Raw genomic sequence first — 287,746 nt, forward strand, 5'->3', positions numbered from 1 at the left:
CGCTCTCCCTCCTCCTGTGGTACAGCCTCTGCCTCCCTATGAGTTCAGCCCAAAAATCTCATTAGACTGGAAATTTGAGGGGAAAATGTTACACTATGGGATTGCCTATTATAATCTGGTATGAGGAGGGGGAATCAAGAAAGAGGAATCGGCCTGCAGTGATGCCAGCAGCACTGTCAGGCACAGGAACAGGGCTGTTCTCAGGTAACTGCTAACACAGAGGTCTCAAACCTGTGGCCCACAGGCCACATGTGCCCGCCCCTGAACAATTTTATGTTGTGATATTATGTGATATTTATGGATTTATTTTGCATCATAAATATGTTTGTTCTCTCATTGTGAACTATGCCCTTTTTTTTGCTCTCTATCAAAACAAACACTTTTACTTTGAAATTATGCAAAATATCCTCATGATGAAATATTGTGATATCATTTTAAGATCATGGATATCTATGGAAGATTATACGGGCTGCATGTAAAAAAAAATAAGTCAGAATTCTGAGATTAAAGTCAGAATTCTGAAATTATAGAAAAGGTCAGAATTCTGAGACTAAAGTCAGAATTCTGAGATTAAAGAAGGCAGAATTCTGAGACTAAAGTCAGAATTCTGAGGAAAAACGTCAGAATTCTGCGATGTAAGAAAAAGTCAGAATTGTAAGATTAAAGTCAGAATTCTGAAATTATAGAAAAGATCAGAATTCTGAGATTAAAGAAAAACGTCAGAATTATGAGATTAAAGAAAAAGTCATAATTCTGAGAATAAAGAAAAAGTCATAATTATGAGAATAAAGAAAAAGTCATAATTATGAGAATAAAGAAAAAGTCATAATTCTGAGATTAAAGAAAAACGTCAGAATTATGAGATTAAAGAAGAGTCATAATTCTGAGATTAAAGAAAAACATCAGAATTATGAGATTAAAGAAAAAGTTATAATTCTAAAATTAATGTTAAATTATTAATACACCATTTTAACATGCAGTACATTGTAAATAATTGCCAGATATTGAAAGTCTGTACTAAATGAAATGGCGATCCATTCAACACAACATTGGTTGAAGATAGAATTTAATTCAAATCCCCAAAGTCATGAGGTCAAAGTCATCCTCTAGAAACCATGAAAGTTTGCACAGTTAAGAAATGAACAATTAAAAACACAGCAGACTGTGCTTTTGTTTCTTGCTTTTTGTACAAGTTGATGAAAATAACTTCTGAGCCTATAGAAACAAAAAAGTACAAAAAGACTGAAAAACTATTTGATGGGCAATTTCTGTTACTATGACAACACGCGTGTGCTCATGATTTGACAGCATATACAGCAGACAGGATTAAATGAGTACACTGGACTTTTGCAATTTGCAATTCTAATTTGGAAGAAACAATTTCAACACACATTAAAGGATTTACTTAAGCTCTGCACTTTCTTTCTTTTTTTTTTTTTTCTTAAAAAGAATGAAAGAAATGAAAGAAAATCTGCCGACTCCTCCTTTGACCTGTGCCTGGCGTGCAGACAGAGCAGAGGATGCTGGGAAATGCCCGGGGTGGTACAGCTCCTCTGTGACCAAATACTCATCTTCTCACTCATCCAAAAAAGAATCCATTAATATTTCAAATTAATGCAAATAACCCTTAAATGATGAATAATTGCCCCCCCGTATCAAAATTAAATTACTGATAAACTGATGAATCACCGACACAGTATATATATGTATATATATATATATAGTATATAGGTATACTGTATATGACATGCTTTTGCTCTGACTGTGGAAAATAATTTACTCTTGGGTATATATTTCCATATTTCTATACGCAAGAACCACAGGAAGGTCAGAGCTGATCCCTCCCATGACACAACAGCTCCACCCTCAGGTCATCACCTGTCAGTACACGCAGAACAAAACAGAATCAGAATCAGGAATCCACGGAGGAGAATGTAAAAATAAAAAATAAAACAACCTGAATTCTGAGGGAAAAAAAAGTCAGTATTCTGACTTTAATCTGATTAATCTGCATTGCAATGACAGTGATTCATATATTGTGAAACACTGGTGTATATACTATATATACTGGATATTTCCATGTGCAGTAACTCCAGGTCCATTCCAAGCCACATGATGGAGCCAAAGTAACAAAATAGGTGTTGCAGACTGGTGACCACAGTGCCAGTCCACTGCATATACAGTATATATATATATTTACACTGCCTGGCCAAAAGTAAATCTGAATCACCAGATTATTCCATGGATGGATTTTTTATACATATTTAAAATATACCTCATATTCCAAGATGACAATGCCAGGATTCCTCGGGCTGGTTCAGGGAGCATGAGACATCATTTTCACCACAGAGTGGGGTTATTGACAATCTTTGGGATGTGCGGGAGGAGGCTTTGCACAGTGGTCCGACTTTCCCATCATCAATACAAGATCTTGGTGGAAAATATATGCAAAACTGGACGGAAATAAATCTTGTGACCTTGCAGAAGCTTATCCAAACAATGCCACAGCAAATGAGTGCTATACTCAAAGCTAAAGGCTATTAGAGCGTGTGACCCTTTTTTTTTGACCAGGCATATATACATGTATATATATATATATATATATATATATATATATATATATATATATATATATATACATATAAACACACACACTATATAAAATATCACTTACACATACAGTATACACAGAGGCTATAAGAAGAAAGTACTTGAAATGTTTAAAATCGGATTGAATTTGGAAATACGTCACAGTTCACTTGGCTCGTTTTTATCAAAAAGAAAAACAAAAAGAAAAAGAAAAGAAAAATGCTCTATTTTGTGACTTTTGCACTATCTATCTATCTATCTATCTATCTATCTATCTTTCTTTCTTTATGGTTGCACTTGCCATGTTTGCCCGTCCTGTTGGTGCACCTGTGTGTCTTATTAAAGTTATTTTAAAATAACGTTTATTTACACATGACTGAATGAGTAGAATGAAATGAAAGTTCATAGAGAGTAGTGAGTATCACTGCACTCCCCCCCCCCCCCCCCCCCCCACACACACACACACATGTATTTTGGATCATTTCCTGATCTCCTACTTGAACTAAAGCTGAGCTGCTCTTTCTGTGGCGTTTTATGAATCAACTCCCAGAGTAGTCATTTGTTCTGGGAGCCACTATTTCCTCTCTCCCTCCCTCTCCCTCTCTCCCTCCTCTTCTTCCTCTCTTGCTGTTTGTCCTGAACAGAGCATCAGATTCCTCGCGTGAGAACGTCATGTTGGCTGTGGTTGGCTGTGATATTAGGTTACGTTATTTTTCCTTGTGTTTAATCCCTCATTCAGACAGAACAGTCAGCCTTTTCTTTGGGGGCGGCTAAGATTTCAGAGCGGGACGGTAAAAAGTTCTGCTCTGAAAACGGTGAAAATAGAAATCTAAAGCATGTTTTTTTGTTTTTTTTCTTGTCCTGAAAGCTAAGTGATGGTTTAGTGTTGCGTTTGGTGATTGCTCAATTAGCGAAACACTGCTGCGTGTTTGAGGGAGAACTCACGCGACACAAACGGTTCTTTGAGGAACGCTATCCTGTTCTCTTTCAACCCACAAACAACAGAAGTAGAGAATTATTATTTATAGATTTGAACGCTAGGGAAAGATGTTATCTTGATAGGAGCATACGATTCCAAAGCAAACCTCTGCATCACTGGTACCTTCACATACACTATATGCCCAGCCTATTCAAATGGTGGCCTGTGGACCACATGTGGCCCCAAAGCAACCCCTTAGTGGCTCAGCCAGTGGTCCCACCACAAACACTGAGAAGAAAACAAACACTGTTACTGTATAACTGTAGATGGTAAATAAAGATTCATTATTTGTAATGTTGCCCTGAAGAAACATTGTTATCCATTTTCCCATATCTATATCTGGAGTCTCGGGAGGTCAGGAGGTCACAGGTCTCGCAAGAAACACAAACTGCTTTACACACACACACACACACACAACCTAGCCAGGTACCGGCTATAAGATAAAGGCGGTGATAACGTTATTTTAGACGTTAATCGCAGGCTGACTGAGCGAGAGGTCATCTTCCACCGCTTAATCCTCCACATGAGGGTCACGGGGTGACCTGGTGCCAATCTCAGTTGATTTAGGGTGATAGGCGCGGTCACACCCTGGACATATCACCAGTCCATCACAGGGACAAATATAGAGACAAACAAGAGTGTCCAATTTGCCTAATCCCCATATTGCATGTTTTTGGACTGTGGGAGGAAACCCACCCACACACACACACACACATGCAGAGAACATGGAGGTTAGGTTATACATGTCGCTCTTAACTTTTGTATACATGGCATCACGTCTTATCCTCCAACCAGATAAGGAGAGAAAAATGATCAATAAAAAAAATAAAAAAGTAAATAAAGAGAGAATGAAATATATGATACAAATATAGCAGTAGATAAATTAAAGTAGAGAAGTTTATCTACCCCATGCACTTTCTCCTGGGAACACTCTCAACAACACAAATGATAATACATTAAATAAATAGATCATTTGCACATACATGTATAGCTTTGACTAAGAATAGTATAATTGCTGGAGATGTATCTGGTTTCAACAGAACCAGATGAGTGGAGTCCAAACTCTAAGTTGCATTATAGTTTATCCAGTTTTTCCAGTAACTTTCAAACTTATCTTGTTCAATCTTAAGAATGAATGAATGAAAAAAAATATCCTGAACCACCTTGACATGCTATTCTTAGATTATGACACAATGAATCCTTGCATACATGTATGAAAAGCTTATGAACGCAAAGCACGACCCAACACGGCATGTGAGTGTGCGGTCATGTTTGCTTCTTAGGCTGAAAATCATTTCTTTGTCTTTGTTTTAAATTTGTATAATTTAGTCTTAATCTAATCCAGATATTGCGTTTCTCGCTTTTTGCCTCTGTTTGTAGTTCTGTGACATCACTTTTCTGATGTTTTGTCTCTGTTTGAAGTCTCTTGTTTTCATCTGTTTATAGAGTTTCAGTGTCTGCAGTAGTTTTTCTGCTTCATTGTTGAGGACATTTTGTGTATTTTTCAGTTTCTTTTTTTCATTATTTGTCATAATTTGCATGCAACTCTTCCAGATGTTGTGTCATTTTGCCTTTGTTTGTAATTATGTTGCTTTTTTTCCCCCGTTGTTGTGTCCGTTTGTAGATGAGTTGCATTTGTGGGCCAGTGGTTAGCACTCACTTGCTTCACCAGTTTGACTCTCTGTTCAACTGAGGGTGGAGTTTGCATCTTCTCCCCGTGTATGTGTGGGTTTTCTCCAGTACGGAAGAGTATTAGGGCCCCATGTGGAAAAAAAAAGAATTGAAAGAAAATTAGAAAGAAAAAATTGTTATAAATTGTTATTCTCAGACTTTTTTCCCCGAATTCTGACTTTAATCTCAGAATTTTGACATTATTGCCCTCAGAAATCTGACTTTAATTTTCTTTCTTTCAAATTTTTTTTTTACATGTGGCCATAGCTACTTTAAGACTTTTACTTAAGTAATAATATAGAAAGTGACTTCCACCTCTCATTTACTCAAGTATCCCTTTAAGTTGTAAAAGGTGTGTGTGAGGACCACAGTTAAGCATTCTATCCAAACTGTTCACCTTAAACTTCACGTATCATACATGTCAAGTTTATACTTGTTTATTATGATGTTATATTTTCTTCTTCTTTTTTTTTAGTTATTAGATCCAATTAAAAGACGTAGTTGTCCCCAGAGAGGAGGGAACATGCTGTGTAAGAGGAGTTACATCATAACGTCTTGTGGGAGCAGCCGGTGCCTCAGGAGAGCAAGACGACGGCAACAAGTACAGAGCGAGTGACACAATGTCCACAGACGCGACACGAATACTGCAAATACTTAGCAGCTTCAATGTGATACTTTTTCATCCGTGAAGTCGCCACATGACCCAGTTTGAATGCAATCACACCACGTCCTCGCATGAACCCTCCAGAGGGGGGAGCACTTCACGGGAGGCCCTGGAATGAACATGTCATATCAGACCAACTGAGGGGGTTACAAATCTTTAATGGCAAAAAAAAAAAAGAAAGAAAATAAAACGAGACGAGGCTCCAGTGGTTATATTTTGTACACACGGAATACAAAGCAGCTACAGAGGGTAACATTACCGACGCAGAATGACACGGCAGTCATCTCCTACAGGCAAAACTAAAGCGTATGAATATGACACAGAACAGTCCTTTGTTCAAAGAGCTGAATGATGCAATGTGAGAGCATTTACAGCATTATTTGGATCTTTTCTTTTTCTCGAGCTGCCGTTTCTCCCGTGTCCCAAATTATAATGTGAAGAGATGACATTTCATTGATTGATATGTGACAAAAAAAAACCATTAAAAAATCTCAGTGGTAAACTGAGAAGAGTGCAGGCTGAAGTTAAAGCTCATTTTACCTTTCTTACCTATTTTTTAAAATAATTGTTTAATTTTACAAAAATTATATCAAAAACGATGCCTCTTATTGAAACATCTGTTAGTGCCATTTTTAACAGCCTGTTGGAACAACCATTCACTCTTTGAGTGCTGAGGAATTATAATCTGTGCCTTAAAAACTACTGAATGTTTCATGAGAAAAATTGTGATGCAGCTGTTTTTGATGTTTTTTTTACTAGTGCAACAAACGTTTTTGATATTTTAAGATATTCCACATGTGAAGCATCTGTAACGCTGTAATAAAATCGCAATTTTATTAACGTTTTATGTTGTTTTTTTTCTCTTCTCTCTCTCTGACAGCTGAGAAAACAAGACCGTAACATCTGACTGAAAGCTCAGACGCATTTTTTTCCTCTTTTATTTCTGTGGAAATTCTCAGCTCGAGAATCAAACATGAGAAGCTCAATATGTTTCCACGAATATTAAATAACAATATTATCAATAATCTGCACAAAAATGCTGTCATACCCAGCAACAACTATGTTTTAGAGTTTTGTTTTTTGCATATACTTACATAGGTACATGCAAACTAGTACTTTTCAATTTACCTAATTTGCTCGAAATTATTTTTTTGCTCTTGTTTATGAATAAGCCTTTAATGTACGTGTTTCTACAGCAGCTTGAAGCACGTTGCTATGCAAAAAAACAAAAAAAAAGGAGACGGAGGAAATGGCAGAGACAGCGGAGAGAGTTAAATAAGAGTGTTTCAGTCCTTTCTGGTACATGGAGGCCACCGTAGTTCCCTGACTCACTTGGTAAAGCGCTTCTTTTTGCAATTATGCAGTCTCACCATTAGATGTCACTAATTTTGACACACTGCACCTTTAAGTACAATAGGAAGGTTTGAAGGATGCTTAACGTAGACTGAACAGAGGTTTTCTGGTTTAACAGAAAGATGAGCTCTAACGTCTGATTTGATTTCTAACGTCAGTAAACATTCCCCTGTGGAGTTAATGGTCTTAAATGCTAGTTTCAACTCTTCTTCATTTGGAGGAAAAGAGATGAGAGAGTGAGGACTGGACACCAGTGTGATTGACAGCTGCTGTCGTCCAATAGTCACCACTTGTTTACGTGTTTAAGATCTGGTAAAGAAATGCACCAAAGAACTATACAGCCTGATTTACAGAGTCATTTGCTTTCATAAGGATATAGAGTTTAAAAAAAATATACACATGTATGTTTCATCAGCAAATAGGTTGTAAATAAACATAATGAACACATGTTTCATTTAGTTTCTCCGACTGTTGTCCAGAACGCTTACTCATTAGATCGTAAGGGTCAGAGACTCAGCCGAACAACACAACGAGGGTCAAAATCCAAACCCAGAGCTCTGATGTCACAGCACCGCACTAGTGAATATTTTGAATAAATAAGTAAACTTCTTTTTCTTTTAAGTGCATTTCAAATCACACTTACATGCTGCTTCGTAGGTGTACAGAACTACAACAGTAGTGGCCATGAGAAACTCTGGTGTAGTAATAACAGCACTTGACGTTGTTGCCACTGGAAATAATAGTACAAAATGTAATTTGTATTATAAAGACGTGTATCTCTAGTAGACATAGTTGGCGTAAGAACTGCTGCAAGTAGAGGTGTGTCAGCACCTGAAGGCCATCTTCTTTTAAAAACTGTTCTAGTGGATATAGGACCGTTAGTTAGGCTTCTATTTTCACTTGTAGTCTGTTACCACATTCAAAATCCCATTTGCTCGGAGAAAAAAAAACAGAAACTCATCCGAAAAAACAACCGGTACACGTCTTTTACTTTGGTAGTTTTCTTTGCAAGGATGACTCTGCTTCTGATGCCTCAAGGCCCTGGTATACTTTCACATATTGCGGACCCTGGTGTACTCTGCGAGTCAGGGTCCTGTAGTGTCTGACTTCACCAGCGAGTGGCGGTACAAGTCTGGACGCCGGGAATAGGACACATTCCTTCCAAAAGAAGAAGAGACCGATGCTACAGCTCCCTCGGACACGTCGAGGCTTGGATGACTGTCCTTGGCGACTACTTCTTCTGTTGTTGAAATGTTATTTCTGCTTGGTGAGCGGGGCGTAATACTCCACCTACCAGTGGGGCGGAAATTCAGTTTGCGCATGCGCTGTCTGTGCCCACCCAACTCACTCTTTCCAAGACGTATAACCAGGGTCTTCAGAGTAAGATTTTTTGTTTAAATTCTGGTTCAGGTAACCAGCTTCCAATCATAGGATAAGCAGGATGGATGGATGGATGGATGGATGGATGGATGGATGGACATATGTTCTAACTCAAACCTAAAAAAACAGTAGGATTTCCAAATGTACAGCCTAGAAAATCAGACTGTTTGAAGTAAGTACTGTGTGATCTAGGAGAGGGCGCTGGATGCCCCTTTTGGCCCATCAGGAAAAATAACACAGTGGTGTTATGTTGTTGGCCCCTGTGATGGACAGGTGACCTTTCCAGGCTGCGCCTCCGTCTTTCACCCCGTCAGCTGGGATTGGCTCCCCCTCCCTCGTTGTGGGAGTGAAGTATTGTTTGTCTGTCTGTCTGTTTGTGTTTCCACACTTGCCAATATGACCAACAGAGGCTTGTTGTGTGAATGGAGTGAAGTCTGCCATCTCTGATTGCCTTGTTTTGTTTGCTGTGAAAATGGAGGACACAGCGCCCAGTTACTGCATCAATGGCTTAGCACCACCTAAGATGATTTCTTTTTTTTTTTTAGTAATACAAACAAACCAGAGCATCTTTTTCCATCCACAGACTGATCACGTGTGTAACCAGAAACATTGTCTGGTGCTGACTGGAGACACTATATCAGAAAAATGCTGTAAGGTTCTTTTTTTTCTCTTTTTAAGTTTGAAATGAGATGGTCCACATGTCTTGACGAGTTTAAAATACACTGATTTCCTATCCATGTAGGAACGATCTCTAAGGTTCTTACTGAGTCACTGATGAACTGAACTGATGCTCAGTGCAAAAAAGTCACAATGGTCCCATGTTTTTGGAAAGGTTGATGCTCCCCGCAGGAGGACGGACCGGGAAGGCAAACGGGTCGACACCACCATTCAAGGTCTGTGGAGGAAAAGTGTAGAAGAGGCTGTGATGACATGAACATTAAAACCAAGGTTCAGACCAATTAATTCATCTAGTCTTTGAAGGAGGAGAAATGTGGTGTGGAATAAGGTGTTGGTTTCCATCCCGTTTCTCAATTGTGATTTTTCTTTTTCTTACATTTTGTCCTAAAAGTGGATCTTAGATGCTTAACACATTTGCCCAACACAAAAATCCAGAAATAATTGTTTGTCTCAGGTCGGCTTTGGTGACACCAACTGACATATTTACACAAGTCACTCATCAAGTGTGTGACTTGTTGCCATTTGTCATTTGCCATAACGGTTAGTAATAAGAGTACACTTCAGCTTACTCTAATTTGACTCCTACAAAAAAATATAGTAGTCGGTCATTAATGGGAACAATCAGTGTTTGAAAATGATCGAAATAAAATGTAACCACTGCACAGTAACAGTAAAACGGGGAAAATGTAGTAACTCTTTTAAAATGCTCCTTTAACTTTAAATGTTTAAGTTGGTGACTTAATGTTAAGGACCAATATCCCTTCAAGCTGCTTTCAGACATTTCTGAATTTGTTTGGCAGAGGTCACAACGTATGTGTCCACCAAAGAGCCTGTGTCCATTCTTGTTCATCCAGGTCATAGTTATCCAAATGACCATGTTTCACCTCTCAGTCCTTTTCTGGACTTTTAGATGTGAGGAGAAACATCTTCAAGAAATGTGCGACTTTCAGACACAACGGAGTCACTATAGGCATTTTAGAGTGAGCTCGGACAAATTCAACTAAATGTCTGTGCAGAAAAGGATTGGGACTCCAGGATGTCCATAACATAACTCCTCTTACTTACAACCTGAAAGAGGGGTTCTTCAGAACTGTTCCTGTTTTCCCGACAAATTAGAACCATCTGGATGAAGAGCCTGGGGGTGACTGTACGACTAATCCTGAAATCTAACCCAGTTAATGAATACTGTACATGCTCAAGTGCTTTTCTTCTCTCAAAAATAATAACGACTACTCATCTTACCTGAGCTTCACTGTTCCAACACACGAATGGTGGCTGCAACGACCCATTTGCAGTGGAATATCCTGGTAGGTTTATCCCTACGTTTGCATTGTTTCCACTCACTGTGCGAGAGCTGGAACTGGACACTGCCCCGTGTTGGCTGCCTGAAACAGTCACGTCCAGATGTGGCAGAGTGATGGCCGCCGTGTTCGCTGGGTTCTCTGCAGAACGCGTGGCTCCACTGGAGAACGCGGGGCCCAGACGAGGATGTACGCGACCATCTCTGTTTTCATACATGCAGCTGCCAGATAATGTCTGTGTGTGTGGGTGAGCTGCTGAGTTCACGCTGACCGCTGTGTTGGAATGTGAAAAAGTGCAATGGTGAAAGGTTTGTGGTGGCAGCTGTTGCTGCTGCTGCTGCTGCTGCTGCTGTTGATGTTGCCACTCTGAAAGGCCCTGTGGCTGTGAACGCTGTGGGCCCACCGAAGTCTGCTGTGCACCAGTGTGGGTTAGAGAATATGGCACACCCTGGTCCATCATCTCAAAGCTGCTGTGAATATTGTTGGCGTTCCGTGTGGCAGGAAGCCACGACTGTGTTGAAATCAAGTCACTGCTGCAGTTGTGATTGCTGCTGCTGCTGCTGCTGCTGCTCCTCGGAGGCCACAAAGAAGTGGTGTGTCCCTGTTGAGTGTTAAAACACTGAGTGGGTGTTAGTGAACTTATCGTGCCATGGGAAATCTTTGAAGCATCTTTCTGTGCAGGTGAATTAAAAACATCAGCGAGAATATTTCCTTCTCTTCCAAATCTAGTCTGCGTAGAATTAATGTCCATCATTTGCTGCCACTGTGGCTCATTATCCACAAACCCATGATTTTCACCTTGAATGGATAAATTGTTGATCATACCAGAAACGTTACACCCAGCGACATCTGATCGCTGAATAACAAACCCACTGCTCTCTCTCTGCAGAGCCTCCTCCACGTATGTGAACACATCATTGGCCAGGGTGCGATTCAGTTCCCTCTCTGCATCCTCTCTCTCTTTATTCATCCTGATGAGGGTGTTCTCCCAGTCCCTCAGCTCTATCTCATCCACATCAACGCCCTCTATCCCTCCATCCCCAAAATCTCCCAAAATCTGCTCCAAAGACTCAATCATGGCGTCAGATGTGAGGTCCACTGTGCTCAGTCTCTTCTGCAGAGCCTGGCCCTCACCGGGCACACTGAGCAGAGCATGGCTGTCCAGAAACGTCTGCTCCAAGGACGGTTGGATTTGCTCATAATCAGTGTCCTCTGTCTGGGAGAAGACTGGGAGCTGGGGACTGGGCCTCTCTGGCTGCATGTAAACAGAGTGGTCCTGGCGGCGAAGGGATCCCAAGAGTGAGGCGGGGTCCAGAGGTTTCTCCGGTGTGGACTCGGAGGTGCCTGGTGCGTCGGAGCCAGAAGGACCATCGGTGGAAAAAACATCCAAAGAAAAATCATACAGAACACCTTCGCCGGTGGCAACGTTGAAGGGAAGCTGCTGTCGCCTCTGACGCAGGTGTTCCTCTCCTTCTTCATTTCTGGAGAACAGGAGGCAACAAGCAAAGGTTTTTATAAACATATTTTCACTACATTTATAAAAGCACATTCAATCTATGTCATTGTTACACTGTCTCAGCCAAAGATGATCTATTCATCAGGAATGAAAAACTCGCTTGAGCACTAGATGAATTCACACTTTGGACAGTGAGAAGCCCTCAGAGGAAAAGCAACATGTTTGTCATACTTGAGCTTATCATTAAACCCCTCGTATAATAGTCTGGCAGCACTGGAGACAGATATGACATAAAGCCTAAAATATACGGATGATAACACTGTAGCACTTACGTGAGCGCTTTCTGGCGTGCGATGATGAAGTCTGGTCTCCCGTCCTTGAAGACTAACCTGGCAGAGGCTTGAACCCAGAGCCACTGTCGTGTTTTAGTCAGCAGCCTGAAGAACGTGAAGCCGCTGTCTCCAGTTTTCATCACTAACAAACAAAAATGCACGGTTAAAAATGCACGGTTAAAAACAATTGACTAAAAACAGCCCAGAGAAGCACAACTCACTCCTGAGGTGGTTGTCAGCGCAGTACATCATGTCACCAGCATGAACGAACTGATAACCCGAGCCTGTTGTGACCAATTCCACCTCCGTGTAACCTAAAACAAGTTTCCCTCTGCAAAGAGAAATAACAGGAGGAAAAGTGCACAGTAATGAGTTAAATATCACTTTCTGGTTCAATGTCTATTTTGAGTAGGTGATATCTGACATATGTTGATTACAGAAAACACTCTGGAAGTTGTTGTTGCTTTTGCGGATACTTGTGTACATTTGCATCCTCATGAATAGAGGCTTTGAACATTTAAGTACAAAAAAACGAGAGAGCCATGTTTATATTCCATGTGAGGCACACACACCCTTTAAGCAGCACCAGAGGTGGTGTAGCATACAAAGAAACTAGTGTGGATAAACAGGAAGCCGATGAGATAACATCTGCGGATGCATACAGTGGTAAAATTAGAATAAATAAGCGAACCAGCATTTTTCACATGCTGACAACTGTAAACTTCTCTTTGTTACACATTTTTGTTTGTTTTGTTTTCACACCTCACATCTCTGATAAGCTACATCAGCAGTCAAAGAGGTGTGGGTCTTTGTGTCGCACACAGTGTTTCAGACAGCTTACATGTTAATAAAACACCTAAAAACTCCAATTCCTAAACACTCCAGAACTATGTAATCCTTTTATGATGCTGCTTATACACGTAAATCTAGTTGGCCAGTTTTCCCACGGACATACCGTTGCACACGCAGCATGTGTGTAAGTTACACATATTCCGAGTTACTGTACATGACATAGCATTGCAACAACTTTTAGAGGAAGTCTGACACAACGCAGAAGGTATAAACCAAGCTTAAGATCTGCAGTACCTGGTGTCTATGCCCAGAGGAGCAAAGTCCATTCTGTGTTTGGTCTGGAAGATGATGGTCTTGGTGCGGATCTCCATGACAGACGGAGACTGCACAGGTGTGGCAATGGCAAACAGAGCAAGCTGAGGAGGAGCCGCATTCCCATCAGCACCGGTGCCTCCCTGTAATTTCAGGTACTTGAGGCGTCCATTGAAGTTTAGAGCCTGCAAAGGACAAGACGGCAACATTTAAGCTCTACTAAATTCTACTAAGGTTTCTAATCTTGACTGTCAGCCACTAAGGTGCTTCTGCGAATATGCGAGGGGGCGTATCCCACAGTGAGACATCAACATGAATGCTAATAAAGAGAATGGCTATACTATTAAAGGGGACATATTATGCAAAATCAACTTTTTAATCATTTTAATACTTATATTTGGGACTCTGGAGGCCCTAACAGTCGCCAAAGTGTGGAAAAAGAATACTTTTTTTCGTGGTCCCCCTTAGTGTAAGTATAGGCGATAAAACACGTGATGTTGAATTCCCTGCGCTTATGACGGCAGCATGCGCATTTCACCGCGAATGTTACCACCCCACCTGTAAGTTTACCTCAAGAGCTCCACCTTAGCTCCACCTTGACCCTATAAAATGCGAGAGTGCAGGCGAGGGAGGAAGAGCAGTATTATGTCAACGCGGAGGGACAAGTGTGCTGTTGGTGGCTGCACAGTGGAGCACAGTGTTTTACACAAACTTCCAGCCTCAGAGGATTTTATATATGAAGCTAATGTTCCGGATAAAGTCAGCAAACATGTGTTTGTGTGTTCACACCACTTCGCATCAGACTGCGGCCAGCGGTCGGCGTATTTAGTCAGCGACCGTATTTCACCGACGTACAAACACACACATTTTTAAGAAAAGGTCAAATAGAGCTCATAACTGACCATTCTGACACGTCCTAATTAAAAATATTTGTTCAGTACGTCCTCCATGACCGGAGCACAGACTCAGTCTGATACAGTCACATACAGCAGCAGTTTATGCAGCTCGCCGCTCGCTGCTGGCGATTTTCAGCGGTGCTGTCCCTAAGTCTTTTTAACTGATTTACAGTTCGGCAGTGTTCGGCTTGATTCTTGTGACGAGGTCTCTTCCTGTGACGGTGCTCTCGCTGTTTTCCGTGCACGCTGCCATGTTGATATTGTCAGAGAACTAGTGGAGGGAACAGGAGCTGAGTGAGTGCAGTAAAAAGGACAAATCAGAAACCCCCTGGAAGAAGTGGGTGTGCGTTTGCCTGTGTCTCATTTGCATGTAAAGGGACCACACACAAAACTGAGCCTTCTGAAAGGGGCGGGTTTGGCAGGGTTGGCGAAATACGGTATGATATGTCCCCTTTAAATACTATTTTGCCATTAATTGTTGTTAAATGTTTAAGTTCCCAGACGAACGTTTTGCTTTTTGTGTCACATTTTGGCAGAGATTAGTGGTTTAAAGCAATTATTTGATTCTCCTGCCAAAATGCAAATGAGCAAATATGAGACCAGACCTGTTTAAAATGTTAATAAAGTTTTTATGTTGCAGCGTGTCCTTCTCATCACTTTAGGATTCTTGAGATAAGGAACAAAATCAAAACCTCACATGACTCCAGGATGTAAATGTATTTCATATATATTTCTAAATTATTTTTTAATGCAGGCCGTGCACTTTAATTTGTCACCAACAAGAGGTCAATTTATCAAACTGTGAAAAAAGTGTTTCCAAACAATTAAATTATATTATCAATTCAATATCAATATCAATTAAAAAAAAACTTCCAAAGATGTGTCCTTACTTTCCTGTCAACATCATCTTGTGAGATTTCATTTAAATCATTTAAACAAACAATATTGGCACACACCTTAGAATGATTAATCCTCTTAAGGATCAGATGGTGAGTTTAGTTATTCCCTATCCACTATGTCTACTGAGTATAAACATTCTGACTCAAAGCACCGCTGTGGTTTGGTTTTGTTACCAGGAATCCAGAAGTGTTGTCTTTGAGGCATCGCAGGCGGCAGCAGAAGCTCCTTTCCAGAAATGAGGAGTTCTCAGGAGGGAGGTACTGAGGCAGGAAGCTCTGAGAGCTGCACAAACTTTTACATCCAGACTGCCCATCTGCAGAGAGATAGATATTCAGATCAAATCATACACACACATTTATATATATATATATATATATATATATATATATATATGTATCTGCCTTGTTGTATCATTAGCATCACACACTCTGGATAGCACCCTCAAAAACATTGATTTTGAAAACAGAAAGTACATCAAAAGAGAAATGTCTCATCTTTGATTTTTTTTTTTCCATTAACTGTTTATAAGACGTCAGAATATTGTGAAAATTTTTATCAATCAAAGCAATTTGTGGGTTTGATTTCCCCCCTTCACTAGTCTACATGCCGATGGACTTGTTTACAGAGGATATGGAACAACTCTGCCACTTCGTCCTCTTCAGTTATTACCAGTACAATTTAACAAAGCCATTAAAGATTTTCAGTATGTTGTGTATTCCTTGGAGAATGCACTGAACAGAAATAATGCAAATTAGGGATTTCCAAGTGGACTTTTAAGATGCACATTTTAATCTCTGTTGAGTCAAATCTTACATATAGTGCAAGGTGTTTACTTTCTGCTCTCTTGTTTGTGTTACCTTCACCGGGGTTGAGGGCAAAGTGAAGCTGACATTTGAACGTCTCTCTGTCATCCACGTAAACTAGATTGTACACTCTCTGATGGAGGACGTCCGACTGATGACAAACACAGGAGTTTGTGCGTGTTTATTTTTCAGTACTTTTTCTGCATACTATATTTAAACACAAAGATGACACTGTGGCTGGCGTCAGTCATAGTTTTACCTGATGGAAGCCCAGGAAGTCCAGGATAGTCGGGGATGCATAGAAGATGACGCCAGTAGTCGTCACAACCAACACAAAACCATTCAGAGCCTGTTGACACAATGAAAGCAAACGCACACAAACACACTGTAGCTCAGGCAAACACTGGTGCACGTGTGCGATTCTACTGTGTGTTTTGTGTGTGAACCTGAAGCAGGAATTCTCCTTCTGAGAAACCGACTCCATCCAGAGACGTAGTCTCTCCATTTTTGCCTTTTGCAGGAGCCGACTTTACATTAGCAGTTGGCGTTGCTGCAAGAAACCACAAAGAATTCAGTCAGAAGATCAGCCACTTGTACACACAACATTTGAATTTCAGATTAATTTCCAGGTACTCAGAGTTGAAATTACTTAATGGGTGACATCACTCAAATTACAAACAATACATTTTTCTTTTCTTAGTCAATAAATCACAAGGCTTTGATTATCAGTGATTATCTGCAGCCACAGTTTCCTTAGTTCCACTAGTATCGTCAGTATGTGAGTATTTATTCTAGATAGGTTTTCACTTCTAATACCATCTCCTTATTATTATTATTACTATTAATATTATTATTATTTGTATCAACTCTCCCAACTCAGCTCTGGGAGTTAAGTTCTCAAGCCATATGGATTTCAACTGGGAATTCCTACAAGCAGCTGCTGTTCTCAATGGGTTGTCAATTGCGGCTTGAACTCATGCTACATTTAACCAGATTGTTAAAGCTGCTGTACTGAATAACAACAAATAATACAAGGGATCTGCTTTTTAGCTGACAGACACAACTTGGACCAGCTGCTGAACAAATTGGAGCACTCAGCAACTAAAGAGCCATATATTTAGCCCAGGAGAACCAAAACTAAGATGAGCTGTTCTGCTACTTTACAAAAGTGCCACTGTCTCTTTGGTTTGTCTTCTTGAGCCTCAAACTTCTCCGGGGAATGATTTTGCTAAGATTTAATAGAGGTTTTTACCACAGACCCTGACCTGAGGGGATTTGAACCGGCAATCTTCAAACCAAGTTTCCTTTCCACTAGAACATGTGTTGCCATTATTCAGTATTCACTTTGCAATAAATGTGGAACATTACCACAGTACATATCAAAATATTAACCGCGACTTTATATTCTAATGCAAGTATTAGGACCTAAGGATATGAATGACCAATAATGAAACCATTAACAGTCCTTAAAACCCTGAGTAACATCTGTAAAATGCAGCGTTTGCGATTTGCAAATAGCAAATTCCAATATTAATTTGAAAATGATTCATTGCTCAAACTTGACAGGAAACATATACACCATTCAAGTTAAAAGGTAACAGAAGCACAAAACTGCTGTACATCCACAACTCATTGCATTTGTCCTTTCTGCAAATGAATAAAGTTGAGGCATCCTAAAAACCTTGGTCAGCACCAGTTAGTTTCAGTTTGACCAATCAGAAAACAGCTTTTTTTCTTTTTCCTATTGTGTCAAAAAGCAAAAAGGACTTCTTTTTTTTTAAGCTCCAACAAAAATTTGGTGTAATCTAATCTGTTATCGCTGGCATTCAGTCAGCTAAGCAAAGCCTCCTTTCCTTTCCTTACAGTAATGACTCTGTGGCACGCTAACAAACTTCCCTCCTCCGCTTATTTAAAACAAACCCACTGGATCTGCCTCTCGTCTCCACTTCACAAACCCGGGAATCTGCCCTGACGTCTCAGCCAGGAGTAGCTTTTGACAGAGTAGACTTAAAATGCCTGGCTGAAGGAATCCTGGGTTTGTTATTACTGCACCCACTCTAACCAGCTCAGGGGGATCTGCTCCAAGTAGTGTAATACGTCAAAATGTCTGCAAGCAGTAAGCTCAGCGTGACACCAAGAATTATAAACCGTACGCAACATGTGCAGAAGATGTGATAGACTAAACAGGACAGGACAGTTTTACTGAAAGACCAGCAGATGGATGTGCATGAATCTGACCTCTGTCTGCAGTGAAAACACCTGAACAACTCAAAAACAGACAAATATACACTTTTCAGTTGGAAAATGGGCATTTCAGAGGTGACAGAGAGTATGTTTCTGCTAATTATTCTGCTGCATTGCTAAATACTGTAAGCAGTGACTCAAAACATCATAATACTGTATATTGGATATAACATACTATGTACATAGAGCATATACACACATATCTTTGTACTGTGTATATGTATGTAACTTCCATGTCTGATTTAACATTCACAGTGACGCTGCAGTTATTTATTTGAACAGAAGTAGGTATAAAGTATAAAGTTGAAACTACATATACACTGTATATAGTTACAAGATTTACTTCACTTGTTTGTTAATTTTAGGGTAAGAAAAAAACACAACAGATATTCATTTTCAGGTGAATATTCTACACTCTAAAATAGAACATACATAAAAATGGTACATATAAATAAAATATATAACATATATATATATATATATACATACATGTGTATATATATATATATATATATACACATATATATATAAATATATATATATACATACATGTGTATATATATATATATATATATATATATATATATATATATATATATAAGAAAACCTTTTTTCCCCACAGCATATCAGCAGGTGATAATATTAACAATGGCTCTGTGTGGTGTTTGCCATTTTTCCTTTTTTATCATTTGAACATCATACACAGGTTAAAAATGAACAAATATGGCGATTGTGTTTCCCCCTGCAGCCTCTGAAACTGCAACATAGGAAGCAGTCCTTCATCTATGCTGACTTCATATTTAAGAGCATCTTAAATTACTACACCCATTATATTTATAATGGTCATGTGTCCTTAAGTACAGTCCATGATAAATGTGCAGTGTTTAACCTGAAACTGCTTGTATTCAGAGCCCAGCATGTCAGCTGTGTTTATGGAGCAGACGCGGCAGATTTATCCTGCAGGAAAATGCAGCCGCAGGCCGAGCTAACCCTCCGACTGACCTCTCCACAACCTCGCTCACCCCTCGCCATCCACAAACACAGGAAGCAGACTTGAGCAATTGCCAGCCACACAAGGCAAACTTGCTGGTGTCAGACATCCTGAGTAGTTTAGACTCCACTGCTATGGTGACAAAAGTTCACCCTGGCAACAAGCACACCTGGTGAGGGTAGACACACTATCGCCTGGGACCAATTCAGAGCAGGAAACAGCAGACGAGTCTACGTTGAAGAGTCTGTTCACTCTGCATGAGTGTATTAATGCAAACATTAAATCAGTGGCCTCAGATCCATTAATTACACTTCCTATGTGATACTTTTTGTGTGTTTCCCTGTTTATTTATTGAGTATTCCAGTAGCAAAATATTCTGCACACTGCTCTCACTCAGATTCATCATGTATTATTTCATCAGTTGATGTTCTGGTCTGAACAAAGGCTCAGGGGAAGTAGAACTTCAAATGTGAAATAAATGTTCTGTGATACAGAGGAGAGTGAGAAAGTTGGTGATGGGAATTTTAGCAAAAATACTGTTAGAATATTCAATGGTATTAATCAGTGAATATTTTGAATATTCTAAACTCCAGCACATGTGAGCTAGTGAAAGTAATGCAGGGTTCACAGCAATTTTACGGTACCAAGAGCTGCTAATGACATGCATTCAATGACCCTGGTAAATTGCATAATTTATGTGGAATCTACAGCATGTTGAGCTTAGAGTAGCAGCTTTAACAGAGAGAGTCGTAGCACTGTGTGGAGTCATTTAACAAGGATTTGAATGTAACACAGTGCACCTTAAAGTCAAGCTACAGTTCAATATTAACTGTGTTGTACATTTAAAAAAGAATGGAGCATTGCACATGAGAAACTATGAAACTATTTACTGCTATACTCGAATGCACACATGACAAATATATGAATTGTCGTCAATATGTACTCTTGAGTATTACATTTTAAAGTAGGCATGGAACATAGAAAAAAAGTGTATATATTAATATTGCAATTTCTGTTCCAAAACATTTGCTCTTGCCTTTTTCCATAAACTGTCTAATTCAACAAATAAAAAAAGTAATGTGTCGGCTCAAACCGGTACAGCAGCAGCTGGAGCATAGTTGCCGTGGCTACAGGGTTTTTAGCATGGTCACTGTTACACGTGCTGTGTTACAGTGGTGTGATTTGTGGAAGGTTTTATCTGTGATGGACATCAGAGATAGTGATACCATGTGGAAGTGTACATCATAATCAAATGAGTAAATGTGTGTTCCAATTGGGCAGATTTGCACAATGTCCAGTTCACTTAATGTAACACAGAGCCCAGGGATTGTTGCCTTAGGTTAGGTCAATCTGATGGGTTTCCAGCCAAAAAAGGTTCTCACAAATGTTCCCACAGTGTCCAGAGGCAGGACACCAAGAAATCAGCTCAGCACAATCAAGATGCTCCTCAGAGATTGAACTTTATGTCCATGAACCTTTCGCCAATGATTGAGACTATTTCAAAATCCCAGTTCAGTAAATGTTACACTTACTGAAATGTAACTTTTTTTAAATTCAACCTTTATTAACCAGCAATAAAACTTGTTTTAAATAATAAATAGAACTCTGTTTTGCAAGAGTGTCCTGAAGACAGGCAACAGTATATAGACAGGGTGGCAACTACTGAAACGTGCAGTTCAAAGAATACAATATAAAATCACATTATCAGCAAGTTTTCAACAAAATCAATATAAAGTGCAATGGACAAGAGACATCTTTAGTTCGATGGTTATGCCTCCAAGTCATTTAAAACCACTTTTAAAAGTCAGTCAAATACAGACAGGCTTATTTGTCAGTACCTTTTTTGACAGATTGGTGTGAAGATAAGGTGGAAGCAGACAGAATATGCCAGTGTTTCAATCTGCAGGTGGACGAGTCAGACCATCCAACACAAGCATGCAACCAACAATGATGTATCAGTGCTTTCAAGACTGAAATGAACCTCAACGCACTGTTGTGAAGAGAATCCAGAGCATAATAAGCTTTGAGAGGAAGTATGTTTATAGAACACACCACCATAGTACATCACAGACATAACATGTTGCAGCAACAAGCCTCGCTTTGGCCTCTAAAGACAGACAGGACTTGAGTAAAAAAATAAAAACCCAGTTTCTGCTTCAGCCTGTATTGAGATACAGACTCAATCTGTAAACCTTAAAAAATGGTGATCAATGGCAGGTTCCCTGACTTCTGAGATTTTGGATTTGGGAACAATATGAGCTTTGTTTTGTCTGGGTTTGAAACAAATTTGAAATCATGAACACATGTTACATAAGTATTTACTGAGCTAAAAGCAGTTTTATGAAGAGGCCATGGTTAAAAAAAATCTGATTATCTTTGTGAGATTTGTATGAAAACTTCACAAGTAAAAGATAATTGACCATAATAAGAAATACTGTTGACAGCAGTGTTTCAGGGTCGTGAAGCATAACAAAGCACATTATAACAGTCGCTGTCTGTGTTTGTTACCTCTTCTTCATATAAAACCACATTAGAAGAATCCAAACACATATCAATGGAACTGTAGACATCAATGATTGCGTGAGTCGTGTATGACCGTATTCAGCATTATTCAGGCCTGAACAAACATCCTCCACAATCAGAGGAAGCTGCTGTGGAAGATTAGCTGGCGAGGCAGCAGAGATTCAGGAGGCCACGGGGAGACCTCGTCTCTGAGGACAATGACATCAAGTGCAACAGGCTTTTTCATCCTGAACAATACACAATCAACAACAGCACAGTAAGCAACGCTGGTGATGATGGTCAGTCCATCCGTCCACTATTTTTGTACCAAGTTTTAAAACAACTAGTGCATGGACTGCCTATATTTTATGGTCTCAAGCAGGTGAATCCTTATATTCCTCAACTTCATAACTTGCAAGAGCAGGTAGTCAGTGAATTTAAGAATTTGCAGATGTTTCATTAGAGAAAACTTGTTCAATGAGGGGTTTTTTGTTTGTTTTTTAACTTTAAATCTGTAATGTGTAACTTTTCAATATAATCAAATACCCACTCCATTCAAATCAGTGGCAGTTGCTGGTCTTTGAAACAGGGGAAGCTCATTTCATTATACATGATAGTTTACATGTGATAATTATGTAAAACTGAAATGCTCTGATAGTGTTTTTATTTACAGTCTGCATTGGCGAACAAATAACACACAACAACCACTTATCTGTCTACAGACGTCTCTCACGAAATCCACACAGGACTGAGACCGAAAAGGCTCAGCTGTCATATATGTTCCTGCAACGCTGTCAATCAAAACTGGTTCCGCCTTTCAGACATTTCCTCCAATCATCATGCAGAAGCCCAGCGTCTTAACACGCCCACCCCACATCCTCTGTTGTGGAAGCCCAGCTTCCCTGGAAGTGACGATTTTGTTTCAAGTGACTCTGCAGAAACTGCGTTTCTCAGTATAGCAGTGTTTTTGTTTCTGTGGTAACACAGAGCGACACATTTTGACGACTTAATATTATTGGAAAGCAGAAACTTAACAGCTACGCTAATAAAATGAGACGGTAGCAAATTTTAGGTTAAGAATTCATCCCAAGTTCCCTGAAACATTAGTAAGGGAGTGAGATACTGAAATAAATGTGTTAAAAGAGAACAGTTGGTATTTGGATCTTGTTGTCCTTTCAGACTGACGTGAGGAGTATTTTTTAATTTGGCGACAGATGTTACACACAGGAGCTTTAAGCTAATTCAAGGGTTATTGTCCAGGGTTTTCCCCTCAATCAATGCAGAGGAGTGTGTGTGTGTGTGTGTGTGTGTGTGTGTGTGTGATGTCAGTCTGCACTAACATCAAAGTTGAGAACAGATAAGGTGTTCAGAGTACGACGGCACAACGTGCTGGTGTAGACACAATCTGTTAAGACCATGACCTGCCTCACTTCCGTGTGTTCACTATAACACAGGCCAGCTCACTTTCTGCTCGAAAACATTGTACATATGTTATAATACACATTCATTTTGCAGTGATTTTCAGTGCAGCTGCAGCTGCACCAACTGTGTTGGTTGTTCATAAGTCTCCATTCACTGACAGCGTCCTCCTACATGGAGCCCTCATGTCGTGCCACTGTGTCTCCTCCCTCTGCAGCCCCCTTCTTCTCCATCAACAGCAGTGATCGGCCAGCTGATAGCAGAGCCACAGACGCACAAAGGCAGAGGAGAGGCTTCAGGTGCCAGACCTGAGCTGCACCACTTTGTTGTAATGTTGTTGAAATCAAAGCTCAAATGTCGGAATACGAGAAAGGAGGGTTATTTTTTTCGTATGAATGCGGTAATTTCTTGCATGTGAGCATATATATATATACATACATACATATATATGCATATATATATATATATATATATATATATATATATATATATATATATATATGTGTATATATATGTATATATATATATATATATATATATATATATATATATATATATATGTGTGTGTGTGTGTCACTGTATTACCATTAACAACTCAATCATTGAATTTACATAATAGAATATATATCCAAATGGGTGTCAATATGCGTTTGTTAAATTAACCTATATCGGGATATGAGATTGTATACATTGTATGAATCTGTTACTGGGTTATCTCAGATTAGACATACAGTACTGTGCAAAAGTCTTAGAGCACCACCAGCTTTATTGTTTTTATGTGCTCAGCCCTAACAATAACAGCAGTAGATCTGCCTCAATATTGATTGAGCTGTTGTTTCATCCAAAATATTAGGAAAAATGCTAGTGTTGCCTAGAATCAGTGTTACCCAAACCTCAAAATGATGTAATCCTTAAAACGCCTTGTTTTGTTTTGTCCCTAAACCAAAGATATTCATTTACTGTCATAGAGGAGTAAAGAAACCAGAACATATTCATGTTTAAGACGCTGAAAACAAAGAGAAAAAAAATCAAACTGATTGTCAAAAAGCTCTTGATTCATTTATAGACTGATTACATTCTAACTGTGGTATGTAACATTTAAAAATGAAAGATTGTCTGTTACATTCAAACCACTGGCAAATGAATTCACACAAGTTTCAGAAGTGAATTCTACAGCTCAGAGAACCTGATTGTTCAGCAGTTTGCTGGGATCAACGCTTTATGTTCCTGCTTGCCCTTTCCCTGCTGCTGTATATATACAAATGCTCCCTCAGTCAAGTTTGATAGTTTTGCTTAACAGAGCTTGTTTTGAGATGAAGGATGCAGCATACAAATAATTTTACATTGTTTCTGTTCACAAGGACCAACAGAAGCAGAATAAAAACACAAGAAGTTATGCACTGCAGCCTTAATTAATCAATGCAGCCCTGAACAGCTGAAGAAAATCCCTCTTGTGTGGGGTTGTGTTTATGTCATCTCCATCACCTGGGGAAAAAAAGGTTACGCAAAGCATTTTTTTTAATATGAAGGCGCGCCCAGACTTTTAGTAGCCAACTGTACCAGCATGTTCTTTGTGTACTGATGACAGAGGAAACCAAATGCCACCTTTGAATGGATGGGTTTGATCAGTGTCAGAATAAGAACCTACTGTACCAGTCTCATGTTCGTCTCCACAGACTCCATCTGCCCCACAGTACACTCTGTCTCCCATTTCCCTCCCAGCAGGGAAGCTATTCATTATTCACAAAGTATCATAGACTTCCTATTCTGACGCCTTAAACTCTCAGGGCTCAGCCACATAAATGTCTGGAGAACACTTACAGACACACATAAAGTTCACACTTTCACACACACGTGTGCAAATTTCACAAGTGTATCCCTGTTACTCTCAGTCACCACAGCTGTGTAAGTGTGTGTGCAACTCACTGACCATGGAAGTAGCTCTGCACCTTCAGGTAACCCACGCTGAGGCGGAGCACTGACAGTTTGTCCAGACGCCCTCTGACCTCCTCAGAGAAAGGCAGCAGGCTGGTCAGATGGTCCAGCTCCACATTCAGACGGTCCCGGTGGCGTTTGGACGGATTGGTCTTCACCGGTGGAGGTTTTGCACTACAAGAAGACACAGGAGACAGGAGGACATGTTTACAGTGGAACAGAGTACAACTTAAAAGGTCCAGTGTGTAAGAATGAAAACCACTCCCGTTCCCAAGTGTACTACGCTGGTGTTCAGGCATATCAGAAATTACATTATGTCATTATTTTATTTTATTATTGCACACAAGAGAAATAAAAAGAAATGTGAATGTTTATGCATATAGTACATGAAACATTACCTGAAAATTGAGAAGAAAACAAATGAACTCATAATAACTGAAGGGATACCCAAGAAATTAAAATAACATGTTAAGATAGTGAAATTGGGTATGACACTAAATTAGAGCTACAACTCATAATTATTGTCATAATCGATTAATCTGTTTATTATTGTCTCAATCAATCAAGTAACTGTTTGGTCCATAAAATGTCAGAAAATGTTGAAAAATGTTTGGTGTTAACCAAACCCGGGAAATGATGATGGTGATGTCCTCAAATGTCTTACTTTGTCTTCAAAACAAAATCATTTCATCATTTTTAATCATTTCTTTGTGATGTGGATCAGAGAAACCAGAAAATGTTCACATTTAAGAATCTGAAAAATCATGAAGCTTGTTTTAATTATTGAAAAAAAAAACCACACACAATGTAATGGATTCATCATTGCTCCAAAAATGTAACTAACTTCTTAAATTAGTTTAATTAGTTTTACTTATATATATATATATTCAATGTATATATTGAATTTCTGCCAGTAAAGCCTCCTAAATGTACACACTTTTACTAACATGTTTTGGGTTCTACACTGAGCTTCAAAGTGTGTGTATGTAGCAGACTCTTCCTGTTCATGATAATGGAAAGTGTCATCATGTGTGTCAGCGTCAGACGTAAAGTCCAGAATAAACCACATCAAAACAAAGCTTCAACTTTTCCTCTGTGAAACAGGATGAGAGTGAGGCCCATAGTCTGTATTACTATTCCAAGATTAGGGGAAAGCTCACACAGAGAGATACAGAGTTTGAATTTGTGTGGAATAAACAACGAGATTTATTAAATGCAAAGAGAATTACTACTGACAATAAATGCTATAGACTGTGACCAAACAAAACTATCAACACTGGTGAAACGTGGACTTAATCAAATGCATGTCGGAGGAGGAGGTTTCACTTTTATATACCATGCATGTAAAACAGTGACTCTGAACAATGGCTAAGCGAACCGTCGACGCATACTTTCTCCCTGGTAAGCCTAGTGAGCCAGAGGCAAATCCTGACCTAGAGGATGAATCTGAGGCTGAGGTACTCCAAAGAACCTTGCCCCATGAGGTGCAAATGCTGCTGTTGATACCCGCAGCGTGTGGAGAACAACGGAATTTACAGATAATGCTGGTACCGCACAGTTAAAAGACGACACATTGATCAAACACAATGATAGTCTGAAATTATGAAAAATGTGACATGTTCTTTGTACTGTGAAATGCCAGGAAGGTTACAGAGTACATACTGTGTGTACATATAAAATCATAGCTTTATATTTGTTAACATTGTACTGTAATGACAGTGATGGTACCGTCTGTATATTTTATGTTGCTTCTTCAAAGGTGCACAATAAAGTATTTATCAGGGATACAGTGAAAATGAGAGGAAATGTGAATATTTGGTGATTTATCAATTTATGGTGTGTGCCCCTAAATGTTCTGCTTGCTTTCTTCAAATCTTTAGTTAGAGGCCACTGTTTTCCTAATAAAAAAAGGTAGTCTGGAGCCCTGCACTAGCACAAAATGTGGATGGAACTCAAAAATGACTTATTCTACTTTACTAACAAACCTGCCCACTGCAGCTTCACTAGAAGAAAAGTCGGGAATCTTCCTCTGGGGAACATAAACATCTGTAAGTGATTTCATGCCAAACCATGCGATGGTTGTTGAGATACTCCAGTCTGAACCGAATAAATGAATAGATAAATACTGATATGTGGAGTGGAAGAGAAAAACTCTTATCAGGTCAGATACGGTTACATCATATTCTGTGATACAGTAATATGCGTCCGCTGCTCTTCCCTGTGCCAAATTTTACCACAGATCACCACAAGGTAATTCCTCCCCAACATGTCAGCACACGCAGCCGCCCTGTGTGCCATCCCACCCTGACACAACACACACGAGACGCAGGGGAAGAGGCGGGAAGAAAGCAGGATGCGCGAATGAAGATATTCAACACGACAAAGTGTGGGATGGGGGAGGTGGTGGATAGAGCTCACACGATCCAAAACAAAAATGCACACACAGTCACAACGCCTTCAGTACAATACCCCGCTGGTTGACAATGGCAGTAAAACCATGCTTGTAGAGCGGATATAGCAAACACAGAATGTGTCTGTGAAGCAGTCAGAGAAAAAAAAATGCCTCGGGTAGTAAATTAAGTCGGTGTATCCACAACAAATCGTGAGAATCTTTGCTACAAAGCTGCACTGATTCCATGGACTGTGAGTTAATCTGCAATTATTTCGATTTTCCTTTGTTCTCTTTAGAATCTTCTGCTTAATAACATCATATGAAGTTAGCTTGTTTTCTTGAGTTATGACTGTATACCACTTAGTTCGATACTGACGTCACTGCCTTGAATTTCTATTAATACTGACATCAGTCAGACACAGTCTTTTAAACAGCTTAGCTATTAAGGCGTTCGAGAACATCATGCTTTAACTGAGGAGCAGACCTCAATCATGTGATGGTCACATGACAGTGGTGGATGACATCTCTCTTGAAAGCATGTTGCCTGCACTTATATTTAGGGTTTACATCAGACTTATCAGATACTTTTTCTTTTGCTGATATCCAATCCATTGATTTTGGCCAATATCAGACCAATGCATCACTAGAGTCCCATATCAGCTCATCTCTACCTTTCTTGACCTTTCACCTTTTTGTAATTTACAAAAATGTGCCAATTGCACATTCATTGAGATACCTATTACATGAGTAAACAAAGAATCATATTAGCAAAGCAGGAGTGTGGAACTCTTGCCAGTTTCTGCTTTAAAATGTCACATTTTATGCTTTAGTTTGTTGTAAATCTATGTATAAATTCCAGGAAAGTCCGTCTATCTGTGTGTGTGTGTGTGTGTGTGTGTGTGTGTGCGTGTGTGTTATTCGCATATCTCTCGAACCGATGGTCCGATGGATTTCAAACTTGAAAGGTGTCTTGCTACGGGCACAAGTAAGTTTGACGTTGTTTGGATAAGTAATGCATAAGATATCTGTTAATATATCGGTAAAAGAAGCACACATTGGCTTTCACCACTCTACTGTAGCCACTCCACCTCTCACTCACACAGCACTGTGAGTGAGACAAGGCGCCGTGAAGCTGAGGGAGACAACGAATGCAGTGGCCCCAACTACAGACTGTTCACTAGAGCTGAAACAATTAATCTAATAATTACTAAATTAATGGACAACTATTTTGATAATCGAGAAAATAATCGTTAGTTGCGGCTCTACTGTTCACCCCACTCCCCTCCGGGAGAAGTTCAGAGGAAGCTTCTTTCCTGCAGCTGTCACCCTACTGAACTTTAGCTCTGCATCCCGGTGACAACCAACGAACTGTTATGCAACCACGTACTAAAATGTTCCATATTTATTGTATGCCATTATGTCAGTATCAGTATTTGCCTTCTACCATAGACCATACCATAAATAAAAATGTCACTGAACTGTTGTTGTGTAATAGTAACAATGAGCACTCAAACACACCAAACCAACAATCACTAAAAACACACAAAAACAGATTTTAGTTATAATAAACTTTGCGTTTTTGGACAAAGAACCTTATACATTCTGATCATCTCATTTGAAACCCAGATTGTTTAGCTCTGAAATCTCCTTTAAATCTTCTGGTAAATACAGTCTGCAAAGATTTCAGATAAAACTGACTTGTAAGTTTGAGGAAAGCTACGCTGGGAACTCTTATTTTACAGCTTTTACAGAGTTTGATTTGGCTCTGATGGCAGAGCTGCCAGTCTCAGGCGAGTCAGGTTACATGTGCAGATTATGTGCTTTTGATTGTAACGTGGCACACTGCTCTTTCGTACAAAGTCACAATGACGTGTGGTGGAGGACATGTTTTATTGTTGCTTTAACTACAGACTTTACAAAGTTTAAAGCAGCTAGTTACAGTGCCCGTCTTTGTTTTCAGAGCGTTGGCTCAGACATGAGAGCAATCTGCCAAGTTGTGTTGATGCAACATCAGGGATCGCAGCTAAGCGGAACAACACCTTTATTAATAATCCAAAGAGCTGCAAACAGCTCCCAGCAAAGTGTCTCCAGTGTTGTTTTAACTTATACTTCAAAAACCACACGTGTTCAGTCAAGAGAAAAAGCTGCACACTAGTTTTAAAAGTAAGATTCCTTCACTTCTACTGTTATCAGCTTTAACAAGTAACTCTTTGTTGTTTTTCATTGTTGTATATGACCAAAAATCCTTGGCCCACTAGTTTCTTCATACAGTACACACAGAATAGAGCTTATCTGTCATCACCAAAATGGCTATTACAAATCATCCAAACTAATTTATTAATTGTGCAATTTGTTTGACAGTTTTTTCTCTGATTTGAGCTTTTTGAATGTGAATATGTTCTGGGGTGTTTTGCTCCTCTAGGGCAGTAAACTAAATATCTTTGGTTTGTGGTTAAGAAAACAACAACATTTGAGGATGTCGTCAGTTTGAGGTTTGGAAAACAGACTGATATTTCACACAATTTTCTGCATTTGATGGACACAAATGTAGGGCAATAATATGATATTGCAGAATATCAGCAACAACATGTTAGCTGAGTCATGTTGTCAGCTGATGTTTTCTTTATGGGAGACAAATATGTGTCACACACACTTGGAGAATTATGCCTTTAAATGTATGGTTAAAGGCTTTGTAGTTTAAAAGAATTATATTGTTATCAATATCAGACAAGAAAGGTAAAATCAAGAAATCGCTAATCAATATCAATATGAAGGTTCAATATAAACGGTCAATATATTTATATTAAGACAACCTTTTTTTCTGTGTTTAACTATTGCTGGTTGTTTTCTGTCTAAAAAGTGTAAGACCATTTGAATGCAATGTGTAATTCACAATCAATCAAACTGTCAGTGTGCAGTACAAAAAATAAACAACAAGCATTTTAGCTTGAGAACTTTATGCTTATGTCCCTTAATCACATTGAAACTTGGGGTCCCTACTTCCTGGTTTAGTAATGTGGTTTTACATTGATTCATTCTTGTTTTTGAACTTAAGTATGTTGTCTTACTTATCATCCTTGGTATCACAGATGTGATTTAGCCGGTGGCTATAATCTGACATGTTAACATGTTGATGTTCTTTATGTCTTTCCCCAAATGAATAAATGAATAAAAATTAAAAAAGATGATTTCTTCGACATTCACTTACTTAATTTTATCTTTTTAACATTTTTGCCCATACCGTCCATCCAAGTATTGTTAAGATAATTTCTACCAATCATAACTACATAATGAGTCATTGGTTGATCAATGTTGATAATAACAATTATTATTATAAGTATGATAAAAACTTGATTTACAAGCAGCTTTCAAAACAACGCCGAATACATTAATTGTAAAAAAGCAACAATAATAAAAATGAACACCTACAATTGTGTTTAAAAATGAGTTTTAAAAGACGATACAGATCAGACATACTGGGTTACAGTCATGATGGAGATATGAAGGGTGATGACGTCAGAGACATTAAAACCTACTTTTTCTGAAGAGGCTTCCTCCTCTTCTTCACCGCGTACACTCCACCGTTGCCCTGCATGGTGGCGGCAGGTGCTGAGGCTACAGCAAAACTATACCTTTCACTTCAAAGACAAACAATTCAGGCACAAATCCAGCTTAGTTTTCCTTTTTTTTTTTTTCCTCCAAGTCTCAGAAAAGTCACCCTGAGGTTTCTTCCTCCTCCGCTTCTGCGCCAGGCGCCTGCAAATATTCCAGGTTATTTTCCGGTAGTTTTAAGTTAAGTTAAGAGAAATAATCCAACAAAGTGAGGTGAGGAGGCATGTCGTGGTTTCTCTGTGGGTCAGCGAGTCCTTAAAAACAACTGTGACGAACTTTTGCGGAACGAAGGGAAGTGGTTCCGCCGCTGCCACGCCCCTGTCTGCTTCAACCCAGCCTCATCCAATCAGCTGCTCTGTAACATCTGTCCTGTGTCTCAGTGTCTCTGATTCGTCCAAACCTTTACCGATTGTCTACCTTCCATATATAAACAAAGCAGTTGAAGCGGAAAGAAATATTTGCGTTAAGATGTTTAAGCTTTTGTAAACTTTCATTTTGTTGTGCTTTTCAAACATTGGTAATTCCCTTTTACATTTTTATATACCATTAGGTTTTTCTTTTTAAAATATGTTGTATTCATGTTATTGTTTATATTTTAATCACGTTTTTCTTCTGTAATTATTATTATTTATGTTTGCTCCACTTACCTATTTGAACTATTTAGTTTGTTTATTTGTTTGTTTTTTGACATTTTGTTATGATTGTAATGTTTTACATTTGTATTGATTTCTTTCTATTCTGTCGCTGTGATTATTTATGTATTAGTTTTTTGTTTTTAAATTAATCTGCTTCTAGTTTATGATAAGTGCTCTATAAATAGAATGGCCTTGCCTTCTGTCATTATATCAGTTTTCTTTATTTAGACAATAATATTAACCATAAAAAACCTAAATATCTCCATGACTCACTAGGAATAAAAAAAAATATTAACACTCTACTCTGTGGACATCCCTCTGAGTCAGCTTATAGGAGTTTAGTTACAGTATATACAGAGGCTATAAAAATGTGCAATATAGAGTGACTTATAACCCTTTTTTTCAGCACAACCTAGTCACAGTTGGCTCCTTTTTCTCTTCCTTTTATTAGCTTTTCCTTCCTTTTATCTAGTTCCTTCTCTCTCTCCCTAGTTCTGAGGTTTCAGTCTGTAAATTTAGTAAATAAACTGTTATGTTCCTTATGTAATGTTGAAATGATGATGCACTAGTATTACCATGTGTGTACCATAGTTTTTTTAATAGCAGACAATACTGGAATTTAACTGACCTGTGGGGTCAGAGTTCATGTAGACTTTGAGAGAAATGTGGAAATTTAGCCAGTAGGTGGCATTCTAACCTCAAAAAAAAGTTTTGATTCCTATCACTATGGCTCACTATCACTGCAAACTGATAAAACAAAAAAAAGTTTTGTTGGAGGACAAATTGACAAAAATATTAACACAAGTCACATTATTATTAAATGACATTTGGTTCTTAGACACCCCAAGTACCAAATGTAATTTAATGATAATGTGTGTTTCTTACCTCTTGAGGATATTTTCTGCCACTGACCTTGTCAGGGCCAGTACTCCTCATCAACGAAAACCTCAGAACCTCCTTTCTAAGGATCTGTTTAAGTTTAGGACTAATATTTGAATTGTGGTTAGGTTAAGGTTGGTGTTAGGCTTTAACCGGTTATAAGATTTGGGACCATGCTTTGCTTATCTAGAGATACTAGACATTATGGTAAGAGTGTGCAATTTCAAAATAAGACAATAAAAGGTAAAAAGGCAAGCCCCCTGAAATTGCAGTATTTACGTATTTTCCACATAAATTCAGATTGATACACAGTAAAAAGAAAACAACCTGTTTCCACCAACAAATTCCACTATATATCACAAAATATCCAGCCAAACTGATGTGGCATTTCAAAATAAATGTCTTCTGAAATTGCAGAATTGTGATAGTAGACCACCTCAGGGTGGCCCTCACAAAATATCAGACCATTCTAATGTGGAATTTCAAAATAATACAATTTGAAGATTTATATTTGTTCTTTTCCTACTGTTCCCTTTTTGCTGTGCAAAGGGCGCATGAATAGTGTAACAGTGTGATTGTTTTATTTACTTGTTTCCAAAAAAAAATCTTGATGTTGTTAATGTCTGTAACTTGTAAATTGTGCTGTGGCCTGTCTTATCCTGGTTAAATAAAGGTTTAATAAAATAATAATAATTCAGTGTTTTGAACATTTGAGCTAAATGAGGAAGACTTCTGTGTGAGACAAGGCATTTTTTTTTTATTGGAAGCAAACTTTTCCTGAATAATACCAACTATGTTTCACACATTAAGTTATAGACTTTGCCGTTTTAAGGGAACTTTCCAGAGAGTGACCCCTGTTACACAAGACCCATGAGGATGGCACATTTAAATTGACACCATTCACTTGTGAGAGGACTAATTATTAAAGATACAAACAGTTTGAAATGAAGACTTTTTCAGCTCAGTGCAACTACACTGTGGTTCTACTTTCTATAACATTAGTTTAACCACTGCAACATGTGTAAATGTAGACGGAGGAAAAGAGTGGGGGAAATGTATACACAACGCCGACGCATAACCTGCACAAACAAACGGTTGGAACATTGAACACTGATGAGGCTTAGGACTGTCAATCACACATGGTTCATCTAAAAAAGGTAAAAAGGTAGGGTAACCTCACACGTCATATCTACAGCTTCTCTATCTTCCACCCAGTCAACAAAAAGAGGATCCGATAACAGCCATTTTCCATTTCAGTTACTATTATGTCCGTATACTTTTCCACAGAAGAAAATGTCATAAAAGAAACTGGAAAGATAAAAATAATTAAAAACGGGTCGCTAATGTTAGCCAAAGCAGCAGCCTCTACTCCTGTGGACCTTTAAATATAGCTAAACAAAAATAATCAGATGTAAAAAGGGTGATACTCGGGGTTAAAGGAGGAGGGGTGGAGCTAAAGAAGAGAAGGAAAAGGTCAGAGAAGAGAGGTCTTCTCTTCTTCCTCTGAGTCTGGTGTTAAGCTCGTCCAGTCGCTTCAAGTTGGTTGAATGATGTGATGAGGTGATATTGGGCCCGCTCCTCGTCTGTCAGCTCCATGTTTCCAGGCCTGACCACCACCAACACGTTCATCCCGGCCTCTTCAGCTGCTTTAGCCTCTGCAACCACAAAATGATGACTTAAATATGTTTATTTAATCTGTTTTTCCCAAATCATATATGACAATTATAGTTTAAACAGGATGCTCTATCATTTGCTTCTTAAGAGCTTGATTTAATGTCAGCTAACAGGTGTTTCCCAAACCTTGAAATGATAATAACAATAATAATAATAAAAACAATACATTTATTTCCATCAAAGTGCTTTATAGTAAGCAGAGTAAAAATAAACATAATGTAAAAATATGCAGTGCTAATAAAATTACAGACACACTAAAAATACTGTCTTAAAACAGGAAAAGCATCAAGCAAGTAAAAAACAAACTACAATACTAATACAGGGCAACATTTGTCACCTGACATCAAGAGGAAGACTGTTCCACGATGTAGAAGCACAGAAAAAAAAAGCATGGTCACCAATCGTCCTTTTTCTGACAACTGGGAAAACCAGGCGGCCACTGTCCCGAGATCGCAAATATGACAAATATGAGGGTGCAAGACCATTTAAAATTGTATGAGGAATAGCACTTTAAAATCAGCCCTGGTCTAGACAAGGAACCAGTGAAGAGAGGACGGCACAGGACCAATATGCTCATATTTAGCTGCTTGCAGTCAAAACCCAAGCTGCATTTTGGACCATAGGACCAGTCCAGCCTGGATGTAACAAAAGCATGGATGAGAGTCTCAGCATCTTTCAATGAAAGGATTGGTCTGATTTTTGGCAATTTTTCTCACATGAAAAAATGCTACTCGTGTGACCTGATGATGTTTTAAATGTCTTGTTTTTTCTACAAACAAATATTATTTAAATCAATGAGTTAGTTTTAGTGATTTCTTTGTTATATTGAGCAAATAACCCAGGCAATATTTACAGCTGAAAGCTGAAAAAATGTGTTTTATTTATTGATAAAAAACACTCAGAATAAAAATAACTGGCAAATCTGATCTAAAGCTCTGATTTGTGATGATCATACAGCCAGTAAGGCCATCTTGAGTGTTTAAGAGACCTACTACTGTTACTACTGTCTAGATGGTCCACATGTCTCCATTTTGTTGATCTGGTTGTCAGTTTAAGGAGGAGGAGACCATGTGTTCAGAACTGCTGTGTAAACCTTAACTAAACCCAACCTGTCAACATACTCACCTCGTGTGACGTCTGTCAAGAACATTATTTCCTCTGGTCGACAGCCAATTCTCTCTGTGATCCTCTCGTAGCTTTTTCCTTCCACTTTAGGGCCTATACTGGTGTCAAAGTGACCATCGAATAACTGCAAAGATTACAAATAAAACCTCATCAGCCACAACATAACCAGATACACTAACAGACGTTTTACAACTGCCTTTAACCAAATAATTGAAAGAAAGTGACACAAATGTTTTCTACTTACCTCTAAGACATCTCCTTCCACAGAGTATCCAAACAGAAGTTTCTGTGCCTCCACACTTCCAGAGGAGTAAATGTACACTTTAAGACCCTGAGATCTCCATCTTTTAATGGACGGGATCACGTCCTGATAAATCCTGTTGGCAACACGCCCAATGTTAAAAGAAACAGCCCTTTTAATTTACCTTAAAAAGTTTTTTCTATGACCTATCTGTCATCTGTGTATTTGTGTGTAAATGGGCAGGTTTTGGTTACAAAAGACAAAGAAAAGGAGCAAATCCCCCATTTGCTAAAAGACTTGGCTTCAACAATTCATCCAAAATCATATTCCAGGGATTTAGTTAATGGGAGACTTGAGTTTTCATTTCAAATGCAAGTGGTTCCCAGAAAGAAATAACATTTTGTATTGGACATCAACTCACAAAACTGGAGAAAACTGACACTCACAAGTAGCTTAAGCAAAAGTGTTCAATAATAATGAATAAAACAGGTGTTAGAGTCTGGAGTGATTTAGTTTAGAAACATGTAGTGATCATATTGATCATATTGATCATCTTTATTGACAGACCTTCTGTACATGGTGTGAATTCTGGAATAAGGAAATGAGCAGTGTACTTACTCGCCTTTGATTCTCCCCGAAGAATACGCTGACCGCCACATGTGACCTTGGAGCTGTTTGAGGGCTGTTGACTTCCTGTCAGCTGCCATCTGCCACAGGACATTATCCACCACTTCTCTGATGGCCTTCTCCTCATCTGTGTGAACCGTCTGGTCCACAGCGTGGATGGGACACGCTCGGTTCTGTTTCATGTCCTCTTCGATCTGTCATGACATTGAAGCTTTTGGTTAAGCAAACATTTATAGAGACGGAGGAAGTTAAAAACCTTCATATCACAGCACTTGGTTGCAAATTAATGACGGATTTTCAATTTTTCAATTTCAATTTCAATAAGTTACACAAAAATTGGCCAGATTATTAATTTCCATATGATGAAACTAAATGGTTTATTTATATGACAACACTATATGAACCTTTCTGACATTTTCAAGAAAATATTTGTCAAACTAATCAAACCAGAGATTAAACTAAGAACCCTGATTAAGTGTTTTTCATTCAGTTGACAAATCCCACATGGCAACTCCTCACACATTTACCTGTTTCTTAAGGAGATGAACATCTTGTTTGCACTCATCTTCTTCCCAGTGAGTAGACAGGTGATCCTCAAGATGCTCCCTGATGTACGGAAATAAGATATCCTAACAATGACAAAGTGAGAGCCTCAGGAATCACAAAATATACTGGTTCATAGTCATACACAAACAATAGAGAGAGGATGACTAATATAATTACAGTTTAAATAAACATGTTGTTTTTTTTCTCCACATACTTTATTATAACTATCAACATGTAAAAAAACATTCCTGGTTTATGACATGTTTAAAAGGAATTTCTACACAAATATAAACTGATAATTAACATTTAACACTGCTTTGCATTGTATAGAACAAGCTAATCTTTCATTTGCATTTCAAAATAGTTGGTGCTTGGAGAACCGGTTGAAAGGTGGAGTGGCTCTTTAGAGAGAAATTCACTCTATGACAGTGACTTCCCACGCCCATAACTGTGACTAGTATGTTGACAAGTTATTTCCAAGTAGGAGGCCCAACAAAATCACTAAAATATAACTGATATACGGGTAAGATTGCAACTAAAAAGACAAAATTAGTGGCTAATATGTATTATCCATATACACATTTCACTCACGTTCTGCCTTTTAAACCAATTAGTCTAAATGTGATAGATTATGAAATGTCTTTTGAGGGGTAGATGAAAATGAAGAATAACAAATACGTGTGTTTGTTTTTTTTATTCTTGAGTGACATTTATTCAATATTTCTCCATTGTTTGGTGAAGGCGAAGATTTAGTCATTCATCTTCGACTTCTTTTTTAGGCCATGCATTCTTCAATTTAGTGCTACGTTCGTATTGTTTTGCATGTTGCGAAAACTAAATTCAGTGTTCATATTTAACTTTGAAGCAGACTTGCATATATCATATCAGAGAACGCAATTAAACGAGCTGCTTTTATTTATTTATATTTTAAAACTGAAGAAAATGGAATATTTACCAACAGAAAAAGAAACGCTAAAGCTGATGATCGAGTCCACAACAATCACACAGCGTTGATTAGCTCTGCTTTATTAGCCGATGACAGCCGCCTATTAGCCAGGCTGTGGTAACGTTGGCTACATAATAGTTAGCTTATTAAATCATTACACATGTAATACGAAATAACACCAACGCATACTATAATAACTTACCTTTACAAACGTAATTGGTGTGGTGGTGCCTTCAATATCCAGTAAGAGTGCACTGGTTCCAGCAGGAATGGGAACAGTGGCCATGTTTAGAAGGCTGCAGCAGCTGGTTAGCCGACGTTAGCTCAAATAGCAGCGGCGCGGTGACAAAGCCAGTCACCGGTTCTGGGTCTCCAGCAGAACTGAGCAGGTGGAGTAAAGAGAGGACCTCGGGGGGAAAAATAAGTGCGACACCCAGTTGGTCGTTCGCCACTACCTACCTGTCTTTGCCATCACCTGAAGATCTGACGTGCTTGGAACACTGTTGTGTAGCCCACATGTTCAGGTGTCGCTTCTGCAGTTTGGCCGCCAGCTCGGAGGGTGGCGCCACTCACACTGATCGCTACAGCGGCCGCAAATTCTGGATTGAGACCGGTGCGTCACCGCCACCTTCTGGTAGGGAGTTATTTAGCTCATGATTGATGTATTGATAAAATAACTTAACAAGAAATTCAATATACAAATTCATAAGAATACGTAACTACATAAATTGCTATAAAAAGAAGTAAATAGCATTCTTGTGGCAGACATTTGTACAGGTCACAGAAGGAAAGGCACTGGTGTAATAATCAAATGAATGATGGTCATTTTCTCTTCCTTACATATACGTCAGACACTAGTATAGTATAAATTAGATTAAGATGGGGCGAGAGATAAGGTGACTCTCTATTATTATTGTTTTTTGATTTTTTAATATTATTTTGTTATTTGCTTCATTTTCTATGACCTCCGGACAAAATTCCTCAGTTCCACTCCAATCACATACCCTGGTATATACAATAAACAGTATTTCTGATTTGCCTCCAAGTACCAACAGAGGAAACTCACAGACCAATGGTGGTACACATACCACAGTTTGAGAACCATGTCTCTATATACAGTCTTCCAAAATATTGGATTCATTTTATTTATTTTAGAACTAATCTATCATTCTATGTTAAGACAAATCGTTTTCCAACGTTAATTTTCTTGGCCAAGTATGTTTATGCATAAAAAAAGATTGTGACCCTTGGTTTTGGTGATGCTTGTGAAATGAACACACAGTATAGCTATACCAAAATCTAGAGTGATATACAGATGGACAAAAACAACAACATATGTACGTTTGTTTGCATTTTTATAACTCGCATAAAATTATAATGACAAGTCTTTGAGTCTTAAGGGAGATTAAAAAGAAACAAAAATTAAAGTCCCTGGTGTGTTTTATTCGAAAATGTATCCACACAATATTGTGAAGTAGGATAAGAAATGTCTTGCTGAATATGGACTATAGCCACAACATTAAAACAGATAACTGGTCTTAATGCTATATGACCTGAGGGGGCAGTGTTGTGCCTAAGCTACGTCTAACCGCCAGGTTTCTTATCGTACGAAGAAGAACGAGGCTACGAATAAAACAAACAGCTACAAAACACTCATCCTTTAAATTATAGCGACTAAAAATACTTTAGCCTTACAGAAAAAAAACATTTCGCCTCCACACACTAACATTACCACCCAGAAACACTCGCTAGCGTGCTCCTCTACAAGCGACAATATTTTCAGACAACGGTATTTAATATCCAAATATTAGCTTACTTAGCCTTTGCCTATCGTTAGCTCACAGCTAACTGCGCTCCCGTTTGGGGTTACGACGCCGCTTTATTCTCGGAGGTCTGCATTTATAAATATTTTTTGTTCAAACTGCTCCAAACATGTCGGATAATTATGAATTCAGCGACGACGCTGCCATGATGAAAATGGAGGAGGACGGAGAGGGGAACTGTGACGACCCGATGTCAGCGGCCGGGGACAGTGGCCTGGTGGGGGGCGAGGCCGAGGGATCCAGGATTGACGCCAGTAAAAACGAGGAGGATGAAGGGTACTGTGGCATGGGCGAACCGCATCTCGATGCTCTCAATAGTCTCCACACATTTCACCACAGCTGCCTAAGAATGATTTAACAGGTGTCTGTAGTTCGTAGTATGTCCTCCTGAGGTGTATGTTTTGTTTTGTCCACGCACAGGAAGATGTTTGTAGGAGGGCTCAGCTGGGACACGACCAAGAAAGATCTGAAAGATTACTTCTCAAAGTTTGGGGAGGTCGTGGACTGCACATTAAAACTGGACCCCATCACTGGACGTTCAAGAGGTTTTGGCTTTGTGCTCTTCAAAGAACCAGAAAGTGTTGACAAGGTACATTTTTTGACACCCTTCTGTTGGGGTACCAGAATAAAATGGTATGGTAATGTCAAGGTGGAGCTAGACTGGCTCCACCTATGATAGTCAGCTGACAGCAGTTCTTGTTATCGTTTGTTGGCCATGATGAACCCCTTCTGTCATTTGATTATTTTGTTTTGAAGGTTGCTTCACAAAAGGAGCATAAACTCAATGGTAAAGTGATAGACCCCAAAAAGGCCAAGGCCATGAAAAGCAAGGAGCCAGTGAAGAAGATATTTGTGGGTGGTCTCTCTCCAGACACACCTGAGGAGAAAGTCAGAGAGTACTTTGGTGCCTTTGGAGAGGTGGGTGCATTGTGAATATTTTTTATTTAATCTATACTGCAAGACGATCAATGCAGTAGTAAACTAGAAATGACCATAACCCCTGATCAGAGACAGAATTAGTTAAAGTGCTTTTCATGTAAAGCCATTGATGCATGTGTTCATTTAAAACAACAACAGGTGGACTCTATTGAACTGCCCATGGAGAACAAAACAAACAAAAGGAGAGGCTTCTGCTTCATCACATTCAAAGAAGAGGAACCAGTGAAGAAGATCATGGAGAAAAAGTACCACAACATTGGACTCAGCAAGGTACAGGTTCAACTTGGTTTACATAGAGTTGACCTCGGATCCATGATCACTACAAAAATGTGGCAATGTCAATGCCTTTTTTTTTTTTTAAGTGTGAAATAAAGGTGGCGATGTCTAAAGAACAGTACCAACAGCAGCAGTACTGGGGAGGCAGAGGTGGATACTCAACCAGGTCTCGAGGAAGAGGTGGTGGTGAGTGGAGAATACATTTATGATAAAATAAGATATTGGCACATTCACAACTTGAATTCCTTGAAAAAAACAACAAAAAACTTTGGGATAAATAGTCAAGCCTTTTTCCAGACATAGGCAAAAAGGATAAAATCCACCATGGAAGGATTTAATAGCCTGTGTGTTGCCTTCACTGTCCTGTTAATAATAAACCCCAATTCTGAACAGAAACAATAGGTCAATTACTGATCAGTTTCTACTTATTATCACTTACTTTTATATGTTATATATCTGTAACACTGTGCTAACGCCGTAGTTTCGGTAAAGCAATAAAAAAAATCATTAAATTAAGTTGAAATTACTACTTTCAAATTAACTTTAAACGTTAAATGATCTCATTCGTTTAGAAAAACAGCTCTTTTAAACATTTCTATTGAGGTCATTGCAATGCATTTCTGTATATGTATGATTAAATGTTGTGCTTTTTTTTGTTATTATTGCAGGTCCCAATCAAAATTGGAACCAGGGCTATGGCAACTACTGGAATCAAGGTTATGGAAACTATGGCAATTATGGATACAATCAAGGATATGGAGGATATGGTGGCTATGATTACTCTGGTTACAACAACTATTATGGATATGGTGACTATGACAGTAAGTAGACTCCCCTGCTGTTCCGATAACTAAATGAATTGCCAACTATGGTGATGATGGGTTTTTTAACTAAACATCATCTGAAATGTGAATATTTTCTGGTTTCCTTGCTCCATATAACAAAGAAATCATTTTCCTTTGTGGACAAAACAAGACATTTGAGAACATCATCATCATCTTGTGTTTGGGAAAAGGATTGAAGAATTTTCTGACATTTTATGGACCAAAGAACGAATTGAGTAGATAATCAACAGATTAATGAATTATATAAATAATCATTAGTTGCAGCTCAAGTTTCATTAATTTTCCCCTCACTGCTGAAAGTAGCGTTCATTTTGTCACCCAATTTCAAATTCTTGTAGTCTTTTTGTTAGTCATCTTTTAGTCGACTAAAAGTGTCGTCGTTTTTCTGAGTATTTTCTGAATAAAAACATTACATTATCATAAATGATTTCCTTCTCCCTAGCATGCCATCGCTCTGTAGTTTTCGGAAATAAAGCTGCTGCACTTAACTCATTTGGAATATTTTGAAGGCGTAAACAGCTGCATATTTGTCTCTGCATTTTGTTGACAAAAATAAATAAGAGAGATTTTATCTTAGTTTTTTATTTTCGTTTTTTTCGTCAACAATAATGCATGTAAATATCATCTTAAGTCAGTGTTTTAGGGCATTGGTGGAGTCTTAAGCTGGGGACACACTGCACAACCTTCACAGTTGTTACCAAATTTTAAAAGACTCGGAGTACACATTAACTGGTTCAGCATTTACTCTTTTCTTTTTTTTATGACGAATGAAAGACTGGGGATCACACATTTAACACAACTGCGCCTGATGAGGGATGACAAACTACATGATTTGTCAAACCAACTGAAGCCAACTGAATGCAGCAAACTCTTGCTAGAGCAACCACGTCTACGAGAGCGACTGTTTCACCAGACCAAAGCGTCTCATAAAACATCTTCCTTGACTGTATTTCTCGCGTCAAGCAGTGACTGAGCCAAAGTGTTCTTCATTTAAATGAAACAAAGACAGAGTACATTGTTTCGGAGAAAAGTGGAACAGCTGGCTTGGGTGCCCTGTCTTTGCAGTTCAACTCGACTGTTCGAAACCTCTGTGTTTTCTGTGAGGGTAAATGAATCAATTGCCTCTGCTTGCCAAAGCGAAGCCACAAACTTGATGTTAATTAGTTCCAGGCCGCACTATTGCTATGCACTTTATGTTAGCTACGCTGGCTCTACTGTTCTACCAGTGCGTATTAGAATTGATTTAAAACTTTTCATGTTTGTTTTAAAGTTCTAAACGGCCTTGCCTCGGCCCATTTAACAGAAATTGTAACAGAGCCTTGGTTGTTGTGTTATCACTGACCTGGGTCTTTTCAAATCTAGACATTTATCCAGAATGGCTTTAGTTTGGTGAACGTTTTATTCTTTTTTTTATTCTTTTATTTCACTTCTTATTTTTTTGTTTTGTTTTGTTTTTTTGTCCTTCGGTTTATGTTTTATGAAATGTGTCTGTAATGTTGTTATTTTGTGAAGCTCTTTGGTCACCTGTGGGTTGTTGTAAAGGGCTATATAAATAAAGTACATTACATTACATTACGTCGCCATCGTTGTTTTGATATTTCCCGCTACTTCCTGTCGTCTTTGTCTTCTGATGCTGTTTCCTGTGTCTCACCTACCGTTTTTTTCCATTGTCTTTTGGCAACATGTTTGCAGTTGGGTCAGTAATCTGTACACACTACCCGATTGTGGCGGCTCAAAAATTCAACTGAGGTCAAGTCGGGTCTGTTACCCTCACATACCATGCCCACTGTCCCCAAATAGTGCTGTGAATCGTGGGTAAAAACTTTTGTAGTGTGTCCCCAGCTTCAGTCATAAAAAAAAAAAAAAAAGAGTCTCACCTCAACTGACAAAATGAACACTGATTGAAATGATACAAAAATATCTAAAGTACTTTTGTTTTTTCCAACTACATGTGAAGATCAATCGGGCGGATATGGCAAGTCGCCACGGCGTGGTGGTCACACCAACAGTTACAAGCCATATTAAAGGGGAATCAAACCCTCACCATCAAGTAGGTATGCATCAACAAATTTATACCACACACTTGTCATTTTTAAAATAGTTAAATTAATTTTGCTGTTTGGTAACATTATGAATAATTTCCCTTTTTTTTGTTTTTTTTATAAATGTCTTTTTCTCAGCACCGTCAAGTGCTTTACAGTAGTGGTAACATAGAGGCTACACTGTTTGTGGCGATTATTGTAACAGCCGGCCTTCTGCTGCCTCTTTTTGCACCTTCTTTCTTTCTCTTTTTTTTTTTTTTAAACTGTAAAGTTAACAGGTAAAGTACTGCTACTACAGTAAATGGATGCCAAAGTTAAGGATGTGCAAGGAAACAGAAAAGGAAGTATGTTGTCTCCTAACTCTGACATACCTTGTTTGTACCTGCCAGCGGAGCTTCCTTGCAGGCCATGAGCTGACTCCCAGATACTCTCAGGGCCCGCTCAATGCGGACTGGGTACGAGAAGCATACGCTCTCGAATGCTGCCATTTGGTATGGTCTTCCAACATCCTGTATCCGCATTTCTAAACTAAACAATATGGGACACGTCCAGCTTTGTCACCTTTCTTTCCATTTTTGAATTTCTTTGCAACTGTATGTAATGTAAAAGTAAAATTATACACATGTAATTGTCATTTTTTACAGGCCCTTACTCCCCCACAAGTAATGATTTATAAATATGAGAAAATAACTATTTGCTTTTCAAAGGATACGTACAGCTTTCTCTGGACTTTCCAGTTCCTAAATGTTAATATATGCATTCCTAATCTTTTACCTAAAATGCTTGTTTTCTTTATTTAGCTCTTGTAGCCTGTAGTCCATGAGCTAAATCCTGGTTCGTATTTGGACTCTACTGTGTTGGGGGATAAAGTGCTTTTACTTTTGTGTACATGTATTGTTCTGTTTTTTTTTACTGACAGCGAAGGAAAAAGAACTCCTCTTTTCTCAATTTTTCCTGTAACAAAAATCTTCCTCTAATAACCTTTTTGTAAATCAAGAGTCACTACATTTGCAGACATTTGCATGTAACTGCTGTCTTTAATGTGTACTTTTGACCACAGTCGAAGGCTTCTTCCGTTTAAGTATTTGGGCTTTGACCTGTCGAATTTATCGCACCTCAGGATTTCTAGCTTATGGACTAACTTTTTTTTTTCGTAACTGTAATATGTTAAAGATTTCCCTTTTTTCTTTTGACATTGGACGTTATAGACACAGGGGATTCCTATTTAATTGTGACTTAACTATTGTGTTGTTTGTCTATAGCTGATTTGTGTTTGTTTGTTTTCCATAGGTTTCAGTGTGATGATGATGATGATGATGATGATGAGAGTCTGCAGTGAACTCACAGTTGGAGAAAGAGATGATGGTATCCAGCAAAGGCCAATTAGCTGATTGTAAGAAACTAAAAGAAGAACACAGTGACCCACAGTACACATTCTCTCTCTCTCGCTCTTTCCCAGAGTATTTGTTGTATCTTAAAAACATTTTGTCATGTTTTTGCATTTATTTAGAAAACTGCAGAGTTTAAGCAGTCCCTCGTCCCCGTCTTGTTTTTTTGTATTTACTGTTTTCAGTTATTGCTCGTTTTGTGAAATTGCTTGATTTTATTCCATAACTGAAGCGTTAGATTGTTTGATACAAGTCATGCATATACTTATATATATATAGATATATATATATTTAAAAAAAACACAAAAAAAACAAGTACTGTGGCAGCAAAGAATATGCATCGCTATAATCTACTCTCTTCTTTATCCATCAGTCAAAATATACATGTTATTACAGTCATAAACATACAGTGTATATATATGTATATATACATACACACAGTGCATTGACATCAAGAAATGTGTCAAGAATAAACTCTTAATTTTGGATTTGCGACCCTGTGGTGTGACGTCACATGTTCATGGACTTGGAGTGTTTTAGGATATAGCTCAGTCAATGTTGTTAATCTTCCCAAGAAAACTAATCAATAAACTTGATAATAATAACAATAATGATAGAAAATAAAATCAATAACATTTTGATTTTTACCTGCACACAAAGCAGCGCCTTGTTTTGAAATGAAAACGCCCCAAACTGCTCAATAAAAGTCGACTGTACAAACGTGAACTATTATGCGCTCTCTTCATTGCTTTCAGTCCTGAGCCGGGTTTAAACGGTTAAATAACTTTGGTGGCAAAGAGGATGATGAGGATTATTATGATCAGCACGACAATGCCAATAATGATCATCAGTTTGACGTTCTTCCACCAGTATTTCCGGGCCACACGCGTGGACGTCCTCTGGAACGAGTCGGCCTGCAAAAAAAAGAAGAAAAGTACAAACAAACCTTGTTAAAGTACTGGCAGCGATGAAAGAAGTGCTCACACTAGGATTAGTTTGAGAACTAGTGCAAACAATCGCAGCAGTAGTAGCTGTAGTAGTAATAGTTGTTGCGTAATATCAGTGTCAGGTTTTGACCCGGAGGATTGTCTGTGTTGAATTAAGGATCTAACTGTTTCTGTTGAATCAATTTAAAAAAAAAAAAGTGCCCATTTAAGTGAGAGAACTTGTTATAATTGTGACATTTTATATGAACTGCACAAAAATACAAGAAATACTCCTGTTGTTTTTTTCTCCAACCAAGATGAATATCACGAGTGAAAATCATATTAATGAAACAAAACAGAGTACAAGTACAACGTAGGTGACACGGGTTGACCTATATCAAGCGTGTCTCGAAGAAATCTGGTGTAATCTGACCTTTCACAGCAGATCTGTCTCAACATAAATCAGTAGGACAAACACAGGTGTTATCAATGACATTCATTAGGCTTCTGCTCCAGGTTTTTTGTTGTATTTACCAGTGTTGTAACAAAGTACAAGTAGTGCACTTAAGTGTGTCTGTGCTTTACTTTGTTATTTATATTTCTAGCAACTTTTACTCCACTACATTTCCTATTAACTGTCTTTGTTACTACCTAATCAAATCAGAAGAAGAGTTGGTATTATGGTCTGTATTTATAAAGAGCGTTTCTAGTCTTTATGAGCTGCTTTATATGTTATATGTTTTGCATTTCAGCCACTCACACGCTGCAACATGGGGTCAAGTGTCTTGCTCAAGGACACATAAAGACTAGCAGAGCCAGGGATTGAACCCACAACCTTACAGGTGAAAGACAGCCTGTGCTACCACTGATCCCAGCACATTTTATATCAGAAAACTAAGTACAGTACATTTCTTATACTTTAAGACTTTTAACTTAAGTAATATTATAAAAACAAAAGTGACTTCATCTCCTACCAAAGTAATTTTCTGGTAACATACTTACAAAAGTCATCTAGTAATATGATGGATTATTTTTGCTCTAACTAAAGTAATATTACATTTTACAGTAGTAATAATAAATATTTATTACACTTCTTGAGTAACATGGCCAACTGATTTATAGATCGATAAAGACTGGGACATTGTTGTGTTACAGCAACGTAAGACATCAGGCATGGAACATAAGGATACAATGTGCATTAAAAGGTAGAAAATGATACATAAACATATCACGGTATAAACTAATTCACTATAAACTAAAATTATAAACTGAATGCTGGTAAAAACTGACATAAATCTGAATGTATATATAGTACATTAGTAAATCAAAAACAGCAGCATATGAAGATACATGGACACCAATAATCTGAACACATTAAGATGTTTGCACAAGATGTCAATAGAATATTCAATTTAGAGTAATTCTAGGTGTGAATCTAGAAAACAGTGTCATTTATATAATGGTACAGATTCAGTTGAAAATAACTTGCAACATTAGTCTTATTTCCTTGTTTTAGTTCCATTTACTTGGGTTGTATCTAAGCTGTCATGTTTATAGTGTTATATCCATCATATTCAGAAAAATGGGCAAAAGCACTTATTCTCTGACCCTTTTATGGTTAAAATAAGCAAACAAAAAAAGTCCAGACGGACATTTTGAGGCTTAGATGTTAAAGGGTTAATCGTTTTAAAAGGTACAGTGCGTTAACCTTTGCAACATTTATTCACCTCACTAAAGGGCCAGCCAAAGCATTTATGGGGCCCTTAGCAGAACTATGATGACACCTGTGTGACAGACCTATTGTTTTGTAACTGAATAAACACAATGTTAAAAAAAAAAAGACACTGGTGAATCACATTAGGGCGGAGCAGACACTGATGAGGGAAGCAAAAAAGTCTGCCCCACTCATCCCACTTTAAGTTTATAATAACAGATCCAAATGCAGAGGCCACATAGTCTCTCTTCTGTGGTGAAATGAACATAATATTTTCCAAAATGATGTTGCAGATGATTCACTGTACAAAATAAATAAACAAAACCATTCAGATGACGATGACAGGTGTTTTAGTCCTTCGGGGGAACTTGGCGTGTTTGCTGATATCCAATAATTCTGTAATAATATTTTCTATTGTGCCTCATAGGTCATGCTTCTTCATTTTAGTTGTTTATCAGAGTGCCTGCTTAGCAACGCACACAAATGAGTTCTCCATTAATTTGCAGTGGAATGCAAGCATCTATTGTTATTGTCCCACAGCTTTAAGAAAACCCCCACACATCCTACATCAAAACATGCGGTTTGATCGGGAATGGTGTGCTATAACTTTTATAAGCGTTTCGACTAACCATGGTGACAAAAATCACAAAAAGATGTGAACAATTTCCACATACACATGAATGGGAAACGGTTTAAAATAATTATCGCAACCCAGCCCACTGTGGAGCCTCCCGGTGTCGTCATACATTAATGTAGAGACGTGGTAGAAACTTTAAACAAGTCACAAGACTTGCGACTTTTTTCACCTAAATCAAACTTTCGATACACATTACTGTTTTTAAACAATCACAGTTTAAGTTTTGTAAAAAAAAATGTTTTATAATCTGAAAACAGATTCAGTCAGTCAGTCATCATCTACCGCTTTATCCTCAACCAGAGGGTCGCGGGGGGTGCTGTGCCAATCTCAGCTACATCGGGCGATAGGCGGGGTACACCCTGGACAGTTCGCCAGTCCATCGCAGGGCCACACACAGATAGAGACAAACAACCATTCACTCTCACACTCACTCCTATGGTCAATTTACAAATCACAAACTCTTCTCCTGCCCACAATTTCCAACCAACACAGATGATTTTTACATAAAAACGTTGCTGTGATTGTTGTCTAACCCTGTGTGTTGTTCTCATTTTCATATGCCTTGCAGTTTTTCTTAAAATCACCTAAAAGCACAGAGAGTTCTGGTCAAAGCTCCCATTGAGCCCTATGTTAAAACTCTGTTGTTGTTTTTTTTTTTTCAAATGAAGACGAGGGTGATATTAAAACTGTCATTTCTCTGTCAATTCACACACGTTTTTTTACAAATCTAAATGTGGGAGCTCCTGAAAGCCTCCTGACGCTCACAAACCAAACATGTCATCTCTATCATCAACCGTTCTTAAAATATTTCAACTTTAAAACATGTTGCTTTCTCTGTCTTTTACTGGTTTTGGACAGTTAGACGATTGGGAGGAGGGGACACAGGGAGGGGGAGGGGCTTGTTTTTAAGGTTGACTCCACAAAAATACAACTTTTTCTGAGTACTTCAAGTTTTAAAGGTTCAATCCACTCAAATTGGCAGCAGGAAGCAGGCAAGATCAAAATTCCACCGCAGAATTTTTCATTTATCGATTCTATTCAGTTGTATATTACGTGTATGTGTGCGTTCCAATGATTCAGTTACACTGAAAACAACAGCTTTAAAAAGTCACACGTTTGTGTGTCCGTGTGTGTCGTGTGTAAAATAAAGTCACAGCAGTAACTGTGTTTTTAAAGCCTGAATACGTGACCTGTAAACACACACACCCCCCCAGGATGTCCATATAAGGAGTTGTGTATTATTTCCATCTTATTTGATTATTGCTTGTACGACTCTGACCTCAGTCTGCTGAAGGTAATGAGATTAAATGTCGTTTACAAGGTCTCATCTATGCGATTGTCTCATAATCATTTTATAATCAGATTAGCGTGAGGAGATCTCTGTCCAATGAAAACAAAAGTAACCTCGTCATCGCGCATACTCACCGACGCCTGTAGGTCATCAGTTTTCCCAATCAGATCATCTATTCTGTCGCCTCTCTCCAGCACTTTGTTGATGTTGTCCTTCAGGATAACTTTGACCTCATTGACCTGGCCTTGCACTTGGTCCATCCTGCTGGGTGAGCTGGTGGCGGGCGACTGGGCGTTTGTGTCAGCCTGTGGACACAATGGACAGACAGAGAGACAGGAAGGGTTCCATTTTAAGGCTCCATCATTCTCAAATTTGCAAAAGAAATCCACACTAATCAGATTCCGGCTGTCAAATATTCCAACAACAATAACCTGCGTAATCTCCATGTTTCATGGCCGGCCCTCACTTCCTGCCACTGTGTCAACAGGAAGCAGGGCTATCACTTGTGAGTCACTTTTACCGAGGCCTGTTTGTCACTCCCCAACACTGGAGTTACACGGTAAACAAGAGTCAGAATATACTGAATTATTCCACATAAAGACTTAAAGATAATTAAAAACACAGCATAGAAACAGACAGACTGTGGTAATGACAACACTCACCATAGCAGCTCTGTTTCTCAAGCTCAACGGACAAAACGACTCATAAGCAACAACAAAAAAGAAGTGCAGATATCCAGAGGTGCTGTGTTGTCTTGTGACTGAGTCGTTCAGCGAGAGCCGAGCAAACGTCTGCGCCTCTCTCCCCTGTTACACATTAACTCACGACCTGTTGTTGCCTCAATCAAAGTGTCATCAGCTGAACTAACCAGAGACGGTCACGACTGCCGCCACAGAACAAGCCACTTTGAGTCAGAACATGAATATCATCTCCACTTCCCTGTTCGTCCTACTTCTGCGTGTGATTTACATACCATGGTCGGTGAGAGCAGCAGGATGCAGGCCAACACTGAGCTGATCTGTCAGTGCAAAGGGCTCCGTGCTTTCAATAGAGGGATATCTGTGAAGGCAGTAAAGGGCAAAGTTGCCTCACTTCATTTCCTGATTCGCCGTTACCTCAGCAGTTTGCAACAGCTCTCGTTCACTGTCGACTCTTTTGATTCCCCATAAAGTTGTGAAGTGGCAGAGACCAGAGATGTGTGTGTAATCTGCCTGCCGGTAAACTCTAATCTGTGTTAATAACAGTGGAGGCTGCAGTGTTTAAGCTCATCAGTGTCAAGTACAAAATCCACATATATGTACTTTACTTTGTTATTTATATTTTTTTTTAGCAACTTTTTACTTTAACTCCACTACATTTCCCCTTTTGTTACAAATAAAATCAGAGTTGGTATTATGGTCTATATTTATATACAGCTTTTCTAGTCTTGATGAACTGCTTTACACTACAGTTTTCACTCATTCACGTGCTTCGACATGGGGTTAAGTGTCTTGCTCAAGGACACATATAGACCGGCAGAGCCAGGAATTTAACCCACAACCTTCCAGTTGAAAGACAACTTGTCCTACCACTGAGCCACCATGAGCCATCAATCCTAATTCCTCACTTTTTTTTTTTTTTTTTTAAATACGTTTACTTCTAAAACTACATTTTAAGAACAGTAAACGTCGTATACTTAAAAAGTACTATTATAAAAAACTGACTTCAACGTCTTCCTAAGTAATTACCCGGTAACATTACTTACTCCCTTTAAGGTACTTTATACAAGACTGTAGCTAATTTACTCAAGTTAAAGGAGCAATTTGAATCTACAGAGCACTGTCACTATAAAACCATGGGTTCTCAAACTGTGGTACGTGTACCACCAGTGGTACGCAAGCTTCCTCTGGTGGTACTTGGAGGACAATCAGAAAAACTGGGCGTAGGTTTGCGTATGGACATTTGGAGAAAGCCACCAATATTAGAGACGGCTCAATGTGTAGAAGAGAGTTTTTATATGAGAGGAAGTTGTTAGTAGTTGTTATAAATAAATAAATAAATAAACTAATTAGGGAAGACTATATACAGCAGGTGTGGCTAATAAAAGAGAGGTGAAAGTAATGAGGGCGGGGCATGTAATGGAGGAAGGAAGGAAACTAGTCTACAGCAAGAGAAGAATGTTAAGAGTTCAAAATATAACAGGATTCAGCACAGAACGGACGTTATAGCTCCTACAGCCTTTGGTTTGCGAGCTAGCTGAGATGACTTTGCCTTAAAAATGTGCTAGATAGAAAAGCTCTGCAACTTTATTTAAAGTTCCCTTTCAAAAAAAACATGAGGGGAGGAAGTAGAAAAGAAGAACAGAAAGAAGATTAGACTCCTGCAGGGAATGAGTCTGCATATTCTGGCAAACTGCAATAGCCTTCACATACCAGAAACAACGTCATCCTTCTTCATTTGAGAAGGAAAAACTCACCAAACAGAATCTATGATACCTCAGGAATATGTTTCCCTCGCCATTAGACAGCAACGCTTGGCTAGAAACTGAAGTTTCTAAATTGTAAATTTCAGCACACCAACATCCATGGAGAAAATCAGTGATTTTACATCATGGCGTTCAGGAGTATTCATCCATGCTTTGTTCACGTTCACAAACGTAGTAAAGTCACTGTTGTTGTCCCTCACACTAAAAATAGTGATTTTCTCTATGGACTTTGGTGCAAGAGTCATTCTCTTCTTTAACTGTGGCTGGTTTGTCTGTACTGGTGACTGGTGGAACACCCAAAATGCCATAAAGTGAGGCCGTTGCCTAAAGAACATATAGAAAAACCAAAAACCAAAGGATTTTTGTAAGAAAACAAAGAAATAAAACCTGCACATGAATGATTTTTATTGATACTGATTGTTTACTTTGCAAACATGCCTCACGCCATCCACGGGTACACATATTCATGCCCCACTCCAAAAGCTAATAGTGTTTTGCTATAAGTGTATAAACATGTTTCCCAGGTAATTATCCCCGTAAAACTATTTTTAAAAAAAGATATTCAATTTTGCACGAGTGTCAGAAGTGATGCTCACGTGTCCGTTACATTAAAACCGGAGTAAAACCGCTGTTTCTAACACCTCAGGCGTGTGGAAGTGATCGACACATGCGTCATCACTGTTGGTCCAGTTCACTCTCGAACGCGTCAGTGTAGGTTTCAGACCGGCCGGAGATCTCTGTGCACACAATGTCGAAGCTGTTGTGACGAAACTCCACGGCAAAAGTGCCGAGGAACATGAGGAAGAACATGACCAGCGCCCACTGGCCCTGAGCGGCATTCACGTGGTGGCCCAGCATCATCAACGCCTGATCTGGACCGGGTTGAGTTAAGAATAAAATGTAGACAAGACCAAATTCAAATACACACACAGCTGTCCACTTTGAGGTAATATGTGTACATTCTCAAGCCTTTCTAAAACGGTCCGGTGTGTTTTTCCATGGACCCATTTGAGAGTCTCTAATGGCGCGTTTCCACTAGCTCTACTCGACTCCATTCAACTCAATTATTTTGCATTTCCATTAGTGATAGTACCTGGTCCAGACTCACGTCGCCAGACCGCCGCCCACTGATTGGTCAGAGTGTCGTCACAGGACGAGGCATGAGTAAGACGTCCAACAGAAGAATCAAGCCAAACAATGCCGAACTGTAGATCAGTCAAAAAGACCTAACAATCCTAAAAACGTGGATTCATCTCCAACAATTACCAGGGAAATGTCTAAAATCTCAATATTTAACAGAGGAGTCTGGTGTATTTAGCGACAGCACTGCTGATCGCGACCGGCGAGCGGCATCACTAACTCTTCCTCGGTGTATCCATTGCTCACTATGGGTCTTTTTGACAGTGGAAATGTCGATGGGTATTATGAGTCACATTAATTAAAGGATACAGACTATCATGGAGACAGTGACAGTTCCTGACAACAGGAAGCGGAGGATAGCGATCCTCCTCCCCTCGCCTCTTAGGTTAACACTCATGGTGATGTAGGACTGCATCCAGCAGAACAGTATTCCCAGTCCAAACGTCATGAGTGTGCCCACGTTGTGAATCTCCAGCTCATTTAAGACCTGAAACCAAAAATAAAAAATAAAAAATCAAGTCTGCTGAAGCTACAGCATGGACTCTTACATACTTAAATATGTGCATCTCTCTCTGCTGGCGTAGTGTGTCACCTGGAAGTTTCCTATGAGTGTCATTCCAAAGCAGCCAATAGTAAAAGCCGCCAGAGAGACAAAATTCAACCATGGCTTGACTGAGGTGCGTTTCAGCTGGAGGTATCTGAGTAGAGCAATAAAGAAACCTGGAGGAGAGAAGGAACCTTTAATCATGGATAACATGTACAGCAACAATGTTTTATATATCCTAATATATTATGAATACTTTGGAGGCACGGTGGTGTAGTGGTTAGCACTCTCGCCTTGCAGCGAGAAGACCCGGGTTCGAGCCCCGGTTGGAACAAGGGCCTTTCTGCATGGAGTTTGCATGTTCTCCCCGTGTGTGCGTGGGTTCTCTCCGGGTACTCCGGCTTCCTCCCACAGTCCAAAAACATGCAATGTGGGGATAGGTAAATTGGACACTCCAAATTGACCATAGGAGTGAGTGTGAGAGTGAATGGTTGTTTGTCTCTATCTGTGTGTGGCCCTGCGATGGACTGGCGAACTGTCCAGGGTGTACCCTGCCTATCGCCCGATGTAGCTGAGATTGGCACAGCACCCCCCGCGACCCTCTGGTGGAGGATAAAGCGGTAGATGATGACTGACTGATACTTTGGAGGCTTGAAAAGTAGTAGTTGAGACCATTAACACCTCAGAAAAATTTTTACTTTACCCCTAGTGGCCATTCAAGAGAAAACAGGTTGCAGACACGTTTATATTATGGCGTGTTTCCTCTAGCACGACCCGACTCCAATCAGATAGAGACAGGAAGTCGGACAGATAAATGTCTTGTTTGACTGATGTAACTACGGTGTGTTAACATGAATCACCACTCTTACCCACAAACGCTGCCAGGTTCATGACCTCACTGAAGATGCAGCTGGCCGGTGGGAAGTTGCCTGCAATACTGAGGAAAAAGAAAAGTGTGTTTACTTCATTCAAATAAACGCAGTAGCTGAGCTTTTATTGTGGAAAAGGAAATGACGAGTGTCACCATGTATACCTGATGTATGGAGGATAAAAGGATCCATTTCTTCTCCTAAAAAAATTGACAAAAAAAAAAGATATTATTCCAGAAGAACATGAAAAATGACAAACAGAGTCAATAATATTGATTAGAAATCTGACCTGTGCTGTGTGCCCAGGTGAGCCATCTGTCCATTCATGATGGCCACAAAGTATCTGTTAAAATACATCAAAATACATGAAACATGACATTAAAAGACAATATACACACACACACACACATATATATATATATTTATATATATATATATATATATATATATATATAATATATATATATATATATATACACATATATACATACATATACATATATACAAAAACAAATACTGTATTTGAGAGGTCTGTGGCTCCTCAGCCTGTGCCTTTTAGACCCATTTATTAATTAATCCCTTGGAGAAAAGACGAGGTCATGAAAGTTATTAGCTGAACTCACACCAGCCACAGTCCAGCTGCCGTGCACACAGAGTAGATGGGAGGCAGAAGAGCCCACGCACTCCAGTTACGAATCATGTCTGCTCTAACGCCACAGAAGGTGTTTGGGTGGCAAGTGTTGACTGCTGGAGAGAAATGGACATTAAAAGGCAGATGCATTTCACCAAGATACCATGTATAGAGGGTTCAGAACATCCAGTCAGTCAGAAATTCACAAAATTTCAAAATAACTGTCATAATAAAAACATATTTATGATGTAAAACAAATCTATTCATGAAAACAATGTTTCAACTAAAAAGGTATTTTATTTTAATAGTCATTTTCTGTTGGCCAGTCCAGAAATCCTCTCATGATCCACTACTGTTACCAGAAAATGATTTATTAACCATTACAGGTCACATGTGTATGCATTAGTGACATTTAACTGCAGCCTGTAGGAGGCAAAAGAGCAGCAGTACTGCTCAGAGTTTCTTCTTCCAAATTACCACCAATTACAACTTACAAACACATACGTACTTATATATAAAGTAATTATGCTTTACATGTAAAAAAGAGTTATTTTCCTTGCAGAGAGAGGCTGATCAAAGTGAATCAAACTCCTGAGACTCCTGGCTCACAAGCAATGTGATGTGTCTTATGAGGGTTATTTATTATTATTTTAAGGTAAAAAATATAGCCAACAGACCTTTCACACTAACGGCATCCAACCTCAGCAGTATTATGCACATTTTCTTATGATGCAGAGATGGTTGTTCATTGTCCTAATACATCTTTAAAAAAGCATCTTTTGCTGGGTTTCTATGACACAATACTTAGGACCATTTTGAATCTTGCACCTGGCAAATACTCCATATTACAAAAAAATGTAAACTAATAAAAACTAAGCATTTACAAAAAATAAAAACTACAAACCCTTTCTAAAAACTAATTAAAACTCATTTTAAATACAAAGTCAAAACTAAATACAAACTAAAACGAAATGGAAAATACAAAAGTATATAACCTTTATGAGGACTACTGAACCCCATCAGACGCACAGTATGGGCGGGTCTTCAGTAACTTGTCTTGCATCAACATGAAAGCATGCCCGGAAGTGAGTGTTTGTGTTGACGCAACACAGGTATTTACTAAAGGGAAGGGAATTAGTTGTAAATTGAACCCAAGTGTCGACTTTTACCCGTTTGTTCGGTGGATGGAAGTCGCACAGAGCGTCGTCGCCTGGTTGAAGACTAGGACGGAACTCCCGGTGAATGAGTGCAAAGACGGCTTACTTACTCGGTTGCTCTTCAGACCCATAACGTTCACCAAGAGCCGCTGCTCTCACGTCCTGCTACTCTAACCACATACATTTTCTATGAGTTATCATTGTGTCTTAAAATCGTTAGCATCGTTAGCTCCCTGCCCGGTATAACAAACCCATTCACAATAAGCACACTGGTTCCGGTCGAACCTTAAGCTAACATTAACCAGGTAATTTGTCAAGAGAAAGCGACTACGGAGTTTCAAGGGCGCAACGTCCGGTGTGGGCGTCCATCCTTCAAAACAAAAGTCGTGTTAAAAGCTGTAGTGGTATACCTCTTTTCACAGTTGTCTGTGTGGACATTATTGTCTCTGGAGGTATAACATATCATTGATTGTTGTGTTTTGAATATACACTATAGTACTGTGTGCATTTTATAAGGACCCAAGAAGCAAGGTCTTGAAACAGGATAAACTCACAGACACAGACGACTCTTGCCACCTGAGCAGGTAAAGCCCCATCTGAAAGATATCTCTTTTTTTTAATTGTATGTTTTATCCTTTAATGTGGCCCATGGCATCAACTGTCAAATGTATAAGGACCAAAAATTCAGACAGCAGTTTTTTTTTTAATGTAACACATGCATGGGTATGTGGCTATTGGAATAAATAAATATGTAAGTACAAGATTTAACATTTCTACAGGGGGTGCCCCTTTTTCACTTAAGTCCCTGCCCCCCCTGAAATGCCTGCACACGCTACTGAACACAACTATGAACATGGTCTATATTAAATGTTTTTTTAGTCTTGATAGCCACTCAAAGCACACCTGTCATACACATTCGAAACAAAAAGAATGTAAACTTACAGAGACGAGGATCGAACCCAGATCTTCCAGTGTCAAGACGACCCACTCTTCCGCTAATCCCTGGCTGCACGGAACCGATAGTTCAGCAGTACCATAAATTACAGAATCTAAAATATATAGTTAGAACACAAACTGAATCCTCCTTTAAGTACCAGGCTGTGTAAGGTTTAGCCAGGTATAACTAAAAACTTTTAGACAGCATTGAAGTAAAGTTCACCAGTTTGTCTGTTTAAATATTGAGTTTGAAGATAATTTGTTTAATAGATTACGAGTTGAGTTTCAAAACTTCAGACAACTGTTTGTCTAACCCTAACCATGATCAGCAAAAAACTGTGAAAGTGAGTGAAATCAGAAGAAGGGGACACCACATTGTAAATAAATACTATTTATTGAAAATATTGCATGTAGTCAGTCTAAAACAAAGACTTGTTTCCTTTTATTAACAACACAAAGTGAGGTTGACCACTCAGACTGCAGCCCTCATTGGAGTAGGAATGAAAATCAAGCACAAAGTCTGTTTCTAGATTCTTTCTGAGGCCTGAATTAATTAGCAGATAATTACCTCCAATGCCGTTTAAGACGACTTTAAGCGTTGTGTTGAAGCATGCATATTTTTTTAAATTCCATAAAAGCGGAGATGTTCATTGCACTCTGCTTAGACTTGTGATTACACATTAGATGTGAGGAAAGAAACAAGACAGCAAAAGCAAAACAAACATCATCGAATGTCCTCAACAGGTGGGACTGCACCTGTTTTGCATCGACGTATCGGACACACTGACAATATCTTGGTCCAATGTGTTGAATGTAGTGACACCAGTGGTGACAGGAAGTCATTAGATGCGGGATTAGAGTACAAGCAAATGTCAGATTAAGTCCATAAAAACGATTAACGTTATTTTTAATGCAGATAAAGGAGACGACTGGTTTAAAGTAGGGATGAATCGATCCGATACTGGTGGTCAAAAAGACAAAACGTTGAATCTGATATGTTCCATAGACTCTACATTATGTAAACGAAGGAGAGATGTGTGCCACCGCCATCACGTGACCAGAATGCAAAAAAAAAAAATCAAAGTACCGTCTAAGTTTTCATAGCCTTAAGATAACACTTTTATATGTACTTTATCAAAGAGCCTTGCTTTACAGCGACTGCAAACTTGCGCTGTCATGTTTCTACAGTAGCCCTGAATGGACAGACCAGCCAGAGTGTGTGTGTTTTGTATTTTTGAAGCAGAAGCTCACTATAGCAGATTAAAGGCCCTGGTATACTTCCACGCACAGCACACGTGGACCCCACACGCATCATGGGAATGACGCAGTTTAGATTTTGTAACCGTGCATGGACAGCACATGCATGAACGGAGTTTCTGCCCCACCAGCAGGTGGAGTATTAAGCCCCGCTCACCAAGCAGAAAAAACATTTCAACAACAGATGAAGTCAAGGATATTCATCCGAGCCGCTACCTGGCGACCCTCGAAACCAGCCCCTGCCCGATGGTGCAAGAGTATACTAGGGTCCGCAATATGTGACACGCATGGCATTTGCACGGAAGTATACCAGGGCCAAAAGGATAATGACTATCTGGTATATGAAGGCATAAGATATCACTAATTCTTATTAACTGGCCCATTAACTTTTATGCTGTTGGCAAGGAAGGAGCAAAATATTTGTTACACACTTCGAGTATGTTTTTGAAATGGTTGGTAAATGCATTAGCACGACTGTGTTATTAACAGCCGAGTTGTTTAAAAGGATTAAAAGACAATTTTCATATTGGTATTGGACACACAAAGAGTGGTATTGATCCATCCCTAATTTAAAGTAAGACAATGACCTGCTTTTAATCAATTTTCTGTGTTCTGCAGTAAAAACAAAAGCTTCTCTATTCCACCTCTCTCCTGTTTTGCCGATCTACTGCGAAAAGCATGCAGACCATTACACGGTTACATGATAAAACATGAAGCGAGCGATTGCACTTTTAAAAATGACTTGTTTATAGATTAAAAAAGGGGTTTCGGAGCTTTATTGTATTGCACAAATATTAAAAGACTACAAAAATGGAACAAGCTAATATTTAATTCATGATTTGTTGTGTGCACAAAACCATGCTGCACTGCAGTTTGCTGCTGAAGCCAAACAAATAAAAGGCAGGATATAATTATTATTATATTTTTAATTGACTAAAATTTCATTGATTTTTAAACGAGTAGATAAAATGCCCTTAAAAATTCCTGAATCTCCTGTTGCTTTTCCTAATTTGACCTTAAATTCCTTTGTATCCAACATTAGTGTCCATGACCAAACATGCTTTAACGTTGCATTCCTTACATTTTGCTCACCAAAGGCAAGACTGATTAATCATCTACATTTGAAAACATTATGACAACATGTGTGAATCAAAGACTAATATTTAGTGTGGATTTCTGGCAGATCACGGTGGTCCTTTAATAAAACTCTAGCCCTTAAACTGTTGCGTGCATCCATTTTGCACTGGGCTCTGTTTTTGCTCCGCTGCGTGTAACCGATTTGTAACATGACTTGTGTTGTTGTGTGAGAAAAATGTGAATGGCACACAGAAGAATTTTACAGTAGTTTTTTTCCATACGTCTTTGAATTCTTCATCATTTGCAATTCGAGTCTAAAGGAACTCCCTGCGAATCAAGCGACCAACAATTTAAAACGCCGGTCGATCCCCTGACTGGTCATTCTCCACTCTTGAGGAGTTTGAAGGTGGGATGTACTTATTTTTTTGGCCAGATCAGACCCCGAGTTTGTTGGCCTGTGTCAGCACCACCTTGAGTACGGGCATAAACGCCGATGTCTCGCTGAAGTTGCTGTTACTGACTATATGGGTATGGATGTTGAGGCCCTCGGTGTAGGATCGGGACTCAATGGTCCTGGCTATGTTGTGCAGTCCTCCTACGATGGCTGGAGAGAGCTGGAGGGAACAAAAGCAGAAGGTGAAAGGTCAGGGGAGGGGGCTCTTGACTTGAAGACTTTTTCAGAAACAGTTGCTTTGCTGGAGGAAAATAAATAAGTAAATAAATAAACAATACCTGACAAAGTCTGAATGATAGCAATGAAACCATGCAATTATTTATTGGGATTTTTACTGTTCCTTCACAGCTGTGTATAACACTTGACTACTTCTCATTTGATAATTAATATTTAAATATGTGGACAAGGAGAAGCAACATGTATGGCAAAATGAACCACTTATAACCAATTCATTTAAAAGGTATAGTTGTTTTTTTTTTGAGTGTGTGTTGTGAGATTCTGACATACAGTATTGTGTCACTCAAATAAAATTATACAACCAATTAATGTTTTTGCTCAATTTCCTCTTCCATGGTGCAAAAAACCCAATCGAGCCCAATACTCACCGTCTGCTCTCTGAGTTTGTCATAAAGCGCTTCCAAACGTTTGTTTGCCTCATCAAGTTTCCTCCTAGTTTGCTGTTAAAAAAAGAGAAAACGAGTCCGGCTAAATATTTGTCAAAGCACTTTGTTGGAGCAGAGATAAACAGTGTCGTTCTCATCAGACAGACTCACAGGGTCCTTGGCTACAGCCAAACACTTCTGGATGAGCCCCTCAAACGTGGTCTTCAGGACCATGTGCTCATCAGGGATCGGCTTCTTCATGATCTTCTCAGCAGGGATGGACTGCAGAGGCTGAGGGGATCAAACCGAGTGAGCGTGGCTAATCTTATATTCCTTTACCAAAGTTGTTCACTCACTTATTCCCTCCCGACTACTCACTGAAGGAAGATTAGCTTAAAGGGGACATATTACGCAAAATCAACTTTTTAACCATTTTAATACTTATATTTGGGACTCTGGGGGCCCTACCAGTCACCAAAGTGTGGAAAAAGAATACTCCGTCATGTTTTCGTGGTTCCCCTTAGTGTAAGTATAGGCGATAAAACACTCGATGTTGAATTCCCTGCGTTTATGACGTCAGCATGCGCATTTCACCGCGAATGTTACCGCCCCACCAGTAAGTTTACTTCGAGAGCTCCACCTTAGCTCCACCTTGTCCCTGCGAGAGTGCAGGCGAGGGAGGAAGAGCGGTATTATGTCAACGCAGAGGGACAAGTGTGCTGTTCGTGGCTGCACAGTGGAGCACAGTGTTTTACACAAACTTCCACAGAGGATTTGATATATGAAGCTAATGTGCCGGATAAAGTCAGCAAACGTGTGTTCGCACTAGACAGCGGTCGCCGTATTTAGTCAGGGGACGTATTTCACCGACGTACAAACACACACACGTTGTTAAGAAAAGGTCACTTAGAGCTCATAACTGACCATTCTGACACGTCCTAATTAAAAATATTTGTTCAGTACGTCCTCCATGACCGGAGCACAGACTCAGTCTGATACAATCACATATACAGCGGCGAGCGGCAGTTTATGCCGCTCGCCACTGGCGATCAGCGGTGCTGCACTCTCTGTGCAGAGGTGCTGCACTCTCTGTGAAAATCAGCTGATCGCCACCGCTGATCGCCAGCGGCGAGCCGCCCAAACGGCCGCTGTATGCGACTGATCGCCAGCTCCGGTGCAGACCGGTGACTATGCTCCGGAGACCTCGCCACCGCGGCACCGCTGATCGCCACCGCGCCACCGCTGATCGCCAGCGGCGAGCCGCCTAAACGGCCGCTGTATGCGTTTAGGCAGCTCGCCGCTCGCCGCTGGCGATCAGCGGTGCCGCGGTGGCGATCAGCGGTGCCGCGGTGACGAGGTCTCCGGAGCATAGTCACCGGTCTGATACAGTAACATACAGCGCCAGCTTATGCAGCTCGCCGCGCGCCGCTGGCGATCAGTGGTGCTGTTCCTAAGTGTTTTTAACTGATTAACAGTTCAGCACTGTTCGGCTCGATCCTTATGTAGAACGTCTCTTCCTGTGACGGCACTCTGGCTGTTTTCTGCGCACGCTGCCATGTTGATATTGTCAGAGAACTAGTGGAGGGAGGGGCAGACGAATAGAGCTGTAAAGCGCTGTAACGAGGACAAATCAGAAACCCCCTGGAAGAAGTGGGTGTGTGTTTGCCTGTGTCTCATTTGCATGTAAAGGGACCAAGCACGAAAACCGAGCGTTCTGAAAGGGGCGGGCTTAGCAGGGTTATTGAACTGCTATGATGCTTCATCCTTATGGTATTTTGACCAAGGCATGTCACTGACATGTTCATTAGGACACCAGGGAACTATTTTAATGGGGGAAATAGGGTATAATATGTCCCCTTAGCTTAAATTAAATAAGACTAAACATGTTCAGGAAAAAAACCCTTTGGGTGTTTTTCTCAGTTAATCGTGCTATTAAAAGACGTCACTTCAGTGTGAATAAATGCTTTGTGTTAAATGAATATACTGAGTTATTTTAAATCCTGGCTTTTGCCACTGCCTCTTATTTAATCACGCCTGAGATTATTCATTCATTTTATTCATCTCATTTGGCTTGAGTTTAATTCTTTTTTTCAAACATAAAAAACAGAAACTGCAGTAGAATAATAATACTATTCAAAATATGTGCGCAGAATCACACTCTGGTGGCAGAAAGAAACCCATTTGAATGAAAGTCTGTGGGGGAAAGGAGCTTCTACTTCTCACTTGATTTATAACAAGTGTAAAAACCTTTCCTGAGGAGCTAATGGTCTCCATCGTTAGCTGCAGGCCTAATCAATAGATAATGATGCCATTATAGTAAATGTTTATGTACAGTCTATGGACACACTATGCAATCTGGTAGTATTTATATTCTGCATGTACCTGTATGACATCTCCAGTTGGTGCCCCTGGCGCCCCCTCCGTACTTGTCTTGGGCATTGCGGCGTTCATGGATGGTGGGGGAAACTGCTGCTGCTGCTGTTGCTGTTGCAGGCCTGAGTAGGGGATCTGGGCACCATGTTGTCCCTGGATCACAGCCTGAGGACCTGCTGTGGGCATAGACTGCGCCTGAGGGTCAGAGCCTGGCTGAGGCATGATGGGAGCCGTGATAGGTGTAGGCGGAGTGTAGTTCTCAAGAACCTGCTGAATAATGAATAGACTGCACTTAAAACATGCAAACACTGTCTGTTCCTTACATAGATGGAGATGAACAACAGTTTGATACACTGTACAGATATTTGCAGTGTGTGTGTGTGTATATATATATATATATATATATATATATATATATATATATATATATATATATATATATATATATGTATATATGCATGTATAGAATGCCTACTGTTATACAGTACACTTGAGTTACCTTTTTCTTTTGTGCCCTGTTCAGAGCTGGAGGGTCATTCCAGCCATTTTGAGGTCCTGCAGATCACAAAAAAACCAGGTGACTCTCAGTCTCACTGCTGTAGGAGTGTAACATTTAATCCATTACCGCATTGATCACCAATTATTTCCATAATTTAGCAGATTGAATGTTTTCGAAAATGTAAATGTGTTCTGGTTTCTTTACATTAAACAAATAAAAAAAACTAACTACCTTTGGTTTGTAGACAAAACAAGACACTTGAGGTTTAGAAAACAATGGCATGACATTTTTCACCATTTTCTGGGCCAAACAACTCATCAGTGGAGGTCAGATGGAGAGATTAATCGATAATGAACACAACATACCGCCTTTGATCATGAACTGGAAATCAACTGTAATTGAAGACCCACCTCAGATCTACTCCACAGATTGGTTGAATTGATTGGCTGAAATATTAGATCATAATCATATGTGATCATATAGTAAATATGGAATAAGGAAATCATGGCCTGATTGATTGGTTTTGTATCCACAGAATGTTTTGGATATCAAAATGAACGTAGTCTTCCATTTTGAAGCCTCCAGATGTGGGATTTGATCGGTGTCACAACAGTTTTTGAAACAGGGCATTCACAGGCACCAATTTGACTCATATGTGCCATGCTTTATCATCTATTTTCCTCTAAATGGGAACATAATCTATAAAACTGACATCATGTGCTAAGCTGAAACTACTGACTGAGACTATAAACTCCTCAGAAAACTGTTTATCGATATAAATCAAGTGAGAACTAGACTTTTTTTCACATAGATTTCCATTTAAATGGAGGTCTTTTTGGAACTTTTTGGAGTTGCCCCCTGGTGGCTAACTGCTACATTGGTCCTACTTCCCAGGCTTCACATTTTAACCTGGAAGACTATGTCCTTTTGTATACAGAGTCTGTGTTTATATCTTCAGGAGTTTAATTCTAAGCGGTGAGTAGAAGATGCTCCTGAGGAAAGGGCGGAGCCATGCAGACCTCTTCTGAGAAGCGGGGCTCAGTTCGGGTTCAGGGTCAATTTGTGTACCTGGGACTCCAGTCGGTGGAGGAGGAGGCATGTACGACACAGGAGATCCTGGCCCACCATGCTGGAAAGATGCTCCGGAGGATGGAGGAGCAGAGAAGGAGGAGGCAGAAGAGGCGGCAGAGGGAAAGAAAGGAGGATGGGAGGGTGGAGATGAGGACAGGCAGTGGCTGATGGGAGTCTGTCCAGGATAGAATAGAGGCACTGGCTGAGAGGGGACTGACTGAGTGTACTGAGACAGGAAGCCGGGGGGGTGAGGAGGGGAGGAGGGCTCTGCAGAAAGAGAGGAGGGGTAGGGCAGTGGCTGATAGATGGATGCCCCCCCAGCTCCAGGTGGGTACTGGCTGACCTGGGGGTAGGCTGAGAGTCACACAGGAAACAATAGATGCTGTTAGAGGAAAAACTGCTGCATGTTAAACAAACTCTATCATGCATGACGGACCAAAAAAAAACGGATGAAGAGTAGATACAGTGCGATGCATGCTAACATGCTATTTGTTTAGCTTGTAAGACATACATAAGACTCAAGACACAACATGCCAACGATAGACACACGGTTATATTATTTTCTGTTAGTGACTAATACTAAAAAAACAACAGCACACAACAGTCAAACATTTTCCGACAGGAAATGTTTGCAAGTGTTTTAAAGATGAGAGGAGAAAAGCTGTGTGTTGTGCTTATGTGCCACCTTCTGATGCAAACCTGTCGTGTGTATGGATGCCAGAGGTGGCAGAAGTGTGCAAAGCAAAGTTTAAAATCTAAAATATATTCCATTGTGTTTTATATTGCTACATAATTCCACGTTTTCTTTCGCAGTACAGTATATACAGTGCTTAACAAATTTATTAAACCACCAGTCATAAAAATGAGAAAACAATATTTTAGAAATCTTCCAAATACTTGTTTAAAACTAAAAATGTTAATAATTTAATCAATAATGAAATAATGATGAACTATATTGTTTTTTCTGTTGTAAATGTGAAAATTCATGGAAAACAATGATTGTAGTTTCACATTAAAAACATTTCAATTAATGCTGTTAATTTAGGGCATCTGTGGCATAAACATTTCATTTGATGGTGGTCTAATACATCTTTTAAGCACCGTCTATAGTTATAGTTATAATAGTTGGTAATCATAATTATTTCTGATTATTGATAATACAGACCAAATATTGTATTTCCAGTGTTATCATTTGACTGCAGAGAGTTAGGCTACATTCTTGTACAAATCTGAATGTGGGCAAGAAAGTTTTTGAGGAGTGAAGCCTTGGGAGGTTTGGAAAGCTCTGGTCTAATGTATTGATGCTTTGAGCTCCTCTTCTGCCAGATTTGTCAACATGAGATTAAATGCAAATCAGTCCAAGAGAAGTCCAGTGATAGAATAACAGAGCATATACACTGATATGGATCAGGATACTTGTTTACTTTGAGCTCAGTCCACACACAACTGCATGTGTGCCTTAATGCTTACATAGTATGTGACCTTTCTGAGATCTGCACCTCACTGATACACTTAGTGCGTGTTAAATTTTCAGTTGGATAGGATTGTCTTTGTTACATCTATCCAGGTCCTGGCCTGACTTTATCAGGTGAGAGAAATCAATTGCAATCAAAGTATTCTTAATCTGGCTTTAAGTTGTCATTGAAACTGCAGTGGACTTATAATAAAAGTACAGAGATATAGGGTGATACTCGAAAGAAAAACTTCAACCAGAGTGAGCACTCGGAGAGCACAAACCTCTGTCAAGACCACTCAGTTTTCATGTCTGGATCGCCACCGAAATCTAATACTTTCTTCACTGGAACATAACCTACAGTAAACCCCCAGAAAATTACATCAATATCTGTTCTGTACTTTTGGGGTTATGATGTTCACAAACAGACAAACATCAGCAAAAACACAACATTCTTGGTGGAGCTAATTGCTAACACACCTATCTGCCAAGGTAATAAAACAATAATGTTACATTAAAAGTGCACTCAATATTTTACTAGCTGCTGTTTGCAAAATACTCGTGGAAGCACAGACAGCTATCAATGCATTTCCTGCATAAATGTGGAGGCTGCATAATAACCACATTTTTACGTTTTCTTCTTTGTGAAGTAATTAATCGATACTTGCCTGTATATCATGACTACTGTACAAACAGGAACTGCAAAGTAGCTAATTCTATTTTAAGTTACATATAATGCAAACTTCAATTATAGAAGACATTCAACGACCCCAGTTTTATACAGAGCAAACTCTTCTGCTTCCATAAGCTGTAAAACACTTACGCTGGTACTGATGGGAGTACATGTACGCAGGAGTGGAGGAGGCTGGAGGACCAGCAGCTGCGCCGGAGGATGGCATCCCGTACATGGAGTTTGGCGGCTCTACCTGGGGAAAGAAAAATACAGACAGAAAAGTAATTCAGAAACTATCCCTCAAAACAAAAGAGGAGAGGTCTGTAAAGAGATGGAATCAGAGAGACAGAGAGTTTTTTTATGCTGACAGAGGGACATTTCTGCCCTTTTTTGATTTAAAACATTGTTTGTAATTTATAAAAAACTATGCAAGTCGCATTACGTTAGTAATGGGGCTGCCAGAGAAACAAATAGAGAGAGTGAGGCGACATCCATACTACTATGTTTTCATTTGATAATGCCGTTTTCAGACAAACCTGGAAATGTATATCATATGTAGAAATGTCAGAAAGTACTACTAGCGAGGAAAAACATTTGTGTTGTGAAGTGTTAAAGGTGCACTGTGTCACTTTACTGTGATTTTTGTTGTTGTTGATGAGATTATTTAGACCTGACTGAGGGAGCTTTTGTTTATACAGCAGCATAGCCGGTGCAGATGGGGACAAGAAGTGTTAAACTAAGGCATGATGATTTCTGAGCAATATAGTTCACTTCTGAAACTTGTTGTGGGCACTTCTTTGTATCATATTAAATGTTACTGTTTCATCCATCTGTCTGTCTTGACATAAAAAGAATCACTTCCTGCGTGCAGCACGGGAATCTCACCCGGCAACATGAGATCTAAACACTGCTTTACAGCGAAAGTAAATCCAACCAGGAGAAGTATATGTGGGTAACTGCATCATTGTTTTTAAAGATCTGCCTGTACAAAATTATGTTGCCCGAGCCTTAAAACTAAAACAAAGACAGCATTGTTTTTCAAGGCTATAGTAGACCAGATTTACATGAATAGCAGGTGCAGGTGAAAATTACTATAGGGATGGAACCTAAGGGAAGCACATGCATCCAAGGACACACAGGAAATGGTCATATTATCAGCAGGAAATGGAGTGGAGAAGAGCAGTTCAGGTGTTGAGGCATTACCACAGACATAGCATATCAGGCAATGGACTTATTATCAAAAACAAGGTATATGAAGTTATTCTGTGTGCAAGAACACAGGCTGAATGGGTAGAGGTCAGTGCGTGTACCTGCTGGTCTGAGGCGTTGCCTACTTGAAGAGGAGTAGGAGGGACATTGGGGAAAGCTGTGGGGGCTTGGTTACTCCAGGAGGTGACAGTGGAAGCAACCCTCGCCTAAAGCACACAAAGACACACGGCACATGCCAAATGATGGCCGTGGCACGGGGAAGGAAAACACCAAACACACAATGCGCGAGCACTGAACCAGCGAGAATGACAGAGGGTTTAAGATTAGCCAGGATTCAAATTACAAGAACACAATCAACTGAAAACAAAAAATAAAGACGTTGGTGGTGCAATAAGCACATTCATAATAAATACTTGTGATTTAAACCCTGGCCAGAATGGAATTTTTAGACAACTTCACCAGGCAGACAGGTGGTTATTTAGCGAGGAGATGAGGTCACTGTCAGAGGAAGAACGGGGTGAAGAGCAGACTGTGCTCAGGTTTAATAACCCCAAACTATAATCTATATGAATTGTATTCCTAACCTAACACACATAAGATCATGACAACACACTTTCTCCTAAAGGATATCTAGTAATAGGATTTAAAGATTTAACACAAAGATGAGACACAACCTCTCATTTTCACTGATTATCATTGACCGTATACTGTATTCATACATAAACTCGTGCAAACGAATGCGCCTTGAAGAACTTTTCTCTTTGGATTTTAATAAATTAATTTTGTGCATTATCATTTGCTAATTTTTCTAAAAGGCACAAAGTGTTAATAGATTATTACAATAGGGATGGAACAATAGATTTCTCAAATCTTGATTTTTACATTACTTTTTGTAAATGTCAAAGGCACATTTGTGTGTATGTATATGTGCATACAGATGTACTTAGATACTGTATGTATCTGCTTTTGTGTTAAATAACAAAATAATAAGTGTGATCTATCTGAATAATTTAATCTAAGGATATGTATTTTAAACCATTATCTTACACGTTTTAATATATTAATAGTGGTAGTGGAAATGAGGCCTTTGCTGGTAAGTTGCTGTGTCTTTAAATATCTGACAAAAACAGATTATGAATCATGAAACTTCATATAAGTGTGACAGTGTAAATGTGCTGGAACATACGGGCTGGTAAAAGTGCTGCTGGGCAGGTACAGGGGCAGAGGCAGGTGTGAGCATGGGCACTGGAGCTGCTGCAGTGGGCTGCGGCACCATGGCAGGCTGGAGCGGGGTGAAGGGATGGCGGGGCAGCGCAGAGCTGGGTTGAGCTCGAGGAGCAGGGAGCCGAGTGTGAACTCTCTGGGTTTGTACAGGAGCTGCGGGAGCTGCCGCCTGCTGTCCCAGAGCACGACTGAGACGGTCACGGAGCTGCTGTACGGCAACCTGCATGGACACAAGGAGGGAAATGTAATGTGAAATGTGACTCATTCTAACAATCTGTAAACAGCCTCTTGTACTCAAATTAGCTTTGAGCAAAAGACAAAACTGATAAGTTGAAATTGTCCAGTCCTATCATTCAAAAAAAGGGGAGGTAATTCTGTAACATATGAATGAATGATATAATAATATATCAGTGCCAACACTTTGCCAATAAGTGGCCAGCAGTCTGTTGACATCACATTTAGTATCAGCTCAGCTTGCTTGGAACCTCACAAGAGCAGGTACTAAAAAAGCGCCAGTTACTATCGGCAATCGAAAAGCAAAAAAAAAAAAAAAAAAGTAGTCAAGCCGTGCTCAAACTGTGTAGTGGAAAAGTGCCATAATATAACAGTTCAGGTGCACTAGACTGTGCTTCATACCTGGTTGGTATTGTCAGGCAGGTAGGTGATGGCAGTGGACAGGCTGCCCTGAGAGGCCAGCAGATTGGCATACTGGCTCATCCTCTCAGCCAGTATAATGCCAACAGCAGCGGGACCTGAACGCTGAGTCTGCTCTACTGCATGACGCAGCACCACCACTTTCTCCACCAGGTCCTGAGAGACGGAAACACAGCAGCACATTAACATAGGTAAGGTAAAGATTCAGTCCACTGTATCAGCTGGTGAACGTCATGAAACAGTTAGAAGCTCTAGAGCTGGACATGTTTTTCAGGAGATGGTGGAGACCAAAAATAGAGCAAACAGAGAGTGAATATTAGAATATTGGCCTCATGAACACAGCTCCTGATGAATGATGGTTTTGTTTTGTAAATATAGATGTAAACAATGTTGATGGTGATATTTTAATAATGAGAATAATTTAAAGGGGACATATTACGCAAAATCAACTTTTTAACCATTTTAATACTTATATTTGGGACTCTGGGGGCCCTACCAGTCACCAAAGTGTGGAAAAAGAATACTCCGTCATGTTTTCGTGGTCCCCCTTAGTGTAAGTATAGGCGATAAAACACTCGATGTTGAATTCCCTGCGTTTATGACGTCATAATGCGCATTTCACCGCGAATGTTACCACCCCACCAGTAAGTTTACTTCGAGAGCTCCACCTTAGCTCCACCTTGTCCCTGCGAGAGTGCAGGCGAGGGAGGAAGAGCGGTATTATGTCAACGCGGAGGGACAAGTGTGCTGTTCGTGGCTGCACAGTGGAGCACAGTGTTTTACACAAACTTCCACAGAGGATTTGATATATGAAGCTAATGTGCCGGATAAAGTCAGCAAACGTGTGTTCGTGTGTTCGCACTAGACTGCGGCCAGCGGTCGCCGTATTTAGTCAGGGGACGTATTTCACCGACGTACAAACACACACGTTGTTAAGAAAAGGTCACATAGAGCTCATAACTGACCATTCTGACACGTCCTAATTAAACATATTTGTTCAGTACGTCCTCCATGACCGGAGCACAGACTCAGTCTGATACAATCACATATACAGCGGCGAGCGGCAGTTTATGCCGCTCGCCACTGGCGATCAGCGGTGCTGCACTCTCTGTGCAGAGGTGCTGCACTCTCTGTGAAAATCAGCTCACCGCGGCACCGCTGATCGCCACCGCGGCGAGCCGCCTAAACGGCCGCTGTATGCGACTGATCGCCAGCTCCGGTGCAGACCGGTGACTATGCACCGCTGATCGCCACCGCGGCACCGCTGATCGCCACCGCGGCGAGCCGCCTAAACGGCCGCTGTATGCGTTTAGGCAGCTCGCCGCTCGCCGCTGGCGATCAGCGGTGCCGCGGAGGCGATCAGCGGTGCCGCGGTGGCGAGGTCTCCGGAGCATAGTCACCGGTCTGATACAGTAACATACAGCGCCAGCTTATGCAGCTCGCCGCGCGCCGCTGGCGATCAGTGGTGCTGTTCCTAAGTGTTTTTAACTGATTAACAGTTCGGCACTGTTCGGCTCGATCCTTATGTAGAACGTCTCTTCCTGTGACGGCACTCTGGCTGTTTTCTGCGCACGCTGCCATGTTGATATTGTCAGAGAACTAGTGGAGGGAGGGGGAGACGAATAGAGCTGTAAAGCGCTGTAACGAGGACAAATCAGAAACCCCCTGGAAGAAGTGGGTGTGTGTTTGCCTGTGTCTCATTTGCATATAAAGGGACCATGCACGAAAACCGAGCGTTCTGAAAGGGGCGGGCTTAGCAAGGTTATTGAACTGCTATGATGCTTCATCCTTATGGTATTTTGACCAAGGCATGTCACTGACATGTTCATTAGGACACCAGGGAACTATTTTAATGGGGGAAATAGGGTATAATATGTCCCCTTTAACCCATCCACCTTCAAATCACTCCTCAAAACCCACCTTTTCAAATCCGACTTTAACCTATAACATTTTTTTCTTTTGCACTAACCTTTTGTGCTATATTGTTGTTGTGTTTTCTTTGCACTTGTATGTATGTATGTATTCCCTTTTCTTTGGTTTTAAATTGTAAAGTGTCTTTGAGAGCTTTAAAAGGGCCATATAAATAAAATGTATTATTAATATTACTTAATCAGAGTGACCAAAAAAAAAAAGGTATTGGTATTACAAGTTCCAGAGTTTGTCAACTCACCTGGAGGGACAGTGGGCAGTGTCCGTTCTGAGCTTTGGTCCAACAAGAAACCAGTTTCTCTACGTTGCCAGCACATATGTAACACAGACAGGCCTGGGCTTGCAGCTGAGCGACCTCTGCTGTTTCCAGTCTGCCCCCGAGAAGATCTAACAAACAGAGAAGCTCAGTGAGAAGGTAGAAATTCATGGCTGAGAGAATAAAAACTAATTAAAGGAGATACAGAAGAAACTAATAACACCTGAACACAGAATCAGGAAACAACATAAAGTAGGTAAACTAACCACAGAGGGTAGAGAACTCCTCCTGCTTAGCGTAGGTCATGACAGCAGCCAGAGCCTCCTTCCAGTTCTCCAGGTCGCATGTCTTCAGGATGTCATGCCAATCTTTCATCACCACTGCACTGATCAGCTGCAGGACAAAGCACAGTTACATCAACTTTCAACTTTTACCACTAGCACAAAGCAAATTTGATCTGCAAGACAACAAAAATACTCCTCCCACACTGAACACTGAACCAGGAACTGTAAAGCGTTTAAAAAAACATTGTAGAGATAATTAAATACATTGCCAACTCATGTTCATATAAACGGATGTACAGTGGCAACAGTAGCAATGATTAAAATAAGTGACTCCTTAAAAGCATGTGGTCAGGACAGTCGAGTATTTGTTGACCAATCTGACAGCTGGACTTGCTGGACCCCTATCACCTGACTCTCTACTTTGACAAGCTTTGTTAGTCTGTTTTTACTGGTCATTGAAAGATTGCTTACATTGAATTCATTCTTAAAAAAAAGAGCCGCTGCTGGACTTTTTTTTTTTTTATGAACAGCATCAGTGTTAGGTTCAAAACAATTACGGTAATTGTTTATCATGGCTCCAAAGTGTTTATAGTGAGGAACAATCTTCACACCCTTCTTTTGGATTACAGTGTGTGTATTATTAGGCTGTGACCTATGGAAATTGATTATCATGTGTTTTTTGGGCACATTTATCCAAAGGATAAAATCTAATACTACTGACAAAAAACTTCTCCAACCACAAAAGCACTTTTAAAAACCCTCTATTTGTTACATACCTTAGTTATCTTGCTGTGTGTTTTTGTAAAATACTTCTTCTGGGTTTTCTCCAAGAGCTCGGCTCCTCCAGCGACGGCCAGGATGATGCTGTCCGCCATCCTGTTGTCATGGAGACAGAGGTCCACAGCTCCTTCGAAGTCTCCCGTTAGCAGAGCCTGCATAATCAGCCCGTCCACATCTGGCAGGGGAAACAAGATGTTTAATTGTTTTACAAGAACAAAACAGCCACAGAAACTGGCTTTTGCAAGCTTATCTTCTACACACACACCAGACTTTAAAAGACAGGCTTGTTACCTTGACTGACACCGAGGCTGACTCCTTCAGAAGCAGCTGGAGCTGGGGCTTGAGTGGCCTCCTGAGCTGGAGACGAGGTTGAAGCTGGAATGGCCGCCTTCTCCTCCTCCTTCTCCTCCTTCTCCTCCTCCTCCTCCACCGGTGCTGCCATCTCCTGAAACACCAAAGACGTTCAAAAAATGCTTCATACTATTTATTCATCCCCTCCCCAATGTGCAGCAGGATGTTATATTATACAGCTATGCTAGCAGCTCTGTGAAGCCTACAATCTGATTCCTATAGTCCTCCTGTTAGCAAGCTCACACAAATGCAAAGTTCAGTTCACCAGCAATTTGTTAATTTGACTATAAGACAGCATCTCCAAAAATAAATAAAAATATACAGTTATACCTCTTCCAATGGGATCTCCTCCTCTTCTAATGGGATCTCCTCTTCTTCTTCCTTCCCCTCCTTGTCATCCTCGTCCTCCTCAGGAAGAGACTGATCTACAATTTCTTCTGGCTCACTATTTAGCAGATCGTCCTCTAGATCTTCAGCTTCTGATTTCTCACTCTCTGATTTGGGAGTGGAGTCCAGTTCGAGTGTGGCAGCCGGCTGAAGGTTTGCAGCAGCGATCATGTCAAACGCTGCCTCAGGAGTGTCCACAGGGGGCAAGAAGCTGAGGTTTGGTGATGGCTGTGGGCTGACCGGAGCAGGTGCCTCCAGCTATATGATGAAGGAAAACACCAGTTCTGAGTCAGGAATGAAAGCTGAACTTCCAATGTAGTAAAAAAAGAAGAATTGACTTCATGATGAACACAGATATTTCATAATATATAAGGTAACGGGTGCAAGGAGGGAGGTGCATCGCACATTAGAGCCCTGTTATTTATGTGTTGTTGTTTTTTTATCTCATTTCTATTTAATTCACACGTGGAAAACTATAGCTTAGGATATATCTCTCGGACATATCTCTGACAGACCAAATGAAAGATGATACCTTCCAACTAAACTAACTGTTGTGGCAGTGAGGAAAAAAAGCTCTAACCCAACACTGGCTACAGAAATACTGTCTTTCTGCCAGTCTCTTTGTCAATAATGGTAAGCACTTACAGTATATTTTACTAGAACAGATTACCAAGCTTGGTGTAGTGGTTAGCACACTTTTCTCCAGGTTCTCCAGTTTCATCCCACAGCCCAAAAGCATGCAGATTTGAGGATTAGGTAATTTGGACACTCTAAATTGACCGTAGGCTGGAGTGTGAGAGTGGATGGTTGTTTGTCTCTATATGTGGCCCTGTAAAGGACTGCTGAACTGTCCAGGGTGTGACCCCACCTATCGCCCTGTGTCAGGTGGGATAGGCACCAGCAACTCCTGCGACCCTCATGTGTAGGATAAAGCAGTAGGTGAGTGAGATTAACAACTTTTTAGATCTCCAGGAAGAACTGTAAACTCTGAAACTGGAAAAGCACTGTAAACTTCTCTAGTTTTTCTCTAGAAATGGTTGAGAAAACCGGTTTACAAAAACCCTTCAGATGAAAGAGAGAGTCAAATATGAGTGACAGTGCCTGTGCATGTTCTTCCAGCTTCCTCTGAGTCGTTTCAAAAAGGGAAGTAAAATAAGGCATCATAATGGACACTTGCAACACTTCCCTATTACAGAAAGACAGAGAAATTCAGTTTACAGCATTTCAGCCAAGAAGTGAGGTACTAATCGCTGCCAACTTTGATTTGCTTAGTTTTGTAGTAGTGCCAGAGAAAGAATGTGGAGTGTAGAGATGGGCAAGTTAAAGGCATCTCAATTCAGTAAAAAGGAAACTGTTCAGCTGCAGAATGCTGCTCCCTGACTGTGTCTGTGGTTTGATACCAAGCAGGTAATGTACAGTGTTGTTTTGTACAGCATTTTCGTTAAAACTGCTGAGTGTGAAAAACAAATCAAAACAATCTTACCTTCGGGGGATCAGCAGGTTTTTCTTCTAGTGCTGCCGAAATCTGACAAAGAAATTCACATTGATCACAACATACACATTAATTAACTGGAAAAATTTAATTAAAAAACAATATAAAGCCTAAAAAAGGTTTTCACCTTTAAGGCCAACTCCTCTTTGTTGTATCCCAGAAGTTCCAAAAACTTGCTGCGGATATCGCCCTCAAAATTAGCCTGAAAAAACAAAATATTCACATACATAAAATGTAAATGTAAAAATTATACTGTACATATCCAAGCTGCCTGTGATTTTGAGAGTTCTTCCTGATTTTCATACCTTGAGGAACGACCAAATAGTCTTTTCAAACTCGTTTTCCGCAGTGCTGATCTTTTCTTGGCAGAAATCCACAAAGCTGCCTGAGTTCAGAGTGGCCTGCAGCTGATCGGAGCGCTTCAAAAACGCCGTTTCTGTGATGACCTGACTGACATGTACAACGTGTGAAGTGGGCTGCTGGAGTTGTTGAGCGTTAGGCTTTGAGTTCTCCAAGGATACCAGCTTCCCACCAAACTGTGGGTAAACAAACCAAAACCGCACAGATAGTAAGTGCTTCACACAGAAAAGAAAAAAATCTGATAGTAATGAAAGGTAAAATAAACCAGACTCACAGCAAATGAGGCTCCGACAGGTCTGCGGATCCACTTGGGTGGCTTCTTCAAGGGGTTTACTGCAACTGGAGGGGCAGTGGACTGAGGCAGCTGAAGCGGGGGCAACGTTTGTCCTGTCCCAAAAGGATCCATGTTCCCAAACGAGGTACTAATCTGTTACAGAGATGAGCATGACGTGTCAGAAAACAAGAGGGTCACACAATGACGACATTAGCAGAAACGAAATGCAACATAACATACAGTATATCCCAACACATTCCGATTAGATTAGCTGATTATACTGTTGCTGCGTTGGAGAACTCTTGTCTTTGTTTACAAAGCTGCCCTCTGTTAGACACACATGTTTTTGTCTTTGATGGCGTAATCTTACCTGGTCAGCGTGCCTCTGACTCTGCGACTCTTTGCTGCCCCCCATGATGGAATAGATGCCGATGTGTCCGTCAAAGCTTGCGGCCGACAGCACTGCAGGGTTCCTGGGACACCACTGGATGTCAAAGCACCACTGGCTGCTGGTGGGCAACTCGTACAGCACCTGAGTTAAGCAGGATGATTACTTATTATCATACTTTGGGGTCTCTTGTAACGCATCTTTCAAAGAATCCAAATGATGAAATAAAAAAATACTGAGCTGTAAAAAGTAAGGTTTGCTACAATCCTTTATGGCTAACAGCTCTTCTAATGGCTTAATGATGAATGCACATCATAGTGTTGTGTCAGAAATGATGTAGGAATATGCCATCACTACCAAAAATGAAGAAGAAATCAGTGTGTTCACCCAGTGTTCCCACCAATGCTGATCAGAGTTGAAGCCAATGAAAAACCATGTGCATTGCAGAGTCATTTGACCCAGTGGAGAATATGTATCAAACACATTCCCACTGGTCAAAAACCCATTAAAAACATAGGATTAAATGGGGCATTTGAGACATTTACAGTCAAATTTTACCTCTGCTGTGTTTGGATTCCAGCACAGGATCCTGCTGTCCTTTCCACAGCTCAGGAGCAGCTCAGGATCAGCCAAGCTCCAAGAGATGGAGAGCACACCCCTGCACATAAAGACCGGCACCGTTATGTAAAAAAAAAAGCTGTTGATATATAATATTTTCTTCCTGTCATCAAGTCCCATGAAATGACCAAAAACAAAATCATGTTAGTCGGTGTCTCTATACTTAAACATCTTCAGTGTTTTAAGAGCAAGAGTATATTCAGTGCACATATTACTTGAACAGCTATGAACAAGAAGAAATATTGCATACTGGGACAATTGTAGTGCAGAGTGACTCAACATGACAACTGAATTCACAATTTTGAAAATTACAATTTTGTGCATTGTACAACGTAACATTTTTTACTGCTATTTCTGTAACAACTAATAATATCTTGAAACGGTAAATTGGCCCTTTGTATGTATGTGTTATTGAAAACACACATAAAAAGACACATTTATGGGTCCCAATGCAGCATGGCTATGGCTGCTTGAGTGAGTATTCAATGCAGGTTTTAGTCAGAGATAAGATAGGATTTCAGCATCTAACAAAAAACTTTCATTGTTGCCTTAGGTGTTTTATGGGATTTGTTGACAATAAGAGAATATAAAACATCAGCATGTACATTTAAAGACCGCAAAGGAAGGCGGAAACAATTACGCAAACTCAAAAGATCTATTTACCTTGTGTGATTCTCAAAAATCTTGAGCGGAGAGGTAGCGAAACGTAAATCCCACATCTGGATGACTGGCATCCGATCATCCTCCGAGGACACGACCAGCTGAGTGGCCACTTCTGGGTTCCAGGCCAGTCCGGAGCAGTGCATCTAAAAACAAAACCATGCAAACGCAGACAAAAATATTTAGTAAAAAGCACCAGAGGATTGTGACGAGTCAGACTTCATATAAGAACAAAATGAACAACATACTCTGTTGCTGTGGTCGCTGACTTTAATAATGAGGTCATTCTTGCGTAGGTCCCACACTGAAGCTCGGCCACTCGGGCTGGCAGAGGCAAGGATGTGTTGGACCTGTCTGTTCCACGACACACAGCTGATGTCCTCCAGAGGCTACAAGACAAAACCAGAAGCGTTTATTCATCAACATCTTAGCGAACACAGCATTTATATGGCAATCAAACCCCAACTATCACACATTTCCAAATATATTTTGATGTTTACTTGTTTATAGACTTGTTTTAAATGCACACAAAACCAAGTTCTTGTTATTTAACACTTTAAGCACAGTCTCCAACTGTTCTGTTCTGTCTTGGGCTTGAGCTTCTTTGAAAAAGGAAAATAAATCAAGACCGTCATTCTAAAGACAAAAAAAAGGCTTTCGGTCTTTTAAAAAAACATAAATAACGACTGATATGTCAAATGTATCCTCACATATTGACACCATAAGGACATGCAAGTACATTTAAATGAATGATTAAGGCTTACAAAGCATAAACATATTTAAAGTGTAACTGACAAAAAAGAATCTACCTGAGTTTTAGGTCCAGGTGTCATGGGAGAACCAAAGTTATTCATGTCCCAGATATAGATTTCAGACTCATTTCCACCTGATGCAAAAAGGTTTGTCTGCAACAAAGAGACAACAAAACACAACATGAGGTCACAGTTTGAAAGACAAAGCATGTTAACTTCACTGACAGTGGTCCAAATGGGACGTACCTGGAACGGGTTGACGTCCAGAGCCCTCACTGGCCCTGTGTGTTTGTCACTCTCAGCAATGATCACGTCACTCTCCCCGTCCATGATCTTTGCCGGGTCGTACAGGATGACGTTGCCATTATCGCCTCCTGCGATTAGGACACCAGACGGGTGACCGGTGTCATCCATTCCGTAGGGACCCCACACCAGTTTGTTATATCTGTGGGGAGGAAAGCAAATAGAACATGAACAGCAGCACACACAAAACAACTTAAACCACTGACAAATGCTGTGGATTATTTTTTCAATTAATGGATTAGTTGTATTAGGTGAATTGGTCACTCTAAATTGACCATAGGAGTGAGAGTGAATGGTTGTTTGTCTCTATGTGTGGCCCTGTGATGGACTGGCGATCTGTCCAGGGTGTACCCCGCCTATCGCCCTATGTCAGCTGAGAATGGCACAGCACCCCCCCACGACCCTCTGGTGGAGGATAAAGCGGTAGATAATGGATGGATGGATGGATGGATGCATTAGATGTTTGGCCCATAAAATGTCAGACAACAGTGAAAAATGATGTTCTCAAATGCCTTGTTTTCTCCACAAAGCAAAATTATTACTTTGTTATATTAACCAAAGAAACCAGAAAATATTGACATTAAGGAGATAAAAGATTGAAGAACTAAAAAACACTCAATTATCAAAAATAGTTGCAATTAAATTTAGACAACCTGACAGTTAATTTCTTCTTACTTCAATTTTATGGAAAACAGCAACATTTCTGATTTTAGCTTTTCAGCTTAACTCAACTGACATGCTCTCAACTGCTGGGGACATGGTTATTATGGTTCAAATAAGTTACAAAAAAGTGAGGTCTACAACAATGTATTGAGCAGCTTTTAAAAACCTGTAAGTGGATGAGAAGCTGCCACATGACTTCATTTCCATAGACGGATCAGCCAAGTCCAGCTCGAAAAACTCCAAGGAAGCATTGGTGCTGAAGGAGGCATCCAGCTGCTGGGCTGATGTTCCTGCAAAGAGAAATACAGAGCACATGAAGCTTTAGGTCTAGAGCTGCTTTATTAACCATTTACTGGCATCTATATTAATAATTATTTAGGTCATTTTGCAATCAAACAAAAGCCAAAAATTTGATGATTACAGTAACTGAAATATGAGAACTTTATTTCAGGATTTGCTGCTTTTTTCATACATTATAATAAACAGAATGTCTGTGTGTTTCAGACTAAGTCAGACCAGTAATTATTTACACACATTCTATTGTTAAACAATCAATTATTTGAGAAAATAACAAGAAGATTATTTGAAAATGACAATGCTGGACAGTTGCAGAACATGACTTGATCTCTTAATATAAAATAAATGAAATAGGATGATGCTGGAAATGATGCAGCATAATTTTCTCTGTCATTTGTCATGTCAGCAGCAGCACGTCTGTGCAGGTGCGCTCTGCATGCTCATACCTGTAGCCAGGTAGATAGGATGGTGCTGAGCAGGACTCCAGCTCTGGATGGCTGTGCGGCTGATCTCTTTGAGTTTCATTCTGGAAAAAAACAGAACAGATGTCATCATTGTGCAGTGATACCTGAACAAAACACGATGAAAGATACACTAGAGAAAAGGACGACCATACACTCATTATTATTATTTTTTTATCGTAATCTCTTGAACACTTTATTTTCCAAGTCTGCTTGTAAAATCTTGCATGTGATTTTGTACACGGTCATAATTTTGAGGACAAACCCGAAAGTCTCTGCTGAGCTTGGAACTCTTTTTAAGAAGCTTTTTCTTTCCCTGAATTTCTTTCCTGAGGTCACTATCTCTTCAGTATGGCTCATAACAGGACTACAGCTCTGCAACTAAGTGAAACTGATTCAAACACATAACAGGGACTACAATCTGTCCCCCATCACAAAGTGGATCCCTGAACAACAGGTGTGGACAGCGGGAACACTCTCAGCAACCACTGACTCATTCATTCAATGTACATAATGGGCATGTATGTTTTCAGTTGACTACAACATGAAATAAAGTCAAAATATTCTATGAAAGGTAAGAGTATGTTAAAAGGAAAAAGGCAAAGGTATACATAATGTTATTACAAGTGTGGGACTCTTTTTACGAGACAATATTTAGCTGTTTTCCCTCTATTGTGGTGTACTATAATAAACACAATAGTTACACAGTTACAGCCAGTGCAAACTTTGACTGACACTAATTGTCACATGGTTCTGCTGCACTGGAAAGACAGCTAGTGTTTCTGCAACACATTTTAAACCGGTCTCACTGCCATGATATCAAATATATGGAATATATCAACTACAATATAATGATGATAATAATAAATAAGGTCGTTATGTATCGTGTGTTGTGGGGTCAAAATGACATAGACATAGTCATACATCTATTCAGCAGAAAATGAATAGATGAATGACCCTATTTTTAAAAAAAAATAAAAATAACGATGCAAGCAAGGGTCAGAGGTCAGCAACAATAGCACTGAGGAATTCTCTGCCAAGGAAATATTTCCCAATTAACATAGTTTACCTTGTAAATTCAATTTTAGTCTTTGTAAAAACCAGCACAGGCTATTTAAAATCACGTATCAACTTCTTTGGGTTTTTTTATTTACATTTTAAGTTTCTCAGGTGTATATTATAAAACGATATGTATTGTAAAGAAACTGCGTGTCGCATACAATACAGTGAGTTAGCATGAAGCTAACAGCCACAGCAGCTGGTCAAATGTAAATAAGTGTATTGTCACTTTGTGGACATGGTACTGGGTGAAGTAGTACATGCTACCGATGCATATATTTACTACGGTTTGTAGCCCGTTAGCTGCCTGTGTAAATAGAGCTCATTACTTGAGTAGACCGGCTTACCTTGTATTGTTTGCTCCCTCTTACATGAACGTACACATGAAGCAAACAAAAACACTGGACACAATTCCCTCTTCGGTTCTTCTTTAAGGACTAAATGTTGAGGAAAACACACGAACACAAGTCTACCGGGTACCGGTTGCGTACTGCAGACGGACTTCCACGTCCCCACTGGTCTCCATCAACGTGGCACAACGTAAGTAACCGCCTCCTCATACACACGAAGAAGAACAACTTCCGGGGGACGTCCATGTTCACAGTAAAAAAAAATTCATACATTAAAGTGCGAACATTTGAGGGGAAAAGTACAATTTACATTAAATTAACTGACTTATTTCATCCATTCATCATCTACCACTTTATCCTGCACCAGAGGATCGCGGAGGTGCTGTGCCAATCTCAGCTGACATAGGGCGATAGGCGGAGTACACCCTGGACAGTTCGCCAGTCCATCGCTGACTTCTTTTAAATTTAATTATTTTTTTTAAATTAAACGTAGTTTAAGTACAGTATAATAATAATAATCCACTGTATATCAGCATTTTATAATAAATGACTTGGACATTTATTTCCCATAAAATAGTACAGCCCTATGATCCACAGTCATAGTTTTGTCATACTTAAATGACTAAAACAAATAAAAAAGATAAATGTGTTTGGGATAACACCAACATCTACTAATGATACCAAGTCACAATTATGAGTTTTACCAAGTAAGGATAAATAGCAATCAAACTGAACACTTGCAGAATGGCCCATTTGACAGATGGAAATTAATTGTATTTACGGCATGACATATATTGCAGTTTTCCTGTATTTGTATTGAATGTTCATACGTTTGGTACTGTGAACTTTCAGTGATATTTGACAAAGAAATATATTTCATAACTGTTCGATCACACCCCCAAGCATGTTTACACATTGATAATTACAATAGAATTAAAATACCTTATTGGCAAACAAACCAATCTGCATGAGTATACTTTCATGTAGTTTAAAAAGCAAGACTTCGACTTTCCCTGCACTGAACTTGAAAATATCAAATATTCATTAATATGAAAAATTGTTACACCATATTTCCTTCTTAAACTAAAGGCATACCTATATTGAGTCAAAGTACACTACATGAGTAAAATGCACAATTATTTCACTTTACAACTGCCACCCATTGTCATTGAGGGGATTAAATACAGATAGTAAGAGAAATTAAACAGATTGTCCCCCTATTTCCCCAACCATGCAATAAACACACAACAACTGTCATCTAGACTGTTTGCTTTTATTTTGAAAAAAAGTGTGGAGGGGGGAGAATCACACCACCTCAAGACTGGTATGACAGTCACAATGGCATCTGTAGTCAATTCAGCAGGTCGCCCCTGAAATGTGATAAAGTGAAACAGTTAGATCCATATCAGAGACACTGAACACCAGCAGCAGGCTCCATCAATGCCAAACCCTCATTCAGAAGTTTACAGATAATCTTCCCCAGACATAGGCATGGGTCAGATGGGTAGTGATTGACATAATCATTGGGATTCATGGCAATTCTCTCAAGTTATTGACTAAATGACTGCAATACATACACAATGTCTGGTCCACAAGCTGGAAGCAATTTCCTTCAGCTAACCTGTCAAAATAAGACGTTATAAGAGTGAGATGTTAACTAAATTTACATTTACACAGTGGAAAACTACCCTACTGCGTAATATTGCACAATACGCAAACATTTTAATTGTATTAAATACTAATAAAACTTTTTTTTTTAAAGTGCCGTTATTTAGCGGAAGTCTTGACTACAGTGTGTTGGTAACGCAGCAATTGTGCTGGTTTCGTAACATTAACAGCATAAAATAAGTAGTTATTTCTTTTGTAACCTCCACGTGTTCAGAAATGTAGCTAACGTTACTGATCGAAACCTCGTTCGAAAATCATCCTCAATGTAAACTAGGGCTACGAAGCTAGCTCGTCGTTAGCAACTAGTAACTTGTTTGATAAAAACAAAATGTCTTTAACACGTTTCTGAGTAAATGTTTTACGTGTCTTATCAGAAACTTACATGTAGGTCAAGTCCTCAGCATACGACAACGACGTCACACGGCACAGAAACTTGTCTTCCTCCTTTTCTTGTTGGACTCTTATTGGCAGTTAACAGACAACATAATGGTACACTACCGCCACCAACTGGTAAGGAGTGTGGACAAGAATATCAAACACTCATCCTTCTCTCTCACTGGCAGCTTTAGATGAATGTGTTACTGTCACCGAGCGACAATCTCCACGACTGAAATATGAAGACAACGTGGAAATACAAAGAAACATGGAATCCGTAAATGGCAACTTGAGGCAAACCCTGTGTGAACCAGTCTGGACCATGTTCAGGTGTAACCAACACAAGTTATTTATCACTCTATCAAATCTGTTTGAACACCCTCACAATCCTGACAGATATTTTCTTAATGAACCATAATTTAAGTAGGATGAAGCTAAAAATTCTTATTTTCTTGATTAAGCTTTTCATCAGTAACCCCAAGATGGTTTATGCCAATTGTCCAAAGTCAAACCCCCCCCAAAATATTCAATATAGATGTGACCCAAAGAAAAAAATCAATTGGAGCAGCTTTAACCAATAAACATTTGTAATTCTTGTTTTTAAATGACTACTAACATAACACTAACTAAAAAAAAGGTTGCTAGAAATAAATATAACAAAGATTTCTTTCTGTATCACTAACCTTTTAAGAGTTATTTATTATTTTGAGGTTTCAAAAATCAAGAACATCTGATTTGATCAGGACTGTGTTAGGGATGCACAATATTGGACTTTTAGCCGATATGCCAATATATTGGGGGTGCTCGGGCTGATGACCTGTACCGATATGCTGGTCATTTAGTGAAATTAACATAATATCTTGCATATTTGTGTCATACAGATGTAGACATGGATCTTCTTCATTGTGCAAAATAAAGAACCAGAAAAGTATAGAAGTCAATTAGGTAGCAGCCTATTATTCACCCTGCTGTTTTAGTCCATAGTCATATCAGGGGATCTTTTGCATGTTTGACAATATTTGATTAAGATACCGATATCATGCTCATAATAATGTGCATCTCTAGACTTTATGATCACATGGTTTGGTTTGATTGGATTTGATTGACAGCAGTAGCCTGTTATTATAATAATAATAATAATATTAATACAAAAAAAAGACAAAACAAAGCATCTAAAGATGTAACATTTGGGCATTTCTTACACAGAATTGAGAAAATAATGGGCAAATTATTAAATCAGTGATGTGAAATTATCATTTGATGCAGCTCTACTTTGACAGTCATGACACAGCTAGCACCTGAATGTATCGCAAACAGACTGTAGAGAGTTTGAAGAAAACAAACGTAAATGATGAGTAAATAATAATAATCATCACGGCTTATGTTCTTTCCCTGCTCAGAAATGTTTTCATCTGTGTCATCAGAGCTTTGGACAGATCCGTTAACTGCAGTTCACCTCTTTGTTGTCTCTAGTTTTGATGAAGTATCAGAAAAAACACTTAACCAGTTATTTTCCGAGTTGATGTTTGTTTTTTTTAATGTCCAGAAAGCATGGGACTAATAAAACAGGAAACAGCACCAGTGTGTGCCTCTGCCACTCAAGTCAACTATTGTGAGCGGTGCTGTGTATGTGTGTATATAATGCATTGTGTGTGTGCATTTCACAACTGCCTTTAGGATAAAACCCCAGACTGCCGCTACTTATTTTCTTTGAAACAATTTAGCCTAGCTGTGGTTAATGATTAACAGTATGTAGCACTATACGCCACACAATATTAGCTCTCGATTGAATACAAATACATGTCAAAATAAATATCAAAAGGGTACAGGTCCTGCTCGTCTACTTAAAAGGCAAAAATACTGATTACATTAAAAAGCACAAGCATTCTTTTCAAAAAAAATATCAACATGAGAACAGAAAAGGAAAAACAGAATATAAAAGGAAGAACAGAGGTGTGAAAAACTTGCTTTTTTTATGGCCTTGTAGGGAAAATAAAGTGAAGAGATGTGTTTATTCTTCTCAGCACTAGGCTGGTCAGTCATATCTGTCTGTCACGGACAGGAGAACGAGTGTGAGGAGCAGTTTTTGAAGGCAGAGCCACCACAGGTGGCGTCCATTTGTCCTTCAGTTAAGAACAGTGCAAACAACTGTTCTGTGTTTATTATTCCAGCTGGCCTTAGCTTGGCCCAGGCAAACACATTTGTTTACTTTCAGGTCATTGTTCTGCCTTCTGATGAGGGAGACGACCTGTTCCTACTGCAGGAGAGAAACACCAGCGGTCTGAGACAGAGTGCAGAGTCTCCCGTGGCCACCACAGGGCTGGGTTAGAGAGTGGAAGGTCTCAGCAACACTTTGCCTAGCAGTTAATGGAGGCACAGTCTGCTTTTGCTTTCCCCGCAGAACTAATTATCCTCATGAGGCAGTGTCCAAACTCCTCCAGGATCAGCCTCTCTGCTTCAGCCTGAGGCTGGTGAGTCTGTTCAGCCTTTTTGGCCTGTTCCAGCAGACACTCGCACGTAGCCTCCAGCACCTCCTTTGTTACAAAAGTATATGGCAGCCTGTGGAGAAACCAAAATAAAGTCTTAGGGAGAAAATACATCATCAGACAAACATGTCATCAGCCAGTAGCAGAGGTGGTGACACCAGCACGTATCCATGCACAGCAGCTCAACAACGCCATTCAGTGGGAACACTGTCTAGCACTAGTGGGGAATACATTTATTGAGTTAGGTGTGTCCTGCCTCCGTTCCACTAGAGGCCAAAACACCCCCATTTTTAGACCGAGTTGCTCCTCTATCTCATTTTAGCTGTAAATGTGTTACAGTACCTTCCACTTCCACTTGATATAACCGGCGTCGTCCGTGTGAGGAGGTCTGAGATCTGCGAGGACAGTTTGGTCTTGGCTGCAGTCTGCTGCTGCACTCGCACTTCTGCCGCATCCGCCAAGTGCATCAGCGTCTTCCTCTCCGGGCTCTCCTCGAAGTTCTTACAGCCGATGCATTTACAAATAGACGAGCACATGATCTTCGCCTTCAGTTCAAACAAAAGGAATATACACAATGTCAATAATGGTGCAAGTTGGAAGGGAGAAACAAAGAAAGGAACTACATTTATACTTTGCTGCAAAACAACACAGGGTACATTCACACAAACCCTAGTTTGTTTGTTTGGGGAGGTGCGACAGCACAACCAAACTCTTATGCACATCAAAGAAGCAAACTCTGGTCCGCCTAAAAACACAAGTCTCAGTTGGCCTCAAGTGAACCAAGCACAGGAAGGGGACTACAACACAGGGCGTGGGTACAACACAACCAAAACATACGTGGAGAATGATAGCATTAACCAAGATGAGCGAATTTTCTTGTTCATTGTTTGTCTTGTCGTGTCTTCTCCTTCAGTAATTCTTGATGCAGCGCCACCTCAGGCGAAGAGGGGAATACATTATTCAAAAGGTTTGGTTCGTTTCACTAAAGTGCAAAAGTGTGAAAACAAACTCAGACCGGCTGAATGCTGCAACCCCCAATTGAACAGAGTTCCCAATCGCACCGAGTCTGGCGGACTATTACGTGTGAAAACGACCACTGAGTGAAAACCCACCTCATAGCACTCGCAGTAGTTCTTCAGACAACCCGATCTTTTGCAGTTGCAGCCCTTGCTGTGCCGACGTTCCGACTCTCCTTCTTTGCCTTTACCAATTTTAGGTTTGAAGGCCTCTGGATTTCGTTCCAAACATGTCTGTGAAAGCCAATATTCATCATCAAATACTAATCCACCTGTCTGCAATCAAACTGTGCTCACGATGAACCTCCTCCTCACCTTTATAGCTTTGAGACGCTCCGTTTCATGCTCCAGGTTGTTGAAGCAGTTGTTGCAGTTACAATTATTGCAGAATTCACCATTTGCAAAGCAGTCGCAGTATCTAGAGAAAGAAAAACACACTTGCTTCATGAAGTTTCTTCAGTATTGCCTTCTGATTTAAGATTTAAGTAATCTTAAAAGATTGGCCAAGACATCAAGTATAATGTGCGTTAACTGTAAGATGATGACTAGTGAATCGTAGGATACAACGAAAGTTAGTATAGAAGTTAAAAATGTCAGTGTGTGCTATTGGCAAACAGAACAAGATGAAGGTCTCAATTGGGTCATGGCTTGGGGAAAAGAGGCAAGTAGTTTTCAGCATACACAAATCTAGCCTAGTCTATAAATATGTTACTTTTATTGGCTTGGTAGTTTCTAACAAGAAACATCACCCTGATTCTTTTAAATCTGGAGTGGAATCGGACTTGAGATTACTGGTAAAACCAGTAACCTGATCTATTTCATGTTTATTACACCAGGTTTATTCAAGACTTACTTGAGCATCACATATACCCAATTGTATGAACTCATTGACAGCTTTCTAATCTGTCTAAACTGAAGTATTTTTTTATATCAGTAAAACAAGCTCTCTGATTTTGCAGCTTCATAAATGTAAATATTTGCTGGTTTCTTTGCTCTGTATAAAAAAGAAATCGATAAAGCTGAATAATAATTCAGATTTTCTCCAGCATAGGTCCGAGCATGATGGGTTCATAATACTCAAGTTTAAAAGTGAATGATAGAAATTTAAAGAAAATGATGCTTACTTACTCAAATAACTCTTGATTTAGTTACACATGTATTCATTAAACAGTCAAGCTTGATCTCCAACCATTTGTGAAACAGAGTCATACTCACAATTTGAGACACTGTGACTTGGTGCAGTTGCACGGTTTCCTTGGTCTTGAGGTTGACTCAGCTGTTGACATGCTGTGGGCCAACAAAAATGCTAATTAGAGCACATTAAGTTCAACTGTTAAGAAATGATGAATGATGAGTTAGTGATTTGTTTCATCTGTTACAGTTGGATCTTTCTAGAAAAATTAACTGTTGGGCAGTCATTACACGTGGGTGACGTCCTCAGTTTAACTGTGGTTTATGTGACACTGCCAACACATAATGTAACTGAACAGCTATTTTTATTTGGCATATGCTTGAACATTAAGCCAATTTATTTTGGTAGACAGATAACATACACAGAACTGCACAACAACACTCCAATGTGATGCATGACTGCATTTATAGCTGCTGCTTATTTCCATAGCCTTGTCCCTAGAGGGGCCTTCAAAAACATTGTGGCAGGTTTTCAGATAGCCAAGATCGTTTTTTGGTTTTTTTTACCAATTAGGAAGTACTTGCTATTTTGAGTTTCATTTCCTTTTTAATTTGAAGTCAAGTGATATTATTGTCCATGCCCTTTCTTACCCGTTAAGTGGCAGTCTGGCCTGAGTCTGGACAGCATTGGACGCTTGGAAACCAGTGCTGGCGAGGGTCACATACGGTGACTGCTGGAGCTACAGGAGGGCAGAGGACACAATGGTAAAGGCCTCACACATGCATAGTGTATATCTAATTTACAAACAACACACCAAAAGGACCCTCTAACCTGTGTGACGTATTGTGCTGGCACTACTGCATAGCCCACGTTCCCACCCCCAGGAGCTGGTGCCAGGACGGTTCCTGGAGGGAGGTTAGTGAAGTTGGGCTGGATCTGGGGTAGTGGAGTTGCAGGCATAATGAGGCGTTGTTGGGTCTGAGTGGTGGTTACTACTTGTGCTGCTGGTTTAGGTGCCACCTATGGGGGAGTTTGATCCATGAATGCAGTTCAAGGAACATTTCAGTCAACATTAATGACAAATGCAGTTAAAATGGTACCTGTTTCATGGTCTGTGCCTGGACGATAGGGACAGACATCCTCACTGCTCCTGTACTGACCCCCATAGGTTTAGCTGTGGGATGTCAACAGAGAAATTATAGAGGAATCATTCCCAGAGAGTGGGTCACAGGTAAGAAATATCTCCAGGATTCAAGATTCAATGAATTATATTTATTTATCAAACAGATGTCACTTGGAAATGGCTGGTTCACCAATTCAAAATAATATTTGGTGACACAAATGTTGTAAAAAGTGTATTTATATTATGCACAAATATGCTCAAATGTTGTGGTGGGAGAGCTGAAAATAAAGGTGTTTAAAACCTTATTATGTGGCAAAGTCGTTCATGTATTTATGCATTTCTTTCAAATTTGACTGATTATAGCACATAAGTAGTTTTTATGCTCCCGACGACAATTACATGACCTGTAATGGTCTCGTCAGTCTGAAATAGCTGTCTGGATATGTTCCCAAGATGGCTGCCAAGTGGAAAGATTTTCATTAAAGGGCACTTTGATGTAAATCATCATATGTTGCCACAGCGGTGCTTCAAGATGTGCCTTTGCTAAACAACATGAAGTGCCAAATCGCCTTACTATCAGAGATTTGTTTTTTACCTGTCTGTATGGAGCTGGTGCTGGGACCACTGGGCTGTCCTGTGCTGCTCGCTGTGGTTGCCGTGACCAGGCGGACGTAGTGAAACCTGCTTCCTGGCACCTGGATCTGCTGAACATTCGCCTGGGTGGCCAGTGGGATGAGTGTCTTGAACTGGGAGGCTGCGACTCCCCCCACAGACACAGAATGCACTGGTTTAATATTCTGAAAATGTCCACATTGGGAGGAAAAAAAGGCACCTTTAAGTGTAAATGGCAAAAGATCAATGAGCATTGAACACACTGACATTTACAGACATGTAAGTGGATGTTTTTTGTGTCTCGTCTTTCACTACATTAGACACGACTGTGGCTTTAGCAGATTGTGAAGTCTATTTCTATTCCAGAGCTGATGTCTTCAAACTGACGCGGACAACACAGGCACGTACCTGTACAGTCGCCTGACTGGTGGCCACCTTGACCGGAGAAACAGACGTGGATTGCTGGACTGCAAGGATCTGCTGGTTGATTGCTACGTTGACAGGCAACGTCACCGACTTCAGAGAGGAGCTGGAGGTCGGCGAGGCCACAGATACCACAGTTACCTGGTAGAGAGGAGAAGAGTAGGATCATCTCATCAATTATTAAACACAAAAGATATCTCATGAATATTCCCTTGAGACTTCTGGGTTTCACTTATACACTAAGTATCAGTGAGTGACCTGCTGAAATGTAGATGCTGTACTGCATTTAGCTGGTTTCTGAAAATAAGGCTGAATTATTTGGGGATACTTGAGATTTATTTGAAGGATACTACAATTTGATTTTAAAATATATTTTTTTGAGTCCAGCTTCAGTTCCATATTCAATGTGCCAACAGAAATGGCATCACCAAAGCTACTCTACAATCTAATGCAAGGATGCCAACTTAAAAGAAAGACACATGAATATGTATTGACAGTAAAGACAAAATCCTGGGTCAGAGATGCTGCATAATCCATAATGCTAAACACTGAAGCCTTTCATTTCAACTTTTCAAACTGCTGGTTTCATATGACAATGATTTACTGTCCAACCTTCACTTTTATATTATAGATATTAAACAATGATTAAAGAGTAGTTTGGCAGAAATGGACTGAAATGCATCGTTTTATCAGGTGCAGGGCCATGACATGCACTGTACTGTAATCATAAAACTGTGGTAGAAGTTTCAGTTGTGTTCTGAAAACTTTCAATTTAATTTCAGAAAAATCAATTTACTGTGAATATGATGGAAAAAAGAGAATGGTGTAAAATTAACCTTGCTGGGAGTCTTGAGGGGTGAAATAGCTATTTTTTTGCCAGGAATGCTCTGTATACTCGCGCTGTGGGTGTCCGACAGAGTGATGGTCCTCGGGGGCATCACTGCGGTAGTCTGTGTCACAACTCGTCCTGTAACAACAGCTGACATTTCAGTACTTAAAAATAGAAAAAGGAAGTCTTGCTAAAAGACAAAGAAAAGCGGAGTTCAATTATGATGCAAAAATCATTCAAACATCCTCACCAGCAAAACCAGCAGGAACTGTCGTCTGTGGTGTCAGGCCTTTGCTGTTGACAGTTTTTGTGATGAACAACTTAATTGGTGCAGCTGACGATGCTGGTGATTTCTTCGCTATCTGTGGAAACAGTCAGTCAAATCAATGTGTGCTTTACTAATTCAACCGTTTTAATTCACTTTCTTCCAGGGTGAAGTAAAATCTTGATAACTAAATTATTTCCACTGACATGTTCTTATTTTTAAGGTCTTTGAAGACAAAGATTTGATTTGCAAATGAACAAAATATTCAACCTTTTCAATTCAGTCACATTACAAGCAAAAAGAAGAAGCAATTATTATTTTTATGCAATAATAAATTAAATCTGTTCTGTTTTAAAACAGACATTTTGTTTTCAAATCATATGACTACAGAGACTAAAACTGTATTTAATGTCAACTGGTTACATGTAGCCAAATGAAAATTCATTATTATTGAATTACTGATTAATATGGACTATTCTGGACAATATGTGTTAACACAAGGATGGTCATTGAATACTAATTTGACACTATATCCTCCAATTGTTATTAGCAAGCTAAGTTCACAATGGTGCATGAGGGAGTGACTTACATTTACTTTATGTATAAAACTTTAATTTTTAATCAGTTTCATATATTACGAAGTTAATGTTATGACACAATCTGTGCCCAACCCTTCTCCACCAGTCCGGCAGACAAGTGTTCAAAACATTTGATATGTTTATCTATGATATTTATTTTGTATTGGACCCCAAAGATAGTCTTTCATTCTGTTATGCGTGACAAAATGCCAATAAAGTTGCATTGAAATTATAAAATTATAAAATTATATGAACATAAAATGCATCAATTTAAAGTGTAATACAAACTGAGCAGTACCTGTACCGTCTTCAGCTGCTGGGCCTGCAAAGTGGTCAACTGGTTTCCAGGAGTGCTCACCATTGGCTTTAGCTCTTTTCCACCAATGGTCACCACTTTAAACTGTGGAGCTTGAGACTTGAGATCTCCTGAAGTGTGTGAACCACCAGGCCTGTTGCCCATGTGAGGCAGCTGCAGCACTATAGGCTGCCCTGTCTTTCCTATTGTTGTGACCAAGAGTTTTTGTCCATCCTGCTTGATGACTTGGGGCAGTGTGCCTGCAGTCTTTGCCGCTTCTGTGGCTTGAGACGAGGCCACTTTGTTGAGTATGATCTGGTGGTTTGCGGGAGAGATGGTGAAGGGAGCTGTGAGCTTCTGTAATCCACTTGTAGAGACGCTGGTTATACTGGTCACACTGTCTGTAGTCTTGGTAGAGGCTGTGGATGTAGCCAGGGCTGATTTGAGGGTAAGAAGGGATGGTGGTGAACTGGAAATTAAGATTTGACCCCCTGAGCTGCTGCCAAGTATAGAGTCTGTGGAGGTGGTGGTCAGAGACCGAGTCTGTTTCGATGAAGCAGCACCTGAACATATACTCAGCTTCTCTGCAGCCATGGGTGTATCAGTTTCCATTGGGACCGATGTGTCATCACTGGTCTCTGACTGAACTGTGGTGGTGTTAGGTTGGGGGACCTCCTCTATGGACTCAGTATCCATGATCTCATCAGGCAGGAGGCTGTTGAGCTCTGGTGACACCACATCCATGCTTGCAACGTCTCAGCTCTCTACTAGTCATGAAGGAGAAACACAATTATTTTTCAAAGTCACTGTAAAATTTAGCAAATCTGCTTAAGCTTTTTATTGAAAAAAAAAATGTAAATAATTAATTAAAATAGATTTGTGAAATTTTCTTTGGTCATCCTTCTGTAGTCTGTCCATCAGAGTAGTACCTACATTATTGCACACATGCAATGCACAGTACATGTCCATTTAAAGAACCCTTGCATTTATCAGCTGATGCACAGTTACCAGTATCTCAGCCATCAGCTAATGCCAGCCAGTATATTGTCCCAGTTGTCAGTTGGAATCTGATGGTCTCTATCCTGAAATATACATTAATTCATTCGTCTAGGTTATAAAATAATGTGGACATTGTGCTTGTGCAAAGTTTATATCCTCACGTGGACCCTGCCTGTGACATACATGAAATTTCCTGCCTTTACATGTACTGGTTATATACCTCTTTCGCCAAGTTTAAGACATCAGAATTTTGATTTTCTTTTTTAAATATCTGGGGATGTTATGGCCCAAGGTAGAAATTACTCAATTTTGGTGGCGATACAGATATGTACAGTCAGGATTTTACTGGTCGTTAATCATGTAAAGTAGGGGAGTTTTTAATGTTTTTGTTAATAACTGTACTATAAATGTCAGTAGTGCAATACTACCTCATACGTCAGTTACTGTGTAGTATGGAGGAAATACAGATCTTGATCCATACTAGGGCTGCAACTAACGATTATTTTCATAATTGATTAATCTGTCAATTATTTTCTCAATGATTCAAGTACTTGTTTGATCCGTAAAATATCTGAAAATGTTCAAAACCTGGAAATAATTAAAATAATTCTCAAATAACTCGTATTGTCCACAAACCTGAAGCGAAGCTGAAAATCAGAAAGCTTGTTTTATTAATTGAAAAAATACTCCATCGATAATCAACTAATCAAATAATTGTTGCAGCTCTATTCCATGCTGATTTTAGCTATCTGAATGCTTTCACTAGTTCTTGGTTGAGTTGGTGGGAATATTTTGAGCGAGTTGGGGAAAGAAATAATGTTTCCCCGCCCATTTACTGTTATATACACGTTTACAATCAATAAAAAGAGACTACAAAGACAAAAAAAAAACAACATTACATGAATTAAAATAAAAAATGTAAACAGTTAGCGAGTTAGCCATGGCCACAGAAAAACAAAACACTGCGGTTTATTGACATCTGTGAATAAGTTTTCAGCAGACACATGAGACTTAATCAATACATAAGTTTGCTTGCTGTGCGTGAGTAACATTAAACTCCTAGTGATTTTGACGGGAGCTGACAGCTGATCGTGGGTTCACTAGGCCACGGCGTATCTTTGTCCTGCTGCACTCCACTCAACATTAATCCACCGAAACACACGTATGAACACTACCCACCCTATTGTAAACACACGCACACACGAACAGCAAGCTGCTCCTATTGTTTTCACGTCCATTAGAAAACGTTGCTGCACGCATTCATATTCATTAAAACACCATACAACCGGTGCCGATGGGGTCAAAGGGTGAGGAAAATACGACAAGCTGTTTGCTGGCTGCGTTTCTATTTCAGGCTGGGGTTGGATTTCGAAAGATCCGCCATTTTTACCTCGTCATCAGCTCAGTTAGCTCCCCGGCTAACACTGAGCTGTAAAGGATGAGGCGTTGCATTTTAGCCTTATTTACAGTGGGCAATGCCATCCGCACGCAATTATCTCAAACAAAGCAGTCACACAATAGCTTAGAGGAACAGTTGCTGCTAAATGAGAAGTATAAGCAAACACTAAACTCTGGCAACGTAAACAATGCTAGCGTTCAATATATTCCCTGTCACTTTAGATGTACACTCGGGCTGAAACATTTAACACAACTGCACCTTTACATTTCCCAGCGGAATGTAGAGGGACTATTTGGGGGCTATTTCTTATAGTCAGTGTGGCCTGACCCGTTCAAATATAAATATATATATAGAAAACGCTTTAATTAAACAAATTGTCAGCGTCTATTTGACCCAGATAAAACACATCACATTTGTACCTATGTAATGAAAGCTAGAAATTAAGGTATGTGGTGTTGCCCATGTGCTGGTACAATTTTTGACAGCGCACACAAGCACGAGTACTGTGCAGTAGTCCAATCAAAACAACTCTGTGTTCAGCTAACTAGGGTTTTACTTTACACTTTCAATGAGTTCACCACATTTTTATTAGGAAACTTTGTTTCTACATACACTGTGTCACATGTACTCAATTGCAGGGAATACCTGGGCCCCTGTGCTCCTCAGGCGTCTAACGTTAGCTTCCCATCATCTTTATCATCATCACCATCGAAAACACCATCTTCAGAAGCTTCCAAAGCAGCAGCCCAGCGCCAGCGGGCAGGACAACTGTACTAGCAAACTTGCTGAGCTTGCTAACCCTGAGCTAGCTAGCCCCAACATTATACCTCAACATTCATACACATTCTCAAGTGCGCAGCGTCCCACTGAAGACCGTGTGGCGGACTCCGGAGCGCGGCATGAGTCAGTCGTGCTTACCAGAGGATCTTGCGAAGGGCAACGTTTCCAGATAAAACGAGGAAAGCAAAGGGCGATTGTTCAAAATACCGCGCCGAGCGCCATTCCTCCCTGACATTTCACAGGCCGGCCACGCCCTCCGAGCCTTACGTCACAGGTACGCAATTTTTAAAGGCACAGGCCACATGAAAAGTACAACATAGCTCTTGCCGCACATATTCCGTATTAACAACACAGGGAAGTACGTGTCAAATGTCGACACGATATCCAACCAATTCTTACATACAATTCTTACACTCTCTCCCAAATTCTTACATATTGACAACAAATGTAAGTTTCTGAATCTTTATCCCATTTATTTCACATCTACATCTACTCCATTGGGCTTTAGCTGATGATTGACATTAATATTATCCTCTTTGACACTTTCTTTGTGGATTTCTGCAGAAGAATTGTTTAAAACTTTACATGAAAATAATCCATTGAAATCCAAATTTTTAAGGATTTATTTTGAACCTTTTGTAACTAATCTATTGCATTGGAAAGGGGCAATGAGAAGTGCATTAAAACATATGATTCCAAAAAATATTTTCAATTCTGATGACTTGTTTATTGGTATTCATGACTCTGTTTGTACAAGGCACCCAAAATCAATTATCATTATTATTATTACAATAATTTAAACACACTTTCTGATTTTTCTGCTTCTTAAATGTGAACATTTTCTGGTTTATTTGCTCAATATAATAAACAAACAATACATAATTTCTACATTTTCTGGACCAAAGATGTATTCGATTAATCGAGAACAATAATAGACAGTTGTGAAAATAATTGTTAGTTACAGACCTAATGTATTAATTTATCTTGAACTAGCTTTCGTCCTGTTTTTTGTGTATGTATGTTGCAGCAGGCGGGCTGTACTGTGTGTGTGTGTGTCTGTCTGTCTGGAGGACCATACGATTGGGAAGCCTCTCGCCGCTCTTGGCAGAGGAAGCGGCTTCTTGTTGACACTTCGTTGGCGAAAATGGCGACCGAAGTGAGGCAGGAGCTTGCACAGCTGATGAATTCAAGTGGATCCCACAAAGATCTCGCTGCCAAGTATGTAGCACAAATTATACTGCGACACATTTGCCTGTTGATTATAGCCCTAGGCTTATCGAAATCCAGGTATCAACGTTATAGTAGGTAGCAGAGCGATAGCTGTGAGAGAGCAAGCCATGCTAACTTTAGCAAGCCGCCTAGCTTCATTAGTCATGTCGACTGGTTAACGTTTGATATTCAGTCACGAACCGCAATTGTGCGTGAAAACACAATGACTTCGCAAATCTATTTACACTAATATATAGATTGTATCAGCACATATGGTAACATTCACTCCATTATTACTTTGCGCTAGTATTTTGACATGTTAGCATATATAATGTAGCTCTGTAGCCACACAGTTGATGCTAAACACCAGTATTGCTGTAGTGGACCAGTCTCTATACGTCTGGTCAGTTAAAATGTTGTCGTGTCGAACTGTTATTTGACCAAAAGATCCTACCACGGCACATGCAGTATTATCAATGAATAATCAATCCAATAAAACATCAATGCTGCTTAATTTGTGTTTTTAGTTTGCAAATATGTGTCACAGCCAATTTGGCAGGTAATAAAAAGTCATCATTTGTCATTTTATTGGTTACAATGACAAATACAATGTTTATTTAGATGTTTACAGTGCACAAGACATTTTATGAAAGAAAATGTTTTCCTAATTTTAAGTTCTCTATATTCCCGATATTTGTTTGTGTTGTCTTTTATGATTGTGTATACTGTAAAATGCAATGCCTCGTTTCTTATTTGATTATTATTTGTTTCACATAAGGAGTTCGATAATGAAGTCATAGGAAACATTGCCAGGCGCTTATAATATAAAATATAATATTGTAATTATTGTAAGTCGCTTTGGATAAAAGCGTCTGCTAAATGACATGTAATGTAATAATATTGGTATAAACTTTAATTCGTCAGTAAAAATAAAGCAGTCATTAAGAAACCTGTATAATCTGCTGCAGATATCGACAAATTTTGGAGAAGGCCATTCACTTCACAGATGCAGATCAGCTGGAATCGCTGAAGGCCTTTGTTGAAGCAAGTATGCTCTGCCCTATGTTCTTTTATGTAATCAGCATTTCCTGCACGTTTGGTACATTTGGACAGTAGAAGGATATCTTGTCACAGCATTTCTTTTGTCGACAGTGGTCAATGAAAACGTCAGCCTTGTCATCTCGAGGCAACTGCTCACAGATTTCTGCACACACCTGCCAAACCTGCCTGATGCCACAGCTAAGGCAGTGTATCACTTCACCTTGGAGAAGATTCAGCCAAGGGTTATCTCTTTTGAGGAACAGGTAAACACTCCTGCACTATCTCACAGCCCTGATGAGAGCTGATTACTCCGTGAAAGTTAATGTAAACATTGAGCGATTGAATTGTGTGATGACTTTATTTTTTTTTTTACATATTTCCAGGTAGCATCTATAAGACAGCACTTAGCAACCATTTATGAAAAGGAGGGAGACTGGAGGAACGCTGCCCAGGTTTTAGTTGGTATTCCCCTGGAAACAGGACAGAAGTAAGTGTGCTACCGACTGATTTATAGATTTATTTATTATTCTAATCCGTTATCTTTAAACTCCCCTTTGTGTCTCTCCTTAGGCAATACAATGTTGATTATAAGTTGGATACGTACCTGAAAATTGCCCGATTGTACTTAGAAGATGATGATCCAGTGCAGGCAGAAGCCTACATCAACAGAGCCTCATTGCTTCAAAATGAGTCCTCTAATGAACAGCTACAGATTCACTATAAGGTACAATCGCCGTAATTATATTATGGTTATATTATGGTCGCTGGGCAGAATATATATTGGTATATTGTAGTATATTGGTAGAAGGATGCTGGGGTTGGAACTGCCAGGCAGGAGGTCTAGAGGAAGACCAAAGAGAAGGTTTATGGATGTAGTGAAAGAAGACATGAAGTTAGTTGGTGTGAGAGAGGGGGATACAGAGAACAGGGTGAGATGGAGGAGGTTGATTCGCTGTGGCGACCCCTGAAGGGAGCAGCCGAAAGGAAAAGAAGAAGATAGAGCTGGGCAGAATACCAAGTTTTTAAATTATAACAATATATTTTCCAATGCAGTATAGAATAACACAGTGCTATTTATGCAGTCACTGCAAAGCCATGCTTTAGCCGAGTGGAAGTGGCTCTTTTGCTATTCATATCTTATGTGTGTGGGTGCAGTGGAGCTGTCTGTATTGGCTGTGTACATACACCTGGTCATATAATATATCTTATATTACTGTAGCTGCTGCAGTTAGGAACAACACTATGGGGACCTTTCAGTAAACAATGTCTCTATGTGTGTATATAAATTCTTCCTCCTGCTTTCTTTTTTAGGTGTGCTACGCAAGAGTCCTAGACTTCAGGAGGAAGTTCATCGAAGCTGCACAGAGATACAACGAGCTGTCCTATAAGTCCATTGTACATGAGAGTGAACGACTAGAAGCACTGAAGCATGCCCTTAACTGCACCATACTGGCCTCCGCAGGTACCGTCAAGGCTAATGTGCCGAGATTCATGTTTTTTTCAAAAATGCACCATTCAGTCATTAAATTAAATCAAAATAAGTTGTATATTCATTAAAACAAACAACCACAAATCATACATTGTACAACATCTAAGGTTAATTACAGGAAGTAAAAAGTTACTACAACACATGCTTTTTATATTAAAGGTTGATTTGTAGCATGAAACCCAAAACAACTTAGAGGTCCAGTGTGTAACATTTATGAGGGTTATTGACAGGGATTGAATTTAGGTGTAGAAATGCTTTAAAATAAAAGAAATTTAGGTTTTCATTGCTTTAGAAAAGAGGCCACCATTTTGCACCACCATCATGTTTTGACAGCAGCTGGAACTGACAAACCAGTCAGAGCATGCATTTTGTGTTTTAAAGCAGACGCTTTGACAACAATGTCATTCATTAAGACAGACATCCTTTGTGGTGTACAAATGTGAGCCATAGTTCTGATGTGGTTGGGAAGGGAGGGTCGAGCAAAGGAGTCCTTTGTTGAGTCCACTGCAGTCTTACCATTATATGTCATAATGGACATTTAAATTGTCACCTCACAGGCTACTAACCACATCCCATTTTGACAAGTTTGTAAACAATTTTCCCTTTAAAAATTCTTTTTGAAGAACAAAAAAAATCCATAACAAATTAAAACATCTGGAGTCAGATAACATAATGGGAGATGAATGCATACATGTGTCTGTCACGGCTGGGACTCCTCATCAGCTGAGGTAATGGGGATGACACATGACAGGGGCCGATTTTCTGTCCCATTCCGCCCTTAGCCATAAATAATCCATTATGAAACCAAAGCTGCGGGCTGTACAAAATCTGACCGAGGGCCGTGATTGACCAGCGGGCCGGACGTTGGACATGCCTGGTGTAAATTAAAAGATGTGTTCCCATACCGATCTATAGTATGCCCCTTTTTTTTGCAGGTCAGCAACGCTCCCGTATGTTGGCCACGCTCTTTAAGGACGAGCGCTGTCAGCAGCTGGCAGCCTATGGTATTCTGGAGAAGATGTATCTGGACCGTATTATCAGAGGAAATCAGCTGCAGGAGTTTGCTGCCATGCTGATGCCTCACCAGAAGGCCACTACGACAGATGGTGAGTGGAGATAAATGAATGTCTTCACACAGGTGTTTGCTATCACATGTGTCCATCTTATAGTAATGACTTGAGATATTTATTAAACAAAATACACGTGGAAACAACATAAAACATTGTTGTAATCATATTGTAAGGCTCCATCTTGTTTTTAATCCATCCAATTATTAGTAAATATCAGCCCAAATTCTGTGTGAACCAAAAGACAAAAAACAAATTTTACCCTGTTTGTCTTGTTAATCCTTCACAAGCAGCAGACACTGAAGCCACATGCAGCAGTTGTTCATACAGCTTTTCTCTATAAGTTTGATACAAATCTGACATAACATAATAATAGTAACATAGATCACAAAGGCATCAGCTACTGTTGACAGTGTTCACCAGTGTTTTTTTTATGTTGAAGCAGGGAGAGGACGATCTAAATGATAATACAGACAATTCGTAGATGCAGTTTACAGTAGTAAAGATCTGCTCAACTTGGGGTTGTTAGTTGGAATTAATTATGGGAGTGGTACAAGATCACCAGAGCAGATGCCGGTGAAGTTTGCCAAAGTACAACTAAATGGGCCTCCCATTTATGGTCAGTACATAGTTGGTGTCTCAATAATGGCTTCACAACACTTTCACATGTGCAAGACTGGAAAAGCTGTTAGTTGGAAATGCAGTGTGTTATACAACGAGCCACACTTTGAAGAGCTTTCCCATTGTTTGCGTGATCTTCACCAGTATTTGTCAAAGTGCAGCAGGACACACTTTAATGAGTAAATGGCACAATGTGTCTGAAACGAGACGGGAAATGTTAATCTGTGAAATAAATTTGTTCTCCTGCTTTCACGATCCTCTGGCTCAGGCTCCAGTATCCTGGACCGTGCCGTGATTGAGCACAACCTGCTGTCTGCCAGTAAACTCTACAACAACATTACCTTTGAAGAGCTCGGAGCACTGTTGGAAATCCCTCCTGCAAAGGTGAGAAGCATGGATGAGATTAACAGATTAAAGCACCCAAACCAGTTCTTTGGAAGAGTTAGTTGGATCTAAAATGAACTCTTCTGTCTTTTTCTTTGTCTTTAGGCTGAAAAGATTGCTTCCCAGATGATCACTGAAGGACGCATGAATGGCTTCATTGACCAGATAGACAGCATTGTACACTTTGAGAGTGAGTAATGAGAACCAGTGTTTTTAACGTTCATGAGCAGAACTTGAATAGTGCATCAAATTATCGTTGTTTTATTAAAATTCACTGTTATTCACTCACTTACTCATCTTCGAACGCTTCATCTTCCACTGGGGGGCGCTGGTGACAATCCACCTGATATAGGAAAGGCGAGGTACACCACGGGCAGATCGCTAGTCCATCACACGGCCACATATAGACAAATAACCATCCACTCTCACATTCACACTTATGGTCAATTTAGAGTGTCCAATTTGCCTAATCCCCATATCTGCATGTTTTTGGATTATGGGAGGAAACTGGAGAACCCAGATAAAACCCATGCAAAAGCCACTCACTCTATTTGGTTTTAAAATGAGCTTAGCTTAGATTTACAGCTTCTTAAATGTGAATATTTCCTGGTTTCCTTGAAAACGGATTACGTTTGGTTGTAGAAACTAGGTTATTTGTTATTTTCGGTCTACAAATGTAATTTAAAACAAGACACTTTCTTCCACACATCTGAGTGAAACATTAATGCCAAATATGCGTTATGTCTCAAAGTGTTTGCACATTGTATAATTCTAAACTTTTATCTATAGTAAAGAAAATAATCTTGCGATATATATCTTGAAAATGTGCACATTTGAAATATTTGCTTTTCAAGGCCCTTGAACTTAATAGACATGGGTCATTGAAAGTGCTTGAATTTTGTGCAAGAAAGAAGTTGAGTTGATATTTAGGTTAATGTCTCTCTCGTTTGTTAAGACACCACCTACTGTTTCCTACTGTAGACGAGACCTACACAGAAGAAACATCAAGTTGTAATTATTAGCGCTGTTGTGGACTCTCTCCCTCTCTCCGCCATTGACGTGAGATTCCGTACAGAACAATGAGCGAGTAACGTTAAGCAAGAGAGAGCTAATTATGTGATGCCTGGGAAATGCAAATTCCAAGACATTTGGCTCACTAAAGAAAATGACAAAGACTGACTTTGTCCTTGATCCCAAGGACAATCACTCGTCCAGATGCAGAGTTGCCCTGCCATCTTATGCTGTGTTTTGTTTACTCCAGATGACTCATTTTATTCCAGTAAATGACCGTTTATAGATATGAGCCCTCAGTGTGTGGCTTCTTGTTCGCAAGTTGTTTCATTTCTGTGTCTCTTCTTTCATTTCCTGACTAGAGCTTTATTATCAGTATAAATGATCTTTATTATCAGTGGACATCGATTCAAATGCGGATTCGGCATGTGTGGTGTCCTTGGATTTTGACATCATAAGATATAATAGAAATAAATATGTTGTCATAAATCAGGGCTTGTCGAGCTGTAAATTATAACTTTATCTGTGCGTATGCTGTTATTTGAGTCATTAAACCAACTGCATACCTATGTGCAGCCAGTAGGGGGCAACCTCTTCAAGCATGAGTGATAAAGAAATAAGTTGCTGTGCTGTGATGGAGAGTGGTCATTGTGGTCACACATAAATGTGTTGTTCCACTGTCACCAAATGGAAATGTGTTGGTTTCCCTTTCTCCTGATTTTCTTTTTTGTTGTTTTTTTTTAAACCCTGACAGCACGTGAAGCCCTCCCCACCTGGGACAAACAGATCCAGTCTCTGTGTTTCCAAGTCAACAACCTCCTAGAAAAGATTCGTACGGCTGCTCCGGAGTGGGCCGCGCAGGCTTTGGAATCCCAGATGACCCAATAAACATTTCCACACTCGCCTAAAAAAACCCCACCAACAATCCCCTGCTCCTTCAACCCGTCCGGAAGTTTAGTCTGCCTGCTCGACCACGTCACCACGTCGAGTCCCAGCAACAGAAGTGACCACGGCAAACTCTGCGGCGTCGCCATCACTCATCTGAGAGCGCTAATGTTTTTCACCTTTTCCCACACAACAGTTCAATGTGTCTTTATATTTAAAATCTGTGACGGACGAGGTGTTACATAAACTTGGACTGGGAATTTGGATATGAGTCTTCAAATACTGTCATGTCATGTTATTGAATTAAAAAATATACAAACTTTTGGCCTGTTAAAGCTTTTGCGTTCCATCAGATTATTATTCTTTTTTTCAATGCACCATAATGAAATGACAATATTTGTATAGTTGTTTTTTTTGTTCTGGTTTTGTTGTTTTTTTGCATTTGTACAATTCTCACTCCATGGGTATGGAATTAAATTCAAAGCTGAGAGAAGTAGTTCAGCCGCATGGTTGTTATTTACGTTCAGTTTTTACTTAAACTAATTAAATTGTTATGTAAATTATCATCATCTGTTTTGGGGCATTCTTATTGAAATCTGAAACCTGATCACCACTGAAATCTAATGCTTTTTTTTCATTTCAAAGTAATTTAATGAAAAAAATCCACTGTTTTTTTTGACAAACAATAAAACAAATTGCACACAGCAATAAACAACATGATCATACTTAAGCATACAAACAAGTATTTGTGAAGGCCGCACACTTTGAGTCAGCAGTTATCTCCGTCAGAGCCAAAAGTCAACTATTCAGGGAAAGATGGATGCAATGACATTTTATTGTTATCATAAATCATGACATTGTTTTCCATCATCACGGTGCGTCACCGCCAGTTAATGTCTAACTGGATGCAAGATACGACTATAAATTACCTCAAGGAAAAAATATAAATATAAAAAATAAAAAAGTAAAAAAATAAAAATAAAAAATTCACAGAAACATTCAATTACAGATTGATTTATTTGAATAATACACTGTGGGATTATGGATCAGAAGCAGTGGATTGAATCAAGGAATCGCACTCTAGGTGTTTCCGCAGTGGCACAACAGCATCTGGAGAGGGCGTAAAGGAAATTTGTGAATTTCAAGTTCATAATGAGAGTGTATACGGTTATTCTCTACGAGTTTCACTTGTGTGGATGTGTTTCAATTTCCCAGATGCTTACCCACTCAGAAAATGCCTTGCTCCTTTCTGCGGTCGATATCTCTCATCAGTTGGCAGCTTGAGCACCATTGACAACACCAGGAGACCATAAAGTCGTTACACATTGAACCCTAGGAAGAGAAACAAGGTTCTCTTAGAAGGTGCAGCAGTGTTCTGATTCACACTGTTTAACACAGGTCAGTGGAGAGTATGTGTTTCCATTTGAACCCCCCCCCCCCCCCCCCCCCCCCCCAAGAGCTGTGATACCCAAAGACTGGGTCTGGGGCACACAGAGGGTCCCCAAACAAATTTGCATTTTCAATTTTTGAAAAAGATTTATGTGTATACATTTTAAATAATTCCTATTATTTTTTCTGTCCTTAATTTGTTTTGTCCTGCATTTTTTTTTTTTACTTTTCTTACCCATTTTGTATAGGACTGTACCCCTATCTTCACTATAATGTACAGTTACATAGATCAGACACAACATTAACTTACAAAACAAGTTTTAAATCACATTATTCAAAATAAATTCATTAAAAACAAGGTGCAGATATTAATATTAAGCCAGAAACCAGTTTTAACTCTTAGTGCTCACACGGTGCACCCATGGTAATTTGCCATGGGTGTTACCATGGGTAACTCCTTATATGGACATCCTGGGTGGTGTGTGTTTATTGGTCACATATTCAGGCTTTAAAAAATTTGATTTTTTTTCCGTCTTCTTGTGTATTGTTGAGTCAAAGTTATGATTCATTTTATATCGCATTTTTAGTAGGGATATAAAGTAGCAATAATTGTGCAGAAGTCACAAAATAGGGCGTTTTCTTTTTCTTTTTGTTCATAAAAACGAGCCATGTGAACATGATGTATTTTCAAATTTCATAAATTCAACCCGGTTTTAAACATTTTCAGTACTTTTTGCTCAGCTGTGTTTATAGAGTTGGTGAAAATTCTTTTTTTGTCATCAGATTGCCAAGTTTGTGCTGGAAAAAAGGATATAAGACACTCTATATTGCACATTCTTATAGCCTCTGTATTGACTGTATGTTTAAACAGAAATGGAATGCTCTGTTTTCTGAGTTTTAAAGCTGGGGCTGATCCGTGTATGTACATATACGTGTATGTGTGCTGAGGTAACGCCGGCTTAGTGGGTCGTAAACCACGTCAGTTTTGTGTCAATATTCAGTCAGACACAAAAGACAAGGGATAATTATGTAAAGTGCTTCTGTATGTAATCCTCACGTGAAGCCATGACAAGAATGATTCAGTCACTTTTTATTCCTTTATGTAAACCTAACTTTTAACTTTCAACTCCAGTTATTTCACAACAATACAGAGGCCCGTGAGGAAAGGACATGGAAAGAAAAGGTTGTTTGACTTAAATTAAAAGGATAAACCTCTCCCATGGGTGTGTACATTTTTCTTTTTTCCCCCCAACCTTTGTTTATTTTCTTTCCTTTCATGTACTCTTCCAGGGTCTCTGGAAGTTTTTCTTTGTTCTCACATGCATAACCTGGGATAATATCATAATACTGGCACAAATAAAATATTATCTTATCTTTATTTGGTGACCTTTTAGAGGACCTTGACCAGGGCTGGCCCAAGCCTTTATGGGGCCCTAAGATGAATTATTATACTACCTTGGACACATCATGTGCTTGACTATTATTATTACAAATGTAACTACGGTGGCCGACAAGGAGCAAACGCACCGCAAAACCCAAAACACATGCAGGAGGAGAAACGAGCCGCGTATTCACAAACGTGAGAAACACGCCGCAAAAGACAAATGATGCAAAACCAAAAACACAAGCAGGAGAGAAAACACCAGCATATTCAATAAAGTAGAGCTGAAACGATTAATCGACGAATCGATTATTAATCGATTACTAAATTAATCGACAACTATTTTGATAATTGATTCATCGGTTTGAAGCTTTTTTCATGATTAAAACAAGATTTCCGATTGTTTAAGCTTCTTAAATATGAATATTTTCTTCATTTCTTTGCTCTGGATAACAACTGAATCATTAAAAGTCAATCATTTTGGTTTGTGGACAAAATAAGACATTTGAGAACATCATCATTTCCAGGTTTGACGAAACACCTATCAACATTTTTCATGGTTTTCTGATATTTTATGGACCAAACGATTCATCGATTAATCGAGAAAATAATCGACAGATTAATTGATTATGAAAATAATCGTTAGTTGCAGCTCTACAATAAAGGAAGTGGGTCTGTGGGAGCGCTTGCTGTCATGGTTCTACAACCAGCCGGTAAGATAACCGGGAACTATTATCCTACAGTCCAGAGGTAGGAGTCAGTCTGACATTCGTTTCTCTGTAGTCGAACTATCTTACTCTGATTTTCAAAGGGATTTATGGTAAAAACCCTGCAGTCAAGTTGATTTTGAAGGACATCGACATCCGGTTTTCAAAATAAAACACTCAGATCACCGTATCCTCACAGCTATGTTTCGAAGACCTATTAATCAGACATAAAGTTCTGTATACATTGCTTTACATGCAAAATAAAACCAATTAACTTAAGATGAACACTATTTTACTAATTAGAGCTAGTTAACCCCAAGCATTTAACAACAAGACTAGAAGATTCTTGAGCTCACAACCAGTCATTTAACAGCTCAGAATGACAAGATTATCCATTTTGTTTCTGTTTTTGTTGAGCAAAAGAAAGAAGAGCCCAAATATAGGAAGAATAAAACACTTTCAGGTTCACACTGAAATCAGATTACATCAATCCAGACTCCTCGTCCGTGTTCTCTGTAAACTTACTTTGATGTTGTACTTGGTCCTGTAGACGCTGCGCATGGCCATGGTGTTGCCACACATGCAGCACTCGTCCATGGCACTGGCGATGCTGCAGCCCAGGCATGGGAAGCACCAGAAACCATAGCAGCCTGAGGCAAAGGTGGAGGGGGGGGAGTTATATACACGCTATGTTAGGGCCGAACAATACATGTATATTATATCTTTATATATAGTTGTGGATATCGTCATATCGTGATAAAGTATCTGTGATGACTTTTTTTTTTTAATGCTGTTGCAATTTCCCCTTTGAGGGATAAATAAAGTTTATATTATATTATCTTATCTCATCTTATATTATATTATATTATATTATATTATATTATATTGAAGAAATGCTATTATATATTGAGGGCCTTTCTGCATGGAGTTTGCATGTTCTCCCCGTGTGTGCATGGGTTTGCTCCCACAGTCCAAAACCATGCAGATTTGGGGATTAGGCAAATTGGACACTCTAAATTGAGTGTGAGAGTGAGAGTGGATGGTTGTTTGTCTTTATGTGGCCCTGTGATGGACTCGCGATCTGGACGCAAGTGGTAGAACACGGATGGATGGATGGATGGATGGATGGATGGATATTGATGATATCAGGTAGAGAATTTTGGACTTGCACAAGTCTGGTTCATCCTTGGGTGCACTTTCCAGATTGATTCAGAAGCAGTATGCTTCGGGTCATTGTCCATTTGGAAGACCCATTTGCTTCAACTTCCTGGCTGATGTCTTTAGCTGTTGCTTCAGTATTTCCACATAATGTTCTTTAACTCATGATGCCATCTACTTTGTGAAGTGCACCAGTCCCTCCTGCAGCAAAACAACCCCACAACATGATGCTGCCACCCCCGTATTTCACATTTGGGATGGTGTTCTCAGGCTTGCAAGCTTCCACCCTTTTCTCCCCCAAACATAACGATGGTCATTATGGCCAAACAGTTTGATTTTAGTTTGTCAGACCACAGGACATGTCTCCAAAAATGAAGGTCTTTGTCCCTGTGTGCATTTGCAAACTGTAATCTGTTGGTACAGTACTCATCTCACTGTGGATAATGACCCACTCTTACCAGCTTCAGCCAGCATCTTCACAATGTATTTTGCTTTTGTTCTTGGGTTGATATGCACATTTCGGACCAAAGCACGTTCATCTCTGGGACACAGAACCTGTCTCCTTCCTGATCGGTATGATGGCTGGACATTCCCATAGTGTTTATACTTGCGTATAATTGTTGGAACAGATGAACGTACGTGGCACCTTCAGGCATCTGGAAATTGCACCCAAGGATGAACCAGACTTGGTTCATCCTTGAACACAGGTGTGTCTCTAATTAACTCAGATGTTGTCTCTAAACCTATCAGAAGCTTCCAAAGACATGACATTTTCATTTGGGCTTTCCCAATTTGTTTAAAGGCATAATAATCTTAGTGTATGTAAACTTCTGACTTTGAAGAAGGTAATAAAAAATTCCTTCTCTCATTATTCTGGCATTTAGCAAATAGAAATAATTTTGGTAATCCTAACGGACCTAAAACAGGAAAAGGGATTGTCTGATTTCATGTCAGACAGTGAGAAAAAAAAGCATATGTGTCTTTTTATATAGTGTATGTAAACTTCTGGTTTCAACAGTATTTACAGTGTATTGTCACTGTCCTTTGAGAAGCACAAATTACTCAAAAGAAAACTTGAGCAACAACCTGTGTGCAGCTTTATACGCACATATCTCTCTCTATATATCGAGATATAGCCTAAAAATATGCAGATATTATTTCCTAAGTTATATCGCCCAGCTTTAAGCTTGACAAAAATCGGGCTATATCTCGATATTGTGATATCAAACACTCACAGACACCGATATCATGATAAGATTTTTTTCCCGTATCGCCCAGCCCTCGGAAAATGAAATCATAAATCACTCACAGTGATTAAAACACACAGACGTCTTGTGTGTCACAGTGTTTCCTGCTACAATTAACCAACACGTGATAAATTTATACGAGTGCTGAGTAATTGTAATAAGAAAATCAAAGTTATCAGCCTATTTTTATCTATTATCTACAACAGGGGTGTCAAACTCATTTTTGTTCAGGGGCCACATACAGCACAATTTGATCTCAAGTGGGCCGGACCAGGAAAAATAGTAAAATAATAGCATAATAATCATGAACAACAAGAACTCCTTGCTTTTTTTCTCCTTTGTTTTACATGTAATGAAGGATATTTTTACAAAACATGATATTTCTTGAGAAATATAAGTGCAATTTCAACAATATCGTGCATAAATGTACTATTCACACATCACACTGGATCTAAAAAGGCACAAACATTTAGTCACAGGTATCTGGAAGAGAAAAATATTGTATTTGACATTATGTTTAGATTGTAATCGTAGTGTGAAATTGTAACAAATTCATCCTGTGGGCCGGATTTGACCCTCTGGCGGGCCAGTTCTGGCCCCCGGGCCGTATGTTTGACACCCCTGATCTACAACATCTACATGCAACCACAGAAAATGTGAACATTTATCATGGTGAAAATTCCTTCACGACAACATCTTTTTACATCGGGTGCTACTGAAGAAGACTTGAATCTAGTGACTGAGACCATTGAGAGATCAGGAAAACGTTTACTGACGTTACAAATCAAATCATGTCACTGATTAAATCACAAAATGTAGGGCCGTGCACATGAGAGCCAGGGCCAAAACAGTTCTTAGTCGGAACTTTTTCTTCAGATTATTATTATTCGTATGCATAAAAACTTTGGAAACTTCACACTGAGGTCAGGTGTGGTGAATATGTGTGCATGGCCCCGTGCTCTATTGTGCGCCCCCCCCCCCCTATCAAAAGTTGTAATTTTTCATCTATCGCTGAATGTACGTCAGAAAGAGGAAAATCGTGTGAATCATACAGTAATTGTTGGTATTGTTGAATACTTACAGGTTGAACAGTCACTGCAGACATTGCACAGGCTGGTCTGGAACTCAGAGGGTTGGTATTTCCCAGGTTGGACAGTCACAGCGAAGGCCATTTCTGTGAACTGAAAAGGTTTTTTGTTTTTTTTTTATCTCTAGTACTAGTTCTTATCGCTGATCTTGGGTCGACTGCTGAGGAGCTGAAGTCTGTTTTGAGCTCATTACTTCTGTGTGTTCCCCCAGCAGAGATAACCATAAATTACACCTCTTTTTCGAACATCAAACAACGTGGAAAAGGAACATGCAGTAAAGCCATCCATTTGGGATTCCCAGCCAAGTGGTTACGAGGTAAATCTTACCAGATGGTCGTAGAGTTGAAGGACGGTGCGGCCGACAGCGGAGGCTCCTGGACAACAGATTGAGACCAGGAGGCAGCAAGAGTCTTTATACGTGATCAAAGCCAGTGACTAATGTGGCTGTGTAGACCTTATCAATGCTTTATTGTGCAGATATTCTCAGCATAGAGGTCACACACACACACATACACAAACACACACCTACACCCAACCCACTTCTACTGCAATAAACTTCAACTGCACCCTTTGTTCATATGACTAACACCTGCTCTCTCTCTTTGGGCAACAATCAACAAAAACATAGACAGACAAATACATTTATGTATAACTCATCAATAAAGGAATTCATACTGTTTTATTAGATTTTTTTTTTTTTTTACATGTGTCCCTAATACACTTCCATATATAGGTGTCGCAACAGTGGATGATCATCATACTTAGTATTTATTCATTTATTTCAAACATGTAAAAACAAAACTTACAAAAGAAAACAAATGCAGATGCGCATTCCACCGCATTGGTACACAAAATCTATCGGTTTACAGGAAGTTTAAACTTATTTATTCCCACCCCAATTTCCACAACTCAACATAATTTACATAATTGTATTAATTTAGCTTCCTGCTTATTCATTCATTTCTTTATATACAATATCCATTTTCTTGATATTTCATTTGGCAATCACTGTGACAGGTCATAATAGGGGGAAAAAACCCACTAATAACACTGACAGTAACTGCACAGTGTGACATAATCAGTCATGGATGCACAGTAACTCCATTCGTTTTCTTTGTTTACTTCAGTTGATATGTTTGCTGTGAGAAAACAACACCTAATGCATCTTTCTCATGGCGGACGTTTTGACAGGAGGATAAACACAGGTGTAAATAATCAAATAAACCAGCGCCCTCCATTTAGCTCTCCTCAGTTTAGCTTCCTCACTGTCACACTGCCGTCATTCGTTTGGTCAGTGACACCTGTGCTTTTCCTGCTGAAACGTGCCTGGATGGCTGCTGGAAAGAAAGAAAGAAAGAAAGAAAGAAAGAAATAAAGAAAGAAAGGAAGAACTCCACACTGACTGAAGTCAGGCAGCATTGAAGGATAATTACAGTCAATTTACTGTAAGTACATTTCTGAGATATTTAAACGTTGCTAGAGTATTAAAATATCGTTTTCAAATTTATTTTGGGCCACAACATTGTATATTCGAATTCCAACATAATGCTTATAGTTATTTTACGGACATTTACTCTCCAACCTTTGCTACAACAGCAGTGTTTCATTTTTTGTCTTTCAAACCAAACATATGTCTGATTTATTATGATTTTTGAACCCAGATACTGATACTGGCGGGCTAGTTTTGGTCCACGGGCCACCAGTTGCTGACATATGACATGCCACATACACCAGGGGTCAGCAATTGATTATCTAATCTTATCTGAAGTATTCAAAAAATGATTTATTAAACGCACTGGTTTGGAAAAAGTAACAAAAATGTGCCACTGACTGATGTTAGCGTCTTAAAACGTCTTCAGTCAGAGACAAAACCCAATAAACTCCTGATGATAATGTGGACGTTGCTGTCTTCAAATAGAATAATAGAATAAAATGTCAAAAAAACAAACAAAACAAACTATAGTTTTCCTTTTTGTACTGGTGATAATGATCGTGCGTCATTTCAATTTTGAGAATTACTGCTTCTTCTTTGAGCCTCGCATATGCTAATGGTCATTTTAAAGACATTTACTCTCTGAACTTGGCTATCCATTTTGTTTTCCAAACCAAGTACATGTCAGTTAAATGTCAATTGTAGCAACAGAATCTCCTAGAGTTAGTTAATATTTTGTCAGAATAAAGGCTCGGAATTCTTTATGAAATTAAAGATGAATGAAACAAATTTTTTTTACAAAAACACTATAAAAAATCACTATAATCTATGACAATCAGGCAGAAAGTATAAAACCAACTTCCTCAAACTCTCATTTCAATGCACTTTGCACTGTTGTTATTGTTTTCTAAAGGTAACTGCAGATTTTGACGTATATTTTTCCATCATATGTGTTTTAGGACAGGTACAATACTTCAGGGTTTTTATTTCATAGATTATTCCCACACACACACACACAGCGTACTTTGTGACACATGTTTTAGCAGGAAGAGCACAGGTGTTACAGATAAAATGACCGATGATACTGTTCACGTCGTATGTGGCACGACTGGCTTTGACTTCCTGGAAAAATGTCATGAGGTCATGGAAAGATGAAGAGATGGTTCCTTAGAAGGTACAAGGGAAAAGACAAATGAGGTGTTAAGGTAATCTGCTCTCTTAACTCACACTCAATAATTCCAACTGAAACTTCAATGTTCTGAAGATGGACTTACAAAGAGGCCTGTGAGGTCTTTTCCCCTGTTGTTTCACGTGGGCTGTAACACAGTGAAAATGTGACATAAAAATCCCGGTTGCAGTTGAAATTAAAAATCACATTATTTATCGATATGAATTCCAATTAGAGACAGAACATCTCTGAACAACAACTGTGAATAATAAGTAAATACAACACTAATATAACTCTTAAATTACAAATATGTTGAAATATGTCTCCTGTGTGTGTGTGTGTGTGTGTGTGTGTGTGTTAAGAGAACGGTGTCATCAACTGTGACTGAAGTCCAATTATTGCTCATAAAGCCAGGCAATAATAATTGAGTGACCAAATGGACAACATTTATAGATTTTGATCATATTAGAAAATTACAAAAGATAGAAAATGCATAGTAAGCAAATAATATTTTAGTTGCCCTGTTGTTGTTTTTTTCATTTTCGTAAAGTGCATAAGGGAGGAGAGCTACATAAATACAATGTATTATTATTCTTATCATTCTTATTTCTGCTGCAAGAAAAGGTGCGGGTGTCATTAATAATTGTCCTTTCGTTAGGAAGTCGCACATGTATGGTGAATGAGATTGAACAGCTCTTGTTTTGGCTTAAACTGATGCTGCTCATGTCACTCAGTCAGGAAGCTTCTGAAGCTAATCTGACGATTTGAATGCAGCCAGTGAGCCAGGGTACGAGCCAGTGTGTGCCCTGAAAATGAGGAAGCTAAAGAGTCAAAGAGTAGCCATCATTTACTTGATTATTTTACACCTGTGCTTTCCCCACAGAATCCTCCTTATCTTTGACGACATTAAAATGCTGCTGACATGTGAGTAACCCTGACAGGTTGGAGCCTTTTGTTAAAGCTGTAGTTAGTAACCTTAGGTGATTCTTTTGTGTTGTTGTTGATGTTGTTATTCTGCCTCTGTCTCTGTGAACAGAAATATTATTTAACATTATTTGAATGACTCTTGCCTTTGCAGCAAGAAGACCCGGGTTGTCGGAGCAAGGGCCTTTCTGCATGGAGTTTGCATGTTCTCCCCGTGTGTGTGTGTGTGTGTGTGTGTGTGTGTTTGCTCCTCCCACAGTCTAAAAACATGCAATATGGGGATTAGGTAAATTGGATAGTCTAACTTGACTGTAGGTGTGAGTGTGTGAGTGAATGGTTGTTTGTCTCTATATGTGTCCTTACGTGTGACCCCGCCTATCGCTCTATGTCAGCTGAGATTAGCACTGCACCTCCCGTGACCCTCATGTGGAGGATAAAGCGGTAGAAGATGGATGGATGGATTATTCGTATGCTGCGTGCTTCATTTGAAAAGAAGCATTTATCTCGGCTGGGTTTTCCCCGCAGTAGAACTCACTTATGAAACTTTTTGTGGGCGCTTCTTTGTGTTTGCAGCCTTCTTGTTTTTCTGTGGTAGTCTCCTTGACACTTTTTGAAACTGACAGAAAACTGACAGAAAAACATAGATGTGCTACAGAACAAAGGTCACTCTCTCTCTCTCTCGCTGTGTGTTTATGCCCATATTATTGTACATATAAAGACTCATAAAACATCAAGTTTATGTGGCTGTAACGCCATGACCCGGTTCCTAGCAGCATAGAATACTGCAGGTAATCTGAAGAGACATTCCATTTTCACTAATTAAATGTAAATGAGTGTTAATATGCTCGTGATTCTCTTTAAAAAAGACATATAAAAAAAAAACATACACGGCCCTGCAGTGCTCCTGTCAGACACTCGGCGGCGCCGCTTCCCACCGTCTGGCTGCCGCCCTCTGCAGTCTGTGCAGCAGCAGCAGCAGTAATGATGACCTGACTGTAATGATATAGGCTACTACATAATGAGCAGCTGTAACTGCAGCTCAGGAATAGGCATGATTTCCAATTTCCGACAGACTAAAGATAGACGAGGGCTAAATTATACCAAAAAGCATGGGGTTGCCATTAGCGTAGGCTACAGCAGACCCTTTAAAATACTTCAGCTTTTCCCCAGAGTGAACACATCCACTGTTATACACATCAAACTTTCAAACCTGGCTCCTCACTGCCAGCAAGTCTGTGTGTTTTGAAGGAGCCTGATGCTGTGATTTATTTGATTATTTCAAGATATTGCATGGTTGATGTCACTGTTGATGACTTTTCTACATATACTATACAGTATGTGTGTGTGTGTGTATATATATATATATATATATATATGTGACTTGTATACATCTGTGGTTTCTTGGTGACCCTGTGCTATTGCTTGTATCATATTTTTTTATACTAATCACCAGTGATGGAAAGTACAATTTAGGGGTAATTATAAAATACTTCATGTGAGTATTTCCAGTTCATAGGGATATAAATTTCACTTTTACTCCATTACTTTTATCTGATACCATTCATATTGTATGTTAAGGCGTCGTCAATGAGCAACATTAACTGTAGTAAAAACCTGAATTTTAACACTGATGCATCAACGCTCCAGCGTCATTTTACTGTTGTAGCTGCAAAAATGGAGCTGATTGCTTTATATACAGTCGGATACATGGTCAGGATTTGATTATAGGGATAAGAGAAAAAAAAGTTTTTCACAGAATAATATCAAATCTTTCATTATTTAAAAATACATTTTTATGTTTCATTCGTTTGGGTCACTGTGACAAAAGCCTGTGAGAAGTTTAGAGGAGAAACGTCCTCGATAGACATCTGAACTGCAACCCAGAGACACCAATCTTTATTTAACGAGTCTCCTGTGAACATAACAATGTGCATTTACTCAAATACTGCTCTTATGAGTCACTCCACGTCATACTTGTTCTCCAATCTTGTTTTTAAGAGTCACAATAGCTAGTCACATTCACAGGAATGTAAAGACAGGAAAGAAAGGGTTTAAAAAGACTCAATGAATATTTATAACATTTTAATAGAACATAGTTTTTTTTAAAACAGTAAAATTGTACCCACACATCAACCCATCAGTGATAACCTCATCATATAAGAGAGTTAACAGTCACAGGTCACACATATTTATATATATATAATATATAAAAATCAAAATCTTAATACACCCTTCACCACTGCAGAGAGGAGCACATGTAGGTGCAGCAAAAATGGGAAATACTCAAGTAGAGTATGCATTAGAATTGAATAAATGTATCGAGTGACTCACAACAAACAACAAGTTACAGAACATCGACCGATGGAATTATATCAAAGTTTCTAAATTAAAAGTGCTCGTCGTGTAAAATGGCACTGAGTAAATGCTTTAAATACTGTTAAGATGGAGTCATATTTAACAACCTAGTATTATTGCAATGAGCCATTCAAAGTCTTCATCTGAAAACTATAACTAAAGCATAACGTAGTACAGAGATAGCAAAAACATAGCACTGGACCACTTACTGTAAAACTGCTGATTTAGTTGCATTTCATTGTTCCAGGACTTTTACATTAAAGAAGTCTTGAAATGACGTTTTTGTACCAATAATGGAGGAGATATTCAGAACCATTGCTTCACATATTGCCTGATATTACACCCAAGAAAGAGTAGAAATACTCAGTTACAAGCAAACGTCACTGAGAGGGTTGTGACCATTGTATATTATTTAATATAAATATGGAATGACATCTTGGTACACTGGGATAATGTTGGATAATGTTTGTATTGGTTTTTAAACACTTTATTTTGGGCTGGGCAGCCCATGTCCTAGTGGGAAGGGAACTTGGCTTGATTTGAACCAGCAAACTAGTGTTGCTGGTTCAAATCTCAACTGGTACCTGTGAGCAAGGTATACCCATTCCCCATTCCTTCCCATTTACTGGATTAAATGGACAGGGAGCCACATCCAAGTCCCAAGTCCTAAATTTCATCAGGAAAGGCATCCGGCATAAAAAACCTCTGCCAAATACAAAAATACGGCTCATCCGCTGTGGCGACCAATAGAGAGGAAGAAGCCAAAAGAAAATCAAACAACACTTATTTTTTCTTGGCTACAACCAAGAATGGGGAAAAAAAATGCTGCCACAGTTAGGTCAAAGTGTTACTTGTTTCCTCCAGATTATCACCTGAGCTTTAGGATGATACAGTAATACCATGTTATTTACAAAGCAACGTCCAGGGCATAGCTTGGTAATGAGATTTACTATCAGTGTCATATCATATGAAAATGTCTGTGAGTCTAAATTGATCATTACTATATAATACAGTTGTGTTGCCAAGTTTATGCTTTATGTGATTACTGTAGAAATAAGGTCGTATTACCATAATAATAATGACGTAAAGAATGACCAAATAACAACTAAAATGACAAGTGACATGTTATATTTTTGTAGCACTCAGAAAACTTCAAAAATAACGCACATAAATATGAATACTTGTAGTCCATGATATTAGACTGTATACAGGCTAACCTTCCCTTCTCTTTGGGGGGGTTCTGAAAGGACTGAAGAAGTTGCAGTGTTACTTCAGGGCAGCACTCAAGATAGACATGCGCACAGCTGATGAGGGAGAGAGAGATAGAGAGAGAGAGAGAGAGACATCTGCACTGACGTCAACTCCACTCCCCCCCACAAAGCTGCCAATTTGAAGCTGTCCGAGACTGGGACATACCCGGTCTTTCTGCAATGTAGTGAGGAGCAGCAGCAGCAGCAGCAGCAGCAGCTCCAGGCCAATTTCAGCTGGTGTTTGCATGCACTTTCCTCTCAGGCGGTTTGTGAGGTGGCAGAACAACCCCCTCTGCAACCTCAACCAACTTTTTCTTTCCTTTGCCAACCTGAGCCACAGCCACAGCCACCACCACCACCAGCAGCAGCAGCAGCAGCAGCAGCACATCTGCCACCACCAACCAACAAGAGCAACACCAAGTCTAGATTATAAAGAAGACTGATAGGTTGGAAATAGACCTTGGAAGAAATCCAACTCTCTGAAAGACTGGCTTCTCTTTTTTTTCCTTTCTTTTTCTTTCCTCCTTCTTGTGACAGTGTCTGGTTGGAGACAGAGCTGCTGCTGATCTGAAGGGGGGAGAGAAAGAGAATCCCTCTCGTGCAGTTTGTCAAAGAGGAGGATGGCACAGTCCAGGAGGAGATGAGGAGGAGAAGAAGGGGAGCTGAGGAGATCTGTGTGCCAAAACTTCACTGCCTTCCTTGCACAGTCGGAGCCGAGCTGACAACATGAAGAGGATGAGCATGGTAACATTATTACACACTTCTTTCCTTTTCTGTATCATATTTGTGTGAGCATTTAAATCCTCTCAGTGAAGCGCTCATTGTTTACAAAGCAGTTTAGAGCCGCTCGCGTTTCACCCACTTTTTTTGCGTACATGCACTGCGAATGGTTTAGTGTGGTGTTTTTGGTGTTTTTTTACTTTTACGCACAGCAATTTTGCCGCGCGCTGCACGTCCGCGATGCTCAGTTTACCAACAGAAAAATCAACTCACTGACACTGGCGACTCACGCTGTGTTGCAGACGTTTCTTGGTGGTTTGTGTTTGACGCACCGTTGCAATGAACCCGTGCCAGATACCAGCTGCTGTCTGGGTCACAGTGGCCAAGTAGGTAGCGCTGTCTGTCTGTCTGCTTGTGTGTGTGTGTGTGTGAGAGAGTCTGGAGCTCAGGACACAGGACTCACAGCTACTGTCATCTGGTGTTTCCACCAGACATCATCATCATCATCATCATCCCTGACGTTTGTTTATACTGGTCCACTTTTTTTTTCTTCTTTTGCGCACGCTGCCGTGAAGTGAGTGAGTAAGATCAACAACAACCTGTGCTTCTTCAAACACGTCGACTGCCTCAGATTTATGCTTTTCTTGCAGTGCGCTTGTCATACGTTTCACTTGCTCTGCCGTAGCCTCACACTATTGGTCATTAAACTGTCATCTGCGCTAGATCAGTGTGTAATTAATGAGGATGTGGCACAATAATCTCTCCATGTTCCTGGAAGCAATAAGTAACATATTGGAGTTAAGAGTTATGTTGTGACTGAAAGATAATGAAATCAAACACTGCTTTTCCCCCTCTGATGAACCAAATTGTCCTACAAAATGATTATTATTATTATTCTTTTTTTAACTAAATTTCAGCTTTTCCACCTGCCATCTTAATGTTCTTCATTGATTGCATGATACTTCTTGTTGGAATAATTACACGTTATTTTCCAGTGTTGATAAAAGAAACACAATTCTTACATGACATTTCCAGAATGTGTGGTGTGAGTTTCATGATTTCGTGGCATTTCTTTGGTTAAGTGAGAAAACGAGTGGCGCATGCCATCCAACACCGAAAGACAATGCTTTGAGTTTCTTTAAGGAGGAAAGTGATCACGATCATTATGCAACAGTTGCCAGTTCATTTTCTATTGGTTGACACGTCAATCAATTAAGTAAGTAAGTGAGTGGTTGTTTTCAGTTTCCCAACAGACAACAGTCTGAGTAAGTGATTCCAGGAGATAGAAGGTCATTTAACATGCAATTGATTTTCCCCACAGGAATGCAGATGGATTGGTCAAGACAAGTTCCCGATATAGAGCTTCCTGTTTGGAGTTACACCTGAGAATGACTGTGTCTGATGGATTACGGTGTTTTCTAGGAGCTGCTGACATGAACTCAGAGGCCAGTGAGATGTGGAAGTGCTCGCCTTCAGGAGAAATCTGAGAAACCCCCCCCCCCCAGATGAGCCTTGGAGCTTAACAAGAACATTCAAGTGAAGGAGACAAACTATGGACTTGTTATGGTGTGGCATTGGGCCGACCGCATGCTTTTAACCTGTTCGTAGCACCCTCTGCCCCCACCCCATGTCACATCTTTCCCTGAATTATGGAAATTTTGTGGAAGACGCTGACTTGGACTCTGAGTCTGGTGGTGATGGCTGCCTCCGAATTTCAAAGCGTCAACAGACTTTCGCACAATTCTCAAGGTATGCATGGATGCATGGGGAAAATTATTGAAACAGTGTCTGTGAAGTTTTGTCAAGTCATCCAGGTCTTCAAGAATGTAGATGTAAGCAACCGGACCTGCTTGAGTTTCAAGTTCCTCATATCCAAGAGGCTTAGATAAGCGGTGAAACATCTACGACATAAATCAAGCATGTCCAGTTGCCTATATCAACAATTCTGAAGAGTGTAACAGTATGCTGCTCATGGTCACAACATCTCTTTCTTCATTCTTTCTCCTCTCTTTCACCTATAAAAGAGGAGTTCCTGTCCTACCTGCAGCACTACCAGCTGACTGTCCCAGAGCGGGTAGATGAGAACGGAGAGTTCCTGAGCAACACTGTGAAGCATCACCGGCCAGGCCGACGGAGACGGGGGGTGGTGGACCCCATCTTGGGACCAGTGCCCTCGTTAGACCCACCAGAGTCCAGACTCTTCTACAGACTGTCCGCCTACGGAAAGCACTTTCATTTAAACCTGACACTCAACCCCCACCTGGTGTCGAAACACTTTACAGTGGAGTACTGGGGCAAAGAGGGGCCCGAGTGGCGTCATAACACAGTAGATAACTGTCACTATGTTGGATTCTTGTGGAATCAGCACAGCACGACCAGAGTGGCACTAAGCAACTGCAGGGGCCTGGTGAGTAGTGCACTGCTGTGTTTTTAAGTTATTATTATTAGAAATGATCTGCTTATACTCTCCGACAGCCCTTTGTAACACGAAGAGTTGCCTCAGACAAACCCCTGCTAATAATAATGTCAGAATATAAAGCTACCGCTGCTCTCATGTCAGCCAGTCTCTCAGACACTGTGCCAAAGGATTAGACCAATTGTAGTTTGCTTAACATGATTTTGGCCTCTCTCCACTTAGCAGGTTAAGTCTGCAGGCGGTTTGGAGCGAGATGATGCTCACGTGGAGAGATCATATTATCCGAATGATCCTTTTTCTTTTCAGTTTGTGCGTCAAATATTACACCTCAACCACACTTTTCAAAAGCCTTGGCGGTTCAGATCACATTTCTTCAGCTGATCCTTTTTGTGATCTGTGAAATAATGTGTCTAAATCACATATATAACCCCATTATGAAGAGCACCACTAACAAGGCGTCTAATTATACTGTCTAAGCTTTTAGTCCTTGGGATTTTGTCCAGAGATTGTGTGAATGTCCAGCTTGTATTTTGCTAATCAGTGGATTGGAAGACATTTTCATAGCTGTTATTCCTCCTTATTTCAGAATAACTAAAGAAGGAAAAAAAGTGCCCCCGCTTCTTATTGGCAAATGTAATCATGTGGAGAAAACATGTTGCCAAATGTGTTGGCAAGACCTACATCGAGTATCATAAATTGAATTAGCCCTTTTTTGTATGAGCACCAAAAATGGACAAAAATGTGTCTACTACTTTAGAGTAATCAGCAATCGGCACAGTTTGAGATCTTGACATCACACACTTTTAAAACCCAAATATGTTTCTTGTTTGTTTGGGTGATCGCAGGTTAATTGCTGAATTTTTTTTATCGTCAAATCATTGTTTTATATGAACTTATTTAAAGTTCTCCTCTTTATTAGTATAAGAGGAAAGAGAACAATCTTCTAATGCAGGTTCTTAAATCTGGCGGCACTCGATAAGTGTTTTTACTTAACTGAAACAAATGTATATGGGTTTCTTTAAATGTCCAGTGTTTAAAATTAATCCCATCTAATGCTGAGACTGCAGACGAAATGTCACACACTGGACCTTTGTAAATAAAAATCTAGGGATGTTCCGATCCAACTTTTTCACTTACAATACAATACTGATATTGCAGCCTTAAGTATTGGCCGATACCGATCCGATATCAGCACAAATCATACATACTTTAATTACTTATTTTATAGTGTGGAATGTTAGAATAGGCTTGATCAAGTTATATTACTTAATCAGAGAACAACAGTCAGTAACAGTAGGTCTGAGAAAAACTGACCCATTTATTATTAACCAATGGGTTACATACATTTTAACCTTCAACAAGAATATTTGATTTTTGCCATGTTAATTTCATACTGTCTATGGTTAATTTCATCAGGAGAAAAGTACCAAGTCCAAATGGGGGTGTTTTCAGAGCACCCGTGTTTCACAAGTAACAGCGTGTCTTCAGAGAACACCCCCCTTGTTTTCACTATTTTGGATTAGACCAACCCACACAGGGTGAGTGACTCGTCGCGCAGGTGCATTTAGCTTCGTGTGTGGACCTTCAGGACACATTTAAAACGCAGAAAGCTCTTGGCATGACTGATTTTTGGGGTATAATTAACAAACGGAGGCTGTTGAAAGTCGACAGGTGGCGCTGGTTTATGAAATAATGTTGTTTTAGCAGCTCGCCTCAGGACGAGCTAGCATGGCGCTAACGGTTAGCTCGCGCTCGCTGTGCGGCTTCGTAGCTCACACACGCTGTTGTTGTGATCGTGTGGGCTCGACACGCATCCAACACGCAGAGCGTGTCGATAAGAATCCTGTACTCACACCTCCCATGTCTAAGCACAGCAACAACTATATACCAGAAAGGCTGCTGTTATTTGTTTGTGTGGAATAATATGCTAATAATACCCCAATAAAACCCTGTTTAACAAGAGGCTGCCAAAAATAATAAGAAATCAAAAACACGTAAGTTGTTTTTTTCCAGAGTTAACTCTTATATTTTCATTTTCAAATAAATATTTTTCTATCTATATATTGAATGTATTCGGTGTTACTGGTCGCTTGTGTCTGTAACCTGTTTCTTTCTCTGCTTTTCTCTCCCTGCCTCCCAACAAGCATGGTGTCATTACAACAGAGGAAGAACAGTATTTAATAGAGCCATTAAAGAACATATCCTCCACCACCTCCAATGAATGGAACCTGGAAGAAGCACAGCAACATGTTATTTATAAAATGTCTGCCATTCCCTCACCGCAAGAGCATAGCCAGGAGTTCAGCTGTGGCATTTCAGGTTGGTGAACCTCCATCTGGGTTGGACTCTGTGTGGGTGGAACTGACGTAAAGGAATAACTATACATAGCAGGTTAAAGGAAGTGCTGGTTTGGTTCTAGGCCCAAGTTCTGGTAGACAAGACCGGGCCTCTTGTGTGCTATAGTTGCTCCTGGCCTGGACACCTTTCAACCTGTAAGAGAAAGTCTCCCTCCAGCTTTCATAAAAAGCCCTTCACCGCATAAAGTGTGCTTGGCTCTGACTTTTATTGAAGCACAAATCCTATTTATAGAACCAACAATTATGCTCCGATTTTTAAACAAAAGGCAATCACTGCCCCTGAAATACTTTTGAGATATGACAAATTGAGAAAAAGAACCAGGTGGATATTTAGGTATTTGGGCCAAGGCCTTATAAGAAACAGCAAAGGCTGTCATCGCCAGGAAGCTAGCATGCCCTGACATGTACCAACTTATAGCTTTTTCCCAGAGCATCTGGGTCATAAAGCAAAGGCTTTAGCCGCAAGGTTCCAAGGGGCAGATTCCCCTATGTGCATCGACTACACACAGACCAGTCTATACTGACACAAGATGATGCGTCTTGATGTTGCTTGCTGATTGTTATTTTATAATTCACACCCTTGTCTCCCTGTCTTTCACAGACCTCAGTAAAAGCGACGCACCTTGCCAGATTAACACGCCCTCTCCTGCCCACTCGTCCCCTGTTCCTCACAAAGAAAGTGAACAGCTGAACAGCACCCACAGACAGAAGCGCTCTGTCAGCACCGAACGCTTCGTAGAGACGCTCGTGGTCGCTGATAAAATGATGGTTGGTTACCATGGGCGCAAAGACATTGAGCACTACATCCTGTCTGTGATGAATATTGTAAGTTTGATCCTACTTTTTGGTCTTGTTATTTTCTACCAAACAGTAGTCCTGTCCCCCCCCCCCCACAATTTAAAGCTGCAGTGCGTAACCTTGACTGATTTATGTTGTTGTTTGGTGTTCATGAACAGAAATGATGTCACATTATTTGTATGCTTCATCTGAAACGGCTCTCTCAAGCAAAACTATCAGACCTGACTGAGGGCTAGCACCGTTGCCTTGCAGCAAAAAGACCCAGGTTCACGACCCTGTCTAAACGAGGGTCCTTGGAGTTTGCATGTTCTCATCACGTGTGTGGGGGTCTTCTCTGGGTTCTTCAAAAACATGCAGAGTTTAATTGGACACACTAAAGCCATGGTTCCCATTCCGGGGTCCAAGCCCCCCCCTCACGGGTCCGCCAGAGATTGCATCTCTGTTCTAAATTGTGAGGTTATTAAAATTATTTGTGCAGATTAAATTTAAATAAATTCCAATTAAAACCCATTTATCGGCCCACCTTTATTACCAACACCTCTGTGACCTCTGATCTTCTGTGACCGTTACTGCATAAGCAATTCTCATCCGGTTTGTAAAAGTACCAAAAGACTCAGTGGACCCATAAAGAAAACAAGGCAATATCTCAAAAAGTTACCTAAGGTTTAGATTTAAAGAAGGCACAGGACAATTTTTATCCATATCCACTGTGAGAATAGGAACAAAAACCTACAGCTGCTGTTTATGTTTGCTGATAAATGTTTGCGATTATTTTTCACTTTTGTGAATGCATGGACATGGGTTTGGGCTGGGGGGCCTGGTTTGTCTTGGACACAAACAAGGGGGCTTCAAGGAAAACATATATGGAACCACTGTCCTAAATAGGTGTGAGAGTGAGTGGTTGTTTGTCTCTGTATGTTGGCCTCTAATGGACTTGGCGATCTGTCCAGGGTTTACCCCGCCTTTTGCCCTATGTCAGCTGGGATTGGCTCCAGCTGCCCTGCGACCCTCATGTGGACGATAAAGCCTTAGAAAATGAATAGATGACTGTTTTTTTTTTTTTGACCATTTCAATTTGAATCTGAGTTTGTATGTGTGTGGCTGCATAATACATGTATTTAGCATTAATTGTCTTTAAGTATCTTGTTTACTGACCGATGTAATGTCATGTTCAGTTAAGAGCCAGCAAATATTTGGCATTTTTACTTTTTAAAAAAAAAGATTATTCAACAGTGAAACTCTCATTGATTCATTTTCTGTCTGTAAAATAAATGACTGACTCTTCATTGCAGCTGTGGAAATGTGTTAAAAGATGGCTACTGACAGTTCTGAGTGGAAGATGATGTGTTATGTGGATATTGTGACATATATGACACACAATTTGTCTGACTTTGTGTCTTTTCTTCTTTTCTGGAGGTCAGGTTGCCAAACTTTACCGTGATGCCAGTCTAGGAAATGTTGTGAACATTATTGTGACCCGGCTGATTGTTCTAACCGAAGATCAGGTAAGAAATTAATAAAAAATAGAGATACAGAACTAACTTTAAGCTGTCTGTGAAGTATAACCGAAGATATTACTATGGGCATCCTTTCCTATAGTCACCGGGTTTATAAGTGATGTGCCTGGCGTGACTGAGCTGCAGTATTTTATGTGATTACCACAGCTGAACGGGAGAGAGAAGAGAGAACGTTCACCATATGGTCACATAACATAAGGGTTGTGTTCAGGCATCTTCCCTCAGGGAGCCTTGACTGGGGGCTTTTACATGTGTACATATGTGTGATGGGAGAAACAGTGTCTTCCGAGCATCTGTTTTTTTTCTATAGGGATCATAGAGGATCTTAATGCGGCATCAAGTCCCAGAAAAATTGTCTTCATGTTCAAGTGGAGCCGCACTTTGATCCAAAAGGAAGTATTAGGCTGTCAGTCCTGGTTTTGGAGGAACTCAATTACAGATACAGTTGCAGCCAAATGGGCTGTTTAAGCTCTGTTGTAATTTATCAGTGGTCAAGCAGAGTTCAGCGCCGCATCGTATTCAGCTGCGGGGGTGTATTGGTGTACTATAACAGAACCTGCTGTACTACAGCCTATTTCACACTTGAATCAGCAGGTGAACCTGAGATTTTTGAACCAGAATGAAAGGTGATTAACACCATTTCCATGCCAGTGGTTGTTCTGAACTGTGGTGTGACACAGTAGATGATCTGGCATATTTGAGATTTTTCTGTCGGCTGAGCTTCCTGATGCAACCCTCCCATTTATTCGGGTGAGGGGTCAATTAACAATGAGCAATGGGGATTGGGTATCTCGCTCAGGGTTTGTACGGCAACCCTCCAGCCTCAAACCCAGTTCCCTTCTGCTTGGCCATAAAGTTAAATTAAATAAGAGGAAATAGAAATATTGAGCACTGTCCCAAACTGTGAAAAGTAACATAGCTAATGGCTTTGCTAATGGCCAGACGATGAATGTACATCTTAGTACATCGATGTGGAACTGACGCTGCCAAAAATGACGTGCATGAGCAAGACATTAACACTTGTGTTCCCACTAATTCAGATTGCAGATGAAAACCAATAAAATCTGCATGCATTGCAAAGTCATTTGACTGGAGTGATTAAACACATTCCCACTGGTCAAAAACCAGTTTAAACCTGCAAATTAAATTGGTTTTTTGACCAGTGGAAATGGGTTATAACAGAAGGAGATGTATTTTGCAGACTCCTCTACAAAATTGCCCAACCGTCTTTATTTGGCTGCATCTTTTTCATCCCCTTCTGCTCTATTTAATCAAATGTGTGCTTTACTTTACAATTCAGTATCTCCTTCTCCTGCTATAAATTGTTCTTACCTTTACAAGAACTGTATCTTTGCATAAATCAAATACAAAAATGCATCCACTCCAAAAAACTTGTTCCCCAACCTCCCACTGATCCCAGTTCAGTCCTCCTCCAAATAATTCACCCAGACAATTGCGCTACTCTGGCTGCTGGAGTGGTTCATTGGTTGTCAGCGTTGTCAACACATGACAGTGTTGTTTATTCTCTCGGCTGTTGCTTTTACTGGACAGCAGACAGTTGGGACAGACAGAAAACGAGGAGAGCGAGGGATATGAGGGATATGAAAAAAGTTCGCTGACTGGAATTGAAAGTGGAATTGGGGATATTGTGGGAACATAATGATACTGTATGTGTATATATACCACACAGCTACGTGACACCGTCATGACATATACTTGGATTTGAACTTTTGAAGTGTTGCCTGGAAATGTACTGCTTATACACTGTTACTGGTCTCAACCAGTCCACTGGTCCTTTTGATGACAACGATCCTTTGAAGTTGTTTAGTGTGGTGTACAGTATAGTACTACAGAGTATATAATGTGACGCAGTACATCAGACAATGACACAATGGGCTCTTTGTACAGCAGCCATTTTGACATGTTTTAGCAGGAAAAGCACAGGCGTTACCGATCACATTAACAATGGCTCTGTTTATGACTGAGCCAGCACGTATGCACCCGATATATACCGGCTGATACTGGTTGAGGTCTATCGCAGTACCAACATACAGGGACAAACAACCATTGACAGGTGAGGTCAAATTAGAGCCCTCAATCAACATCACCCTAATTTGCATATTTTTGGGATTGTGGGAGGTAGCTGGAGGGCACGGAGAAAAAACCTGTAAACTCCATTCCACACTGTAGTCGGCACATCAGAAGTGGAGTAGTCTTTTGGCTGCAAAACAAACTTCCCTTGTGTAGCCTTGACATTTGTGATTTGACCAACGCCGTGACAGACGTGACCTGCATCCGGGCACCTACTGGACAGCACCAGCTGTCAATCACATGGTGTCCACTCACATGTGTCGTACTTTATTGTCTATTGTCCTTGATAAGGGAACAAGAGCTGAAACTAGAGATTGAGACCATGATTTCTTCAGGAAAATGCTTACTGATGTTATAAATCAAGTGAGAATTTGAAGCTCATTTTCCCAGCCCATTGCCGTGAAGCAACTTGTGTCTCTTGCGAGACCTTGTGATTCTGAGGACTCCCCCTAGTGGCAACACCCCCCAATCCGCCCACAACAAGACATTTAACGATCACAATGACTCTGAAGCTGTTAAATTAAATCCTGCATAGTTTATACCTGCCTAAATAGGCTTCACTTACCAAACTGGAAGGCTATGTCCATTTCTTATATACAGTCTATGATCTATACAGAAACCAAACCAGGATTAACAGGCAGCAGTGCCAACTACTGCACCAACATATCAAAAACTAAGTCATGTGTCATGATGCAATACAAATGAATATGGCACGACGTGGATGTGTTTGGACACGATTCAACCTCACAATAACTATACAAAATAGGATATGATGCAACACAATTGACTGCATCCTGTCACATGACGTACGATAATATGACACAGAGACATGGAACAAAAGAGAATGAGATTATCTACTGTAAAAAACACAGTTAAAGTTAAATATAATAGAATGTAACACAACAAGACATTATCTGAGTTAATACACTACTATAACTCACTGGAAAAGACCATATGATGTAGTGTAATGTGTTTTGATATTATTGTATTATTGTGTTTTGCAGCCTAACCTGGAGATCAACCACCACGCTGACAAGTCTCTGGACAGTTTCTGTAAGTGGCAGAAGTCCATCTTGTCTCATCACAGTGATGGCAACAGTATTCCTGAAAATGGGATGGCTCATCACGACAACGCCGTCCTAATCACCCGGTAAGTGCAAGCTCATGTCTACTAGACTATGGAAATGGAACTGTTTCCTCAGATGTTGGTATAATGATGCCACATTTGAGTTGCTCTTTCATAGGAAGTAGCGCTAATTTTCTCATTTTCGGCAAATGGGTTGCAGGTTATTTTCTGTGCTTTTGGCTCATAAAGACTCACGGTTCAGCTTTAGAGACTGTGTGTGTGTGTGCTGGCAGGGGTGGCCTGCAGGTACAGCACTCAAACCTCCAAATGTCCACTTCTTGTGCACACACTCCAACTATAAGCGTTACAGCTGATGTGAATAAACACCTCAGTTCTGTAAATAAAATGTGCAGTTTCAGACTTGCTGTACCTGTCATGCTGCAAGTTGCGTTAAGGGTGTTACCACGAAACAGCAAAAGTCTGTCATTACCTGGAATAGGCTTCATTGTTGCCAGAACTGTTTGGCCACATAACCTAGCAACTGAAGAGCACATTCCCCCCACTGGTTTTGTTTAGTGAGAGGATGGCGCTGTGTGATTGACATAGGCTAAAGCCAAGATTTTTGACTCTAGGCTTAGCACAAAACAGCCTTTCTATCATTAAGGTGCTCATTCTTGTTGTCTGTCAGTTGATGTTCTCCAGCTGCTGTGGCTCAGGTTTTATTATTGGTTTTAGCATCACCAGCCTCAAAGAGTGCTTAGTGGCGTCTACATGCGACTAGTCATGGGATTTATCTCAAATTGTTTATTTTTCCTCTGTAGGACGTTATAGATTAAAAGCTCTTGGAAGTGTAACTCTCATGCTTAGTCACTAGCCAGTCATATTTCAGTCATAGTCCACAAAAACGGTAATTTGGGAATTGTCAGACCAGGTCCACACATGCCAACCTGCACCACCCACCAGGAGAGGAAACTCACAGTAGCTGCAGTTTAGCACTGCTACTGCTACAGTAGCTATCTTGGAAATGTGTTATGATGCGCTTGCAAAAATGGCCATTTCTACATCCCATAGCAATAGAGCAACAATGACAATATATCTGCTTTAGTGAACCAATCGCAGCTGGATAGCGCTACATACGACTGTTCACACCTGACAGTGTCTCCTGTGACCTCATGACATCGGATATGGTTCCCCACTCCTTTTTATTCAAATACACACTGATGTCATGTCTATCTGCGACAGACTTGTCTGTTGTTAGTTTGTTTATGGGTGTGTCAGCAAGAGAGAGATGAATGTAGCTGAGTGAAACAGAGAATTGTGTGATGATCAGTGTTATGATTGTGGAGGTCGCTGGGTGTCAGCCGGGGAGTCAGGCTCTAATCCTTCCTGAGGAAAAACTATGTGGCAACGTGCGTCCTCAAACCTTTTCTGAAATCGGTTTGTGATCAGATCTGAGTAAGCATTCAGAACAGATTTGAACCGTTCGGACCTGCACTAAGTGTGATCCGGATGGACTGAGTTGAGTGACTGATGCTAATACCCGCTCTGAATGGGATAAGAGCAGGATTCATTTGCTCTGCTTTTATTATTCATTAATGTTGTTGATCAGAGCGTGTTTGTCAAGTAGAGATGCACAGGCTGCAGTGACACCCCTGGATCTTATGGTTAGCCAGTGAATTATGTAGGCAGGTGAGATAATGCAAAATTGTTTGTAGATAATTAATATGTAGGTGATGTCAGAGCTGTTCTGTGCTTGATTCAGCAGTATAGATTATGTATGGATAGGTCATGGGTTGTCCATATGGAGCCAGTAGTGTAAGTAACCCGAGTGCAGACTGAAATATTGCCTCAGTCTGTGGATATATTAAATACTTTCACATTTGCACAGATATTTGAGGTCACTGAGTCCTAATAACAGTTTTAAACAGTTCTTTGTAACACACATGAGTTTCCCATTGAGGTTTTCACCTTAAATGGCTCATAACACTTAATTTTACATTTGCAGATGTCCTTATTATCTGCAGGTAGCGCAAGCTTTAAATCTTTAACAGCCCTACTCCCTGTAGGTGGCGCACACAAACACTGCTGTTGCTTTCTTTGCTGATTGGTAGCCAAACCCCCGGTTTTAGTACCGCAGCACTTTGGGTAAGTTCCATTCTGGTGGGACGTCTGTAACTTTAGAGTAAATGTGGCATTGGTGAATCGTTTAACTCTGGCAACGTGCAGAGAAAATTAGGTAATAGGCTGCTGGGAGGAGGCAGCAGCTGCGCTCAGAGATGCTAACATTGGAGATAGTATAAATAACCGATGGTAGACACCAGTAAACTCTTATTAGCTGCCATGTCTGGAGGAGCAGTTGATGGTGGAATGTGCTTAAAAAAGGTTTAGAATGACTCTATGATGGTGGCTGCAGGCAGAACTTAGCTCAGGGGGTTATTTCATTCATTTATGTAGCGTTTTATAATTAAAGTGGAGCCAAAACTGTCAATACACACAGATTACTCTCAATGAACATCATCAACCTTTTTTCCCTGTGTATATTTACCCCGCAAAATCATGATGTTTGCTTTGGTCAGATAGAGAAGATAAAACATTGGATGATGTCATGTTGGACACTAGAATTAGAATGAGTTATTTTTGCACACACACCAGTTAGTGATAGTGAATTTGACCTCTGCATTTAACCCATCCTTATTACACACCAGTCGTGAACACACACAAGCCGGGTGCAGGAGCAGTGGGGGATTGGGTACCTTGCTCAGGGGCACCCCGACCTTTGGCCTTTCCTGAGATTTGAACCACCCTCTGATTATGAGCCCAATCCCTTTCCTCTTGGCCATGGGCTGCTAATTAAAGCCTTGGATTCTTGGATTGTCTTGCTATTTGTCCATGTTTTTGAGAAAAATATTAAATAATATTTATTAATACATGAGTCAACAAATACATATGGAGGAAGCAGGTGCCAGTGTCATGCACAGTGTAAATGCAAGAATGAACTGAATAATTGTAAGTGTTTGTTTAGAATCATATACATCAGTCTCTCTTGAATATGAAGTATTTTTTACTGTGTTACTATATTTGGACAGTCAGCTATTTTTGTCTACTTTTAGTGTAATGTTTTCTAATTATGTGTCTCAGGTTCTCATTACATATTATTAAGTCAATCCTGACTTTGTAAAACATCCAAGTACTTCAATAAATGGAATTATTGTATGAGAAATATGATGATATTATGATAAGGAATAAAGCCATTCCCCTGTGGTTATTCTAAACTATTCTGCAGAGGCTCATTAGATCTTTTCACCTACATGACTCAGTTTCCCCAACCTGCTGCTTATCACCTTCACCATCGCTGTCGTCGTCACAGTGACCTCTGTGGCTCGGTTTGCTTTTTTCCATCAGTCTGTGTTAGAATTCTGCCACGTTTGGAACGCGGCCTGTCACTTTTGAAAAAAAAAAAGAAAAACAAAAAGACACAATTATGGAATCGCATAAAAAAACAGGCGTCCCCGAAAGAGGGCGAGGTTGTACCTCACTGGTTTGGAGCTGCTCCACTATAGGAAGAGGGAAGAGAAAGTAAGGTAAGGAAGGAAGGGAGGAAGGAAGGAAGGAAAATGAAATTAGATTAGCTTTGCCCTTGGTTTTAATAGATTAAAAGCTTTAGGAATGATTGGATCTTTCATTTGAAATATATGTAGTGCTCTTTAAATTACTATGGTTTAGTGGGTTCAGCAGCGGTAGCAGCAGCAGCAGCAGCAGCAGCAGCAGCAGCACCACCTCATTCCTCCCTCGCTCTATTGGATTACCTGTGTGCAGGTCACGGGAGTTAACAGTCGGGACACGGTGGCGTGACCGCAGCCTTTCACTTTACTCTTTGACATTTGAGCACTGTGTGTGTGTGTGTGTGTGTGTTACCCCTGTGACATTTGTGCTAAAGGCTCATGCTGTGGATGAGTGGAGCGCACCAGGTGCTTTCATAGCTTCGTTATATTGCTATTGTTATGCTCAAGATTAAGATTATATATTGCCAGACTTTCTGATTAAACACGGAAAGAATGTGGCAAAAGAGTCAGTGGAGGAAAATACAGCACATGTTTAAAAAGTAAATAAAAAGTGGAGTTAATGAAAGTGTTTTTGTTCTGTCTCTTCTCTTGCCTGTGCGTAGGTATGACATCTGCACCTACAAGAACAAACCCTGTGGTACCTTAGGTGAGTCTCCAGTTTATAAACACTGCTTTAACATGTGCATTCCTGCCAAATAAGTAACATTAGCTGATGTTGACTATATGTCAGGGGTGTCTTTTCACTCTTTTTCACTCTCTGGAGAGGGTTTTCATTTTCACCTTCAGTGTGTCCTCAGACAAACCGTGTTTAGCAACCTTCTCATTCTCCCTCAGAGGAACACCAGACGGCTCCTGAGAGACATAATGAGAAGGATGTTTTCACTTGCGTTATTATAGCTCCTCAGTGGCTCTCTCTCTCTTGAGGCCCTGGAGTCCTGATCCTGGACAGCCGTGGTCACCTCCTCACACGGTGTCCAAATTATAAAACCCTTTCTCCTTGTCTCCCTCTCTCTCTCTCTCTCTCTCCTCCTCAGTTTGTCTAAAGGTGTTTATGCTTCTACTGGGGCTGTGTAAGAGAAAGAGAAAGGAAACGGTATGTGTTGGACAGACGAGGAGGGAGACTTGGGAAAGGTGGGTGGGGGGGGGGGGGGGGGGTAAAATGGAGAGTAGTGACAGAGGGAGGAGATGAAAAAGAATGAGAGGAGGAGTTGAAAGGAAAATGTAAGGGGAAAAGGACAATTATAGGGAGTGTTAGAGTATGCAGGAGGGAGATGGAGTGGGTGATATGCTGGTTGAGAAGGTAATGGGGGTGGAAAAAGGACAGCATGCAGTGGCAGAACCCATTCTCCCCTGTCCCCACCCTCCGCCACCCCTTCCCTCCCTTCTCCTCTCTCCTTCTCTCTCTCTCTCTCTCTCTCTCTCTCTCACTGTTCTTCAACCACCGCCGTGTCCCAAACCCCCCTCCCCACCCACTCCACTCAGGCCGTCTTCCCTCCTCATCTTATCTCTGCAAAGGCCCTGCAGGCACCACAGTATATCTTGGAGGTAATATTGTGACTTCAGGGGTGGTTTGACAGATTGACCGCATTCGTCACATTCCCTCGGTCGCTTTAATTGCCCTGGCATCTGCTTGGCTTCCTCGTTGTCTCGGCTCTCACCACCACCACCACCACCACCACCAGACCTACCTCGACCCCCTTCTTCCTCCAACCCCCCCTCCTTCTCCCCTCTCTGGGATCATGCTCCCGGGGTCAGATCGCTGGCCTCCAGGGTCGCCCAGTAATCACGGGGCTGAAGATAATACACAGTCCACCACCGTGGTAAGAAAAACACTCGCTATGCGATTTGTGTGTCTGCGCTCGCTCACCCGCGTGCACACACACACACGCACATTTTTACTGTCTTAGTGAGGACACATAGACATAATGTATTCCCTAATCCTAACCCTAAAACCAGGTCATATCCCTGAAAAGCCATTTCATCCTACAGCATTGTGCCATAAAACCTAATTAACTACATTCAAATCTCAGCCCTAAACTTAACCAGTTCCTCAGAAATTAGGTTTCGCCTCATTAGGACCAGGTTTGGTCTCCATGAGGACTACTGGTCCTGACAAGGTCATTGTTTATGCCAGAAAAGCTCCTAAGGAGGCAACAAATACAAGTACACACACACTCACTTCACTCTGTCCAACACACACATACACATTCTTAAGCTAATCGCAGAGTAGCCACCCTCCCGCTCCTCCACCCTCCCTCTCTTCACCTTCAGGCTCCCTCTCTACCCCGCAGTAATGGTTTCAGTGGCCTCCTGATTTGCGAGTCTATTCTTGTTTAGCCTCTTAGTGAAGAGGATACAAAAGCCTTGCCACTTTTAACAGGGAGGCAGAGTTCACGCGAAGCGCTGCACAGGGAAGTCTGAGGCAGCGCTGACCAGCAAAGAGTGATTTATGTAGCCGCTCCCTCGTGCAAATGCAGGTGTGTCGAGGTTGTCGATATCTCTCTCTCTCTCAGGGCACGTTTGGACGATGTGAGTGCAGTTTTTAGGACTGTATCCATGCACGCCAATGTAAGAGTGAATTTATAGGTCATTTTTAAAAGGTCTGACACTGTCACTGAACGGTTTGTGATTCAACTCACTTTTCAGTATAGGCTCAGCTCAGTTGGAACCTCGGCAGAGCGCCATGAAAATGTTGTTTTCTTTGTCGCTTTGAAAAAGTTTTCCGTAAACACGACATCATTTCATGAGTTGACTCCAAACCTCCCAAACCTTTACTCACTGTAGTACATATGCCAGTCCTGTGTGTGGTGCTGTAGCGCTGCTACGGAAATACAACCAAAGCCAGAGAAGAAGATGTTGAGCACGAGCAAACGACAACATACTATTTCAAATAAAGCTTCCTTCAAACAAGTATAGATCACAAAATGTATACAATCACAGAAGCAGAGACAGAATGAAGAAAGTTGGAGCGGGAAATAAAACAATATGCAAACACAAGAAGAGGAAGAAGATGATGAAGATAAGTGACAAGAGGGAGGTGGGATTATGACACGGTTGTTTTTCTAAAGAAGTGAATTGGTTGTCTACATGAAAAAACAAGGGTGGCGTTTGGAGATTTTCCCAATCTGGCACTTAAGGCTGAGACCGGACATTTAAAATACTGAATTTTAACTTAATTTCTCTTAAAGTTGGACTAACACACCCAGACCATGCAGTTTGTGCTTGAATTACGACTGCATTTACACATGCAACTGGACTCAGAGCCAGTTTTTGGGGCATTTTAAAGAGTTCGATATTTTGAAGTTAATGGACGGTAGAAAGACACAGAATGGAGCTGGACATGGCACAAAAAGTCATTGTGGTCTTTGACCTGATAGGTCAACTGCAAAAAATACTAAATCCCACAAGTTGAGAGGGGGGCATATCGCCACCGAGTGTAGAAAAGTGTGACACACTACATTTAAAAAAAAAAAAACAACAACAATTTCCTGCCAGGACCTTGCAACTGTATCTCAACTTGCATGGAAGCCCTGCAGAACAGTGTAAGCTGTCAGAATAAAGAGCTATTTAACACACTTGAACTGAGAGATTTCACTGACAGCAGCTTTAAAGCTGCTTTTCTGACAATGAGAGAAATAACACTACACCAAATACACAGTCATTACTGAATTAACATCCACAAAGCCTCCTTCAAACATTTAACAGATATTAGCCTGTCCAAGAGCCATGAATTGTTCTATGTGTCTGCCCTCAGTCTATTTCTGTCCCTCTGTGTTGACTGCTTTCTTTCTTAGACCGTAATCTCTTCTCTGAATGTGAAATTACATTTTATCTGGAGGAATCAGGACCTTTTCTTGAACACCTTCCATGTCTCTGTCTCCTCCGTAACTCCCCAGTTGTTGTAGTCACACTCTGTCTCTGTTGCCATGGTTGAGCTCTGGTAAACCAATCATCGCTGGATGATGTAAAACACAAATCGCCAGCGGTGTGCCAGTGCGGGAATGTGGACACGGACGCCAGGTTTAAAAACTCCGGTACATTCCAGAGTACAGAGAGATTTACCTGGCATTGATCAGGCTTACTCAGCAATGTTTGAACTTTTTATTGTTTGAGTTTCTTTTTTCTTTTTTTGTGCCTTCCAGCTCTCCAGTAAGGCACAATATTTTGCATTTTCTCTTGCTGGTTTTCTGGAAAATTGGTCACAATACATGCTAAATATGGATGTGAATGTGAAGGTCTGGGTTCTATCCAAAGTATTAGGGTTACTGTTGAATGTTTTACTGATGTAAACACCCCAAATGTCCCAGTGTTAGGAAGGAGAAAGCTTTCCACTTAAATCGGATTGTGTTCAGTTGCAGGCTGCCATTAGTAAGACTTTTTTTTTAATACATTCAGGTCTTTTACTGCAACAAACAACATAATTAAAATGTTCTTTCCCAGTGCACAGTTCTACACATCCTCTAACACACACACACACACACACCAACAGACGCACACACACCTGCTTTGCACTGTCATATGATCCACTCTGCAGTCACCTGTAGATGTAATCTGTGAAGAATTGCCTCCTGTCTCCCTATCTGACCTGTCAAGCTTTAGAGAAAAAGGACTTGTGACACCTGGATAATGGAGAGGTTTTAACTTTACACACCCTCCCCCCCCCTCTCTCTCTCTTTCTTTCTTTTTCTTCTCTCTCTCCCCTCTCCCCTTCGTTCTCTGACTCTGGTTTGGGAAATGAGTAAACCATCTATATTTTCTGACAGGTTTCTGCAGGGGCACAGAGTTGGCGAGGGGGGGGTTCTTATATTCCCCTCTCCTTGGCTCGCATTTTGGTGACCCCCCGTTACTGTGAATTGAAATGTATAAATCTTGCCCTTGTCTAGACGTTTTCCACCGGTCTCTGTAGTTTGCAAGAAGTAATGAAAAAAAAGAAAAAAGAAAAGCTGTCTAGCCAGTGATGCTTAACTCAACACCCCAGCTTCCCCAAAGTGAATCTATTAGCAGCAGATTGTCTTTCAGCGCTGCTGGAAGCGGGCCGATCATATGTGTGGAATCCTGATTTTTATGACTAGCCCTCCTAAGAATGTGTGTTTGTATGTTTGTCTGGCATGTGTGTGCGTCTTTGTGTCCAGGCTTGGCCTCGGTGGCTGGAATGTGTGAGCCGGAGAGGAGCTGCAGCATCAATGAAGACATCGGCCTCAGCTCTGCTTTCACCATCGCGCACGAGATTGGCCACAAGTGAGTTTTTAAAAAGATGTTTTAAGGTTCAACAATTATGTATATATATATATATATATATATATATATATATATATATATATGATATGATGATGATTTGTAGGCAACTTATGAATCTCTGTGTAAATATGCTTTGTAGGCAACTTATGAATCTCCGTGTGTAAGAGATGCAAGATTTTGTCTCGTTCACTCATTTTTTTGTATTCAAAATGTTCCCTGGAAATTTATGACCCGTTATGTGAGTCATGTAAATATAATCTGCTTTTCTCCAAATGGGGAAAGCTGTCATTTGATTATTATACTGCCTGAATCAGTGGAAGTGGAATTCAAGTCGTTCTGATCAAGTCGTTTAGTACCAGAAACTTCATTGGATTTTTTTTGATAATCAACTAATTAAGGCCATCGAGTCCATTGCAATTAGTTCCAGCTACTGAAATATGACGTCCTCAGGGGCAATGACTCAAACGCATTGCTAGGGAAGCCATAATTTGTCTGGCTTACGCCAAAGAGGGTGTAGACACCTCCCACTTTCAAGAGGCGTGATCAACGGACGTAGCTCAAAATACCAACGGTCCGGATGATGTATACAGAGTGACGGAAATGTTGTAATGCACGCTGCTTTAAAACTAAAGAAACTGTTGTCATTGCGTTAAACTCCCGTGATTCTGAAGTTGTTCAAGAGTACAGGATTCCCGCAGGTCGTTTTTGAATAACGCCCTAAATAGACATCAAGGTCATTGAAAGTGCTCAAAGTCAATATTTAGGTAAATGTCTTCCTTGTTTGTTACGACCGTTTCATGCCCCGCATTGCTTGATGGACGTCGATCTACGCAGGACCAATGTCGAGTCATAAGTTCTGTGGATTGGTTGTGGACACTGTCTGCCGTTGATGTGAGATTCCATGCAGAACAATGAGCCAGTAACGTTAAGCAAGAGAGAGCAAATGACGTGACGCCTGGGAAATGCAAATTCCAAGAAAATTACAGAGACTGACAATCACTTGTCCAGATGCAGAGCGTCCTGCAAATCAATAAAAGTAGACGCCCTAAGTTGCCCTCCAATCTTAAGCTATGTCAGCACATTTGGTGCTTGAAATTCAGGGAATGGGTCCTGGAAATTCAATGTCAACCAAGGTGTGGAAACCCTGAGAGTGAAATCAAATCACTAGCAGACTTGGATGGGTTCACCCAAGTTAATATTAAAGGTGACATTTCAACTTTTGCAGTGCAAGGTGTGGAATGGCGCTGCTCGTCAGTGTCACATGTGACCCGGGCAGCCAGTGGTGTCATGCAATAGGTAGACTTCACATCACAAATCCTCCACAATTCATCACAGATGTCTGCTTAATGTCTAATGCCTGCTCTAAAATCAAAATGTTCCTGTTTACATTTGAAGACTCTTGCCTTGTCAAGACATTTATGATGTAGCTCTTCCTTGTGTGATGTGTCTCTGTGTTTCCAGAATAGTAAACAGAATGAATGTAGGCTTTGGCCTGTTGGTCAGACAAAACAAGACTCAGAATAACATCTGAAAATGTCTCATTGGGGGATTTTACCATTTGTTGACACTATTGACTCAATAATTAATGAAGTAACAGATGAATCAGTAATGAAAAGAAACATCACAGTCAAAATAAACACCAATAATGGCTCATAATAAACCGTTAAAACAAAACAAAATGACATTATTGTACAGGTTTTCATCATAGTGGCTTCCAAATTTTACCGAGAGAGTTTAATGTTTTGTCTTTCTTTCTCCCCAGATTGTCACTGTTTTTATTGGCGTGGTCATGTTTAGGAACATACAGTTCAGCAACAGCTTTAGGGAACATCTTCTGTCCACAGTGTAACTCACCCACTGCTTAATATCCACTGGTCACACTGAGTACAACATTATTTCCTAATACAACTGCATGACTATATACCGTATATGACATGGTCAGTTTCTGACAGCAGGACATTAAGCTCTCTCTGTGTGTGAAACTCCTCTTTTTACACGTGGGACATTGGTTATTAAGGGAAACCAGATGACAAAAAATGTCAAAAATGAGTAAGATTGTGGGCACAAGTCCTGAAGAGAACAACTGTGGAAGGGATTAATGCGACCTACATGTACAAATAAATTGACTTGACTTACCTGGTGGTTAATTAAAGGAGCAGCAGACAGTTTTTGTGTCTCTAATGGTCTTTTTGCATTGGATTTAGTGTTTTGGATACTTTTTGTCATAAATGAAGACCTCAGTTTTTCATAACTCAAGCCAAAAAAACCCAAAACTGATTGTGTTGTTTTTAAGTCACAATCTTCAACTTGCGATAAATCCTGGTGCAATATATTTGGCCTTTTAAGCTTCTTCATTAGGTGTCATCAGTTCATTAACTTCAACATTTTTGTTCAAGACCAAAATTCATATAACCTGGAATTCTTAACTTTGTCAACATTTTCCTTTTTTTTTCCTCATTGAACCTCATGGGGTCAAGTCATTCCAAGTCGAGAGGCTTAAAGTCCAACTGAGGTCACACATCATCTGGCATTAAAGCCAAAGTCAAACTGTGTCTGTTTTTGATTTTGACAAGTGGCGTCCAAAGTCATCATATTCATGACTCCCTATGACCGGAGTCCAACACATTTGACTTGTCCTTTTTAAAACCTTTTATCGCCTTCCACGACTGAGCGCTCTAATAATTGTTGTTAAACAAACATGACTGACTACACGGGCCCGCCAGACCTGCGTGTTGCCCTTCTCCCCACCCCCCCCCCCCCCCACACACACAGACGTCTTAAACTGTATCTCTCCACATTTCCTCATGTAAATGTCAATGTCCACATACCTCTGGCTCTTTCTTAGTGAATATAAAGCAAAATAATGATGATGTATTAGTCTACATATCCCCCTCGAGAGAGTTCAGCAAGATGGCGATTTCCTTTATTATGTCTCATGTCTGCTTCTGTTGTGGGGCAGTTGTAAAAATAGTCTCTGCTTCTTGAGGATGTATTAAAAAAAAGTGGGGTTTCAAGCGGGCTGATTTATTTCCAGAGTAGGGTAAAATGTCATAAACGCCAGCCTTACAAAAACAGGTTCAGGCTGTGCAATGTGGTCGGGTTTGTTATATACATTAGACCTGATTTGTGCTCCTGGACCGAGAGGAAAAGAAAGCTATGACCTCCTGCCGTAACCTGAGATTCTCTCTCGAATGATATCCAGACAGATAAGGTTTTCTTTTTAAAATGAATTGTTAAAATGATTTATTTTCGGCCCTCAGTGTGAAATAAATTCTTGAGCAGCTTTCATAACAGACCACAAGGTTGGGAGCTGCTTGGGTTTCGGGTCTCTCCCTGAGCTCTGCCATTGATAAAGGACACTCACACAAACATGCACACACACACACACACGTCTTTAGCTGGTGGCGACTCCCACGTCACGGCCTGCTCAGACCTGCAGGCGGTGATTGACAAGCAGGCATCAGAGTAGTCATTAGAACTCTTTCGTTCCTGTCGAGTTCCAGACAAGGGTTGACCCTTGACCTGTGGCTCTCCCTCTCACAGCTGTTTTCAGTGCCACAGAGCTCGAACTTTACAGCCAGAGCCAGTGAGGGAAGGCATCCTCCTTGACTTTCCTGTGTCCTTTCATCTAAATTGAGCAAGTAAAGGTCCAGTGAATAACATTTTAGGTTAGTTTATTGGCAGAAATTAATTAAAAATATGATATATATTTATAAAAATGCGACTTTCTGCTAGGTTGTTTTCTTCTTCCAGCTTCTCTTCTGCTAGAGTCTGCGTGACGAAAATTTCGTCATCCTCCCATTTCCATGGTGATCCATAACCATACATTACGATTGCACATGCTCCCATGTAGTACAATTCCTTCCAGTTCAGATGGTGCACTCTTGTTTTGGTCAAAAGAGCACTCAAAGAATATAAGGACATGGAAAAGAGAGCCAACTCCTTGGGAGAAATCATGGAACGTACGATTGAATATGTAAACGTGGAATGCTAGAGTGTCACAGACCCTCGTTTAGTAGGAATGAAACTTTGGGCATGTACGCTCATGCAGAAATGGCTATTTGCAGATGCAGAACATGGGAAATATGACTTGGTCCTTAGAATAACCCTTTTATATAAAAGCTTAAAGCTGTTTTTCCATCATGGTCTGGTTCAGTTTGGTACAGTACGGTACGGTTTAGACCGAGAACAGTACTTTTACTTGGTATCCAGGGTGTGGGCTTTGCATAGCGTGACGTTGTACCGGTGCATGACAGACGACAATGGAGGACACCCAGTTTGGGTGCAGTGCTCTATCCAATTCTTATAATACATCCATGGGCTTAAGACGAGAGCCTAGATTTTTGGAAGCCACTATCTTGAACCTCGATGTCTCAGTAATAGTTAACACAGACAAACCAGCCAGAGCATGTTTGAATGGAAGCTTACAGTGTAAACAATAAAGAGTGTCTGGTATGTGAAGGCCACCGTAGTTCCCTGACGTGCTTGGGAAAGGGAGGGATGAATTTCTTGCATTCTACAGTGTCATCATTAGACGTCACTCATTCTTACACACTGGACATTTAACTTTTATTTAATGCTTTTTGTTTGTTTTTTAGTTTTGGGATGAACCATGATGGGATCGGGAATTCCTGCGGTACCAAAGGCCACGAGACAGCCAAACTGATGGCTGCTCACATAACAGCCAACACCCACCCTTTCTCCTGGTCTGCCTGCAGCAAAGACTACATCACCAGCTTTCTCGAGTAAGTGGATGATGGTTGATCCCATTGGGGCTGTCTGAGTGTGTTTAGAGTTGCCTGTGTGTGTGTATGTGTGCGTGCGGTCCAGAAAAAGGTGCATGCCTGTTTTCCTGCAGCCGTCTCACTTCACAACCCACTGCCACTGGCAGGCCCTTGTGGTGACCCACTAGCCCGCCTTGTATTCAAGTCATTCCCCACTCATTCCCATCCGTTTCATCACGGAGACTCCTGCCAGACCTCCTTGCGGCTGTGCATGATAACTGGGTGCCTTCCTCCATTGCATCCCTGCACCACAAGGCGGGCGATGTTAGCGCTCGTGTGGTCCTTGGTGGTGATGTGTGTCGGTCAGTTGCCTCCAACCACTTTGCCACTGTTTTTTTGAACAAGTTAAAGAAAACAAAAACTGAGAGCATACAAATAAACAAAGACTAGGCATTCTGGTGACGATTCCTGGAAAACTGGGAAAATAACGAGACAGTCAGGGCCACATGGCGGTATAGTGGCTAGCACTGTTGCCTTACAGCAAAAAGACCCTGGTTCGTAACCCGGCCCATCTGAGGGCCTTTATGTATGCAGTTTGCATGTTCTCACTGTGTCCACGCGGGTTATCACTGGGTTCTACCACAGTCTAAATTCACTGTAGATGTTTGTTAGTCTCTGTGTCTTGGCCCTGCAGGGGACTGGTGACCTGTCCAGGGTGTGACGCCGCCTTTCAGCCATGTGGTGGATAAAGCGAGTAGACAATGCATGAATGAGGCAGTCAGAGTTCAGCAGTGGTACGATACCTTTGATAATGATAGAACTAATACCTCATTCCCAACTGATAAAATGTGTTTTTAACTGCTGGGTTTAGACAGTTTTTTGATCAGGTGCATGTGTGTAAGCAGCATTCTTTCCCCGGGTTAAATGATAAATTCTGTAATTCATGGGCATTTGTGGGAACGCTGCAAATTCCAACATTATTTCCAACGTAAAGATGCACATTCATCTTCCAGCTTTTAGCCATGAATGTGTTTCACGTAAAAGATCCTGGGTATACCTGCAAATGTTAGTGTAAATAAGCCTGAACACAGGGTCTGGTCCAGTTTGCTTTCTGAACAAAATGATATTGTTTCAGAAAACCGCAGGGTTCAGACAAATCACGACAATGTCGAAAGAGAAGAAGATAATCAATAGGATATACGAGAAGTTGTTTAAAAAGAAAAGAGTGTAGTGGTCTGCCAACAAATGACACGATAAATGCTTTTCAGGTAATCAATCTGATCCACCATCTTGCCACTACAGTTACTTTCATTGTGCATTGTTTGATGCCCTCCTCCTAAAATGGAGTCTTAATTACAAAGCTCTTGCTCAAAAGTGTGAGAAACATAACTTGGTTGCACCGGGGGTTTCAGAGTGAATTATCACAGTGAAAGCCTTTAAAATAAAATGATGTCATTTACTGTGAAATTTGCAGTGTGAAAGCACATGAAAATCGTGGAAATAATTCACAGAGTAGCTGTTATTAAATCGACATTAATGATGATGATGATCCATATTTCTTTTTGGGGCAAAACCCCCTGAAGTGGAGCAGCCTGATCTCAAAAGAAATCCATTCTCCTGCTCTCACACGAGGGCAGAGCAAGTCGAACAGTGAAGTATAAAAGTACATTCTGCAAGGACTCAGTCACTGCTGGGAAATGGCTTCATTGTTTAGGAACAACAATCAGAAAGTGGTCAGGATTGTTTCCTCACATGAGAGGCATGCTATTCTTCTTTAACTATCAGAGAATGAGGTCAAAGATTCCTCATCTTACAGCAATGGCACCATGGATGTACACTATTGGGGAGAGTTGTGCTGACATAGTGAAACTATAGGACAGATCCAGGTTATATACAACAGAAATAGAAAAACATGCTCGGCGTTAAGTTGGAAGTTTTTGCTGAGAAAGGCCTTTTCTGCTGCACCAGGTGTCGTGTCCTGATTTCACTGCGCAGCCTTTTCAGTCCCGGTCGATCCATGTTACGGCACGTAATGCTCCTTTAGCAGCGTCTCAGCAGCTGGTGTTTCTGTTTACACTGCAGCCAAACAAAATCACATTGTTTTAACACAGATGTCAGTCAAAAGTAACTGTAACCGTAGTCTGACCCCCTGCGAGATTTAAAACTTGATATGCGGGTGAAAAACACAGAGAATGGTCGCGTTTTTTAGCGCAGCATCAGAGGTGACCCCGGTGTGTGATTCCTGAGGCTGCGTCACAATAAAAGCCCCCCCTGTTTTTCTACCATAGGAATGTGTTTATTGTGAAGGAAAAAAAAAAGTCAGACTTAAAGCTGCAACTCATAACGTTTGGTTATTATTCTGCCCGCTGTTTGGTTTTCATGAACAGAATCCATGTAAAATTATTTATATGCTGCGTCCTTCTGTAAACAGGCTCTATCAAAGCAAAACTGAGGGTAGCGTTTGTGTGTATACAACTGCAGCACAGGTGGCGGGTGGAGACAAAGGGCATTTATCCCGTCAAGCTGTCGAACGAGCAGGTTTTTGAGCTGTAGAAAGGGCTTTATAATGTTTTATGTGATAAAACAAGTCACTTCCTGCGTGCAGTGAGGGATTGCAGCACTTAACGCCGCTATACTGAAAACACAGCGTCGAATGGAGCTCAGTCAGCATCGTGAAATTTCATTTGACAACATAAAATTTGGAACACTTTTGAAAAGTAGCTATTGAAATGATCATTTACAAAAAAAAACCAACCCAAAACACTATGAGACCATGTGATAAAAAAGTATTAAGTATAGGGTTAGGGAAAGGTCATAATATATAACAGGTTTGGGCTGTATGGGCATTTAAAACAGGGACCTCCAGTGCGGTCTTCTTATGTTATCATGCATATTAAACTTCATGTTTCTGGCATTTATATGATTTGTGTATGTGGAAAAAACACTGGTTTGTGGGAAGAGAAACACGCAGAACACAACATTCCCTCTCTATGCTGTCATTTATTCTTCTCTGGATAATAGACACTAGGTATTCAAGCTTTACCCTGCAAAGACGAATCGGAGGGGGGGCGCTTTGTGTATTCTCCCTCCAGTTTAGCTTGATGGCTCATCACTAAGACTGAGAGCCCCTCGCAAACCCTGTGGTTAAGTGTTGGTTGGATGTGTTGCAAGTCTGCGGTGTGTCTCTCTTTCTGTGTGTGCGCGCTCGCGTTTAGTAGGCAAGGCCCTCCAAGAAAGCGGATAATAGCGTCTGTGGCTGTCAGATGATGTTTCCGGCTGAAAGCTGTTAAAGCAGGGTTAGTGAGCAGCACTTGTGACAGAGATGACAGTAATGCAGTATATGCCAGTTTCCAGCCGGGACACAAAGAACCACTTCTCTGCTGCTCCACCGGGTTCCTGTCCATTTCTGGCTGGAGTGTCTGAGGACGACCGAGGCTACAAAAGAGACACAAAGCTGAATCACCCCTTGCTTAGCTCGTTATACCTCCATTTGTATCACTCTGTTGCTCAAGCTTTGTCTTTTCATTTAGGGTTTTATTGCCTTTAGCTTTTATGTGTCTTACAAAAGGGTTCTGTCTGTAAACTCCAATTATCCTCCCTTTCTCTCCCTCAATCAGGGTTTTGGATGTCGTACATGCTTCTTCTTGCCAAGTAAACAACTTTGGCTGCGGTGTTGGCCTAGATTCGCTGTCTTGCTCGGGCAATATGTGCAGCTTTGTTTGGGTTTTTTAGGAATGGTTTATGAATGCACTCACAGTTCAGACGCAGTTTAGTCTCTCAGGTCTGCATGCCAGTTTGCTATAAATGTTAAAAGCCAAAGCGGTTTGGGTCTATTAAACTCCCTGAGAGCACGAGCTTTATTGAAGTTCATATTAGATTTGGGCCTTATGATAACTGTTGGGTCAGTCTGATTTAATCACGCTGCTGTTTCACTGCTAGCTGGATCCAGTCGAGATAGTTATGTTTAAACATGGATGACCTGTGGATCAGGGTTCGAGGGCTGCCGGCGTTCCCGCCTATTAAAGGATATGTCCACTCAGCATAATGAATTTGGCTGCATCTGCCAGACAGGAAGCCTGTGCGACAACGTCAAATAAGCCTCTCTGTTTAAACGTTGACTATTTTGTCTCTCTCCAAACCAATAAATAGTGAGACTCTCAGTGCACAGGGGCCTCAGAGCCTCGCTCTGTGATGAGGAGAGGGTCCTCTGAGGAACAAGAGCCAAGAAACAGGATTATTCCATTCAGTCAGTGAGATCAGTGGACTAAGAGAGGAAGGGAGACAAGTGAAAGAAGGATGAGAGGTGAAAAGAGAAGGAGAGAAGGTTTGTGCTTCTTGGTGTGGTAAGTTCTACTCAAAATGCACTTTTTTAGAAAAAGTTGAATTTTGGAAAGAAGATAATGTTCAATTTTCTTTATTATGGACATTTGTTAAAATTAAAAGTTCCCCCTGTACAGTTTTAATCACATGTAACCATGTCTTTAAAGCTTTAAAATAAAAATCATATGGCTTTTTCCCTTTAGAATAAGCATTTTTATAGGTAGTTGAGACGTTTATATGTGCATATTTGATGCCTCTTGACAGTGTCATGTAAACATCACTTACCCATTAAACTTGTCTGAAATTAAAAAAAGATCACAAAACTCCATAAAAAGACAGAGGAATGACAGCTTCTCTAGTAAACATACGGACGAATGATCCGATCGTAGCCCACGTGACATTTGCGATTGCTGGAGACCTTGCTATAACACCTGAGAATTGTGGGTAGCGTAGTCTTTCTAATTGACAATTCAAAAACAAAAAAGTTGATATCATATGGGTTTGTGGCTCCATCCTGAGTAATCTGATCACATGTGGACTATAGGGCTAAACAATTTTGAATAAATATGAAATAAATTGCAGTTATTTTGACAGGAATTGCGATTGCGGAATGGTTTATTTTTACATCATTATTCTAATTTTCATTTGAAAAACACATTTAAAATGATGACTGTGATATATGTGCGAAACAAAGATGTTCTATTCAGTATGTAGGGTTAGATGTGTATAGATCAAGACAATAATTCATCTAAAATGATAATTTGACACATACATTTTGGCTTTAACAAATATTGCGCCTCCTGCGGTTTGAAAATCACAGTAGGCTGTCTGTGTTGTGGTTTCGATAAAATTTGGATTTATTGTTCAGCCCTAAAGTGGACGGCTCTAAGTACAGGTCTGAATGCACCCAGTGTGTCTTGAATGCATCCTCGGATCACAAAAACCACATCTGGACGAGGTTTGGGGCTACATGTGGTCACATTCTGTTACATGTGTGAACAAAACGTGTCCCCAGGATACTTGAATAACCACTACACCACTTTTCTCAGGACCCTCACTTTGATTTATTTTAGCCACCACAACAATATCAAGACTGATCCACACTTTATTTCTTTTTTAAAATTAAAGTTAAGTTAAAATCGTATTTTATGTTATGGCTGTACACATACTGTGGTTCATTTGATTTACTCAGCCCCTGCTTACTTTTCCTTTTCTCTCTCTCTCCTGACACTTGAGCATTCAAAGTGAGGACCCTCATAGACATAACAATTCTAACCCTAACCTTAAAACCACTTAACCCTGAAAAAGCCCTTTAAAGATGTGAGGACCAGCTAAAATGTACTCACTATCCCCAAATGTCCTTACTCCAAATATTGTGTTATAATTATGTGTGATAATGTATATTAAGGCATTTGACAATGTTTTTTTCACTTTTCTTTGTACTTAACTGTACTTAAAAAGAGAAACACTTAAGGACAACAAACAGTGACAAATAAGTAGAACAAATACAAATACACACTGGGATGGTTAATTCAGATAATGCAAAACGTTGTGCAAATGAAACATCAGTAGACATAACCAAAAAAATGTGGAGACATTCGGGAAGAAGTATGCATGGCTAGATATTGCTAAATGTAAGCGACCAGGCCAGGGTCTTTGATGTTCTCTTAAACCTTTTACACACAGCATTTTAGAAAAAAGGTGATTAACACCGTTCTCATTAACAGTGGTTGTTCTGCTCTGTGATGTTTTGTGACATCACAAATGCGGCAGAAACAAAACAGGAGGAAGAAGTAAAGAACGACATAATGGAGCTCAGTGGCGATGTTAGTCATTATTATTTTGGTCCCCAGTTCAAACTCAATGGCGATGAACACTTTTAAGTTGCTAATAAACTATCCTTTAAAGCCTCACTGAGATAAAAAAAGGTACAACACGGTCACACATTTCAACAATACAAATCAGACAAATACAACTGTCACCAACAAATAACTAAAAGGGTCAGGGACCAAACCAATTATGATACAGGTGCAGCTTCTAAAAAAATGGGCTTGCTAACTAATTAAGCCCCTTTTCCACCTATGGTCCCAGCTCGACTCGCCTCGGCACAGTTTAGGTTGTGTTGCCATTACAAATGAGTGACTGGTGACTTGTAGAGCAGTTGTTTTCAGTGTAACTGAATCATTAGAAACAGTTAATTAACACAGTCACTGGACTGAAATACAGCGGCAGCGTTTTGGATGTGGCTCTCTGGTTTGCGATCAGTCGTGCTGTTGCTAAATACATCAGACTCCTCTGTTGAATATTGAGATTTTAGACATTTCCCTGGTAATTTTTGGAGATTAACTCACGGTTTTAGGATTTTTAAGTCTTTTTAACTGATCGACAGTTCGGCATTGTTCGGCTTGATTCTTGTGTCGGACGTCTTGCTCATGTCTCTTCCTGTGATGGCACTCTGACCAATCAGTGGCCGGCAGTCTGGCAACATCGCGCATAGTCACTTGGAACCTCACTGGAGCAGGTACTAAAAATAATACCTGGTACTATTGCTAATGGAAATGCAAAATAACCGTACCGTGCCAAGGCGAGGAGAGTCGAGTTGCGTAGCGCAAGTAGAAACACGCCACTTGAGGCAGCCACCTCGACCAAAAGCGATCCTCCCGATGCTTCAAAATCGACTTAGAGCAGCATATTTATTTAAAAGCTGAAGATGGATTTTTAAGATGAATTTTAAAAACTGAACGCTGTCCCATGTTGTCAAATGTAAGGTTCACTCAAAACATCTACAGGTGGTAACAGTCAAAACGGGAAAATGAATGCAGGATGTGCACCGCTGCCTAAAATGAAGCAGACAAGGAAGAAATTAGCATGTTCACCTTAGTCTGCTGACCAGAGCTGACGCCATTAAAATGCAGCATGACTTGGTCAAAAATCAAAATAAACCCTCAATTTAAGTGATATTTTGACCAGTGGGAATACATGGGATGTTAGTTTCAGTCCTCCGTCTTCTCCTTTCAAGTCTTCTGGCCCTAAGTTTCACTGCGCTCAATCACCAAGCCTAGCTCTACATTATTGTTGTCACCAGGCCCACTTTTCCTGTTGAGGGATGGGAAGGAGTCTCCTGCATGTTGCAGCTGCCACAGCTGGAAAATAGCACTGCAGTGTGTTGTAGTAAATAGTTGTAGTAATATTTCTGCCTTGAGTGAATCCTCTGACTCGGGGAGAAGAAGTAGAGGAGGCAGGAATGAAAAAAAACAAAAAACGAAACACATCTGTGTTTGTTTATCAGCACTTTGTCTTTTGTATCATTTTTTTTTGTCTCTTACGTGAAAAAAGGTTACAAGGTCAAAAGAATACAGAGAGTTTTAATGCGTGAGCAGAGTAGCATTCATACAGCGACGCAAACTGTTAAACAGTCTCAGTATCTGAACCCAAATAAACAGACATGCGGAGAAAAGACACAAGACTGATTTTTCCTTCTTTTCTTTTTTTTTTTTGCTGTGACTGTGTGTGTGTTAGTGTATGTGTCTTCTGAGAGTTCCTCTTGAGTGCACATATTTCTATCTGACAAAACAGACTAAACATAATCCTAGGCCTGGACATATGACCCGTGGCTCACTCCAGATTCTTCTCTTCCTCTCTGCTGCTCTGTCGTTTTATTGGCTCCATCGTGGATCCAGTAGAACAAGTGACACAGTGAACAGTGGAGCACATAACCATACAATCAGGGAAAGTTTTATGTTTTGTAAGACGGGCAGATCAGCCGACAGCATGCCCCCCCCACGCCTCCAGGAATATGTCTCCGCTTGTGCTTCAGCACTCCTTTTTGATTAGGAGGTGTTGATGTGTAATATCAACATTAATTATATGTCGTTTTTTATCTTTGACAAGCTTCTTCCTACAGTGGTGGTTTAGTGGTAAAATTAAACAACACCAGCCAAGTTCTAATAGAGAGAGAGAGAAAGAGGAGGTGGGGTGTTTGAATCATACAGAATGGCTCCTTTGTGTAAGAAACAATCCTATTGTAGGTTTGTTTTTTTGACAGCTCAGGTCGGGGGACGTGTCTGGACAATGAACCTCTGAAACGAGACTTCCTGTACCCAACAGTGGCCCCGGGGCAGGTGTACGACGCAGACGAACAGTGTCGCTTCCAGTACGGGGCCTCATCACGCCAGTGCAAGTATGGGGTAAGAAACCACGCCGCTGCACACCACCTCGCCACACCGCTCACATCTTCTCCTCTCACTGATCCAGAATGAGTCCTGTTTTACACTGTGTTTAAAGTGGTGCGGCTTATTACAGTGAAGACATAAGACCCACACTGGACTAGATCTAACAAATCTAAAGGTATCACACACCAGTTAAGGTCCAACATATAGGAGGATTTATTGGCAGAGGTTGAATATACTACCTACTTTGTTGTTGTTAATGTTATTATTCTGCCTCTGTTTAGTCTTCGTTAACAGAAATGATCAAATGTTACTTGTATGCTGCTCTCTTGAAAACGGGCTCTGTAAGCAATACTGTGACACCTGATTAAGGGAGCGTTTCTTTGTATACAGTAGCAGCACAAGGCCAGACAAGCTCTGTGAAAAGCCAAAGGTTTACAATGGCACCAATAGGGAAAGTGACAAAATACGGAGGCAGTGGAATCTGAGTGTCTGCAGTCTTAGGCTACGAGTATTCACTTTTACTCAACACTCCCAAAAGTACTGCAGCATTCTGGGATGAAACAACATACAAAATACTGATTGACTGCATTTTTTGACCATTAGAATTTACATCTGAAACTTTCAGAGGGCCCTCCTTTGTGTTTCCAGTCAACCTGTTTGCAGCTGTCTCAATTTACTTGCGCAATGTTGCTGTTGCCTCCCTCTGTGTTTTACATAAAATGAATCACTTCCTGTGTCCAGCATGGGAATTTTGCTGGGTGACACAAGATTAAAATGATGCTATCCTGAGAAACACAAAGAGAGTCGTGTAGAGCTGAAAGGCTTAATCAGCCTCTCATTTCATTTTCAAATTAAAAGTATGGTTTTCTGAGCTTTCGACTGCAGCCTGAATGGACAAAGCAGTCCTCAAATGGAGGCTTACCTGATGTTTTTATATGGTCTGCATTTATAGAGCACTTTTATTCTACCACAGGACCCAAGGACACATTGGCATATATGTATATATATTTATATATATGTGTACATATGTGTGTATATATATATATATATATATATATATATATATACACATATAAATATATATACACACGTTAGATCAAAATAATCAGATATACTGACACTGCCTATATAATGTATAAATATAATTTTGTTCTTGCCTATATCGAGGCCAAAGTTCAGTAGTTTGACATCTTCATCTTCATCAGTGTTGTCATTAAAACTGTGCAGGATGAAGCACCTCACTGTGAATGGGAAACAGTTAAAATCAGCGTCTCTAAAGTGCATACCACATGGCTAAAATAGCTTGTCAAATTATTGTTAATGGCTTTCTTTTTTCATCAAACCAACTTCATTTTCATCTGGACATGCTCTCTGTGCAGGCACATCTGTTTTTTAAATGCAATATGACCCAGTAAGGCCTGTTATTGCTTTTTTTTTTTTTCTTTCTAATTATTTATCAGGGACACTCCAGACTGGTTTTACATTCACCTTGACCGTAATATATTCATTTCATTCAGTTTTTAAATAAAGATCATAAAAGCATATATTTTCCTACTGTTCTCGTTCTGTTCCAGTCGTGATTCCCACCTGGACCTTTAACAGTCAGACAAAGACTTAAACGTCTTTGAGGCTCACATACAAATCATGTGGTACCTGGTTGCTATGAATATTTAATCTGACTACAAACATTTTTGTATTCAAGTAATATACAGAAACATATGAGTGTATGTTAGACCCATATGGCATGATGCAAAAATACTGCAAAAGCATTATATTAGTGTGCAGGTTCATATCTCGCACCAATAAATATAAATTGTCCTTTGTTCCCTCTGCTATCATAACTGCACTTCCAATCCAATCCAACATAGAGATAACTAAAACAAATAAAATATAAAAACATAAGACCTAATATAACAGCATAATATAAAAAAACAATAAAATACTGTAGAAAGTATAAAAAACACCACAGATAAACAAGTCATACAATAAAGCTATAAAAAAAAGATAAAATCAACGTCTCATACTGGGTCAAAAGCCAAAGAGTAAAAATGGGTTTAAAAGTGGACAAGTGGACATCATGATTTATGATATCAGCAAAGGTATAAGGGGTTGCTGTAAATGACAATTATTTTCATTATTGATCAATCTGACAGTTATTTTCTTGATTAATGATTAGTTGCTTGTCAGAAAACTGACAAATTAAAAGTCATCAACTAGATAAAACAAGTTAATACTCCCATTTACACAAAGCAGAAATAATACAAAAATACAGTACAGTGGTTGATGATTTCTAATTGATAAATGGCTGCATCTCTTAGGATACAAGGTTTGACAGCAACGATTGGTTGTTTTTAAAACTGTAAATTGAATTAACTTGTGTGTGATGTTTAGTCCCCTGCGGGTAGTAAGGAAATAATAACAGTTTATGTTTCCGAGTAGAGATCAAAGAGAGGTAAAACATGAAGAAGATAATTGTTTCATTACTGTTTGACAGTTAGAGCTGATTTACAGGTGTCTTTTCACACTCATTGTTCTGTTTTCCTTTCAACTTTTTATTATATTATTATTATTATCATTATTTTTAACCTCAAATGGAAATGAATCACCCTCTTGCCAAAATAATGAGAAAACCTGATGACGTGACACAGGCAGCGACAGATGACTAGCAACCTCACAGTAAAATGAAAGAATCAAAAGTTTAATAAACAATAATGTGACGTTGTCTTGCGTTACATAAATATTTGGGCACATTAGGGAACAAAGGAAGTGGGGGAGAAATACAGATTAGACTGAGATCGCATGGTTATTTCATGTCACTGAAAGAAATGTCTGACAGCAGATTATAACAGGCCTCAAATCAAGCCCTGTTATTTTGGCTCCTAAGCTCATAATTGTGGTTTCAGATCAGCATGAAAGACACATTTATGAGATTTATGAGCAGATTGGGTTCCAGCAATGATTCAGCGGGGCTAGATTGGAGGTTTTCATCTGACAATCAGATCTATTTTATACAGCCATCTGTGAAAGAGATGCCCTCTGCAGCCGCATGGACAGGACAGGCATGACCAGAGAAATGGATAAACGGTTTACAGAATTGAAGAGTCTGGTCTCTGTCGCTAACACTCAACCATTACCTATTGAACTTTTCCACATGAAGATGTGTATTTTGTCTGTTTTCTAAACGTTTGTGCTGCGAAGCGTAGAGAGGAACGATGATGGGAAAGGCAGAGAACTTACACCAGTGTAAATCAAAAGTTTTATCTATAATCTATCTATAAATATGTCACAATGTAGTTTTAATATTTCTCATGTAGAACAACCGTTGCTTCAGCTTAAGACTGGAAGATAACAAAATGATTTGTAAGTGTTTAAACAACAACAAACAAGAATTCTGGAAACTGCTCTACATCATGTTAATTCATCTCAAGGACAGAGAGGAAAATTTACCACCGCATGTGACCTGGCGCGTTCCGTTCAGCTGGTTTATGAACAGCAATGCAGAGATTATTATTATTATAGTGGGTTATAAATAAGATAAAAAATGTTGTATACAGACTTTTCTCAAATCATTCATAATGCTGAATAATTATGGTTTTGGGGGCAGCTGTGATGCTTTTTCCAATATGAGAATTAGACCATTCTCATGAACTAAGACAGGCTTAGATTCACTAAGGACGAGAGCGTTTGTTTCACAGTGAATTTGAATTGCGGACTAACAAACCCATATAACATCTCAATTCATTAGATGTGTACTTGAAGCATGTTGCCAGCTACAGCAGTGTGAGGACACAATGTCTGTCAGTTAGTCCCTCACTTTGTTCTATGTTGAAGTTTGTACTACTCCAAAGAGAATCATTTCCTAAGGAGTTCTTTTTGTTATAGTTCAACAGCAAAAGAAAAACATGTGAGGCACAGGTGCGGCTAATCAGGCAATCAAGTAATCAGGTGAAACTTTAAAGGTGAATGCTTGTATCGCACATATATGTTAGTTATGGAGGTCTACTTACATATATTAACTTGTTTTCATTGTTAAAAACCTCTTAGTCGCTGCAAACGAGCCGATCAAAATATCTCCTCACTGACACTCGTCAGCCACGCGTTTCAGACCAAAATCACACCCCCAGAACGTGGACTGTGTTGTGATTGGCCAGCCAACGAGAGCTTTCCCACTGTCCTGTGATTGGCCAGGTACCTGGATGTAACGTAATTGGTAGGCCAGCTCTCAGATACACAGCTCCCCCTCTGGCATGGTGGATGCTCTGCATCTCAGCAGCTACAACAAGAGTAGTTCTTCGTCTTCTTCTGCGGTTGAATGTACGCAACCTGATGTGCCCAGGAGGCGCTACAGTGGTGAGAGGAGTGGTGAGGTATACCGATGACAACATCAACATACGGAAGTGCCGATCCGCTTCGCAGAGCCCAGGAAAACAATAAAACCCTATTTTCTCAGCAGTGGCTGAACTGTTTGTTCTGATAAACGAGGTAATGACGCAGATACACACACACACACAGCGTTAATTGGAGCTTCCGGTCTATGTCGCCTTTAAAAAATCCAGAAGACATGCAAGGAAGAAAAACTACAAAGTAAAACAGGAAGAAAAGCAAGACAAGATACACAAGGACAAATTAATCAACCAAGGTAATAGCAAACCATCTCCAAACAAAACCCAAAAAATCCACAAGGAAACTTAACAAACCAATAATATAATGAGCTAGCTTGCGGACGGTAGCGTCTTAGCTCATAACCACAGAGACTTTTAAATATCTGTGATAAAAGCCATTAAATACAATTATGTAGCATTTTTACATATAGACTAACTGTAACATTACCCAAAGGAATTGTTATAGACTGTTTCTTAGCAGAAGCATTAAGTTTTTACTAAAGGCCTGCACGTACTCCACAAAAAGAGAGACATTTGTTCTCTCTCCCAGTTCACGTTTTGGAGTTCTTACAGATTTTTCTTTCTTGACCCGTCGTCTGGGCAGAAATTTACTTGTGTGGTGTCCGACAACTATTGTGTGATTGGCCAGAAATTTTAAGTGAGCGTGGTTAATGCGGAAATGTTGGCATTCCCTCGTGAAGTACGAAACGTTCCAACTTTGTTCTTGTTCTTGCCACCTCAAGAAAAAGAAGTATGTACAGGCCGTTAGGCTACAGTGCAAATGTTTTAGTCCCGTAAGGTGATGGTGCTTTTAAAAGTAATGTTTAATACAAAATGCAGTGAACAGAACAGAAGCTAATCATGCTGAGAGGTAGTAGAATTACAGAGGAAATATCAATAAACTGTATGTATACACAAATATACTGCACTTAAATCAAACTTGCAAAAATACTGTGTTGTATTAATGAAATGTATGTGTAGCAATATAGGAGCAATATTTATCTGGATATGGCCCATGATGCCTTCAGGGATTCTAATAAATCCAGAGACTTTGAAGGTCCTTGAATCACAGGAGCATCACAGTCTTTGAATCACAAGACTGTGTTAGAGGTGGGAAGAGTAACACAGACATCAAGAGAACTAATTAGTGTAATTTATTACAGTAATTTGTTTTTAGTGACTATACTTCCCACTTCCTTGTTTTGACTATAAGCCTTTGGTTGAACCTGAGCAACACTGGGAGCTGACAGTATGAAAAATAAACAAGCTTTGATGGCTATATTAGACTGACTGCCCCTGGCCTTTTTATCGCTGGCTTGTTCTTGCTTTGCGTAAATCAATCAGAGTCTCATCCATGTTGGTTAAAGCCCCAGCCACTGACCTTTTAGCTTAGTGAATGGAGCAGCGGGTCAAGTTATTGAAACCAGCTGGCAGAGGGGAGTCACTGCAACCAGAGAGTGGCAGTTTGCGGCCTTATTTAATCTGGATAAGCCCAGGGAGCTGCAGGGCCGTGGCATATTTACTGACCCCACAGGTCAGAATCTATGCTTGGGATCATAACTCTCTTTCATGGACCAGCTCTTCTGCTGCACACAATTGTCCTGTAAAAGCCTTTGAAGTGGAGAAGCCAGCCAACCCGGTTCGATTTAATGGGAAATCTAATGCAAGATTGTGCAGAGCTTCCCTTGTAACATGTGTTCACTTTATGGTTTTATTTATTGAGGGGCAACTTAGTGCTGTCTTCCAACTATCTCTCTTACTCTTTCCATTTCTGTCACACACACACACATGCACACTCAAGTCCTTTAGTAATCTAAATTGATTCTCCTGATGTCCTAGACTGGGGAGTGAGGCAGGCAGATATGATGTTTATTCAGACCACTCAGTAATACTTAAGATATTTGTTTGGCCTATGAGTTGTCTTTATCTCAAACTTGGGAGGCCTATTGCTCACTCTTGATTTCCCCTAAGAAGGAGAGATGTGATTTCTTGAACTGATGTCACGGTCTCGTGTGGTCCTGAGGTGAACGTGAGCAAACGTTAGTCATGCTGTTGATCCAGCTGACTCTTCATTTCTCATAGGAGAACATTAAGAGCACACAGTGACCCTTGGCATATTGCTCAAGATGCACCGTGATCCAAAGCATATGGGCTCTTAAACCTCGATGCCTTTCAGCCTCAAACCTCAACCTCATTGACTCCTCTCATCCTCTGGTTTGATCTGCAGTTGTGCGGATGAATTTCAATGTTGTTCGCAGTGTTGTTTTTGTTAAATTGGAGAAGGAAAAAACACCAAAATGTAAAACGATACCCAAGGCTACTGATAATTCTCTCTTACCCTGATTCAGCTATTTACCCACCAGTCTGCTGAATTGATTTATTCTGATCAACTTGCTTTTGCCTTCTTTCCTAGGAAGTGTGTAGAGAGCTCTGGTGCCTTAGCAAAAGCAACCGCTGTGTAACAAACAGTATCCCAGCTGCAGAGGGGACTTTGTGCCAGACTGGCAGCATCGAGAAAGGGGTAAGTCATCAACAGTCTCTCATACATTTAAAAGTTCACCTCAATTAAAGTGATAAATAAGCAAATGTAAAAGATTTTCCCTTATTGTTCATCTTTCCCCAAAACACTTTTTTTGCTGTAAGAGGACTATTGGCCTTATATCTGTAATCACTAATCACCAACTGCTATATTTTCACGACAAAACACGACAGCTTATTTACTGTCCATTTACCTCTAATGGATAAAATGGTAAATCATTTTGTTAAAAATCAGTAATCTTTGATTAATCAGCAGTGAAATTAATGGTATGTTACCAGACAAGGAGAAGGATGAGGGACAAGTTAATAAATTACAGTCACAGTCACTACATTTTATGATGTAATGGGAGATATTTTACGTTCTTTTTTTGTAAGTTTTATGTTTTTAACACACTGGAATTTCCTCAGTGGGTTAGTTTTAGTTTTCAGCAGAAATCTCCAAATCTAGATTTAAGCGCAAATTAAACTGAAACTAAGAGTGGGATGTGATGCCTTCAGAGGTACTGTGTGTTTTTCTGTAGTTTTGGTCGACTGACCTAAACTACAGGCCTCTGCAGGCACTGTCTTAAAGACAGGAAGCTGAGCCAGAGGTGGCAGAGCTGAAGATGCTGAGATTTTTGTTGGGTGTGACCAGGATGGACAGGATTAGAAATTAGCATATTAAAGCGACAGCTCAGGTTCAATGGTTTGGAAATAAAGTAAGAGAGACAAGGATGAGATGGTTTGGTCACGTGCAGTGGAGGGATAGTGATGGAGCTGCTGGGCAGGAAGACCACAGAGAAGGATCATAGATGTAGTGAAGGAGGACATGAGGACAGTTGGTGTGAGAGAAGAGGACACAAGGGATGGGTTAAGATTGAGGCAGATGATCTGCTGTGGCGACCCTTAAAGGGAGAAGCCAAAAGAAGAATAGGGTAGACTGACCCTTTAAGGAGTGCTGATATGGTGCAGTAACCGATCAATACTCTTCTTTGTGTGCAGCACCAGAGTTCTGTGAATGTATACACATGCAGTACACACACACACATAAGCAGGTCAGGCATTAGGTCATCGGCTTGCTGTTGGTGCCAGCCAGGTTAGGGGAGACAGTTTTAACACGGATTATGGCAGCCATTGTCACTGGATGGTCCGAGGTCTAAAAGGGAAGAATGGGTGAGTGTCACGAGCTGTCACCCGTGATTACCATTAGCTCAGTGGAGCCTTTGAGGGTCGAGGCCCATGGACAGAGTCCTGGACAACACAGGGGCCCCCAGGTTGAGCCTGGGGGGCTTTGGGACAGCTTTTGGAGCAGCTTTAGGAGAGCCAGTGGCGAACCCTGTCTGGACCTGCCGGGTGCAGCTTCAAAGGAATATGGATGTCAGCCATTTCTCACCCAGCGTGTAATGGAGAGAGGCCCTTCCAACAGGAGCAGGGAATAGAGTGAGGCAGAGGATGGGGGAGGGAGCAGAGGGAGGTAAGAGAGAGGCAGAAACTGACCAATGGAGGGATGTTTGCAGTCATTTCAAATGGACTCTATCTTCCTGCCTTCTGTGTCCTGATCTCTATGTCCTTTTCCCGAGCCCCTCATGTCCTCTCTCCTCACAGCTAATCTTGGTCGGATAGCATCTTAGGATGTGAATGAGTAAGAAGTAAATACAGTGGCCCAGTGTGTGGCCCTCACCTTGACTGTCCAAGTCTGAGTTTGTAACCCACTGACACACTTGGAGAGGCAATGAACTGTCCAGTCCCTGATCCCCTCTGGATCTCAGGACAGCTTAGCACAAGGCTTTAAAAACACTGACGCACTGAACAGGACTTTACATTCCTAATCTACAGAACTTCTGAAAGCCAGTACACTAGCAAGCGAAAACAATAAAAACATGGATGCATCGGTATAAAAAGCAGGTAATTAAACTTTGGTGTCATAAAAATTCAAAAAGGTCAAAGAAATATACTTGAGGATTTCTATAAATAATTTATTTTCACTTGAGTAGAGATAGTACCACAGCATAACAATTGTCCACTGCAAGTTGAGAGAAAAGTGACTGCACCCAATAGGATCAATCTTTATTTTTTGTTATATATTTAAACAAATACAATTTAATATTCAAATAAAGCTTCAATGTTTTTTGTGCTGTTGACCATTTGACAGACTCAGTTGGCTTTTACCACTTCCAGTTTCCAGTTTTTAAGCCAAACACAAGTTGACCTGACCTGACAACAGTCAAATGTTGAAATGTTGAGTATTGTAATAATAAAGAGTCATTAAGTCAGTAAAGTGACTCAGTAATGTCTCTAAGTATAGCATTATGATATAACAAGCATATTGTGATGAGACGGACATGAACATTCTATCGATATTCTCATTTTTCTTGCAGAAATTAAACTAATAAACACTTTATTTTATAAAAAAATCTGTTGCTGTAACAATGCCTCTGACATGAGTCATAAAGTGTTCAACAATGAAGTGAAACAATGTGGAAACGGCAATAACAAAATGGAAAATGATAGGTAGGAGAGAAGCAATAACAGGACTAGTGCTGAAATGTAATTATACTGTAGATAATAGTGTAATCATAAATTACTCTTTGACTGTGTGTGTTAGAGGAGAGAGAATGTGGTATTTCAGGTTTTGTGTTGTCTACATTTCATGGTATAAAGATACATGTACATTTATAGTGGGCTAACGACTATAAAACAGACATTTAAGTATTCAGTGTTGTTAGTAATAATGCTATTGTGAGTCTTGTTTTAACTAAAGACTATTAAACCATCCTTAATGTGTCCAAATGTTTTTGTTATAAAGAAACAATTCAAACCCTTCTGCACAATAACCAAACCCTCTGTGTCTGTGTGTCTGTGTTTCTGCTCCTGCCCGGCCAGTGGTGCTACCAGGGGGAGTGTGTAGCATTCGGTACCTGGCCTCAGAGTGTGGATGGAGGCTGGGGGCCCTGGTCCATATGGGGGGAGTGCAGCAGGACCTGTGGGGGCGGTGTGTCCTCCTCCATGAGGCACTGTGACAGCCCAGCGTAAGTAGGCAAAGTAAGCCACAGCAAGCTGAACACACACATCCAGGTCCTGCCCACAGGTGTGTGTTTGTGTGTGCGTGTTGTACATGAGTGGGAGGAGAGATCTGAGTATGAAACATCTACAGGGGGTTAAAGGTGTCTCCGTCCTTGAACAGCCTTAATAGTTGCTCAGTGAAGCCAGCACTTCCACATCATGACATTTTCTTTAAATATTAACTTCTGATTTTCACCAGTTTTTGATGTTGATGAGGCATTTAAAACAGAATGCCTTATTTTGATCTATGGTGTGCAGTAGTGCAAACAATCTCAATATTACACGTGACAAGTGTCTCAATTCGTAGTTCTTATTTCACAGTGGACATTTTGACACAGCAGGTAAAGCACAAGTGTTACTCATCAGTGATTCTCTGTAAATCCATATGAGTCAGGACAGTGTGATACTGTTCCCCATTTTTGCCATTTAGATGTTTCTGAAAGCTATGAATTCACAATTGTTATTGTCCACTGAAGGTCATTTTTTGGTGGCCGATAAAGCACTATATTTTATTTTTGGTTGTTGGAAATTAAGTTTGAAATGGTTTGTTTGTGTGTTGTTTGTCTCATGAAACATTTGAGAAAAAAATGAAATGAAAATAGGCGAGAGGAGAATGAGGGCTCTTCTAGTGTCCATCCAGCTACCATCCTTGTTACTTAGTGACAGTGTTTACACGCATTAGCATTAACACCACGCAGATTGTGTTCAGAGTCCCATTTGAAAGCACCAAGTGAGCCAGCATCCATAAGCACCAGAGAGGACACAGTTTTTTACATCAGCGTTTCAAGATCCCATCAATTTGTTTTTGGCTTCAATGGGCAGCTAATTTGTAGAGGGAATTATCTCAAACACCATGGTGCTCTAACTGCTCAGCATCAGCAGACACAGTTAGATATTAACTGGTGAACATTGAAGGAGGTGGTTTAGGTCTAAAGGAGCTAAAGGAGACCTATCAGACAGGCAGAGACAAAAACCAAATAGGAAATAATGTTAGAAACTTTACAGACATACTGTGATATCACACATATGCTTTAAAGGCGATGATTTAAAGCCTAACTTTCCTGGATCTTTTTTCCAAAGCTGAAAAACTAATATTTAAGTCAAGGGGAAAAAAGCCCAATGGGGAAAAGTTAGGGCCAAGCACTACAACAGAATGTCAAGTCAGTGACACCCCAAACTATCCTTTGATTAAAAGTTACAGAATATACCATTTAGCATTTCTCTCCAAGTATGATTGGCACTGCTAGTCTCTTGTCCCCGGCAGATGTGGAGGTGGATCATATGCAATCACTTATGCCATAGCTCACTCTCCCCTGCTGCATGATTTTTTCTTTCTAAGGCCTCCCGATGTGTGCTCACCAGACAAATCATTGTTCAGTGCATGGCTGTCTGGCAGCTAGACGTCTGGGATCTTCATATCCATCTTCAGTGTTTGCATTCCTCTGCTTTGGAAGCTAGGTATTACGTCAAACACATCATAGGAAGACACGAGAGAGAGAGAGCCAGGGTGAACCAGAGGGAACTGGGATTACAAGAAGCGGGTGGCGGGGGTGCAGAAGGAAAGACGGGGAAGAGGAGAAGGCACGGGCATAATGCGGAACACCTGTGTAAAGTGATCACTGGTGCTCAGACATCAGCGCAAAGTGAAAGGCGGGAGAGGAAAGAGAGTCACAGCGGCCTTTAACTCATTCATTACAGAGATTGCCTCCAAGTTGTATCCAGTGAAGTGGAAATAGTCGTGGAGGAGAGGGAGGCTGATGAAGGCAAGCGATGATAAGAGCAGGAAAAGAAAACCATTAAGAGATGTAGTAGATGAGAAGTGAAGAGTGGATAAAGGAAAAGGAGTGAGTGGGGAATTGCTCTGAGGTTACACACTCCCAAATCTAAATGTCATGTCACACTTAAAAGCTCTTAGGACGGCTTGGATTTCATGAATGAATCACTGGCACAGATGCTCAGCAAAGCAGCAAATGCAGACAGACTTTTGGCTGAGATTTCTTCGCTTTTTTCCTCTTTTTTTGAAGCCTTACTTAATATACTCAGATTATGTCTTTGAAGGTTTTGTGATTTGTGCATTTATGGTGTTTGATGTGATGTGTTGAAGATGTCGCTACACTTTTGAATTCCCTGCTCATTCAGTTCTCCTCTTTCTCTCAGTCCGTCTGGGGGAGGAAAGTACTGCCTTGGAGAGAGGAAACGCTACAGATCCTGTAACATTGACGTGAGTGTCTTAATTTCTTTGTTTTAATCTGTCTGCTCTGTATTTAGACGATGGTGTACAGCTCCTAGGGTCTGACATTCACTGGGGATGGGGGTATGCTGATGTATACTCTGAGATCTGTAAAGCTGATCTGAGATCTGAGATCTTCAAAGCTGCTGCGACTCTCAAAGTATAGGGTGCACCCCACTGGTGGGGGATAGAGATGTGACCGGTGTGCCCTGTCAGCTCCCTGCAAGGCGAGATGGCTTTCCTGAGCAAAGGCGTTGTTGCACATCTCTGAGCTCAGAGCAGAGATTCAGTTGTTTTTGGAGGAGGTTACAAGCAGTTATTTCTGACGAAACTGATCTATCTCAGCGATTTATTGTATTGAGAAAGATGAATGTATTGTAATGCAGTGTTAAGAATGACATGTTGATATGCCTTTGCTCTTGATTTGTATGGAATTAGATTTGCGTCGTTTTTTGTGACACTTTTCACAAGGCAAACAACACTTTTTAAGAAGCAAACAGCACTTTTTAAAAAGCAAAATATCAATTGATTCATTCAAAAATATTGTATTTTATTGTTTGAAAATACATTTGTTCTTTGCACTCCCTTACTTGTTCTTTGCACCGTAGTTTTTTGTTTGAGATACTGTCACGGGCTTGGAGTTGCTGTCCGTCTGGAACTCGTTCCCCAAGTAATTAACTAATGTTTGTCAGATTATAAACCTTAGATACTTAGAATTATTATTATTTTGTTCCGGACGGACAGTGACTCCAAGCCCGTGACTTTTTCGGTCCATTGAGCTGTCAATCGCAAACAAAAACAAGTGTATTTTCAAACAATAAAAGACAATATTTTTTGAATGATGAAAACGATTTTTTTATGGTGGTGTATAGGGGGGCACTGGGGCTGCAGCTAAGGATTATTTTCTTGTATGTAAAGTACCAACATGGGGATGAGACTTTAAAGTGCCATCCGATCCAATTTTGATTTCTATACAGGGAAATGAAAAGTCGGTTTATAACACTTTTCCGAAACCGACGCTCTTGTAGAAATGATTTGTGGCCAAAGTGTCATCTTGATGAATGCTCTTCCCTAATTTGCATGTGGACTGAGGTAGAGCGTGTTGAGGCATTCTGACCTGGGATGGATCTGGCCTGTCTCAGCACGACTGCTGAACCTCTTCACTGCTGCCTCACGTTTCTCCTGCAGAACATGTTCTCTCAGAGACAGCTCTCGGAGGAAAGCAGAGATCAGCTCAAGCAGCGTCTCGTTTCTCCTTTGAGCTGTCAGACATGGAAAGCAAGGTAGATGATGATAGCAAAGCACAAGGCTGTGATTTTGGGTCCAGTCATCTCTTTGTCACTTGAAAACTCATATTTTTTTTCTGACATTTCTCTTGAGTCGAGTTTCCATGGAAAGCATTTTTTCTTTTTTCCTTAGATCTGGAGCAATGATTTAAACAAATATGTAACATGGCTGCAAGATGAGATCTCTATTCAACTATTTCTAGGTGGCCATTTTTTCAGAAGGTGAAAATTGAAATATTTAGGGTCCTTGTGGACATTTAACCGCAAGTCTTAAAAATAATAGCTGAGAAGCAAGCACTGAGTGTTTTCTTTGGAAAACAAACAAGAGCCCCGACCAACTACTATTTCATCACACTGACCACACCTTGTCCAGGAAAGAGAGAGAGAGAGAGAGAGAGAAACAGATGTATGTAAGTTAGTGAGTTAATCAACTTTTCTTCACAAATCACTTTTTAAACTATGGTGCTGCAAAGTACATAAAACAATGAACTGTGAAATACAACATTTCACAGAGATCATATTAGACACATAAACAGACACTTTGTGATTGTTACACCAAGGCTTACTGATTCTGTGGTTGTGGCAGTGATGACGAGGGTCTTCCGAAGCAACATCTTACTGCTAAAGCACCATCACCTTTGGGTTTTAGGTGGTTGAGATCTAAGTGGTCTGGTAGTGGAGTGTAGTTGGAGAAGCTGGTTGGGATAAGATCATGGCGGGTTTGGTTTGATTCTGAATTTAATGAGAATCCACATGTCCTAAGGCACCCTGAGTTAAAATAACAGGTTAATAACAGGTTGATTGAAAAATTTAAATAACTTACATAATATACAATAAATAACTTACATATAATGTGATCTTTCTCTTCTTCCCTAAAGCCTGTGTTAGCACATATAAATATCATTTAGCTCTGTGGTGTCATTTCAACACATTCTTGTAATGGTATTATTTTGTCTCCTCTGCATGTTTGATGTGCATGTTAAAGCTGCCATGTTGGCAAAACACTTGAGTGGTAGTGAAAGTGGCTCAGCCTCCAGTGTGGAACACTTTCAGCATGTGAAATACAGCTTTGACCCAAGAGCTTTTATTTGTCCTGGGGGAGAGTGTTTTGGGGTTTCTGAGGACCTTTTCACACCAATAAAATGCTTCTTTCCACCTCTTTTTTTTCTTTTTAAACACCCTCTTATTGGAGCAACATCCACAGAGTGCAGCCCCAGCCCAGATAAATCAGAAACTAGAATCTGAGCCAGAACCAGGTCTGCACCAGCCTGTGTTGCAGTGCTGGACTTCTCTACCTCCTCTGACTGAGTTTATGTTTCTAATTACCCTGCCAAAGACGTGCTTCATTATCCATCATAAATCCACACAAGAAAACAAAGCAATCTCTCCAAACGCAAAACACACTGTTCTCAATTAGGAATACCCAGGAAGAAGTCTGCTTTAGCATCTGAAAATACAAAGTGACATCTTGTGACATCTTTTATGCATTTGTAAATAACAACTATTTCCATGCAAATAGAAACTTTCCAGCATAAAGAAAAAGTCCAAGCAGCTAATTCACTTACTTAAATGGTAACAGCATGTTAGCCTTCATGTAAAGATTTTACAGGGCACATTTTTTCTGAACATTATTAAGCACATGATGTTTTGAATTACACTAATTCTATATATGATAATAGAATAAATAATTTTCAGCTTCCACTTCTGCATTCCTCTTGCTGTGTAACATTACTGTAATGTTCAATGTGTGATGGAACAAACAACATAAACTCTTTTACTTTTGTAAATGGCAATAACAGCAAATGATACGGCCTCCAGGCAATTTCCAGAAAGAAAAAAGAAAAATTAACTTTTGTATGATAATCCAGTTATGGTTAAAAGACAATGGGTGAATCAAATATAAAAAGACTAATCTAATATATTACAGTAGATGTGTTTTTCATTTAATCAGCTCTGCAAATCATTTCTCAGTGTGAGTAGAAAAATAAATAAATAAAAAAAAGTATTTGGATTATAGTTGTTTTTCTAAAAGTTAGCTTCTAGTCACAAATGTCCCAAGATATGCAAAATGGAGTACAGTGTGTCTCACTTGTGTTTACTCTTTTTCGTATTGCAGGCCTGCCCTGCAGGTTCCCGTGACTTCCGAGAGAAGCAGTGCGCTGATTTCGACAACATGCCTTTCCGTGGGAAGTACTACAATTGGAAGCCTTACACTGGTGGTGAGTTCATGTCTGCAGTGTGTAAATCCTTTGATTTACATTAAAACCTCAAACCATTTAAATTTGAAGCATTCCTTAGCTAGTAGAGACGTCAGTAGGCCTAATGTGAATGGTCTGTATTTATAAAGCACTTTTCTGTGCTTGATGACCACTTTAAAGCACTTTATACAACTTATACGACTCTTACAATACTTAGCTATAATAGCTTTGTGTTGCCAGTCACAGGACATCCATGGGTTGATGAGCTGATTTAAGTTAACCCAACATTTATCCTTCACACTGTGCATCTTAGCATGAAAGCAAGTAGGTCAAAGGCCAAATACTTTGTTGATATGGTTAAAACATGATGAATACTTTGGCTGCTCCTATGTCAACACCTAATATTTCGCTCTTTAAGAAAACAAAATTGAAACTATCGCATGTTGAAATTATCACATGTACAGTAGGTGCTAATTCATTGAATTTACATCTTACAAATGGAGCGTTTCCATTATACAGTTCTAGCACTACTTGGCTTGACTTGACACAAATGTGACATTTGGCGTGTTAGTAGGTTTAAATAATAATCTGTTAGTCACTGGAGGAGTTAGTTAGTAGTAAGTAAGCAGAGCAGCGTCCGTAAAGGCTAACTGTGTACTAAGAGTTGCTAATGTTGCTGAAGTGATAATCACTGTGTCTGCCTTTATCCTTGTCCACGAGCTCAGTTTTGACAGTGTAGTGTTTGAGTTGAACACATAAATGCGATTTGATTGGGTATTGTCTGTGCTGGAATATTTGCATAACGTGTTTTGGAAAGCTGAACATTTCTCAACTTGACCAAAGCAAAGTAACGGACCCACAATTCAGTTTGGCAACGCTTGATGCAGCTCCTTGTAAAGTGAAGACACCCTTCAGTTGATGCCTCCGGCGCGTGTGTATACAGTTGTACTATCACCGCTTTTGGCAGCAATTTAAGAGTACAGGCCTTGTGTCACTCTCCCCCCACATTCTCCCATTGATGTCTGTAGATCATGGAAAATATCCACTCAACTAAAAAGACAAACAGCTCAAAGAAAAAGTGATAAGAGTGTGAAGCATGTAAACAAATCTTTTACTTCCCTTCAGAGATGAAGGAGCTTAAGTTGCATCTCTTTTATCACAAGGGTCTGTTTTGTTAAATCTATCACCTACTGACTCGCAGTGCTCTGTCAGCTGGTAGTTGTCATTTAAGAACAGTTTTATAGATGTTGTCAGCCGGTGCTGTCTCTGATGGTGTCGGTGTTGTAGTGACATCACACTGCCATGTTTGGTCTACATGAGTATTATCTTTAACAAGCAGAGAGGAGATTCCAGAGCTGACTGCAAGTCCCGGGATAACACTTGGTTCTTGCTATGTTGTGTGTTTCCTCACCGTTGATAACTGTGCCTGCATGTTCTGTGTATGCAGGTGGCGTGAAACCCTGTGCTCTGAACTGCCTGGCTGAGGGCTACAACTTCTACACAGAGCGTTCTCCTGCGGTCATCGATGGGACAAGGTGTCTGGCTGACTCGTTGAACATTTGCATCAACGGAGAGTGTAGGGTAAGGCTCAAACTATCCATCCATCCATTTTCTACCGCTTTATCCTCCATATGAGGGTCCCGTGGGGTGCTGTGCCAATCTCAGCTGACATAGGGCAATAGGGGGGTTACACCGCGGACAGTTCGCCAGTCCATTGTAGGGCCACATAGAGACAAACAAACCATTTACTCTCACACTCACACCTACAGTCAATTTAGAGTGTCCAATTTACCTAATCCCCAAAGCTGGAAGCTGGAAAAAAATGGAGAAAACCAACGCACACATGGGTAGAACATGCAAACTCCATCCAGAAAGGCCCTGCTAACCACTAAATGATCAAAGATTTAAAATGCTGTAAAAAATTCTGCACTATTTTGCAGATTTCTTTAAATAAAAAAATATAATTTAAAGAGATATATTAAAATGAGATATAACTCAGTTGCTTAATAGTTATGAAAAGTTAGTCTCTTGGAAATCTTTTAGAAGGGTCCCAAAAAAAAAGATCATGCCTGTGTCTGGTGTTAAACTGATTTTCTTCAATTTTAACATTACATAAAACATCCCACAGCCATTGACAGTAAAATGGCAGAGGCCAAATTCCAATGCATCACCAAGCTGGGAGAGTTGTAAGAGCAACAGTCTGGCTTTGCAGAGGTGTAAATTTTTCTGGAATTACGCCGAACAGAGACATCAAGAGTTTGGGACAAACACCAGTTTTAAAATTGTCTGACATGCATTTTAAAATTTGTCCCCCAAAAATTAGCAAGCCCAGAGTAAAACCAAAGCCAGTGAAAGAGAATGGCTGGTTCAAATTTACATCAAGGACATGTTGGGTCACAATCAGGAAAAACTTTGCTCTGTCTCACACTAGACCAGTGGGTCTGATGTACGGGTTTAAACCGGATGATACAGCGCCTGGAGTTGATGGAAGAGGAATGAATTCTGCTCAAGATTATGTCCCAGATCTTTTCATTCAAGCACATGCTCAAGTCATTCTCTCAGAGAGACTTTAGAGGCCTCGTAGAGGGAATCTGCTTTGTGTTAATAATATTATGTAATTATCTGAAAATAGTGTACAGATTTAGAATATCCCAGAATTTGTTGTAGGTAAATACCAAACGTCTTCAGGTTTTAACACCTTTATTCTGTAAACCTGATGCCTTTCTTGTTTTAAGTGATAGTAGCAGTGGCTAGCATTGTTGCTTTACAGCAAGAAGGTCACCGGTTTGGATCTGGGCTCGACCATGTGCCTTTTTGTATGGAGTTTGCATGTGCACATGAGTTCTCTCACCTTCCTCCCACTGTCCAAAAACATGCTTGCATCAGGATTAGCCTGAGTGAACACTCAAAATTGACCTGTCCAAGGTGTAACCTGCCTTGACTCCAGCTCCTCTCATGGTTCATACTGTAACTTAAGTAATCTTTACATCAAACTAGTAGCATTGCAGTCTTTGGTATATAGAGATTCTCACAGGATTATCATTGCTGTGGACTTATGTAATCAGCTGGTCTTGGGGGCCCCCCCTCTCAGCTTGGGGCCCAAAGCAACGGCCTGCCTGCCTTGCCTGTTGCAACGTTCCTGACTTTGTCCAAATCTTAGGATTTAACTGTCATCGTATCTGATAGAACTAATGCCCAGAGCTATGAAACTAAAACCAAAGTTGTCCTGTAATAAACCATTTCTTCATGTGGTCGCCAGACTGCCAACATTAGAAGTAGTGGAAAAATTAACTGAAGATGTTTTAGTTTATTAAGAATGACTTGGAACACAACAAATAAGGGACAGTTGCAAATACTGCTTGACAATGGAGGCCTAACAAAATCCACTGACACTGAATTTTTTTATGGGTCTTTATACAAAATGTCACTGTCCTCCTCCAGTGGAGACATAAGTTGTCATGTGACCTAAGTTCCATTCCCAGGTCACATAATAACAACTGAGCAAAAAACTAGCCAATGAGAAAGGTTGTGTGGTGTGATTGAAAGCCCTGGAAAAATATGTTAAGTGGACTTTAAATAAATGTAAGTAGGCTTATTCTCACACTACTGTTTCATGTTCATTTGTCACAAATGAACTTTCACTTCTTCTGAATCTCTCTTTGGATTTTGTTTGGATTTATTTTAATCAGTGAGATTTCCATCTCATCGATTAAAATCTCATTTCTTTATACAGAACACAAGTGACAACTTACAAAAATGCTCGTATCGCACCGAATGAAATCCAGTTCTTTGAATAATTTGGATGTGAAATACATGTCAGAGGTAATAAAGTGTTTATGCATCGACAGCCCTGACAGTTTGACATTATCACTGATGGCCTCTTGTGATTGTTTGTGACTGATATTTAGTCAAATTGAAGCTGGAGTTACAGTTAAGCTCCACATTATTTGGACTAGCAGGAGTTTCCTCAGCCTCTGTGTCTTGAGATTTTATCTCTGATGAAACAGTTAGATAAAGACTGTGTAAACACGACTACAGAAAACTGGAAAACCGTTCTACACTGAATAACAATCAGTCCTTAGGCCTCATTGTGTCTGATTGTGGTCCAGTGACTGGTGTTGCTCAGTTTGACTCTTATCATGGAACTGCAGCCCTGACCAAGATTGTTTTGTGATAAATAAAACACAAAATAATTGTTTTTGTTGAATAATGGTTTGTTAGATGTGTTTGATTTAATATCAAGGCAGAAAAAAACCCCCAAAAAACTGTTGGCACTTTGTGCTGTCTTTGTTTTCATGAGCATAAATCCCTTTGCAGTGTGTGCAGCTGAAATAACTTTTTGGTTCTTCACTTTAAGTATTTGCTTTGACTTCTACCTGACCGTAATATTTGATTCCTGTTTGGTGTTGTGTCCATGCCGGCAACATTACTCTGATTACTGTAAAAAAACACAACAGGATGTGGGGGTGAGCTCTGGGAGGTGCAATATTCCCTCGCAAATGAGCATTGCAGGGTTTGTTCCCAGTATGAAACCGGTGTGTTGTTTTATTTCAGAAGGCTGGCTCTCTGCTGGGTTCACTGCCACACTGTGATAAATCATTGGAACACTGGCTGCTTGGAAATATATTAGAAATACTAAAAATTACTATGTTGTGCAGACAGAGAGAGAGAGATAGAGAGATCCAAATAACATAGAGATAAGAGAGACAGTGATGGAAAGAACCTGGGAGGTCCAGAGGATGAGTGTAAGTGTCCAAGAGAGTGATCCTCCCATTTATACGGTCACACACAGTTTATATACTGGAACTGTATCAGTGTCCGTCACATGCATTTACTAGTTTCTATTTTTACTGAGATAATGCTTCTGTTCTAGTTTAGCGCCACAGCTGATTAATATTTTTAGATCACCTTGACCAGCAGATTTGTTTTATTTGTTTCAACAATTTTTATTGCAAAGGAGTGCAATCATGCAGTAGCTCTCAGCATCATCACAATGTTCCTTCATCTCCTACAAAGATCCCCCCAACCCTCGCCGTCATTGCACTTAACAACTGCAAAACTACAAGTGTAATTGTATTCTTATATGTACAGAATACTCGCTTATAGACATAACCATTGACTCTTAGATGAGCATGTAACGAATAGTTTCATATAGCAAATGCTTCAGTGTGTCCCTGCTCTGTTAGTGTCGACAATAGAAACACAAAGGAGCACCGGGAAGTTTTGAGAAAGTAATGAAGTGATGAAGCAATCACAGATTTAGCACAGATTAGGTTTTAATGTCCTCCATTTGGTAAAACTTGTCGTAAGCCAACATTTCTTTTTAAATATCTGCGGCACTTGGAAGTTTAAATACTTGAGCTCTGCAATAATCTACAACTAAAAGTCTGTGAGGTAGTTAGCAGTTACAGATGTAAGTATATTATATAATGTCTGAAGACTGCCATCGTTTTTTAGTCTGCTGTCAACAAATATAAAACAAGAACAACATTGTGTCCATCTGTTTCTTAATAGTTAGCAGTTTGTGGTTCTCAGGCCCATTGATTCTGATACAAGATTCAAGAAGAACTTTTAAAACAGTTCCCAAATACAGAATTTCTTATGAAAGTAAGTCTGGGGATAAAAGTGGTCTTAAAGTATAAATGCACACAAACTGAAAATCATCAAGCAACAAAAACAATGTAAACATCTTAAAAACTGAAATTTCATCCCTGTCTTTATCAGTTGTTTTGGATGACTTTACTGTGTGTTACTTATATACACAATTGTAATCTACAGGAAAAGACTTGTCCTACACTGTTTGATTCAATTTTCAGACAAAAAACCTCTCTATATAAAAACAATATGTGTTTGAGTTTAAATTAAATTGTGTAGATGTTGTATAAATGAAGAAAAGGAGATTGTATTCTGGAAATTCTCCCAAAATAATTCCAGCCAGCAGTCGCAATTTGTGTTGGCAGAACTGTTCTAGGAAAATGGTTCATTATCTTTTAAGGATAGTTGTGATTGTTAAGAATATGATTCACATCCTTGAGGAAAGTTGAATTACTGACTGCTGACAAGGAGGATTAATACCAGTCTCATCTCTGTACAGTTAATATCATTCTAGTTAGCTTAGCATCACGATGTTAAATGTATTATAACTTAAATTGATTTCTATAAAACATCTTAGAGTTGGCATTTTAAGTGTTGCCAGAAGTTTGTGCACTTCTCAGTTATATATTTTATGTGTCACTTTTGTTACTGCGGATGATATCTATGAAATCTGACCTCAAGATATTTGTAACATCAAATTACACTAAAATTGTGCTAAATGATCCAAATCCTGAATCCACTGTCACTCTCGTTCTCAAGCATGTCGGCTGCGACAACACCCTGGGATCTGATGCTAAAGAAGATCGATGCCGCGTGTGTGGAGGGGACGGCAGCACCTGTGAGGCCACAGAGGGACTCTTCAATGAGTCTTTACCCCGAGGAGGTAAAATACATCTGACTCCACACGAGCTGTTTCAGGATGAGAGGCTTAGATATAGCTGTCTGTGAGAGCTCCAGCAGCTTTCAGGCGTCTTTGATTCACTCATTCTGGACAAAGGAGAAGGTGAGAGTTTGCTTTGGTTTGATGAGCACATGTGTCAAAGCGAAGATGACAGTGAAGAAAACAAAATAACTCACCGTCCTTTCTGGCCAAGCAGCTTTTGTCCAAACTCCAACCCATTCCCGAAGCCAGGAGGATAATCTTTCATGGAAAAGTGCCTTTTTCACCTTTGTCACTCACCCACAGAGCATATGTTTTTGACTATTTAGAATTATGTTGTCAGAATATAGATCAAAACATAATATTTTCCCCATTAATTACATCATGGAGTGAAGAAATTAGGAGTGAGATAGGGGCTCGGTGTTGGCTGTAGCCTGAGGTCATCTATAGAGACCAGGAGAGAGAGAAAACATATTTCTCCTTCTATGGTATGGCTAGTAAACCATCTAAAAATACTGTGAGTGCATGTGTGTGTATGGAGGAAGAGGGAAGGGGTTATTTTGTCCTCCTGCTTTGTCCTTTTTCGGTGTTTTGGAATTTTTTCTATACGTACTCTTACCTTAAAAGATACAAGACTTTCCGTCTCCTCTGCAATGGGAAAGATGTCACATGGGAATGAGACATTGGGTGCGTCCTTGTCTTGCAGGCTACATGGAGGTGGTTCACATCCCAAAAGGATCAGTTCATATCGAGATTAAAGAAGTCGCCATGTCCAAGAATTATATTGGTAAGTAATGGCCCTGAAATGACACAATCACACAAATAATGATATTAAAATCTGTTTTAATGCACTGCCTTCTAATTAGCCATACCAGTGGTGGGACCACTTTAGTCCAGACTGAAATTTCTATTGGATGGACTGCCCACGACTGCCATGGCTGCCACAGGATGAAACCTACTGGCCTTGATGATATCTTGACCTTCCATACATTGCCACAAACATGACGAAAACAAAACTTTGCTTACATACTCAGGGTCCCCAGAAGATACATCCAAATGACTTAGGTAATCCCATGACCCTCAGTTTAGAGCCACAAACGTATGCATTACTATGATTACTATGAATTTAAAATATATATATATTCAAGGTCCCCAGCAGATGCATCCTAATATATGTGATATTCTCATGACCATCTTCAGAGAGCAACAAACAGGTTCATATTGAATTTCTTTTTAATTTTTTGGAGTTCTTAGTATTGCCATGCAGTTTTGAGTGTCCCCAAAGGATACACCCTAATGATTTTTACAATCCCCTGACATTTACTCAAGGTTGACATTTGTGGTTTGAAGCAAAATATCTTTAAAGTTACTGGTACAGACATTTACGGCCCTCAGAGAATGATTGTAGTGACCTATTTATGAGGTTAACATTTTTGCTTTTTAGTACATAGCTTGACAATTATGACATATTAGCATGAAATTTGGCACAGATATTCATGCGTCCCAGAGGATATATTCACTAATGACTACACTCAAGCACATTTTGGTTAAGTGCCATAAATGGGTAAAAACATTCTTTCCAGTTAAACATCTACTGGATGGTGTATAGACTTTTATGTTCCTTGGAGACTGGATCCTAATGACATTAGCCTTTAGTTTATCTTTTGTTCTATATTGAGGTTGACATTTGTGGTTTTAAGTGACATGACTCCACAACTGCTGGGCGGATCAGCATTGGATCTGTTACTGTTTGTGACCAAACACTGCATCTGCAGAACTAAATGACAACAGTACTCTGTGAGCGCTAATACAAGTTAGTTACTTGATTTAGTAAGCTCTAAACTAAGTTGGTAAAATTAGCATATATCTCAAAACCCTACTGTTTCTAATTAAAGTGCAGCCTCACGGAGGTGCAAGCGTAGTTGCAGACTCTGACTCTTGCTTCATCATTTATCCATCCGTCTCAGCAGACCACTGCAGTGTGATTTGCAACATCAGGCTGTTTCATATTATGTGTTCCGTTCTGTGTCAACCACATTTCCTGGGATTTCCTTGTCAATTGAAAAATTAGAAAGTGCCATCAGTTAATCCCATATTACCTAATGTGGATCTTTAAAACAGGGTTTGTAAAAAAAATAAAATGCACGCACACAGACACACACACACACACACAGCTAAATACATGTGTGGGATAGTCTTGGCACCAGACTCATCCATTCGCTTCCAGACTAAACAAAGAGTATTTGCTACACTGGCAGCATCAGAACCAAAACAATCAAACAGCCATCAAACAACGATTCAATTAAGCCAGTTCTGTGTCTTTTCATTAACAAGAGAAAGACATGTGAGAGTGTGTTTAATTTATTGTGGACGGTGTTGATGGAGGGCTTAAATTACATTTTGAACCACAGAGCTGCATCAGATTTATAGGGCCTTGGTGACAGCTGCCTGCTCCACCAGGATTATGGAGGATATGATGCCTATATATCAAAGTTTAAAGAGTACAATTTTGGCTGTTGAACTCACTTTCTTCCTTTTAATCAATGTGTAACTTTGTCATGAACGTCATCTCTGACCACAGTGACAAAGATAATAGTTTTATTTTGTAGCATTGTCTTAGTCCTTGCTATTTAGGTCAGCAAACTTTAGATTTTTACATTTTGTATTTTGTGAAAGTGAAAACCAAAGGAGACCATAGAAAACTTGGTGCAAGTCCTGTGAAGGCTTTGTGTAAACAGGCCAGTTCAATATAACAAAATCACAATGCTCTCAATCCGTGCCAGATGTGCTGAAAGGGAATTTATTGAGAGGAGGATTGTGATGTGTTCAGGATGAGTAAACTGTTGCCCATCTACTCTACGTAAATACAGCAGAGAGGAGTCTGGAGAGCATGAGCCAGAGAGACAGCACAGCGAGCAGTTGGATTGTTTCTCCCCAATTTGGCCCCATTTCAATGCAGAGAAAGTGGATATTTTCAGATCTGTTGTGCTTGGAGACCAACCTTTGTTTTGACAACCAGACAGAGTGGTATTCACGAGGTTCGTCCAGGCTTTCACCTGAGGTGTGTTTTCTTTCTCCTCCTAAATTAGACGTATTGTACGTGTCGGTGCACGTGGACGTCTTAGTTTGCTGTGTGTTTCTGCTCAGCCTGCTGTCAGCGGCAGCATCAGGGGAGGGCTGTGAATGTTGATGTTGATGATGATGAAGACGTACGACGGCAATGACATCACACCAAAATGATTGTCTCCACCTGTTGCCTCAGCTACCGTTCCTGTCTGCTTTTGATTTCAGCTTTCTCAAAGGGTTTCTTGCTTTCTGTGATTACCTAGCTTTGAAATCTGAAAGGGATGATTATTACATCAACGGAGCGTGGACCATCGACTGGCCCAGGAAGTTTGACATCGCGGGGACGGTGTTCCACTACAAGAGACCCTCTGACGAACCGGAGTCTTTAGAGGCGCTGGGGGCCACCACTGAAAACCTGGTTGTCATGGTAATACTGTATTTCTTATTACCCCCACTGTGAATTCTTAAGCTCTGCTCACTGACCCTCAACAAACCCTGGGTAATTTAAAGTTAACATATGATATTATTAAGATTATAGGGATGATTTGATACCACATTGTTGTGTCCAATATTGATATCACAACCTTGAGTATTAATACAGATATCAGTCCAATACAATCTTATTAGCCCCTTTAAACAGTGAGGTGATAATCACACATTACAAAAACATAATGCTTCAGTTGTTTAATCCTTTAACACCTAAGCCTAAACATTTTTGCTTATTTTAACCATAAAAGGGTCAGAAAATGTCCTGTGAGTAAGTGCTTTTGTCCATTTTTCCAGGATAACTTTAAATATCTGGCAGTTATTTACATGTTACTGCATGTTAAAATGGTGCATTATCAATTTAAAATGAAGAAAACAATGTACCCCAATCTCCCAAAAAATATGAAATAATAATAACACTTATTTTATCTTAAAATTAGTCCACAGAGCTGACGTGATCACTGCTGTATACTGTGTTTACCCTCACTCATGTTCTGGTCACATGACAACAGCAACACATCTCTCTCTGCTGCTCTTTTTTGAGAACTGAAGTATTGAACTGATACTGAGTATGAGAAACTCTCATGCCCTAGTATTAGTGAAGTTTTTAATTAGTTTGCATCCGTGTGGCATGGCAGCAGACTCTAAAAACACCAGCAGAGCCTTTGTAGACATTAGTGTCGTAAAAATGTTTTGACACAAAAACACTTAAGATCTGACCCTGAACCTCTTCTAGCGACCTGAGTCTTATCAGATTTCTGTTGAGTTTCTGTTCGCCGCCAGCGACACAGGCAGCATTCAAAGTTCAGAGATGGGATGTTTTCATCCTTCAAAGTCATAGCAGACTTCTTTCTTTAAAGAGAATGTTATTGGTCTTTTTTGAAGTGGGGTTGTATGAGATACAAGGTGTGACCAGTGTGTTAAGCAGCCCTTTGAAAGTGTAACCCAAACAGCTCATCTGCAATGTCATAACAGCTTTGGTGCTGTTGCGCTTATGTATGTTGGATAATACAAGAAGAAAGTATAGTTCCCCAGGAAAGGGGTTTTCTGATAACATGACAATAATAGTGAAAATATACAGTTAGAACATTGATGATCTTTTTTTTAATAGGGCCTATATCTTGCTTAACAGTAAAAAAAAGAAGAAGACAGAAATCACAATGTTTTCCCATTTCCCACTCCAAAAGAGGCAGTGATCAATCAAACAAACAAACATTATTTGTATAGCTCATAAAATGTAATGCATATTGCTTCACATAAAACACCCCCAATACACACACAGTCTGGTTTCAGGAGTCAGGAGAGTAACCTTAACCATAACTCTTACTGGCCCAAACCCAAACCGAACCCTAACCCTGGGACTGTGTAAACTGACTCAGGTGCTCACCTGGAACAATCCTTGGAACACACACATGTTTGTGCAGCATTCTTTGTCAGGGCACTCATAGGACATAGATCATATCACAAATAAATGTCTAACCCTTAACTGTAACACAAACCCAAACCCAATTTTACAGCTGTTTGACAGGACAGTCAGGTCTGATAGTATTGCTTGACAGAGCCCATTTGCAGATGGAGGTTGCAGCATACAAATAATTTAAGTTACACTATTTCAGTTCACAAAAACCGAACCGAGATGTGGATTTATGTGACACACTTGACTGCACAAGTACCTTATTACCTTACCCCTACTTCAAAAAACCCAAACTATCCCTTTAAAGGAACCCTGTGGTGCTTTCATGTAAGTAAACAAAGTAGAAACAGATGTGTCCAATGCATTCAATTCAAAAACAATTTCTTTGAATACTTTACAATTTCCATTGTTTCCTCACACGGGACCTTCTCAAACTGTCAGTGGACAAGCATGAGACCACCTGACACCTTCAGTCTCACCGTCTTCACCACTCACCTGAGGTAGAAGTGCCTCCTCTCGCTCTGCAGCTCTATCCTGCTGCTGTGTATTTAAGTCCACTTAAACTCAACATCTGGGTGCTAACCTTAGCTCACCCTCAGCCAGTGGTTTGGGGTTGAAAGCTATTTATATGGAGACACTGATGAGTGCAAACACAGTGTGACTTGGTTTTGTGTGCGTCCTCTCTACGTTATTGTGTGAAGGGTTTGTGTGTGCATGTTAAACACCACAGATGCACTTATTTCTATAATGGGTTTCATGACATGTTCCGCCGTTTCCTCGCTGTATTAGCCGGTGGTTTCTGCCTTGACATGAACGTTGAAAATACCAGACCACACATCGCGGCTGGAGTACACAAGCCACTGGCCACTCGACCACCAGCTATTTCTTTGCGGCTGTGCTTTACTTCCTCGGTTTCTGCATCCAGCAGACTAATATAAGGCCACCAGGTCCTCACTCATCTTACTCATCTGTTTAAATTGTGTTTAAAATTATAGTCATCAATACATGAATGTTATCAGCGGGTCATATTGTTATTTGCAATGTGAAAGATTCAGATTTTTAGCTTTCTTCAACTCGATGAGACTCATTCACAGACACTGATTGACTTGTGTCGTCACATTTAATGGATCAAACGACAAAGGGATTAATTTAGGAATAATCTATAAATGAATCGGTTGCAGCCCTTATTCAGAGGTTCACTAATTGGTAAGAACATAATCAATATACCGTATATTTGACTACTGACCTGCTTGTGGAAAAGAATAATTTATTGATTGATTTAATCAATTCTACACTGTGTAACAATATACAATTCAAATTAGTATAATATTTCATCATTTATAATATTTGCTGATAATTATTTTCATTTAAGAAATTAACCGTTAAAGACGCATCACACATGATGTGGAGTTTTCTCAAATTTCCCAGATTTACAGAGCACAACTTAATCTCTATGAGTCAGTGTCAGTGTCGGCTCATCTTAACACAAACGCCACTCTAAACATGCACTCCAGTCAAAATTCACATTACCTGCCAATAGAGAGGCGAGCACACGTCATAAAACAAGTACTAGCACCTTTATAATATTTAAATAGCTGTCTGTTGTGTGTTTTCTAAAGTGTTGTTCCTGTATTTTTTCATGTCTGATATGTGTGGTATTTTGCATGCATGTTTGCTCAATGCATTTTTGGAAGTTGCAATAAATTCTGATTCTGTTTTAGACACATCCAGTATATGATCATTTCATGCCCTATCATAGCTTTTTTTCCCCCTCTTCTCCTCACATTTTATTCTCTGTATTATTGACTTCAGATCCTGCTCCAGGAACAGAACATGGGAATACGCTACAAGTTCAATGTGCCCATCCAGCGCACAGGAAGTGGCGACAATGAGGTGGGCTTCTCCTGGCACCACCTGCCCTGGTCTGAATGCTCATCTACCTGCGCTGGAGGTGAGTCAGCACAGCGAGCTTCTTCTATTGTACTTTTTTTTAATTTATCTATAATCACTTTAATTTAATTGTCTGGTGCATAAACTGGCAATGTATTAAAACAAGGTTTCTCAATCCTGTGGTCTTTGATGTTTTAGATTTTTTTCGCTGCTCCAACACACCTGAGTCCAATGATTGAGTCATTATCAGGCTGTTGCAGAGCTTGGTCACATTTGAATCAGGTGTGTAGGAAACATCTAAAACATGAAGGACAGGGAAACCTTTCATTAAACAGGTGCGTGAAAATGCAGTTTGTCGAAAGTGAAACATTTACACTTGCTGCTCTTTTTTACCGATGATCTTTCATATGTTGAATTACTCTTGATTGAAAAGCATCTGCTATAACCCAACTATTACAGCTGCTAAATGCAGAAACAACCCACCTTATTTCTCGTGTTACATCATTCGTTATTTATTTTATTATAGGTTCTAACATTATACTTGATAGTAGAAGCAAAGTGTAGTCTGGCTGCCTGTTACATGACATACAATATGACTTTCTCCCCCCTCTTTCTTCATAGATACTGATTTTCGAAAACTGTTGTATAACTTTTCATTATCAAAGTTTATTTTTCTGCGAGAGAAGAATACTGCGTTCTCAGTGTCGACCTTCTGCTGAGCTTCAGTGGCCAGTTGGCTTTTTTGAATAATAGCTCTCCAAGCATTTTGGTGTTGAATACCATAACATGCTGCGGGTGTTTAAAAGTCTTTTTGAATATTTCTAACCCTTTCAAATATTTTGTACTTCATCTCTGTCTCCCTCTGTGTGTGTGTGTGTGTGTGTGTGTCATTCTATAAATCTTCCCCCAACCAATAATTCCACAAATGCTGAAGAGCAGTGTGTGGAAACCCAGTATCATAATTTGAGATGGGTTTCCAAAATCATTACTTTATAGCCCAGAGATTCATCCCTTCTAATAAAGTCAATATGTATATTTTCCACATTTTAGCCAGAGTAATGAATAAGGTGTAATTTCTGTGAATGAGCTGCTCTGCATAGCTTCTGGTTTACCAGAGCTGCACACAGATGCGGCCACTCTTCCAGAGCGCTTGTCCTACAAAGTCAAACATGCAAAATGTGAAACCACACTGCAATGTTGACCAGAGCCTCAAGAATGACTAAGCCAAACCTTTTAGCCCAAAAGCAATGGGTTTCATGTAACAATAAACAGTGTTTCTTCCCAGTTGTCAAGCGTGGCCTGGATGGGTTTGTAATATTTTGTAAAAGCATGACTGAATAAGCATGTGGGTTTTTCTGAGGAAGTATTTCCAAGTCCTGAGCAGAGGTTTGAAGTCGTTCCTTAGATGGAGAAGCACACACGCGGCCTTCCAGCATCATAAACATGCCTGTGCATTGTTGATCCAAACGATCTAATTTGTGTCTACCATGTGTCTGTGATCGCACGGAGGCTTAAATCAGTAACGCTTTATTTAAATCATTCACCCATTCGATGCAGCCAGCTCAGCTAATCGTGAAGCGATGTTTAATATATCACTGCTCTAATAAAACCTATGAAAAACACCTTCTGACAGCCTTACAACTGAAACTGCTTTACCCTTATGGTTCACACCAAACTGTTACTCACTTCAACAACAGATGGGTAGATTTTCTATACTACACACACACACACACACACGCAACACACACAGGCACACGTGCAGACGTACGCATGCATCCATATCTCATTACAGCTGCCAGACAAGTCTGCTGTGGGATATGTCCCATGAGGGTCCAAACAGACCCATTCTGAATTGCTGTGGCATACACACACACACACACACACATACATGCACACAGTGGGAGTTGTGACACCGATACAGTAGCCCTCACTCTCTCCTTTAGAAGCCAAAGTAAAGAGCTCTCTGCTCTGTAAAAGTGATTTGCCAAGATATCCTGCAAAGAATCAGGAATTTACATGTCTGGATTTGCTACAGACTGAAAGTGATACCATGTCCGCTCAAACACAGCGCTCAACACGACGGCTGGCTTCCATGTTTCTCGAGTGATTTAATGTGCGAGATCAGCTGAGTCCCAGTGCTGCTCTATTGATCAGTCTCCCCCCTTCTCTTTCTCCTCCTGCAGGTTCGCAAAAGCAGGAGGTGGTGTGTAAGAGGCTGGACGACAACTCTGTGGTGCAGAACAGCTACTGTGACCCAGACAGCAAACCTCCAGAGAAACAGAGGGACTGCAACACTGAGCCGTGTCCCCCAGAGTACGTATCACTAAACTTTTATAGATTATTTTTCTCTAGGTAATTGCTCCAAAATCTGACCGAAATATAACGAATCAAGTCACAACATCACAAACACAGATGGGCTATCCTTAGACCCTAACTCTGAGCGAGGAAAAACTCCACAAAAAAACTCTTTACATTTGAAACACAGTGCGTAGATAAGGGATTTTTTATAAATGATTTAATCAATGAATTATCAACAACATTACCATTAAAACTGTAGTGTGTAACTTCTAAATATAAAGGTCTATCAAATTCAAGACAGACAGCAACATTGAGAAAGTCAAATGAAATTACTGCAAACAGCTTTGACTGAAAACTCCCACAAAAAGCACCCACAAAAAGATTCAGAAGTGAATTCTACTGCTCAAAAAACTTGTTGTAGCCGATTCAGCAGTTTGACTGGATAAATGCTTCTTGCCCCGACCCACCCCTGTTCTACTGCTGTATACACACAAACACTCCCAGTCACATCTGATAGTTTTCAGATGGAGGACGTGGCATGCAAATAAAGTTTCAGTGTTTCTGTTCACAAAGAGTAAACAAGAGACAGAATAATATCATCAGAAATCCCCAAAAGTTGAGTGCAGCTTGCTTATAAACTTTTATATTATAAACTACACCATCTTTGTGATGACAGTGGTGTGACTAAACCAAAACAGTCAAATTTCATGCTGTAAAACCAAAGCAGTGTCCTAAGAGATGGGCTTCAAAGTATTGAGGGAACGTGCATTGACTGATGATTCTCTATTGGTTTGTTCCTGCACCTTTTCACACTATGCAGATATTTGATCCACTGTTCATATGAAAAAAAAAAAAAAAAAAAACTTGAGCAGAGCAACTTTAAGTTAATGCTTTCAAAAGGAAAACCCTCCATAAAACAAGACTGACTGGTGATATTAATTCACCTTCAATGAGCCCTGGTTGTAAAATGTGTTTGGAAGAAAATAATAAAATAAAAGTGCAGTGATTTATAACTGCATATGTTAACTATTTTCAATGTTTGCCTGGTGCCAACAATAAGAGCCTTGGAAATGACCACCTGTGTTTGATTGTTTTGGCTTCTTTGTCCATCCTGGAGGGGTAATATACACGTATACAGGTGGAATATGAATTTGCACTCGGTGGCCAAATGTCCGTGAAGCCCGAGCCATAGCTGGAAACGCAGCCAGGCTCACTTCAATCACGCCTGGAAAAAGAGGGAGTGAATGCATCGCATTAATTAGTTTCAGACCATCTAACAATTATTTGTGCATGAAAATGAGTGCTGATGTCTTTCAGCCAAAGTAACTGATAGTTTCATAAATCTACTGTATAAGTGGTCATTTGTTTTCATAGAGTAGCCTACGGTCCACGGCTTATTTATTTTAACATCTGTATTCGGTGGTCACAGACTCGCGGTATCTCGTTTGTTTTCGTTAATACTTGAAAGCTGTGGTGGTGTATGTGTGCATTGAGTTACACTGCACACATGGCATCTGTGTCTGTGTAGAAAGACAAACGCTCTCATGCAGCCTCAGGAAAGGCCGGCAAAAAAGGAGACCGTGTAAACACGATTGTTTTAGAATAGGCCCCGGTTTTATAGGCTGGAGTAATGAAAGCTAACAGATGTTTGAACATGTTGTTAATTCTGTATACATTCTTCCAGATGATGTAATCTCTCACAGGCTGGATGTGTTTGGAGTTGCTGTTGTCTGGGCAGTTTTATGATATTCGTTCTGAAGGGTGTTGATGGGGGATTGGACAACACTGGGGCGAAATCTTGTGGAGGTCAGAAGCCCAGCGGCCTGTTGTGGCATGGTCCATCACTTGACACTAAAGCTTAATCTGCAACACCTGTCCACCAGGACACAATATCTCATTCATTCATTCATCCAATCAGTCATTGAGTATCTGTAATACTTATCCCCTGAGGGTTCATGGGCCAGTTGGAGCCAATCCCAGTGGACACTGTGTGAGAATTGGTCACCAGAATGTCCCTGGGCATCAAACTGGCTGGTTGCTTCAGTAGGTCAGGTGACCACTGTATGTACATGCTGAAGGAACCACATTGAAAACACTCACAGTGGAGCGTTTCACTTTGATTGTCCTCTTTTAAGATGCTTCTCTTCTACAGGTGGTTTATAGGTGACTGGTCAGAGTGTGGGAAGACCTGTGACGGTGGGATAAGGACGAGGACAGTGCTGTGTATCAGGAAGATTGGTCCCGCTGAGGAGGAGACGCTGGAGGACACCCACTGTCTGACTCACCGACCCATTGAACAAGAATCCTGCAACAACCAGTCTTGCCCGCCAAAGTGGGTCACTCTGGATTGGTCTGAGGTACGAGGATATTCTGAAAAGTACTCAGCCTGAAGTACTGTTGTACCATCTTCTTCTTCTCACATGTCTTTGTCCCTCTTTAGTGCACACCTAAATGTGGCCCCGGCTATAAGCACCGCATTGCCTTGTGTAAGAGCAGCGATCTGACGAAGACCTTCCCGCCCGCCCACTGCCCGAGCCACAACAAGCCTCCGGTCCGCATCCGCTGCAGTTTAGGACGTTGTCCTCCTCCTCGCTGGATCCCTGGTGAATGGGGACAGGTAAGTCGGTACTTCCTTTACATTGACATCTACTGTATTGCACCTTCTGTCCATCCAGGGAGATGGATCTCACCCTTGTGGGTTCATTTTATGTTTGAAAAGGATAGAATTCATCGCGGACGGCTTCAATAGCCTGTGCTTTGCGTTCACTGTACTGTCATAAATTGTAGCCCCCAATATACACTTATTAGTTTGTACTTATTATCACTTACTTTTACTCATTATGCATCTATATATTAAATGTTTACATTGTATGATGAAGCTAATAAAGCTATTTTAAAATGGCATTTAAATTCACTCACTCATTTTACTGTGTTTGGCTCAAAGAACTTGAAATGACGTCAACTGGCATGAATCATTTATGGACTTTTGTCTGAAACGGGCCCGGTCCAATCACTTTATTTACATTAGGCTTAAAGGTAGTTATGGAATTATTGATGAGTCGCACAAAAAAAGTCTAAGCCTGCCTTCATGTCTATTAAAAAAAGGCACTTTTTTATTTTTTTTTTATTTTAAAGGACAGGCTGAATGAAAGAGACAAATGATGCACAGATATATTCCATGTGCTCGTGAATGGGTTAGATAATATACACCCGAGTTCTCTCTCTGTCTGTCTGTCTCTCTCTCTGTGTGTGTGTGCTTGCTCTGATAGAGGCTGTGCTTGTGTGTTCCAGTGTGAATGCTCCAGCAGGTCTGCAGTGTGTGATCAGTGGCAGTAATATACTTCTGGCTGTTTGAATTTTATCTCTGCCTCGGTCCAGGCTTCTCTATCACTTCCAGGAACACGATTTAGAGGAAGAGCGAGGAGTAGTGTTCTCGGGTTCACCCTGACATGGCTTAGTGAGCTTAGCAAAAGCTGTTGAACTTTATAACACAGCTGACTCATGTTAGCAAGAGGACGCCAGAAAAACGTGCGTCAGGGAAAGTTGTATCTACAAAAAGTATGGCTTGTTATTTTGTAGCGTTTGTTAATAATTTAGAGCAAAAGTGGAATTTTTAAACAGTGCGCTCTGGTGTTTAGAGGATCGCTCATTCTCTAGTGGAGGCGATGTCATAGTGTCAGCGCTGTGTTGTTCAAGTCAGAGGTCAAGAGTCAGGCAGTCTAGGTCACCACTCTCCCTTGGCTTCTCCTCCCAACGGCCACATGTGTGCGTTTGCGAACATCAATAACGCACTTTTTTACAATTCAATCAGCGCCAATAGCTGCCATAAACAAAGCAGAGCTGACTGATAACCTCAACGTGGACCATCAAAGAGCGGGCTCATCGCCACACCAAGCCCACGTTAATACCTCATAGAGCAACAGCTGGAGTCTGCTCTTACGCAGCACTTTCTCAAGCACTGCAGAGCGCTGTGTTTGCGTGTGTGTGAATGTGAGGAACCCTTTCCCCCCCACATTCACCTCTTATGTTTTTTTGGCTGTAATTATTAGCTTCACCCTTGCCGGCCCTTGTCCCTCAAAGCATCAGAAAGGAAAGCTTGTTGCCAGCTACAGAACGCCAGGTCTCCCAGACCTAAACCGGTTCAAATCCCACTTAAGTCACGCCATTGACATACACCATCTGTCATGGCTGGCAGCAGGCCCTAATAAAGACTTTCTAATTGGGAAGAGATGACATGTGGGCTCACTGATCTGAGACGGCCAGCGAGGATCAGTGAAGGTGACAGAAAGCCTGGTAGTTCTTTCGTCAGCAGGAGGCAGCCATTTGTTGATGGCTGAGTTCACATCACACCCTCATACTTGGACACACACACACACACACACACACACACACACACACACACACACACACAGTGATAGCTGACAGGTGTGTTATACCTCAGTGCTTCCAATGAAGATTAATTATGAAGACATCCACTTTATTTGTGGTTGTTTTGCCAAATGCATGTTGGCACCTTCCGTAATTGTTATTTTGGACTTTATTGCTCATTTTATCCTCCTGTAAAAAGTTTAATGGCTACTCATATAATCAATCTTAGGTTTTTATTATCACTGGCACATTGATGGAAGTCAGACATAGACATGCAGGTGCACATTTTGGGCTCAGTACAACAACGTCTTCATGTATCTAAAAACAATTGTGTTGTCAAGGCAAGTCCATCAAGCCTTGTCTTCTCAGAGGGAATCGAGCCAATGTTGAAAATATGTTGAAGAAAGCTTCTTTATTCAACCTAAACAACAATGGCATTTTATTGTTTCTCAGTATAGCAGTGCTATGCGACACAGGAAGTAATTAGACGGAGGTAACAATATGAGTTGACAGAAAACAAAAATAAGTGTCCACAAAAAGTTTCAGAAGGGAATTATCCTGCTCATTCAGCAGTTTGATGGGATATGATCAATGATTCTGCCCCTTCACTGCTGGTGTAGACACTAGGGCATTAACAAAAAAGCCGACGTCAGTGGCACAAGTCGACAAGTCGTGTGTTTTTTTTCCTCTCTCTCTGTGCGCTTGTTTACACAATGCAATCTCTCTGATTAAATGAGAGTTGGGTACCTGGTCGGTGCGCAGAGGGCGGCCTGACCACAGTTACCACACTGCGATGGGATTAGAGGTTTCGAGTGTCTGTTGTCTGAGGGTGTTCACACCAGCCCTTCTTAACCGAACCCTAGTTAACTGTAGCGTTCGATTAAAGAAGCAAACTCTGGTCCTCCTAAAAACATAGGTTTTGGTTCGGTTCAAATTAACCAAATGTAGGAAGTGGACTTCAACCAGACTTCCCTGCAGCTTGAACAGAAAATAGCAACTGGAGAGGGAATGAAAAGATCAACTTTGCACAGTTTAAAAAAAAAAAGAAAAAGGTGTAAAATCAAAAGAAATCAAAAGGAGCTAAATGCACTGATGTCTGGTCAATGTCAGCAAATGACATGGTCTTAACTTGAACAAGATGATGGTCATTTATCGATACTGATTATAGTCACAGGAGGTTTGGAACCAGTCCCAGCTGACACTGGGTCAGAAGCAGGGCACATAGTCATAGCAAAACATGTACGTGGACCTCAGCACTGATACTTCCTTTTACTTTGCCTGCAGCTGCAGTTGTTGCACTTGTTAGTGTATGTGTCTGCTGTTTTGGCCTCATCACCTTCATGGTTGTGATCATAAAGGCACATACTGTGCTTTACATTCTTACATTGTGCAGATATGGCATCTTTTTGCGGTCCATCTTGAACAAACATCCACATACTGTATGCACATATGTGAAAGTTTTATCATTTAAACTGTAGCACTGTATATACTTCTGAAAAGTCAAGGACATTTTACTCAAGTACTTTGCCTCTTTGACTTTGTTTTCCACTGCATCCTTCACTCATGCATGTTGGTTTAAGAAGAGAAACACGAGGTAATGTTCTGTTTCACTCCTGACACAAGCATAAAAATGAGCCTATTTGGGCAGAGAAACTCCTCATGAGCAACATTTGACGTGGCTACTCCGAGTTAGGAAACACAGCGCTGAGAGGCAGCCAACTGAATCACTCAAAAAAAAAAAGAGAAGGGGAATGGGACTCTCCTCACTGGCTGCAGTGTTGACTGGATGATTGGTGCATGTGCAGGGATTACTCAGAATATCTGAATGTGTATCTGGGTGCATAAGGGGGCACAAACGGGGGGGGGATTCCCTCCAATTGCACCTGCATTTATAATGTCATTTGAGTCTCACTCTGATGTCGTCTGTTACAGTGTTCGGCGCAGTGCGGCCTGGGTCAGCAGATGAGGACGGTGCAGTGTCTGTCGTACACCGGGCAGCCGTCTAACGATTGCGCGGAGTCCCTCCGGCCCCCCACCATGCAGCAGTGTGAGAGCAAGTGTGACGCAACCCCCATTTCAAATGGCGACGGTAAGACGAGTAAATGCACCGTACCCCATCTCTACTGTACTGCACACGCACATGTCTGAGTCTGCCATCACATTTTAATAGCGCTGGCCCAGCTCGTATGTGTGACGAGCTGTCGGCTCGCAGTCTTCATCACAGTCACAAAAAGACGCGGCACGGTCGCCAGACAGACGCAGGTCTTTCTCTGCCTTCAAATGCAAAGGCAGATGGTTTATGTGAGCACCTATTGTGCTGTATCTGCGTAGCCCGACTGAAAAGGCTATGAACTGTCTCCATCTTCATCTTCACCGTTCTACTATGACCTAAACACACTTGGATGACACACTCCTCTACACTTTGCCAGCTACATTAATCTTTCCAGTGAGGCTGGCTCCTGGTCAAAGCCAAACAGCTCAGGCCTCCATATACACTTACACATGATGGATGGCTATTCAGATGCATAGAGAAGGGCCTTTCGATTAAGCTGAATGGAAAACGTGAGCAGCGTTTACAGGCTGGCTAATGGGATTAGCTGTAGGCTAATTGTTCCTTTACGGACAGCAGTGAGGCAACGTCTCGTTTCATTTGGCTCTGAGGAAGCAGGGGCCAAAGCCTAATAAGGAAAGACACTCTGATCGTGATAAGGCATTTAGAGCCTGTCCAGCATCCAGCAAGCAGTTTGTACGTGTGTGTATATGAGTGTGCATGGTGGAGATGGCAGACATCCCACTCTGTGAACGAGGCCAGGATCTGTCTCAGCCTCAGTCTCTGCGTCCAAGTATAGTTTTATTATGTTAAAGCCTGAGGGAGATGCACCAGCTCTGATGCAGCAGGTGAGTCTTAGTCTGTGTCCCTGCAGTGTTACAGAGTCAGTGACTCAGTTTGTTGTACAAAACATGTATTTGTAACCCAAGTTTGGATATTTCTCCTAACCAAAGTAACACAAACACAAGCAAAAATAGTAACATGTTAAAAATAAAATATGACAAAGTAAGAAGGGGGAAAAAAAGGTCCTGAAAATTCAAACAACACTGAATCTATCTTAGCCAGCTGTTGGCAGTAATGTTAGAATGTACTGCAGGGGCTCACTGCTCACTTCTGTCCAGTGGACTTTCAGTCAGTAACATAGCACTTGCAGTGAACTCTGTCACTACTGTTGCTTCAGTAGTAGGAACACTCAATACATTATTATAGGGTAGCGTCTATTATAGCTAAATACATTAAGTTAGAGCTACTCAATAGCTGTATATCCCTCCATTAACAAATTCAGGAGGGTAGTGCTAAAAGAAGTAAAAGAAGTAGAAGTAAATTGGTCATTTTTATTTGGTTTCTCTATCCAGGTCATGTTATAAAAATCACTTATTATTCTTTTTACACTATGATAATTGGGGTATAACAAAATATCTCAAGTATATCTTAATCATAACAATAATAATAATAATATGGCTCCAGCTCAAATTATAATGGTGCTGATTTAGATAACTTCAACATTTTTGGTTCATGTTGTGCAAACTGCAGACAGACATGCATCTTTTCCCATCATGCATCTTTTTCTTTTAATTAGCAAACAAGGACATACAACGATGACATCATTGCATCATTCATTTACAACAATCACATACAATAAAACACAAAGAAGCCTGACCTGGCAGACATGATGGAGACCAAACGTAAAACAATTACATTCCTCCTGAATGAAGAAGTTCACCTCTGGGTGAAAAGTGTAGCTAGAAGCGATTCACCTGTTACTCGTGAAAAAAAAACATTGAAAACAAGTTTGAAACATATTAAATTACTCTGCTCTCTTTCTGTGTGTGTGTGTGTGTCTGCAGAATGCAAAGATGTAAACAAAGTGGCCTACTGCCCGCTGGTGCTGAAGTTCAAGTTCTGCAGCCGAGCGTACTTCAGACAGATGTGCTGCAAGACCTGCCAGGGACACTGACGCTCGGAGCACACGAGCGAGATACAGTTTCAAACAGAGAGGGGAGAAGAAGAAGAAGAAGAGCAAAGATGGAGGGAGGCTGGCACAGCACTGAAAGAGAGAGAGAGAAAGAAGAAGGAAGGAAACAGGGCAGACTGGAGAGGAGCAAGAACTTCCCTGTTTCATATCTGATCCTCCTGCCCTCCATCCTGGTGGAATCCAAACCACTTGCTCAGCTCATGATGCTGAGACAAACCGTTTTGTTTTTCGTTGTTGTTGTGTTTTTAATTTTCACTTCTGTGAAGTGGAACTTGGACGATTGTTAGTTGGTATTTTTATTATAATAATAATTATTGATATCATTGTTAGTCGTGCTCCATGTTTGTTGTTTTCAATTAATCCAAAGTTCTGGACACATCACTCACACAGGATGTTCCCCAGAGACGTGCAGACGGAGGGGAGAAGGGCATGGAAGCAGGAGACTCCTGTGTGGGACTCCTGTCTGTGGGACGACTGTGATGGTGCTATTGGCAGGCAGACTTTTTGGCTTCAGTGCACTTTTTCATGTAAATACAATTATTTACAACTTACTGCTCAACAGAGAAATCCCATCGGTGTACTGTATATTTATTGTACAATTCCAAACAGAGCTGAGATATTGTCCTCTGATCATGTTTGTGTCACATGATAGCCTAACTTTCATGGGAGGGAATGTAATGTGATTGAATTTCAATGTCTCTGCTGGAATGAAAATATTACATACTGTAAAATACATTAGACCCTTATAAACTGTAAGGATTTATATATTATATATAATGTTTATCCTGCACCAGAAAATACCAAGTAGTTATTGGCAAGCTTTTAATCCATCTTTACTTGTTCCCCAGATGGGTGCCTTAATTATTGATAACGCTAAGCAAAGTTCACCCAGTGTCCAAATTAGAATGAAGATATTGTCAGACGGTGCCTGGGCCTCAAGAAAACACTGTTATCAAACTGGCCTTTTGCTAAACATCCCATTGAGGAGCTTTCAGTTCACTTTTGAAGGATTCATTTTGAAGGAGCACATTCTATGAAGCGGCCTGGTCACTAGAGTCACAGTGCAGTCACTATTTCCTATTAGTTTCTTATTTTCTATTTTTTAACCAGATGTTGGTTCGGTTGGCCGTCGTGTTTTTGTGTCTCAGCAGGAAGCCAACACCGTTACACTGATGAGAATGAAGGGAATGGCTTCATTCTCAATGGAGAACATGCATTTTTGGATGAGAAGATTGATACCACTCTAATGTCTGTTCAGTGAATATGAAGCCAGCTAAGCATTAAGACTTGTAGGCTGAAGGAAGCTGCAGGAGGAAGATCACGTCTTATTCTGACTTAATAGTGTTCAGGTATTGCCCTAAGGTGCAGGGGCATTGCAGCATGGGAGCCCAAGATTAGAACGGGGGGCCCCCCCAAGAATTGCTGATAACGTTAGTCCACAGTAACAACAGTAAGAACCTCCTTTAAGTTCTACGATGCACCGCTTTATTAGGCCCTAATGTGTTTGTTAAGATAAAATCATACTTTATTAGTCTCACAATGGGGAAATACATCAGAGCTACAACTTCATTGAAGTCTGCTTTCTTAAACACCGTTTAACACACAGATATACACACACACATACACGAGTGGTATTGTTGTTTTCTCGTCCTAAACTTGCATTTTAATCTCAAATGTCTGACTCTATCTATAAATAAGGGGCCAGCACTCACTATGCAAACTCATCAGATTATTGTGGAGACGTTGTCAGACCACATTTCCAGGATTCAGACACTTATCCTCAGTTATCAGTTGACTCACTCCTCTGACTGTCTCCCCCCCCCCCCCCCCACTTAATTATATCTTTTTTCTATTTCCCTGGGGTACTGCGTTTACCTATTTTTCCCCCCGTGTGCTGCCCTAAGGGTTAAAGCCCCCCCGGGCGTCTGGTGCTATCAAGTGGGTGCTTCCATTCAACCCTCTCCAGTGAGGCTGGATCCAAACAATATGAAATAATATCCTGTCAGTATCTCTGTTAGTAAATGCTGGTCATGTTATTTGTTCTGTCTGTATCTGTGTATACCTCACACTGGGAACTTTCATCGTTAGCCCCTGTATTTTGTTGTTGTTTGTTTGTTTGTGCTACCAACAAAATGGACACTCAAGCAGTTGTAACCATGGTAACCCTTTTACCCAGATGACATTTCTGCTGGCGTAAAGGGTGCGTATGAAAGGGAAACGCCTGTGGGGTTTTCTCCATCACACACTTCGAGCACGAGTCTGAGAAATCCGAGAGACGATGTGCGAGGATCTCATTGAAGCTGTCAACAACTAACTTCTACATTTTTGCTGCTGCTACTTTTTCGTAGCCACCTTCAGTATGACGATGTCGGACAGGTTTCAGCGGTTGCCAAACCAGGAGTGAGGCGACCTGGGAAAGAGGACAGTGGATGCCGAGAAGCATTTAGACATTGCTTGGACTAACTCAACTGCTGGCCGTGGGATTTGGAGCCTCCAGAAACAAAAAAGAGAGAGAGAAGTGAAATCAATCAAACTGGTACTCATTGCTGTGAACTTGGATGTTTGAATGTCACATTGCTATTACCTGTACCTAAGTGCAACAGAAATGAAAAAGCATCATGTGATTAGTTGCATATATTTTATATTCGGTATTAATGTTGGTACACTGTTACTAATTTTTTTTCAAATGTAAATTATATGCTAATTTATTGTGGTGTCTCACTTGTACATTTATTTCACTGCATGCAAACTGAAACTTAGCATAGTGAAAAAAAATGCAGTGATACAGCCCTTCACCAACATTTTTTAAAAAGTAGATACAATAAAAAAGAGCAGCTTTTAAATAGAAAGTCTAAGTGGGTTTATTCATTTCCCTGCTTGTCCAAACACATCGGAACACGTCCGTGCAATATTTCTAGTCAACGTGCTGCGAGGACCAAATGAAAAGTGTTTGCTTAGATGCTCCATTCTCACAGGCTTTAAGAGATATATACTCTTGTCCTTTCACTCAACTCCTGGAAATCACCCACAGCATGAGAGCAGCTAATGGCATCACACCAGGGATCCCGTTACCTCTGCTGAAGAAATCCATTCATTCACAGCCTCAGTTTAGGGTGACCGAACTGGAGAAGTCTGTAAAAGCTTCTTTCTTTTTTCTAATAGACCTTAACTCCGACACGCCAGCTACATTATCATCTGAGATTTATAAATGTCAGCAGCGTCAAACATCTTTGCGAAGTGTTCCAGCTTTGTTGCCATAGAGCTCTTCTCCTTCCTCTCATCCCAGCCTCAAGTGTCTGGATTCACTCTTAAGGAGCTGTGAGGTTTCCACTCTCCTTGGTAATTAATTCCAAATAAACAGTAACTAGCCCACTTGGCTGGGAAACACTGCCGTCTCCTCCTAATCCACAGTGTCCAATTACAGAGGGAGACAGATGGCCTGTTTGGTCTAATGTAACCAGTTTAGAATACCTGTATGTCTGGCCGAGCTTCTGTCTCCCGTACTGGACTGTCTGCAGCGGTCTGTGATTACATTAGTCCTAATCTGCAGCGCTGAAGACGATACAGAGAGGGAGAGAAGGGTGGTGGAGTTCAGGCTGAGGGATCCCGTGTCTGAAGATGATCTGACTTGACGGCATTAAGAGCGCTGCTTCACACCAATCACTGGCACATTTGCTCGTAGTGTACGCTGATGATGGCGTGTTGTACATGTAACACGTAAACAAAAGACTCTTGAGAAACTCAACACTGTCCCTGCATACTGTGGTTGCATGAATGCTACTCTTGTTTTCATTTAAGGATGCATAGCTGCTGCTCTGGAAGTGCCTGTTGTTCACACTCCCCTGGAGTTTTAAAGCCCCCTGAAATTAAAGTTTAAAAACGCAGCTGGCTTTATTTTGTTCAAAAACTTTGAGGCTGCATTTTAGTCTGGATGGACAAAAAAACAAAAAACAGACCCACATTCACTCCCCGGTTGTTTTTTTATAAGCCATGACTCACCTATCAGCTGTGAAACATAAGATCACTTCTTACGCTAACCTTCACCTTCTGATTTCATCGGTTTGAGTGACAGCTCCGCAGCAGATACAGGCTTTACGACAAGGTACTGTAGTCTCAGTTTTGGTTTGGCCTAACTTCCCAGACAGAGCAATATGTTTATTAAACGCAGTGTTTTTTTAAGATGTGTTTTCTTAAAATTATTATTATTATTAAGCTTGAGCAGATACAGCATTGAGATGTGCTCTATGAACGGAATAAAATTCCAGGTATATTGGAAATGTTTTTGTATTTTGTGTCATAATTTATTAACAATAATAATAATAATTTGTGTTATTGTTGAAAATGGCACACTAGATGAGAAGAACATTTCAAACTGGCTTTCCATGTCACAAAGGTTGCCGACCCCTGCCCTAGTGTGTTTAATATTAACACTCACCAGTGTCTTTGTCGGTTTGTCGGTTTGTTTGACTGTTTGACTCCATGATTCAGTCCTGTCTGTTACTCTGGTTTTCCTTGAGTATGGATGGATCTAACTGTGCCGTCCCGTCTCTCTCAGACGTGGAAGGGTACCTTGTGTGACTGTAAAGGCCCTGGTGCATTGCACATTGCGGACCCTGGTATACTCGCGCGTCAGGGTCCTGTAGTATCTGACTTCACCCTCCTCTGAGGAGGTTGCGTCTTCGGCATAGCTAAATGAGGACTATTCATAATTTTTATGCCCACGTGTTGACTCCCCTGTAGTCTCCCTGACATGGACCATGTGTATTTGAGAGAACAAGTGACAAGCTGATTTACCAGTCCACTGGGCCGCTGAGACTTGGATCTCACAGTCTGCTTGTGATAAGAGGTGTAAAGAGGATGGAGAACAGATTTTCTGGAAAGAGCTGAGCGTGAGAGAAGCCATTGCAGTTCCTCACTAACAATTAATTATTGAGTCAAACCAAGGGATAAGATTCTGCAATTATTCGGTACATTTAAATATACACAAAATACTCACTTACACAAATTTCCAGCCACATTGGATGAGTTTGGCATGGCATTACCCTTGGCTGTGGTCCTGGGCACATACCATAGCTCTTGAACGTAAAGCCAGGCCTGGTTTTGCACATTTATTCCCCAGCTGGGTGGTGAGAGGATTAGTGATGAACAACACAACTCCTAGCTCTCTATGGCTTTATCGCTCCTAATCAAAGTTGCCGTGGTACTGTGGTGTCATCGATGAGTGCTTGAAGTGTTTCCGACACTCTGCCATTTGAACACACAGCAGCAGGACTAGCGGCTCCAGATGGTGTGGCTGGAGACGGTGCATGCATGGACTCGGAGGGGGTCTGACAGACAGGAATGCTGCTCTGGGATGAGAAGGTCATGGCTCCAGCACCTGCTATCTTCTGGGCTGCTGCCTGTTAGGCCACAGTGGGTTTTTTTTCCCACAGCTGACACCGAGATCAAACTACTGTGGGTGAGATCAAAGCTGGTGGTGGTTTTGGAGGACAGGTAATGCACCAAGATTGTTTCAGTGTTCCAGCATCTAGAGATCTACTGTGAACATTAGGCTGGGTCTAATGTGCAATGCTAAAGTGCTTTTACTTTGAAACAAGCCGTGTCCATGACATATGTGACAGATATAGATGTTGAAACTGCAGTGAAATGTTGTTTTTAGTGTTACTAAACCTCTATTTCCAAAAATAGCAGCACGGCTACCTCATGAGAGATTCACCTGAGATGTGTCTCGTGCCCCGGCAGAGTGGACGCTCTCATCAATTAACATGTGTACCGAAATGAAAAGCACAACACAAAGTGACGCCATACCTAAACATACATGATGTGCTGCACATTGAGCAGGAAAGCTTTTCTTAGTTCACTGGCAAAATGAGTGTAATTGAAAGTTGCTACTTTCAGCATGTGCAGCATTTACTGTAAGAGAAAAAAGGGAAAGCTTTACTGGAGCAAAAAGAAAGCCACAGTCATCACAGAAATGTACAAGTGTGTCATCATATACTGAAAACCAAGCATGTCCAAAAAGTCTGGCCCCTGGGCCATTCATGGCACAAGGACAGATTTGGCCACTGACTTCCTTCTCAAAATGTATTGTTTATGGCCTGCCAGCGCGATCAGACAGAATTAAGAAATCCAAGTTGCATTTCTTCTCTTGGCAGTGTTATGGCCGCCGCTTCCAACACTGATGGAAATTACTTTTTTCTTTTCAGTGAAAACGTGAATCATGTTTTTGCCAACTTTGCCAACAGTCTTGCTGTTGCTGAGGAACTCAGTGTAAAAAAAAAAGACACAAGTAGACAAACCATGTTAAAGTGAGTAAGCACGTTTACCAGGAGTCACCGCACAGAGAATTTGAAGCAGGTCTAGGTCTTTTTAGCCGCAGCAGCACTTTACGCAGGCATGCGTGAAATGAATGAAATGAAATTAAAATATAACCACAATGAAGTGGCTATATTGATCACTAAATGTGGCAAACCTCTTACAGAGGGTGAATTTATCAGAGAATAAAGATAGTGGATAACATTTGCCCTGAAAAGAAACAGCAAACATTTGCCTGAGTGGCTTCCATTTAACGACATTGTCATTTGAACAAAGGCTAATGTTATGCACTAAATACATTTGCTAAAATGTAGTACATTTGTAATTAAATTCATTATAGTAACAATATTAAAGAATGGGGCAGTTGGCAATCCACAAGCTTTTAGTGAACAAACCTCAACACCATGAAATTTAGAAAAGAATATATGAAATAAGCAAATAAAAAATGGCGGTTATTTTCACAAAATGTTCACAAAATTTTTCTTTCACCACATAGTATGTCGAACAATATTGGTCAAAAAAGTCATAGTATAGCATGTCGTCCAAAATGACCCAAAAAAGTCATAGTATAGTATGTCGTATATACTTTCACCACAGAGTATATCGACCGATATTGGTCAAAAAAGTCATAGTAAAGTATGTCGTCCAAAATCACCAAAAAATGTCATAGTATAGTATGTAGTCCAAAATCGGTCAAAAATGTCATAGTATAGCATGTCGTCCAAAATCGGTCAAAAAAGTCATAGTATAGTATGTCGTCCAAAATCGGTCAAATATGTCATAGTATAGTATGTCGTCCAAAATCACCCAAAAATGTCATAGTATAGTATGTCGTCCAAAATCGGTCAAAAAAGTCATAGTATAGTATGTCGTCTGAAATCACTCAAAAAAGTCATAGTAAAGTATGTCGTCCAAAATCACCCAAAAATGTCATAGTATAGCATGTCGTCCAAAATTGGTCAAAAATGTCATAGTATAGCATGTCGTCCAAAATCGGTCAAAAAAGTCATAGTATAGTATGTAGTCCAAAATCGGTCAAATATGTCATAGTATAGTATGTCGTCCAAAATCACCCAAAAATGTCATAGTATAGTATGTCGTCCAAAATCGGTCAAAAAAGTCATAGTATAGTATGTCTTCCAAAATCACCCAAAAAAGTCATAGTATAGTATGTCGTCCAAAATCACCCAAAAAAGTCATAGTATAGTATGTCGTCCAAAATCGGTCAAAAATGTCATAGTATAGTATGTCTTCCAAAATCACCCAAAAAAGTCATAGTATAGTATGTCGTCTGAAATCACTCAAAAAAGTCATAGTATAGTATATCGTCTAAAATCACTCACAAAAGTCATAGTATATTATGTCGTCCAAAATCGGTCAAATATGTCATAGTATAGTATGTCGTCCAAAATTGGTAAAAAATGTCATAGTATAGTATGTCGTCCAAAATTGGTAAAAAATGTCATAGTATAGTATGTCGTCCAAAATCGGTCAAAAATGTCATAGTATAGTATGTTGTCCAAAATTGGTCAAAAAAGTCATAGTATTGTATGTCGTCCAAAATCGGTCAAATATGTCATAGTATAGTATGTCGTCCAAAATCAGTCAAAAATGTCATAGTAAAGTATGTCGTCCAAAATCACCCGAAAATGTCATAGTATAGTATGTTGTCCAAAATCGGTCAAATATGTCATAGTATAGTATGTCGTCCAAAATCGGTCTAAAATGCCATAGTATAGTATGTTGTCCAAAATCGGACAAAAAAGTCATAGTATAGTATGTCCTCTGAAATCACTCAAAAAAGTCATAGTAAAGTATGTCGTCCAAAATCACCCAAAAATGTCATAGTATAGCATGTCGTCCAAAATTGGTCAAAAATGTCATAGTATAGTATGTCGTCCAAAATCGGTCAAAAAAGTCATAGTATAGTATGTAGTCCAAAATCGGTCAAATATGTCATAGTATAGTATGTCGTCCAAAATCACCCAAAAATGTCATAGTATAGTATGTCGTCCAAAATCGGTCAAAAAAGTCATAGTATAGTATGTCGTCTGAAATCACTCAAAAAAGTCATAGTATAGTATGTCGTCTAAAATCACTCAAAAAAGTCATAGTATAGTATGTCGTCCAAAATCGGTCAAATATGTCATAGTATAGTATGTCGTCCAAAATTGGTATAAAAAATGTCATAGTATAGTATGTCGTCCAAAATCGGTCAAATATGTCATAGTATAGTATGTCGTCCAAAATTGGTCAAAAATGTCATAGTATAGTATGTAGTCCAAAATCGGTCAAAAAAGTCATAGTATAGTATGTCGTCCAAAATCGGACAAAAAAGTCATAGTATAGTATGTCGTCTAACATCGGTCACAAATGTCATAGTATAGTATGTCGTCCGAAATTGGTAAAAAATGTCATAGTATACTATGTCGTCCAAAATCACTCAAAAAAGTCATAGTATAGTATGTTGTCCAAAATCCGTCACAAATGTCATAGTATAGTATGTCGTCCAAAATTGGTAAAAAATGTCATAGTATAGTATGTCGTCCAAAATCGGTCAAAAAGTCATAGTATAGTATGTCGTCCAAAAATCGGTCAAAAAAGTCATAGTATAGTATGTCGTCCAAAATTGGTCAAAAAAGTCATTGTATAGTATGTCGTCCAAAATCGGTCAAAAAAGTCACAGTATAGTATGTAGTCCAAAATCGGTCAAATATGTCATAGTATAGTATGTCGTTCAAAATCGGTCAAAAAAGTCATAGTATAGCATGTCGTCCAAAATTGGTCAAAAATGTCATAGTATAGCATGTCGTCCAAAATCGGTCAAAAAAGTCATAGTATAGTATGTAGTCCAAAATCGGTCAAATATGTCATAGTATAGTATGTCGTCCAAAATCACCCAAAAATGTCATAGTATAGTATGTCGTCCAAAATCACCCAAAAATGTCATAGTATAGTATGTCGTCTGAAATCACTCAAAAAAGTCATAGTAAAGTATGTCGTCCAAAATCACCCAAAAATGTCATCGTATAGTATGTCGTCCAAAATCGGTCAAATATGTCATAGTATAGTATGTCGTCCAAAATCACCCAAAAATGTCATAGTATAGTATGTCGTCCAAAATCGGTCAAAAAAGTCATAGTATAGTATGTCGTCTGAAATCACTCAAAAAAGTCATAGTATAGTATGTCGTCTAAAATCACTCAAAAAAGTCATAGTATAGTATGTCGTCCAAAATCGGTCAAATATGTCATAGTATAGTATGTCGTCCAAAATTGGTAAAAAATGTCATAGTATAGTATGTCGTCCAAAATTGGTAGTATAGTATGTCGTCCAAAATCGGTCAAAAATGTCATAGTATAGTATGTCGTCCAAAATCGGTCAAAAAAAGTCATAGTATAGTATGTCGTCCAAAATCGGTCATGGAGTCATAGTATAGTATGTCGTCCAAAATCGGTCAAAAATGTCATAGTATAGTATGTCGTTCAAAATCGGTCAAAAAAGTCATAGTATAGTATGTCGTCTAAAATCGGTCAAAAAAGTCATAGTATAGTATGTCGTCCAAAATCACTCAAAATAGTCATAGTATAGTATGTTGTCCAAAATCGGTCACAAATGTCATAGTATAGTATGTCGTCCAAAATCGGTCAAATATGTCATAGTATAGTATGTTGTCCAAAATCGGACAAAAAAGTCATAGTATGGTATGTCGTCCAAAATTGGTAAAAAAAGTCATAGTATAGTATGTCGTCCAAAATCGGTCAAAAAAGTCATAGTATAGTATGTCGTCCAAAATCGGTCAAAAATGTCATAGTATAGTATGTTGTCCAAAATCGGACAAAAAAGTCATATTATAGTATGTCGTCTAAAATCACTCAAAAAAGTCATAGTATAGTATGTCGTCTAAAATCACTCAAAAAACTCATAGTAAAGTATGTCGTCCAAAATCGGTCAAATATGTCATAGTATAGTATGTCGTCCAAAATTGGTAAAAAATGTCATAGTATAGTACGTCGTCCAAAATTGGTAAAAAATGTCATAGTATAGTATGTCGTCCAAAATTGGTCAAAAATGTCATAGTATAGTATGTTGTCCAAAATTGGTCAAAAAAGTCATAGTATTGTATATCGTCCAAAATCGGTCAAATATGTCATAGTATAGTATGTCGTCCAAAATTGGTCAAAAATGTCATAGTATAGTATGTCGTCCAAAATCGGTCTAAAATGTCATAGTATAGTATGTCGTCCAAAATTGGTCAAAAATGTCATAGTATAGTATGTTGTCCAAAATCGGACAAAAAAGTCATAGTATAGTATGTCGTCTAACATCGGTCACAAATGTCATAGTATAGTATGTCGTCCGAAATTGGTCAAAAATGTCATAGTATACTATGTCGTCCAAAATCACTCAAAAAAGTCATAGTATAGTATGTTGTCCAAAATCGGTCACAAATGTCATAGTATAGTATGTTGTCCAAAATTGGTCAAAAAATTCATAGTATGTCGTCAAATATGAGACACTATTTTGTTGGGGAGAACATGCAAAATCCATGTACAAGGACCCTTGTTTCAACCAGGGATCGAACCCCGGTCTTCAAGTTGCGAAGGAAACACTCTAACCACTACACCAACTGTGCAGCCCTTTCAATACGTAGTATGTTGACCAGAATTGGTCATAAAAGTCATAGTATAGTATGTCGTCCAAAGTCGGTCAAAAAAGTCATAGTATAGTATGTCGTCCAAAATCGGTCAAAAATGTCATAGTATAGTATGTTGTCCAAAATCGGTCACAAATGTCATAGTATAGTATGTCGTCCAAAATCGGTCAAATATGTCAAAGTATAGTATGTCGTCCAAAATCGGTCAAAAAAGTCATAGTATAGTATGTTGTCCAAAATCGGTCAAAAATGTCAAAGTATAGTATGTCGTCCAAAATCGGTCAAAAAAGTCATAGTATAGTATGTTGTCCAAAATCGGTCAAAAATGTCATAGTATAGTATGTTGTCCAAAATTGGTCAAAAAAGTCATAGTATAGTATGTCGTCCAATATGAGACACTATTTTGTTGGGGAGAACATGCAAAATCTATGTACAAAGACCCTTGTTTCAACCAGGGATCGAACCCCGGTCTTCAAGTTGCGAAGGAAACACTCTAACCACTACACCAACTGTGCAGCCCTTTCAAAAGATAGTATGTTGACCAAAATTTGTCATAAAAGTCATAGTATAGTATGTCGTCCAAAATCGGTCAAAAAAGTCATAGTATAGTATGTCGTCCAAAATCGGTCAAAAAAGTCATAGTATAGTATGTCGTCCAAAATCGGTCAAAAATGTCAGTATGTTGTCCAAAATTGGTCAAAAAAGTCATAGTATAGTATGTCGTCCAATATTAGACACTATTTTGTTGGGGAGAACATGCAAGATCTGTGTACAAGGACCCTTGTTTCAACCAGGGATCGAACCCAGGTCTTCAAGTTGTGAAGGAAACACTCTAACCACTACACCAACTGTGCAGCCCTTTCAGTACATAGTATGTTGACCAGAATTGGTCATAAAAGTCATAGTATAGTATGTCGTCCAAAATCGGTCAAAGAAGTCATAGTATAGTATGTCGTCCAAAATCGGTCAAAAAAGTCATAGTATAGTATGTCGTCCAAAATGGGTCACAAATGTCATAGTATAGTATGTCGTCCAAAATCAGTCAAAAATGTCATAGTATAGTATGTCGTCCAAAATCTGTCAAAAAAGTCATAGTATAGTATGTCGTCCAAAATCAGTCAAAAATGTCATAGTATAGTATGTCGTCCAAAATCAGTCAAAAATGTCATAGTAAAGTATGTCGTCCAAAATCACTCAAAAAAGTCATAGTATAGTATGTCGTCCAAAATCGGTCAAAAATGTCATAGTATAGTATGTCGTCCAAAATCGGTCAAAAAAGTCATAGTATAGTATGTCGTCCAAAATCGGTCAAAAATGTCATAGTATAGTATGTTGTCCAAAATCGGACAAAAAAGTCATAGTATAGTATGTCGTCTAAAATCACTCAAAAAAGTCATAGTATAGTATGTCGTCCAAAATCAGTCAAAAAAGTCATAGTATAGTATGTCGTCCAAAATCACTCAAAAAAGTCATAGTATAGTATGTCGTCTAAAATCGGTCACAAATGTCATATGTCGTCCAAAATCTGTCAAAAAAGTCATAGTATAGTATGTCGTCCAAAATCAGTCAAAAATGTCATAGTATAGTATGTTGTCCAAAATCGGACAAAAAAGTCATAGTATAGTATGTCGTCCAAAATCGGTGAAATATGTCATAGTAGTATGTCGTCCAAAATTGGTCAAAAAAGTCATAGTATAGTATGTCGTCCAAAATCACCCAAAAATGTCATAGTATAGTATGTCGTCCAAAATCACCCAAAAATGTCATAGTATAGTATGTCGTCCAAAATCACCCAAAAATGTCATAGTATAGTATGTCGTCCAAAATCACCCAAAAATGTCATAGTATAGTATGTCGTCCAAAATCACCCAAAAATGTCATAGTATAGTATGTTGTCCAAAATCACCCAAAAATGTCATAGTATAGTATGTCGTCCAAAATCGGTCAAAGAAGTCATAGTATAGTATGTCGTCCAAAATCGGTCAAAAAAGTCATAGTATAGTATGTCGTCCAAAATCGGTCACAAATGTCATAGTATAGTATGTCGTCCAAAATCAGTCAAAAATGTCATAGTATAGTATGTCGTCCAAAATCTGTCAAAAAAGTCATAGTATTGAAATGTCGTCCAAAATCAGTCAAAAATGTCATAGTATAGTATGTCGTCCAAAATCAGTCAAAAATGTCATAGTAAAGTATGTCGTCCAAAATCACTCAAAAAAGTCATAGTATAGTATGTCGTCCAAAATCAGTCAAAAAAGTCATAGTATAGTATGTCGTCCAAAATCACTCAAAAAAGTCATAGTATAGTATGTCGTCTAAAATCGGTCACAAATGTCATATGTCGTCCAAAATCTGTCAAAAAAGTCATAGTATAGTATGTCGTCCAAAATCAGTCAAAAATGTCATAGTATAGTATGTTGTCCAAAATCGGACAAAAAAGTCATAGTATAGTATGTCGTCCAAAATCGGTGAAATATGTCATAGTAGTATGTCGTCCAAAATTGGTCAAAAAAGTCATAGTATAGTATGTCGTCCAAAATCACCCAAAAATGTCATAGTATAGTATGTCGTCCAAAATCACCCAAAAATGTCATAGTATAGTATGTCGTCCAAAATCACCCAAAAATGTCATAGTATAGTATGTCGTCCAAAATCACCCAAAAATGTCATAGTATAGTATGTCGTCCAAAATCACCCAAAAATGTCATAGTATAGTATGTCGTCCAAAATCACCCAAAAATGTCATAGTATAGTATGTCGTCCAAAATCACCCAAAAATGTCATAGTATAGTATGTCGTCCAAAATCGGTCAAAAATGTCATAGTATAGTATTGTCCAAAATCGGTCAAAAAAAGTCATAGTATAGTATGTCGTCCAAAATCGGTCAAAAATGTCATAGTATAGTATGTCGTTCAAAATCGGTCAAAAAAGTCATAGTATAGTATGTCGTCTATAATCGGTCAAAAAAGTCATAGTATAGTATGTCGTCCAAAATCACTCAAAATAGTCATAGTATAGTATGTCGTCCAAAATCGGTCAAAAATGTCATAGTATAGTATGTTGTCCGAAATTGGTCAAAAAATTCATAGTATGTCGTCAAATATGAGACACTATTTTGTTGGGGAGAACATGCAAAATCCAAGTACAAGGACCCTTGTTTCAACCAGGGATCGAACCCCGGTCTTCAAGTTGCGAAGGAAACACTCTAACCACTACACCAACTGTGCAGCCCTTTCAATACGTAGTATGTTGACCAGAATTGGTCATAAAAGTCATAGTATAGTATGTCGTCCAAAGTCGGTCAAAAAAGTCATAGTATAGTATGTCGTCCAAAATCGGTCAAAAATGTCATAGTATAGTATGTTGTCCAAAATCGGTCACAAATGTCATAGTATAGTATGTCGTCCAAAATCGGTCAAATATGTCAAAGTATAGTATGTCGTCCAAAATCGGTCAAAAAAGTCATAGTATAGTATGTTGTCCAAAATCGGTCAAAAATGTCAAAGTATAGTATGTTGTCCAAAATCGGTCAAAAATGTCATAGTATAGTATGTTGTCCAAAATTGGTCAAAAAAGTCATAGTATAGTATGTCGTCCAATATGAGACACTATTTTGTTGGGGAGAACATGCAAAATCTATGTACAAAGACCCTTGTTTCAACCAGGGATCGAACCCCGGTCTTCAAGTTGCGAAGGAAACACTCTAACCACTACACCAACTGTGCAGCCCTTTCAAAAGATAGTATGTTGACCAAAATTTGTCATAAAAGTCATAGTATAGTATGTCGTCCAAAATCGGTCAAAAAAGTCATAGTATAGTATGTCGTCCAAAATCGGTCAAAAAAGTCATAGTATAGTATGTCGTCCAAAATCGGTCAAAAATGTCAGTATGTTGTCCAAAATTGGTCAAAAAAGTCATAGTATATTATGTCGTCCAATATTAGACACTATTTTGTTGGGGAGAACATGCAAGATCTGTGTACAAGGACCCTTGTTTCAACCAGGGATCGAACCCAGGTCTTCAAGTTGTGAAGGAAACACTCTAACCACTACACCAACTGTGCAGCCCTTTCAGTACATAGTATGTTGACCAGAATTGGTCATAAAAGTCATAGTATAGTATGTCGTCCAAAATCGGTCAAAGAAGTCATAGTATAGTATGTCGTCCAAAATCGGTCAAAAAAGTCATAGTATAGTATGTCGTCCAAAATCGGTCACAAATGTCATAGTATAGTATGTCGTCCAAAATCAGTCAAAAATGTCATAGTATAGTATGTCGTCCAAAATCTGTCAAAAAAGTCATAGTATAGTATGTCGTCCAAAATCAGTCAAAAATGTCATAGTATAGTATGTCGTCCAAAATCAGTCAAAAATGTCATAGTAAAGTATGTCGTCCAAAATCACTCAAAAAAGTCATAGTATAGTATGTCGTCCAAAATCGGTCAAAAATGTCATAGTATAGTATGTCGTCCAAAATCGGTCAAAAAAGTCATAGTATAGTATGTCGTCCAAAATCGGTCAAAAATGTCATAGTATAGTATGTTGTCCAAAATCGGACAAAAAAGTCATAGTATAGTATGTCGTCCAAAATCACCCAAAAATGTCATAGTATAGTATGTCGTCCAAAATTGGTCACAAATGTCATAGTATAGCATGTCGTCCAAAATCGGTCAAAAATGTCATAGTATAGTATGTCGTCCAAAATCACCCAAAAATGTCATAGTATAGTATGTCGTCCAAAATCACCCAAAAATGTCATAGTATAGTATGTTGTCCAAAATCGGACAAAAAAGTCATAGTATAGTATGTCGTCCAAAATCACTCAAAAAAGTCATAGTATAGTATGTCGTCTAAAATCGGTCACAAATGTCATATGTCGTCCAAAATCTGTCAAAAAAGTCATAGTATAGTATGTCGTCCAATATCAGTCAAAAATGTCATAGTATAGTATGTTGTCCAAAATCGGACAAAAAAGTCATAGTATAGTATGTCGTCCAAAATCGGTGAAATATGTCATAGTAGTATGTCGTCCAAAATTGGTCAAAAAAGTCATAGTATAGTATGTCGTCCAAAATCACCCAAAAATGTCATAGTATAGTATGTCGTCCAAAATCACCCAAAAATGTCATAGTATAGTATGTCGTCCAAAATCACCCAAAAATGTCATAGTATAGTATGTCGTCCAAAATCACCCAAAAATGTCATAGTATAGTATGTCGTCCAAAATCACCCAAAAATGTCATAGTATAGTATGTCGTCCAAAATCACCCAAAAATGTCATAGTATAGTATGTCGTCCAAAATCACCCAAAAATGTCATAGTATAGTATGTCGTCCAAAATCGGTCAAAAATGTCATAGTATAGTATGTCGTCCAAAATCGGTCAAAAAAAGTCATAGTATAGTATGTCGTCCAAAATTGGTCAAAAATGTCATAGTATAGTATGTCGTTCAAAATCGGTCAAAAAAGTCATAGTATAGTATGTCGTCTAAAATCGGTCAAAAAAGTCATAGTATAGTATGTCGTCCAAAATCACTCAAAATAGTCATAGTATAGTATGTTGTCCAAAATCGGTCACAAATGTCATAGTATAGTATGTCGTCCAAAATCGGTCAAATATGTCATAGTATAGTATGTTGTCCAAAATCGGACAAAAAAGTCATAGTATAGTATGTCGTCCAAAATCGGTCAAAAATGTCATAGTTTAGTATGTCGTCCAAAATAGGTGAAATATGTCATAGTATAGTATGTCGTCCAAAATCAGTCACAAATGTCATAGTATAGCATGTCGTCCAAAATCGGTCAAAAATGTCATAGTATAGTATGTCGTCCAAAATCACCCAAAAATGTCATAGTATAGTATGTCGTCCAAAATCACCCAAAAATGTCATAGTATAGTATGTTGTCCAAAATCGGACAAAAAAGTCATAGTATAGTATGTCGTCCAAAATCACTCAAAAAAGTCATAGCATAGTATGTCGTCCAAAATTGGTCAAAAAAGTCATAGTATAGTATGTCGTCCAAAATCGGACAGAAAAGTCATAGTATAGTATGTTGTCCAAAATCGGTCAAAAAAGTCATAGTATAGTATGTCGTCCAAAATCACTCAAAAAAGTCATAGTATAGTATGTCGTCCAAAATCACTCAAAAAAGTCATAGTATAGTATGTCTTCCAAAATCACTCAAAAAAGTCATAGTATAGTATGTCTTCCAAAATCACTCAAAAAAGTCATAGTATAGTATGTCGTCCAAAATTGGTCAAAAAAGTCATAGTATAGTATGTCGTCCAAAATCACCCAAAAATGTCATAGTATAGTTTGTCGTCCAAAATCGGTCAAAAATGTCATAGTATAGTATGTTGTCCAAAATTGGTCACAAATGTCATAGTATAGCATGTCGTCCAAAATCGGTCAAAAATGTCATAGTATAGTATGTCGTCCAAAATCACCCAAAAATGTCATAGTATAGTATGTCGTCCAAAATTGGTCAAAAAAGTCATAGTATAGTATGTCGTCCAAAATCACCCAAAAATGTCATAGTATAGTTTGTCGTCCAAAATCGGTCAAAAATGTCATAGTATAGTATGTTGTCCAAAATTGGTCACAAATGTCATAGTATAGCATGTCGTCCAAAATCGGTCAAAAATGTCATAGTATAGTATGTCGTCCAAAATCACCCAAAAATGTCATAGTATAGTATGTCGTCCAAAATCACCCAAAAATGTCATAGTATAGTATGTCGTCCAAAATCACCCAAAAATGTCATAGTATAGTATGTCGTCCAAAATCGGTCAAAAAAAGTCATAGTATAGTATGTCGTCCAAAATCGGTCAAAAAAGTCATAGTATAGTATGTTGTCCAAAATCGGTCAAAAATGTCATAGTATAGTATGTTGTCCAAAATCAGTCAAAAATGTCATAGTATAGTATGTTGTCCAAAATCGGACAAAAAAGTCATAGTATAGTATGTCGTCCAAAATCACTCAAAAAAGTCATAGTATAGTATGTCGTCCAAAATTGGTCAAAAAAGTCATAGTATAGTATGTCGTCCAAAATCGGACAGAAAAGTCATAGTATAGTATGTTGTCCAAAATCACTCAAAAAAGTCATAGTATAGTATGTCGTCCAAAATCACTCAAAAAAGTCATAGTATAGTATGTCGTCCAAAATCACTCAAAAAAGTCATAGTATAGTATGTCTTCCAAAATCACTCAAAAAAGTCATAGTATAGTATGTCTTCCAAAATCACTCAAAAAAGTCATAGTATAGTATGTCGTCCAAAATCACCCAAAAATGTCATAGTATAGTATGTCTTCCAAAATCACTCAAAAAAGTCATAGTATAGTATGTCTTCCAAAATCACTCAAAAAAGTCATAGTATAGTATGTTGTCCAAAATCGGTCAAAAAAGTCATAGTATAGTATGTCGTCCAAAATCGGTCACAAATGTCTTAGTATAGTATGTCGTCCAAAATCGGTCAAATATGTCATAGTATAGTATGTCGTCCAAAATTTGTCAAAAAAGTCATAGTATAGTATGTGGTCCAAAATCGGTCAAAAAAGTCATAGTATAGTATGTGGTCCAAAATCGGTCAAATATGTCATAGTATAGTATGTCGTCCAAAATTTGTCAAAAAAGTCATAGTACAGTATGTGGTCCAAAATCGGTCAAAAAAGTCATAGTATAGTATGTCGTCCAAAATCGGTCAAAAAAGTCATAGTATAGTATGTGGTCCAAAATCACTCAAAAAAGTCATAGTATAGTATGTCGTCCAAAATCGGTCCAAAAAGTCATAGTATAGTATGTCGTCCAAAATCACCCAAAAAAGTCATAGTATAGTATGTCGTCCAAAATTGGTCACAAATATCATAGTATAATGTCGTCCAAAATCAGTCAAAAAACTCATAGTATAGTATGTCGTCCAAAATCTGTCAAAAAAGTCATAGTATAGTATGTGGTCCAAAATCGGACAAAAAAGTCATAGTATAGTATGTCGTCTAAAATCGGTCAAAAAAGTCATAGTATAGTATGTCTTCCAAAATCGGTCAAAAAAGTCATAGTAAAGTATATCGTCCAAAATCACTCAAAAAAAGTCATAGTATAGTATGTCGTCCAAAATTGGTCAAAAAAGTCATAGTATAGTATGTCTTCCAAAATCACTCAAAAATGTCATAGTATAGTATGTCGTCCAAAATCGGACAAAAAAGTCATAGTATAGTATGTCGTCTAAAATCGGTCAAAAAAGTCATAGTATAGTATGTCGTCCAAAATCGGTAAAAAATGTCATAGTATAGTATGTCTTCCAAAATCGGTCAAAAAAGTCATAGTAAAGTATATCGTCCAAAATCACTCAAAAAAAGTCATAGTATAGTATGTCGTCCAAAATTGGTCAAAAAAGTCATAGTATAGTATGTCTTCCAAAATCACTCAAAAATGTCATAGTATAGTATGTCGTCCAAAATCGGACAAAAAAGTCATAGTATAGTATGTCGTCTAAAATCGGTCAAAAAAGTCATAGTATAGTATGTCGTCCAAAATCGGTAAAAAATGTCATAGTATAGTATGTCTTCCAAAATCGGTCAAAAAAGTCATAGTAAAGTATATCGTCCAAAATCACTCAAAAAAAGTCATAGTATAGTATGTCGTCCAAAATTGGTCAAAAAAGTCATAGTATAGTATGTCGTCCAAAATCGGACAAAAAAGTCATAGTATAGTATGTCGTCTAAAATCGGTCAAAAAAGTCATAGTATAGTATGTCGTCCAAAATCATCAAAAAATCAAAATTCATATTCTTTTACTTATATTAAAACTTAACTACATTTTATATCAGAAAATGAGTTTTGATACTTAAGTACAGTAAATGTCATATACAGCTACAGCTAAAGCTATAGGTCTGTTAATTTATTTATATGTTTATTTTCTTCTTAATGAGGCGCTAGTGGGAAACTTCCTGTAAGATACAGCGTGGAGGTGACGCAGAAGTATAAACCTGACTTGTTCTGACTTTATTTTATGTGACAAAATGAGTACAACGGTGTGTGATAAGTAATATCCCTGGAAAACATGAAAAATCGTTGTTTTCTGCAACGTTGTTGTTCTAATCTAAGGAGCAGTGGAGGAAGAGGCGTGCCGCGGTGTCTGAGTGTATTTACGACAGTGCAGTTACACTCGGCAACTGTGGGGGCGCTTGTGACTTGAAAATATAAAATAATGCCCTGTATTACTTTAAGCAATATTGTAAAAGGTGACTTCAACTTCTACCAAAGTCATTTTCTGGTAAGATACTTGTACTTTTACTCAAGTAGTCCTTTTAAGTACTTTATACAAGATTGGTTGGTTTACTTGTGTTATCTGTAGGGTGTTGGAGGTTCTAGAATCAAGCGCACTGAAGCATTAACCCGTAAGGACCTGTACGTGTAATGGATCAGCAGGTAGCTGGGTCACCTTTAAGGGATTCTGCTCTGTCGCCGTGGCGTCCTCTGGCAGCAGGTAAGTGGATTAAGTGTATAACCAATCAATAGCCAATCACTTAGGCCGATGGAGTAAAGCCAAGAGCTTTTGCTTGCTTGTAGATGAGGCTGAATAATGTTGTGCGTATGTGTGTCATCATTTGTGTGCAGCTTACGCGAGGATGTCTCTTCTTGAGAACATTATGGAATCCATCAGGAATGAATTATGCCGTGATTTAGCCTCTTCTCCTCCAACTGTCTCCATGTCATAAACGACAGCGGGCTAATGAGGACAAATGATAATGGGACGCTTTAGTCTCAATACAGAAAGCTCTGTTCACTTTCACTGTCATTCCACCTCTGTCACTATTTCATCGGCCACACGTCCTTCACTCTTGATGAAGAAGAGGTGAATCTTTGAATAATAAACAGACAAACAGATGATGTGAGGGTTTGACTTTTGTAACATCTTTTATAACTTGTAGCTTGTAACTTTAATACTTTAAAACGGAGCGTATTGCACCTTAAAGCCTGTACATAGTTTCCATTTTTTGAGACAAAAACTCAAACAAATGTTATTTTAAATATCTTTTATACTGTTCAAATTCCAAATTTAACACGCACAATCTGGTGTTTGTGTACAACAGTACTGCACAGTGTATTTTCTCTCAATAAAAGTGGTTATTAAATTGTAAATACACCACTTTTATCATGCAGTAAATTGTAAATAACTGCCAGATATTGAAAGTTATTCTGTAAAAATGGGCAAAAGCACACAGGACATTTTGGCCCTTTTACGAGTAAAATAAGCAAACAAATATATATATAAATAAAAAATGTAAATATCACACATGTTAAATGGTTACAGTTTGCGACTTTGATGATGTTAAAATTGCGTCTGTTAACTCCTCACACCTCTGGATACTTTGGACAGAAAATCAAGGTTTTAAGTATTTCTTTTGGAAAAATGAAACTGGTGTTTACAAATAATACTCCAGCAGCGAATGATAACAGAGCAGAGATCTGTGTCAGCACTGACTTACAAACAAAATGTGACCTCAGTTTGTTTGTTTATGGTCGTCCAATGACGAATAGCGAGCCACTCGTTTCTGGGACTGCCTTTTATCTTCGTTACCCGGGGCTTTAAGGTTGCATACCTCAGATACAGCTGTGAAAATAATGACTTCAAATGCACGTCCTTTGCTCCCAAGAGTCAACGTGACATTGACTCGCATTTTGGAAAAAAACCCATTGATTTACAAACTGTTTGTCAGGTCAGAGAGTGCAGTGTGATGATTATCAGCTTCACAGTGAGCGCAGAACATAAAGTGTGAAAGAAACTGGAAGTGTGAAAGAATCTATTTCGCCTACTTGAGCTTGAGAGCCCGTGTGCCAGAACCTACTGTTGTAAATGCTCAGACTGTGATCCGCCTGTTCATCCCCTGTCTATCTGTAGAAGTTAGGGTGTTGACGTGGAGCAGCCACAGCTCCAGCCCTGGAGGTCATATCTCCCCTGTGCTTCCCCGACCACTGTCCAGAAGCAGAGCAGGAGAGTTAACACTGCACTGAAGATAATCAACTACAATTATGTAGTTATACAGTCATTCCTTATTTGTCCCCTGGGGTCGTATTTTTATTAGCTCCCACTTTAGTTTCAGGAATATTACATTAAGTAAAGTCACTTGTTCTGTATCTGTAAGTTGTAATGCACATGTGTACATACGTAAAGTTAAGCATCACATTTTCAGGTTTTTCATAATATGTTTTATGAAAAGATTCATTCAATGTAAAACAAAGGGAAAACATCGGAGTTCTTGTTATTTATATGTTATTATGCTATTATTTTACCTCTTGAGATCAGACTGCTCTGTATGTGGCCCCTGACTTACAATGACTTTGACAGCCCTGGTTTAGATTAAAGACTAAACAGGTTTCAGAATAAGAGACATTGGTGATTCCGTTCAGACCTGGGATTAAAATCTGTCCTGAGTGACTGCGATCATGTGCAGAGCACACTAAATACATGGTCCTCATTGATAAACTTTAACCAGTGTATCTTGATTGAGAATCAATTAAAAGTAAAGGAAGTTACTTTAAATAACTTTCTGTAAGATTAATTTGATTATTAAGCCTGAAATAACACTTTAAACTTACATACAGGCTGTGTATTAGTGTAATGGCAGATGTATGAACAGAATAAACAGCAGAATGATCAATTACTGTCTCTCTGCACACAATTATTACGATTAAAATAGATCAGCCCTTTACTTTTGATGTGTTAATGCTGGTATCCCTTTAAAAACATAACGTTATTCTCAATAACAGACATGACATCAATGTGTATTTGAATAAAGGTTGTCCTGGGTTCTTCTGTTAAAGGACAATCATTCACATCCATCACTTCCAGCAGCAGCAGCAGCAGCAGCAGCAGCAGGGATGTAAGTGGCTTCTTTGAAGGTCATTATCAGGAGTCAGATCCTGCCTGAACGAGTTACAACTGCTCTGACTTTAGCCCGAGGATCAGGTCACTGTCACCTTTGATTTCTAGAAAGCATGTGTGTGTAGACAATTACTGAACCCATATTACTTCTTACCGCTGCAAAATAGTTCATGTTTATTGGCTTGTTTGCAGGATTACAGAAAACCCACTCAGCAGATTGTCAAGAAACAATGTGAAGGGATGAGGTTCCGTGAAATTTGAGTGAGTCACTGAGTTTTGAATGTAGTGTTTGGTCTGCGGCCACACGGTTGGTATAGTGGTCAGCACTCTTGCCTTTGCAGCAAGAAGACCTGGGTTTGAGACCCGGTTGGAACAAGGGCCTTTGTGCACAGAGTTTGCACGTTTTCCCCCGTGTGTGCACAGGTTTTTTCTGGGTTCTCAGGCTTTCTCTGCTGATCTGTCCAGGGTGTCGGCTGAGATTGGCACAGCGGTGGTGTGGTGGAGATGGGTCGTAGGTCATGCTCTCACCTGCTGAATCTCAGACGACTGGTTGCTGGACACGTGTGGCAGATGAGGACAGAAGTGCTGGTAATAACATGTCCCCTCTGAACTCATGGTGGCAGCGAGGCCTGCTGCAGCTGCTTATATGTCCACACATGTGCATATCAAAGTGAAAGTGTTTTAACCACTTGTGGCTCTTTTGGTGTTGAGTAAATGAGGGAGGACGATAACCATTTCCTGGTTATGAACGTGGTTAGTTTTGGGCAGAAAAAGCACCTGGTTAGAGCTTGGAAAAGATCCGGGTTTTTCCCGCTCACAGCATCTCAAAAAGAACACGCCATGTCGGAGCAGTTAAAACGCACTAAATGTCCATAAAAACACACCATGACAGGCTCTACATTTGGTCTTAGCCTGGTCTTCAATTAAGGTCTGCTGTTTGGCTGACCTCTGCTGTTCATTGCTTCTTTTCGTGAGAAATTTGTCTCAAATACTTCAGAACGATATTGTCTGTGATGTGTAAAAACTAGAGCTGTCTCTGTTAAATGTGATGAATTGAAGGCCAACTTTGACACTTTCGTTTTTAAGTGCGTGTAGCGTCTTGCTGTAGATGTGCAGGAGGAAATCTGTCTGTGTCACACTTTTAAAAACAGCTGATGATCATTGTGTCGTGGAATAAATGGAATAAAATGCAACTTCAGGAAAAAGACTACGGATCGGTCACTGATAGCGCGTTTGCATTTTATTCCATTTTCAGTAGTGACTTGTAGAGTAGTTATTTTTGGTGTAACTGAATCATTAGAATGTGTGTAGTGGAATAAGTAAAGTAAGGAAGTGGAATAGCTGCTGAGAAGATGGTGAGAAAGGTCACAGAATCACTCTGCCTCTATCAATTTGTACTCATACACGAACACAAAGAGTCAAACTGGTAAATGCTGCTGCATAAACATTTCATTTGAAATAATGAAATAAATGTGAAAGTCAAGTCTATAAAGTAACTTCCTTTGTTTCATTTGATTCCCAGTCAAGATACCCTGGTGAGAGATGCTTTACACATGGACTTAAAAACTGTTCAAACATGTGATTAACAGTTGAACTTCTGCAAATAATTGGAATTAAGAAAAAAAAGTTAGAATGTAATCTGGTGGAAAATGAGTTCCTTATGAGAATGCAGATTAGTTGTGTGGGAACAGTGCTCGAGACAGCATGTGCTCCGCTGAGTGCCATTCTGGTTTTGACTTGTGTTTGTTGTGAAGCGGAACTGAAGCTTTTGCAGAAACATGCAGCGCAGACAAAAAAAAAAGTCTGCAATTATGCACACAGCTCTGTGAGGCTGGAGCTACAAGCTAAAAGCGGCACGTTAGAATCAAAGTGCAGGACTGACCGACGGAACCACGCGTGCCTGTGTGGCTAAAAACACAATTGACCAAAAGGAAAAAAGAAAAAAGAAGAATATCACATTTCTACCTGCAACAACTCCGTTTGTTAAAAAAAGGGAATAATAATTGTTTTTACTATGACCACATGTACAGTGCTGTGGTCTGTAACTAGTTGGAATCAGCGTCTGTAACGAGAGCCAAACCACACACTGGTCCCCACTTGCAATACATTTGTGGGATTTAACCAAAACTCAATATTATACTTATGGTACCTCTTTGTCTAATAATCTCGCACAATATGGAATAAATTCAACCTTAAATGGAAATACTTCATAAAGAGCAGCTGGGGGTGAGATAACAACTGTCTTCCATGTAACTCAATGCTAAATACTCTTTTTCTTCGAGGTACAGTGTTTCAGTGGTTTCCTTTGTTTTGACTCTAACCTTGTAGTCCTGGGCTTAATTTATTGTTTACACTACTTTTCCTTCTGTGTCCTGCATTTCTGAGAAATAGCATTCATTCCTGATGAGTTCCTCCAGTTGCTGTGGTATTGGAAGCCTAATGTGCAGTTCTCTGGCTTGGACCTCATATTTGGCAAGAAGTGAAAGAATGAATATATTATTTTGGGTGTCTCAACAGCCGGGCAGTTTGGGCATCACTCTGCACTGGCTCCCGACACGCACCTCAATGTGTTGTCTGAGTTTAGCCTCAGTTTGGATCAACACAAAACCCACAAGAGCACAGCGGCGCTGCCAAACAATAGCTGCATTGTATTACTTCATCATCCTCGGCTGTTCTACATAACAAGAGCACTGGATGCTAATTTTGCCCCTGGTGTAACACAAGAAGCAATTTCGCCGAACATTGTCCGCAGAAGGGAAACGAGAGGAGCTGTGTGACGGGGGAGAAGACCATCGGCCTCAGGGAAAAATAAAACTTATAAAGTGGAGTGAAAAATCAGGAGTGACATCAGGCCGTGGTGTGTCCAAGTAAAGCATATTAAAGGAGAATCTTTTAATAAAGCAAGTCTCTCTTCAAAACGACCACATTACCATACGCCCACTGGCAGGCTTGTGGGTAATTCTTGCTCCTGTCCATTGTGATCATACAGAAATCTCCTCCTACAAGGGTTCCAGTGTGACACTGGAAAGTAATCTGTTTTTTGGAGTAAAAATTTACACAAAAAAACAAAACAATATTAGAAAAGTGCATGAGATGCAATACAAAGTGACAACTGATGTGACTTTTTCTTCTGTAAACTCACGACCCCAGACCAAGCTGTGGCTCCTTGTCATGTTTCAGATGTTAGTGATTTGTAAAATCCTTACAGTCATCCGATATTGAAAATGTGTGCTGTGGCAACAACAATCAACTGTCTGCACTTCACAGCTCCAAATCTTCTGAATGTAGTCTGGACAACTAATGGTCCGTAAAAAACAACAACACTTAACTTAGTCTTCTTCTCATCCACCTCCATCTTGCCCCATTCCTATACATAACTTATCAAATGACTGTAGAATAAAACCTGAGATGTGAAGGCCCTGGTATACTGAAGGGTGCGTTGGGTATCGCAGACCTGCGGGCTGTATAAAAACTTTGGACATGCTTGACTCGCACTGAAATTGCTGTAAAAGTATCACCAGGATGTGAGGTTTCAGTGGACATGTGCTGTTTTGCAATATTGGACTTTAAAAAAGGTTAAAAAACACCTGCAGCAGAGACAAACAAACTCCTTGCTCTGTCCTTGGACGTCTGTGAAGGTCCGGCCATTAACCGTGAAAATCTGCTGTATCTGTCCAAACCATCTTCTCTTTGATCTCGCAAACTCATCAATATCCATCCTCAGTAACCGAGCTCCCTTTCTCCTGCACACGCTGTCCATCACACCCATGGGAAATTGCTGTGGAGGCAGGACTCATAGCTTCAGAGTTCAGGGGTCAAGCATGTGCTCACACACACATACCTATTCCAAGGTATGAGTTACAAAACCTAAGGGCCATATAAACCTGAAGTGTTTCATGTTTAAATGCAAATGTGCATTTAAACATGAAACACTTCAAGACAAAAGAGGAGGAAATAATCCATGTCCTAAAAAGAGGAGTAAGTTGAATTTCCATGAGATGAGGAGGATTAGGGAGCTATATTTAGAGCTCAGGGCACAGGGTGCTGGTGGTTAAAGAATAGCATGATAATGCTATTACCGTCCCATCTCATCCCAGGCCGTCACATGACCAACAGCAGAGAGCGGCGTGTTCCCACTCTGAGCTGGACACTGTGACACTGAGGAAGTTAAGACTTTCTCCTGCTGGTGTTGAAGGGGAACTGCGCCGCCGTGTCCTCCTCTGAAGTCTCTGCCTAATCCACAAATCACTGAAATCAAATGATTTTTTATCACCATTTTATCATCATTTTATTTGTTTTTTAAGAAGCAAATAAAATATCGATTTAATCATTCAAAAATATTGTATTTTATTGTTATTTTATTGAAAATACACTTGTTCTTTGCGCTCCCTGATTTGTTCTTTGCGCCGTGGTTTTTGTTTGGGATTCTGACTGTGGGCGGGCCTTAGGAAGCTGCCTGCTGATTGGCTACTGAGTTTTGGCGCGACAGCTCGCCTGGAAAGTTTTCCACATCGACATTCCGACAAAATAATTGTAAATATCTAATGTTTACAATCTGACAAACGTTAGATACTTACAATTATAGTTTACAGATGGACTTCAGCAGATGGACAGCAACAGCTGTCACTCCAAAACTCAGTAGCCAATCTGCAGGCAGCTTCCTAAGGCCCGCCCATGGACACAAATTACTACAACTAGGCACAGTAGTAGAATATCAGTATCTTTACTGTAACTACACAACTGTACTTTTCCTTTATGATGTTTCATCACAAATTAAGATTTTTTTTAAAAAGTTAAAATGATGTATTTTGCGCATGAAAGCGGCCAAAAGATTACAGTTGGATTCATGACGTTGTTAATCAATTAGTCAGCTAAGTGGTAGACGACTGTTTTCTCAAGGAAAATAAAAAGTCAACTGTTTGGTGGTTCCAGCTCCTCGTTCTCCCTGTAATTAATTATCCTCCTGTCTGTAACAGTCGCCACTACAAAGCCAAACCAAACAATCAATCCAGCAAATAATCATGACGTTAATCTGTAATGAAAATAATCATTAGTCACAGTCTCCGTCTACAGCTGCAACAGTGAAATTATCCAATTTCATTTTCAATTGCATAATGCATGAGTAATAATAACCTAATGATACAATAATAAAAGAGTCAGAGGCAACATTTTTCTCCATCAAAGTCTTTTATTTTTGAGGATTTGAGTACATTTTCCTCATTATACTGACTTATACGTTCACTTGAGTAACAAATTACCTGTAATAGAGTATTTTTTCTTATAAATACATTGATTTTAAGTAAAGGTAATAGACTTGAATATTCCTCAGTCTTTGTCTCGTGCTATCCGTGCACTCTGCAGGTGTGCTCACTCCAAAATAAAGCTTTGTTCGTACACCAAATATGTACAATTGAGATGATGATTTAAGACGCACTTATACACAGGACAAGGGCAACGTCACCTGGATTAGAATTGGATTAAGAAAATATCTGTTCAGAGTCAGCATAATCAAAGGGTTACTTCAAAAAGATCGCGTAATGTAAGGATTTGTTTAGGGAAGAGATAAAGGCTTCAAATGTGCAGGAAACTTATCACTAAGACTGATTAAGGGATTGTTCCCCTACAGTTTAGGATAGAAGCGACTTGTACATAATGCCACGAAGTTTGAATGAGTGAATGCATATTTTTATGTGGGTTACATTGAGAAGGAATAGGCTGAAGCGCGTGGCTTATTTTGATGCATAACCGAGAGGTTATGCAAAAGGAAAAACCAAGAAAATCCAAAATCTAGAGGAAAATACATACATAAAACATTGCACTTAAAATGATAGTACTAGATTTTCACTTTGCATTGTAAGCTGTAATTATTTTACATTTCAAACTTTTTTTGAACCCCAAAAGAGTTTTACGCAATTTCATTTCATCACTGAGTTTGTTCCTTAACTTTACCCCAAAATCTACATTTAATATTTGTTCTCGCTTTGATAGTTTCAAACATAAATAATCCTCATAAATGACAAGTTCCTCCTCTTGAAAGCACAACCAGATCACATATAGGTTGTACTGGAAAAAAAGGATACAAGACACTCTATATTGCACATTCTTATAGCCTCTGTACGTTTAAACAGAATAATGGAAGAACAGCCTAAATGCTCTGTGTTCTAAGCGTGAATCAGTCAATATTTCATTTTTATCAATGGACATGTTGCTATGCTGTCTGTATGCGCTAAATAAATAAAGTGCAGAGGTTATTATATAGTTTATGTTTATGTCCATGTTCCCCCCCCCCCTTCTTTCTGAAACGTGGTCAACTCGGAGTTGACGTCACTCACAGCTCCGACTTCTGAGTTCCGATGTAAATGGAACACAGCATGATGCAATTCTTTTTGTTTGTTACTGTCAGGGTCTATAGCAGCATCAGCAGCAGCAGCAGCAGCAGCAGCAGCAGCAAGCCGATGAGCACAACGACATTAACACTAGGAGCATTTGTTTATTTATCGCAGGTCACGTCACCGTCGCAATATCAACAACAACAACAACATTGCAGATCATGTTTTTCCCCTAAAATTGCACAGCTTTAGAAGCTTCCCCTTTAATTTCAGAACCTCTCGGTTATGCATCGGTGGTGGAATTCAACCTGACCTGGACCTGGGAGCACACAGAGTCAGTTACATCACCTGTTTTAGATTTGCGGCGGCTTGAGCCTGGCTCGGCTCATAATGTAAAATTAACTCTCCTTCCTGTTCCATATGAAAATTTAAGCATAATCCCAGAAGTGCCGTTAAAAAAAAAAGAATAGCATGCTGGCCAAAACGCAGCTCCTGGTCACACACATGGCAGCGGCAGATCATTTACCCTCGAAAAAGCACCACAGTGAGGTAAAGTCTTTCTCTTTTACAAGCTCTGACTGCAGCAGCAGTGGTGACCTGAGGAGGACAGTGAGGCAGATTCTATTGACACAAAAAGCAGCAGGGCAGGACGGCCATCTCTGGTTTTCATCTCAGCGTTAAAGGGGTAGTTTGACACTTTTGGATGGGGGAGAAAAAAAAAAGAAAAAAAAAATTTGCTTTCTTAGTTCAAGACAGAATCCAGAGCAGCTTGATCACTGGAACTATTTCTGCTTGTTTTCATGCGGGACGATTATTGAATCTGACGTCAGTTATCCATCAAATGTTAGTGTTTAAACACTTGGGTTAACACTCGTGCGCCTATTTGTTCTCTCAAGGAGAGTTAGACGGGAAGATTGATACCATTACACACATACGCATCTGATAAATAACAGCAAGTGTGTTCAGGAAATGGCTAGATGCCCAAAAATAGACCTTACAGTAACTATAAATCATTCATTCATTGGTTACTGCTTTATACTCCAGGGCCACTGAAGACAATCCCAGCTGACAGAGGGTGAAAGGCGCGGGACACCACTCACTCCCACATCCACACCTATGGTCACTTTACAGTGTCCAGTTAATCTCTGAATGTTTTTGGACTTGTGGGAGGTCCGAAAAGTCCTGAACCGGAATGCGAACTGGCAACCGTCTTGGTGCGAGCCACGTGCACCACTACATGGCCTTAAAATAAGATAGTTAGATAGAAAACGTGATCTGTTTACATTGCGATGTTTTTGAACGACAAATGTTTTACGGCTGCAACTACTGTACATTTGTGAATTGACTGTCTCGAGGAACCACATCACTTCACAATCCTTTTACTTCACATCACATATCTGACACCATTTGTGGATTATCAGTGCAGACATTAACATCTGGACTACAAAGAGACATTAATAAAAAACAACAACCTATTGGTCTGCAGGAAGTGTTCATTTATCTGCATTAACAATGAAAATGGTTACAACTAGAGCAGTTCATTGTGTTTAACTCAAAATTGCAATTTGAAACAACAAAAATCCCAATGTAATTACTCTATTTTGGATCGATCGAGTTCTTTAGTACTTAATGTGTTGATGTTTTGTGGAAATGCTGCTAACACATTTTTAAATAATGACATTTGAAAATTATATCACAAATAAAATCAAAATGAATGTTTTTTCACCTAGTTGTAGTGTGCGCTGGTTACACAACTCAGATGTGATAATGATGCGTCCTTTTGACTTACAGTGTTGTTAAGAAACAACAACTGCACACACAACTGTTTGGCTGATTTATGACAAACATCTGTATGGACCAATGCAATCCAATACAAGTGGCACAACTTTAATGAAGCATGCATGTTCAGGGTTGGGTTGACACGGTTAGAGATGCATTATTTATGTTCTGTGTTTTAGCACCGGGGTCAACGTCACCTTTCACTACGACCTCAGTAATAAACACATTTCAGACGGTGTCATAAAAACTGAAAAGGGTTTTTGTGAAGACAGATAAGGGAGCACTGTTGTATTAGACTGCAGTCAGGTCTACAGGTGTTCCTAATAAAGTGGTCGCCCAAAGGTTCATTCATTTAAAAGAAAAAAAGAAAAATTGCACATCATTGCATCTTGTTAACAAATTTATTTTCTCTGGCAAAGTGTAATGTTTACATTGAAGCTGAAGATGACATAAGAACAGAAGACTAACTGCAGCTGTTCCATCACAGACTACAGGGATTCTATGTGCTCAGGTAACTATCCACAATCCAGATGTTCAAGCCAAGACACTTTTCAACAAAGGCAAAGTCTGAAGCGGCGGAAAAGCAGGGAGCTGTGGACGACTTGTTCTTCAATCACATGGTTCGGGCAGGACCTGACCTCCGACCCCGCGACCTCACCTCTTGGCCTTCTTCTCCTTCATGATCTTCTTGCTCTCCTCTCTTCTTCGTTTATTGACGGGGTTTCGCGGGTCATAGATCTCGAAGGTGTCCTCGTCCTGCATGTTGGCATCCTTGACTTTTCTGCTTTGCTCATCAAACTGCAGAACATGGCCCATCCTAAATCAGATGGAGAAAGGGGGGGGGGGGGGGGAGAGTTCAAAGAACCGCAGCAGAGGATCCACTAAATCACTGATCTATAGAACTTTTACTGAAGGCTAGTCTTTTGCTTTTGTTTGATTTCAATATTACAAATGTTCCCTGTTTGAAATCCTTTCGGGATTTCAAACAAAAAAAAAGTAGTAGTGTTTCAAAACAAAAAGTAGAAGTCTTCCCTCTATTTTTTTTTCTACAGCACATAATGAATATCATTCTTAAGTAGCTCTTATTTAAACTGTAATTAAATACAGTGATTAAAGCAAATCACTAAAAGAAAAGCTACACAAATGAATGTGTGTTTGGATTTAATATTTGATTTGACTTCATGTCAGTCACACGAGTTAAACGAAGACAAAGCTGTAAATTAGTACAAAAAAAATATCACCTTTTTTTCTTAAATATATATCTATGCGTATACATTGAGGATAAACTATATTCTAATGGAAAACCAAGCAAAGAGTTGAGCCGTACTCTGTAGTGGAAAAGCGCCATAATAATTGAAGGAACCAGTTTCCATTTGTGACTGATCTAGAGCTGAAACAATTAATCGATTAATCGATTTCTAAGTTAATCGACAACTATTTTGATAATCGATTAATCGGTTTGAAGCTTTTTTCATGATTAATACAAGATTTCCGATTGTTTAAGCATCTTAAAAGAGAATATTTTCTTCATTTCTTTGCTCTGGATAACAAAGAAATCATTAAAAGTGAATCATTTTGGTTTGTGGACAAAACGAGAAATTGAGAACATCATCATTTCCAGGTTTGACGAACACTGATCAACATTTTTTAATGTTTTCTGATATTTTATGGACCAAACGATTAATCGAGAAAATAACCGGCAGATTAATCGATTATGAAAATCATAGTTGTTAGTTGCAGCTCTAGACTGATCTGTTTACACCTGTGCAGGTGTTCTTGTAAGTGTACTTTACATGAATGGAGATTTTTAGGATACAGTGTGTAGAATTTAGCAGCATTTATTGGTAAAGTTTCATGTTGAAACTCAACAATCTCAACTCATTCTTTTCCCTTCCAAGTGTGTTGAAGAACCTATGGAGCCTTCAGTTAGCATCAAAACTCAATGATGTTTAGTTTGTCCATTATGGGCTTTTGTAAAAAACGTGGCGGTCCAAAATGGTGACGTCTGTAGACCTGACCCGGCTCTGATATAAGTATAAAACGGAAAACCACAATTCATATAATTAGGTAATTGTACAACAACATAATTATTGAGTTAACCTTTGCAAAGATGTAGCCGACTATGACCCTAACCTACAAACATTTCATTTAATCACACTCCAAGATAACCTACATTACGGCTGCCACCATATAGCCAAACCTGATGGAAGTGATCGTCTCTGGCTCGGTGCACAGTTTGGATATGTTTGTGTGTGTGTGTGTGTGTGTGCGTGTGTGTTTCTCGGCGCTCTCTCCTGCGTTCATTTGAAAACGGCAGGAGTTGTGACAGCTCATCTAGAATGTCATGGCTACAGTCTGGCAGACCCAGTGGGACTTCTGCTGTGTGAGTGAGCCGCTTCTGATAATTTGTCTAGCAGTCTCAGTGATGACGGTACGCCGGCCGTACGGCCTCGGACTCATGTGGCTCCAAGACGTGAGTTCAACCTTATCAAAGCCACAGTGTGCCGCCATGTTGCAAGGCTACACAAGCCTTCTTCTCTATATTTTTCTTGCTCACCCCCAAGTAGGTGGTGCAGTTACGGGAGTACAGGAGGGATGGTGAGACTCTTTGCATTGAAAGTGTGAACCCTGTGAGGTTGTGTGTCTTAGCAGAGACCAAGGAGGAGGAGGAGGAGGAGGAGGAGGAGGAGGAGGTGGAGGGGGTGAGGAGGGAGAGTCAAAATGTGTAGACACAGACACAGATGGAATAGTTTACCTCTTCTGGCCCAGACTTGACTTCCAATGTCTGAGCTGTAGTAACCCACATTCTGCTTGCAGTGCTCCTTAAGTGGCACAGACTTCCCACTGGTGTTTTTCTAGGACAGCTATGCTACTGCCCCAGTCCCTCCCTCCCTCCCTCCCTCCCTCCTCACTCTACCTGTCGGTGGCGGTGGGGGGGCATAGTGAGGCGACTACGGCCGGGAGAGGCTCCGAGCGCCAGCCAAGGCTTCTCTCAAATTCATTAGGGCCCCCACACGCAGACAGACGTATACTTCAAGGGGGCTTCTCGAGACTAATAGCAACTACAGATTTTGTTATTCTACATCTCTCACACACAGACACTTTGCTGGGATTCAAACACATGGTATTCATTTCAAACCCCTCACCCTGTGTAGTTAGACTTTGAGATCTTTGGTGAAAAACAGAATATGAGAAGAAAACACAGCGTCAGGGCCGATTTCCTGATGGCCAATCTGGTGGCTGCGGGGTGAAATCCCACCTTGACACACACACACACACACACACACACTTACTTGAACTTTCACACACATTTATCAGAACCTGAGGTGAGCTCTAGATCTGGTCAGGTTCATCATCCCCAAACCAAAGAGGTTTTCAGTTTGCAGTGGTCTCACTATTGTAATAAGCTGTTTCTCACACAATCCCCTCCGAGCCTGTGGATCAATAGAATAACAGTGTAAAACCAGTAGAGGCTAATGAAAAGGGCTTTTTTTCGTGCCAACTTGTCACGCTCGACATTCACTGTCCGTAAAACAATGCGTTTGCCAAACTGCTTCTTGAACTCTCCAGGAGCCCTCAGGACTCTGCTGCTAATATTTGCTACGGGGAACAGTGTCAGTGATTTAAAGTTGAGCGGGGGCAGCTCACACGCCAGCTATTTGACTCCGTCTGCTGCATGTTTATCATAAAGCAGTGAAATGTCAGATAACAAATGCTTCAACGTAAAATAGAAAAAGGTGTCGGTAAATGGTCTATACTGACGTATACGTTGTCCTTCTCCAGTCTTGATGTCGGTCTAAAGCACCTTACACTTGCATTTGGCCGTCCATACACATACTTATTCATATGTTGTCATGACCCCTTCCTATGACTCAGGTAGGCTATTGATATAGTTGCACATATGGGCAACATAAGGCCCTGGGGCAGGATCTGGCCTACAAACCAGCTTTATCTGGCCCACGACCTGCTCACAGTCTATCTAAAGTTGACTCTTGCTCAGCTCAAGTGACAGATGCATGCTGTGATATTAGCAGTTGTGATGTCAGAATCTAATTTAAGAAGAGAAACAGCCTCAGAAACAGAAATGTTGTGTCATTTTTAACTAAATGTGGACATCTACTTTTTCAAAATCGGACATTGTGAGACCGTGAGACACGGGATGAGTTAAAGCTCAGGATCTGTTACTGCGAACACAGACTGAACATTGATGTCATGTCTAATTTCTCCTACTTCTACTTCTCTGATTTTGGCATGCACTTGTTTGTATGTTTGCATAGGGAGGTCATATACAGTATACTACAGTACTGTACGATACTTTAATCTGAAATAAACTAAAATTCATTCAAAAGCCTGCTGTCTAGGGATGAGAGGATGACCTGAACTACGTATGAATGTGTGAGGTGGAGCTTCTGAAGGAGCACTGACGGTGGCTGGGTTTATTTGTTTTGCTGTTGAGAAGTGTCGTCCAGCCAACACAAGAAACATTTGGAGGTTGAAAACCTCCGACACAGACTTGGATCTCGACACGGATCCACAACGAGTGAACATTACATTGAACTTTTTGTTCGATGACAACATATTTCTGTTTTTCTAACTGATATAGCTTGTGTGAATAATGGCACTGACGACAATCTTTTCAATGAAGATAAACGACTTCCTGTGTCGACCACTCTGTCACCTGGGAGATAGCCGTCTCCACTAAACACCATGCACACTTTCTCCGCTTTAAACTGACGTCATGGTTGGACACGTGTCTGGCGCAGGACAAACACACTCAGAGAGATCTTGATTTCACATTGATCCATGAAATCAACTAAATCAGGCTTACTGACCATCCTGTGTCCTCATCTTCAGCCAGCTCCTCCAAGTTTTCCTCCGGAGTGTCAGTGATGGCCGAAGATAACTTGGACTTGAAGCTACTCAGAAGGGCCAGTGTCTGCAAGGCAAAAAACAGAAAAAAAGACAATTTAACGTCTTTAGAGAATGTGTCAAAATTCCATCCACCCGTCCCTCCACTTTCTCCTACTCTATCCTCCACATCATGGTGGCGGAACAATCAGTCAAATTCAATAAATAACGACAACTTTTTACCTGTTGCTCTCTGGTTGAGCCCTTCTTCAGTTTCTGTTTCCTCATCTCTTCATACTTCTTTCTTCCCTCCAGGTATTCAGCCACTGCCTCATTGGATGGCTTTTTTTCCTCTGGAGAGACAAAAAGAGACATTCACAATAAAACAGATTATCAAAACTGCCCAAGTATATGATACTACAACTCTACTTGGGTGTCAAATGCTTTTGTTATTTAGGGTTTATTGTTTTTGTTGACCAATTCATCAAGAAAACGAGTTACCCAAGTAAGTACAAAATTCTCTCATGCCCCAGGAGGAGGACCGTAATATGTAGATAAAAAATATGGGTCAAAATCTAACAAAAAATGAAATGGTGTTTTTTAAATGACATCTTTTACACCAACTGCTGGATCTCTCCATGAAGCAAAGGTGGCTGCATTTATCAGCAATATATACAGCAATTTAGATGACCTGGAAACTTCGATATCTACTCAGCTGCAAAAGTAAAAATACTAAATTGGGACGATTCTCTGATGCACACTGTAAGGCGTCAACTGCTGGGAGAGGAAATACCACTGCTTGACATGTTTTGGCACTTGACAGATGAGCAGCTAAAATGGGCAGAACATGATCAGAGAGAAAAGACAGAAGGAAGTAATGCACGTCAAGCTGTGACACTGACGGAACATGATAATAAGAAAAGGGGAAAAATGAGGCAACTTCGGGCTTTCCTCTCATCTCTGACTGACACTCTCTGCAGGAATCCATACTTCTGCCAACCTTTGCAAAGATGAAGTGGACGATGACCCCGACCTACTGACCTTTTACTTCATCATATGCAGACATGACCTACATTATTATGTAACTGAAGAAAAAAACACATTGGCAAATGTGCACTTTGTTCATGTGGTTTGATTAAAGAAATACCAAAGAAACTGTGTCAGGACAAAAACAGGAAACCGATGTGTGATTTAGGGGGCACATACAGTATTGGTAGTCTGGCTGGCATTTTTGCGTCACAGCAAGAAGGTCACCTGTGGGTTCTCTCCAGGTTCTCCAACTTGCTCCCACGGGCCAAAAACATGTAGATTGGGGATTAGGGGAATTGGACACTAAACCGAGTGTGAGAGTGAATGATTGTTGGTCCTGTGATGGAATGGGACAACCTGTGAACTTAGAGCTTTCATAAACTTGTCACTTTTAATTAATTTAATTGGTTTTGGTTTTCTTCACTTTCTCTGATAGCTATCTTTCAATTAATCAATAAAATAATCAACATTAATGATTAACCCTTAGTGCTCATGCGGCACGGATCTGTGCCACAGGTGCACCCATGGTAAATTGCCGTGGGAATAATACACAACTCCTTATATGGACATCCTGGGGGTGTGCGTTTATAGGTCACACATTCAGGCTTTAAACATTTCTGTTATGTGTTGTTGAGTCAAAGTTATGATTCATTTTTAGTCATGATATCACATTTTTAGTCACGATATAAAGTAGCGATAATTGTGCAGAAGTCACAAAATACAGCGTTTTTCTTTTGTTATTGTTCATAAAAAGGAGCCAAGCGAACTTTGAACTGTGATTTTAAACAGTTTTAGTACTTTTTTGCTCAGGTGTGTTTATATAGTTTTTTTTCTCCATCAGATTGTGCTGAAAAAAAGGATATAAGCACATATACTATATTGTACATTCTTACAGCTTCTGTATATATACTGTATGTTTAAACATAGTAATGGAAAAAAGCAGCCGAAATGTTCTAAGGGTTAATAATGACAATAATGAGTGAAGAATCCAACTGTTCCAAATGAATTCTGTGTGTGTTAACAAATGCCTACAGAGAGCCTGGAGTCATGGGAGCCGTGTGGAGGCGAAGCGAAGCTGGGAAATGATTTTCCACGAAACTGTCGCCCTGTGCAGTGGGTGCAACAGTGTCTCATCATGGCTGAACACGGAGACAATCAGGGTGCTGACATTAGTGTCTCATGCAGTTTATGTGCTTCTGTAAATCTCCCAGCTTAGACACAGAGTGGAGTCACAGAGGGGCAGACAGTGAGCAAAGTCTGCTGGAGCCCTCTCTTTCCACAACAAAATGTGATGTCACACACACGCACGCATGCACACAGACACACACACACACACACAGACACACACACACACAGCCAAGGCCAAAGCAGGACCGCGTCACACAGGCCAAGCTGTGCCACTCCTGACTGGATGCTCTGACACATTCAGCTACACAAAATAAATGATGCAATGGAGAAAACATTTTTCAAACTTGTGAGAGCTGCAATGTTATGACTTTCTGCCAATGTGTGTTTATTGTTTTTTATCATGAGCTTAACTGTGAAAAGTACGCTTACCAAAATGTACTAATTAGGACAAAAATACAGAAGAAATATAAGCAGAAAAGTCTTGAGTGACTTAATTTCAGGAAAAAAATACACTATAAGACTTTAGAAATCGAATACATTTAGACTTTAGATTGAAAGCGAATTTCTTGGCACTTTGCAGCACTTACCAAAAAGAACAGACGATTAGATCGTTATGGATTTCAGTTCAGCATTTTAGGAAATGTGCTTTAGACGAGATGACAGATATCCGTCACGTTTGACCACTCAGTATAAAGTTAAATAACTAGGAGATGGCTTAGTTTAACTCCACATGGCAGACTAGTGACTAGCACTGTTGTCTTACAGTAAACAAAAACCCAGTTCGACCGAGGGCCTTTCTCCGTGTGTGTGTTTTCTTCGGGTAATCCACTTTACTCCTCAGTCCAAAAACATGCAGAGTTACTTAAACACTCTGAATTGATTAGTTGTGAATGCAACTGTCCAGATTATATCACATATTGGTAACCAATGAATGAATGAATGAACACTGGAAAGGGGCAGGCAGGATATGTTTAGTGTTATTGATCAATAATTCCACATTAGCCTTGGAATACTTGCACACATCCTCCGTTTATATTCTAGGACGGTTTGGCAGAGAAGAAAAGGTTGTATTAGGGGAAGAAAGACGTTCCCCTCAGAGGAGGTGTTTGACATTTTAGAAACTCATAAACTACTCGTGTTTCTCTGGGCTTTCGGGATTTGGAAACTTCAAATACTGAGCAAATGCAGCTCTGCAAATCTAAGTGTCACGCACTTTTCCCCCCTCAAAGAAGTCTGCTCCGCTGCTGGTGGGGCAAATTTTTTTTTTTCTCATGATTTATGAGACACAGCAAGTGAGCTCCCTCTATTTCTTCCCCCCAATCTCCTCTCCTGCTCTTCTCGCCCTGCTGCAGCCTGTGACATGCTGGATGCTGACTGATGATGCCCTCAGGTCCTACCTGGTGAACACACATCACCCCTTCTCCAGCTGTTGTCACTACTATCTTTGAGTTTGATGGCCTTTCTAACTACATTCCTCCCCTCTCCTGTCACCTGGGTTCAAGGGAGCAACAAATCAAACCGCTGATGTTGTAGCAACGCAGGGCTGTTGTGGACCACAGACGCCTCTTGCATAAGACCAAAGGGTCTTCTTCTCTGTACAACCATTAACAGCTTTTACAGAAAAAAGGCAAAGCAGCGTGGCACTGTGCTCATTAATCAAAGAAACATCAAAAAAGTTTTGTCTGCCAGAACTTTAAGGTCAACACCACCTATCATCGTCACTTATGCAACTAAAAAGAGCGTTTATATGATCATATTTCACACGTGTCCAGTGAAATTGACGAACCTGCTCAAAAACCTGCTCGTGGTGTGTTGAGAGGACAAAATAACAAGCTAAACTAAATCACGAGGTAATTTCCCTGCAGCAATAATTCTTTAAAATCATGTCTTATGAGACATTCACAGCACACTGGCAGAACCTGTACAATAATCTTAAAGGGATAAAGACATGATGTCACATAATTTAGGGGTGGGTGTTAAATGGACAGTGGTTTCAGAGCGCCACTCTTATTTTTGGCCGTGACGCCCAGCGCTCATGCCAAAAACAGGGGAAAACCAGACGATGGGAACGTGCTGCAGTTAAAGTGATGATGGTTGAATAATAATTTATTGTGTATATTAGGGAAACATGATATTGGAGTTTTTGCCGATATTCAATTTGCTGATATATCGGGTGCTTGGGCTGATAAACAATACCAATACCGACAAATAAACTTTTTTTTCCTGAACCCAACTGCGGAGTCTCCTCTGTAGTGAAATTAACAAAACATTTTTTGTATTTTTACTCATTTCACAGCAGATATGAATTTTCTTTATTGTGTAAAATAAGTAAACATGAAAGTTGGGGAGGGCGCTAGGAGGTAGCAGCCTATTCAACTTCTCTATTTTAGGCGATCTTTCTGGGGATCTTGGCATGTTTGCTCATATCCCATAATACATTTTTAAGACAATATCCCTGGTGTATATCATTCTTTGAACAAGAAATGTTGAATTTTAAAATAACTATAAATAATTGTATATTGTATAAATATCTTTACACATGCTGAGTGTTTAACCTGGGGACTGAACGTGTCTCTATTTGTCAGATGACGAGCGGGACAGGAAGTCACACAGAATAAAAATAATAATCATTTATGATTACAAAATAATAATGACTGAGAACCTTCACTGACATAATAATCATTTAGCTTCAATTATTTTGTTTTTTGTTTTTGTTTTGGGTCATAATCAGAATTGAAAGTTATGATTAACTGCATAGCCCTAGTATATCTTTACCATTCATATAGGGATGAAACTTTTCTATCGTTACTGACTAATGTGGTGATATTAAAGCAAAGATTAACAAATATTCTATAAAATATCATATTATATTAAGCATGCCACCACATTACTTGATATTAAATGAAATTAAATATAAATGTGTATGATCTGGACAGTGTTGTTAATGTTAGTAAAGTAAGTTAAGTCTGATTTGGTTGCAGTGATATTAGCAGTATTTTGGGAGGAATTCACAGTTTTCATCCACTTTAAATGATTCAAACTCTATGAAGGCCTTAGGACACTCTTTTTCACGTGTTTGGCGTCACAAACACGTCCAAAGACATACAGACTGAGTTTAGTAAAGAGGGTTTTCAAGTTCTGTCTGAGGGGAGGCTCGCAGTCATAGTTCATCAAGACAAAATCCTCCGTCTGTGCTCAAGGACCCTGTGACATCAGTGCTGGGTGTGGTTACAGGTGCTACCAAGCACTTGTCTATACACACAGTTAGTCTTTAATCAAGAAAGCTGCTTCACAAGGCTTCAGGCAGCCATTAAAACAGTCGCACATTAGCTTTGGCTGCAATCGTGCCTTAGCCTGAGTAATGGCAAACCTGTGTGAATCAAAAAATGGACTGGTGAATTAAAATGGCAGCCAACAGAAGTAGAAGTAAGATGTTATGTGGAATAAATCATACACTTTTCCATAAACTAAAGAGCCTTTCACTATATATATATATATATATATATATATATATATATATATATATATATATATGTTTTATATAGTGTATACATAGCGTATAAACTGTAATTCACCTTTTAAAAATGCACCATGCCATGTGTGGAAAGCTTTGGCCTTGGTGGTGCTACTTTCAGTGTGTTTTGGTCCGTGTCAGTCTCAGTCTTCACACAACCTTGACAAATTATACATTGTTTGAAAGCTCAAACTCTCCTGACTCTATTTCCAAAGAGTTTGGAAACACATGTCCATAAAAGGTACAACAACAGTGGCATACTAATTTATTTATGCCAAAAAACAGACAATGGAAAAAAAAAACAACCAATCTGCTCTGTTTGTGATTATGTGACTTTGAAAGTATTGTGTTAATACCATTGGAAGTAGACTAACGACTAGAGCCAAAATGACCTGAGATGAGTAACATTATCTTTAAATGTTGCTTATATTATAACTTTAGGGCTTGTGTTTGATAAAGGTTTAAAGTAAGCCTTCATTCTGGTTTGAAGAAAGATGCTTTTGAAACATTTAATGTGCGTCTACACTGTTTTTGTCTAATAGAGTAGGACTTTATACACATTATGTTTTATATCTAATGCATCATTAAGTCTTTTAGACCTGAAACAATGAGTTTCAAATGAGTAAAGTTCCAAAATTCCCTGGTACCAGCTTCTCAAATGTTAACATTTTTGCTTTTCTCTGGAAATGCAATAACTTGGAAATGTTCTATTTTCTAATTTTAGAAAGCAAATCAAATATTTATATGCATCACATATGAACAAAAAACTAACCTACACTGACCAAAGGGAGAAGGGCATGTGAGTGAAACAAGACCAGCGATTGACCTTCACAAAGAAGGCAGAGTAGCACCAAGAGGATGATTTAAGCTTTAAGGGATGACAGTGCTGTTCCTTAATGTGTCTGAGGCTTGAACTGCTATGCGGCTTCTCCAGCGGGATGAGATAAAACAAGCCCTCGCCACAGTGTTCTACTGTGGCCGCATTGAGCTTTGTGATTTATAGCGACTGCAACAGACATTTGTCTCCCCTGCAGTGGCCATTGGCCCGTGACATCTAAGAATTTCATCTAATGGAATTAACTTTTACTTCCCAGATAGAAATGTAATGAAGAACTCTTAAAGAGAGACTCCTGCCTGTGTCTAAGCTGCCAAAAAGCTGCCAAAAAAGCTCAAAACAATGGTCCTGAGCAGAGACTAAATACTGTGAAAGAGATTGGAGGGACCTTGGGGCTAGAATGCTGGTCTGCTGCTGCCTCCCTTAGTAAGTATGTGTTGCTCAGGTAAATTCAAATGAAGGCATGCAAAAAGAACACATTTGCCAGTGTTCTGTTAGGTAAAACCATTGTTTTTGTTAACGGACGAAGTGACAAACTTTTTAAACTGCTCTAAACTGCTTTATTCTTAAGATAGTGGACGCATTAACACCCGTACTACTGAGAGATGAACAAGAACAAAATGAGTCTGACTATACAGATATGCCTGTTGTCAAGGTACAGAGAGATATATAAATCTGAACACACCAAAGAAGACTTTAACCATGTGTTCACCATTGTTAATATTGTGGCAGTGGCTGTAAATAAATCAACATAGAAGCTCAGAGAAGTGTAAAAATACTGTGAACCTGCGGCCGGTCGGGGGACCTGAGCTGAGGAGGCGCTCATGCAGCTCAGGAATGTGGACACATGAGTCCTCAAATCACCTATGCATGTGTTTTTTGTGATCAGATCTGTGTTCAGACCGGAAGTCATTGCTGTCAACTTGTGATCAGATCACTCAGGATGGATGTTAATACCAGATCTGAACGGGGCCTTAAGCTGATGTAGATTTAAATGGGTATGCCTTTTGTTCGATGTCTTAAATGGACCCTGGTCGCTGCCATGTTTTCGCTGAGCCCACTCCTGACCACCCTCATCTGCCTCTCGACACAGGAAGTGTGCAAAGTGCATTCACTTGTATGTAAGACACTGATCACTGATCCCCAGACAACCCCGAAAACTCCTGAAATCTCCCTTTAAGATTGAAAACAATGTAATGTTTATGATCTTTCACCTTAAATCACCACAGAAATCTTGAACCAATCTGCAGTCCGTCATGAGTGTACTCACTGTCTGCAACACAAAACCATCTGAGTTTGTGGAGGCAACGAAATCTAGTCATGGTCTCCAGTAAATGTTGGCTAATGGCAATCCCATAGTTAGGCTGATTCCTGCAGAACCTCCCCCCTTCTCCATCCTCATGAAAACCATTGTGTTAAGTTGCACAACAACACAACCTCAAGCAAAGCTCTGTGCCTAAGTGGTTTCTGTCATTTTCAAAAATGCATTACGGCATCAGCAAAAATCCCAAAAGTGACTGCATCGTGACATATCTGAGACTCGAGGAGCTTTAGGAGGGAGGGAGGGATTTGTTTTTGTTTTTGTTTTTGTTTTTACAGAATGACAAAATGACCAAAGCTGTAAACTCACAAACACACACAGTTTGACGTGCAACTGTGGTGGCCACTCAACAGTTTTTATCCCCGCAATTTTCACAAAAATGCAGACCCTTTAGGGGGAGGGGGGAGACAAAGTCGTCTGCAGCTAATTGACAAAATCAGAGGGTTGCCTGTCTTAGTGTCCATTAGCAGGGAATGTAGCAGAGACCACTGTCTTAGAGACGGCCTTAGAGACACTTTTTCCTTTTTTTTAAACCATCAATAAAAACATCAAATTGTGGTCAGGGACGTGTGCAGTACATTATACAAACAGAATTCTTGCACAACAGTGACACACATCAGTTCGTAAATATGGGGGGATGAAAGACGCTTACTCACCCTCCTTGACTTCATCAACAGGAGGTTTCAAACTTTCTTCTTTCCTTTGCTTTATGGCCTGCAGATCCTTTTTCAGCTGTCGCGCTTCTTTGCGTAATTCCTCGCTGCAGGCAAAGACAATTAGGATATAGCATTTAAGATTAATACGTTCAATATAACAGTATAAAAAAACATATACATAGGGATGCATGACATTGACACAATATGAGTATTGTCAGATTATAGACAATGTGTTTCTTGTTTACAGATGAGTAATTATTGTCCTACTAGCAGTACTTACTCAGAACAAAGGTTGTCTTTCTTTTTTTATATCCTATTAAAATGATGTCATTCAGTGGTCGTCGTGAATGTAATCACCCTGGTGCACTTATTGCATTCTTTCTCACTCTTTATATCATTATATATACTGTAGTTAAGTGCTTTTAAACATCGATTTGGTCACATAACATTTTAACTGCGTTAAATCCCACATCAAGATGACATCAGTCAAAAGAGACAAGTCTAATGTCAAGTCCCAAGTGAAGACCAAAGAGTCCCAAAATTACTTCCCGGCAAGTCCTATGGGAAAAGATGCAAGTCTCATGTCAAGACAAGTTCCAAGTCAACACTGAGACCAAAATGAAGTCCAAAATCAAACTAGGGATGGCTTTTTTGTGTCTGATACTGAAATCAATGCAACCTCGATTATCTGTCGATACTGAGTTGTTGTACTTCTTTTAAACCATTAAGCTGTTAACAACACATTTGTCCTGATGCATTACTACCTAGTCATAATCCGCCAAAACACAATGCTCCAAATGTGTAGCAAGTATTCTGCTCCTATTAAAAAGAAATACACAGCCTACAACACATCTCAGTGAAAAATGCTGCTGCTGTTTTCACAGTCCTTACTTGGTGAAACATTTATGTGATATTTAAGTGTTTTAGATCATACCGGATTTTAAGTTTTCTTTTTTTATGATGTAATTTTGACCAATATCAGACCAAGATTGATGCGTCTCATCCGTACTTAAGGGCAATAAACTCCAAATCCTGTCCTTAGTCAAGAACCTTCAAGTGCCAAGTAGTAATCCTAAGTCAAAACCAATCAATCCATATTTGAGGTTAAGGTTGATTTAGGTAACTCATCATGTCAAGTTTCCAGTCAAACACAAGAAATCCCATTAAAGTCTTTGGTCGAGGCAGCACCAAGACAGAGACTCTGAGGCAAAATCCCAAGTTAAGACCAACATGTTCTGAAGATAATTCCCAAAATGAGTCACAAGTCAAGAAAAACAAATCAAATATTGTCTCAAGTCAAGACCAACACCTCCTAAGTTAAGTCCAAAACCGTGTTTTAAATCCCAGTCTCCGACCCAAGCCCAGTTGTCAGGTCAGGTAGTCCCATTCTTTAGACCGAGTCATGTGTCCCATGTCCAAGTCTCTGCATAAACAGTGGGTAAAATGCAGGGAGCAACACTTTGGAAGCCACGGGACAGTATTGCTTTTAACTTTGTGGAGTTAACAAAATAAATGTCCCATGATAACTTGAAATATACAACCGTCTAATACTCTTAGTGGCAGCAGTAATAAAAAAACTTTATTCCTTTCCCAAAGTTGCACTACATTAAGTGTTACGGGCACCATAACCCTTAGGAACCGCTATAAAACCTTTAACTAGATGACAGAGGAAGGCCAAGGCACATTTTTGAATCCTTGATTGAAAGTAGCATCCATTGGCGCAAAGCCCGGTACATTCAAGGCTAAATGTGAGTCTGAAGTGAGGCCAGCGATGTTGATTATTGTTCCCTTTCACTTGATTGAGACTACTGTCAGTTACATAGCAGAAATGTTATGTTAGGAAATTATATTTTTGCACTGCCCGACAACTCTGTTTTCGTCCCATCTGCTTGCGGAGCTACAGAGCTCAGGTAAGCTGCACAGTCTGGGCCCCAGGCCTAGAAACATGCGAGGCGTCTCCAGACAAAACAATGGCTGCCTTTGTTTCTTACATCTGCTTCTCTGAACTGACATTCATTTATATCCATTTCTCTCCTTTTATCTGGAACTTTCATTCTTGCGTTTGTAGCCTTCCAACAGCCTTGTTAGTATCTCGGTTTAACTCTCCGACATTGTCTGCAGCAAGGCATGGAGGCATCAAACTGAGTGACATTTTTAACTCCAAGTGCCTCTACAAATATTAACAGCTGTGGCTGACTTGATGTCATGTCTCCTCCTCGTTAGCTTCCCTGCTGCTCCTGAGGATACACATGAGGAATCAGTCAGACATGCAGTTGTTAGTGCTCTGCTTTGCTTAAAAAAAAAAAGAAAAAAGAAATGTTGCAGCTGAATCCAGACTCCAGTTGCCAAGAGCAAAGCAAAGTGGTTGGCAGGGTCAGACTTGGCCTGTGTGAGGAAGCCTCCTGCTCAGCTCTGTCTAGCAGCAATGACAACAAACCTCTTTTTCTGGGACACATTTTACATATAGTAATGGTAATGCAAGTCATATGCGACAAATCAGAGCGGGGCTGAAAAACATTCAAAGGGATGCAAGACAGACTGTTTGGCATCCATATAAACTAAATATGGCCACTTTCTCTTCTGATTTAAAATGTATAATTACTGCAGTAGGTGGGCAAAATAATATGAATATAAATGCTGTAAGTCAGTGATGGTCTGCACACAAGACTGTTTATTTATATTGAGGTAATTCAACTCTTTAAAGAACGTCATCATGCGTCCTTTGTGAGGACTTAAAACTGTAGTGTGCAACTTTTAAAAATGAACAAATGTCTGCTGAATCATTGTCAAAGAGTTCACACAATTAAGTCTATCAGTTCCAAATAAGTCTTTCTGTGTCTCCGTATAGCAGTGACATTTCTGTGCTGCACACAGGAAGTGAATAGTTTCATGTCAAGATGGAAAGAGGCAACAGCGACATTGAGCTAGTAAAGCAAGACAGCTGCAAACAGGTTGAAGAAGTGCCCATGGCAAGTTTCAGAAGTGAAATTCTTGTTATTCCCTGTGAATTTCTTGTCCCTGTATACACAATAAAAGCTCCCTCAGTCAGGTCTGATCATTTTGTTTCAGAGGACCCGTTTTCAAATAAAGAACACAGCATATGAGTAATGTTACATCGTCTCTGTCCGTGCAGACCTACCACAGGCCGAATAATATAATCAACAAAAACCACAAGCTTTATAACATGTACATCTGTCTCCATGTTTAGGGAATACCAATGGAGCAGCCATTTTGACATGTTTTAGCAGGAAAAGCACAGGTGTTACCGATCACGTTAACAAGTCAGAACTAGGGGTGGGAATCACCGGGTACATGGTCCATAATGACAATAATATCACAACACAATGACTCTGTGATATTCAATATACTGCAAGACAATCATAAAGTGATATATCGCAATATATAATGTATAATTTATGAATCAAAATACTGATATTTGCCCAAGATTATCATATAGCACAAGGAAGGACGAAGATATACCACCAAATTGATATTTGGACCCACACATAGTCAGAACAGTGTGATAGCATGCAATCTGAAAATGAGGCCAAAAAGACTCAGGCATCAGGAATTTGACTTAAAGTTGTGATTTTCTGACCGTGACATGTCAAAGGGCCACTCTGCCTTACTTATCAGCTTCATGGTCATGGGGCTGAGGGTGAGAGGCGAGGACCCTTGACTGGTTGCCAGTCCATTACAGGGTAAACATAACAGTCATGAACAACAATTCACTTTCACATACACACCTACAGTCAATTTAGAATGTCCAACTGACCTCTGTATGTTTTTGGACTGTAGGAGGAAACCAGAGAACCTGGAGAAAACCCACGCACACATCAGAAAAAGATGCAAATTCCACAAAGAAAGACCCTCGGTCGGACCGGTTTGCGAACCTCTGTCTTTTTTGCTGTGAGGCAACAGTGCTAACCACTACACCTCCATGTAGCTCACAGAGCATGGTGTACACAATATATTTTGAAGGAAAATTAAAGCAATTTTCATGGACACAACATTAAGTTGGGAGCAGCTTAATAATATAATAAACACATTAGAAGCTCCAAAAATGCTTAATCCTACACTTTCCATAATAACCATAATACCTGAATTGTACACACTGTACCTTTAAGAGATTGTACAGTATTATTGTTTAATTAGTTTACTTTCAATCATTTTTAATGATGAAACACATAACTGAACAACGAGTATCAAGTTGAGGCATGTCTGCAGAACGAGCGCTGACGGATTGTGGTTTTTAACGAGTGATAATTAAATTGAGTTAAATTGCAGCTTTTTGTGGGTATATAATTGCACAGGCTCATGTCCTCTATTTGGAAGCTTCTCGACATGACTTGTATGTTTTAATTAACTCCAATATGTGTCAAGCACGACTTGAGGCTCTTACTTCGTTACAGAGACTGGGCTTTTTCTCCAGGACTGAGAGGTCAGCTTTCATACACGCATACAATATTTTCTGCAGTGAGCAACGCGTTGGAGTGAGTGATCATTTTCTGCCTGTCTTAACATGCTGCCATTCAGAAAACAAGAGAAGCATCCAAGGCAACGGCCAAACAATCGACTCCACAACCCCACTGCCAATGAAGAGAAAGAGGCCAGAGAGCACAGGAAAAGCCCCAACAACACCTGTTACGACACACCTTGGGGCTCAGCAGAAATTCCTCCTGGGACCCTCACCTCACAACACTGAATAGTGCAAATATTTTCACTTCAACACACTTTGACTTGTCTGGATGACTCACATTTTTCTCATCAAAATACAGAGTATACTGGATAGTCACGTGGCTCAGGCAGGGACAATGTAATGTTCGATTTTGTATTTCTTTTAACATTAATACAACATTTTTTATTTAATTATTTACACATAGTGGCCAACTGAGCAGAGTACAACTGAAACCTGCCGGCTCCGTCTGCTGGATAAACTCTAAATTAGATGACACTAAATGACTAAACTTATCTTAGCTTTTTCTTTCAAATATAATAAGTCAACATTTACATGATATTGTGTTATTGCTGATGAGAATTCAGGCTGTAATGCAAAGACTGTTAAATATGCTCTTCATACTAGCCTCATATTTGGACAAAACCTAAAATAAAATACATAAAAATAAAAAAAGAAACAACTTTTGCCTTAAACTCATCCATATGACGTTAACACTTGCTAACAACTGCATTGTATAATGGTGATCATCCACGTTTTAACAGATTATCTTGGCCACAAAAATGCTTTTGAAATAGCATGTCTGAAAAAAAGGGGCAGTTGGGTTACTTTGATTTCTGGAATGCCGATTAGGAAAAGGAATCATCTTCCTCCATTTTCTGTGTCATCATGTGTTGTTTAATTTTTCATTTAGCAGAATTCATAGTGCCAGATGGAAGTTCATTTTGAAATGGCAAAGCTTGGCTGATGCCGGCGAGGAGTGAGGTCAGTAAATAATAATAATACGGGATTCACCGGGAGCTAACTGCACCAGCTTTTTCCATCCTTGGCCATCTTGTTCAATTATGTGCCATTTGAGAGTAAGTATGTTAAAGGAGATAAAAAGGTTTACAAAGGAAAAGCAGTTAGATTACAGACAGACTCTTTAAAAATAATGCTGTGTGGTGCTACAGTAACTCCCTTTTTTACTTAACTGATTCACTGAATTTAATGTATTTTCCGTCACCACTATTGTTTTAAATGTGTAAGACTAATTAATTAATACCACAACCATCTTGACTAATGATGTCATGACTAAGATAGTAGTTATTAAAACATAGGAAGGTTTAACACAAACAAATCTACACTATAAAATGTGTTTAAAATGCAAATCATAAATGCTAAACAACAATACGTATAGTCCAGTTGAGTTCACCCGCATTTTTAAGGCAGCAGCAAATACACTTTTTTTTTTCCTATAAGTTCAACCACTTTGAAATTTGTTACAATGATAACAATAGATTTGGGAAATGCCAGTGCATCTCAGTCCACATGAGGTATGCATTCATAAGCAGTCCACTAAAAATACATCATTATATTCAGTACAAGTGAACAGCAACATCAGAAGAATGGAATTAATGGAGGATTTAGAGGAGTTTGTAGAGTAAACCTTATGCCTGTGACTCACTATCTGCCCCAGAGAATTATTATAATTATAATAATAATAATAATTATACATCATATTTATAAGATGCAACCACCCGCCTATACATCACATCCATATATGTAAGAGAGGAGACTGCTAATCATTAAAAAACTTGAAATCGCTCTGTTATCGCTGTTATCATTAGTTACCGGATAAACAGAGTGAAATGAATCAGTTTTGTGACTCCCTGCCAGTCCCTGCAGCCTGGGTCTACCTGTGGGGCTGCCAGCTACTGTCACTGATTCAGAAAACTAAAAGAAAAAGGAGAGAGAGAGAAACCCAGAGAGCTGTGGATGATTAACTTTTCATAAAGAAAGCATATGAAGTGATTGGCAGTAAACCAAGAAGTCTCTCATGATTCAGAGCCTTGCATTTAATACTCTGTCTGGCAGGAGTCTGAGGCTGACACAGGAATTCGACAACCTTAAAAATAGTACAGTGATGACTGTATGGTTCATCAAAAATTCAGTAGTTTTCCAAAATGCACAAAACAGGCGTCCTTGCCTTTTTTGGATTTCTCTGCATTCTCATTTTCCAGCCCTTCAAGAAAGTGACTTTAAGAAATGTAGTCACTGACTAAATCAAAGAGTTCTTAAGTTTAAAATATAGCCACGGCGTGAACGTGACAAGTCAAGTATATGTTTAGGAGTCAAATTTACCACGTCTTACTTACTGTAAGTACGCTTCAAGGATGGCAGCAGCAGTGGCGGCGGCTTCTGCCTGCTATGGTGGATTCAAAGCAGTCTAATGACTGAGCAAGTGATGTGCATGAATGTGCTAGAATAACAAGGCGGCTGGGTGAGCTCCCCTTGGGGGGCAGTCCACGGTTTGGTCAAAAGCCAAGGAGAACTGTGAGCTGCAGTGGAGGAATCCAACCTCAACACAGGAATTTGCATGACTTTGCAGAGTGATCTAGAGCAACACATTACCCACACAGTGGACCAAAGGTTCCTCTTTGACAGAGCGCTTCATCTGCCTCCCAATTATTGAGAGCCTTTGCACTTCTGTTAATCAGTTGGCGCGGTAGAAGCCAATTAATCTTTATCTTAATATCAGGTTTTATCTCACAGAGTTTACATTCGGCTGTAAATGTCCTATATTTTCGCTTGTTTGAGAACAAAAGCCAAAGTAAACATTTTCAGAATCAAACGCCGACTTTGATCGCACTCCAAGTGTTCTGCTGCGTTTTTATTAATTTTCCAAAAAAAAAAAGCCTAACCCCCAACATCCTGGACATGCATTACTGTCTGAAACTCAGTCCAGCGAGCAAGTGCCCCATGTGGGGGCAGACGTACTACAGCGGGTCAGAGATGTGTAAACCTGGAGGTTCCAAAACATACACAACCCCACTGCCAAGAACTGAATTACTCCAAGCAGTTTTCCCCCCCGCACAAAAGTGGCAGCGAAAGCTTTCTTGATCTTTCGCAAACCTTCGCCTAAGAACGCACCAGGTTGTGACCGATGACGAGAGACAGGTGCAGCTAACTAACACACAGCGACATGGGAAACGGCGACACGGTCGATACGATGAGTGTCTGATTTCTCATTCAAGTCCACGCTGACGACAGCGCTACGAGAGAGAGATTTGCAAAGAGGAACGAGGACCAAATCCAGACAGTTGAAGATGAAGAAAAGCAGTGATTGATGACTGAGAGAAAATAAAGCAGCAACTAGGTTTGATTATTACAATTAGATTTGCTGCTTTACTGCTGTTTTCACTGTAAACTGAAACTTTTTTTTTAGACTATTCTTCACAAAGTCTGCCAGTATCATCTTAGGCTTTGGGAAACTTAGGATGGACATTTTAGTCCGATGTGGAAAATAATTTTTTGCTTCAGGTCTTTGACCTTGAACAAAATATCTGAAGTTACCACAATAAAAATGCATCATTAACCAATAAAGATGGATAATAATGCCATATTATAGATTATCAATGATTAATTAATTATCAATTGGTTACTACAGGAGAGCCCATGGCCAAGTGGAAAGGGAACTTGGCTTGTAACTAGGAAGTCCTCGAGTAGAGGATGGGTTAAATGCAGATAATAATTTCTCTAAGCTGATTAATTAAATACAAATACTAAATTAGTCATTTTGATAATTGATCAATTGGTTTATACCATCCATCTTCTTCCACTTTATCCTCCACATAAGGGTCGCGGGGGGCGCTGTGCCAATCTCTGATAAATGCTCCATAAAACAAAGAAATCATTCAAATGGAAAACATTTGGTTTATGGACAAAACAAGACATTTAAAAAACGTCTTCATTTTCAGGTTTGAGAAACACAGATTGACCAAACAAGTAATCGATGAACCACAATTGATTGTGAAAATAATCGTCAGTTTCAGCAATAATCTACTTTAACACTGCAATTATTGCTTCAAAAATAATAATCTGTCATTAAAATCGCACCAATTATTCAACATAAATTGCATAATCTTAATGATAAAAAAAAGAAGCTCACTTTTTGTACTTTTTTGTACAGGTTTTATAATGGTTATAATCCGAATATTTTATCCGTAAACTATAGCCGTCGCAGACGACTATCTGATTATCGTGTATATATATCTACATAAAGTTTATGGCCACTTATTATGTACACATTTTGCATTAACATTAACATCCTTTCAGATAAGCTTTGAGGTTGTCCATTGTGCGCACGCATTTTATTCCTAAATGAGACATCGTTTGGATGATGTGATAGCAGCTACATTTTAAATGACGCTATTAAAAATAATCCCACCTGTATTATTATGGTCGGCTGCCATATTCTGTGTACATCATGTATGCGTCTGCGCAGGAAGTGCAGTGAAGTGCACTTCTGTCATTATCTTCAGGCCACAGTAAGTGAAAAGCGATTACCGGAGACAGCAGAGGGAGCCAGGTCCTGCTGGCAGAAGCAGCTCACACTGTGTCCCACAGCCATATGGAAGCGCTTTGCTTCCCCAGTCATGCCCCGTCGGGTTTAACAAAAGTGGCGACTACCACATACGTTGCTATTGGGACTTCATTCAGTACTGTCTCTTATGAAAGAACTCCCCTAAAGAGGCCTACTTCAAAGGAGGAGTGTCAAACTGTGAGAGCATAAGAGCTTAACCAGAATTAACATCCAACATAACAGTGAGCTGAGGCACACTCACTGAAAACAGGACCTCGTCTAATTGAGTTGTGACTTGTGATCTTTAAAGTCTTAAATTTGTCTTGGTCCATTATTTGGCAACTCGCACACAAACGTGAGCACGTCCAAGCATTTTGCAATCATGGAATATTGCAGTGGAATATCATCTGGCTGCTGCTGGATAGCAACACAAGATTGTTTTGACCTGATGTAAAAGCTATTTTGGTTTCAAGGAGACTCCTAATTTCAAGGTTGTCTCAACAGCACTGACTTAAAGAGAGACACAGCCAGCATCGTAACTTTTCCCCCACTGACAGAGGCCTGACTGACACTCCATTCCCACTGGTGACAAAAAAACAGTTTAATCCAGGGTTTATCTGTTTTTTTATCAGGAGGAATGTGTTTAAGCAGCATGCACTCCCGCTTAAAATGTTTTTATCGGCTTCAGCTCCAATCAACATAAGTGTGAACATAAAACCTGGGTGAAGACACTAATTTATTCTTCTTCTGTTTTAATTTTGCCAAAAAAGTGCCATTTCTATCTTTCGCATCACTATGACACACATTCATCTTCTGGCCATTAGAATAGCTGCTAGCATTAATGTTTGTAGTGATTCTTACTTTTAAAAACTTGGGACAGCTTTCGATATCATTTATTTCCATCTAATTGAATTTTAGCTTTAACGTGGATTTCTTTTTTTTTTTATACGATATTTATGAATCTATATATATTTTTACTTTTCTGTAGATAAGTCTGGCCCCATTTTGGGCAACGCTGACCTTCACAATAGTAGTAAAATACCACAGTAGCATTATCAGTGAGGACTATTGTGGTATTCTTCACTCCACAGGGCAAAAACAACCATTGCCAATGGTAGTAGATTTTATTACCTTTTTAGTGGCTTCACTTGGGTGTAAAAGTCAAATGTGTACCTGCTAATTTTAGTATGAAAGAGGCTTTAGTCGACTACACACTCCGAGGAGCTGTCCCTCACTCACATGCTATATGCCGCACAAGTGAGTGTTAGAGGAATTTGATGGAAAGACAAGACAAGGAGTCTTGAATCAGCCTGAAACTGAAATAAATGGCTGCTTCTGACATGCTCTTTTCTTTTCTTCCCCCCTCCAAGTTTCTAATGACCACTTGGTGTTCCTCCTTATCCACAGAGTAACTGGAAGCAAAAGTGGGAGAGCGAGCAGAGCTCAGCCAAAGCCACTTTTTGTCTGATTTTGACCTACCAGCCTGCTCTTTGATGCCCTATCTAGACAAAAAAAACTGTGCAGGGTTTTTTGTAATCACACTAGGAACACAATCAAAGCTTGAATTTAATGTGCTACATTCTGCCTGATTGTGCTGGCTGTCACTCAGGATAAACACATTAGCATTAATGAGAGAAGGGTAAGTCTATGATGTGTGCTGAGGGCTCCCTTTTAGGAGGATATGATATAAATGCTCAACACACACAGTATCAAAGATGGATGACAGGCAAATCACTCAGTCCCTTTACGCTGCTTCACCTCTTTCATAGACACACAGACACAGACACACACACACACACACACACACACACACAATCACCTCCGACTCTCACCTACACTTCACTCACACTGCTGGCTCTGACAGAGGCGCTGTTTGCCTCTACTTTAGCCCGCTAAGTAATTTGTGTTGAGTGCCAACATTCCTGTTTCAAATAGCAGGTCCACTGATGTGGGTGCACTTTGGATATTTGTGCACGTATGTGTGTATGTGTGAAAGTGAGGAGACGTGGACAGAGACATCGGGCGTGTTGGTGGGTTTCCATTCGGGATGAAGATATACAGTGTGATTATTTGATATTAAAATCGAAATTAAAATAAAAAATTGATTACCTAAATGAGAAGTTGTTTAAGCGGACACGTTTTCCATCTTAAATCATATACATGCATATCAGAAATGTCAATGTAAATATTTAACTAGTTCTGATTTGGGCAGCATGGTGATGAGGCGGTCAGCACTGGTGCCTCACAGCAAGACAGGTCTTAGCTGTAGTCTCAGTCTGATCAAGGCCTGTCTGTGTGGAGTCTCGACAGTTTTTCTGTGGGCACTCCTGTTTCCTTCTACACTCTAAATTGGGCTTACGTTAATTGAAGATTCTAAATTTACCGTAGGTGTGAGAGTAACTGTGTAAGTGATGGGCTCGTGGCCTGTCAAGCTAACCCCAGTGACCTAACCCAGGATTCACACATTTTTAAACAGTACAATGTGGTAAATTCCAGTTTAAATCAACCCAATTTTTTAAAATAAAACACACATCAATCTTTACTGAAGCTGCTGTGGTATTGTGACCCGACCCTGTCTTCTTCAAAGACACCAGCAGACAGAACATGACTGCAGAGGAAGGATTTCCTGCTGCACAGAGACAGTAATTAATAGATGTTAATGATTGTTTTCAGTGTGTCTGAGTCTACTGGTGTCGGAACATCAGAGGACTCAGTCATCTCTTCTAGATCTGTTCAAAAGTGCAACATAAACTCATAAAAAAGCAGAGGCAATAGATGGAGGAAACTGTCCATTTAGTGAAAATCAACTTTTTTGGAAAATGTTTCCTTTGTTTTAAGTTTGGTGATTTGATATTAAATAGGTTTTTGGACAGTTAATCAAAAAACAACACATCTGGTATGAATTCACGACTTAAGATCTGCTATCATGACCATAACCTTAGGACTGAATACTCTAATCTTATTGTAATTTAACAGATAAGGTGATTTTCAGAGTGTTTCACCTCCTCTGTACTGCACAGTACAACAGCTCCCTCCTCAGGTTACTATACTTCATTACAAGTACGTCAACAACTCGGTGACACTTGTTGCAGCTGAAGTCACTGGTGCCATGAACACAGGGGTAACACCTACTGTATATGACATACTCTATATTTCTATTTGAAACGAAAAAAAATGAAAGTTGAAGCTCTGGGAAGAAATAATTTAGTCGTTACCTGCGGCTTGGCTTCTTCCCTCGGTCTTCCTCACTGGGCTCATCTGTCACTACTGTGTGTTTGTCTTTCTTTAGCTTTTTATTGATGAGGTCTCTCATCTTCTCTTTCTGATCAGAATCGTATTCTTCGTCTTCATCCAAGTCACTGTCAGCATCACCTTCGACCTTGTCCTCATCTGACTGGAGGAACACGTTGAAATTCACAATTAAATAAAAGTATTTCTGGGAACAAAACAAAAAAAAGACTATAATTGTCTGACTTACCTCAGCTGCCTCTCCTGGTGTTCCTTTCTTTTTCTTCCTTCAAATGAGGGAATATAAAGTGATTAATAAATAGACAAATCGAGGATTATTGATAAATAAGTGATTGTGCATACTTATCAACTGCTGGAACAGAACTCAGCTGGGGATCATCTTTCAGTAGGTCATGACTACTTTTACTTTTCCCTTTAAAAGTCTAAAGAAACAGAGAATAGTAAACTCGTTAAGACCAAGGGTACACAACTCTTCCTACATCATTTGTAAAAAAAATTCTATTTCAATGCATGTCCAGACTTTTACTAAACAACCTGCTATAGCTTAATAAACTCGCCTCTGGAAGGGTTATTAGAACAAACACAGCGGATACAACTCGAGTGACTTTATGAAGTTTTATCACGCATGCGCGCAGGTTTTACACATCAGGCTTGGTGGAAAGTGTGAACAAAATATACACATCATTTTTTATTTTTTATTTATGATGGCAGCATTGGCAGACCAACGTACACATAATTTACCTGGCTGACTTGACTCGCCATCTCTTCTTCCTCTTCAGCTTCCTCTCCAAAGGATAAAAGACTAAAGTTCCTAAAACAATCAAGATAATGTCAGAACCAAAGCATCAAAAACAATACTTGAAGCTGCTGTTGGTGAAATCTGTTACTGCAAATTTGTGTTAAATAGCTCCATATTCTCACAGCTATCACTGTTTTTGAGTGAGAGTCTCTCAGGCTCAGGCTCTGACAGTAAATCAGCAAGAAAATGTTACAGTATCACACAGCACTTGATCCAACCAGGAGTCAGAACTCCACAAAGAGGCTCTAGAGGTTGGGCTGTTTTGTCAGTGAATAAATAAAACAAAAAAAAAACAAAGTGTAACATTGTTCTTGTTCAAATAAATGTTACATTATTTAATAAATTAGATGATGCTGATGATGTGATGTTGATGAAACTGGAAAACTTACAAAAATAGTCCAGATAAGGAAATCATCTAATCACTTCATCTGGAAGTACAGTATGTGCTTACTTAATAGCACATAGCAAATTTAAACAGCATAATATCTTAAGTTAAACAATTTAACATTGTGCGTTATATCAATATCAGCATGTGTTGTCCAGTTGTATTTACTTGTGTTTTCATGGCAGTGGGTGAACATTCAGTTTTTGAAAAAGTGTTAAAAACAAAATATGATTCTTATTGTCAAATGCTGAGACTGACAAAAAAGTTTAGTAACCAATACACACTGTTGCTTGTGACAAACATGTATACAGCAGGGTTCCAGCAACCACAGCGTGAAGTGATAAGAACAGTCAGAGAGACAGATGAAGTGTGAACACTCACTTTGTGGCTTTGGACTGTGATTTCTTTCCCTCCTCTTTTTCCTTTTCCTTTTTGGTTTTCTTTGATTCACGAGGCACAATGTCATCAAAAGGAGAGTGAAGCACCTGGCAGAGACAAAAGACACATTGTGCTTAGGTTTTTAAATCACTAAAACTAAGAGGGTGTAACGTTGAAAAAAAAAACAAAAAAAAGAACTAGAAGTGGATGGAGAAAATACCTCAGTGGTTTTGATTTTGTGAGGATTTAGAGGCCTTTCATCATGGTCACATTCGACTTCTGTTAATCTGAGCAAATTATAAACCGTGTCTCCTGTGACCTGCAATGTTGAAATAAAAGGATGTCCTGTAAATACATTTTGCTGAGGACACACTTTTTACACAAAAGAAACATATTTGAGAATCGCTATAGCTCTTCAGACGTACCTTGCCAAATATGGTGTGTTTGTTGTTGAGCTCATCTGCACGTGCTAAAGTGAAGAAAAACTGACTGCCGTTATCGTGTGGCCCAGCATTGGCCATGGCAACCAAGCCTCTTCTAATGAAGCGCAGTCGGGAGTGAAATTCATCCTGAAATTTTAACAGAAACAAAGATTCACTTTCAGTCCTATAAGTAAAAGTTCCTGATAATATCTGCTATATTCTCTTGATGACATAACGGTAGGTATGCTGATAGTTTGAGTGTTTACGCGTCTGAATCTGCAATATGATCAAAAAAATAGAGAGCAGCCTAACCTTGAATGGACGACCATAGATGGACTCTCCACCTGTCCCCGTCCCAGTTGGATCGCCACCTTGAACAATGAATTCAGGCACCAATCTGTGGAATATTGTGCCATCATAGTATCCTATAACACAGAGATAATAATAAAAATCAACATGTAATTGGTACATTTTCCATTAATCATCCCAACAAGATTGCCAAGGCAAAGATCAATCTTTTTCCAGCACAATGTTTAAAAGGTGTGAAGTTTAAAATCTAGAAGGACAACTCTAAGTGAGTGATTTCGCTGTAGTTTTACACGTTGTTAGAAAACACTGTGATTCATTTGACAGGTAGCTATTCACATATGTGTTTACCTTCCATGCACAGCTGCACAAAGTTCCTGCATGCTTTCGGAGCCTCCTTGGACCACAACTCGATGTCAATATCACCTGCTGATGTTTTCATCAGCACCTGAGGAAAGATCATAAAATGGGGCATGAATAGCACATTTAAAATTGTAAGAACTTTGATAAAACACGTACATTTAAAAAAGGTTGAGGTTAAAATTGAAAAATACGCGCTCACCTTTCCATTCGTTGGAGGCTCTTGAATATAAATATTGCTCATTCTGACTCCACGGTTCCGTTTTTGACTAAAGCAACAACACTTTTTTATACTGATTCTTAAACACGACGGTAATGTAATACGGTGGATAATGTGTTAAATCAGCTTGGTTTTCAAGTAACACATTTTATACTTCTCTGTCTACAGCCATATTGGTTATTACTGTGGGCTTCTTCGTATTGTTTATTCCTGACAACAAGGGGGGGTTATCGATGAAAACAATATCTAGATCCATATTTAACGACAATTGAAAGTTTTAAAAAAACTAAAAAAAAATTATATTTAAAACGTTTTAATAATTTATTCCCGATTGTATCCTTCCATAATGTTGCTGCTTACAGAAAATACTAACAATATTATTACAAACTGTCCTATAGTTGATTTTGGTTTGACCCAAGTGTTCACGATAACAAACCCCCAGGAACAGTTTTCACAGGAACCTTTGATCCACTACAGCATAGTTAAAAAGGTGTTTTAATACGTTGGATGGTGAAAATAAATTGCGATTAAAAAATATATATAATTGATTGAATAAATTACTGTACAGCATAAATGAGGATTTAAAAACAAAACAAAAAAACGAGAGCTAATTCTGACGTCCCTGCGCCAGACGGAAGTACCAGAACTGCGGACGGAACAGTCTGGAAAACCTGAAGCAATGGCGGAGACAGAAAACAATGTGGATTTAAAACGAAAAGCAGATGAAAATCAGGATGAAGTTGGGAATGGAGAAGACGAAGAATGGGTTGGACCTATGCCAAGCGAAGCCACGAAAGTCAAGAAGAGGAAAGGTTGGTTTATGGTTGATAATTATCTTGCTGCTATCGTTCATATCCGACTCCCGCTTTATCGGAGCTAATTAATGCTAACCAGAGCCAAGCTAACAGTATGTATTATTTGTTTTAGTTTTGGAATACGAGCGTGTCTACTTGGACAATTTACCTTCGGCTGCCATGTATGAGAGGAGCTACATGCACAGAGACGTTATCACACACATAGTTTGTTCTAAGTAAGTTGGTCTTCAACACACTTCACCACTTTGTCTCTTAGTAAGTTGGTCTTCAACAAACTTCACCACTTTGTCTTTTGAGAAATATACGTTACTTAAATCAATGAAACTTAATTTACTCAAAGTAAAACTGCTATATTCAAGTTATTACTTTAGCCTGTTAGCATCACTATCTGAATACCTATAATTTTCATTACAAAATGTTCAATTCAGTAACACTTCTAGTATTACTCATTTTCCTGTACCTATCTCTTGTAGTATGTGAAGTAGTGGTTCTGGCTAATTTGGTTGTAATAAGGTGTCATTGTTGTTTCACACCACCACAGTGTTGTTCACCTGGAAAGTAGACAACAACAGGTGGCTGTGGTTCTTATAACAGACGTGAAGACGTTATCCACCCCAACCTCATTCTAAAGAGATTAGTTAGAAACATGAGATTATGGTAAAGATATTTTCGTAGTAACACTTGTAAACAGGGAGAATAAGGGCACCACATCACTTTATATTTAAACCTATTTCTTTAAAAGGGCTTTACTTGTTGTCCGTCTCTGAATCTCATAGTTAATGACCTTCCTTTACAGGACTGACTTCATCATCACAGCCAGTCAGGACGGCCATGTCAAGTTCTGGAAAAAGAAAGAGGATGAGGGAATCGAGTTTGTCAAACATTTTCGAAGTCATCTGGGTATGAACTGAATTGACCACAATCTCCTTTAGGACACATTGTTGGTGCTGCTAGTGTTTTGATTTAATGTTATGACATTTGTTAATGTGCTGTGTTTTCTATGAAGAGTGTTCATTTTTGTTGTTGTTTTTGTGTAGGTGTGATAGAGTGCATTGCAGTCAGTGCTGAAGGTGCTCTTCTTTGTTCTGTTGGTGATGATCAGGCCATGAAAGTGTTCGATGTTGTCAACTTTGACATGATCAATATGCTGAAGATGGGGTGAGCAAAAATTACAAAATCATTTTGAATCAGGTGTTATATGTTGATATGAAGGACAGAACAAAGATGCAGTGATAATAATTTCCTTTCTCTTCTCTGTGTAGCTATCATCCAGGCCAGTGTGAGTGGATCTATAATCCTGGTGATGCCATTTGTACAGTGGCCTGCTCAGAAAAATCAACAGGGAAGATCTTTGTCTATGATGGAAGAGGAAGCAATGACCCTCTCCATGTCTTCGAGAAAATGCACTCCTCACCACTGGCCCAAATCCGCCTGAATCCCAAATTTAGAGTCATTGTTTCAACTGACAAAGCTGGTATGCTGGAATATTGGACTGGCCTCCCAAGTGAATTCAAATTCCCCAAATATGTGGATTGGCAATACAAAACAGACACAGACTTGTATGAATTTGCAAAACACAAAACCTATCCTACCAGCCTTGCTTTTTCTCCCGATGGAAAGAAAATGGCCACAATTGCATCCGACAGAAAAGTCAGGATCTTCCGTTTCTTAACAGGAAAACTGATGAGAGTGTTTGATGAATCGTTAACGGCAAGTTCTCCTGCATGTTTCAGCCTTTATTTTAATTAATGTGCTGAGTCCTCATGCTCATCACCTTTTCTTTGTGTGCATTAGATGTTCACAGAGTTGCAGCAGATGAGGCAGCAGCTGCCCGACATGGAGTTTGGGAGGCGGATGGCTGTGGAACGAGAGCTGGAGAAAGTGGACGGTATTCGGTTAACTAATATCATCTTTGACGAGACTGGCCACTTTGTGCTCTATGGGACCATGTTGGGAATTAAGGTCATCAATGTGGAAACCAACAGGTATGGAGGTGGAGATGTTTCATTTACATGTTGTGTGTTCTTTGTAAAGTACCTAGTTGAAATCAATTCTGAATTAAATTATTCTGGATCTTGTTTCCCAGATGTGTGCGTATCCTCGGGAAGCTGGAGAACATCCGAGTGGTGAAGCTGAGTTTGTTCCAGGGGGTCGCAAGGGCCATGAAAGTGGCCCCCACTGTGGAGATGAAGGCGTCTGACAATCCTGCTCTGGAGAATGTGGAGCCTGACCCCACCATATTCTGCACGGCGTTTAAGAAGAACCGCTTTTACATGGTGAGACAACTTGACATTCACTTCAATGTCACAAAGCTGAATTTACTTCCATTTGCATCTATTTAATGCATCTTTTTTTTCCTTTTAAGTTCTCTAAAAGAGAACCAGAGGACACAAAGAGCGCAGACTCGGACAGAGACATCTTTAACGAGAAGCCTTCTAAGGAAGAGGTGATGGCTGCGACACAGGCCGAGGGTCCGAAGAGAGTGTCTGACAGTGCCATCATCCACACCACCATGGGAGACATCCACATCAAGCTCTTCCCTGTAGAGTAGGTTTTCAGCACAGACGTGATTGTATTGTTCAGAGATTTTCCTTTTTTTCCTAAACACAAATGTTAACACAACTTTTCTCTTTTGCTTTTTAGATGTCCAAAAACAGTGGAGAACTTCTGTGTTCACAGCAGGAATGGCTACTTTAACAGCCATGTATTCCACAGAGTGATCAAGGCAAGGTTTTTTATTTTTTATTTATCAGGTTCAGTGGGCAAAATAACAACCTGTAAATGCTCCATATTTTGACAAATCTTTGTACTTGTCAATGTCTGACTAATAAGTGAATGGCATTTCTGCATGCACGACTCATGTTTTTAAATTTTTTAGTGCATCTAAGGTTTGCTTTTATGAACATGAACCAAACCAGCTGATAAAAATAAACAATGTATCAGACGTGTGAACTCACCCATATTCTGTCTGTGTTGTGATGAACAGGGCTTCATGATTCAGACTGGAGACCCCACAGGCACAGGCATGGGTGGGGAGAGCATCTGGGGAGGGGAGTTTGAGGACGAGTTCCACGCCACACTGAGACACGACCGCCCGTACACGCTCAGCATGGCAAACGCAGGCGCTGGCTCCAACGGCTCACAGTTTTTCATCACTGTTGTACCCACTGTAAGTTATCCAACTGAAGAGATTATCACACATGCAAGGAAAGTACAGAAAGGAAAAACCTCAAAAAAAAACAAAAAACAATTGCTTGATTTGTAAAATACCACATAACTACACATTGTACTTTCTAGGTGTTGGGTTTTTTGTGTGTTTGTACAATCCTGTCCTTGTATCGTAGCTGATAAATGTTCAGATTAGCATATAAATCAGGCTTTACAGATTCCATTTCTTTTCTTTCTTTTTTTAATAGTTTTGTGTGCTACTGTTTTATTTCTCCACAGCCTTGGCTTGACAACAAGCACACTGTGTTTGGAAGGTGTACAAAAGGCATGGAGGCTGTGCAGAGGATCTCCAATGTCAAGGTTAACCCCAAGACTGACAAACCGTACGAAGACATCAGCATCATCAACATCACCATAAAGTGATCATACGTCCGTATCATGTCCTGTACAGAGAGATTCTTGTTTTTTTTTAACCCATTGACGTATTAAAATCTTCAAGTAGGAAGGAAATTACTTTTGTGGTTATTTGTAATGGACGTTAAGAAGAGTCTGTTCTTAAGTCTGCAAACAAACAATTCGCTATTCACATCAGGTCAGTTAGTTTATTATTTTTTACAGCAGAACATTATGAATAATTTACAAAAGCCATTATTGAGTCCACTTGTAACAAAGGTTCCGATGAGCATTGTGCTTCTACAATTCAAAAACAAACAAAAGTACTTTTCACAAACTATGTGGAAAGGCTTTTTTTACGCGTGCATTTTTTTTTTTTTATTTGTATTTTTATACATAGGTACAAGTAGTAAATTACATTACATAGCAATGAATAAAGATTAAACTCATATGATAGTAGTGTCAGTGTTGGGTTTTGCTGTTTCACTAAGTTTCACATTACATTCCTGAAGGCTGTAGATGGAAGGTGTACCATGTCATAAGCACTCCAGTAGGATTCATGTGAGCTGTTTAAATAGGAATATTTTCACAAGACATGTTTTGATTTTTTCTTTGCGGTAAGATTAATACTCAAGAGTCCACTAAGAAACAGCAGATAGTTCATTTGCTTCCGGATGGAAAAACTGGTGAGGAAGCAGACAAGTGTATCGGACGAACATCTGCGTGCAAAAAAATCGGATTCTCTCACACGGCCCCACCCCTTTGCCTCGCTTAAGTAATGTCCTTGTTCCTGCCCATAAATAAGTTCAGTAAACAATTTTGCTCTGTAACAGAAAACACTACATTCAAATCAAAACTCTAGTCGTGTGCCATTTCAAGACCAGCTGCGGCATTAAATAAGTTCATACACTTAAAAAATACACTAGCACACAAAACTTACCCCAGCACTGGCCAATTAACTCAATGAAACACTTGACTGCTATTGCTGCTTACGAAATATGACGAGGCAACGTGAAAGCTCAGCCCAAATGTAAAGTCCTCAGGCTTCGTTATAAACACAAAACAATACTGTACCGTCTCAATCACCTGCAGATACACTGGATGTAACTGGGCATATCATATTATCTCAGGGGTATCTGAAGCCTCGTGAATCATAAAAGGTACATAAACAATACTACCATTATAATATGGATGACTCTTGATGGCATTTGAGAATGCCGTGTCATGGAAAGTAAAAGATTCAGTCCGCTCTGTCAGGACACAAGCTGCACTTCTAACATTTAACTGGACTCAAGCCAAGTAGCTATAATGTTAGTTATACTGAGGAAAAGCCAAAGTAGCCAATGTGTTATTCTGGGTGCATAAGCTGCCTAAGAAATGAAGCATGATGGGAGTTTGTCTTAAAAGATTGTTGTTGTTACTGATCAATAATTAATTAATTGGTGCCCTAATTCTGCACCTCCTCTGAGGTCTATTTACAGGACTCAGCTATTTCTGTCCCTTCACCAAAGGTTTTTGACCAATCACAGTGCAGTTCAGAGAGATGCAGCGGGCGCTCCGATTGGCTGTTATACTACAACTACTCTGCATAGAATGTAGAATGATTGCTACTCCAGCAACAACTGCCTATACTGCAGTCTAAAAGGAGCGGGAACTGCATTGTGGGTCCGTTGGTTTGGTTTGGTTTGCTCACATTGCTTTGGGTCAGAAGTTTGGGAAATTTTAGTGTCAGTCAATCAAATCTCTTTGTCTTTTAGTTTACTGCCAAAACAGAGCTTTTAAGACGAGGTTGTTCTGTCGGTTGGTGTTTTTGGTCTGATGGTGCATCCAACAGTAGCAGACACGGCAGAGATCACGTTAGTAACATGTATGGCTAAAGCTATGGCATGTGCCTTCAAGCATTAAAGTGACATGCACGTGTGAGTCCTCTGTTTTTTTAAGAACCTGTCGGTTGAAACTCAATCAGCCTAATTTCTAGTGATCCTGCCTACTGCAGCTTTGACTCTGAATTCAGTCCTAGAGAGTTTGTCAGCATTTGAGACTGTGGTGCATGAGGAGGGAGAGTGGGACGGTTATTAGTTTCCATGTTCCTATTAAATGAGCCTACACAGCAGAGTACAGAGAAGTAAAAGATGATGAAGGCTTAAAGCCGTGGAATCGCCTTAAAAGTCAATGCCTGAAGCTCAGAATCTGGGGTTTGACCATTCCGGGGCGAGTCATTAAGGAGATGGAGGTGACGGTTAGGCGACATCGAGGACACCAGCTGCCACCAGCTGTCTGGAGAGCCAATCCAAACCCTCGTGGAGGCCCATCCCGCTGCGGGCGTCGCAGCCTTGGATGTGCCAGCTCCTCCCACAGCACAGCTTGTGCAGGCTCAGCAGCTCCGTCATTTCCTCCACAGAGACGGCGCCAGGAACGTCCTGCTGAGGAAAACGAACAGCGATCAAATCAAGTCCCTGAGAGCTCAGGAGATAAATATGAAGTCATGCGAAGGAAGTGCGCTTGAATTGCACAGGATTGATATTCTTGTACCTGTTTGTTTGCAAAGATGAGCAGCAGCGCGTCTCTGAGCTCCTTCTCGGTCAGTAGTTTGGCCAGTTCACTGTGAGCCTCCATGAGCCGGTCTCTGTGGCAGCTGTCGATCACAAACACCACCGCTGCACATGTGCAAAGATTAAAATTCATACCACACTTTTTTTTCAGAATTATAGAGAAAAGGTACAGAGGTGATTTACAGACTAATCACAACTTGCAGTATAGTTCTGGGGATGGTCAGGTCAGTCATACTGTACCTAAGAGTGTAGATGATGATCTGCAATCCCCATAGAAAACAAATCCTTCTGACTTTAATCATCCCCATTACATTTACCTCTAGAGTTATAACTTATCTTTGGAAATGTTTCATGATCTGCTTTATTAACCCTAAGTAGCTGTATTTTTATACTGCTTCATGCATCGTATGCTGCAATGATTTGAGAGATTGTTATTTTATGGGGAACTCAGCTCCACTGAGTGAGGATAAAATTCTAAATCTAAAATCTAAGACCATATCTTGTCTCGTGTCACGATCACATTGACATATTGACCAGCCATAATTAAACTGACCACATTTCCATCTCTCAAATGCTGCAAAGTCGCTCAGTTTATTATTCAGACAATATGAAAGATGTTTACAACATAAGTGTAGCCAGTACCTTGAGTGTTGAGATAATAGTGTTTCCACAGTGGTCTGAGCTTATGCTTTCCACCCACATCCCAGATGGTGAATTTTAAGTTTTTATATTCAACTGTCTCCACGTTGAAACCTTCAACACAGAGAGGCAAAAAAAGGTTTTATTTTTGACAATGTGCAGGAGATATGGGTGATATGGGTTATCTTGACTCAAAAAAAGACTGCAGGTGCACTCACCAATAGTCGGGATGGGCTGCATGAACTCATCTTGTTTGAGCTTGAAGAGGATGGTGGTTTTCCCTGCTCCATCAAGCCCAAGGGTCACAACACGGATCTCCATCTTTGGGCCAATGTGAACACGGTTGTCCTGAAAATAAAACCACATTTTGAACGGACTGTACTGAGGCACTGAGCACTGAGCATTATTTTCTTAGCTGTTGGCAGGGGGATAAATCACGAGTTGGGTGGGAGGGGCAGTGTGTACCTTAGTGAAGGTGACGGGGATGCCAGCATCCAGCTGAATGTGATCTGCCAGCTCAGTGAACTGGTGCTGCTGCTTCTGTAGCGTCTCCAGCAAACAGTTGATCTCCTGCTTCGCCAGCACAACTCTGCAGTCGTCCTGCAACAGAGAACAGAGCAAACATCAGGACTAGCACGGTGCTGGAGTGAAACAGGGGTCAGTGTTTTTATTTCTCTGATTAAAGCCTTTAACATCAACAGCAATAAACCTTTTCCTGAGGACTTAATCACCAGTTTTAGGTCCTCCTCAATAGATAATGATGTCAATTTTATAAATGATGTAAAATCAAAGTAGTGTATCTGTGAGTCCAAGTGAGTATTCTGCAGAAGACATGCGAGGCGAGGCGAAGCGAGGTGCGCTAGTGGAAAAAGGGCAACTGTGTGAGCAACTTTCCTATGTTAAACACCGCCAACGTGCTTTCATGTTAGTGAGCTCCATCCAACGCTAAAATACAGGAGCTCACTTCTTCACAGCTTCAAAACAAGAACCTGCCAGTGACAGAACAGCAAAATTGCCGTTTCATCTTAGTGATACTTGTAAAGATGTGGTATCAGATGCCTGACCCCGCATTTTCAGCTGATACTGGTAACAATATCCGCACATCTCAAATCACCGAACAAAAAAAGCCCTTGGCGTTCACCGCGCTTCCCACCTGCTGAAGTGTTTTCTCGCAGTGCAGGCAGGCGGTGGACACCTGAGACAGCAGAATGGTCATGTCCTCCTGCTGCTGCCTCAGCCAGATCAGCCTCTCCCTGACGTGAGCGTCCACCACGCTCAGCGCCATCTCCTCCTGCCGACACAGAGTCTCGTGGAGGTCGGCGAAGTAAGCGCGAACGCAGGAGCGTGCGCTCTCTGCCGTGCCGGGGACCTGAGGAGGAGGAGGCGACGTTATTGTGAAAATGAAGCACAATCGTTCACGTTTTTTAGAAAGGAGAGAGTTGTTTCTTACATGTTCAGTGTGTGCCATGCCAACTTCATCTTCTACTATTTGCTCTCCGCCCTCTATCTGCTGCACGATGCCCACCAGCTTCCTCGAGTACTCGGACACCTCGTCTGTGAAGGTGCGGATGCAGTGGGCCATGTCCAAAATGGAGGCACGGATCTGATTAGCTTCAGTCTCAAGAACAGCGTGCTGAAATACATAAAAGTTGAGGATGTCAAATATTAGATTCTGGGTACTCGATAAGTCTTTTGACAAAGGGGTCCGCTTTATTAAAGATCAAAAACCAATGCAATCCAATTCACAATATAAATTATGACCTAATATAACATGTCTGACTATTTTTAATGCCATTTTGTTAAGACCTAATTTAATTTTTATCAGAAAAGCAGATATCTTCAAACGATATGAGTTTGATAAATGAATCATAACATGTTTGCAGCCAACCAGGGAGAATATCTGCACTGTAATAACCGATTTATTGATTGTTGTTTGGTTCATAAAATGTCCGAAAATACTGAACAAATGTTGATTGGCGTTTCCCAAACCTGAAATGATGATGTTGTCAAATGTCCTGTTTTGTCCACAAACCAAAATGATTCCATTTGATTATTTCTTTCTTATATGGAGCAAAGAAACCGTAAAATATTCACATTTAAGAATTATTAAAAGAACTCTCAAACCAATGAATTGATTATTAAAATAGTTGGTGATTAATTATGTAATCAATTAACCTCATGGAGTGCTTTTCACTCATTTTAAAAGGCTACACACTGACAGTTTGATGAAAGAAAAGCATGTTATGAAGTACCTTATGTCCCTGGTGCTTGCCGTACTCCTTACACACGCAGCACATGAGCGGCCCAGACTGACACACCTCCTCCAGGCAGACAAACTCGATGGCGTGGACCTGATGCTGCGGACACAAGGTCTTCTCGTGAGGCTTGTCGGCCAGCGGCACCCGGCGGTGTTTGGCCAGAGTGCGCGTGGAGTGGGTGAGCTGGGAGCACTCGGCACACAGGTGGGTGGCGCACACGGTGCAGTACATGGACGCCGTGTGGCTCTCGTCCTCGTCGCACCGTATTACACACTGCAGTACAGGAGGAGAAGAACTGGGAATGAGAGACTGACGCATGTCTGAAGGTCAAACACAAAGCTGTCGAATAAAGAGTCCTTACTTCTCCCATTCCTTTCAGAGCATCCTCCGCCATTCCTGACTGGTTGGAGGCTCCATTCTGGAGTCGCTCCAGGAGTTCGAGCAGAGCAAAGTTCTTCTTCAGACCCCAGACACCAGAGTCACCTAAACGCGTGTGGAAAAAACACACACAAGACCCAGGATTTATGATGGTCAATTTCAAGCACTTTCAATGTCCATTTTTAGGCTTTTTCACCACCTAAAAATATTTAAATGAGCTAGTGCAGTAGCCCTTTAATATGCTGTATGATTGTGATTAACGGAAACATAGAGTACATCCAATTATTAAATTTTTTTTATGAATCATATTAAATAGAGTAGAAAGTAGAATTACACATACACAAGTAGAATTACACATACACAAGTAGAATTACACATACATTTTCTGTTTCTCAAGTAGACTTACTGAGCAAACAAGGCCCTCATGAGGAGCGGTTTTCATTTTAGGTTCCTCCATTTATTCAAACTATTCAGTCAGATAAAGAAATGCAGTTACTATTCCAAGCACTTTTCGTGATAGCTACTGTCTGGGCCTCTCATGGGCTGCGTGTGTAAGGAGTACGGCAAGCACCTGGGGACATAAGGTACTTCATAACATGCTTTTCTTTCATAAAACCCTCTGTGTATAGCCTTTTAGGAGCAGGTTTATGACTGAATAATTAAAAAGCACTTTTCCTTTTCCAGATTCCAAGAGATTAGTTGATTACATAATTAATTGCCAACTATTTTGATAATCGATAAATATTTTAAGAATTCTTGCATGTGAATATTTTCTGGTTTATTTGCTCCATATAACAAACAAATAATCAAAACCACAATGTTTTCAAATAAATTGTTGAGAACGAAGAAAAACAGCATTTAAAAATGATTTATTATAATATTATCAACAATAATTGAACAATATTAAACAGTATGAAACTATCTTATTTTACGTTTTTTTTAGTAGTCTTGAACACGGATGTTAAGTGATGAATACCCACGATTTGGTATTCAACCCTGTGGTCCGAGGACAGCTGGTGCTACTTCTTGATTCATAGCTGCATGAAACATTTTTCCAACATTGTCTCATTAAACCAGTTGGTTATAAGCTTCCCTTCTGTCTCGGTTACCAGACATTTTCCATCCCAGTTCTGCTGTTTCAGGGGGAAAATGAATGGCTTATGCTCCAGTGATGCAAGAAAATCTTATAGCACGGTTTTGGTAACATCATGACTCAACTCGGGTATAACTGTCAAAGAAACCTTAAACACTGCTGAAGTAGCTGCAGCTGCTACTCTGTCATTTTGCTGTAAAGCCAACAATGCAGATGCCTGGATGTTGAAGTTTTCCAGATGTTGCTAAATCTGTGCGATTATGAATTAGGGAGCAATGCAAAGAAAAATAATCCCAATTATCTATGGGTAGACAGACCTTTCTCAGCATGTAGTTCTGTTTTTCTTAATTTATCACTGCATTTATAACTTGATGACCCAGTTCATGATGATTTTGTTTTCAAATCAATTCAATTCAATGTGTATAGCACCAAATCACAACATACATTATCTCAATGCACTGTACATCGTGGCATTTCCCTGATACTACAGTGACAGAAAAGACTCTCTCACCCAGCTCGGTGACCTGTCTGTCGAAGGGGCAGCGGACTGCTCTGCCATGGAGGGGCAGACGAGTAAGACAGTCATGACACACAGTGTGGCCACAGAGCAGCAGGCGAGGGACCTTGTCCCCCTGCAGAGAGAAAACGTCCTCACACACACCGCACTCCAGCACCTGCAAATGAGCACACAACCCCATTAAACTGCAGAAAAACACTGTGTTAGAGAGAATCACGGAAACCTAATTAACATGAGAAGTGAGTGTCCCGAGACTTATTCACACCTGTACAGAACAAAAAATCCACTGGAGAGAATAATTTGAATAAAACACTATCATGTAAACAGCATTTTCCAGTTATCTTAGGTCACATAAGCAACATACAGATTATCAAATCAGATTATATGTCAAATTGGAGATTTCACAGCATTGGATGTCGTTTAGATTTGAACAGAGGCTAAACAATTTGGGACTTATATGTTTGGCTTAAATGCCTTTATATTTGAGAAAACAATCAAACTTGTTAACTCACATAAGCATTTTTGCAACAACATCTATGGTTTGTCTCTCCAATTTGCATTTTGCATCTAATGACATGACTAATTAATCAGTTTACCTCTAGCCATAATCTGACTTTTACTTTGTAACATAGGTTAGGAATATAAATAAACAGGAATATAAATGAAACACTCATAAGAACATCATAATCTTAATAATCTTAGTCTGAATAAGGTACAGTAAATCGTTGCATTACTGGTGTTGGTGTAAATCTAGTTAATGAGAACATTTACATATTGATCGGATTAATAAAATGGTCTGAACAAGACACTGTCTTCTAAACAATACCCCCATTCTGATATGCAATAATTTGGCTACAAAATGTGGACTAATCCATTTACATTATAATCAGATTATATCGTGTTGGAATGTTGACAGCAGTGGGAGTAATGAAGTCATAATCAGACTTTTCTCTTTCACATATAAACAGTAATATGAATGGAATATTATGTTAGCAACATCATCATGATATTTTATTCAGAATAAGGACAATAATCGGATTATTGGTGTCCATGAGAGCAGTATTCAGATATTGATCTGATTAATAAAACGATATGCATCTTTCTGACATGCAATATTTTGGTAGATGTGGATCTACTAATGTAAAAACTTACGCGCTGTAATGTAAAAACATAAAAATGAACTGAATTTTCTGATAGCATCTCTAAACATCATAGTGATGCCTCATTCGGAATAAGGTCAACTGTCGGATTAGTGGTGCCCATGTAAACACAGACCGTGAGCTTTGTTTGGCTGGTTTACAGCTGATGATTAAACCAGCAAACATTAACAGTCGAATAATGTATGTCTCTATTGTAAGAGGAGCACGTCCCGACTCGTATGCAAACCGATCACGTTGCTATTAAAGAGCTGCAGTGAAACCAGTGTGTGCAGACGCCAACTAGCAACGCTGGTAAACCTCTAGCTCTGGCTGCAGCTTCAAATATCAACCTTAATGTTTGCATTTCATGAAAGTAGCTAAGTTAACAAGGAAATGTGTGAGCAGTGACGCCCATGACACATTTAATGCACATTAGTCTGACAGCAGAGGAATGACATGTTAGCGTCTACAGCCACCTACGCCAACGCAGCAGCATTCAACCAAAATCAGAAGCCACGACGGCAACAGCCTGCAGCCGACCCAAAAACAAAACAAACATCGCCACTGCAAATATTATCGAGCTGTCGATTATAAGTGACAGCCTCACGACCTTCACCGTGTTTCCATTAGATCCCCTCCCGTGTCGGATGCAGGGCTCCATCGTCGCTACAGCGCCCTGCTTGTTTATTCCTGCGGCAGCAGCGGCCATTCTTGGACGACAGCGCAGAAGAGCACCAAGCAGGTGCGAGAGGACAATCCCCCCCCCAACAACTTCCGGTTTCGCTGTGTTAGCATATAGTATGCTCCTTAGGTGGCGATACAATGAGTTTCACTGTATCACACGCACATGTTGTATTATAACGACATGATATAGACATTGTGAGAGAAAGCCAGCGTGAAACATGCGAGATTTGTGACTGCTCGTGTGTTCCATGTGCAATGCAACCGGGTCGTGCTAGCAAGCAACATGAAAGGCCGTCAACTGCTTGTTTTGAGCCTAAATAAATCAAGAATTTAAATTGAAATACATGACACAATCACCTGAACTACACCATTTTAATTAGTTTGCTATGCAAATACGCTCTACATTAAATAACTGTATGCGTATAATTGATGTCGAATATGGTTTTGGACAGGTTCTGGGCCAAAAATAGCCCGAATTTGCTCAGAGCTCAGACACTAAATAAGCGATACACGTCTTTAAGGATATGCCGAAAATTCCTGAGAATCACAATGCAGCATGGCTTTAATCCAGGTCTGTCTGGCTTGTCCGACGACAATACACGCTTTCTATTTCTATTATAGTTCTATGTTTTGGTTCTCACTCCTTACCTGTCGATGGCGCCAACGCGCCATTTCGTTGTTTGCGCGACTCCAAGCTGGACCGACTTGAACGAAAGAGAGAATGAAGAACGCGTCTTTATGACGTATAATAATCGCGCCTCATCTGGCTCAAACTGAAAAGTGGAACCAAAACATCGGTTGTTTGAAGGCAGGTGTGTGCCTAATTTCTTGTAATTTTTCTTTATCTCGCTGTATTGTTTGTAAACGTGTTTCCGTTCTGTTGCATATATGTTTAAGAATAATTTGAAAGGCACGTCAAAACATTTTAGCAACGTTTGTACTGTGGGGTGGTCAGCTCATTGTTCTTAACGTTAACGTTATTTCACGGTGTAAGTCTTTGTTTACCTTTTCGCACGTGTTTTCTTATTCACCCCAACCCTGTTCTCAGGCTGCCTATACGTAACTGATGTCTCAACAACAAGCACAACAAACACTGCCCACTGCTCCAGACTCTCCTGCGCTGGTGGTCACCTCCAATGTGCAGAAATATGCTATTAAGAAGAAAAAGGTCCTCACTGCCGAAGAAGCAGAGCTGTTTGAGTTAACTCAGGCTGCAGGCATCACCATTGACCAAGAGGTCTTCAAGTAAGTGTTCTAAAAACCCTAAAATAAAGGATTGAATGGCTGTGGTCTTTCTAGAGTAATTAACAAGTGGCACATTTGTTTTCTTCTGCTCACGCTCATCCTCTTAATCCTCTCAGGATCATAGTGGACCTGCTGAAGATGAACGTGGCTCCTCAGGCTGTTTTCCAGACTCTGAAGTTAATGTGTGCAGGCCAGCGAGTGTCTGATAGTTGTGGTGGAGGAGATTCAGCTTCAGTTGGCATAACCACAGCACCGGCAGAGGCCAGAGGTTAGTGTCTGATAAATGTATGGCAGTGTGAGCCGTGAAAACTCACTAGGATTGTGGCCAGAAAACCTATTTATAACTCCTAGTCAGGAAGGTCGAAGACCTGATGGAATAGGACATTTTCAAGTAGTTAAAAATGTTTAAGAATAAAGAAGTAACCCAAAAAATGTGAATATAATATATGGTCATTTGGAGAATTTATCATCATTATTATGATTATTATTTACCACAGAGTGAATGTGAACACCTGTAGGGAAACAGTGTTAGTCTGAAAGACTGCTGTGTTTATTTGCAAAAAACAAGGTGAACATGTCACATGACCCACCTAAAGCTTTAGTTGTTATGTGCCATTGTCTTCTCTCTCTTTGTGTGTCTCTCATAGCAGGGAAAGCACTGATGGAACTATCCATCCATCCATTTTCTACTGCTTTATAACTAATAACAGCAAACAACAAATGGTGATTCTGTCTCAGACAATATCTCCTGTGAAAATAACTGCGCTTAGGCAAAATAACTGTTCTTGAAATGGTTGCTCACGCCCCTTCACTGGTAGTTGCACCAAAATAAATTCCAATGCTTATGCTAAGTCTGTTTCTTAGGGAGAGAGTTGTATATGAGTTAATGAGGGCAGTGAAAATCCCCACCACAGATGTTTTAGCTTGATTGCACAGTTTTACGTTTATATCATCACTGCTTTTTATTTATTTATACATCACTTTGAGGTCACTAGTATTGATTTACCATTATCTTTGCCATACTGACCAGAATTTATCTTGAAAATGAAAAAAAAGATATATCGAGCTAATTAACACATATTTTTAACTGAACTGCTTATTAAATTGTTATTAGTAACATAAATAAAGCAGTCATTCCTGGAGACTGTCAGGACTAACTGATGGGTCACAGGAGATTGTATTTTTGCAGATTTTTTTCCAGCCTTTCATTTAAGTGGTCCTGAATAGTGGCTGGTTTACTGATTCCCTCTTGTTATGTGTTCATATTGAGCACTGGGTCATGGCCATCTTTATAAAGTTGGTACTCAGTCTGGCAAACACTGGAATGAAGTTTACAGTGACAATGTAAATAAGGTTCAAACCTTCAAATTAATGAAGTATTTTTCTCTCAAACTAACTCTACCTTTCACTTTGCTTTTTATTCATCATGTCGCCTCTGCTTCTCCCTCTCAAAGCATGTGACACATTCACATTTCTCCACTTAGGTATTGTACATACTGTAGCAGAACTTCTCTTCTTGCACTCGACGTCATCTAATCCCCTTCACTAACTACTTTTCACTTCACCCCATACTGAGCTCTTTAATGGCAGTGAACTTGAAGACCAAGGGTCTGCAGTAGAAGGTCGATATAAGCTCCACTGTGTGCACTTCACTTTGCTTTCTAATTTCCTTCCTGTCCCCTGTGAATTCTATTTTTTTTCTTTTCTGTCCATCTTGAATCCTGAAGATGAGGACTCTTTGGTCTCTGGAAAGAGCCCAAAACTTCCTGCAGCTCCTACCTCAGCGTCTGGGCCCAGAGCCACTAGGGTCAACACTAAGATTGTGGTTTACGGCCCCCAAGACTCTAGTTCTCCTCACTCTCAAGGTCCCTTTTATGCACTGTGTCCCTTAATCCATCTGTCCGCCTGCTTGTTTTAAGTTTTATAAATACTTTTTATAGTTTTATGAAGTTTAATAAATTGAGGTTTGCTTGTGGTAAGAGGCAGGGTTGTGCCAAATCTTCATGCTGTGCTTTTTCATTTTATGACAGGAGTGAAAACAACAGAGTGTGTGTGTGTGTGTGTGTGTACACGTGCATGTTTGTGTGAATGTATAAATGCATGAGTTTGGACTAGAACGATAGAACCTGGACTTTTCTTTACTGCACATGTGATTTTTGTATAAATGAGTCATGAATTGCGCTTCCTATGGTTCAGAATTGATTTACAAATTCTCAAAATTGTGTCCCTGAGTGGACCTTACATTAAATATGCTGACACATAAAGCAGCACATATAGAATTACATGCACATTTCAGTCAGGTGGAGTAAATTTATTTTCAGTAAAGCGGTGCTTTTGTTGTAACATTTCAAGCTGGAGTCTGTGATATGTAGTACAAACACATTATTCCCTTAGTTTAGTATAGTTCTCAACAAATAAAGTTGCCTGTTAACCTATGTAGATGTGCAGTAAAGAGAAGGTAAAGGAAGCTGAAACCATTACTTTATGTTTTATTGTTTTAAATCATTCACTTTATTCCTCACTGTCACTCTTTACATTTTTGGATGTGTTGCTTGAAATGTGTGAAAACTTAAAAATTAACTCCCACCTTCCTCCCCTTTTGCTCTTTGACCACAGTGCGCAGTAAAGCAGGCGCGAGCCACAGTGAGAAAACTAGGGAGGCCTCCAGTCAGCGAGTGCAGCGGCAGTCCAGTGCCACCAGGGGGCAGAAGACCAAGAGTTCGGGCAGCAGTAGTTCCTCCTCACAGAAAAACTCCACATAAGATTGGTCAGTTTGAGGCCATTTGTAAATATAAACTCAACTTTGTGTTTAATTTATCTTCATGTGTAGCCTGTTTTAAGGTTGGTTCACTCTAACTTTAAAAAAGAAAAGAGAGACATTTTTGATTCTGTTGGATCTGTATCACTATTGACGAAATATAACATTTAAAAGAAGATTACAAAATGTCCCATCTGATCTGTTTCATCCACAAATGTCACTTTTTTATTGGTTTAACATCGTTCCACTGAAAAGTGTTTAATAGAAAGTGAATACTTGAGAAAATAAAAGGAAAACCTTGTGTTTGACTGGATATATGTGGTTGTAAAGATTTTTTTTCTTTTCTTTTTAAAAGTTGGGTAAAAAAACCTATCCTTAAACCACTGACATGGTGTAAGAAAGTCCTTGCAGTTACTCAGTCCTTGCATTATAACATACAACAAACCTGCAAAATGTTTTTTAACCAAGAAATAAAAATGAATTCTAATTCCTTGTGTGTCCTTTCATATCATGGTTAATCTTAAATAAATCAAAAGACGATCAGCTTCTTTTAAAAATCATTTCTCTTTTCCAGAGATGACTGATAAATCTGCAGGTTTTTCAAGTTTTTTCATTGACATGGTTTTAGAAATTAAAAACCTCTGCTTCTTATCAAGTGTGGCAAAGTTAAGAGGAATTCTGAGAATAAAGTCAGGACTCAAATATTTTTTTCCTCTGTGGCACTAATCCTCTTCCATATAATCATAGTGTGAAATACTAGAATTTTTAGTTCCAGATACCTGTGACTAAATGTTTTGTCCCTTTATCGATCCACTGTGATATCTGTAAGTTGTAATGCACATGTGCACATGTGTAAACTTAAGAATCACATTTTCAGGTTTTTCATAATATGTTTTGTGATAAGATTCATTAAATGTAAAACAAAGGGAAAACATCGGAGTTGTTGTTGTTCAGACGTTATTATGCTATTATTTGACTTGTCTGGCCCTCTTGAGATCAGGCTGCTCTGTATGTGGCCCCTGACTTACAATGAGTTTGACAGCCCTGCAGTAAAGGGTTGATCCACACATACGCAGAGACTGATCATGTTAAGTGCGTCTATCACTAACAAAGTGCTCCAGAAGTGTTTTTTGAGGGGGGATCTGACGCTTGCGCTTCCTTCCTGAACTGCTCCACTCATGTCACAAGGGGGCAGTAGAAGCACACAATGCAATTAAGGTTGTTGCCCAGTTTGCCCAAGTCTGTTCTTCACAAATCTGATTGGTCTCGTCAATGAAAGTGAACTGTGTGCATTTTGTGTATGTTGATTTGTGTGTATTTGAGACAAAGCATTGACTCATTGACAAATATACTGTACCTGGAGGTGATGCATAGACTGGCAGAGGTGTGTGTGTGTGTGTGTGTGTGTGTGTGTTTGTGAGAGTGTGTATGAGGCAGGCTGCAGGGCTTTATGTAGCTGCAGGTCTTTTATGTGGCCGTTTGTCCTGTTTATATGTTCCTGCCTCTCCTCTGTGCTCTGCATTGATGGCGGCGTGCCTGTAATTGATGGCACCATATTGCTGTGGTGTAGCAGGTTTAATGGGGCTTGACAGAGCAAGGGAAAGCAGCATGCAACCAGGGAGGGAACTTAACCCTTTCTCACACACACACACACACACAGTATATACCACCCTCCTTCATCCGTGTCCCTTCCCATTCTCCATCACCACCACCATCACTGCCACCCTCGCCTGTGTCTCTGCACCCCCCCCAGCCCATCACTGCATGCAAACCCAAATGAGAATACAAACAGGCCCCTCTGTGATTAGCTTGTTTACAATTCCTACTGTTATCAAGTGGTCATGGTGATGGCATTTTGGTTCATGATCAAGGAAAGCGCAGAGACCCCTTTGACTCCACTCCTTCAAGTAAATACTCGCCAGCTGTTGGTGTTCTCCACTGTTTTGCTCCAAAGAACCAAAATGTGTTTGACAAAGGTAACCGGCTGGCAATTTATTCCTCCAAACTTGCTGCCAGACTGCACCTCCCGGTGTGACCTACAGGGGCCAGTGTGCATCCAAGCTACCAACCAGCGGCCTTCCACTACCTTGGGTTCCCATAGACATCCAGTCCAGCTCTGTGGATGTGTTTATTTTGTTATGAGGGAATTTCATAGCTACACACTCTTCCATTAAATAGGGAGTGTTATCCTTCACTCAGATGTGAATTTGTGCCCGTGCGTGTACACACTATATGCACCATTAATCAATAGAGACGATGAAATGATGCCATTGTGCGCGAGGCAAGGCGAACAGCACATTGAAGAATGAGCGAGTCAGAGCTGTTGGCAAATCATTAATGTAAGGTGTTGGTCTAAACCAAGTTCTCACACTCTGTCTGCACAAGCTGTTCCCAGGTGACAAAAAACTGGGGAGAGACACTATTTTAAGAGCTGATATCGCACCCTTTTTTTTTTTTCCTTTACCCCCGTCACTTATATTCCCGCCTGAATTTCTTTCTCTGCAAGTGTGCTCGGCTGGGGTGTGGAGGAATATCATGCAGTTTTCCCTCTCCTCTCTCCAGCTTCCCCCCCCTTTCACTCTGGTATTATCCCTTCCTGTAAACCCTTGGTCCATATTTCTCACAAAATTTATGGGCCACTTTCCCCCCTCATTTGTTGTCTCTCTACATTCGCTCCCTCCTCTAACCCCGTCACTCACACACACACACACACACACACACACACCATCCTCCTCCTCCTCCTCCTTCTCCCATCCTCCATCACCCTCCTTTGCCAGGCTTGCTGCAGATTGGCTATTTCCTGCACGCGCCCAGTAGAGCCCTTATCAGAGGTAGAGTGCTGATTGTTGGTCTGTCTCTCAGGCTGACTGACAGTTGGGGCTGTGCTGCTGAAATGCCTGATTTGGTCAATGTTTGTCTGTGGGGCCTTATCTCCACGCCTTATATTAACTGCCTTGACAGTATGTGCAGGCAGTCTCTCTCCATCTTGTTGCCCCCCCGCTCCTCCTCGTCCTTTCCCTCCTCTTCTCCCCCCCTGTCTCTATCTCCATTCAGTCTCTATACTCTCTCTGCTACACTCTCTATAGTCTTTCAGCTCCACATTTTCCTGCTCATCCTCCTCTCCTCATCATCGTCTTTCCTTGTGTGGCTTGATCAGCATCTTTAATGCATATGTCTCATTTATGCATTGGGTTATTCATTTATTTGGTTAATTGCTTTTTCTCAAAAAAAAGCACGTCCTGTGTGGCTGACCTCATCATGGGGTCAATACAGGCATATTACAAAAGAATTGTATTTTCTTTTGGCACTGTAGAGTTATCCCATCTTTTTGAGACTATGTCAGCACTGAGTATTACTGGGTACAACTCAAATATTCTACTATTATATTAAAAAAAATCCGTTTGAGCCCACTGACGTCAGGTGGGATTGGCACCAGTGCACCCTGCGACCCTCATGTGGAGGATAAAGCGGTAGAAGTTAGAACCCAACTCTCACTTAAACAGAAAGGGGATTCTATCGTTTTCCAGACATCTGCATCCTAGAATGATCTAATTCTACAATGCCACTGCCAATAACAACAGCAATTCATCCAGAGCCAGTGAAATTATATACAGCCACGCCATTAACTACACATAATCTGAAGCTCAGATAGATACTTTCTTTTTTTTAAGAAGGCACCAGTTGCCTATTCACATACAAACACACAAATGCAAGAACACACATTTGAGTTAAACAGGATACATAAGCATAGGAGTCTAAGGCAAATATAGTAAGTAATTCACACTTCCATGTTGTTTTTGTGACATTTTGTTATGATCATCCATGGCTTTGTTATCTACTCTATATTCTTTACCTGCATTTATTTTTCTTCTTCTTCTTCTTAGCCGAGCACCATTTATTTCCAATATTATTCAATCCATGTACAATATTTTTTTTTCATATTCATCACATAGGTCACTTGGTTGCTTGATGCACCTTGCCTTTCTTTTCCATTACACCTTTGCTTAACTCGGCTGATTTAACCACTTGTTTCCTTGAGGATGGTAAACGCTCTGTGTTTGTATAACGCTTTTCTTGTCTTTGTCGTCCATTCAGTTTTCTTTGCCCATTTACCCATTCACACCCATTCACTCACACACAGTGTATACCACGCTTCGCGATGAAGCGCATTCTCTCGCACACATCATTCACAGCCGTGAACCCACAACCTTCCAGTTGAAAGACGGCTCGGTCCACCACTGAGCCACTGTCATGCGTTTTATGCCAGTTACTAAGTGTCGTAACATCATCCATAAAACATCACAAAATCAAAGAAACTGGAGTCAGAGGGTTCAATAGCTGGCAATCAAATGTTTACTTGATTACTATCTGATTGACTGTTATTAAATCCCTATACATGTTGGTAATATACTGATATTTCTCATCTGATCTAAATATCCACCCACTCTGCTGCAAACCAAAAACAGCGGATGAACTGAACTTCACTTTTTGCTCGTCAAAACACCGATGATTAACATTTGAAAAACATTCAACAGTAACAAATGGTTCCTGACTCCATTACTCGGCATCGTCTAACCACTTTAAACTGTAAACACTTTTATTATGAACAACTCCCACATATGAAGTCCTTAATGAAACCAGAGTAACACGGTTTTAAATGCTGCATGTGAGGCTGCATTCAGTAAACACTCAGGTCTGGGTTTGAAATCACGCACAGAAAGTGTAAACATGTTTTAGGCACTTAAAATTTCCATCGTCTCTTCAGTCGGGTGATTTGAATGGAGCGCTGAAAGTCCTCCAAAAATCACCAAGTGCTTTTTAACTTACACAACTAGGGGTAACAAGTGTCTGTGGTTCCTATGGACTAATTACAGCACATATACCTCTCACCACGGAATCTGATTAGAGCTAATTGCCGGGTATTTACATAGCTGTCAATTAAGATGTAAAGATAAGTGAAGTATGCATTTAACTGTGCAATCCAGCTGAAAGGTGACAAAAACAACAAGGTGAGTTAAAGGGACAGTCTTTAACTATTGTTTCAGAGAGAAAAAAACAAAAAACCTTAATGCTTTAGTCACCATTACAGTGAATTTGGAAAAAAACCATACAAAGACCTTGGCATCAATATCAATCAGTCTTTATTTATATAGCACCTTTCAATATTTTGGCTTGCAAGGCCACTTTAACCCATCCACATGCTCTTTAAAATGTCCAAAATCTCTTTTGCATAAGTTTGTTTCAACAACCAAAATATTCTACTATCACTTTAGAATTAAAACACAAATTCAAAATCAATTTGAGTCAATTCTCCCCGCGTAACTCCTCATCTGGACATCCTGGGAGTGTGTGTTTATAGGTCACATATTCAGGCTTTAAAAAATGTGCTTCTCATGCATTGTCCAAAGTTATTCATTTTATATCACATTTTTAGTAGTGATATGAAGGAGCAATAATTGTGCCGAAGTCACAAAATCAGACTGTTTTTTTATTCTTTTTGTTCATAAAAACGAACCAAGTGAACTTTGAACTGTGACGTATTTCCAAATTTCACAAATTCAATCCGATTTTAAACACAAGACACTCTCTATTGCACATTCTTGTACGCTTTGTATATACTGTACTTTTAAACATAGTAATGGGAAAAAGCAGCCGAAATGATCTGCGTTCTAAGGGTTAAATAATCATTCTAATAATGCCTTTTTTTGGAGTGGTCTGCTGGGGCAGTGGCACCTCAACAGCGGATAGGAAGGCTGGACAGACTTAAAAAAAATGAGAAAATCCAGCTCAGTATTAGAATGCCCCCTTAACCCAGTGGAGGTGGTGAGAGAGAGAGAGAGAGAGAGGAGCATGATGATGGCCAAGCTGTCATCTAAGATGGACAACCTCTCCCACCCCCTGCAGGACATCATCACAGCACTGGGCAGCTCCTTCAGTGACACACTGAAACATCCTAAATGTCTGAAGGAGCAGAGTCGCAGATCGTTCCTCCCTGCTGCTGATAGACTGTACAACAGGCGCTGCTCTCAGTAGACCACGTGTAACATGTTACTCATCACTTACAGTAAGTGCAATATCTCAAGTGTCATCGTGGTTTAAACTGTGAAGATGAAGTTCATACTGTACATTACTTAATGTATATTCTATTCTATTTTATAATCTTAATAGTCAAAATCTTCTATACTGCGTATTTGTAGATTTATCATATATTACCTTTACCTTGACACTAACAATGGAAATGTCCTCATTCAGGGACTAATAATGAATGATCTTATCTTATCTTATCAAATATCAAAATTACTTCAAGTTGAAAAACCTAAAGCAAAAGCAAGGCAAACATAATTATATCACACAGTTAGTCACAAAGAAATCCAATATACCCATCATACAATTTCAAATCCATTGTTCCCAATCACACACACACATACAAACTTGTTTTTACACCTTAATGAGGACACCACATGCATTCCCAAGCCCCTTAACCATCACAACTCTGTGCCTAAACATAACCCACATTCTAATCCTAATCCTAAACCAGGGTTTAAAGGGCAGTTTCACCCCTTTTTTCAAATTAAAATTACCCTTTTTGTTTGTTTTATTCATGTTCTATTACAGAGTCACATTTTTACAGATCGGGTTAGGGTTAGTTAGGGTTAGGGCTAACCCTAAACCATTGGACCTAATACCAGTACACACACACACAGAGTCACATTATCATTGCTTTAATAGTAAAGCAAAGTTTAATAATTGCCTATATTTTCCTCACTGTCAACACAGCACATGAAAGAAACCTTAATCAACAAAACCTTGAATGCATCCTTGTGATACCTGACAGTGTCCCTCTGCGACATGTGAGACATCACCATGAACATACACACAGTTTATTTTGACCCACATACACGGTACAGTACTGCTGCCTGCCAGAGACTCTGTCCAGACCCACAGATGAGTCCCAGCAGATTTATCTTTTCAGGTCGCCAAATAATGTTGCAGACATTTTTTCCAGCCTTTGATTTAAGATTTCTGTTCTTTTTTTTTTCTTTTAAAAACATGCATGAAATTAAATTCTGATTCATGTCTCTTGAAAATGGCCGTGTTACAAATGACCTATTGTCAAGATTTATTTTTGTGAATTGGGTCACAATGGTTTGTCAAAGTGGATCCTCATTTAAAAACGTTTTGTGAGAACATCTAATTTAAATTGCTGAAAACTTTTTCTAAACATCTTCAACATTGTAAAAAAGAAAATGGGGAAAGGAAATAAGGAACATGGTGGAACATTCAGTTTTTACTTGAGCAGGAAGTGAGCTGATAAATGAAGAAAGACTAACCAAGGAAGCCTGAGAGAGGAATGAAATGCTGTTGGAATTGAGCATGGAAAAAATTAAGAAATAATTTAAAGCTTGATTAAATTTATTTTATAGACTAAAAACTGTGGAAAACAAGACACTGAAGGAATGCGCTCATCCCTGGAGCAAACACAACAAAAGCTGGGACCTGTTTGGATGCAGTGAGTGATGACACACAGACAACAGAGAAGTCCAATTTCTTCTCATATAAAGACCTTTTGAACTTTTTGGTGCATCCTTTCTGAATATTGATCTTGAGTTATGTTTTGGTTTGTTCAATTGGTAATGTTTGAGTTTGCTGGTTGATCAGATTCAATTATTGACAAAACAAACTGCACTGATTGATTGTTGCCTCAGACGAGAAGGTTTTCATCTGTGTTAAATTTGCCCTTATAGTGAACAACTTCCTGTCTACAGTTTCTGACAGACCAATCTGAATTTTTTGTGATAATCCAAGTATGTTTCTCGACATTTTGGTAAGAGAATACACACTGATGATGTCACCTAAAATGATCATCATTTTCAAGAAATCCCTGTCTCTTCTAATAGGCAAAACATGTCTGCAGGATTAGACGCTCTAGATTATTGATTTAACATAAGAGACCAGGATGAATTTTCTCATGTTTATGTAAGATGGTAATAGCTAAAACTAGTGACAAGTAAAGTAATTATTTTCAGTGTACTCAATCAGTTAATTAAAACGATGAGTTCAGTACTTCCTGCATGGAACCTCGCCAGAGCAGGTACTAAAAAAGTACCAGGTGGAAAAACCCCCCAAAAAACCTGAATAGAGTCATGCTGGAACTGTGTAGTGGGAAAGCACCATCTTGAGTAAGGTCTCTTGTTTTGTTTATGTTATCTTTTTGTCACATTGAAGTAAGACAAATTTATAAATATTAGAATTACAAAAAATTATTCTTCAATTCAGCTGAGTTCATATTTTTGTGAGTTAGCGGAAAAGTTTGAAAGAATGACTTTTAATCTGACAAATTAAAGAAAAACATTTATGAATAAAGGTATAAAACAAATGTAACATAGAGTAGAACAGAAACTTTATCTTCATCGTACCAAAATGGTACAACAAATATTTGCCATGAAACCCAAGAACAAACACCAAAAATAATAATAATACTTTTTACTTATGTCATTTTTTAACAAACTCTATTGACGAGAAAAGAAAAAAGGCATGCAAAAAAGCCGTTAATAACATTAAATATTAAAAAGCACTTTTGAAAAGGTGAGTTTTGAGGAGTGATTTGAATATGGAGAGGTCAGAACAGGCACGGATGGGTTGGGGTAGTGAGTTCCAGAGGGAGGGGGCTGCAGTGGAGAAGGCTCTGTCTCCTCAGGTTCTGTACTTGGTCCTAGGTGGTGGCTGTGGCAGGTTGGAGGCTACATGATGGTGTGTAGGGGTGGAGCAGTTCTGGTAGAATGGGGGGGGGGGGGGGGGGCTTTGACGGTGAGGAGGGAAGCCAGTGCAGGTTCTGGAGGACGTGGGATGTGGGAGTGAATGAGTATGCGGCGGTTTATTGACGAGCTATGCTTGGGAACCATAGAGGATGCTGTTGCAGTGGTGACTACATCACACAGGCACTCACACAATTCAATAAACTAGAAAAAACCACAAAGAGATTTAAAGATAATAGAACATTGTTCTGTGTCTGAGTACCACCCCTTCTTCACTTGTCTCTGAGATTGTTCCGTAATTTGACTCCTGTGACTGTGACACAGTGATATTTTGCACTAATTGCCTGTTACATAAGACTGTTCCTCTCAGGTTGTACAGTTATTCCCCCTGGCTCAAACAACTTTTCGATCCTGTTATAGTAGGAGTAGGAGTAGACGTTACACCACAGCTGTCTCCATGGTTAGATACCTTTGTGGTTGATTTGGTTGCAGCAAAGTTGCTCTGCTCTCCCTCCAAACAACATAAACATCAGTGTCTGTCATTATCCGGCTAAATGAATAGACGCTACATAGAGCAAGAGAAACCAAAAGCTCTTCCTGGCTTTTTGTCGAGGAGTGCTAATCGACAGAGACTGAGGAGGTAAACATGGCCTCTTAAGCGTTATTTATTTATTCACTTTGTTAGCAAGAGGCTGTTCATTCCGTCTGTTAATGGCAGCTGTGGGAACGAATAGAGTTCACACTCACTTGGACCCCTATTGTGTGGCAGGCTGTCAGGTTACACACACACACAGCCACACACTGCTCACATAAACACTCATACACAAAAGAGAGGCAGTCGGCACAGCTGCCTGTTGGTTGTGTCTTAGATGAATTAAAGTAGACTCAGTGTAGTTCTGGATTGTTGTTGGAAGGTGCTTCGAAACTGTGTCAAACCTTTCACTTCTGGCTACGCGTAACGTTGCCATTTAACTGGGGGACTTAACATCAGCTAACAAGGTTTCCTCTCATAAACGTATGCTCCCCCTTTCGTGATCAGGTGCAGTGCCAAGGCCTTTTTGTCATTCCTTTGCAGAATGTGAAATTTGTGGTATGTCCTCCTGTTCCTCTTTGGCGATTCTGGCTCAGTGAAATATTAAAGGTGAAATTAAATGACCAAAAAAACAACCGGAAGCTCCAATTAACGCTGCGTTTGTGTGTGTATCTGCGTCATTACCTCGTTTATGAAACCATAAAGTTTCAGAACAAACAGTTCAGCCACTGCTGAGAAAATAGTGTTGTATTGTTTTCCTGGGCTCTGCGAAGCGGATCGGCACTTCCGTAGTTTGATGTTGTCATCAGTATACCTCACCACTCCTCTCACCACTGTAGCGCCTCCTGGGCACATCCGGTTGCGTACATTCAACCGCAGAAGAAGAAGAACTACTCTCGTTGTAGCTGCTGAGATGCAGAGCATCCACCTGTGCCAGAGGGGGAGCTGTGTATCTGAGAGCTGGCCTATCTATTAAGTCACTTCCAGGTACCTGGCCAATCACAGGACAGTGGGAAAGCTTTCGTTGGCTGGCCAATCACAACACAGTCCATGTTCTGGGGGTGTGGTTTTGGTCTGAAACAGCGTGGCTGACGAGTGTCAGTGAGGAGATATTTTGATCGGCTCGTTTGCAGCAATTGGGAGGTTTTTAATCATGAAAACAAGTTAATATATGTAAGTAGACCTCCATAACTAACATATATGTGTGATACAAGCATTCTATGTCACCTTTAAATATGCTAGTCCTGCAAACCTACTTTTGGAAATTACCATGATTGCCTGGTAACCTGCATTCAGATCAAAGGAAGCTGAAGCAGCGCTGTCGGGGCAGAAACGTGCTGCGTGTGGCTAGTGGGAACACAAAATTCATCGGACTGACCTAAAAAGAAGTGAAAAGAAAAATGATTTGTCTGCTTCTGACGACCGGCTCTATCCTAACACACTGTCGGTGAATCATCCATCCATTTTCTACGGCTTTATCCTCCACATGAGGGTCGGAGCCAATCTCAGCTTATATAGGGCGGTAGACGAGGTCACACCCTGGACAGATCGCCTGTCCATCGCAGGGACACATAGAGACAAACAACCATTCACTCTCACACACGGTCAATTTAAAGTGACCAATTGACCTAATCCCCATATTGCGTGTTTTTGGAAACAGAAGAACCCTACCCAGACAAAACCCACGCACACACGGGGAGATCATGCAAACTCCATGCAGAAAGACCCTTGTTCCGATCGGGGCTAGAACCCGGGTCTGCTTACCACTACGTAGGTGAATGGATCAAATAGAAATTTGTCACAACATTCAATGGAACTACCTACAAAGTCTCGATTTAAAAGAGTGTGGAGCTTTATTTTTGTTTGTTTTTTTTAACATAAAATGGTCCATTAGAATAGATAGAGTAAATAATAAAGAGAGACAGACCCATATTGTTGTATTGTTTTTGCTGCGTATTCAGTGAAGTTTGTTGTGTGGATATGTGGGAGGTGCACTGGCACAGCTGTCACAGTTAGTGCTGTCACTTCCTTGGTTAGACTTGGCTAGTTTGAACTCAATTGAGTAAAAACTCAAAGGACAAAAACCCCGACATTGTGATTTGTGTGCTGTTGTGTTGGCCATGTAACCAGGCCATTAACCTCTTTCCTCTACAAGTCAACTTTTGACACCCTGAGTCATATTTCCATTTCCTAGATTTTAAATTCCACTCATTTTCACGTGAAGTACTTCTCTCTCTCTCTCTTTTTTTTTACTTACTGTTACCTTGACCAACACAAAAGCTGTGTCTTTTACACATAGAAAATGTACAATGGCAGTGATCTACAGTGGTTCTCAAACCTTTTACACCACCGGAGAAAATATTGAGCTTTTGGAAGGAACACCAACACAACATTTACAGTGGTGTAAATAGAATTTTCACAGGAGGCAGATTTATTCCCAATAAGATCATTTATTCTCTCGTCATCCTCCTCTTCCTCAGTTCAGACACTGGTATAATGACATTACATTAAGATGGAGCGGGAGATAAGAGATAAGGTAATTATTATTTAATTCATTCTTCTTTTTTTGACGTTTGTGTCCTTCTGGTCAAAATTACAGCTGTACATATATATATATATATATATATATATATATATATATATATATATATATATATATATACGTATATATATATTTTCATACAGCAATGGTTTCTGGTCAATATTTTCGACGTGTGTTGAAAGGGGCTCATCACCACCGTAAATCCTAAAATCCTAGCTGTGGCCCTGACGCACTTGTCTGCGGCATATGTACATGGACGGAGTCCATCAGAAGCGCAGTTATTCCAGGAAGAATAAGTGTTAGCGCTGCTAAGAGAAGGAGTGGTAACAATCAGTGCACTGTGGATTATGAGGTGCTAATTGCCGACAAAAGAATAAACAGGGAGGGAAAAACGGAGTTTAATCATTTCCCAATTAAGACACTTCCAGAGGTGTTTTGTGTGCATGTGTGTGTTACAGCTCTCCAAATTCCTTTTAATTAAGGCAGAGACAGAGGTTACTAGTCTATCTTTGTCTCGGTTGTATTTCGTGAAATTTCATTCTCTGTTTATTTCGACTGTGAAGATTTTAATTGTCTTTAATTATGCCCCCTTAATTAATACACCACAAGTTTGCAGGCTACAAACTTTTAGACCTGTTAAAATAGTTTTCTTGTTTTCTCCTATTGTTTTTTTCCGATTATATTTTTGCTTTTATCTACAAGTCATACGAGCCATGACATTAACACCGGTTGCTCAGTCTCTCAGAAAAAAAAGCTGCTATTTTACTTTTCAGCAAACATTTGTAAATTCTATACAGAGAAAAAAAAGTTTGGATGAATGAGAACCTTCCATACACACAAATTGTTTCCTACGTGTCAGATCAACATTTACATCAAGGTAGTTCACAAGTACAACAGGGACAATCCTCAGTGGGAGCTGGAGGTGTTGGTAGTGTGTGTAACAAGCAGCAGATTAAAGACACTTCAAGGCCAAATGTTGGTGTGTTTTTATGTACAGTACGTTATGGTGTTACAAAAGGCATTCTTATGTTTTTATGGCATCATAAGAAACAAATATTTTCCTTACACTCCCTAACCAGGTGCTTTTTATGTGTAAATGGAACCTAAACCTAACCACATTCATAACCAGTATATGTTTATTATCACATGGAACACTATCATGTTGATTTGTAGGCAAGTACAGGGGTGACGGTAGCTCAGTGGCTGCACAAGTTGTCTTTCAACTGAAAGGTTGTAGGTTTGATTACCGGATTCCGACACTTAACCCCATGTTGCTTCTGACGGTTGTGCGCAGCGTGTGAATGGGGAATGGTAATGGTGAGACGGCAGATTGTCACAAACTTCACCACTCATCACTCCCTTTCCCAAGCACGTCAGGGAACGACGGTGGCTTCCCCGTGATAGGAAACTGTCATTCTTTTTCGTTTGCGTGCAAGCTTCCGCTTCAAAATGCAAAACACATGCTCTCGCAGGTTTACTCTGTTCAGGCTGCTGTAGAAACATAGCAGCCTCTGTAACACGAGGCCTTTGCCTAAAGAACATAACAATCTCATACTAAGGCTGCAAAACTGAAGAATTTTCATTTTTAACTAATTATACATTAGTTAAATTATGATTCCACCAATATATCATACACCGATTGGTGTATATTTTCATTTATTGATGTTCAAATAAAATAAATTCCCATCAGGATGTAAAAATGTGCCCTCTATAAAATAAACAAATGTACAGTGTGTCAAATTTTGCATGATAATGACAATGCTAAACAATATGGAAACACCCATAACCCTTAGTGCTCACGCGGCACGGATCTGTGACACAGGTGCACCCATGGTAAACTGGGTAATACACACTAATAATACACAACTCCTTATATGGACATCCGGGGGGGATTAAAAAATTAGTTTTTCTTGTTTCTTCTTATGTGTTGTTGAGTCAAAATTATGATTCATTTTATATCACATACAAATGGAGCAATAATTGAGCAGAAGTCACAAAAATAGGCTGTTTTTCTTTTCTTTTTGTTCATAAAAACGTGAACAAAAAAAAAGTGAACTTGGAAAAGTGACGTATTTCCAAATTTCACAAATTCAAGACGACTTTTTGCTCAGTGTTTATATAGTTGGTTAAATTGAGATAGTTTCATCAGATTGTGCTGAAAAAAAGGATACAAGAGACTATATTGCACATTCTTACACCCTCTGTATACACTGTATGTTTAAAAAAAGTCATGGAATGGGGGACATAAAACCACAAAGGCTCCACATGACAACTTAAACTCCTGTGTCAGTGTAAAATGATCTAAATAAAAACTTAACATACATTTTGTGTATACACATGGTTCTTCCAGGTGTGTGTGTGTGTGTGTGTGTGTGTGTGCGTGGCTGCAGATAAAGAAGCCACTGGTCAGGCAGGACAGTATTTCCCTGCAGAATCCGTCACATGTCACCGGCATCATGTCACGTCATGTCTTTGACACACTAACAGTACCTGTATTTTGCATGTGCAAAGATAAGGTGTTTTTTTTTTTGGATGCATACATGCATGTGAATGTTATACTCCACAGTGTCCCGTGCATGTGTTGGCAGTGAAGCGCTCAGGCTGCTGTCTGCGTGGCTTTTGTGTTGGCCCCTCACACACCCGATTCACTGGAAATATGCCAGCAACTAACCCCATTGTACTCGCTCTGAAAAGACTGAAAGGGCTGTCTTTCCCAGACACACGCATGCACATACACACATTCACTTGTCTATCAAACCCCATAGCAAAAGCCATATAATTACCCTATAACATGATGAATATTTACATACATTGCTGATCCTGTTAAGGTTAATGCCACTTCCATTCAGCTCTCTCTGTGCCTCAGTGATCCCAACATGTCCACGTCGGTGCACTGCAATCCGAGGGTCCGCGATTAAATGGCGACTTGACAGTTTATTAATGAAGGTTATGGTGTCTCACTATGGGATATATGCTGAGCAATGTAGCTACAGACAGTGTTGTGGTTTAGCATCAGACACGGGTCCATCACTGTTCTTTTTACTCCGTCTAAAAAAGTTAATTTCACTTAAATTATTTAAAAAATTAGAAAAACTTTGTTATTTTAAGAGAAACTCTTGTTTTTCTTTTGTTTGACAGTTGTTTTCCTCATAGATGTCTTATGTCCTGTTTACACTTTGATGTTTATTGATATGCAATGTCGAATGTCAAATAGAACGAAATTATTAGCCCCCCCCCCATGAAAATTGAATTGTTTTAAAAGTATTTCCCAAGTGTTGTTAAACAGCGCAAAGAATTTTTAACACAGCTTTTTCAAACATCTTAGTTTTATTTTGGATATTTCCATTATTTGCCTTTGCACACAGTGGTTAAATGATTCCACACTCAGTGATAACTTTGTATCTTCTCCTGTCTGTTGCTTTGTGAGAATCCTTTTTTCTCAAGTTTTGAGCGTTGCAATCATTGCACAACAGTGGTTTGTGCTGTGGCTCAAAGAAAAGGTCAGATCTTAAGGGCGCTTATAATTTTGACCCTGGTAATTTTTGGTTTTTGTGGAACAATTTCATCTATTTGTATCCAAAATAAGAAGAGGATGTTTGAAAAAGCTGTGTTAAAAAATTCTTTATTAATAAGGTTGAAGCAGATTAAATGTAATAAAAGAGAAAGAAAGAAAGAAAGAAAGAAAGAAAGAAAAGTAATTACTAAATGTCCATCCATCCATTTTCTACCACTTTATCCTCCACATGAGGGTTGCGGGGGCCAATCTCAGCTGACCCTGGATAGTTTGCTCGTCCATCACAGGGCCACATATAGAGACAAACAATCATCCACTCTCATACCGACGGTCAATTTTGAGTGTCCAATTTACCTAATTCCCGTATAACCCGGAGAAACCCCCCCCCCCCCCCCCACACACACACAGGGGGACAACATGCAAATTCCATGCAGACAGGCCCTGGTTCCAACCGTCTTCTTGCTGTAAAGGCACCAACCCACTGTGTGGCCCCAGTAAGAATGTGTTGTGATTAAATTTTTCATATCCACATCACCACACACATTCCCAGAGACTGGGTCTGGACCCACTGGTTAGTCACGGGAGATTGTCTTCTTTTTTTTTTTGGGTCACCAAATGACTTTGATAACTTTTTCTTAAGACGTATTAAATAACACGTGCAAAAAAGTGAAGTCGTGATTCATTTCTCAAACGCGTCTCTTTGAAGTGGCTCTATTGAAAATAGTGTAATAGCGGGGGACAATGGTCGTAAATGTTGTATTATGCACAAATGTGCTCCTGTTACATTCATTAGAGTTTGTATTGTGAAATAGGTCATGACAGTTATGTCATCTTATAAAGTGGGTCCCAATTAAAAGCACCGCTTGTACTCCACAAGTGTATGATTCAGTAAACAGTCATCATGGCTATAGACACTGCCCGGGGGGCCAGTCATATCTCTCATCACAATAATGATGACCTCCTTTTTCAGGGCTTATACACGTTTGTTCATTAATATGAGTAAAAGTTTCACTTTCACATAACCACACTGTGTAGCTCTGCTGTCTCAAGAGTGTTGATTTGGTTTTTAGAAGAAGAAAAAAAGTCTGTATGTAGAGACTTCCTTTTTTTTTTTAAATTATGATTATGATGATTATTATTATTAGGAAAAAAAGAAACCTTGGATATTAAAAAAAAAGCAGATGTCACTCTGTGTCCTCTCTCATGAATACATCTTGAAATGTTCCTTCTCCTCTGACTTTCTCTATACTAAAAAAACAAACCTCTCTTACATCCCCCTGTCTCTTACATCCAACCCGCTTGCACCCTCTCACCCCCCCTCCCACACACCTCACCAGCCCACTCCCTCTCTCTCTCCCTCTCTCCCTCTCTCCCTCTTGCTTTTCCCCTGGCAGGCTCGTGATTGACACTTACAAATTACCCGGCGGCAGTGGCATTGTGTGTGACCCCTCTCTCTCATCTCCAGCCTGCTGCCGTTTTGTCATCTAATTACTGTGAATCCCCGGCCTGCTCCCCACTGCTGCATTTTTAATATGCCCGCCCGCCCCCTCTTCTCCCTCTCTCTCTCTCACACACACACACACACACACACAATCCCCCTCTTCTTCCATTCACCTGCAGCCTGCTTCACCTGCTTCTCCGTCCAATACTTGGAGTGCCAACCAATCGTCTCTATATCCTCCCGTGTGCCCTCCAAGTGTTTTCTCTCCACCGCCTCCATTATCACACCATCACCTCTCTCTGCCCACCCCCCCAACCCCTCTGTGGAGTGTCACTCCATCCCACACACACACACACGGGCCAGTCCATGTCAATCCCTGTGTTTGCATTCCAGTTTTCAGCTATATCATTAAAATGTTTGGTAAACATGTTTGGTTGACTTGATCAATATGTGCTAATGAACGCGCCGTGCTGTCTGAGCTGTCACGACAGTTTTGGGAGATGATTTCTTGTGCTGCCTCGTGTGATTTTTAATTTTTTTATACGACTTATATTGTTCTCATATGAGCGAATTATCGTTTATTCTTTGTACGTGCAGGAAAAAACATCTCAAATCCTCTTTTGTCAGTGCTGTTCTATACTTCCTCTGCTACACAGTCTGCTTTTTTTATTATTATTATTATTATTATTATTATTATTATTATTGCAAATGCATAGTCACAAATAAAAGAAAAACACTGCGTCTCATCTCGGTTAATTTCGGCACAATGTGCAGCTTTTAATTGGCCGTGATTGATGTCTGTTTTTGCACAGCTAGTCATTGTGTTTGCGTACAATACATTTAAATGACGCGGCGTGAAGATGTGCGGAACACCAACTCGGGGCCATTCTTTTGCCTCAAGGTAACAAATATAAGGAGTGAATGACATCGCATGACATTGAGTCTTTGTCGCGCGTGTGAAAAAAAAAAGAAGAAGATGATGTTTGGAATTTGACGTGTGTACACTGAGAAATTACAAAGAATGATATACAATTGCATTCAACGCTTGCATGCTGCCCCCACAGGCATCATTTCCTCGACATGCAAACACAAGAACAGCCTACATTATACTGGACGCTTTAACAATTTCAGCATGACACGGTGCAAATGTCCACAGGGATATGACACCCACAGTTATTCTCATACCTGAGCCTCACATATTGTCTGTGTGTGTGTGTGTGTGTGTGTGTGATGTCCATGGCTCAGCTGTCCACAGCCAGACTGAGCTCCCCCACCGATCCCCATCTTCCAGCTAGAAATCAGCAGAGCATGGCAGACTGCTGCTCCAGCACAGCTCTGGAGGAAGAAGGGAAAAGAGAGATAGAGAAGACAAGAAGAGATAAAAACAAACAGGGAAAAAAGAGCAGAGAGCTGGTAAGAGTGAGAATTCATTTTAGGGTGTGTTGTTGGTTTTTTTTTTTTTCTTTCCGTGAACTCACCTTTGCTCGCACGCTTCTGCAGATCAGAAAGTTTTATTAAGAGTACAGACGTATGACAGATGCCTGGTGGTGCAGCTGCAGCAGACGCGGAGGCAGGCAGGCCACGCAGGCGGAGGCGGAGGCTGACCTGCCCCCTCCACCTTCTGATGTAGCTCCAGGGCGTGGCAGGATTTAGCATGGCCTCATTACCTTGTCATGAGTTTGGAGAAATATGGGCCTCCTGAGAGGCTCAGGGACGTGGACTGATGGAAAGAGAAAGGGTATAGCTGACAGCAGTCGCATTGGAGAACACAAAAAACTATGGAGGGAGGGGAGGGACGGAGGGAGGGAGGGAGGGAGGGATGAGGAAAAAAGTGAAAAGTGTAATTGAGAGAGAAAAGGAGGAGAGATGTTGGCAGAGTTGGAGAAATAGAGAGATGGTGTGTGTGTCTGGTGGGGGGGGGGGGGGGGGGGGGAGTGGCGAAACTAATGGTCCTGCCTGGAGAGATAGTAGTCAATCAATCATCTTTAAACAAAAGCAGCAGGCTCCGGGGAATATTTAAGAAGTGCTTATTTAATTAAAAGTCCCTTTGCTCACATTTATGAGCCATCCTTCCTTCAAATATTAACCTTCCAGGTCCTGTGAGGCTCTGGACCACCAGGCCCTGCACCGTGGGCTGGATTGCCCGTATATGGACGGGGCATCTCATCTCACCTGGAGGACTTTCCCATCAAATCAACACACTCTGCTCTTAGCCTTTGCTCTAACATACGCTTGAATTATTTGTCACAGAAAACACAGCCTGTGTGTACAAGAGCAGATTAATCTCACTGAGGGATTTAACTGACATCCCGTGCACATTTAAGATTTATATGGATTAAAAGCACGCATGAGATGAAGCGGTGATTCACTTGTCAAACGCAGTTCTTGGAAATGGACAGTTGAGCTCTTCTAAATAGTATCGGAATTTATATTTTAAACATATTATTTTAAACACTTGAGGGCCACACGGTGTAGTGGTGTAGTGGTTAGCACTTCTGCCTTTGCAGCAAGAAGAGTTTGCATGTTCTCCCCGTGTGTGTGTGTGTGTGTGTGTGTGTGTGTGTGATCCAGGATGAAAACACTTGACCAGAGCATCAGTTAATCTGCTGCTAAAATAGTTCTCAACAAAATACACAATGTCCTTGTCGTTTATATAAAAAGTGACTTGCTAAGAACAAAAAAAATTGACGTACTGTAGCTTTAAAGCCTTACCTAACACTACAGCTCTGAGGAAGGACCGCAAAGCCGACCTTCGCCCCTCCCCGCTTGTTAATGACACCGGTTCAGTGTGAATGACACTTTAACAAGAGAATAAGAGATGAGCTCCATGGTTTAACTCCCACACCCACTAATTGAAGCTGATGTTGGGAAGACAGCCATAAAACAAACATGCAACTGTTCCACATCATTATACGGGACATTTTTAGCACTTTTTTCTAAACGTCTTTGCAGAACGATGCCTTTCAGAGTGCAGAGTGTTTGTCTATCACACGATTCAAAGAAGAATCTGAATGCTTACATTTGATGAACTGAGCTAATACAGTAGGTGTGGCCTGAGGGGGCCCCAAAGTTTTTTATAACACCCCTGAGTAATGAGTAAGTCTAACTGGGCCCGGGCTGCTGTTTACTTTAATAGAAGCAAAGCACCAGTGTAGAGAGAACTGTCATTATATCCTCTGTGTTTTGTGTCACCACGTAATGTGTCACAGTAATTACAATATACTGTATGTCTCGCACTATATTTAGATGTTTACCTGCCAACCCAGGCTTTAAAAGAGTCAGCCAGTCAAGTGAATATTCAAACATACACAGAGATCATTCAGTGAGGTGAAAAGTTGTACACATACTTAATTTCCCCGAGTCGTTATGTACACATGACATGTCACACTGCGGCGCGCGGTGATCGTCTCCTCTGTGTTCTCACATTCAGAATAAATCAGCGTTCCTCTGCTCCGGCACCCTTCATCTCCTCCCCGTCTCACTTCAGCTGATTTGGCGCCAGCGGAGGAAGCGGATTTCTCCTCCGCCACATCAGACACATTCTCGCACAAATTCACACACGTCCTCAGAACGTGGGGACGATCAAAACTTCACAGTGTTCTCAGCTTCTAATGAGTACGAGCTCACAGGTAATGATCACTTAAGACCTTCAGAAACACTCCACTTTACACGACTGTTTCATGAACTGGTGCTCACTTTGTGGAAGCGCTTGTA

General features: G+C 39.9%; 14 protein-coding genes and 1 long non-coding RNA gene across 44 annotated transcripts; 5 read left to right on the forward strand and 10 right to left on the reverse strand.

The window, feature by feature from the left end:
• Positions 1-6,041: 6,041 nt before the first annotated feature.
• On the reverse strand, positions 6,042-31,255 carry LOC131446232 (aryl hydrocarbon receptor-like). Its single transcript, XM_058617351.1, has 11 exons — positions 31,126-31,255; positions 25,193-25,371; positions 16,553-16,656; positions 16,366-16,455; positions 16,161-16,257; positions 15,477-15,616; positions 13,490-13,692; positions 12,625-12,734; positions 12,404-12,545; positions 10,557-12,096; positions 6,042-9,531 (listed from the first exon to the last, which is right to left on the reverse strand). Exons 1-11 carry the CDS (start codon positions 31,182-31,184, stop codon positions 9,442-9,444), a joined length of 2,754 nt encoding a protein of 917 aa, XP_058473334.1. The 5' UTR covers positions 31,185-31,255; the 3' UTR covers positions 6,042-9,441.
• Positions 31,256-33,445: 2,190 nt separating this feature from the next.
• Positions 33,446-38,442, reverse strand: enoph1 (enolase-phosphatase 1). The gene is made up of 6 exons (XM_058616960.1): positions 38,077-38,442; positions 36,910-37,011; positions 36,374-36,576; positions 35,759-35,891; positions 35,515-35,638; positions 33,446-34,370 (listed from the first exon to the last, which is right to left on the reverse strand). Exons 1-6 carry the CDS (start codon positions 38,158-38,160, stop codon positions 34,231-34,233), a joined length of 786 nt encoding a protein of 261 aa, XP_058472943.1. The 5' UTR covers positions 38,161-38,442; the 3' UTR covers positions 33,446-34,230.
• A 1,037-nt stretch (positions 38,443-39,479) lies between these two features.
• Positions 39,480-45,913, forward strand: LOC131446041 (heterogeneous nuclear ribonucleoprotein D0-like). 9 transcript variants are annotated; one of them, XR_009233877.1, is made up of 9 exons: positions 39,480-39,973; positions 40,118-40,286; positions 40,454-40,615; positions 40,775-40,906; positions 40,999-41,098; positions 41,581-41,733; positions 43,709-43,811; positions 44,189-44,290; positions 45,090-45,913. XR_009233877.1 is itself a non-coding variant. In XM_058616953.1 (8 exons), exons 1-7 carry the CDS (start codon positions 39,807-39,809, stop codon positions 43,780-43,782), a joined length of 957 nt encoding a protein of 318 aa, XP_058472936.1. In that variant the 5' UTR covers positions 39,480-39,806; the 3' UTR covers positions 43,783-43,811; positions 44,189-45,913. The 9 variants fall into 9 exon arrangements, 7 of the variants coding, with proteins under 7 accessions (XP_058472936.1, XP_058472937.1, XP_058472938.1 ...); XR_009233878.1 differs by having other exon boundaries at positions 43,709-43,807; XM_058616953.1 differs by having other exon boundaries at positions 44,189-45,913.
• si:ch73-234b20.5 (uncharacterized protein LOC449923 homolog) lies at positions 45,532-50,906 on the reverse strand. Of its 3 annotated transcripts, none has more exons than XM_058616964.1 (3): positions 50,729-50,906; positions 49,890-50,060; positions 45,532-46,101 (listed from the first exon to the last, which is right to left on the reverse strand). In XM_058616964.1, the coding sequence occupies exons 1-3, from the start codon at positions 50,729-50,731 to the stop codon at positions 45,964-45,966; spliced, it is 312 nt and encodes a 103-aa protein (XP_058472947.1). In that variant the 5' UTR covers positions 50,732-50,906; the 3' UTR covers positions 45,532-45,963. The 3 variants fall into 3 exon arrangements, with proteins under 3 accessions (XP_058472947.1, XP_058472946.1, XP_058472945.1); XM_058616963.1 differs by lacking the exon at positions 50,729-50,906 and adding an exon at positions 50,418-50,689; XM_058616962.1 differs by lacking the exon at positions 50,729-50,906 and adding an exon at positions 50,187-50,320.
• A 1,694-nt stretch (positions 50,907-52,600) lies between these two features.
• Positions 52,601-56,887, reverse strand: tmem150c (transmembrane protein 150C). 4 transcript variants are annotated; one of them, XM_058616590.1, is made up of 8 exons: positions 56,573-56,887; positions 55,396-55,516; positions 55,062-55,115; positions 54,937-54,972; positions 54,773-54,840; positions 53,952-54,079; positions 53,669-53,846; positions 52,601-53,091 (listed from the first exon to the last, which is right to left on the reverse strand). In XM_058616590.1, the coding sequence occupies exons 2-8, from the start codon at positions 55,470-55,472 to the stop codon at positions 52,895-52,897; spliced, it is 738 nt and encodes a 245-aa protein (XP_058472573.1). In that variant the 5' UTR covers positions 55,473-55,516; positions 56,573-56,887; the 3' UTR covers positions 52,601-52,894. The 4 variants fall into 4 exon arrangements, with proteins under 4 accessions (XP_058472573.1, XP_058472572.1, XP_058472571.1 ...); XM_058616589.1 differs by having other exon boundaries at positions 55,396-55,519; positions 56,573-56,886; XM_058616588.1 differs by lacking the exon at positions 56,573-56,887 and adding an exon at positions 56,399-56,566.
• Positions 56,888-58,822: 1,935 nt separating this feature from the next.
• sec31a (SEC31 homolog A, COPII coat complex component) lies at positions 58,823-81,899 on the reverse strand. 5 transcript variants are annotated; one of them, XM_058616583.1, is made up of 28 exons: positions 81,704-81,899; positions 80,283-80,362; positions 79,706-79,829; positions 78,820-79,018; positions 78,631-78,726; positions 78,070-78,210; positions 77,825-77,967; positions 77,102-77,201; positions 76,526-76,687; positions 76,156-76,308; positions 75,827-76,057; positions 75,649-75,723; positions 75,513-75,554; positions 73,973-74,287; positions 73,583-73,736; positions 73,288-73,466; positions 72,494-72,620; positions 72,213-72,358; positions 70,025-70,198; positions 69,351-69,608; positions 68,266-68,370; positions 67,106-67,208; positions 64,827-65,183; positions 63,759-63,814; positions 63,269-63,526; positions 61,058-61,177; positions 60,890-60,961; positions 58,823-60,444 (listed from the first exon to the last, which is right to left on the reverse strand). In XM_058616583.1, exons 2-28 carry the CDS (start codon positions 80,359-80,361, stop codon positions 60,265-60,267), a joined length of 4,149 nt encoding a protein of 1,382 aa, XP_058472566.1. In that variant the 5' UTR covers position 80,362; positions 81,704-81,899; the 3' UTR covers positions 58,823-60,264. The 5 variants fall into 5 exon arrangements, with proteins under 5 accessions (XP_058472566.1, XP_058472564.1, XP_058472567.1 ...); XM_058616581.1 differs by having other exon boundaries at positions 63,269-63,529; positions 81,704-81,898; XM_058616584.1 differs by lacking the exon at positions 68,266-68,370 and having other exon boundaries at positions 63,269-63,529.
• Positions 81,900-82,958: 1,059 nt separating this feature from the next.
• Positions 82,959-84,231, reverse strand: LOC131446553 (uncharacterized). Its single transcript, XR_009233939.1, has 3 exons — positions 83,757-84,231; positions 83,284-83,327; positions 82,959-83,076 (listed from the first exon to the last, which is right to left on the reverse strand). It is a non-coding gene; the product is annotated as an uncharacterized LOC131446553 (long non-coding RNA).
• Positions 84,232-84,428: 197 nt separating this feature from the next.
• On the reverse strand, positions 84,429-95,938 carry lin54 (lin-54 DREAM MuvB core complex component). 3 transcript variants are annotated; one of them, XM_058617851.1, is made up of 14 exons: positions 95,825-95,938; positions 92,512-93,272; positions 91,621-91,732; positions 91,378-91,508; positions 90,527-90,682; positions 90,102-90,303; positions 89,484-89,557; positions 89,215-89,403; positions 89,034-89,122; positions 88,467-88,538; positions 87,567-87,669; positions 87,348-87,485; positions 86,578-86,780; positions 84,429-86,308 (listed from the first exon to the last, which is right to left on the reverse strand). In XM_058617851.1, the coding sequence occupies exons 2-14, from the start codon at positions 93,250-93,252 to the stop codon at positions 86,107-86,109; spliced, it is 2,412 nt and encodes an 803-aa protein (XP_058473834.1). In that variant the 5' UTR covers positions 93,253-93,272; positions 95,825-95,938; the 3' UTR covers positions 84,429-86,106. The 3 variants fall into 3 exon arrangements, with proteins under 3 accessions (XP_058473834.1, XP_058473833.1, XP_058473835.1); XM_058617850.1 differs by having other exon boundaries at positions 92,512-93,275; XM_058617852.1 differs by lacking the exon at positions 95,825-95,938 and adding an exon at positions 95,552-95,711 and having other exon boundaries at positions 92,512-93,275.
• Positions 95,939-96,742: 804 nt separating this feature from the next.
• cops4 (COP9 constitutive photomorphogenic homolog subunit 4 (Arabidopsis)) lies at positions 96,743-103,959 on the forward strand. 2 transcript variants are annotated; one of them, XM_058617968.1, is made up of 10 exons: positions 96,743-96,904; positions 97,864-97,943; positions 98,048-98,199; positions 98,320-98,423; positions 98,507-98,660; positions 99,248-99,398; positions 100,361-100,531; positions 101,382-101,497; positions 101,603-101,687; positions 103,263-103,959. In XM_058617968.1, exons 1-10 carry the CDS (start codon positions 96,831-96,833, stop codon positions 103,394-103,396), a joined length of 1,221 nt encoding a protein of 406 aa, XP_058473951.1. In that variant the 5' UTR covers positions 96,743-96,830; the 3' UTR covers positions 103,397-103,959. The 2 variants fall into 2 exon arrangements, with proteins under 2 accessions (XP_058473951.1, XP_058473950.1); XM_058617967.1 differs by having other exon boundaries at positions 100,361-100,529; positions 101,374-101,497.
• Positions 103,960-104,391: 432 nt separating this feature from the next.
• Positions 104,392-110,799, reverse strand: plac8.2 (placenta associated 8, tandem duplicate 2). The gene is made up of 5 exons (XM_058617969.1): positions 110,691-110,799; positions 110,357-110,456; positions 107,396-107,520; positions 104,617-104,725; positions 104,392-104,503 (listed from the first exon to the last, which is right to left on the reverse strand). Exons 2-4 carry the CDS (start codon positions 110,445-110,447, stop codon positions 104,621-104,623), a joined length of 321 nt encoding a protein of 106 aa, XP_058473952.1. The 5' UTR covers positions 110,448-110,456; positions 110,691-110,799; the 3' UTR covers positions 104,392-104,503; positions 104,617-104,620.
• Positions 110,800-117,673: 6,874 nt separating this feature from the next.
• adamts6 (ADAM metallopeptidase with thrombospondin type 1 motif, 6) lies at positions 117,674-193,008 on the forward strand. 4 transcript variants are annotated; one of them, XM_058617632.1, is made up of 25 exons: positions 117,674-118,236; positions 119,534-119,961; positions 120,237-120,619; positions 122,773-122,947; positions 123,587-123,810; positions 125,205-125,288; positions 128,396-128,541; positions 132,623-132,666; positions 137,153-137,258; positions 141,857-142,003; positions 150,348-150,489; positions 157,270-157,377; positions 160,257-160,402; positions 162,594-162,657; positions 166,069-166,171; positions 167,598-167,731; positions 172,505-172,628; positions 173,332-173,412; positions 175,955-176,118; positions 179,404-179,542; positions 181,665-181,794; positions 183,932-184,136; positions 184,220-184,396; positions 188,080-188,236; positions 190,045-193,008. In XM_058617632.1, exons 2-25 carry the CDS (start codon positions 119,862-119,864, stop codon positions 190,152-190,154), a joined length of 3,393 nt encoding a protein of 1,130 aa, XP_058473615.1. In that variant the 5' UTR covers positions 117,674-118,236; positions 119,534-119,861; the 3' UTR covers positions 190,155-193,008. The 4 variants fall into 4 exon arrangements, with proteins under 4 accessions (XP_058473615.1, XP_058473614.1, XP_058473616.1 ...); XM_058617631.1 differs by having other exon boundaries at positions 119,635-119,961; XM_058617633.1 differs by having other exon boundaries at positions 119,635-119,961; positions 150,410-150,489; positions 157,274-157,377.
• Positions 193,009-221,525: 28,517 nt separating this feature from the next.
• On the reverse strand, positions 221,526-249,840 carry cwc27 (CWC27 spliceosome associated cyclophilin). Its single transcript, XM_058618176.1, has 14 exons — positions 249,591-249,840; positions 249,380-249,476; positions 249,035-249,147; positions 248,726-248,869; positions 248,521-248,619; positions 248,304-248,407; positions 247,480-247,549; positions 247,081-247,160; positions 246,968-247,004; positions 246,705-246,883; positions 234,470-234,573; positions 226,230-226,339; positions 225,971-226,074; positions 221,526-221,955 (listed from the first exon to the last, which is right to left on the reverse strand). Exons 1-14 carry the CDS (start codon positions 249,630-249,632, stop codon positions 221,793-221,795), a joined length of 1,446 nt encoding a protein of 481 aa, XP_058474159.1. The 5' UTR covers positions 249,633-249,840; the 3' UTR covers positions 221,526-221,792.
• A 389-nt stretch (positions 249,841-250,229) lies between these two features.
• On the forward strand, positions 250,230-254,101 carry ppwd1 (peptidylprolyl isomerase domain and WD repeat containing 1). The gene is made up of 11 exons (XM_058618169.1): positions 250,230-250,420; positions 250,536-250,638; positions 251,220-251,323; positions 251,461-251,581; positions 251,686-252,133; positions 252,218-252,408; positions 252,510-252,699; positions 252,789-252,970; positions 253,067-253,148; positions 253,410-253,592; positions 253,871-254,101. The coding sequence occupies exons 1-11, from the start codon at positions 250,288-250,290 to the stop codon at positions 254,012-254,014; spliced, it is 1,881 nt and encodes a 626-aa protein (XP_058474152.1). The 5' UTR covers positions 250,230-250,287; the 3' UTR covers positions 254,015-254,101.
• Positions 254,102-255,840: 1,739 nt separating this feature from the next.
• On the reverse strand, positions 255,841-263,953 carry trim23 (tripartite motif containing 23). Of its 5 annotated transcripts, none has more exons than XM_058618174.1 (11): positions 263,893-263,953; positions 261,416-261,578; positions 259,795-259,916; positions 259,428-259,706; positions 258,626-258,808; positions 258,329-258,544; positions 257,641-257,775; positions 257,394-257,523; positions 257,179-257,289; positions 256,517-256,641; positions 255,841-256,407 (listed from the first exon to the last, which is right to left on the reverse strand). In XM_058618174.1, exons 1-11 carry the CDS (start codon positions 263,914-263,916, stop codon positions 256,225-256,227), a joined length of 1,671 nt encoding a protein of 556 aa, XP_058474157.1. In that variant the 5' UTR covers positions 263,917-263,953; the 3' UTR covers positions 255,841-256,224. The 5 variants fall into 5 exon arrangements, with proteins under 5 accessions (XP_058474157.1, XP_058474156.1, XP_058474154.1 ...); XM_058618173.1 differs by lacking the exon at positions 263,893-263,953 and adding an exon at positions 263,177-263,306; XM_058618171.1 differs by lacking the exon at positions 263,893-263,953 and adding an exon at positions 263,171-263,305.
• On the forward strand, positions 263,146-267,560 carry mzt2b (mitotic spindle organizing protein 2B). Of its 3 annotated transcripts, none has more exons than XM_058618178.1 (5): positions 263,146-263,302; positions 264,293-264,489; positions 264,606-264,757; positions 266,217-266,354; positions 267,106-267,560. In XM_058618178.1, the coding sequence occupies exons 2-5, from the start codon at positions 264,311-264,313 to the stop codon at positions 267,249-267,251; spliced, it is 615 nt and encodes a 204-aa protein (XP_058474161.1). In that variant the 5' UTR covers positions 263,146-263,302; positions 264,293-264,310; the 3' UTR covers positions 267,252-267,560. The 3 variants fall into 3 exon arrangements, with proteins under 3 accessions (XP_058474161.1, XP_058474160.1, XP_058474162.1); XM_058618177.1 differs by lacking the exon at positions 263,146-263,302 and adding an exon at positions 263,930-264,056; XM_058618179.1 differs by lacking the exons at positions 263,146-263,302; positions 266,217-266,354 and adding an exon at positions 263,931-264,056.
• The last annotated feature ends 20,186 nt before the right edge of the window (positions 267,561-287,746 follow it).

This window comes from Solea solea, chromosome 19 (genome assembly GCF_958295425.1).
Source record: "Solea solea chromosome 19, fSolSol10.1, whole genome shotgun sequence".
NCBI classification, from domain to species: domain Eukaryota; kingdom Metazoa; phylum Chordata; class Actinopteri; order Pleuronectiformes; family Soleidae; genus Solea; species Solea solea.

Bases quoted from the DNA above. Each gene is read 5' to 3' on its own strand.
- LOC131446232 (XM_058617351.1), bottom strand. From the start codon at position 31,184: ATGCAGGGCAACGGTGGAGTGTACGCGGTGAAGAAGAGGAGGAAGCCT. The intron at 16,657-25,192 runs GTCAGTGAGTTG...GGTTTCTTGCAG, and splicing joins GGTGCAGAGCTACTTCCATG to CAACGCCAACTGCTAATGTA. The intron at 16,258-16,365 runs GTAAAACTATGA...GTTTGTCATCAG, and splicing joins ACTTCCTGGGCTTCCATCAG to TCGGACGTCCTCCATCAGAG.
- enoph1 (XM_058616960.1), bottom strand. From the start codon at position 38,160: ATGGCCACTGTTCCCATTCCTGCTGGAACCAGTGCACTCTTACTGGAT. The intron at 36,577-36,909 runs GTAAATGTGTGA...ATGTCATGACAG, and splicing joins TTCATCTCCTTAAGAAACAG to ATCGAAGAGGACATGAAACA. The intron at 35,892-36,373 runs GTAAGTACACTG...TGTTGCCAACAG, and splicing joins TCGGGGAGAATCAAAGGCGA to GATTTATCAGGACGTGATCC.
- LOC131446041 (XM_058616953.1), top strand. From the start codon at position 39,807: ATGTCGGATAATTATGAATTCAGCGACGACGCTGCCATGATGAAAATG. The intron at 39,974-40,117 runs GTACTGTGGCAT...GTCCACGCACAG, and splicing joins AAAAACGAGGAGGATGAAGG to GAAGATGTTTGTAGGAGGGC. The intron at 40,616-40,774 runs GTGGGTGCATTG...AAACAACAACAG, and splicing joins ACTTTGGTGCCTTTGGAGAG to GTGGACTCTATTGAACTGCC.
- si:ch73-234b20.5 (XM_058616962.1), bottom strand. The intron at 46,102-49,889 runs GTGAGTATGCGC...TTTTTTTTGCAG, and splicing joins CTGATGACCTACAGGCGTCG to GCCGACTCGTTCCAGAGGAC.
- tmem150c (XM_058616587.1), bottom strand. From the start codon at position 56,423: ATGGGGTTCAGTAGTCCTCATAAAG. The intron at 55,520-56,398 runs GTTATATACTTT...ATTTCTCTCCAG, and splicing joins GTTCAGTAGTCCTCATAAAG to CAGTCAACACTTGCCACCCA. The intron at 53,847-53,951 runs GTGACACACTAC...TTTTGGTTTCAG, and splicing joins CACTCATAGGAAACTTCCAG to GTCTTAAATGAGCTGGAGAT.
- sec31a (XM_058616581.1), bottom strand. From the start codon at position 80,361: ATGAAACTCAAAGAGATCAGCCGCACAGCCATCCAGAGCTGGAGTCCT. The intron at 73,737-73,972 runs GTATAACTGTAT...TTGGTGTTTCAG, and splicing joins AGGAGATCCCATTGGAAGAG to GAGATGGCAGCACCGGTGGA. The intron at 73,467-73,582 runs GTAACAAGCCTG...TTCCCCTGCCAG, and splicing joins CAGCCTCGGTGTCAGTCAAG to ATGTGGACGGGCTGATTATG.
- lin54 (XM_058617851.1), bottom strand. From the start codon at position 93,252: ATGGATGTGGTGTCACCAGAGCTCAACAGCCTCCTGCCTGATGAGATC. The intron at 88,539-89,033 runs GTAAGAAAGGGC...GTTGGCCCACAG, and splicing joins GCCAGACTGCCACTTAACGG to CATGTCAACAGCTGAGTCAA. The intron at 86,309-86,577 runs GTACTGTAACAC...GTTTCTCCACAG, and splicing joins ATATCAAGTGGAAGTGGAAG to GCTGCCATATACTTTTGTAA.
- cops4 (XM_058617967.1), top strand. From the start codon at position 96,831: ATGGCGACCGAAGTGAGGCAGGAGCTTGCACAGCTGATGAATTCAAGT. The intron at 99,399-100,360 runs GTACCGTCAAGG...TTTTTTTTGCAG, and splicing joins CACCATACTGGCCTCCGCAG to GTCAGCAACGCTCCCGTATG. The intron at 101,498-101,602 runs GTGAGAAGCATG...CTTTGTCTTTAG, and splicing joins TGGAAATCCCTCCTGCAAAG to GCTGAAAAGATTGCTTCCCA.
- plac8.2 (XM_058617969.1), bottom strand. From the start codon at position 110,447: ATGGCCTTCGCTGTGACTGTCCAACCTGGGAAATACCAACCCTCTGAG. The intron at 107,521-110,356 runs GTAAGTATTCAA...CCTTTGCCTCAG, and splicing joins CTGCAGTGACTGTTCAACCT to GCTGCTATGGTTTCTGGTGC. The intron at 104,726-107,395 runs GTAAGTTTACAG...TTCTCTTCCTAG, and splicing joins GGACCAAGTACAACATCAAA to GGTTCAATGTGTAACGACTT.
- adamts6 (XM_058617632.1), top strand. From the start codon at position 119,862: ATGGAAATTTTGTGGAAGACGCTGACTTGGACTCTGAGTCTGGTGGTG. The intron at 172,629-173,331 runs GTAAAATACATC...CTTGTCTTGCAG, and splicing joins TGAGTCTTTACCCCGAGGAG to GCTACATGGAGGTGGTTCAC. The intron at 179,543-181,664 runs GTGAGTCAGCAC...CTCCTCCTGCAG, and splicing joins CTCATCTACCTGCGCTGGAG to GTTCGCAAAAGCAGGAGGTG.
- cwc27 (XM_058618176.1), bottom strand. From the start codon at position 249,632: ATGAGCAATATTTATATTCAAGAGCCTCCAACGAATGGAAAG. The intron at 248,408-248,520 runs GTATTTTCTCCA...TGTCTCTGCCAG, and splicing joins ACAAAATCAAAACCACTGAG to GTGCTTCACTCTCCTTTTGA. The intron at 221,956-225,970 runs GTCAGTAAGCCT...CATCTGATTTAG, and splicing joins GAAGATGAGGACACAGGATG to GATGGGCCATGTTCTGCAGT.
- ppwd1 (XM_058618169.1), top strand. From the start codon at position 250,288: ATGGCGGAGACAGAAAACAATGTGGATTTAAAACGAAAAGCAGATGAA. The intron at 250,639-251,219 runs GTAAGTTGGTCT...CTTCCTTTACAG, and splicing joins ACACACATAGTTTGTTCTAA to GACTGACTTCATCATCACAG. The intron at 252,409-252,509 runs GTATGGAGGTGG...CTTGTTTCCCAG, and splicing joins ATCAATGTGGAAACCAACAG to ATGTGTGCGTATCCTCGGGA.
- trim23 (XM_058618170.1), bottom strand. From the start codon at position 263,269: ATGGCCGCTGCTGCCGCAGGAATAAACAAGCAGGGCGCTGTAGCGACG. The intron at 261,579-263,170 runs GTCGTGAGGCTG...GCTCATTTGCAG, and splicing joins CTAATGGAAACACGGTGAAG to GTGCTGGAGTGCGGTGTGTG. The intron at 257,290-257,393 runs GTGAGTGCACCT...TCTGTGTTGAAG, and splicing joins GCAGCCCATCCCGACTATTG to GTTTCAACGTGGAGACAGTT.
- mzt2b (XM_058618178.1), top strand. From the start codon at position 264,311: ATGTCTCAACAACAAGCACAACAAACACTGCCCACTGCTCCAGACTCT. The intron at 264,490-264,605 runs GTAAGTGTTCTA...TAATCCTCTCAG, and splicing joins ATTGACCAAGAGGTCTTCAA to GATCATAGTGGACCTGCTGA. The intron at 264,758-266,216 runs GTTAGTGTCTGA...TGAATCCTGAAG, and splicing joins AGCACCGGCAGAGGCCAGAG to ATGAGGACTCTTTGGTCTCT.